This window comes from Lathamus discolor, chromosome Z (genome assembly GCF_037157495.1).
Source record: "Lathamus discolor isolate bLatDis1 chromosome Z, bLatDis1.hap1, whole genome shotgun sequence".
NCBI classification, from domain to species: Eukaryota; Metazoa; Chordata; class Aves; order Psittaciformes; family Psittacidae; genus Lathamus; species Lathamus discolor.
In genome coordinates this window covers 48,571,996-48,806,159 of record NC_088909.1, presented here as the reverse complement: position 1 = coordinate 48,806,159, position 234,164 = coordinate 48,571,996, and the positions used below count along the sequence as shown (strand labels likewise).

Here is a 234,164-nt window from a genome sequence, read left to right as displayed (position 1 = left end):
CCATACACGACAGGAAAACACTCCCTGCTGTCTTCCCTCCATAACCTGCCACACAGGCAGCTGTCTCTACTGCTGGTATTTGCCCCAGTACACATCACGGTGTATTTCCCCCCTTTCAGTGACACTGCTGCCTGCTCCACCAAACAGCTATTGATGTGTGATTATCAGCTACACCAAATAGCCCTTTATCTTATCAAAACACCTGAGATAATTCTCTGCCACATTATATTTAAATGTACTTTTGCAATTCCACCTGCTACCAGGCGCTAGGACAACAAGGAAATCCTGCTGCTGCCTGTGCCAGCTCTCATCTGTGAAATCAAGTGTTTTATACAGCAAAAATATTTCCTGAAGCGTCTCTGCAATGCAATATTAAAATTCACATAGAAACAATGTGCTACAAGAAGAATTATACTTCCCATGTTTTCTGCAATCAGACTTTCATTGTAGCACTTTGGGGTGTTGCGCACCCTTGATTTTCACTAGAAACTTATTGGGTTTGACAGAATTAAGGCTTAAATGCTTTAAAAAACTCCTGGTGTCATTCAGTTGTTCAGGCAGGGATTATCAGGCAGGTATTAAAACTGCTGCAGGCAGTAGCAAAGTGGTAAATATTGACTCAGCAGTAAATAAAATCAGTCCATTGAGGTGGAGTGTACTGTATGTGGTGGAGGAAAAGTCACGATAAAGCATTATTGCTCTTCAGCAGATTAAACAGTTTACATCACAAAACCACATGTTGTTTCAGGAAAGTCACAGACTCCATAAAACAGAGTGAAACTTCATACTCACATAAAAATTTAAAACAAGGAAATTGCATGTTCTTTTTTTTTTTTAATATAGTCAAGAAGTTATTTTATAGTTGCAAAACAGATGAGGTCTACCAGTGATGGACAACCCACCACCCTTCACTGTGTCTTAAAATGTGATTTGTCAGTTTTAGACCCTGCCCACAGCTATGTTAAAAAATTCTCACAATTAGTTATTTATAAAATGGATTTCAATAGCATTCTCTCCTATACAAACACAAACATTTTATTATCAGTTAGAAAAAAAATGGAAAAAAAAATTACATACAGGTGATCAAGTGAGAAGAAAGCAAGTTTACCAACTGTTTTTCAAGCCTCATTGCGTGCGGCTATTTCCACTCAAAATCAGTAACAGCAACTCCATTTTCTGCTCAGCATAAAACAATCAATTGTGTGTCCACCACCATCTGAAATGTTAATTAGTCTGAGCAGCTTTTGGTTTCATGTTTCTCCAGAGCTATGAATATACCATTAAATGGTAGAAGGAATTTGCAGTAACACAGAGATGAACTCTCTTACGTTTGGTTGCTCTTGCTTTCTCTTCTCTGTTTCAGGGGAAAAAACAGTGTAAAGGAGGTAATGTTAATATTAAACAAGCTAGTATGCCTAACAAGTCAGGCACCCTGTATATGTGTGTATGAATGCCTGAGCAGAGGAACATGGCTCCATTACTGAAATGCAGCAAGCAGAAAGAGAAACAGCTCATGAGCTTTCACTGTATACAATTAAAACTTCTTGTCAAAAGCACAAAAAGTGAGACTACTTCACAAAGTGGCTGTGAGATAAGAGGACGTGTATGCATTTGAGGGGAAAATGGTTTATATTGTAGTTATACTGCAACAGGAGAGAACAAAAGGCTGCTGTCTTTCGAATTATTCTTTCCCAGTACATAAATAGCCATCTGTATAAACCTGTGTACAGATACAGGGTTATAACCAGTCCTTTGTCACAAGCTCACGCCACCCTTCTATGAGGTTAAAACCTAACCAGAAAGAAACTTAAAGAGGTAAAAGGTTGAAAAAACAGCACAAAGTCATTTCCTTTTTTTCAGGATAGCCATTGAGAATCTTAAGCCGTTTTAATTGCCTAAATATAAACATCTGTACGTAATAGGTTTGTGGAGATATGCTGATACCGAATTTAAAAACATGTATGTCCAAATACTTCATATAAACATAAAAGAAACAGTAAAGTTATTGCACTATAACTCAGGTAAGTTTGGTAGGGACAACTATAAAGGGTGTCACTCTTTTAAGTATGACATAAACATACATGAAAATTCAAAATACATAATGGAATATTTTTTTATTAGAATAGACTGGCAGTAGGAATAGAATATTTGTTACATGAATGTGAAAAGCATTTAGTTGCCTATCATTTAACATTTCACATAAACTAAAAGAAATATTTGATATTATACTCAATCTGAAATCAACAGTAACTCAGAAAAGAACAGATGTACTTAATAATTCAGGGTTTACATAAAAAGGACAAATACATTCTGGTAAATTGTACTGCATAATACATATTTCAGTAGACTTTCATGTGAATTACAAGTAATAGACTATAGATAAGCAGCCTAATCAGAGTTCAGCATCAGCCGGTGAGCCATCAGAGTAACTTCCTCCAAGGCCAGATGGAGAGTCCCAGGTATACACAAAGAACCAACCAACTAAAAGAGCATCTTTTCATGGATAGAGAAAGCCTAGCTCAGTCATTTCCAGGGTACTGACTGTTGCACCATGGCATGAAAAGCGCGCTGTGCACATTTGAATATTGACCAATGCATCTGTAATTTGGCACTGTTTAGCATTTGCAGTAAGACAGGACTCCCACATGCCATGCCACCACCCTCAACCGTGTGCCGCGGAGTTCACCAATGGGTATTTTGCACATCAGCTCCATGCCAAAGCAGCCTGCCTGACTCTCACAGCCACACAGGATGGGGAAGTGATGGCAGACCTCTGAGAAACCTCGCCAGGGCCACTCCGCTACTCCTGCTTGAGAGATCAAGTCGTGCTCAGGATCTTCAGCTGTCAGTGATCACAGAGTGTTTTATAAATACACAGGGGCAGAGTGGACAGTTAATGTATTATCCAGCAGCCCTTTCATGATTTTCTTCAAAAGTAGCTTTAATCTTGGCCTGTGAAATGAATGTAAAAGCTTGTTAATTGTTAACTTGCTTGTTAATTCACAAGTCTGAAGCACTTACTAATGGTTGGCTTTTACCTTGGAAACAACCACTGAAGATACTCAGAGCTTATAAAATGGATGTATTGCTAAAAGCCACAGAAACAATGAAGAAAACAAAACATCTTTACTAATCTAAGAAGGGATACCAGTCAGCCTGTATCTCCTTCACTGAGTAAAAAGTTGTATCAGATCACTGAAGTGAAAAAGAATGTACCGCGCCCTACATATTAAGAGATGTGACCAGCAACGTGAGCTGTTACAAAATGTCTTTCAACAAATGAGAACAGTACCAACAAGGAAGCAAGTATCAGTCTAACCTACAGGCTACAGATACAAAACACGGGGTACTGAAGACATGAACAAAGCAAGGTTTTTGCGAAGAAAGGTCTCACAAAGTGGTCAGCTGTTTAGGACCATACTACTAAATGTCAGTGTTTATGTACTTATTCATTTCATGTTTTCCCAAGATGCCACATTGTGTTTTGACTCTTTTTACACTGCTAAAAGTTATAAAAGCTCAAGACGAGAATCAAGTACTTCTTCATGTGACTCCCAGTGTGGCAGGGGAAATCCAGATCCTGGGGAGATCAGTAAGGGTTTTTTCTCCTGAAATTGCAAAGGTAAAACTTTTGCCTTGGGTATTCACAAACCAAAGAAACCCTGCAGAAAGATCAAGGGCAACAAAGAGAGGTGGAATAGTTGTTCCTAGCTGCAGTGTGTTGTTCTCATAGGAAGCAAGTTAAAATGTAATGAATTCCATAATGTAAGTCATTTCGGGGGGGGGGGGGGGGGCAGGAAATGTCTTGCTACATGCCTGCAGCCTATTATTAAGAAATGAGGGAAGAAAGCAACGTTTCCTAGCACTGTAGACAAACACTAAACATGCCACTTAAAATGCCAGCTTCTTTCAAAGCTGCCTGTATATCACTGACATAAGCAAGCTCACTGCTGTTAATGAGTGACTCATGGATGTTTATTGTACAGAAAGAACACAAAGTTGTGCAAGCGAAATAATTTGAAAACATACATCACTTTTCTACTGCATTGCACTGTCTAATATGGATTTGCTTTGCAGAGGTGCAATTTTGAACTTAGAAGAGACTTGTGAGTGTGATGTAAAATTCTCACTTGGACTTTCCTCAAACATTATTAGAGAAATATAAGCAGGATTTTCTAATGAAAAATGCCTATGTATATAGTTGATATTGCTTTTTTTGAGCATTAAAGGCCACATTGTTATTGAAAAAGTGATACTTTGGTCAATAACCAAACATCAGTGAATCATTCACTTCGAAGCCCTTCTTATGTGTGCATAAACGCTGACATTCTGGCAGACTCAGAAGAGCCACAATCACTCCATGTTAAAATATTGGGAAGTGATAGTCTTTTTCCTATCTTCTGCTATTCTGATATCTAGAATATTTTGATTAGTGCTCCTTCAAAAGCCCAAAGGCAAAGACTGAGCAAGCATGTTCAGCATCAGTTATGAATGACTGGAGTCTGCAGCTTGTGAGAAGAATTACAGCTCCTGAAAGACTCAAAGAAAGAAGATTTACTGAGGTTAGGGGCAAAACAACAGAAAGGAGCTTGTGACGGTATTCTGTAATCCTGTAGGACAAACTCAGTGCTTTTTGTGGTTATTTTTAGATACTTCCGAGTGAAAAGTGAGATGAAGGGCTTTTTGTAAAAAAGCGATTTACTGAGAAAGTGATAAAAGATGCAAAATGAACAAAAAGCACAGGAAACAACTGCATGGTGGTTATTAGCTTTCTGATTTTTTTTCTTCTACCTTTCAATAAGTGTCAAGTTTTGAAATTCTGAGCAAAACCAACCTCTGTGTTTTTGTCAACAAGACAATTTATAAATAAACCTTTAAACGTACTGAATAATTTTAAGGTATTTTTAAAAAATGCCTGCAGTATGTAATTGCACAGATCAGAGCTGAAATTTGTCAGTTTCCAACTGTGTATTCACTTTGATGTCATAATAAAATGTACAGTTCATAATTTGTCTGCAGCTAAATTCACAGATGTTGCAAAGGAAGGAGGAAGGGACAGCAGACTGAAGGATGCCTGCCCAAGTCCCACTTTGGTGGCTGCCCTTGCCATCCCCCAGGCTGGTAAGTGGAAGAGGCACAGCAGAAATGTCAGGAATCAATCAGCAGTGAGGAGTGAGAGCTCCTACACTACAGCTCACTGATGGCAGCAAATGTGGGAAGAAGGTAGTGTCTCAGCCCCATGGGGATGGGGGCCAGGATATGGATACATGTGCCTGGCATGTCATTACATAGGCTGTCACTCTAAAAGGTGATGTCCTTTCAAATATATTCAACTGAATAGTCACAAAGACCAAACCTAGTTAGTAGGGAAACGGGAAGTTAAATATTTTCTTAACAAACCAGCATATTATGGTGCGTCAGTTGTAAATGTATCATATTGTGTTCTAATTAGATAAAGAATAGAATGAAGTTATCAGTAAAAGTCTTCCTTTCATTCTTTTGCTTGGTGTCCTGAGTTTCCCCTTCTTCCTGAATTCCCCGCCTTCCTCAGACTGGGGTCTGCGATTGCTGTCTACTGTTACCCTGCTATCTCATCATACTGCACATCCTGTGTGCTTTACACCTGGAGCGAATACGACTTGAAGAACCAATATGGTTCTGCAGGATCTCTAACCTTTTCTGCCGAATGCGTTCTGGAGCAATTCTCTGTGGGAAGGAGTATCAGCTGGCTGCAACCAAAGCTGCAGCAGTTCACAGCCTGAGCCCAGAAGTAGGTGGCTGTGCTGAAACTCACAAATAAAGGCCTCTTGCTGTTTTCAGTCATAACTGATGTTCTTTCCTAGAATCTAATGAAAACAATTTTTGAACTTAAAAATCCCCTAAGGTTGTTTTATGAGATTCTGCAGCTAGCAGAAGATCACTTATCAGCAATCAGCACTCCCGGCAAGAGTAAGAGCACTATTCATTGATAAGATAGTTTGAGAAGCTTTTTGAGAAGCTTTTTAATCCTTTTCAAAACAAAAGCTATTAGGGTGGTAGAAGTTTATAACCAGACATTGAAGGAATGTCTATACAGAGTGCCAAATCGAATGGATTTTTCTCACATAAGAAGGTTTTTAGAAAATAGGAGAAATCTTTATTTCCTTCGTATGAATTACTACAGCAACCAGTGCTTTTCAGTCTGCTTTTCAAAGCATGTGAGGCTTGTATTCACTAAAATAATGCGTGAGACATCACACCCAAAAGGGTATGAAGTTGAACTTGCTTACATAGGACTGGCTAAGTAACACAGGAAGAAAAGACATTTCCATACCAAATACACGGTATCGCCTTATAAATACTGTGGGATGTGATACAAAAAGTTATGCGTATACATCAAGAAACTGTTTTGATTTTGTGTTATTTCTCAGAACAGCTGGTGGGCAGAAAGAAGCTCTAATATCCAATATCTGGATAATGTAAAAATGCAAATGGATGTAGGCGCTGTAATTTACAATGGAAAACACAAGTAATGCTGAAGTCTGCACGAGAAACTGATTGAAAACTGAAAACTAATTATAGCGTGAAGATTAGTAACAAGTTATAATGTGCTTTCTGTGTAGCTGTGCTTTCTTGCAACTAGGAGACGCCTCAATCTTCCAGTCTTTTTACAGGTGAAGAGCTATGTAAATGGCAAGGTGCCCTGACAGGGTGGATTTGAAGACCCTCCTGCATCAGGACATGCAGGGTTCTCTGCTGTGGCACTTGTGCCCAACTTGACCTTGTGTTTTGACCTTTGGTGGTGGTGGTGGGGACAAACCAGCCTCCATTAATCCTACTGTTAAATTGTGTGTAAATCAACACCCATCCTAGACAGCTCTCGCTTCCTTTTTCCCAATGTCGTGAGGAAGGTGAAAAATCCGGCTGCCTACAGCTGATCCCAGGAAAACGTCCTCTTCGTTTCCCAAGTGTCGGAGAACCACATTTCCGTTTGCCAGACACTTCCTCCTGTCACATCCTGTGAACAGGCTGGGGCTGAGTCCCTCCACCTGTGCAGTAACGCGAGTTAAAAGGGGACATGTTCGGGAATGTTGTCTCTTGCAAGGGCTACGTACTCCGTTCCTACTTCAGGGGGATGCAGCGGCCGGGGGGACACGTTTGGCATCCCCCTCCCTTAGATCAGATCAGATCAGATCAGATCAGATCAGTTCAGCACAGCACAGCACAGAGCAGAACAGAACAGCCCAGACCGGCCCGGCCCGGGCCTGCCCGGGGTCAGCCACGCCGCTCCCCTCACCTCCAGCCCGCGGCAGCACCTCACGACGCTCGCTTGACGCGGAAGTCACATTCACCACCGTGCCCCGCACCGGTCCCAGCGACCGCCCCCCGCTCCCGGCCTGTGCAGACATGCGCGGGCAGGCCACGCCCCGCGGGCTGCGCCGCCACCGCCTCCTCGGCGCCCCGGGGACTAAGTAAGGCAGGGCGGCGGGGGCCGGGGCGGCCTCTCGTCATGAACCTGCACCAGGTGCTGACGGGGGCCGTGAACCCCGGCGACTACTGCTTCTCGGTGGGCAGCCTGCACGACCAGCCCTTCACGGTGAGTCCCCCCGCCGGGACGCGGGCGCCGAAAGCGGCTGCGTCAGGCGCGGCGGCTGCAGCCGGCGCCCGTGGAGCGTGGCGGCTTGGCTCCGGTACGGTCGCCGGGCGGTAGCGGCAGTGGCCGCCGCTGCGGGAGCGCTTCCCTGCGTCACACCTCCCCGGAGCTCGCTTGGGGCCGCAAGCAACTTTGCTGAGCGCGGCGGTGCGGGCCGTGCTGTGCCGTGCGGGGCGGCCTTGCTGCCTGGGCAGCGGTGAGGGGCGCGGGCAGGGCCCGGCCGTGCCGTGCCGCTCGCAGGTTCTTGCGAGCACGGGAACATGGTGGCTGTGATAAAAGATTACATAAACGCAGCCGGTACGGGCGGCTGCTGCTGCAGAGGGGGGTTTCAGGGCTTGCTTTCTGCAGGAGAGGTGACTGGTGTCCTGCCTGCGGCTAGCTGAAGGAGAGCTTCAAATACGTGTGTTACTTAGTGTGACGGGTTTAAAACCATTTCTGAACTCCCTGCCGATAGTTGTGTTTAAGAGGGAGAAGCTCCGCAGTATTTAGTAAGGCTAAAACCTTTTATTAGTGTTTGGTTTTCTCCCTTTCACTCTTGCTTTGTAAACAGACTTCTGTTGTGTTTTTCTTCCCATCCTCCCCCGAAATATACCTTTCCTGCCATCCTTTTTGGGCTGTAGAGGGATGAAATAAGGAACAGTGACTGTTTCTTACCTTACCTTTTCTCGTCGCCCCTAATTACAGCGTAGTGTGGTTTCGAGCTTGTTTGTGGAATGACAGAATGCAGGAGTTAAACTTCTATTTTCCTGTTCCATCTGGTGTACGCAGCTAAAATCAGGTGTCTACCTGCAGCTTCGCTCTGCGGCAGCAGCGCAGTGTCGATGGTGGAAGGTGGGGTACAGTCTGCGTTTACAGCGCAGCACCCTAGAGCTGCTTCCCCGGAGTTAGGCTGTTTCTGCAGCGTCCATCCGGCAACGTGCTTGCTTCCAACAGAGTGAATTGTGTGCCTAACTTCGTGTTGGAGGGTTTCTTAAACTACAGCAATTGGTTCTTCGGACTTCAGCTGTGCAAAACTTTCTGATTTTACATATCCAGAAATCTTAAAGGCCCACCAGTGGTGGGAAACCATTTGGGATGAGACAAGGAACTTTCCTTTAGTGAAGTGCTAGTACACTTTCAAACTATGTACTTGTAAGTTTTCTACTTTGATATAATCCTGTTTTGAGGGAAATAGCTTGAGTTACTAGTGTTGCTGAAGGGCTGTCTGCCTCTTATGGCCTTATTCAAAGTGTTAGAGCTCCCCAAAGGATAAGAAGAGTAAGAATCTCGCTTTGAGGAGAGTGATTGGAGTGCAGTTTTCAGTAACTGTTTCTGTGGTCTCTGTCTTGCAAGATGGGATAAATAGATGTAAATACAGTAACAATGTTTCCTATAGACACATTCATCTTCCTTTGTTTTGTCCTTTTTCCCAGGAGGAGGATTTAAAACTTATAACAAAAATATCCTCAACTGCTTCAGCTTTGGGTTGGATTTGGGTTGGTTTTTTTGCCCCCTTTTTTTTTCCTTTGTTTTTGTTTGTTTGGTTTTTGTTGTTGTTGTTGTTGCTGTTATTCATTTTACAGTGCCATGTTGAGCTCATGAGATTGCTTAGAGGATTAAGAAGGGAAGGTACAAAAGGCAATTTCTGTCATTTTGGAAAGAAATGGTGGTCTTAACCCTTAGAAAATCCTATAAGAAAAAAGGTCAATTGTTTTCCGGTATCTGAAGTCATGAATAAGCCTTAAGTACTGTTGGATGATATATTACAAATGGAAAAAAAAAAAACAAAACCAAAAAAAAGCCCAACAAACAAAACCATGTTTCACCAAACTTCTATGCTTCCAGTTTTTGTGGCTGAGAACTCATAGGAGTTGATATTTCAGGGTTATGTACTGTACAGGTGGGATGAGTTGTCTTTGTGTGACAAGAGAACTTGGTCTTTAATACCTAGATTTTTTTTTATTTTTTTTGTTTTTTGCTACAGTATGCTTCAGAATATTATCTGATATGCTGTACTGAATATTTAAGGTGAAAAGTTTTAAATGTTTGATTTTTAAGCTATAATCAACAGATTCTTCTCCTAAACTCAGAAAAATTGGAAGCAAAACTAGTAAAAAGTGCATGTACCCACTAAATTGCATGCACTTTTTTGAATACATTCTGTTTTAAGATGGTATTTGAGATACTTGCGCTAGTGGTATGCAGGTTTGTTGTTCTGGCCTTCTTTTTTTAGGATGTGAAGTGTCAAATGGAGCATGAGCTTCATTGGAGAGAACACTGATAAAAAGAGTGTTTGACGTGTGTTTTATTTATATATAGAAGAAGGCTCATGAGCGTTGAGATATCACAAGAAGCATGCCTGTTGTTTATCTGGCGACAGCAGGCGGTAATAGCGTGTGGTACACTGAATGAGAACTCAGCCCTCAGAAATCAGAATTCAAATGTTTGTTAAATCTGTATGCTTCTCCTGAAAGCTAATTGTTCTATTTACTCTGTGCTTGTCAGCAGTGGAATACATCCTTTATTTTGGGGTGGTTTTTCCAGGTCCAAAATATTTGAGTTTAATAAGTTCATGGAGGTCATCATGTAGGATACTGCAGTAGTAGTCGTTAGTGAAGCTATATTTAAGTTACTGGATAATGAGCACTGTTACCATTTTTGTGATTGCCTGGTTTTGTTCATTTTTGCTTGTTCACTTCTGCTTCTGCAATATTTATTCCTCCCCCCCCACCAAGTATCAGAAGAGGGGAAAAATAAAAAAATCACTGTGGGCAACTCTACAAGCACAAGGCCTGAGAGTGGTAATGGAAATCACAAAAGAGCAATGGTTTGTAGGGCTAAAAATTTGGGAAAGAAAGATAAATTGTGTGGTTTATTTGAATTCAATCAGAATCTTTTCTGCACAGATTTCCTGTGTGTGATTATTCTCATCCTGGACTTGAGACATGCTTTGTATGATTGATGAAGCTACAAGCTCCAAATGCTGAGTTGAAAATGACTTGGAGAACATGTTTTGGATAATTTGGTCAAGATCACACCAAATTTTCCAAAGGAATTAAGTTGTGATATAAAGATTTCCAGCTTTTTTTTTTTTTTAATAAATGAAAGTGTATTCTGTGGCTCAGAAAAATTGTTATCTGTCTGTCTAGAAAGCACTTAATATTTTCTTTGTATTTGAACTCCATCATAACTGTAGTGAACAAAATTAACTGGTCGTAAGAGTCACTCAAGAAGTTACACTGTGTTGTGATTGTCATTTAGAGAAGGGACGGAAACCTTCTAGATAACTTTTATTTTTATTCTTTTTTTGTCCATATTCCAGTTAACCTATTCTGAACTTAAAAACCTAATTCATTTCTTAACAGCATTTATCTAAAAAAAACTAATTCGAAACAAAAAACCCTCTTTGCACTTCAATGAGAAGTGGAGTTTCTGTGAGACTTGATTTTTGCATGCATGGCCTATGAATTTGCCACTTATAGAAGTACATTAGTTCAAGTACTTTTGATAGATAAAAAGCTTGGTTGTAGGGTTGGGGGGGGGGTATTTTATTTTTATTTTTTTGTTTTTCCTCCCAGGTGTGATGGAAGATTATTTCTTTAAATTTAATCTTTGTAATGAAAGATTTTAAAAAATAAGACATTTAAATATAATACTTGTATCAAAGCTTACACTAATCTAATAATGGGGGTGGAGATGAGATCATCCTAAAAAGATTAGTGCAAATTTATACCTGCATGGGTGAGACGTTTTTTGGGGTTTTTTTTGGTGGTGGGTTGTTTGTTTGCTTTTAAACTAGGGTAATTCAGATGTGGCTCAGGGTGACTATGTTTTTTGATTTTGACCGTTCTGTGCAAAGGAATAAAATACAGATGTTACTGCAGTATCACCTGCTTGATAGATTTATTTGCCTTTAAATTTTATCTTCACTTCTCTTAAAAATGACCTTTGTTGTGAATTTTTCTTAAAAGTGGAAGGAATGAGAAGGAGGGGAAAAATGGGAGAAGTGAGACACAAGGAAGTACTTTTCTCCCACCTGTGCCTATTTATGCTGCATATAAACAGTATTTAGTCATCACAGACTGGGAATGTATTATGTGTATGTGCTCAGTGCAGCAGAAGAAACAGGTACCTTATGTAATTAATGAGTTTTTTTCTGGTTTTCTAGTATTAAGTTTTTGTTCCTGTGCAATGCTTCTCCTTGGAATAGCTTGCTTTGTTTTTGTGTGCGTGGTTTATTTATTTTTTTTTTTGTGTGTGTGTTGTTTTGTTTGGGGTTCTTGTTTGTTTGGTTTTGGTCTTCAGTGGGAAATGACTGTTTTCTAAAGGTATAATCGTAGTTTAGGCTGGAAGGGACCCTCAGAGGTCATCTAGTCCAACCCCCCTGCAATGAGCAGGGACATTAAATGTTTTTTGATAAAATCTCTTTAGTTGGTCAATTTGATTGTGAGCTGTGGCATCCTGACCTTGGGACTTGCTTCATTTCATTTGCAAAGGACATAAGAACCCTTGAGACTCATCAGCCATAAAAATGGCATTGATGTGGCTTGAGAATTACCTTTGATACAGCAACAAAATCAACTGCAGAACAAAAGAAGCAAAAGATTGTGGGTCATTATATTGGAAAGCTTCCAGTATAGCTACAGCAGGGAGAGAGAGCACTCCAAATAAGTTCTTGTGGGCTGCTGTATGGTCCCTTAGTCTGCTTCCACTAGGAGATTCTGATTTACCTTGACCTCAGCACAGCATTCTAGGTTGGCTTTTTAGTCTGTATGTTCATCCCATATGTTTGCATGTGCTACTCCGTATATTACTTTATAAATTCATACATGCACGCACATGCTAGTGCATTCACCTGTGGATAATAGCTGATAATTCATGGCAATTGTGCACTTCATGTGAGAGATGCAGGTTAAATAAAGTTTGTGCAAGTTGTACAAGATAATGCGTCAGTGGTTATATAGCTGTAGCAGAAATTACAGCAAAAACTTTGTATGTCAGTACATAGAAGAAATCTATAGAGGGTAGATAACAGCAAAATAGTTGTTTTAGAGATGCTGTGCTATATAAGAGGTCAAGAGCTCTGCTCATTTGATTTTCTTCTGTTGAGAGCAGTGATTTGCCACTACCGTTCTTTGTTTTTAAGTTGTGTATTTCAGGCTTTCAGTTCAGAAATAAAATAGTTCATATAAATGTCTGTATTACTTTGTTAAAACTAACGTGGTTTTGAAGTACTATTATTGTAAAAAAATCTGTTAATCTTTGGAAAAGAAGTAGTATTTTAGAATTAAGAGCTGACATCTGATTAAAAGAATAGGTAGAAATTTTGTGGAAACAGTATTGTATGCAAAATGACATTTATTTTCACAGGCCTCATACATCTTTCACTTCCTAATTTCATGCTTGTTTTGCTATGTTAGCAGCTAGTGAAATCCATGTCCATGCAGCTTGAACTAGTTCAATCTTGTTTATTTGTGTACCAGAAGAACAAATCATTGTTTAATAAACATTCCAAGAGCATGATAATGTCGACATTACCTGCTTGTCCCCTTGTGCAAAGACAACTTTCTTGTAAATATTTTAGGGCATTCTTAAGGTGAAAGACTTTTATAGCTTGCTAAAATCAGACTTGGAGGCTCTGATTGCTTTAAAAAAGCATTGAGGTTCTATTAATTATTTCTTTTAATTACTATTATTTAGGAATTCTTTCCTAGTTGAAGTGTACAGCAGCATTTTGTGTCCCCCTTCCCATAACCCCCAAGGGCTGGGTAACGTAGACCCAAGTATGGATACAAGAAATGCTTATATTCTGAAATTGCTTTTTGCCCTATATGTTACAGAAAACTCGAATTACCTTTTGGCTTAGTTTCCTTAGCTTCTGTCAAAATGAAAACGAGTGACATATGACCAATTGTGGACAAGTCATGCAGTGAAAAGATAAAGTTGACTGATAGGCAGAACTGATTTTTGTTGTATCTAAGAAATGTTAGGATCTAGAAAGTGTCCTTTGTTCTGGAGTACTGACTTCCACTGTACTATGCTAAAATACCACATGATTTTCTGAGGTGGAAAAAACTAAATTTTTAGCTAATCCAGCAGCTAGTTTTGTGCTCTTGTTTTTGAGAAATATTTTTATAGGATACAGTTGCTTAGAAATCTCATGCAGAACTGGAGTCTGGGCTCTAGAGAGAGCATATGAAAATGTGACTTAGCTACACAAGAGATAGTCTAATGGATGAGTTGCAGGGGGACAGCAGAGAACCAAAACAAAGAGGCCTTAGGAAAAGGGGAACACTCAAGCTTCCCTCCTGAAGTGTCTGGTCAGTGGGAGGTGTAATGGGATTGGGATGGAAGGCAACAGTAGAAAATGGAGCTTTTTGCAGTTTCATATGCCAGACAGCCTAGTTACCTTCTATTCAGAAACTTGTGTTTGAAATACGTAGCTTCCTTCCCCTCTGCATCCCTTGCTGTTTGTCTTTGAAATTGTAATACTCCTGCAGGCAAACATTGGCTAAACCTCAAAAATAACTTCCAAGTCGTCATCCTTCTGCTTGGCTGTAGTTATATTTGGAAGCTCATTGAGAATGCCTTTCCCCCTCCCCTTTCTTCCCCTTTTTACCTCTCTGGGGACAGATCATCTCTGCAGTTTTAAGTGCTAGTCAGTGGTTTTGCAGCTTACTGAGGATTGTGAAATCAATGTGACCAAGGGTGACTTTTTTTTTTTTCAGGTAATGTTGAGAATTACCAGAATGAGAGGATGGAAAGACTATATTTTTCTTCCAGGAACAAGATTTTATAAGGACACTCCTTTTGTCATCACCCTGGTCTGGATTCTCACAAGTCTATTTATAATTGTTAGAACTGAGAGCTGCTAGGATGAGAAAATATTCCCCAACTTCAGAAAGTCTATCCCCAATTTGACAGTCTTCTTTTTTAAACACACAGCATATGAAGTTGAGCAAGAAATAAGTATTCAACATAAAGTAATAGCCATGTTTAAGCATAGCAAAAGGAAGGAGGAGCTATATAGCTCTTGAACAAGAGTTCTATTCATAAAGGGACATTTTTAGGAAACAGCAAATCTAGAATGTTTGTATACCTCTGAGCTACTGCTGTCCAGCACAGCCTGGGTTAGCAGGAGACAGTCTTCTGATACACCAGTTCTGATATACCAGTTTCTAGAGACTCCAACGTGTAGTGTTTGATTATTACTTTAGAGTTCTTCCAGTGCAAAATGCCAAGTGTTCTCAGGACTTTTTTATGTGTTGAACTCGTTTGAGTTCTTGATCACATTGAAATTGTTAATTTTTAACTTCAGGATCACTGCTAACAGTGTGTATTACTTTATATGCTAGTTCTTTCTCATTGTGATGGAAATATTGTAGTGTCGTGATGCTATGTACTCTCAGGCTTGCGTGTGAATTGAGAAGAGGAGAGAACCTGATGGGAGAAATTTAGTAAGTCTAAAGATCTGGTGAGGCCTACAGAGCCTCTGCAGGAGAGCAGGTGGGCTTCATACAGTCTTTGGCACTTCGGTCTTTTAAAGACATTTTTAGTAAAGCAAAGTTATCTCTTTAAAGTGAAATACTCCTTTTTTTTTTTTTTTCCTTCTTTTTTCTTTTTTTCCTTAAAACTGCCTCCGTATGGAACACTCAATTCCACAAGATGGCTGTGGGAAAAATTATACATATGGTACTTCTGAATAATCTTTGCCTGGTGGACTGTGGACTTAATCAGTGAGTCACCAGTTGAGATGGGTTTTAACTAAAGAAAAAAATGTTCTGTGAAGAACAGGTCCAGAGTTCGTGTTATTGTGAGACTAAAATAATCACTTTAACGTTTGAACAAAAGCAGTACTCAGTCTCCTCTTTTCAGATTAGTTTTAAATTGGACTGCTTTGGAACCTGCAATTAAGATGTCAATTCATAATAAATGCTGTTCTTTCAACAGTAGCAATTACACTGCTTGAACCACTTCTCGAAGCTGAAGAGGGGACAGAATGGGAAGGGGCTCAAAAACCTGAGCAATAATAAATGGTCATTAATAAATGAATGGTTATATTCAGTCTGCAAAAGCATTATAGACAGCATTTCTAATTACCAGGTTAGTTTAAGGACGGCTGGTGGTCTGTTCGTTGGAAAGCAAAAACTGAATATTGGCTGAGAATGGTAGTCAGAGTGTTCGGAGTAAGTCTGTTTTGTGAAATGTCTCTGAACCTTTTTGTGGGGAAAATTGTCTTTGGACCAAGATCACCGTGTTTTTTATTTAATTTATTTATTTTAATGTATGTAATTGTCTGGTAGTCTAGGTCAGTCTTGGTGAAAATACTCTTACACATGAAAGCATGATCATCCAATTTCAGTTCTGCAAGTCTAGCATTCCATTTTACTGCCTTTTTTCAATTCAAAAGTGTTTTTAGTTACTATACTAGAAATGGTAGGGTTAGCTGTAAGGCAGAATAATTTGTCAGTAAACAGAAATCTTCCATCTGCAGTTTTTGTGAGACTGTTCTGCTCTTGAATCTCTTGGCTAACTAAAATGGCATTTTTGGCCCTTTTATTGTTCTCTCACTGCAGGATACATGGACTATACCTTTTCAAACTTCTCCAATAAGCTGAAAGTAGCTAAAGTTTTACTTAATTCTTGTTTTTCTTTTTTAGGCATATGCATCAGGATGTGATATTGTGGTACTGGGGACTGACTTTGAAAGATTACAAATAATCCCTGGTGCAAAACATGGAAACATACAAGTGGGATGTGTGGACTGTTCAATGCAACAGGGGAAGGTACGTAGAGCAGCATTTCTAATAATGTTCTAGCAATGTCATGTTAAGCACCTTCTCAAGAGTGTAGATACTTGCAAGTTAAGGCAAATACACAGGAGTGAATAGTGAAATGCCGATTGCTTCATATCTTTGTGGTAAGCAGCACAGTGCATGTGAAATAGTAAGCATGGATAATAAGATTGTAGAAGATATGTAGGGCTGTACAGGAAGATAGAGATGTGCACAGGGCTGCAAAGAGGAGATATCAAGAATTTGGCTAAAAGACAAGTAAGGTGGAAGCAAAAGTAATTTTTTCACTAGAGCTTCATGGTACTGGGTGTATCATTGATGTGCTTTGACATGTTAGTGCCTGGCAGTAGAGAGTGCTTCCACAAAAATCACTTTTAGATCATCCAGAAAACTGACATCCTTAATAAAGGCTCTAAAATTGCTCTTTGACAGGGTTTTGCTTCCTTGATTTCTCAGCTTTTCTTTTTGTTACATAGGAAAACTGGATCAGAAATGTATTTTAGACACTATTAGGATTCAAGTTCTTTTTACAGAGGTCTTTGATAATAGTTCTGTCGCAGTAGGAAATATATAACCAGGTGGCTTTGTCCATTAGGATGTTACAGTGTGATTAAGCTGTTCAATTCAGTAGAAACTGTGTCTGGGTAGATAAGAGGGTTTTTTTAACCTTGTTGCTTTCTTTAAGCTTGTTCTAGTGGGGCGATCATGTGAGCCTTCTGCACATCAGTACAGGCCTTATGAGTTGAGAGCTTTGGTTACATTTTGGTGTCCATGTTGAGACAAGATGTCTGCATGGAAGCTAGTTCATAGTTAACATGTGAAGTCTGTGATGATGATCCTCAGCCACTCTATGTTCCTGCGTTTTAATGTTTCAGTGGTGAGCTCTTGCAGTGATAGTGAAGAACATAAATGAAAATGAGGAAATGTTCTCTTCTGTGTTTCTGGTACCTCTTAGCCATAAAGACTGCATGTCTTGCTCCATTGGCAGCTGTTAAGTGGAAAGTGTTTTTTTAATTCACTGGCTGTATAATAACAGATGGCTACATGAACATGCAGATCATGTTAATCTTTTAAAATTTTTCTGCAAATTTGTGAGGTCATCTTGCCTGCACAATACCGGTTCTGTATGTATTTAAATAACAACACTATCCTTGAGCTGTAAACACATGGGAATATATCAGACTATGAAGCTTACTGAACTTCAGATTTTTTCAGTTGCTTAATTAGACCTGTGGGGTCAGTTTGATTCTGCAAGTTGTTTGCTGTTAGCAATTAAACTAGATGTATTTGCAGAGTGATGAAAATAGTAAGCAGTGAATGTCTAGGAATCTGCTTCTTGACTGGACCAATCAATACATTTCTAGCTCACTGCTGCAAGGGTGGAATTTTTTCTTGCAGCTGCTTCATCTATATTTACACAGATTTCTCTTTAGTTTATATTCAGATTATTCTTTGTTGTTCAAAATCTACAGGAAGAAGCAAAATAAGATACAAATAATGCATCTTATTTAGTTTGCAATTTTGAATCTTTCTGGAAAGTGTCCAGTTACAGTTTCTAGTTTACGAATTATGTACCCTTTTAATTTTTACCTTTATGGAGAGCTGCTATCAAGCATTTTCTCCATGACAGCTGGGCTTATTCTCTTTGAATGATCTCCATTCTTCCTTCAGATGACAGAATTGGTTCGTAAAAGAGTCATTTTCTAGTTACGAAAGTAAGGCATTGAAATTTTTCTTCATTCTTGACCACTGAATCTAATTTCAGTTTTTTGGGAAGCTAGTGCTTTGTGAAGCTACTATGAAGTAACAGCAGCTTAGAAGTTCATGTATGACCCATCTCTGCCCTGTCTTTGAAGGGTAGGGGACAAATGGCGCCGTCTTTTTCTCTTACCAGTCTGTTTTTTGAGATAAACTTAATCATCTGTCTCCAAAAAGGAGATGAGGGGGAAAAAATGGATGAAAACTTTTAATCATCCCAAGAATGCATGTATGAATATATTTATACTTACATGGGTTTATATGTGTATGCATATGAATTTTTTTAAAAGTGTCCCATAGATTTGCAAGGACTAGTTTCACAAACAGGTCCATTTAATCTTAGGCCACTGAATCCAGTCTCTTGCTTCTGGTTTTAGGCAGCTTTGTAATGAAAACTTCTTTGTAAGTGGGTACAGTACTTGGTCTCCTCCCACAGAGTGTAAGCTACAAGCCTCTTTGTGCTTCCTCTACTGAACATAAGAACTAAGGTCAAAATTTTTAATCATAACCTGACAAAACTTTAATTGTTTTCATGGTATGGTTTGGCTTGTAGAAATAGCTAAGGGGTACCAGAATGTTGTCCTTCAGATAACTTGAAATGTTTAATATAAGTTGATTGTATTTGACTGGTGACAGCAGTGTTACTATGTATATAAAGCCTTTTCTTTATGGAACAAACTGTTTTACTAATGTCAAAGGAAAATGTAGGTATTAATTAAAAATTCCATGCTAATAGGATACCTGTATAAAGTTGGTACGTAAAACCAGTAAGCTTGCTAAATAATTCATTTTTAAATAAAGACATGTTTTTTTGTTTGTTTTTATTTCCTCAGAACTGCTAATTATTTTGAGTACGAAAGCTCAGCTTTGAATCCAGGCTTTAAAATTTAATTAACTGTTTTACAGGAGATTTTTTTTTTATTGTGTGTTTCAGGGGTTTTGTTTGTTTTTCTTTGGGTTTTCTTTCTTTTCTGTGTGGTGTGTTGTAGTTAGTGTTGGGTTTTTGTTGTTTGTTTTTTTAGTACACAGTCTGTAGGTTCTTTTCAAAGGAACGGTGATTGATTTTTCCACTGTTCAGTAGTGAGTAATAATGTAACTTAGTATGAGTTACAGATATTTTGATGAATGAGAAATTTTGAGGGTTTCTGCACAATATTGGGGCCTAGTGGGGAAAAACATAAGTGTATCAAGAAATGGTTTGGATTATACTAAAACTTTATGAAATAAGAACCTGAAGCTGCTAGTTATGTTCCTGGTTTGGACAGAGTGGTAAGGGTGGACAATATTGTTGCCCCTAGGACTCATACAGTGGTGCAAGAATTAGTCATTAAATAGTTTGGGTTGGAAGGGACCTTTAAAAATGATCTAATCCCACCCTGCCATAAATCATGTTGCTTAAAGCCCCATTCGACCTGACCTCAAACACTGCCGGGTTTGGGGCAGCCACAGCTTCACTGGGCAACCTGCTGCAGGTAGTTTGGGAATTTCTTCAACACACAAATTTGCATTATTCTTTTTGGCAGCATGCTGCTCAATGAGGACTGTCTTGAATGACTGTATCATTGTGGAAGCCTGTGGAAACATTCAGGGGGTAGCTGATGCTCTGGACAGTACTTGTTTAGCACTTTGCCAGGCTAATGTTAGTTTGTGTTAAAAACCCACCTAACAATAAAAACTGAAGAACTGTCCATGCTTGGAAGAAAGGAAAAAGCTAATCAATATGAGTTTACATAAACTCCTTGCTATTAGGATGTGGAACAGAATTATCAGAAAAGTAAGTGAGGTAGTTAAAGAGAATTAGAGAGGGCAAGTATTAGTCTGAGATGTAAAGTAAAAGTTTCTTCAGGCATTTTGCAATTCTGACAAAATTACTCTTGGCATTTTTGGGCCATGCTGGTGTTTAGGTTGTTACTGTGATAGAAATCTATTTAACTATAACTTTTAATGCAGAGGATTTCTCTTGAAGCTACAAATCTATGGATTTTAGGATCTGTATGGATCTGTACATTTATACAGATCATGTACATCTGTAGTTAATGGATCCATAAATAATAACAACTTAGATATGACAGTATTGTGGTCTTTAAGATTCACTTGGATTGTTTTGACCTTTCTTTTAAGTGTGTTTTTTATACAGATCTTGAGATAAAATACTTTTAATTTTCTCTTAATGCAGCTTTTGGGTGGCTGATACCGCTGGTGGAATAAGACTTTGAAATACCAATTAAAGCTGACCATGCTGCAACGTTTTTTGAAGTATTTTGCGTTGGCATTCAGTAGTTCTCCAGTTTTGCAGCTCTCTGCATTGGGTATTTAGCTTGCATAGCTTGAGTCTTTTGAATTAACTTTTTATAATGTAGCATGTTCTCAGGCCAGAGAACAAAAGTACCCTAAATCAATGTTGATTCTTGAGAATGTGAACTTTGCAAACTCCTTTGATTGTTTACCTAATTAAATGTAGAAATAATGTTGATAGTAGATCTAACTTTGAAAAAGTAGAATGAAAAGTGCTCATAGCCACTCTCAGTAGTTCATCAGAACTAATGTGTAAATAAAGAATTGTGTTTTTATCACTAATACAAGGGAGTATGGATGTGAGCTTCAGATATATTTAAAAGGAGGATTAAGAGTAGAATCAACAATTTGCAGTACTTTCTTGTTTGTTCTATGGTTTATTTTTGCTCTGTTTGTATTTATACATATAAATATGAATTTGCTTTAGATTGCAGCTTCTTACGGAGAACTGATTTGTATCTTTGAGCCAGTTAGCCTCGTGAAGCAAAACAGTGGTCATCATAATGTAAGTAATTCATCACTTATTAATTAATTTACTTAGTTATGAAGCCTTATTTTTTCTGGTTTACTTTAAAGTTGAAGATTCATTTGGCATCATCTAATGCTAGAATAAAATTGAAAGGTAAGGTGGGCCTTGGAAAGTAGAAGTTATAGGAGTGAGACAGAGACACGTTATTTGAAATGTTCTTTAAAGAAATAGATTTTGCTGTAATACTTCATATTAGTGATTTGTCTAACCCTATAATTCATAACTGAAATATTCCAGAGCCCAAAAAGATGGGCACTTTTTGAACCATCCTGTGTAGCCTGTTGTGTTTTATATTCCTTATTTTAACTTTGGTTTATGAAACTGCGTGATTTTGGTCAAATCTGTAAAAGTTTCAAAAATTCTAGTTTGGTTTTTTTTTTTTAATATCTGACCAAACACGTGCTTATACTTCAGTATTATAATAATGAATGAGAATAGTGTTTTTTCTCTTGATTGTACAGCTTAGTCGGTGACAGTAGTTTAGTAAATTAGTGGCCAGAATCTTGATTTCTGGCTAATAGTTTGATTTAAAGCAAATTATTTAACCATGCTGCTTACAGGGAAAGGATTACTCTAATAATTAGAAGTGTTGGAGTCTAATTAAAGTCAGTTTGATGGTAGGAGAGCTTTGATGATACTTGACCCCTTCACGTGTTTGGTGTCTCCTTTTGTACTAGTAAATTGTTTATGCAGCCTTATAGTGGATTCCCTTCTCTATAGTAACCAGTCATAGTTCAGTTGTATGGTTCCTGGTGTACCTGTAAACCAGTGGTATTTTGTATATTAATCAAATACCTGGTATTGAATATATGTAATTTATACTACTGGAAAGCAGTGGAATAAAATAATGGTTAAATGGGACAACCTATGCTCATATGAAATTTTCAGAAGTACTGTTCTCTCTTTTTATCATTGGAGCCACTGAATCCATGCTGAATGATTTTCTCTACTGGTAAACTACACTTATCTTTGAACTTTGATGTTAGTGTAGTAACCGTAAGCAGTAGAGGAAGCACTCTCCACCCATTATTTGCTTTTAAATATTTATAATTGAAGAAGTACTCTGTTACTTCATTCTCACAGTTAACCTCTATGTGATAATTTCCAACAGATTTAGACTGTTGTAAGATTGTCTCTGTCTTCCAATTATTAGAATGTTCAGGATCTTATCTGGAGGTAGTTATTACTGTTTTCTACTAAACTTCTGAAAGATTTAGTTGTTATATTTTAACTTTTACCTCTCTTGGTTTGATATGTTTGGAGTGGGGGATGATTACTTTAAAAATGTCTGTATCTGTGAACTAAGAAAAAACCATTTTGTCTCTTTGTATTATTTCCAGTAATGATTTCAGTTTCTCGTATAATTCAAGACATCAAATCTTTGCAATCTAATTTTTATTAGATAATCAGTAATTTATTTTAAACACATACTTGCTAAAAATTGGAGGATGCAGTGGAGATGTACTTTTGCTATTATAAAAAGGGAAGGGAAGGAAGTGTTTTCATATTAATGTTTGTGAATGCTTAACATTTCAGATGTTACATTATCAGTGGCAGAAGAATGCTCAAATCTTACTGGAAGCCATAGCACATAATCTAACGTGGGATCCCACAGGTGAGACTTGAATAAAAGAAACATGTACTTGATATAGCAACTAATTTTTTATTTAAATATCAGTGTCTTTTTTTGCATAAGTAAAGATTGGTGTTCTCTAATTCTAAGACAAAAAAGTTGAGTGAAATCTACCTTTTGTTTTTTGTTATAGGAAAGCCAAATATTAGATGCTTCTGTAAGGTGTTGATTATCCTAATCTCATCAGTATCTAGTGTTTAAAAGCATTGTTTAAGTAGTGAAGTATTTTTTGTGAAAGAATGATGTCTACGGTAGTTCTAGGTGTTTCATACAGAGAATAGCTACTTTGAAAATTTACTTAATTTTCACATTTTGAACTGTAGGTACTCAAATCAAAATCTCTTACGTGAGAATATGTTCTTGCAAGGTTGAACCATTCTATATTGGTTAGAGGAATGTGTAAAAGGCACACTGCTATTATAGTAACTTTACTGTACAAAAGATATTAATATCCGGTGTGGTTTGTTCTGCAGTTTCAGCTTTGAAAAACTGCTTGTATTCCTCTTCCTTCACAGAAGTCTATATTTTGCTACTTATCTTGAAGTTACATTGTTAAAAACATTTCATTTAGGCACTCGCCTTTTGACTGGTTCCAGTTGTCTTCAGCTTTGGTCCAATGTTCCTTTGGAAAACCCTTCTGACAATGACAATACTGAAAGAACAGATATTGGACTTGGTGAATGGAGGTGTATCTGGCAGTGCAAGTAAGCAACTTCTTTAAAGACATGTAATTCCTTTTCTTCTTCCTGATTTGTGCCTTTCAGATGAAATATTTAATGTTGTTCGCTTGAATTCCTTTGTATACTCTTACTTAATATATATTATTGATAGTGATAAACTTGAATCATATTGCCCTTGAATACATAATATTTCTTTCCTTTCAACTGGTTTTGGGAGTAGTTCATGTTCGTAGGCAGTTCTTCAGTTACACTGAAACAGTAGTAAAATACTGAGGGAAAGCTATTATTGTCCCCTTAGGCTTTGTTGCTTGCACAAGATGTAAAGTGAAAGCTGCATATTTCAAAATGATTATGCTTGCAGGACTGATTAAAAGAAACTTCCTTCTATGTCCAGTGTAATGCACCTTTCTCACATCTCTTTCCTCTTACATACATATTTTACTTTTTCTGTGTTTATCCTGGATATTTGGAACTGTTGTGCAAAGATGGGTACACTCTGCTTTACTGCACCTTTGAGTGCTCTTCTTGTATGCATGTTGATTTTGTGTCTTTGTGTCTGTGTATTAGTATATTCAGAAGAGTTTTAATTTAGTACTTTATAAGAATTTAAATCACTGTCCTTCCTGCCATAGGAGGACTTTAGTAATACATCAGGTGCGCTGTTCACTTCAGATCACTGTACTTTATGGCAGTCTGAAAGAAATCTCCCAGTGTGGCTGGCTGGGGAGGGATCCTTGCTTGAAATTATTCTTTATGAAGCACTTAGCACTGGTCAGGCAGTTGTCTGGATGTACCTAAAAAAAATTAAGCAAAAAAAAAAAAAAACCCCACCCCCAAAAAACCTACCCCTCCTCCCCCCCCCCCCCCCCCAAAAAAAAAGAAAACAAAAAAAAAAACCAACCACAAAATCCAGAACACCTCTTTGTAATCTTTTGGTTGTTGCTTTTTATGTGTACACTAACATTTACCAAGGATGTTTTAAATCCCAAGATCATCCAAATGACAACTGAAAAGATCTCCTTTGAGTACAGTAAACTTTCTAAGTAAAAGAAGTTGAAGACTTACTCAGTTTGAGCCACCTTTGGACTGTCATCTTTTAGCCTAATAAGAGGAGGAGTCAGCCTGTAGATAGAGTGCAATGAGAATCTGGCACTGTGATAGCAGTGGTCAGGATCATACAGATACGGCTTTTCCTCTGTCCCTTCAATAATATGTTTTGCATCTGTATCATAAACCTTATGGAAGGCTTCATAGCTCTCTGCCTATTTCCATCTCTTAAACTCTTTTACAGAGGAAAGAGGACTGAGTGTTTTATATTTTGAATTAGTAGTTCTTGTAAAGGGTCGACAGCACTTGCTTTGTCTGTTTATGTCTGTATGTCTTCTGGCACTTGTAGTTTGGTTACATTTAGAATGGGTTTTTCTTAAGGAAGAGTTTCCAAGATTGTGATTTTGCAGTACTAGCCTTTGCCGGAATTAACTTGTGATATCTGAAGGAGGCATTCCCAAATGTCTTCACATTGGCTTTATTAGGAGGATCTTACTTAAAGTTAGCTGGAAATTTACTTTGTTGCATAGCTTTTGTAATTGACTTCCTGCTGTTACAGCACGTGCTAAATACATCATGCTCTTCAATGACCTGATGGCTTAATTATTCCTGAAAATTAGGCCTTACATGATAACACGTTTAATGAATTCAGGATGAAAATGTACACTTCATTTGTGCTACGCAATTAAATTTTTGTATGTTCTTGCTGCCATTAATGAGCTTGTCAATTAAGCAATAGCTCAGTGCTTCAAAACCTGTAAAAGGATGTAATTTATTGTACTTCCAAGAAAAGTAAAACACAACAAAAATGAACCACATACTTAGCTGAGATTATTTTGATGTGGTATCTTTACTAGTATGACCATTTATGTAAAAATTACTTTCAGATACTTCTAACTACATTATTATTTTTACACCTGTTTGTCTTCTTGAGTTAGAACTTTAAGAAGTATGAGAAACTGAGGTATTTTTCAAATGACTTGGAGGATAATATGGGACGACAGAAGTCACTTTGAAATCCAAACAATTGTGAAGTGGAATTAAAGAACATTTCTGTGCACAGTGTAATCTGTTAGCAGCAATTTTTCTCTTATGATGTTTTGGAATATGGGATATTGTGGTGTCTTTAGCGACAGCTTTCTAGTTTTTACTTTTTTCTGGTGACCACAGCCATATTTTGCACACAGGTTTATCTTCTAGTCCTTCTGGAATTTGTTAATGGATATGTTAATGTCCTTTGTTAATATAAGAATTAAAACTCTTTCATGAGTTCAAGAGGGAAAAATTGTTTAGATTTCTGAAAAAGTTCTTAAAACTTATTTTCTATTTTTAATTCTTTATTTCATAGAACTGCTTCTCAAGTTTGTTTAATGAAATTCTCACCAGATGGGGAGTTTTTTGCTACTGCTGGAAAGGTAAGCATTTTCTTCTAATTGTTTTGTACTAATTCAGGTGAGTTATTAAAGCAAACAGATAAAACCACTTTCTTTTTTCCTATCTTTTTAATGAATTTATATATATATGTGTGTGTATATTTATTTTTTTTTTCTTCAGTATTTCCAGTAATCCCTCTATGCATCTTTACGTTTTGGGGAAAAAGAATCTGTGGGAAAGGTAGCTCAGGGGTGACACGACCCAATAAATATTCAGTACTGGTTAAAAATGGCTATTTTAAAGCAGCTAGTACCAAACTATAAGACATAAGAAAGGGAAGAGTTTTGTGAATGAGGGAGATAAGTGGATGAGATCCCTGCTGGATATCTTTCTAGTGAGGAAATATATTTGGTATTTCACTATTGCAACATTGTTAATCAAAATTAGGTCTTTACTGTGTGTAAATCTGTGTGTCTGTTTGTGCACATAGAAGAGAATTCACATTCCTCTTCATAGGTGTATTTGTGGCCAATGTTATGGATTAGTTTTATTAAAAGAGAGAAGTGTTTTGTCATTGTTGGTGATATATACTATGTATTTTACTTTTTTTTTTAGTCAGTCTGAGTTGATATTTATTTTAAAACTCAAGTTTTAAAGGATTTTAATGTCATAATATGATTAAATAATGGAAAAAGTTAATCTGTAAATAACTTCTGTGGGTTAATAGACTTGCAGAGTTTTTGACTGGAATGCATTATGTTCTATTTTGTTTTCTTACACTATAAGCTCATGCAAAGCACAATTACTATATAAGTAGGAATAAGTAGAAAGAATTACTAAGTAGGAAATTAATGATGAATTTTTTTACTCTAAATGAGTAACTTAATTACATGCCTGCAGAATCTTTAAAATGCATCTTTTTTCAATTTTTTTGGTCAGCAAAATGACTCTTTCCCCCCCCCCCAGCAGGGTCATGTTAAACATACCCAGGTCAATACAATATTTCAGTACCATTCATATTTAATAGTTTGATCAACAGCCTGCAAATCTAGATTAATTTATCTAGTGCTTAAACACATAAGGATAAGGACACTAGAAATGGGATTTTTTCAGCTTATGTACATGCATGGTTATGAAAAGCAGGCTGAGTAGTACTGAGCTTGATTTTTTGAGATGTCATCTTTGACCTTTATATTCTTAAACACTTAAATATTGTATACGTAGGTTTTGGTGGCTTTCTGTCAAAGTACAATTAGTTGAATTAGCACTGGGATACTAGTCAAGCCAGTACAGCCTGCATTTTTGTGGTTAAAACTGGCAGCTAATCAGAAGAAGCAAAATCAAATCCAAGTTAGTAATGACAAGAGATATTAAAATTAAGCTCTGCTACTGTATTTTGTTTAAGATCAAGTTTTGAAGTTCTACATAGGAATTGACTTCTTGTCATGAGAAAAGTAGTTTACATAGAAGAAAAACAAAACCACAGGAGATGTACCCAGCAATACCTGAAGTGCATCCTATTCTTATGCAAGGTAGTCTTACTTACTGTCTTTTTCTTTCCCAGGATGATTGTCTTGTGAAGGTATGGTACAATACAGACAGCTGGCGATCAGCCATAGCACCACCTGGTGCAAGTCCAGGAAAACAAGCAAAAGAAGTTGATTTTTCATTTGTTTATTTGGCTCATCCTCGATCAGTAAATGCATTTTCATGGAGGAAGACCAGTAAATTCATGCCACGGTCAGTAGTTCCAAGAGCCTGATTCTGTGTACAGTCAATGGTCACACAAGTTATATGTGTGGCTTACTTCAGTTGATAATTGAGTTTGCATAGTTTTAGGTTGGTTGTGTGTTTGTATAATTCCGGCACGCTGAAGTTCTTGAGAACATCGTAAGCACTCTCTTGCCTGGGAAGGAACTGGAAAGATAGAGTCCCACAGACTGGTGTAGAGATTGGAGTAGATATAAAACTGGCTCTTGCAAAATTATCTCTTTGCATCTTTTTCATTGCACTTAAGTGACTATTCATGCATTTTGATCCCATCTTGTTCATGACTTTCTGTCCTAATGGAGTCAGAACAGTTCAAAAGTCCTGTCACTTTACATCATCTTTGTCAAACATTGAGATATTTCTGTGTCTTCTTATTTATTTCTCTGCCTAGTACAAAATCAGTCCTTGGTCAGAAACAGTATCTGGAACTTGAATTAAAGTGATCATTTGGAACTGATATTTTCAGTTTCATTTCTGCCCTTCCCGCTGCCCCAACAATTCCTAGATTATCTGTCTCATACTGTTTTCACCAGTAATTGTAATCACAAACAAAGTTGCATTAGGAATATTGTGCCCTGCAACCACCCATCCTTTTGCCGTATTGTTTGATATAGTAGTGATTTGAATTCTGTATACCTTTTGTGTGTTTGACCAAATGGAGAAAAGTTTTAAATTTGGCTGTTGTATTTCTAATATTACCTTGGTTTCTCCATTTTGGATATATAATTTCTAAATTCTGTATAGGTGTAAGATCTTGGGGGGGAATCGAGAACAGGAATCCAGAATACAAATAGCTTTTTATGTGAAGACTTTCAAAAAGAACAGCATACATTCTGCTATTCCAGCTTTGACTAATTCTGTAAATTGAAATCCATGATTTGATGTAGCACAGTTGTGTAATGAAGTTTGAGGTAATTTATATTCAGATACTTGAATAAGTATGAAAGCCTTTTGTACATAATTTGTTTTCTGAAGAATGTATTGTTGAGTTTTTCTTTCCTTAATATCTTTAAGTTACTTGGTGCAATTCTGAAAGCTGGTAATGAAAAACTGTTTGGAACTGTTGCTTTATTTTGATGCTATGTGATAGTAAGCAGCTTCTTCACACCTTAAATTTTCTTTCATTAGTGGTGCTGTCTGCAATGTACTTCTGACTTGCTGTAAGGATAATGTTTGTCGTATCTGGGCAGAGACTTTGTTACCCAATGACAGTCTGTTGAATGGTGGAGGATACAACAATTGGAGTGAAGCAGCAAACTTCACAAGTAACTTCAAGAGAAATACTTCAAGTAAGGAAAAAGTGCAAAATGCCTTAGAGGTAAGAAGTGAAATTGAATTATGAGAATACATACATGCAATTCTACAGCAACATGCAATTTTAGCCAGGATTGTAATTAGTAACTTGCATGGAGCATAAGCTGAAATCTTTTATACCATAGACATGCTTAGCATGTTACAAAGCAGTGAGTTTAATCAAAATCTTCCTTTGGAAGGTTAAACTGGCAGCTATTCTACTGAGTTTTCAGATAGGAAGACACACTGCTCTTGCATCCCTGCTGCCCATTTTGCCCTTGTGACTGAAGCAAAGTGCTTTGCAATATCTAGTTCAAAGTGCTTTGCAGTTATCTAGTTCAAAGAGCTAGGAACACTCTGGAGCATATGCTATGGGTTACTTGAAACCTACTAATGATGCTGCCTTAAAATGTAAGTTAGGGGCTCATTTGCTACCTCAGAACATGTCACAACTTCAGTCTTCTGCAACTAGAAGAACAGATAAGATGGAGGGAAGACAGCCTCTGTTGCCATACTGCTGTAGTCCTCAAGCAGAGTAGACTGCTCACAAGCTGTATTTAAGACAAATGATCTTCATTAGTTAATGTTTTCTAACCAATGGGAAGCAGGGGGAAGGTGAAGCATTAGTGGTATCCTACAAAGCTGTGTAGAGAGGATGTGAACATTGTGCTTGTATCTTAATGCAGTGATGTATTCAGCATGCTCAGGGTGCTTTCTTAGCGTATGTGGTATAGATTTAAATATATGAAAGGTTGAAAGGCACAGTGCAGCAAAGAAAAATAGTCAAAGGAAGGAGGGGAAAGGAAGTTGGAGACAGTTCTGTGTTCCGTTGAAAATAAGAGATCAGAACTAATAATTACAGAAAAAATTAGGAAAAACTTTTTCACATGAGTGTGCTGTGGTAAGATGCAAATGATAGCAAGTGAAAAGGAATGCCAAGATTGTAATACATCTCTAATACAAATTGTGGACCTTCTTGTGCCTTTTGATACCTGTATAGATAACTACAGCACAACGGGCTTGAGCTGTGCTGTGTGTGGAGAGAGACTTTTCAATACTGGGATAGTCAGTCTTAAAAATGGAGTATTATTTTTTCTTTGTACATATGTGTTTGCATACAGGGAGGAAGAACTTAAAACTCAGTGGGCCCTTATGATGGGAGTGGAAATACTGATGTAACTGGATCCAGAGTACTGATCCAGTTTTTTAGTCTTTGAAGTGGGGTTCCTTAGATTTGCTGCTTTGTTTGTTCAGAATCTTAAATAAGCATGTTTATGGAACACAGTAGTATTTTCTGTTTAAGTATAAAAACTGTATGAATATCGTTTGCTCACTGAAATAATGAAACGATTACTATGTCAAGGGACTGTATAGGTCTTCATAAATGAATCTGAAGGCACTAATATCTCTACTGCAGATACAACCTGAACAGTGTGATTTTTGCTAGAAACACCATTGATGCTTTGAAGTAGCTTTTAAAATGGGGAAAAAATAAAATCATTAGTACTTAGAAAACTACTTGCATCCGAAATCTGCTTTTTCTTTTTGAAAGGAATTTGTAATGACATCTTATTCTTCATGCAGTTAAACCTGAAGCACTTCCGACGAGGAAGGAGGAGGACAGGTGCTGTTGTAGCACATACTGGATGTGCTCCACATCAGCGAGATGCCCATGAAGTTCACAGGAACATCCTTCCTCATGCAAATGCACTTTGTCATTTCCATATTGCTGCCAGTATCAATCCAGCCACAGGTAAGCAATGTGGTAAATCCTTGATAAAGGATGAGCTACTGTTTCTACTAGGTCTGTGTTGTCTGTGTAAGCTCAATGGGCTCAGATGTATTTGTACTGTATTTACATGATCATGCAAAATTACTAGCATGTTGATTAAATTTAATGCATGAAAGGACCTTCTACAGTAATGAAGTGATTTAAATAGATTTCTTCTACAGTAATCCTGTCTTTCATTTTTGCTCATCTTTAAACTGAGATTCACAGTGGTCTGAGATGCAGAAGGCTAAACATCTTTGTAACTGGAGTTACAAATTTACTAGGAATTGTGTGTCATAGTAGGAGCACACTGATAAATCAAAAATTTCCATGTTTCTTAAAATGAGTACCTGATCCAAAGTGTCTGAAGTAACCTTACATCCCTGTGCTTCTGTTCTGTGTCTGAGCCAAGCAAAACATGCCTTCATCTTGTCTTCCATAAACTGTAATATTTTCTTGCACTCAAGGAATAGGTTGATAGGCATTAAGGAATATCCCTCTAGTCACTAATATTTCTGTCATGATCATTTGGGTATGCTGAAAATGAAGTGCATGTCTGCTTATTGAAAAACTGAGCAAAATGCAATATTGAATGGCCTTTTGTTAAGTTTTTACTGTTGTGATTTTTTTGTGTCTAGACTTAATGAACAAATGTGATGAAACCCTTTTCTTAAACTAGTCGAACTCTGTCTTACAGTACTTTAAAATTATTTTTTTGTTCCTACTTAGCCTTGTTTGAAAGGTCAGTTTTGACCGAAAGGCATTCATGGCTAGTTCACATTTGTAACCGTATAGCCTTTGGTATGATTAAAAGGAATCTTTGGTTTCATTTACCATTCCTGTGCTAAGAAAGCTGTAAACACTTTGTCCTGTAAGAGTAGAGTTACTCTTTACCTTTCTTAGTGTTGGTATATGTTGCTGTTCACAGATGAGACTAGAGTCACAGCTAGCCTATGAAAAGGAAACTTCTTGCTGCTTTGCGCTGTCCCATCTATAATTTTACATAATAACCAAGTAAATTTCAATTTTGCTTTTAATAGTCTTTGCAATATAAATGCCCAACAGCAAACTCACAGACATTTCGGAAAAGAATGGTTAAAGTTTTTTCCTAGATGTCAACACTTGTGTTTGGCCTTTCAATCTTGTATTCCTTCTGTGTTACATCTATTAATATTATCTATCTTGACGCTTGGTCTTTAACTCAATAAGTAGTAGGATAACAGGTTGTTTTTTAACTCATAACCTCTGTTCTATGTAACTTAAGTCTTAATTAGAAGAAATATCTGTTTTCCCTTACAGCCATGTTGTTAAGTACCCCAGTCTAACCAGATTCTCTAAGTAGTCCTTTTATTTTGCCCTTTTGAAATAAAATTGTATCTGAAAATCTAATTGTATTTTGTTTAATTTAAACCAAATTAGTTTATGATCTGTTACTTGAAAATTTGCCCTTATTACAACAGAGTGCTTAATAAAAATTAAGGTCAAAGCAGCTTTATCTCTCAGTCACTTTACTTTCAGAAGAAGAATAATGTGGTCATATATAACCAAAAATGTCTAATTTTTATTTGGTTTGTGTTCTGTTGCTCATTTTGAAACAGTTTCTTATAGCAACAAAATCCTTGAGACCTTCTTTTATACCAGTGTGTTATTTAAACTGGTAATCAGTTTAGGGTGGCGTTCAGTGAAAGGAATAAGCGCTGTTTGTTAGGACAAAATTATCTCTAGGCGAATCCAGACAAAGTCAGTGACTCCAAAGCCCTTAAGTTTTCTGGGAAGAGTGTGATTTATGAAGCAAAAAGGAAATCACTAAGAATTTTGTCCAGAGCTGAGGATCAGTTAGAATTTGGTAGTTTTGTGGTAGGAGTAGGGGGAAAACCAAGTTATTTTTATTTTAGTGACTTTTTGATATATACTAAAAGCACATAGATTTATAATCTGATCTGAAAAGTCATCTTTCCAGCTCATCATCTTATTCATGTTTACTTAAGCTTTGTCTTCCAAAGAGATACCAAGAGAGTTCTTCCCTTCAGGTTCTGTTATTGCCAAATGCATTATGACATTTTTGAGGCTGATATTGATTGGTCTCTTTAGGAAGACAGACTGCATTTCTTAAATACTGTGCTGCTCTTGCTCCCTTCTCCTGCTGTGTCCCCTTACTATGACAAAATTGCTGCTAGTCCTAGTGGTCTTCTGTATTTGTGTTCTCAGTTATCATTTTTTAGGCTAGACTGGAGGGTAAGTAATTCAAAGCCATCACTGTCTTTGGAAAACAAACCCAAACAAACCAGGATTTAAGTAAAAAGTGTTTTGTATCCCAGGGCATAGAATTTTATGCTTCATAAATAGGGGCAGAAGGAAATGAGAATATGTATGAAAACTTCTTGATAGGAATTAAATACAGGTTGAGCTTTTGGCATATTGCTGTATGGCTCATTTAAAGAAATCACAGTAAATCATGTAGCTGCCACATGTAACTTAGATGATATTACTCTGCAGCAGTCTGATACTTGCTTCTGCACTTAGTGTGTGATTATTGCTTTATTTTTCATGGCCATCTGGGACACCAGCTAGCCTCAAAGAGCAATGTAAAATTATAATGGAATTCGTAGGAATCAGAAATCCTCCCTTTATATGATCATCTGGTCACTGTACTAGTTTTTGCTAATGTAAGCCATGTCATATGTGGTCATTGATTACAGTGTATACCTCCTGCATGCTCTGTTGTGTACTAAATGTGTGAAATTACGCTTTTATTATTTGGTTCATACTGAGCTGTAATGGCAAAAGACAAGGTAAATTAACCTGTACAACACTATCAGATCATGAAAACGTAACAGTGCAGGCCCACAATGTAATCCTAATGTAAACATCCCAAAGATCCTTCCTGTGGAACATTTCTTGTAGTAGCAGTTGCGCAATGTAGTACTGAAGAGAGATGATGCTGATGAAAGGAAAGACAAGTGGCAATACGTTTAGTATATATTTTTCATGGTAGGGTTTCTGCTTAAGAAAAAAAAAATCTCTAAAATTGCTTTTTTGACCAAACTACTTGGTTTTCACAAAGTCAAATTTTTTTTATTTATTTTTTCTTAGATATTCCTCTACTCCCTTCTATAACATCTCTGAGTCTTGGTGAAAATGAAGAAACAAGTGGACCCTTTGTTGTGCACTGGCTGAACAATAAAGAACTTCATTTTACCTTATCCATGGAAGTATTTTTGCAGCAACTTAAAAAGAGTTTTGAGCATCATTCTCCTGAGACTAACACTGAGGAATCTAATCAAATGGGCGGCAGATCAGAAGGTAAAAGTCTTATCATACGCAAATGGCTTTCATTTTACAAAGCAACCTGTCATGTAAGAATACAGTTTACAGTAGCATTTCTTTGTGTTTCCTTTTATTACACTAGAAGTACCCAAGTGACTTTAAAAATCTATCTAGGATTTATTAATCTGTTGATGGTTGTTCCTGAGATTTTGAGTTAATTGTTGTGGAAACTGTATTATTTACTTAGGCTGGCACTCAGGCCTTTGCATGAAAGTATGGGTTTTTTTTAATATTAAGAAAGTATGTAGAACCTTAGAAGTAACTCTTTTTTACACTAATGTACACCTAATTTAAATAGCTTTAGTGTATAACATAATATGGCGATGATAGCTTTTGTTCTGCCTATGCATGCAAAAATTTGCATATAATGGTGAAAAATTGAAGTATTAAAGCACAATATAAACTGTTTGGGTTTCTTAGTCATTGACTAAGGTCCACTAGAGGATTTCTAGTTAAAACTTTAATTATTTTTAAATTGTGCTTATATGAGTGGTTTGTAAAGGCCCTGAAAGATGCTTCAATGCCTGAATAACATTGCTCACTATGTTTATGCTTTTGAATATAATATTTACATTCATGTCTGTGTGTGTTCTAGAAGTTAATGAAAATGGAGATGAGCAAAAAAAAGGAAACCAAGAAAAGAAGGATCTGGGTGATGAGAAAACTACTGCAAATTCAAGTTTCGTTCCTTTATCTTCTGCTATTATTGATCATGAAATTGAAATACTACTTTCTGAATGGAGTAAAAATGCTGACATGCTCTTCAGTATACATCCTGTGGATGGTTCACTGCTGGTGTGGCATGTGGACTGGCTAGATGAATACCAGCCTGGCATGTTTCGCCAGGTGCAGGTACTTTATTTTTGCATCAGTTATGCATTGTTATTCAGTGAGAAGTATGATGTGAAAATAACTTATTCTTTCTCTTTTTCTTAAAATTCCAGGTGTCATTTGTCTCAAGAATTCCTGTTGCATTTCCGACGGGTGATGCAAACTCTCTTTGCAGAAGCATAGTGATGTATGCTTGTACCAAAAATGTCGACTTAGCTATCCAGCAAGGCAAACAAAAGCCTCCTGGCCTTACACGATCTTCATCTATGCTTATCTCTTCTGGACACAGTAAATCCACCAACAGTTTAAAACTAAGTATCTTCACACCTAATGTTATGATGATTTCCAAACATGCAGATGGGTCATTGAACCAGTGGCTAGTGAGTTTTGCTGAGGAATCTGCTTTTTCAACTGTACTCAGTATTTCACATAAATCCCGATATTGTGGTCACCGTTTTCATCTTAATGACTTGGCTTGCCATTCAGTATTACCACTGCTGCTTACAACCTCACATCACAATGCTCTAATTTCACCAGATATTGAGAATGCAAAACATGCAGATGATTCTTTAAAGTCTCAGGAGTCACCAGTAAGATTTCAGAGTAGAGGCAATGCAAATGTAACATCCCAGGATCCCAATGCAGTTTACAGTGAACTTATTCTTTGGAGAGTTGACCCTGTTGGGCCTCTGTCCTTTTCTGGTGGAGTTTCTGAACTTGCTCGGATCAATTCTCTCCATGTTTCAGCTTTTTCTAATGTTGCATGGCTGCCCACACTTATACCCAGCTACTGCCTTGGTGAGTTCCATTTCCTGATTTGTGAAGCGTTCTAGAATAAGAGTAATATAACCTTATAATGCTATTAAATAGATAACATAGCTATATTTGAATACATTGGAAAAAATGTTAAGCACAGTTCTCTTATTTCACAAATTTCCAAGCAGCTGATACTTGGAAACTGTATTCTGTATGAAGAGTTGCTGTGGTGTTGTGCCTTCTTTTATGTAGTTGATATTTTAGGAGCTAATGCAGTAAGATTCTTACATGCTGGTGCATACTTCAGAGTGTGTTGAACACTTAAAAGCTGAGGTAGATTTTGCTCTGGTTTGCAGAGGGGAATTCTTATTTCCTTTCACATACTTCAGTTTGGTTGCTGAGTGTAGCAGTAAACTTTGTAGTTCTTGGCACTGAACAGAAGTTAACAAGAATTCAAGAGAATTTTTCTTATGCTACATTGTTTTCTTTCATAATACCAAAATTGCATCTTAAAAAACAAAAAGGTAAGCTAGTGTTTGAATATTTGAGCACTTTCTGAATTCCTATTTTTCAGGTGCATACTGTAATTCTCCAAGTGCCTGCTTTGTGGCTAGCGATGGACAGCATTTGAGATTATATCAAGCTGTAATAGATGCTAAGAAACTTTTGTGTGAGCTCTCCAATCCAGAAATTTCGGTTAGTGAAAAGCTGTCTCAAGTTTTTGGAGGTTGGAACCTTATTTAGTAGCACTAGTTTCAGACTTGTTAGTAATTGACTAAACTGGCTGCTAAGGATTTCATGGATTGTGGTAGTTTATTTCTGCTTGTGAAAACAGATATGATAAATACCTCTGAAACACTTGCAGTGTGAGGATTAATAACAGAGCAACAAATTCTGTTTGAACGTCCATCTTAAGGAAAAGTTAAGAGGACAAAGCAGTTTGGGGAAGGGACAGCTGCTGAATGTGAGTCTTTCTGGATGTTCTTGTCACCTTTCAGCCACTGAAACCAAGTGGCTCTTGATAAAATTTGGGATTTACCTGTGTCCTTGGTAGATTGCAAACAGTGTATATTTAGTGCTTTAGTTAGTATTTTTAATGATGTTGCACCTACCTAGTATGCTATGCCACAGAAAAGTACAAAACTGAGTTAACAAGACCACTCGCTGACTCTTTTTGAACAGAAATATGTTGGTGAAGTTTTTAACATCGTAAGTCAGCAATCTACAGCTCGCCCAGGATGTATCATTGAACTGGATGCTATCACAGAGCTAGTAAGATCTTTTTCTGTACTAATTTTATACCATAATTGGCCTGGTTGAAAGGTATTGATAGTAAAGACTGTACCTGTAACTGTTAATCAGGAAAAGATGAGGTATTTAAAAATCGATACTGACATATTCTTGCTTTTGGTTTCATAGTACCTGTAAATGAAAAGAACGGGAGTAATGATGGTGCATTTTCTTGAGAAAACTTTTTTTGATATGTACAAGTTACCAAGTTAAAAGCTTCCATTTTAGACAGCTCCATTTAGTATACTCCATCATGTTCACTCCTTGTGTATATTTTAATTCTCTTAGCATGGCAGGAAAACACAGTTATTCCATGTTTTTCAAGAAGACTTCATCTTAAGTAACCAGGAGAAGGAAATACCTGAAAAGAAGACCAATTCATCAGACTCTGGTAAAGAATTCTTTTTCTTGGAACACTGCAGACAAAGTATTATATATATATATATATGTTTTTTTTCATCCCACGAAGTAAAAAGGACTTGCTATATAGTTTTCAGCCTTTTAGGATCAAATACTCTGAGTTCTTTATGTACTGAAGGAGAAAATCTGGTCTAGTGAAACTCATGGGTGTTTCACTCTCTTTCAGTAATGTGCAACCAAATTTTAGGTAAAGTAGCTTAAGTCACAAGACACCGAACATGTGCTGTAGTAGGCATTCCAATGCTAATACTTTTCTTACAGGAGGGGAAAGGGTTTTAAATGTAGATCCTGTAGTTGTAGGGTGTGACATAGAAAAGCTTATTGCGTTCTTTCATGATGGATGTTCATTCTTTGTATCAGCTAAATACAGCTCTTCAGGCCTTGTGTGGTATAACAAAATGCTTTGGAACAACCATAAAATAAAATCTATGAATAGTGTGTGGATAGGCAGGTCTGAATTGCTGTGGAATAAATTATCAGTTTTCCTTGCTGGAGAGCATCAGTGGTGGTATATGGGCATCTCCATTTTGTTTTGTTCTGTTCCAGTGAAATAATGTGAAAAAATTGGTGAGAATAAAGTTTGTGATGCCAAAACATCTGTAATAGTGAAGGGAACGCTAAATAAAACAAGCAGATTTGTGCAACAGTGTCAGAATGTTGCATAATAACTTGGTACACAATTTTTGTTAGAAGGGAGACACCTAGTGAAATGCTACCTGAACTGTATATTCGCAGAAGTAAATTCTGAATGATTTGGAGTAATGGCAATAATCTATGAAAATGTCAACCCAACTCTTAGTAGAAGTCAAAACCATAAATGGGTTGTTGAAAAATAGGATCAAACAGAGAACAAAAAGAAGTGTTACTCTGCAGCATAAATTTGTTGTACGTTTTCGTCTTCAGTATGAGATACAGAAAGGACTTTAAGAAAAATATTGAAGCTGTTTGGCTGTAGAAAAGGGCTACTGTATTCATCTGTATGTGTTCGAAATGTCTGCATAGGTTGCTGCTGTGTAAGAAATAGGGCTAAATGGACCCTTTGAAAAACAGTAAACTTCAAGCATCTTTGCATACAATTCAAAAGTATTTTTTTAGAACTTCAAAGATCTTAAGTTTTAAAACCTTTTGCTCTTTCTTCTTTAAAAGAATGTTATATGTTTAAAACATATATGTTAAAAACATATAAGTAGTTAGCTCATGTAAAAAAAAAAGGAACAAACTTGCTTACATTTTTCTGTAGCACTATAAGCAACCCAATGGCAAACTCACAGGGAAAATACAGCTTATTCTTGATCATGTTTTATGTAGATGGTCACTAAACTAAATATTCCTTCTTGGTTCTAATGGGTTTATTTTGTGCTAGGGAAGGAGAACGGCTGGGTGCACCCTCCAGAAATGGGCTCCTACTGATATTATAATTCATGTCATCTTTTTCTGGAAGAGGCATGGTACTTCTTGTGCGTTCCAGACAGCATAGTTGGGTTTACTGGATTATGATCAATTAAGCCTATCCATTAGACCAGGCTGTTGACTTTTCTAACTGTTGGAAGTGGCATTTCTTCTCTAGATGTAACTTGTATACCTACACTTTAAAGGCTAGTGCTCCCTCTAGCTCACCATCTTAACTGTTAAAGTTGCCAGTAACAGGTAGCTAAGAAACTGAAAGAGATGAGCATGTGAAAAACGAAGATTTAGAGCTGAGAGTACAGTCTGGGATTTAGGTTTAAACTTCAAACAAATATGTACTATTTTCTAAAAGATAAGACTGGCAATTTTTCATATGTGTACCCATAGTGGTTATTGCTTGTAATAAAATACTGAGAAGACTAGTAAACCAGAATTGGATATAGTCAGGCCATAGCATTTCAGTAATAGGTTGTAGTAGCTTAATGTGATTATTTGCTACCCAGCAAAATTTAGTTCTGCTTTCTGGCGTATAATCTCTTAAGATCTTTCCGTTTTGAATTTCATCAGGAAACCAGCAGAATGGATTCTCTGAAAAATTCTACTTAATAGTAGTGGAGTATACGCAAAACTGTTCATTGCTACATATGTGGCATTTACATCTGAAGTCAATTCCTGTCTCAGTAGGTAAGCGCTGTTTCCTATAGTTTTCTGGAAAAAAAAAAAAAATGTCGTTATCTCTTGAATATATCTGCTATTTGGTGTATTTCAGCTTTTTTAAAAGCAGCTGCAATTCTTTGATTACAAACTTCCATCACTGCCTGTTCTTTCTTGATTACCTCTTAATCTTCAGAATGCTGAAGCTTTTCGAGTTCAGCCTCAGCCCAAAGCTTGTTATTTTTTGTGCATTTTAAGGGAAGATATATTTATCTGGTTTCAGTACAGCCTAACAGTTCAGACTGTTTGCTTCTCAGGAACTTTTGTTCTGCAGTTTTTTACTCTATACAGAAGTTCTAAATTTGTCCTTAGTCAGAAGTACTTCAACATCAGACATACAATCACATTTATGAATAGTTTTGAAGTTCTGAGCTCTGCTGGTTCTCTTTCAGACTACCAAAGTACTTCCAAAATTATAGACCCTTTTAAGTATTCTAAGATATACTTCACTGGTTTTTGTTAGTATTAAATATTTTAAACAAACATAAATCAGGTATTTGCTACTTACCGGAGGAATCTGTTACAATGCATGTTTCTGCATTAAAACCGAATCGGTATTTGTCTTACTATTGCTTCAGTTATTTTAAGCATTACTACAATTACTTCGTAAGTTGGTGAGAAGATGAAAGATCCAACTTTTCTGATCTACTTATACTATGAAGGCATTACTGATAAGTCTTTTCAGCCAACCTGTTGGCAGTTTTCTTGTTCTAAATCAATAGAATTTGTACTTCAACTGTTGAATTTTATTAAAGTAATAAAACATTTGTACATGTAATCTGAGATACTACATTTTAGGCAATATGAACAAAACTTACTGAAAAATACTTCTCTCCAATTTGTAAGGTAATACTTTGAGGTCTTAATTTAATCTTCTCAGGTGGCAGGTATTTTGTGCTTCATGAGCATTAATTTCAGTGGATTACCACACTTAACAACACTTGTCATCACTTTTGGTGTTTCTGCTTGTCGTTTTGATTGGTTTAAGTCTGAGGAGTTAAAAGTTATAACTTCTCAGCTGTTCTAGAATTTCAGAAGTATTTAATCTGGGGCTTGCAGTCATTTCTCTTTAAATCTGACTTTTTAAAATTAACAATGCAAACTTTTTTAGATGAAAAGATAGATTCAACTACAGCTGGATCGGCAACACAAACAGATCTAGATTATTCACCAGATCTAGAGAAGATCCAGTCACCTTTCACTCAAAAGTTTCAAGCCTGTAGAGCAAACCTTCAGAGCACCAGCTGGCTCTCGCTGTCTTCCAAAATGGTATATAGTCAAAAGTTGAATTTGCCAGAAGGAGTAGAGATAATAAGTGTAAAGCCATCAGCAGGTTTGTAATGTTCTGTTTCTTTATTTATCTGGCTTTTTTATGTACTTAGGAATAAAATAAGGAGTTTTTGCCTTTCTGACTTTGGGCTTAAAATAGAAACAAAGTAATAGTTTGGTGTTTGTTGTTTACATTAAAATGCCTGTATAAGGATCCAAAAGGCTTGCTGAAACTTGCTCCTCTGACTTTAAATCTTGATACTGGAACTAATGCTAAAGTAAAGGTCTTATTTAAGGTATAATATTTGTTTAATTCCAGATTTTTATAATAAAAGGAATTATATAACCACAAACTTAATTTTGCAGCCACTCATGAAATTTTTTGTGGATCCATAATTTAATTATAAGGCTACCACCAGTAGTCCAAAAAGTATTTAATAAAGATTTTTAGATTTCTGAATAAGAAATGCTTGTTTGTTTGGGAGAGTTTATAGAGGTTTAAATCATATGATTTGACTCCTCTCTAGAGCATGAAATAGTAAAGGATAAAGGTTTCATAGTATTTTTTCACACAGTTTCCTTTGTTCCCTGCAAACAACCTTTTTGAGGAAACAACAGTATTTTTTTTGTTTCAGAATGATAAAGTAACTGAATAAACACATCTTTACTTTTTTGCTTACTTTTTAATATTTCCCCCAGTAAAGGTGTATTTTGTTTAATTTTAGGGCATCTGAGTTCTTCTTCCATATACCCTGTTTGTCGTGCACCCTATCTGCTGGCTACTTCATGCTCTGATGGAAAAGTTCGATTCTGGAGATGCAGGGTTACTAGTGAATCATCAGCTTCTTCCATGCCAGAGTGTAGTGCACAAAGTGATGTCACTTACGTATGGGAAGAGTGGCCACTGCTGACTGAGGATGGACTTCTTAGCAGTAGTGCTATTAATGTTCCAGGAAGGCCAACCGAAGTTAGCTGTGCACACACGAACAGATTAGCAGTAGCATACAAGCAGGTAACATCTAAAAATAGTAATCTTTCTGAAGATTTTATAATGCATGTTAGTATTTTTGAATGTGAATCTACAGGGGGTTCTTCCTGGATTCTAGAACAGACTCTTCATTTAGATGAGATAGGCACTATGTTAGACTCTGGTGTTAGTATTGATAGTAATTTAGTGGCATATAGTCGACAGGATGTTTCTCTGTCTCATGGTGGGAATATTATGCCCAGGACTAAGCACTTGGTACACTTAGATTGGATGTCTAGGGAAGATGGTTCGCATATTCTAACAGTGGGAATTGGATCCAAACTTTACATGTTTGGTCAGCTGTCTGGGAGAATGCAAGAACAAAATGGCAAGGAGATGATAGCATTCTCTCATAGTGGCAGTATGAAGGCTACAACTCTTTCTGGGTTTGTTCTGCTGCGCTCTGTCAACTTGGTTTCATCTGTAGAGGGTTCACCTCCTTTTCCAGTCTCCTTGTCTTGGGTGCGTGATGGCATTCTTGTAGTTGGAATGGATTGTGAAATGCATGTTTACTCCCAGTGGCAATCTCCCTCCAAGCAGGAACTAGTTAGTACAGATTCCTGCAGTGGAAGTATGCCATCTATAACTGGCTTAATGAAACAAAGCCTATCAGCCATCTCAGGTCTGCATCCACCAAAACGAATGTTGACTAGATCTATGACCAGCCTTGCACAGAAACTTAGTGGGAAAAGATCTGCCTATGGTCTTTCTACGGAAATGGAAGATTCTGGTCTTTTTGAAGCAGCTCATGCATTATCTCCCACTTTACCTCAGTACCATCCATATCAACTTTTGGAACTTATGGATCTTGGTAAAGTACGTAGAGCAAAAGCCATTCTGTCCCATCTGGTAAAATGCATTGCTGGAGAAGTTGTTGCTACAAATGAATCTGAACCTAATCATGATAAGAGGCTCAGATCTCTGACCATCAGTGCTAGTGGAAGTACTGCAAGAGATCCCAAAACATTCAGCAAAACTGAGACTACAGACTATGTTGAAATAGATTCTGTTCCACCGTTGCCTTTGTATGCTCTGCTTGCTGCAGATGAGGATTCATCTCATTCCTGTTCAGAGAAGTCTAATAATCAAAATAAAAAAGATAAGCCTAGTGACAGTTATGAAGATCTCTTTCAAAATACTGCTATAAGTACAGATGAACTAGTTATATTTGATGCAGATGAAGACAGTTTGAAACCAAAAGTCATCGATCTTTCTCAGTATAGTCCAACTTACTTCGGACCAGAGCATGCCCAAGTTCTTTCTCGTCACCTGCTTCATTCAAGCTTGCCAGGTCTGACTAGAATGGAGCAAATGTCATTGATGGCCTTGGCAGATACAATTGCTACTACCAGTACTGAAATTGGAGAAAGCAGAGACAGAAATCAGGGTAAGCTGTCTCTTCCAAGTTAAATGTTCTACAGTGCTTCACAACCTTTTTGTGGAGTTTTTACTATTTTTGAATGGTTTTGTGGCTTATGAAAGCATGTCATTGATTTGTTTCTTAGTATAGCCTGTATTTACTGTGCCATCACAGTATTTACTGTTTAACTAAAGTTTCAAGACTTTTTCATAAAATCAAATTTTTCATTGCTAAGTATTAATGCCAGTGTTAGTGCATCAATCCATAAATATTTCTAACTCACTTTTGAAGAGGCAACTTTATTAATAGCCAGTGTTTGTTGCACTATGTAGAGAAATAAGTTTATGGATTTGTTTATATGATAACACTTTTTATGTTTTGTGCATTAAGAACAAATAACCTCACAACTTTGTTTTCTTCTTTCCCGTTCCTTGAAGGGAAAAATTATGAATTAAGCTATTATAGTTATGAATTTAAAGCAATAGTAGTCAAAGAATTATGAAGTATTTCTTCTTTTAAGATGCCCAATAGATACTCCTAGTAGTTTCTCTGAAGTACTTATAAAGATTCTTAATTCCAGGTGGAGAAACTCTTGATGAATGTGGTTTAAAATTTGTATTGGCTGTTCGGCTTCACACATTTCTAGCAACTGCACTTCCTCCTGTACATCGAGCTCAACTGCTTCACCAAGGTAACTGATGTATTTTCTTAAATGAGGTGAATCTTAGTGACATAGATGGTGCATATGGTACCTATCATTGCTGTGCTGTTAACATGTCTCAGTGAGTTATTTTGTTGGTTTTCATTCAATATGAATATATGACAAAGCAGAAAATGTGTTTTATTTTATGTAGATCTTGGAACTTTGGTCATTTTTATTTATTTTTTTTTCCTCCCTAACAGTTTTTTACTTTTAATTTCTGTTTCCCTAGGAGAAATATAGAACTGTTCTAGATATCTAGTACCATGTTGTTCTAATAACACTCTTCAGGAATAATGTAGTAGATATAGAGTACCTATTTATTTAGGTTTTTAGTACATATTTGGAGAAAAAAAAAAATCTGACAGTCTGCCAGATTTTAAATGTCTTTTCGTATGCATACTGGAATTATCCAGGGGACTATTTCAAGTAGTAGTCTTTGATGCAGTTTTAAGTAGTTCCAACCTTATATTGCAGACGTCAGAATGAGATGGATTTGATTAGGCCTAATCAAATCTAAGGGACTAGCTGTAAGTGCGTCTTTACCCTTTCACTGGTCATCACGAAAGTTGATTGCACTTCCAGTCTCATGGCATGTCAGCCCTCAGCTGCATCAGAGATTGGAATTTGCCAGGACTGCCACAACACAGTACTGCTGAATTAGCTCTCTGATGAAGTACTTTTAGTTGAGATACTCAGGAATTGCCAGGAGTAAGAAATACCTCCAAGGCATCTGCAGAAGCGCAGTTGAGCATGCTTCTGTGTAAAGAAACATCTCCTGGCCTTCACCACAGTTGCATTTGCCCTTAGCCAGCTATGCTGCTGCTTTAGTAATTGCCATCTTTCTTGTGCTATTTTTTTCCCCTTAATTTTATTTTGTATTTCTGTCCCCAAAACTGTTTTCTGTTTTTGAAACTTTGCATTTTCTAATCCAAGTCAGAAGAGTCAAAATAGTGAATTTACCTTTCAAAACCCTGAAAAGTTTAATCGGTATGTTGCACTTTGTATTATGGCTAATTTTAAAGTAGCCCCCTATAAGTATATTTTGAGCTTTAGTCAATAATTCTGTTCTTTGATAACTTCCACAGAGAGTTTGCGGGTGAAAAAATGTTTTAATCTGTATGAGCTTTTTTTAATATGTGGCTTATATAGTGCTTAAAAATATTCTCAGATTTCTGTTGCCTCATCAGCAATGCACTTAGATCTAAACCAAGCATTTCAACCTTCTTCCCTTCTCCCTTTCCCACCCCACTGACTTCATATTCTCCATTATTTTATTACTGAATCTCTTTTTTAATGGCTTATTACGTAGGCTTATCTACTAGTCATTTTGCCTGGGCGTTTCACTCAGTAGCAGAAGAAGAACTACTGAGCATGCTCCCTGCAGTGCAGAAAGGAGATCCAGCATGGTCAGAACTCAGAGCTATGGGTATAGGATGGTGGGTTCGGAATATCCATAGCCTGCGGAAATGCATAGAAAAGGTAAACACAGCATTCTGACACAAAACTGCCAAACGTTTTTTAAACAGCTGTCCTCTGGCATTTACCTTCTATTTGTGTGGGTTTAAATTTTAAAATATGTTCTGTGGTTTTGAATATTTTGTGCTGTATTTTGTTGTACATGTAGGTACAAACTTTCATATGCAGCTTTTTTTAGTACTTTAGGTTTCAAGTTCCAGTGTGAAGTATACTAACGGGCTTTTAGATATTCCATTTTGAAGGTGGCAGTGTACAGTTCTTACTGTGGATGTTCAAGATACAGATTGAGCATATAGTTGTTTTTATAGCAAAATTTGGTAAAAGGTTCTCCTTAGAAACCTATCAGAAGTGGGGTCAACTAAGATACTGGACATCTGTCTTGCAAATTGATGCATTTCCACAGTAACAAAACTATCTATTAGTTTGGCTTTATTTTTATTTTATATATTTTAATTATCACATAAGCCTAACTTCATTATCGCTTGTTTTAAGCTCTTGGAAAATCCAAATGTGTTGAGCTAGAAAATGACATGCACAGGATACTTTGACTACAAGGCACAAAGTGGTAAAATGCATGTCTCTACTTCCATTTTTCAATCTTCAGTAATGAATCATCCCTTTGTGAAATTTACCTGCCTTGCATTTAAAAAAATCCCAAGTATTCTGGTTACCTTACATGAGTCTTGGACTATTCTTGCTGCCACTTACCCCTTTTTCCTTTCCAACCTCCAAAAGTAATCTGTAAACAACTTTTCTTCTGTTGAGAGACTCCATCTGTCCTTCGATTACCAAAGCAAATAATAAATGAAATTTTTTTATGATTTCAGATGTAGGAATTCCTGTTTGATCTACCAATAAGCTTCTAAAACTGGAAAAGCATTAGCTAAGTGATATCAAAAGAAAGGGTTGCAGCTGTGATATCTTCATGAGTCTTTATGTCAGGCTTGTAGTGAGAGGAGGGCTCCTAGATTGAAGAGAACTTCCAAGCACTACAGGGCATGGGATACCAGAAGCACTAAGAATTCCATTTTAGATTAATTTCAAATTTGGTTGATTTTTTTTTTTTTTTTTTGCTGTTGGACTGTCTTCACAGGTGGCTAAAGCAGCCTTTCAGCGAAACAATGATCCACTTGATGCGGCCATTTTTTATCTCGCAATGAAAAAGAAGGCTGTGATCTGGGGACTATACAGGTAGGGGAGCGTGCAGGCTCTTACATGAAGTTTCATACTGTCTGGTATAATTTCAGGGGAAAAAAGTTGAAAGTGCTGGTGGTCCAAAAGAAGTACAAATATTACCATTGAAAGCTGAGATTCAATTTCTTAATTATTCACTACATAGAATTAGTAGTTTTTAAGCTTCCTGAATTTACTGAGGTGATTTAGTTGCTGTTCCTAAAAATAGATGCTTCGAGTTTTAGTCTCAAATATACTGTAATTTCAATGAGTGCTTAATTCTGCTTTACTTTTGAGGAAATGAAAACCATAATGCATCTAGGGAAATGTATAATATTTTTATCAATTATGTTCAATGTACAGGTCCCAAAAAGACACTAAAATGACACAGTTTTTTGGAAACAACTTTACCGAGGACAGATGGCGTAAAGCAGCATTGAAGAATGCTTTTTCTTTGCTAGGCAAACAGCGTTTTGAACATTCTGCAGCATTTTTCTTGTTGGCAGGGCACTTGAAAGATGCAGTGGAGGTAATAAACTTTTTAATGTTTAAAACTGTTAAATTGTCCCAAACTTACAAATATATTGAATGTGACTTTTTTTTTTTGCTCTAGTATGACCCCTGAAGATTCTGCAGGTTTTGTGCTTTTTTCCTCCCTGCTCCTCCCTTCCCTCCCCCACACCCCCAAATTAATGACAAATAGAAATCCTTGATCTGTATGTTTTCTCTTTTAGCTCTTATATTGGTGATGCTAAAAAGTCCCATGCTTAATTTCTCTGTAATAATGAGAGGCCTACCTACCATTAACTTGCTTTCAGTTTGTCTACCCTGCTATACATAAAAACAACACAGTTTCTCATTAGAAAGATGCAGATATGAAAATGAAGGCTTGTTGGCAGTAATGCAGGTGGGCTTCTAGAATCCCTTCACAAACCAGAATTGTTTTCTGGGTCTGTTTGAACTGAAAAATTTGGAGGAAATTAATCTCTTTGCTAATGAAGGATTTGTTCTGTAAAGCTTTGTCACAAAAGCATCCAGCTTCAAGAGGTTAGAGGCTTCGTGTGCACACTGATGGTGATTTATTGATGCCAATTAATTTCAAAGATCTGTTGTCATGTCAGACTTAAACTGAAGAAATTGCAAATCAGAATTTATATATAAAGTTAACTACAGCTATTCTGTATAGTTCCTGCTAATTTTTTATGGAATTAATAGACCGACTTATCTCAGTCTGAACAGATTCTTGTCACTTCCTGTCTTGTGATCATTTTAGCCAGAGGAGAAATTGTAATGTTTGTTCTTGTGAATATATTTATTTTCAATCAGGTCTGCCTCGAAAAACTGAATGACATTCAGTTGGCTCTTGTAATATCAAGACTTTATGAATCAGAGTTTGAAGTATCTAGTACTTACAAATCTGTACTACAGAAGAGAATTCTGGGAAGTGTGTGTCCTGGAAAAGAGAGCTTAGGAAACACGCACTGTGACCCTTTTCTACGAAGTATGGCTTACTGGATTTTGGAAGATTATAGCAAGGCTCTTGACACTTTAATTAAACATTCTGTTGAAGATGGAGGTAAGAATATGTTAGGTTGGCTTTAACTATTTGTTCATTTAAGTAATCGTTTCTTAAAGCATAGTCTGAACAAGGCCAAGTACTGCACAGTTGCTCACTGTTACTACTAAACAGTTTGCTACAGCAGTGTGTGTGGCTTTTGTAGTAAATGTGGTGACTTGTGTTGTAGTCCTGTATCCCATGAATATATGCTGAATTTATCCTTTAAGGAATATTATCCTTGAATATCAGGATATTTAAGTATCAGGATAATGAGAATGGCTCTGAAGTGATGCAGCTGTTTGTCCAGCAGCAACTGAAAGATGAAGAGACAAAGTAACTTCAGTAGCTAATTTGACTCCATCATAACTTAGGAAGAAAATTCTGTTTGCGCAGTTACATAGCAAAGTATAGAAGAAATGTTATTTTGTAGCTTTTAGTCATTGAATGGAATTGTTGACCAAAATGATAAACTGCCATTGAATAGATTTTTTATGTTTGCTGTCATAAAGAGAAGTCCATGTGGTGCCTGAAATAGCATGTAAATCTTCTACAGTAGTTCTTTTCCCTGTTCACTTTATAGGCCTTCTAAGAATCAGTTGTGATATTACTTAATGTTCTCAAGGAAGTTAAGTGTTTCGAGTCCCTAGTAGTTAGCATGCTGGCTCTGGCTAGCTAGTTTCAGTCCTGGCTACTGAGAGAAAATTTATGGGCATAAATGAAGACCCAAATCCCCAGAGCTGTGTAATTAATTTTAAACTCCGATTTCAGTAGAAGCTGTACGACTCAGTATAACTTTGAGCAAACAAGGGACATAATGCTCAGTTGTTTCCATCTTGGTCACATCCTCCCGTGTAAAATAATTTTTAAATGTTACTTATTCTTCTTTAATCAGTTCAGTGGTTTTTTTTGTGGTGTTTTGCTTTATTTTCTTACTTTAAAGATTCTCTTTCATATAACTTTTCCTATTATTTGTAGTTAGTTGTGCCATAACTCCCAAAAGAGGAGACAGTAAGGCTATCTGTCTTGGGTAATCTCAGAGGCTTGACTTGGCTAAGACTCAGGAGGCTGTGTGAATGATCCTATGCTGATGCTTGTATATTTTTAGGGTTTTTAGTCTTGCGTTTCTGGACATGAAAATAATGGTGATGAACTGCTGTGTAATTTATTTGTATGTAATACTGATAACAATATGTATAAATGTTATGGATTGCCTAGTTTTATTATAAATTGCATTTTTGTTAAGAGGTAGACAAAATAAATACTAATCCAAAATTCGTAAAGGCTTTTTAAAGTAAAAGTCCTTAGTAAGATGTAATATTGTATCGTCATTTAGTGATGGGGACTTGAGAAATCTAAGCTGAACAAGAGTGTGGTCTTGTTTGACTGCAGTAGATCTGACTGGCCTGACTGCAAGGAAAGTAAACACAGCTGTTCTAATGGTCTTATCTGCTCTCCCACTCAAGTTTATTTTTTCAGTAGTGATTAGGTTTGACAGTGTCCTCCCTCCCAAGATACTTCAATGATAAAGGTACAAAGGAAGGTGAAAAGGGGGATGCAATGAAGTAAATGGTAGAATGAACATTAAGACCTTATAGCCTTCTGAACCTGGAACTTTGCAGCTGGGTTACTTCATACAGAATTATAACTTTTCCTCATGATTCAATATCTTTTCAGGTGAAGGAGATGGCTCATTAAGTTGTAACCCTGCAGTGTTTAACTTCTATAACTACTTAAGAACACATCCTCTCTTGTTGAGACGTCATTTTGGCTCTTCTCATACATCCTCCACACACATTTGCCTAACAGTAGAAAATGGATTAGCTGACAAAATCAACGTGGGTGAAAGACGGCTGTTTTTTACCACTGCATATGCTCATCTTAAAGCTGGTTGTCCTATGCTGGCGTTAGAAGTGTTATCAAAGATGCCCAAAGTTGTCATGAGGTCAAAGTCATTCTGTAGATCCCCTAGTTTAATGGATACTAGTAAAGACTTCTCACCATCTTCTCCAGTTAAAGAGTTAGAAACAAAAGACCAGTCTTCCAGTATTGATTGGTCACAGCCAGTGCTGAATGGTCTAGGTTCTTCTTCAGATTGTTCATCAGGAAGACATTCAAGTTCAACTCTTTCCTTTGATTGGAGCCAGCCAAGTGTGGTATTCCAAGATGAGCCCTTAAAGCTACAGTCAGACAGTGATGGAAGTGAGAGTGAAGATTCCTCCCTGGTAATGAAAGAGCTAAAACCTCTGAAGAAAACTGAAAGATTATATGAAGCAAGTTCTAGCTACACAGAGTCTTTCAGTGTAGTTGATGACAAAGATATTCTAAGTCAATCAGAAGATATAATTTCAGCACAACTGAAGTTTAGAGCATGCCTTAAAATTCTTACTGTAGAGCTTCGTACGCTGTCCACTGGTTATGAAATAGATGGTGGGAAGTTGAGGTATCAGCTTTATCAGTGGCTTGAAAGAGAAGTGGTAGCTCTCCAAAAGACATGTGATTATAGTGTTGAAGTAGAAGATACACACTCAGAAATTAGTGTGATGCCAGAGGAAGCTACATTACATGAAAACACTGAAGACTTCGCTGACCAGCAGAAACGTATACTACAGAAAGAAGACTTTCAGAAGAGACGACAATGGCTCCTGAAATACCAGTCTCTCCTAAGAATGTTCCTTAGTTACTGTATACTTCATGGTTCTCATGGTGGAGGTTTGGCATCAGTCAGAATGGAATTAATTCTGCTACTGCAAGAATCTCAGCAGGTATGTGGGGGAGCTTAGTTTGTGTTTTCTGTGCTTTAAGCTTTTTACAGATTTTTTGGAATGTGCTTAATATTATTTTGAAGTCTTCCTACAGTAGTATGCACCTGTTCTGTATAAATAACACTGCTTTTTACATATTATGTTTTCTCTAGGTTATGGGGGTTTTGTTGTTTGAAATCCCCTTCTTGTTTTTCAAATGTTCTGCTCCCTTCAGGAATCTGTACTATGACTTTATATGTGGTTTTTGCTTGTTTTTAGGAGCAGTCAGTACAGATACCTTCCAGCCCTCTGCCAGAGCAAAGTTCCGTACCTCTCCTATTTGCTTGTACAGCGAGTGCCAAAACAGTGGTGGCTAATCCACTGTTACATCTTGGTAACTTAACTCATGATATATTGCATGCCATAGTAAACCTTGATTCACCACCTCATCCAGATACTCAGAATAACAAGGTATGTATTTCTTTCACTTTTTTGGGCTTGTTGCTGTTGTCAAATTTGCTAAAATAACAAATCTTTTCTGAAAGCATGAAAACTTTCTGGTGTGCATACCTGTGGCAAGTAATAAAACTGTGGAATGTAAATATTTTCTGTAGTAGTTACCTTGAGCTAAAATAATGTCCACTTATTTTTACTTAATTTTGGGGTGCTGAGCATCTGCTTCAACAAGCTGAATTAAATTGTACTCTCTTGCGACTGGATATTTGTCCAAGACGACATTTGTCATGGGAAACATGCTGTACTACTACACTATCGTTGTCACATTTGTCTTTACGACAGTATGATCATTACTTCTTTTACATTAATGGTAAACTGTGTTTCAGTCCTAATCTAAATAAAACTAAGTTTTAAAGTATAACAACTAATTGTCAGCAAAGTGCAGTAAACTAAAGACTTTTTTGGGGAACAGTATATATGTTCATACAGTCAGATATAATCTGGGTTTTTAAAGTTATATCTCTGTAAGACTTCTTTTATATTCAGCCTTGGACTGGAAACCAAACTTAAGGTGTTAGGTTAATTTTTTCCTGAATTTTATTATGTGTTGGGTTCCAAATCACATTTGCTTTTACTAGGGATTCCTTAGGGAACACTCAAGAGATTGCTCAGTTCCTAGTTGGTGCTTCTTTTCAAAGTAAACAGAAAAATAAGTATAATAAACTCATTTCTAAAAATAAGCCATGTTGTAATTTTTTGTTCTGAAGCTAAACCTTTGTATTCTGAACTAGAACATTGTTGCTGTCTTAGTGTATAGTTACTTATGACTGTAGTGTAGACGTTTAACATGTTGCTGTTTCTTAATTTATCACATTGCTTTTAGATCTGATCTGTCATTATGGGTTGGTGGGCTAAATGAGTGCTTCCTCATCCTTATCATTGCAAAGTGAATTAATATATCTGAAATGAATTCTGAAGAAAAGGTTCTGGAGTTTTGCCATAAATACTTAACACTTTCCATATTCAGTGCTTGTTCCGCTGTTACAAATCTTTATGCATGAAAGGCTGTGATTACTAGCCACTGTTCGAGTGTAATATGTTCTATAAAAACTTTCTTACAGATCTACGTAATGCATACCTTAGCAGCATCACTCTCTGCCTGCATCTACCAATGTCTTTGTGATGGTCACAGCTACAGGTAAAGGTCTATCAAAGGTACTTTTTAGAGAATGGTCAACACATTGTCTTACTGTAGTGATGGTATAATATATAGTGCATCAGAAGGCAGTGCTCACACTTGCCTACATCTAGAAGAAAGGGCGATCACTTAAATAGTTTTAAACACCACTTTTTTTTTTTTTAATATGACAATCCGCTTTTCTGTTTCACAGCTCATTTCAAGCAAATCAATTCACTGGAACAGTGTATCAGACAGTGCTATTAACTCAGCGCCATTCTCTAAGAACAGCAAGCTCAGAAGAAACAGTGACTCCCAATACATCACCTGCTGAGTGGCCAGGTATCTAGCATTGATTTGTTTCTTTACTCTTAAGGAAAAATTGTCTGATCTGCTATAAGAGCATGTAGCTGTGCTCTGGACTTTCTAGTAGTATTCATAAAAGCTGCATGGTAAAAGTTAGTTCTTATAATAAAACTTTATTTTCATTTTTTGGAAGCTGCAAGCTTGTAGTTCTGGTTACTCACAAAGTCAAAGTTACTTAGATTGCTTTCTCTTGCTAAAAAATGCTAGTGGGGCTGTCACAAAGGGCAGGTAAACAGAGAAAGCAGGGTGGAGTCCTGTGCCGTACTTGCTCCCTCTGGCGGCACCAGATGAGTCTTGGTGTTACTCCATTTCACTTGGAAAGGACTTGAAAGACTTAGTTTGTGCTCCATCTCAGAATGATTGTTGCTTATGTACAATTTTTGAACTAACTATTGAAAATGAGGAGTTTATAATGAGTTATGCTCTTCTGTAGCTGTAAAAGTTCAAGTTTGCAGCTAATTACAAAGAATTACTTCAAGTAATTCTCAATGTGTGCTGGAGTTAATGAAGCTACACTGGTCACATTAGAGGGAGTGTAAACTACGTAATACATGTCTATATGAGCTTCAGTTTACACTGCTAACTCTAAGTGTTTCCAAGAAACATGCTTTCAAATTATGGGATTTCTTTTTTTCAGTAAGAATATTTCACATGAAGAAAATCTTTTAGAGAACCTTAAGCATTCTTTGTTGTTGATGCTCCACTGTTGATTTTTTTTTTTTCTGCGTAATATTCTGTTACTGAATCTACAGATTTTAGAAAGCAATCAGATTGTCATCTGTTTTCTCCTTATTTCATTAATCACAGAGTTAAATTTCTAATGAGTGAGACAAGGGATTGTTAGCAATTGTGCTTACAGGTGACATCACCTTGAACTGTTTTTTTCTTTTTATAGCCTCCCACGATTTATGTGCAAATGGCAGAATGACACAAAACAGTTCTTTGGCCACTGCTATTTGTGTTTTCACTTAGGTCTACAAAGCAGCACAGTCAGAGCCAGATGTGAAAATCTACAGAAATTGTTGGGAGCATAAAAACACTACAAGATATTTAGTGCTTGGGTGAAAGGACACTTGTCAGAAAATGTATAGTTCAAGCTCATGCCCATGATTTTTGGTTGATTTTTATCACTGTAAAGTGAAAATCTTAACATTTCAACTTCCAGTGTTACTCTGGAGTTACAAACCGAACTGGTGAAACAAGCACCACAAGCAAATCAATGAGAAATCAGTATTTTAAATATAAGATTTGGATGTTATGTACTGAATATACTGTAAGGCAAAGTAGAGAATAGTAAAGAGCTAACCCCCTACTCAGAGAATTAAAGAGATAGAGAGCTTGAGACATGGAGGGAAGAAAAGATTCATCTAAGTAATGTAACCAAATGTATCAGAGTTTCAGTACCAGTAGTTGAACTAAAGTTGCCAGGTTTTTATTGAAGATGTATCCCCAAATTTTAATGGTTTTGTGTGATTTCCCTCCCCCCCTCCCCTTGTCCTTGGAAAGTTGCTATGTATTTCCGTAGCTGTTAGTCCAAAACATGAAGCTGAAAAGCTATAATAAACTGTTGGAAATAAACAGCATGTCACTTTGTGGAGTTTTCAGTTTCCTCTAAACAGTAGAATTTTTCTGCAGTAGAAGGTACTAAATAATCTAAATTTGCCAGTCAAGATACCATGATAAACTGGAATATGTTCACACACATATATGCTTTTTTTCCTTTTTCTCCTAATTTCTTTTTTTATAAACAGGAATAACAGCTCTAATTCGTCTCTTGAATTCTGCTGGTGAGGAAGCTCAGCCAGGTCTCACAGTTTTACTTTGTGAAATTCTAACTGCAGTATACTTGAGTCTGTTCATTCATGGCCTAGCCACACATTCTAGCAATGAGTTGTATAGAATTATGGCTCATCCACTTAACAATAAGATGTGGTCTGCTGTCTTTGGAGGAGGAGCTCATACACCCAGCAGAGGACAACTTCAGTTAAAGACAAAACCTGGTTAGTTGTATTTATTTATATTTGTTTTCTGGATCTCTTAAGAAAAAATGATGTGACCGCTGAAAGCTTAGGAGTAATTGCTTTAAATATTTCATGTTCAGTAAAAATTCAGTAAAACTGGTGTAGATACTGTGTAGAATAGAGTAGGAAACAGAATTGAATCCTTTTGGAATAACATTTCCAAGTAGCACAACTGCTGTAATGTGATGAGATTAACTTAATCTTAAAGAGAAAATTTTCAATACTGTTACAGCCTCATTTTTAATGCTAATTTTTAAGTTTTCCAGTAATCTCATAACAGGAATATATTCCCATTTTACAAATACAGTATGTTTTCTCTTTTTGGCAGGTAGGCACTTCCCAATGCCTAGCCCACATCAGGTAGTAGTGTTCTCCATGGAATGTGTGGGGTTTTCCAAATCCCTTACCACCTTCAGTACTCATAGTCCAACTAAATTTTCAGGCAAGACACTAGATTTAGTACTAGGCCTTTCTTTATATGCAGTTTGCTATGTGTGATTTTTTTTTTTTTTTTCATATATAGAAAGACGGAAAAACTTCTGTTTGCAAGCCATGACATCAAATTCAATGTAAATTTTTTTAATTAAAGCAGCAGTTGAATTTGGCCTTTTTCAAAAAAAATCTGCAATGATGTTGTACTTTTAACTACACTTAATTTGAAATCAATATTCAATATAAAATTACTTTGACCATGGTTTGAAAGGATCAGAAGTGTTTCATATCTTTGCTGGAAAGCTGCTTGGTTTGCTTTGTCAATATAAGCGTTATTATGCATGTGGATTTCTAAGTGTTTGTTCTAGACCTTACGAAGAAAAGGTGTCTTGTTGCTACTCAGTTTGGTATTCTAAGAAGATGTGAGGAAAGCAAACAATCCTCAAGTTTATATTCAGATGATTGCAAATTATCCTGAGGCCCAGAATTAATTCTGTAATGCTTTTCTTTTTGGCATAGATTTCTGCTTTATAATTTAGTTGGACTTCTATAAAACCAGGAGCAATGTTACTACAGATTGTTTTAAAGAGGAAGATTTAGTAAGGATAAATTTCCTTAAAGCTATGGTGACTTGGTACATCACATCTGAACATATATATAAAATGTAATTTAAACTATATTTTTTATTATATCATTACTGTTGCTACTAGATGTATGCTATATATAAAAGTGTCTTACCTTGCTTTTAAGGCAAACTGAAAATATAGTCTGTTTAAATACAGACTTTGCTAGACATTACTCTGAAAATACTTTTCTAAGAGGTCTTTAATCAAAATTGGGTTCTTATGCTAGATCTGATGAGTTTTCACTGTGGGATTTAATAAATATTTCTCATTATTACTTTAAGGTAAATATATTTGCCATATTGGAATTGTTGGAAGCTATAACTGGCTGTTGGCAATTCTAAGTTTCCTAGGTGTTGGTAACTGTATACTGAGTTGTATCAATGCTGCTGCTGCTGCTACTGTTCCAAAGTCATAAAATAATTGTCTTTACATAGAACAGTATTTTGAAATGTATACTGAATTCCTCTGTAATGCATATTTTTCTTGAAAATGAATGCTAGGTTTTTGATCGCAGAGTTAGTAAAACTGTTGCTGGAAAAATCAAGAAGCTGAAACTGAAAATTTAGGGGAAGAAAGGACCTTTTTAAATTCTAATTTATAGCAATAATTAAACACTGGAAGAGGATTTTAGAGGGGTTTTGGAGTTTCCATCTTTGGGTTTATTCAAAACACGAACAAACTAAGTTATCACCTAAATCAGCCCTGTTCTGAGGAAGGGGTTGGATCAGGCCCCTTCCAACCTATGTAGTCTTTCTTTTAGACAAAAACTGAATAACAGGAATGTAAAACTAGTTCCTGGTAGTCTTGGCAAATCCTGACCTTTGTTAGGAATTATTCTGAGTAAAAAAAAATTGGTTTATTGCCTTTTTCACAGTAAAGGTCAAATAAAGCACAGCAGCTTGAATGCTTTTTAGAGCTCCCTAACATGTTATACTTTCCAGCTGTGTCTCTTGGTTTTGTGGATGCATTCTGACAAACTGAATTAGCATTTGAAAATTTACATTATTTCTTAATACTATGGATATGTTTTGTTTTTAAAGGAGCAATTAGCACCTGAAAAATAACCCCATTGTTGAGCATAGTAGTTCTTTTCAGAATCGTATTTACCATAGACTTTCTCTTCAAAACTGCCTCAAATCTTTTTCATAACTGAGCTCTATATAGAGATGGTAAGTTTTCTATAATCCAGAATTTTTTTAAGGAAAAGTTTGAATTTGGCTTTACCAGTTAGAAATCCATAATCTCATTTCATACGTTCAATTATTCCATGCTACAAGAGTAAATTAAATGCAGAACTACTTCCTAAACTTGAGTATTTTACAAGAACACTTTATGGACTTAAAGTTGTCATTTTGGGTTTCAGATGTAGAAAATCAGAAATCTACTAATACTTGACTATTACAAGTTATTTTTCTCCACTGATTGTCCTAATTTCCCAAGCAGTTAAAGTTTTAACAGAAATTATTATTTCTGAGTACTTTGGTAGAGAGAAATAAAAAACATTCTCAGCTGTTCCTTTAACTCGTTTTGCCTAACATGCCACAGGTTTTGAGAAATAGATGCCTTGATAATGAGGACGTGCATGTAAAATTTATCCATACGTGGATAAATTTTAGAAAGATGTGCAGTTCTGCTGTCATCTTATGCACATTTCTCATTAGATCTTCTGAATTAATTTGTAGCTTTTGCTTGCTGATGACCACCTAGAAAACATACTGTCTTTACAGATTATTAATCGTAACATTGTTTAAAGTAACAGAGCATCCAAGTGGAACATGAATTTAGCATTTGGCCAAGTTTGCTTAGGCAATTGTAAAGAAAATCCAAACCCTTGGCACTCTTGCATTTATCTGCTTGCTGTACCTACCAGTTGGGTAGGTTTGATCCAGAGTATAAACCAAAATAACAACAAAATCTGAACTTGCATTAGTAATGCTGTGGACTAGAAGCTTTCTGATTTGGGCTTCCAGCATACTATATATCTGCTACTCAGGTTCACTGTCAAATCAGAAACGACAGTAAAAATCTTCATATTTAGACTTTGTCTCCAGGAATGGCTTAATCTCAGAAGATGGATTTAAAAAATTTAAAAATTTTAATATAAATTTTAATATTTTTTTTATTATTTTTTAAAGCCTTCCAGCTTGTGTAGGACCTACAACAGCCATTCTGAACTGCTCCTTTTTAATGCAGAATTCCCTGTGATATCATTAGTAATGGAAACTTTGACATCAATGTTAAAATAACTGCCTTAAATTCTAACTCAGAATTAAAGACTGCAACAGTGGGCTTATTTTCTAATGGTACTTTGGAGTACTGCATACTTCATTAACTTGTGTGGCCTTTCTATTCTACATTGAAGTCTTTGTCTTCTCACCATTACTGTCATATTCTTAGTTAAATCAGCCATTAACCCAGAAGTTTGACTTGAAGTATTTGCACTGTGAAAGACAGAGGGGTTTTTTTTGGCTCAGTAGAAGAAACCTTAGATGATCAGAGCAGGAAATGTTGACAAAGTTTGTGTATGCCACCAAGTATTTTCATTATGCTTAATCTAATTTTGAAGAAGTGTCCATCCACAACTTACTGAAATGCCTCAAATCAGAGTCTTAAAATGGTTTGCGTTGGAAGGGACTTTAAAGATCATCTAGTTCCAAGCCCCCTGCCATGGTCAGGGGCACCTGATATATAATGTCTTCAGAAAAATCTGAAAGCTTAATATATACTCTCTTTGAGCTTTTCAGTGGATTGCACTAGTCATTAAATGTGCATAAGTAGAACAAAGATTTTACAGTCTTGTGCACATACAGTATTCAAACTCCAGCATAACTGCAGTTGCTGATGTTGAGTCCTAATTCATTAAATTCATCACCTTTGCCACACAAGCTATTGCCCATGAGTAAGCAGAACATAGTGTTAAAAATTTCAGGATTAGTAACCTTACAAAATGCAAATTCTTTTTAGATTTGAAGTCAAGATGTCCAGTAGTGTACATTTTCACCACGCTGTTGTTTCCGTTGGCTTTCGTAGCTTCCCTAAGAATTAGATATCTTTTCAGGGCTTTACATTTGCTAAAATGATTTGAGATGTGATAAAAATCAGTATTTCTTTGCCATGTCTCTATCATTCCACTCTGTTCTGGGCTTCAGCAGTGCTGATCGTTGTTGATGCCTGCAGTCAAGGGCGATGCTTTCTGTAAATTTACATCGCTTAATGAAGAACTGCATTTTTCAGTGGGTGTTGCGGTGTTGAAGCTTAATTCTTGTATAGAGCCTTCAGTAAAACAGAGTAACTGACTTGATTTTTAAGTTATGGGGAAATTGTAAGAGATCTGCCTTTTAGGTCTTCTTGGGAAGGTGGAAGGGAGGTGAGATGGGCAACAGGCTTTTTGAATGTCACTGCATGTGTTAGATCTTGGTAGAAACAGAAGCATTTTCCATGTCTGAAAAATTCCAATATTCACAGAAAATAAGGTAAATTTTCCATTTGTACCAAAGATAAATGTTTTGAATGCAAAAAGCATGTAAAAGTTTTAACTAGAAATATGAGAAATTTGAAAGTGAATATAATAGGTAATCTGAAATCCCAAATGACAAAGTCAGATTTTTTAATTATTTTTTTATTTATTCAAAGATCTTTAGAATGAAAAAAATAGCATTAGTAGTACTGAATTTCAAACCATTTAGAAGGTTGTACTTTCATTTGCCCTAAATATTGATTTTATTTTTTTTCCCCAATAACTAGCCTCCAGTGTTCTTAAAAATGCCAAGAATAATCCAACAGAATGGAAAAAAGTACTGTTCTAAAATAATTTGCTTTTTCAATTTTGTTTAGAACAACCTGCAAGCATATACTTGCTTATTTCTCCACCATGCAACACTTGCTCCTTCTTTCATGCTAAGTGAATTTCTCCCTTTTTTTCTTTTTTTTTTTTTTAAGCAATTGCTAAAATTTCATAGTGATGCATGTGCATGCTCTTTCTTAGCTGATGAGCTTTAGATAATGAAATGAAAATGCATTTTACTGCAGCTATTATATTTGCAACTTTTAGTGCAGGTAAGTGGATTTCAATAATATCCTTAACAGTGTGTGTGGGAAAATCAGAATAGTAGTGCAAAAAAGACTTTTAAAATACCCAAATTTCAAGATGAAAGATATGATGCTGCTGTCTTCAGGTTTTATTAGCTTCTATATATAAATGATTTTATAGCTTACCTCTCCTATGAAGGAAGGCTGAGACAGTTGGGTTTGCTTAGCCTGCAGAAGAAAAGGCTCAGTGCAACCTTCCAGTACCTAAAGGGGCCAACAAGAAATCTGGAGAGGCACTTTTTACAAGAGTAGGTAGTGACAGGACAAGGGGGAATGGCTTTAAACTGAAATAAGCAAGGTTTAGATTAGACTTTGGGAAGAAATTCTTTACTGTAAGGGTGGTGAGGCACTGGAACAGGTTGCCCAGAAAAGCTATCCCTGGCATGTTCCATGGTCAGGTTGGACAGGCCTTTGAGCAATCTGGACTAGTGGAACATGTTCCTGCCTGTGGCATTGGGGTGGGAAATCACTGGAAAAACATGGGTTTTTTTCTGGTTTAAAAATAACCAGAAATTATGAAAAATTCCATCAGCCACTGTGAATAAAGAGTTTTCCCGTTTTTAAAAAAGATCATGTCTGTGAGGTAAAAAAAGCCAAACCAACAAAGTATTTTTTAAAAATCAACTTAAAATTTATCTCCCTCAGGGTTCACAGTCAGTTCAGTTAGTGTTACGAGCATGCAAGTCTTACGTGTGGAATATAACTACTCTAAATGAGCAATTTTTCTCTTGTCCAGAGTGTTAGGCCTTCTGTTTTCAAGTGATTGAAATACCCAAAAGAGTTTTGATGGGAGTAGTCTTTCAAATGTGTATCAAGAGTCAAAAGTCTCCTGTAGATAAGACACATAAACAAACCAACAGAAAAAGAGTATAGGAAATATTTCTTTGTTAGTAGTTCACTTGTGGCACATAGGCCCAACATAGATGTTGACTCTTTTTGTGCCATCCCCAGCAGTGTTAACTGGACAAAGTCATTTCACAAGTTTCAGTAGAAGTTGTTGCTGTGGGTCCTTAGAAGTAGAATGGAATAAGGAAAGCTAAAATAATAAAGAATCAATTTGCATTTGTGATGTTCCTATTAGTTCATCCTTGCAACCAGTCTGACCCAACATGTTAATGCTCAGTGATAGTCAGGTCTTCTAGCCTGCACATTTGCTTTCTTGAAGCTTGTCTACTACTGCTGTTACATCAGCCAAAGACTCAAATCGTAATGCAACCTATATTCCGCTTTACTTCAGAGCTTTTTAGATGAGGTCTTTTCTGACTAGCTTCCTAGTCTCATTATTGCTCTATGCAAAACAAAAGCCTGTTTAATTAAACAAGAAACAGCCAATTTTTTTTTCCTATACTCTTCTTCCCCACACCTAATTTAAAAAAAAAAAAAAAAATTTTGCCACACCTAATTAAAAAGTGGGGTGGAACTTATGTGTGCTCAGTGATTCCTTTGGGTGATGTCATTGGTTTTCAAACCTTACCTGGAAAAGGGAGATTTTGAGATGCTTAAGAAAAAAATAAATGTTCAGTAATTGGTTACATAATTGTGGAAAGTTATGAGAACTTCAAAAGGCAGTTCAAAAAATTGGCTCCCTTTTTATCTTAATGTTTTAGCTTTCTTTGATTTACCTAAGTCTTGGACCCATTCAGTTGTTTCACAATAGCAACTTATCTCCGTGCATTGCATGTACATACTTGAAAATAAAAAACAGATTTCACAAGTAGGAAGTGGATTCAAGTCCATTTTGTCTGTGATGGAAGATGAATAAAGTCCATCATATTGGATCAAATCTCCAAATACGATTCTCTTTCTCCTTCATCACTTTAGAAGTGTTCTGGAGAGCCAGAACTGCTCAGGGACAGTGACTATCAATATCATTCCTCCTCTACCTAACAGGCTGTATTGGAATACAATTCCCCTACCAAGAGCCAGAATAATTTCGGATTGTCAGATAGCTATGTGAGCCTGTTTTTAAGTAGGCCATTACTTTTCCTTATTTGTGAAGTTGATACTTCTCAATTAACAAGAACATAAGGGATTTGAAATAGAGCTTGCTTGTTCATTCATGTGTGAAATAACTGCATTAAGATACTTCTGATAGATTGGATAAGCTGTTTCCTTGATTACTGTAACCATCAAGAATGTAATTCATCTGAATCTCTTAGACACTTCTGACTAAAGTCAATGTTGGAGGAACTGAGGGGACCTCTCCTAGGAGGGGAACTCTAGGACTCCTAGGAGCTAGAGTATCATTAGAAATAATCAGTCCTTCCCTGTTAAGGTGTGCATTGGATTTTATTAGTTAAAATAGAATCATACAATGCCAGGTTGTAAAAGACCTCAAGGATCATCTGGTCCAACCTTTCTAGGCAAAGCGTGACCTAGGCTACGTGGCCTATCCCCCTGCCTTGCTGAATCTTAAAAGTGTCCAATGTTGGTAAATCCACCACCTCCAAGAGGAGATTATTACGGTGGCTGATTGTTCGCAGTGTGAAAAATTTTCCTCTTGTGTCCACTTGGAATCTCTCTAAAATTACTTGTACCCATTGCCCCATATCTTTTTCATGTGACTCCTTTTAAAAGGGCAATCTCCATCTTCTCTATAGCTATCCTTTAAATACTGGAACATGGTGATAAGGTGTCTCCTGAGCTGCCTTTTCTCCAGGCTGAACAAACCCAGGTCTCTCAGGCTTTCCTTGTGCAGCTTCCCAGCCCTTGGATCATCTTCCTGGTCCTTCTCTAGACACATCTTTTTTGTATAGCAGGGACCAAAACTGGACACAGCATTTCAGATGTGGCCTGACAAGTGCTGAGTGGAGTGGGGCAATTACGTCTTTATCTCTGCTGGTGATGCCCTTGTGGATGTAACCCAGCATCCTGTTGGCCTTCATTATTGATGTTGATGCAACCCAGCATCCTGTTGGCCTTAACTGTTGATATTGATGTAACCCAGCATCCTGTTGGCTTTCTTTGCTGCACACTGTTCACCCATAATGAGCTGGTTGTCAAGTAGGACCCCCAGGTCCCTTTCCACAGAGCTGCTCCCCAGCCAGGCAGATCCCAGTCTGCTGCAATCCTAGACTGTGTTTTCCCAGGACTTAAACTTACCCTTGTCCTTGTTGAACTTCATAAGGTTCTTGTTAGCCTACTCTTCCAGCCTATCCAGGTCATCCTTCAGAGTAGCTCTCCTCTCTGAAGTGTCCAGTTCCCCATGCAGTTAAGTATCATCACCAAACTTCATCAGGGTACATTCAATCCCATCTTCCAGATCATCTGTGAAGACACTGAACAACATTAGGCCCAGCATTGATCCCTGGGGGACCCCATCAGTAACAAGTCACCACCTGGAAAGGAAGCTGTTCACCACTACCCTCTGGGTGTAGCCAGTCAGCCACTTCACCCCCCACTGCCCAGTCCATTCATTGAGACCATAATGCATGAGCTTCTCTAGGAGGAAGGTGTGAGAAACTGAAAGACCTGGAGAAATCCAGGTAGACATGTCCACTGCCCACCCAGCATTAGCTGAGCAAATTTACTTTGTTGCAGAAGGTGATCAGGTTTATCAAGAACGGTTTACCCCTAGTGAATTGGTGCTGGCTTTTCCCGATCACATGCTTGATTTGACTTGTGATAGCCCCATATGGAGGGTTTATGAAGGATTCGCTCCATAATCTTCCTAGGAATCTTCTGTATTTGCTGGAGAAATATATTCTCAGACATACAGATTTATCAAAATTGTATTATTTAGAAAAAAGTACACATTTTTGTGGAAGGACACGTGGAGTTAAAACTTGGATTAGGACTGACAGTCTTAGATATCTGCAGTATAAATTATGCAAGACAAAATTCATACCTGGTCTTAAAAATTGAGCATAATTGGTATTCAATAGTGCTTATTAAAGTAATTTAGTTTTGCAGTACTGTTGCTCAAACAACAATATTTGTCATCCTTGTTACGAAGAAAGCTTCTCCATACAGTTATGGGTGTATTCTACTGTACTATTTGTGGGGGGGGGATTTTCCCCTTCTAGAGTTCTAGTTATGCATTAGTTTTGCAAATTTGGGGATTAACATTATCTATGCTTATTTACTACACAAATGTTAAGATAAAATTCTGAAAAATGTAATAAGGAATATTTTTATTTTCCATTATAAACCACTTTATTAAAAACAGTAGGGAGGTGGAACAGACAGTTTAAAGCAACATACTGTCTTTTCTTCCTCTGTAGATGATGGAGAGAAACAGCAAAAACGTTACAGACTGTCATCAAAAACATCTCCAAAAGAGAGTTCTCAGTTGCCTGCATTGCCATTGGTAGACCAAGAATCTTCATTTTACAAAGAAAGATATATTCCTCCTGAGCTTAGCATCTGGGATTATTTCATCGCGAAGGTAATTTTTTTTTGCTTTTATGATAGTTAATTTCCTTCTATCGCTTGTGGAATGATGATTTTGTCTCTTCTTAGTCTTTATTCTAGGTATCAATTTACATGTGTGATAAGGGGCCTGTTTTTATTACTCATCTTTAGATTTTTCTAACTCACTATAGGTATTTTTGAAACAGCTGTTTTAAAAACTGCTGTTACAAAATTAATTTGTTTTCAGATAATTGAACAAAATGCTGCTTTTTACAGTTGCAGAATATAAATGTATAGTTAATTATGGATCAGATATTTAAATGAACAGGGAAATGTGAGTAGCTTTTTATAGTCTATTTCAAATAGGTGAAATGAATATGTGTACTTACTAGAAATCAAATTATGTTGCCATTTGTCAAGTCTGCTGTGGCAGATTTTCCTTTGTAGAAAGCTACATAATTGCGTGGAGTTGTATGGTACATTTCTGTATTAAATATTAACCCTATGGAGCTGTTGGAGCAAGTCCAGAGGAGGTCCACAAGGATGATCAGGGGGCTGGAGTACCACCCGTATGAAGACAGGCTGAGAAAGCTGGGGCAGTTTGGCCTGGAGGAGGCTATGTGGAGACCTCATAGCAGCCTTCCAGTATCTGAAGGGGGGACTTACAAGGATGCTGGGGAGGGACTCTTCATTAGGAACTGTAGTGATAGGACAAGGGGTAATGAGTTCAAACTTAAACAGAGGAAGTTCAGGTTAGGTATAAGGAAGAAGTTCTTTACTATGAGGGTGGTGAGGCACTGGAACAGGCCAAAGAAGTAGTAAATGCTCCATTCCTGACGGTGTTCTAGGCCAGGTTTGACAGAGCCTTGGATGACATGGTCTGGTGTGAGGCATCGCTGCCCATGGCAGGGGGGTTGAAACTAGATGATCTTAAGGTCCTTTCCAATGTTAACTGTTCTATGATTCTGTATCAGCAAAATAAATACCTAACCAGTAATTTAGGAGCAAGGAAATTACGGATACTTAACTCAATGAGGTCCTGCTGTGGGCTTGTAAATGTTGAACACTATAGGCAGGGAATAGGATTTTCTTGTTGTTTAGTCCTCTGATTATTAGAAGAACTACAGCATATACACTGGGGGTTTTGGCTTCTCTGACAAATAACAAGCTTGTGTGTTCTGTTTGTTATTTGATATATCTGATGTGAATCTAAAGCAAAATGTAAATTGGAAAGCTGCTAATAATTTCATTGCCAGCGTTCAAGTTTTGAGTGATGTAAAAGAGCTGTTAAAGTAGGCAGTGCTCATGGACAGTTAGCCTCTCATGAGTTACAAACTCCAAACTGTAAGATATTATGTCTGCTTTTTTTTTTAAAAGGCATTAGATATTATAATGGTGTATTTTTAAAAAGATTAGGTATTATAAGGGTGTATTTTTTAAAAGATAATTTAAAACTAAATATTGGTAAAAGATACTCAAGGGATATTGCTTAAATTTTTAGCCTTTTCTTCCATCACAAAGTAGAGTGGAATATGATTCAGAAGAAAGTCAGGAAAGTGGTGAAGATGATGAAGATATTGATGATGTGTTTGCATCAAATTCACATAATCAAGAGCATTCTAATTCAAATTCATACAGGTAAGTAACTGTTTAGAATGCAAGATGTTCTGTAATGGCTAGACTGGCATTTCTGGCCTTTTACTTTTGAGATAATAAACCAGTTACTTTGTTTTTCATGGCAGTGCATTATCCAGACTCAGTAGTTAATATTTCACAATAATGATAATTTTATTAATACTTGGTATAGTGCCTTCTGAATTCAGAGTAATTACAGTATTCTGAAACATGGTTTGTAGTTTTTAGCAGTTTATAATGAGGGTTTAAAGCTCTAAATTTAAATCCTAACTGTGAATAAATGAGAAATTTATTTTCCTATTAGTAAATGACTTACTAGTGCTTTCTTGTTAGTTGGTCACTGATGAGATTGGCAATGGTTCAGCTGGTACTTCACAATTTGAAGACTTTCTACCCTTTGGCTGGACATGATCTTTCAGGTAATAAGCAGCAGAGTTGTCTTTTTATACTTAACCACACTTAAAATCAATAATGTGTTGAATAATATGTATGTCATAGCTTTATTTTTAGCTCAAAAGTTCTTAATCTTTTTATGATCTTGAAATAATATGTATCACATAAGTATGTCTGTGAAATAAAATGATGGGTGGACAAGATGGCTGTGTGAGAAGAAATACTCAGTAGTTAGTAGAAGTCTGCATATGTAGGGTTTTTTTTGTGTGTTAGTTGTACAAGAATGTTTGCAGTGTTTATTTCTTGGTGAAAAACTTGTATTTTTTTGTGATTCAAGTTACATTATTCCTTTTTTCATAGAATTGTGGAATAATTTGTGTTGACCTTTAAAGAGAGGTCCAACCCATCTCTTATGGGTAGGGGACATCTTTCACTAAATCATGTTGCTCAAAACACCATCTAACCTGGCCTTAAACACTTTCAGGTATGGGGCATTTGCAAGTTCTCTGGCAACTTGCTCCGGTTTCTCACCATCCTCATCGCAAAAAAAGTCTTCCTTCTGTCTAATCTAAATCTACTTTCTTCTAGTTTGAAACCATTATTCTTTCTGCTATCAGTACAGGCCTTGGTAAAGTCTTTCTCCATTGTTCTTGTAAGTCCCCTTTAGGTATTGAAATAAGGTCTCCCTGGAGACCTTCTTCTCAAAGCTGAACAACTCGACTGCTGTCAGCCTTTCTTCATATAATGGGTGTTCTAACCTTCTGACCTGCTCTGATAGGTCAACAACTATCTTGTACTGGGGACCCCAGAGCTAGATGCAATACTTCAGGAAAGCTCTCATGAGAATGAGTTAGAGGGGGTGAATCACCTCCCTCACCCTGCTGGGTGCCTATCTTTTTATGCAGCCCAGGATGCAATTTGCTTTGTAGTCTGCAAACGCAAGCTTGCTTTCTCAGGTACAATTTTTCATCCACTGGTATCCCTAAGTCTTTCTCAACAGGGCTGCTCTCAATACCTTCACCCCTACCTGCAGCCTGTATTGATACTAGGGATTGTCCTGATCCAGGTGCACTTGTTCTTGTGAATGAGTTTCAGGAGGTTCCCAAGGTTCCCACTCCTCAAGCCTGTCAAGGTCCCTCTGAGTGGCATCCCTTCACTCTAGTAAGTCAACTGCATCACTCATCCTGATGTTATCTGCAAACTTGCTGCACTCACTACCATTGCCTATATGATTACCAAAGATATTGAAGAGTATGGATCCTGATATGCACGCATGAGGGATGCCACTTGTTGCTGATCTACATTTGACATAGAAACATTAATTCAAACTCTTTGATGCGGTCATTCAGCCAGTTCCCTTACCCATCAAATAGTCCACCCATCAAATCCATATTGCTCCAATTTAGAGGTAAGGATGTTGTGTGGGACCATGTCGAAGGCCTTACAGAAGTCAGAAGTGAAGGACATCAGTTGCTCTTCCCTTGACCACCAGTGCAGGCAGTCCATCATAGAATGTTACCAAGTTAGTCAGACACAGTTTGCCCTTTGTGAAGCCATACTGGTTTTCTTCTGTCAGCTGCCTGTCATCTGCATGCATTGACATAGCGTCCAGGAGGATCTGTTCCATGATATTTAATATGTCAGCACTGGAGAAGTCTGCTCCCCTCTTTAGCACAGAGCAGTTCATTATTTTCTTTTAACTTGCAAATACCAAGTTGAGCTTTAAATAAAGCTTATTTTTGGAGATATTTGAAGTACACTTCAGCCTTCAACTCTGGAATTATCTTTGTCAAGGTTATAATGAAGAAGGAAGGTTTTTATTATTCTTGTTTTTCTAGAGCTTCCAGTTAGCTCCCCGATATGCCATGCAGTGTTGAAAACACTACAGCGCTGGGAACAAGTTCTTCTCCGACGTCTTGAGCTATATGGGGGTCCACCTCAACATTATATTTCGGGTCATGCTTCTGAAGATATCCTAGCTGCTGGTCCTGCATTGCTTCGCCACAAAACTTTACTTGAGCCTACAAACACTCCATTCAGGTGTGCCTAATTTCTATAAACAGTGACTACAGTATCTTTTATATACTGCTAATGCATGTGATAAACCGTAACTTTGATAACAATATAATTCCAGTTTTTGGAATTGTGGGTACACATCAGAACTCATTTATCACTGGTCCAAAGCAAGATCAGGAAAAGAAAATTACAGGTTACAAATTTTTTAAAGTTCTTTTATTGAAGCTGAATGTACTGGATTTGATATCTCTGTGGAAGAACTATGGTTCATAATAAAATAATAGCAAATTTGCAAATTTGCCCTGAGAGATAATTAAGGATGAGTGAAAATGAATTAAATAATTGGCCTGTCTCTGGAAGGAATAGAAGTACATACTTAACAGTATCTTTTCATAAAATCAGAAAAGAGATATTTACTCTTTATAACATTTGCATAGCTGTGACTTCACCTGGTTGCATGTTCAGCCAGAAAAGTGTGCTCAGTTTCTTAAATTGTCAATTTTAAATAGATATATCTTTATTTTTTTCTAATAATGCCATCACCTGTGGTTGCAGAATCAACAGAAAATTTGTCTTTCTGTTGTAAAATACTACACAGTTGTCACCATTTTAGTAACTTGAGTTGATTAAAAAGGAACAGTTTAACACGTATCTGCTGGCTGGCATTGCTTTTAAATTGTGATTTAAAGTGATTCAGGGTTTGATATTTTTTGGCCTACCATAAGCAGTTATATTTGTATTTACAATTATGCTTGAATATACAGTTTCTACAGATAAGCGTAAATATTTGAAGTATGATCTGATTCTACAATCCTTCCAATTTTGTTCTGAAGAATCATAATTGTTTCAGAGATGCTATGTGTTGATGTGTTCCTAGCAGGAAGAGTTAGTCATTCATTTTCCATGTGACTGAAGTACTCATTAGCAATAAACAAAAATGATCCATATTGTAAAGAATTAGGTGGGCTAACAAATTATCTTTAGGCTGACCTTATTCTGTAATCTCTTGAAGAGATTTTTCTCACTTGTCTCAAGATAGGAGGTAAAAATGCTACCTGTTCTTTTCTATCTTTCTTTTGCATTTCATCTCACACATAGGTTTGCCAGGAAGATGGTACCAGAATGCTTCTGAATAGGTCCTGTACAGAGTTTAGAGACCTGTAGTTTTGCTTCAGCATTTCTTCTGACCATAGCTTGATTAGACTAGAAGATATTGCAGTCTTGTGATGGTGATGTAAATATTTATTTTAACTTGGCTCTTTAGATCTAACAGTCATGTTGCACTATCAGTGAAGAGGCTCTGGCAGTATCTGGTTAAACAGGAAGAAATCCAGGAAACCTTTATCAGAAATATTTTTACAAAGAAGCGATGCCTTAATGAGGTTAGTATCTTATATAAGATGCATAAAATATTGCAGGTCAATCTATAAGGTTTTACTTAAGTTATTTGTCTGATCTGTTTACTTTCTAGAGCACAATTAGATATCCACTTGGCTGTGACTCTAAATTGGCAGTATTCCATATTGAAAATCTTTGTCCATTGTTTCACTGAAAACAAAAATAATCTGTCTTCAACAGTAGACTGATAGCTAGCACCACTTAGCTACAGTCATAATCTTCATTAAAATCAGTATAAAAGCTGCCTCAAAAGAGTGACAAACTTTAAAATACCACTGATTAAAACCACTAATCTAATCAAAGTTCTAGAAATAGAACATCCTGGCTTTATTCATTGGTTTCTGTCACATTATGATTCAATTTTAGTAAGAAAAATGGTCATAGAAAAGTTAATATTTCTGTCCCTGATAACTTGTTCCACTGTCTAGCTGGATTCTGGGTTCCAGATTCAGTTAAATCTTTTAGAGCTGTGGTTCTGTAATGGAGTTTTGTGGTGTTTTGTTTTTCCCCCTTTCTTTAGTTGCTCCGTTTCTCTTTTCTCCTAATAATTTGAATGAATCAGTTGTATTACAGAAAAATATGGAGTAGTAAAAATATAGGAGAAACAAGATCTCAGCAAATTAAAAATGCAGGAGAAAAAAAAGCTGTGGCAGCATGTGTGAGCTAACAGTGTGAGCTAATCTTTGTCCTGTCACAACCAGAATATTAGCTTTATTTATGGCTAATTGTGTTCATTGCACACTGCAGTTAAAAGGAAAATTTTTCTTTTTTTTCTTGTCCTTTAAAAATGCACCATTTCTGGTCATGTCCTGTGTTAATGCAGCCATGTTGCTAGGCTGTATGGAAAGATATTTTGGAGTATTTTAGATGTGCTTCATATGTTTTCAAATAGGATCATTGGCAGTCTTACATAGCATAGTTGTGTTGGCTATATTTTGTATCCTCTTGTCACTGATAAAATGTCAGTGGAGATCACTTATTTTTCAGTAAATTATACTTTTGAGATGGATAAGGTGCCGTTCCAATACAGAATAGGTAAATCAGTGTCTTCTGTACTGAATATAGCATTTAGAATCTAATTACTGCTACTATATAAGGGTGTATGGGAATGCAGACATACTGTTGTGTTTCAGTTGTTCTGTGTTGGTGTAAACAAACAGGAATTAAAGCCTTCCTTGATACTTTGCATGTTATGTCTTATCTATATTTTCTGTTATGTGGTTGTTCTTTCCTTGGGGAAGTCATTAGAGGAGCACAATGAAACCATGAAAAATTCTGTGGTGGAGGAGCCCATCGTCAATAAGGTACACAGTAGTAATGCTCAAGTTAGTTAGACCTTACATCATGAAATATTTCCTTTTTGAAATGGTGCTGATCTGATCTCCCTTAAAATATCTTTGCTGACATAGAAAAAGACAAAAATACAGTTTTGCAAGAGATTCCATTAAACTATTGTTGTTTTAGAGCCTATCTGAAGCTAAATGTATCTTCGAAGGCTAGATTAACCAACCAGGGAAGAACAATATCTATTATCAAGCTCCACAGCTATACCAGTTGAAGAGCTGAGACTGAGATTTGCCTATGTGACAAAAATTTAGTAGTACTGTGGGAATGTAGTACATACGGGACCTTTCACCAGTATGAGCTGGCTAGCATAGTTGCCTGTAAATAGAGGTAGTTAACTGAAGTCAGAGCAGTTTGTTAGTATGATAGTAGTTTGCTACTGAAAACTTTTGCTGAGCCTTAGTTTTAAGATAGTTGAAAGTGAACTGTATAACAACTTTATAGTGACTTTCTTGAAAGATTGGTATGAAAGATGAAAAAGGTACAATATTATGCCTAGAACTGCAGACACTTTATTCTTCAGTATTCTTTTACAAAACTGGTAAGAAGATACAAATGAAAACACTGTGGTGTTTGTGGGCTACCTTGTTGTTATTAACTATGCAATAAAACAGTACTAGCAAGAAATTGGAATCAATCTTTTTTATTATCAGCACCCCAGGTGTGCATGGAGTCCCACTGGTTTTTAGCATTCTTAAGTTGAAAAGCTTGAGAATGGAGACAGTACTGTGAGTTCTGTGGCAAATGACATTTCTGTGTTGCTGTGGCAAGCCCAGCATGGCAGTAGGAAGCTACATTATTACGCATGAAAGAGGTGTTTGCAGGTTATATTTGTCATATTTTCTTAGAATTAAAGTTGAGAAAAAAATAGATGAAATTTCATCTGATCTGGTGTTTGGTCTCTGTTCTTCCAGTTAAAAGCACTGCTGCTTAGACGTTTGCATTTAAACATGCTTTGCTTTTAAATACAGGTAGAAATAGATATGGGATACCCAGAAAGCAAGGCAAGAATAATCCATAAAGAGTCTGACATCATTACTGCTTTTGCAGTCAATAAGGTGAGTGTGAAGGAGGTAGGATAATCTAATTGTGTTGTACTTCCACCTGATAAAAAGATAGTAGTCCTACTGTGCATGAGTGAGAGGTCCTTTACCAGCCATGCTGCTACAGCTTTGACTCTTAGCACTTCCTTCTCTAAAGCACTTTGTAATTATCTTTTCATAGTTAAACAGTTCTACTACAGATTGTCTTTTTTCTTTTGTACAGTGGATTGAGAGAAGGGAGAGGTGGCCTCTACTTTTTTTTTTTTTTAAGCTTGTGTGTAGGAGTATTTTTCTTTTTCTATTGAAGACAACCAGGAATTCATCTTTTTTTTTTTTTCTCCTGCTTAACCATTTAAGCCTTAAGAAGTGGGGAAGAGGAGCTTGGTTGCAAGCATTGTAGTATAGTGACCTCTTGTAAGCAAGAAGAAATTAGAACTGTTTGAGATAGGTGTAAAATACAGATAGTATGTGATGCTATCCCAGATGTAAATAGACTTTTAGAAAGGAAGTGTCAAGATTAGACAGCTTAAATAGATTTGTAGACATAAATATTTGGGTTTTGTAAATTGATTGTGTATGTTTTTGCAAACAACTGTACCATAACAAGAGAAAATCTTTCAAAAAGCACCCTTTTGAGTATTCCTTTTGTAACTGCCTTTGTGTGTGCTACATTTTTTCCAGGCTAATCGGAACTGCATTGCAATAGCATCGAGTCATGACATACAAGAATTAGATGTTTCTGCAATTTTAGCTACACAAATCTATACCTGGGTTGATGATGATGTGGAAATAGAAAATAAAGGGTATACTTCTTCTGTTTCTAAAATCACAGCTTGACTGTGTTTAAATTGGTGTAACAAAGCATGGTATTTAACGTTTCTGTTTGGAATCTAACTTATGTTGTTTCATTTATAGGGCTGATGATTTCTTAGTTATACATGCTCGTGATGATCTGGTAAATGTTCAGGGAACCACTCCCTATACTCATAGTAATCCCGGCACACCTATCAATATGCCCTGGCTTGGTAGTACACAAACTGGCAGGGGTGCATCTGTGGTAAGTTGCTTGTCAAAGATTAGCCTTATGTACTCTGTCTACTTCTCTCCTTTTGTTTGCTCAGTGTTGCTGGTTTTATTTTACAGTTAGCATGTAAGTAGATGTTTCTTCTGTGTGTCACCAAGGTGAGATGGAATTTTTATCTGATTATTAAATTAAAACACTGCACAGAATTCAAGATACACCAACTAAGCAAGCCAGACTTTTTAGTGAAGCCATATTTGCTTTCTTTACTTAAGATACATAGTTGAAAAATAAAGAATCAGGGTTCAGGTAAGAATTTGTAGCATGGATTGTTTTCTAATGACTTGAAGCCTATGTTGTATCTAAAAAGCATACATTCATATTTCAGGATGTAAATTTGTAAAGATTAGGTAGAAATGAAAATCTAGCTCAATATTTTACACAAACATTTTAAGCATAATCTCAAGTTGCATTCTGAGTTCCAGACTATTCCAGTTTTTATTTAAAAGTAAATACCAACTTCTTATCTAATACTAAGTACCACTGTAATGCACTGTTTACTAGTAGGAGCCTGTATTGTGGAAAGGACAGTGAATGAAATCCTAAAGCAGATTTCACTGGCAGGGCAGAGGCTTTGAAAGAAATGAGTTTAACTCTGGAAACTGAGCAGCTTGAACTTGAGGAAAATGGGGTCATTGGATTTCATTAAAATAGGGATGGCAGGACTGCAAAAACAGGATCAGCTGCAAACATCATGTGTAGTTTGAACTGCACATCATGCTGATGTATGACTGTTTATCTCCAAAGCTGTTGTCAGCTCTGTCTTTGAAGTGCTGTGTAGTTTTGCCATAACCCTGCTTAGTAGCAGTATTAAATATCTCACTTCTGAAGATCATGGTTTAGATGAGACAATCAGTTTCACTGCTCAGCGTTTCTGAAATACACTAGAGTGAGGGACACCCAGTGAAGTGTGACTATGTCCGCATGAGTAAATTGATCCTTCTTTTCATAGAGATATCTCTGTGAGCGCAAGGGGAGCTCTTACTTTTAGAAATAAATTCTGTCTCTAGAGTGAAGCTTCCCCTGAGCAAAAAGCTCTTAGCTCAAATTTAATTCAGATAAAATAATTCTAGTCAGGCCATTGACATACTTGGTTACTATGCACCATAGATGCTCTCTAATAATGCAGATCTGTTGATTAGTTAGCTGGGAGATGCTTATTTTGAGCCGCTTAACTGAAATGGTTAGACAAGACACCTATACCTTACGGCATGTCTGCACATAGATATGGAGTTTTCCTGGATAACCAAATACATTAAGTCTTGTGACTAGACTGTGCTTTGTGGCATTTTAGCAGCTCACAGGAAGTCCGTACGTGGTAGAAGAATGAAATGTGAATTCATATTGTAGTTGATTTTTGAAATGATTTGGTGATCAGGAGTAGTAAATAAGGAATGAGCATTATATGAGCAATGATGGAAGTGGGTATTGTGCCAGTACCTACACCTCTCCCTTCTGTTTAGGAACTACTGATCCTTGTTGCCAGTTTTGCACCTCTGGTTTTACAGCTGGGTCTCTTCTGCAAGTATTCTTTGAATGCTTTTGCCAGTTTCTCCTCTCACTTCTATTTTTATATATTCATATATGTGTATGTATGTATGTATACATGCAGAGACATGTACAGAATTTTTGTGTGTGTTCCTTAACAAAGTAGTTACATAATCTATTAATGTAAACTATTCTTACATGACCTTTTATACGTAGCAAAACTTTACCTAAGGAAATATGGCTGTGCTTGTGTTGAATGTGCTTGTCATCAAACATCAGACCTAAATTCTGTGTGGCATGCTGCTTGACTTCGGCAGAGTAGAGAACTAGCCATAGCATGTGATGACACCTGCCCACTAGGGACAGCAGCAAAGGTACTGGATGAAGGACAAAGTAAATGAAGGAAGGTACAGGGATTCTTGGGAGGAAATACATTTACTCTTGAAGGACTCAAATCTGGAGGAAAACCAGGTTCTCCAAAATCTTTCTTATGCTACTATTTGTTACTTTGTTCCTTCAGATAACTGCTTTTGATCCTTGTTCTGATCTTTGCTTTTCCATAATTGGGAGACCATTTAATAAATACAGTCCACTGTTCTTTACCATTACTGGCTTTTCAGTCTTGCTTCACTTCCATCAGCAAGGGAAACTATTGGACTTACAATGCTCGGGCAGTAAATATTTCATTAGCTCTAAGGTTTTTCTGTTACTGTCCTTCACTTGTTTCCTCTTGCACACTTCATACAAGGTAAGTAAGGAGGCTCAGCACAAGATCATTTTGTGTGATTACACAGTTCTTACATGAGATGTTTCTAAGAGGGTACTGAAGTAAATAGTGCCTTCTGTCAGCTTTGAAACTCTGGTAATATCCAACAGTTTGTCTTCCAAGCCAATATGACTGATACCAATAATCACTAGCTTAATAATAGGTGTGTTGAATTTTAAGCTTTTTTTATTCTCCAGTTTTACTGTACATTAGGCCCGAAGCACCCAACTGTCTAACAAAGTGTTCTAGGCATCAACTATTGTTAAGGAGAGACTGAAGGCTAGCAGTATCAAATGCCAGTTATATTGGTAATTGGAAGTATTTGCATTTGATAATGATTTGATTCTAAATCAGAGACACTGCACCAGAGAGTTACGTTAGTGTAGTCTTTCAAAGGCACATTTCTATACGCTTGCATTTTTCCAAAGCATTGTTATCATGATGCATGCTTGTTTGTTGAATGAAGGAAAATTACTTCCATTGACTTCTGGGTAAAAGTTAGTAGGTAGAAAACTCAACACAGCCCTTCATTTTGGGGAAGAAATAGAATGAGCACTAATAATTGTTCTTTCACTTACGCGGAGATAAACTGTTAAGTTTAGAGAGCCAAGTAGTGCAGTTTTTTACTGATTTGTGTATAGACTAATGTTTGAAGAATATAATCCTCTGTTGTCATAAGTCTTATAATCCATATATTGTCTAAATCTTCTTCCAAAATTATAGAGTCCTAGAATGGGTTGAGTCAGAAGGGACTTTTAAAGGTCATCTAGTCCAACCCCCCTGCAATGAGCAAGGATATCTTCAAGTAGATCAGGTTACCCAGAACCATACTCAGCCAAAATATGATTGAGAGGATTGCAATTACTCCACTAATCCAAATACCAGGAAATTTTAACAAGAAAATAAATTATTTCCCTGAAAGTGTTTCTTTCTTCCTTTTTGTTTGCAAAGTTTGGAAAACATTGCTTTTCAGTTCTTTGGAACATATTTAGTAATATGAAGAAAGTAAAAATTATTTATTCATACCAGTCTTACAGTTCACACCCTGATATAATTGGAGGCCAGGGGAGAATGGCATACATAAAATACTTGATCTGTTATCTACTGCTTCAGTGACAAAATAGTGGCAAAACGCCGTATAAAATTCGAACAGTTGAAAATCAGGGTTAGACTTGATGATCTTAAAAGGTCTTTTCCAACCTAAATGATTCTGTGAAAGTTCACTGCCAGCAAGTTACTGATGCATAGAAGGTGGTATGCTGCTGTACTGAAACTGAGTGCTCTGGGAACAAGCTTTTATTTGTGCTATCATTTAAAGCTGAAACCTAGCACAAATATGAATTTATGCCCTCTTCTCTTCCAAATGTTGTGTAAATAGTACATGCATGAGCAAACTGAATCAAAAAAATTTCTAAAGAGAGGCCTCATGGTAGTCAGATGAGAAGAAATAACAGGAAACAAAAGAATGAAAACTTGACTTGATGTACATTTAATAGAAAGAATGGAAGAGACATGCAAGGAAAATACGGATAAATTTCCCTGATGAAAAACCTCTGCCAGTTCTTTCCTGTTGTGGGTTGGACTTGCTTAATTAGATGAGGTTTTTATCTTAACTCTCTCCACACCATTTATTTAACTCTTCCCAGTTATGGATTAATCAGCTAAGAATCAGCATTCTTGGTACAGTACCTTGCTCTAAGCAAAGTTTGGAATTTAGGAACAGACGTGCTACTGAAAATCCATTGGATCTGTACTAGCAAAATTAAAAATGCTTTTGAAGAATCTTTGATTTACCAGTTGGCAGGTATATTGCTTATTCTGGATGGCTATAAATAATCACTTTTCAGTCAATGACAAAGAATTAACTAGACTTGAAAACAAATATATTCCTTCCTATTTTTTACTTCTTTTAAAGTTTGTTTACCTCTTTCTTTACATGCTTCTGCCTCTCTCTTGCTTATCTTACAATATTCAGGAATATTCCAATAAATTTAATGGAATCAGAAAGGAATTGGCAAGAAAAGAGGTAAGACTGCAGTCTAAGGAGTGTTTATATTTGGATCCATAAATCTCTGAAGGAAAAAGTTAATATTTACCTAGATGTATAAAGCCTCAAAGAAATTGACTTCTATCTGCATTTCTAAACCCAATACTTGCTTTCAGTAAGAATTTTGATAGGAAACAATTCTGTGTGATCAGTAATTATTCTAGTTCAGTAAGTTCTTTTTCAGTAGTATTGTTTAATTTTCTCCTATTCCTTATATTGAACAGATGCTCAAGAAGGCTATTAATAATGTCAGAAGAATGGCTTCTCATCCAACATTACCATATTGTAAGTTCAGTTTTGCCAAGAAAAAGAGAGGTTAGCTAAAGATGATAAACTTACTGGGCCTGTTTCTTAGTATGCTATTTTGTACTAGCACAGCAATCTATTATATGTTTTAAAAGTTGATTATAAGCCTTATTTTACTGAAACGGCTTTTGCTTTCCCCCAGAGAAAGTATGAGGGATATAGAATAACCTTTAGAAAAAGTGATATTTTTATTTTTTTTTTATTTTTTAATGAACAAAGTACTTATTTCTGTTTTATTTGTTAGTTGGGTAAAAGATAGCATGAAAATAGGTAAAAAATAGTATGAAAAAGATACATTACTATGTCCCAAGTAAATAGCTTTTTATTTCAGTACCATCTAAATACTGTTCTTAAACAATGAGTAAGTACAGTTCAATAATGTTTGAATACATTAAACAACAACTTAAAACAGTTTTAAGTTTCAGTGGTACACGTTACTACATTTTGCCATATACTATGGCACATAGTATGGAACTAGTTATTTTGAGGATGTTATGGGCTGGTGTGAGATTTCTTAATATTTTGGAAGCAACCTTCCTGCTCAACTGCTACAACATCTGTGAAAAGTCATGTAAATATTTTCTGTTGCAGACCTGACAGGTGCTCAAGATGGAAGTGTAAGAATGTTTGAATGGGGTCATGCACAGCAAATCACATGTTTTCGGTCCGGTGGCAACTCAAGGGTAACTCGAATGAGATTCAATTACCAAGGAAATAAGGTAACTTATAGAAAGTGCTGTACTTGTCCTCTTTCCCTGCCTCTTCTAATATAATTGTAAACTAGCCGAAACAATACTTGCTTCAAATCTAAGGTGTTTCTCTGAATTGTGGGTAATTTGTCTGTAATATATACATATGTATTTACAATTAATACCTCTTTTTCAGTTTGGAATTGTTGATGCTGATGGATACATAAGTTTATACCAAACAAACTGGAAATGTTGTCCACTTACTGGAACTTCACCTAAACCGTATTTGGTAAGCTGAAAACTAAATTTGTTTCTATAAACTTGTGTTGTGCTCTCTTATTTCCTTCCTCCTTTAGAACAGTTAGAAGAGGGCAGAGACTGTGTTGATAACCAGTATTAATCAAGATTTAGCAATATAATGTTGACATCTTGTGATCCATATTACGGCCGAGTTCATAAATCCTAGTCATACTTACTAAGTTGGGAAGAAGAAAATGCAATTTTAGATCTAAAATAACTTTGTTTTTTGAGACTTGTTAATAGTTGTCAGTTGTTAATTATCAAAAATGCAGGACTAGAAAGTATATTTATATGAAAAATTAAGAGTATCAGAAGGCATTCACATCCCTTTATAATTCTGCATTCCTTAAATTGTTTTCTAAACAGCTTACATTCTTGAGGAAGCTCTAGGTTTTATACTTGCATAAAATCAATTACTTTTGCAATTAATTTCTAAACTGCAATTTTTCAGACTTGGCAGTGTCATAATAAGACAGCCAATGACTTTGTTTTCATCAGTTCATCATCGCTGATAGCTACAGCGGGATTGTCTTCTGACAACAGGTAAGAACTGTTGTGATAATGCATAAAAATTAAGTGGTACTATGTTTTCTCTCCTTCCCTCTTTTTTTCTTTTGATGACTCTCCTCAAGCAGTTTAAAAGAAATATGAATACTCCTGCTCTTTTTACTTCTTTGTGGGAGAGGAGAGAAGCAATATTTGCAGCTAAATTCCATGTGCCTATTAAAGGAGGTTCCACAGGGAAGCACAAATCCTCCATACATGTTCCATCGAGTAGGGAAAGTGGAGAAGGAGGTGCTGATCTCTTCTGCTGGTATCCAGCAACAGCACGTGTGGGACTGGTTCAAAGCTATGCCAGGAAGGTTTAGACTGGACTTTAGGAAGAATTTCTTTACTGAGAGGGTGGTCAAGGACTATGCTCCAAGCCTGTCAGTGCCTAAGAGGCATTTGGACAATGCCCTTAATAACAGGCTTTAACTTTTGGTAAGCCCTGAGAGGGTTAGGCAGTTGGGTAATTACAGGTCCCTTCCAACTGAACTATTCTGTTCTATTCATACAAGCCTGTCTTAAATTACTTCTGTAGATGTAGAGAGTTGGCATAGGTTTACATTTCACACTTACTTAGTAAGTTTTGATCAAGAAATGGCAAAGCCTGCTAACATTCAGGTGAATTCAGCTACAAAAAAAATTGTAATCTCAGTATGAATCCTTTATGAGAAAAATTAGTCATGGAATGATTGTGTACAGTGCATATTCTTGCAGTATTTGTACAACCACGAAAGTAACTTGGAGTCTGCTCAAAAGTTATTATTGAAAGTCTGCTTACAGTGCTTTTATGCCTGAAACAATCTTTAAGGCTCAGATGACTTTTAAAGTGTTAAAATACTTCAGAGCATTTGTTCCTGAATTAAAATGTTTTGGGTTTTTTCTTGTTGACTTTTTTTTTTTTCCCTCCCCTACAGAAATATTTGTCTTTGGGATACTTTGGTTTCGCCTACAAATAGCTTGGTGCATGGTAAGTAAAATTAACTTAAAACCATCAAAATACTTAATCACACTGTGATTGTGTCTGTATTTATGGAAAAGTTATTGTAGAAAATAATTTTAATGTTGGCAGTGAAGCATCTGTCACAGTCCTGAGTGTACCAGCAGGAATGTAAAAACAGATTCTTGAGAAATTTAGTGCTTTATACAAATGGTTAGTTTCATGGACATGTGCACCTTCCTTTGCATAGCTTGTACCTTTGCACCACAAGTGCAGCCCTTGACAGCCAGACATCTGTGACTTCTGTTCCTTTTTAAAAGATTGTGAGCAACTCATGCTTGTAGTGACTAGCATGTTGAGAAGACAATAGCTGTAACATTGTAGAAGCTATAGTTTTTAGCATAGTTATGAGATACATACTTTCAGGATATTAATTCACACCCTTCAATTTAAGTTTCCTATGGCTGTGTCTGTACTCATAAATCAGAGAGGCCCCACTCAAAATTTATTAGTTAAGTGTTAGTCCAAATACTGGTACTATAAAGATAGCATTGAGCACTTGCAGTTACATTATGTGTTTGGAAAATATGCGAGGACTTGTTTTTTATAAACCTAAAATAGCCGTTTGAAACTTGCAAGATACTTGGGCAAGTGATTTAAGAGGACATATTTTACAGGAAACATATGCCTTAAATTATCAAGCATTAGAGAGTTTGAAAAGAATCTGTTTCTGGTCAAGGCTTAATAATTTATGATTACACAGGAATAGAGAAAAGGATATATCTTTTTTTTTATACAGTTTGCAACTACTTGAGAATACTGAAACTTCAAGATGTCTGATGTGAACCTGGGCTTTAATATATATGGTACTGCAATAAATGGACTGGTTATGGTTGGTTGGATTACCAAAGTAACTGTTGCTACTGTCTCGAAACATTACAGCTTGACAGAAAATTAAAGTTAGTACTGTGTGTTTGATTTAAATTACTTTGCTTTGGTTTTCAGCTTTTATCTGTCATGATAGTGGAGCAACTGTGCTAGCATATGCTCCAAAACATCAGCTGTTAATCTCTGGAGGCAGAAAAGGCTTTACATGTATAATTGATCTTCGACAAAAACAGCAGCAACAGTTACTCCAGAGTCATGATTCTCCAGTCAAAGCGATTGCTGTTGATCCCACAGAAGAGTATTTTGTCACAGGATCTGCTGAAGGCAACATAAAGGTATTAATGAAGGGAAGGGAACAGATGGTGGAGTGTAAATTCGAAAAGAATCTTGCATAGGTGCAGAATAATCAGATATGTCATGTTTTCTCAACCCTGACTTTTCACTATTACTAATGTTACTATGAAATTTTAGTCTCACAGTCCTCCTTGTTAGTCTTACTTTAGTTCTCATATATACTCATTAAAGAAAATGAGTATTAATATTCTATAACTGTATCATTACAGATTGCTACCTATCTTTTCACTTACAGTTAATGTCAGAAAAATTAATGCAAAATGTAGACCAATTTCTCTATGATTCATTACTGGTGAATTTTAAGATCACAGTAATTATCCTTATAAGAAGTTGATGTTTTGATGCTTTTTCAGGTGTGGAGTCTGTCTACATTTAATCTTCTTCACACTTTCGTCAATGAGCATGCTCGACAGTCTCTCTTCAGAAACATTGGGACGGGAGTCATGCAAATTGAGACAGGGCCAGCAAATCACATATTCTCCTGTGGTGCTGATGGAACAGTAAAGATGAGGATCTTGCCTGATAGATTAAGCCCTTTAAATGATGTGTTAAAAAATGATGTGAAATTTATGATGTAATATTTTTCTCAGAACAGTGTATAACATTCCCCTTCTACCATCCCTGAAAATACTTTTCCTGGAACTAGCCAACAAAGCAGATGATAGCCTGTGCCACAAAGATGCACTTTTTGGTTTTTTTTTTTTGCCCCCATATTTATTACGCAAAACTTTAAGTCCCTGATGCACTGATGCCTTAAGGATTAACAAGGTTCTTCAGATTTTGATTGTTGCCTAAAATAAAAGCTATATATGGCTCCAAATTATATAGTTATAATACTATTAAGATGTTGCTGAAGTGTTTTACTCTTTCTTTTGAGGTAGTTACACTCCCACCTTGGGCATGGCCTCTGTCCAGAGGGAAACCAGATAATGTTACTCTTTCAGTGTGGTGACTATTACAACTGTCTCTCTTCTCAACTCTATAGTCAGCTGACATTAAAAAAATTTACCTATGTATAGAAGAGAAGGCCTGTATGAATAGATAGTCCTGGCCATGCAAGCATTCATATACTAAGACACTATCTGTCTCCATTCCTGGAATCCGGGCTGTTTACCTCTCTAACTTGCCTGATCTCCTTCCTCTGACCTACGGTATAAGAAACTGAAGGATCTTTTGTGACTTGTCTTCTGTTCTATAGCTTGAATCACTGCCATCAGGATGGCAGGCTTACCTTTTAAAAAGAAATATATTTTTTACCCTGAACACTCCCTTTACAAATATCTGTAAATATTAACATATCTTCCTAGTAAAATAGTCAAGATTGTGTGAAGATTCAGTCTTGAGCAAAAAGATGCAGGAAGATACTGCTTTAGGATATGGTGGCACTAGAATTTCTTCAAAGACTATTTATTTACATGTCTGTAGAGGGGAATAAAATAATAATTTATTTTTACATTTTTTTCCAGTAAGACATTTATTTAGCCCAAAGATACTCAGTTCATACTTAGCACTTACGTTCTTGTTTGTCTGCTTTTCCTAAGTACTTTACAAAAAAGGAAAAAGTAAAAACCTTCAACAGCAAAGTACTTTAATACTGTCTTTGTACTGTATGTTTACATCTGGTGTAAAATGAAAGACAAAATATTTTGGAAAGTATAGATGGGTTGTTTTTTGGTTGTTTTTTTTTTTGCCAAAATATTAAACTGCATAACTTAAATGTTTGACCAAATTATTAATACACAAAGCCTTTTATTTTTTGTTTTGTTAGCTTAAAACTGTTTCTGTAAGTATTTCGGTTTACTTTTCCTGACTTGAGAGCCTGACAAAGGTTTAATTTGTAAATTAGATGTGAGGCTGGATTACTTGAATGCCGATAGTGTACTTTTTGCTAAAAGATATTTTGTGAAATATAGCACCAAGATATTAACTGTAAAATAAACTTGTCAAATTAGGAACTATGGGGATAAATAAAGCATAGCAGAAATGAAGGGCTTGCAAAACGAACTTTGTAACATTCTCAGGATGCTTTTCTCTTAATATGAAACTGTTTAAAAAGATTTTGTAAAATGTATTAAGGTCATTTTAAATGTATGTTTCGCAGGTTGCAGTGCAAACACTATGAAGGTTTTTCTGCACATAACCTAAATTTTCAAATTGTGCAATAAAAAGAATGTGAATATTTTGCCGTGAAGAAACATGTGACAGCCTTTCAAACTGGTACAGCTGTTCAGTGTAATTGTAATTGTTCTACCACACTTACACATTGAAATAAATATTGATCTCAAAGCAGTTTAAGTACAGTGGTGGACCAGAAAAGTGACTGACTAAAAGTGATACCACCTTACCAGACTTGCCCAATGTGTATGTCATATCTGCTCAGTGGCTGAGTTTCTAATATTCCTTATTCTTATCAAAGAAGGAAAACAATGGAGTTAACAGTAGCACACTCCTTTAGAATCAGCTGAAACCCTGACTATATTGCTGCTTATTTACATGCATTAGTTTTATGCACCCACTGAACTAATAAAAGTTACATTCAAAAAAGAAAAATGTGCAAAAATCATGGCAATATTATATAATTATGATGTCCTTGATATTTTGTCCTTAAATATTTATATCTCATTAGCTTTTGTATTTCAAGCTCAGATTATTGTACTGGCAATCACAAAAAGCTGTCCTGTCATCTGCAAACTGAGCAGATTTTATATGTAATTTGCCAAGACATACAATGTTGCACTGTGAATAATCCTGGCAAATTTAGGCTTATACCAGAAAAGTACTGACTGTGAGCAGGCATTTTTCAATAATGTTTATAGTTGCCATAAGCTACTCTCAAAATGAAATTATGTAAAATCAAGATGTATTTGCCACACCTTCATAATCTACCCAATAAATCCTGCAGAAACTCAACCTTCTAGAATTCCATGTTGCTGCTACTTCATTTAAAAATGAGTTGTTTGCTTGTATAATGTTTATTGGTGTTTAAAAATTATTGTAAATCAAATTACTGGTAACTTTCTTGTAATGATGGAATCAGTTAACTTATGTTGTATATGAAACTTTTAAAGGGACACTGTCAACTTTAAATCTAGTCATTGGGGAGAAACTAAACTCAGCAGTCTTTCAGCTGCAGCCCTTAAACTTTTCCAGTGACTTCTGTCCTCCGGCAGTTAATGCATTCTCCCTGTTGCTATGCAGGTTACTCAAACAGAAGGGTAGCAGTGGCTACACAGAGGGATTGTGTGCTTGAAGTAGCCATGTGCATAAATTGAGCTTAAACTTTTTGTTTGCCAGTGCTTAGTCAACAAGAATTCCATGTCCAGGCAAAATAGCTTGTAGTTGATAATGTCCCTTTCAAAATATCATAGATTAGCAGCTGTGATGTGTTTGTCTATGTAGCAATACATAATACAATCAGAGCGTGTCATTCTTGTGTTGCCAATTCAGTTACCTCAAACAGGTATACTATCCCAGTTCTTTACCATTACTTCGTAACCTGTGAGAGTTAAAACTGGCCATCTGGGTACTTAAACTGGCTTGCTGTGTGACTTTCAACCAGAAAATTCTCAGCTGACAGCTGATGTTGCGGGATGTTTATGGTCAAAGACGGATAGTGGAATAGATGCAGATTTTGTACCATGCTGCTGTGGCGCAAGGTGAGCTTATACATGTTCAACTGCATTTTAGAAACCTCACTACCAGTTACAGGAAATAAACTGTTGAGATATGCTACATTAGGTACCACTCTCTCCCTCTTAAGAGCACTGAGTGTTAGATTAGTTGCAATAGGTATAAAAAAAGTAAGTGATTAAAAGGAAATAAGCTCGGAGATGATGTGTTCTCCAAGGTAATTTTTTTCAAATGTTTATTTTTACTAAAAATAGCAAAACCACCTCTAATGGCAGGTTCAGCACAATGATCAAACTACTTTCTATAAAATAAAAAGATTGATTTACTAAGTTCCTTGGTGTTTCTTATTCCTCCCCATTTCTAGCTATAAAATCTGCATGGGTTTGGCCTTTCTCCTTTTCTGTCTTTTCTTATTTTTAAATAAATTAGCTTTAACATTTTTTTTTGGGGGGGGGGGGGTGTTTGAGGTTTTTTATACTGTTTTTTTTCGGGGGGGGGGGGTTGTATTGTGGTTGTGAGTTTGGGGTATTTTTATTGTTCTGTTTGTTCAATGCGTAACTATCACTTGTAATCAGTTCTAAAGTCATTTTCCATGGGAATGAGGCTGATGTTTCTGTTATTTTCTTCCACAACTAACTTTAAACCCGTTTTCTGCTTCCTCTAAACTTGAAAGCCTGTGATAGCTGTTGGGAACCTCACCTCTTAATTGTCCCAGCTCTAGAAGAGGCTCACACAGTAGGCAGCAGCCTGCTGCCAAAATTAACACCACAAAGTGTGACCAGCAGGTGGAAGGAGGTGATCCTGCCCCTCTACTCTGCTCTTGTGAGACCTCACCTGGAGTATTGTGTGCAGTTCTGGTGTCCTCAACACCATGAGGATGATCAGGGGCCTATAGGGATGCCGGGGAGGGACTCTTCAATGGGGGCTATCAGAATAGGACACGACGGAAAGGTTTTATGCTGAAAGAGGGTAGATTTAGGTTACATATATGGAAATTCTTCACTGTGAGGGTGGTGAGGCACTGGACCAGGTTGCCCAAAGAAATGGTAAATGCTCCAGCCCTGCTGGTGGTCAAGGCCAGGGTGGACAGAGCCTTGGGTAACATGGTCTAGTGTGAGGCATCCCTGCCGATGGCAGGGGGGTTAGGGCTATTTGATGTTAAGGTCCTTTCCAGCCCTAACCCCGCCATGATTCTGTCTCATTCAGCTCACTGGAACGAAAGAGCAGTTTTATTCGGGGCTTGCTCTGGCGGCAGTTAGAACCCCTCAAGTTCCAGCGCAGGGGAAGAAGCGAAGGGAAGTTGGCCCGGCAGCCCAGCACCGCGACCGCGCTCTCCTTCGCAGTCCTGCTCACCTCTCACCTCTCTCCTCCCCCCGGTGCTCTGCCCGGTGTGCGCCCCGGGGGCATGCGGCCGGGCCGGGCGGGCGCGGGCACAGCCTGCTCGCCCGGGCCGCGCCCCGCCCCGCCTCCCGGCGCGGCGAGCCGGGGCTGCCTCAGCCGCGCCAGCGCCGCCGCAGCACCGCCGCGCCGCAGCCCCCGCCGCCAGCCCCGAGGAGGCGCCTCCGCCGCCCCGCGCGCAGACAGTAAGTGCCGCCGGTAACTCCGCGCCGGGCCGCCCTGGTCCCGAGCGGGACAGCGCGCCGGGGCCTGGCGGTGTCCCCGCAGCCGAGGGAACAGCCGTGGGGGCCCGGCGCTGCACTGGGAAGCGGAGCTGCGCTGCCCCCGGGTTACTCAGGGCTCGACACGGGGGCCGAAGTGCGGTGGCTGGGGCGGAGGGAGCTCAAGGGGTTCTCTCCGGGCCGCGGCTGGAGCCGGAGCCGGAGCCGGAGCGAGGGCGCTGCCGCCTCCTGCCACGGCGAGTCTAGTCGTTGTGGAGTCCTGGCCAGCTTCGGAGACCCTCCCCGTGGGGTCTTGAGAGCTCCGACACGCAGGACAGTGGGGTGCAAGCTCCGCCTGTCTGCCCTCGGCCGCTTCCCCCGGCGGCGGGCCCGATTTCGGCTTTTCTCAGAAACGTCGGTGCTTTTGGCCCGGGCGAGCCGTCGTCGGGGCGTGCTTGAGCCCGCACAGAGCGCATCTGTAGCTCTTGAGGCAGAGGCGACAAGTGTGGCGGCGCAGCCCAGTGCTGCGCGGCGCTGGTAAAGGACAAACTGAGAGTTTGAGCTACGACTAGCAAAGGTTCTGCCACAAAATTAGCTTGTTTCTGGCTTACATACGGCTAATTGAGCAACAGAGATCACGGTTCAGAGTGGGCTCCTCTGCTTCAGGGGGGAGGATGGTCAGGCTTTTCACGGTGGAGGTCTGTGCGTCTCTGGAGAGGCGCATTCACAACCGTCCTGAGCGCACATACGCAAAACGCAGCCCAAGTGATGTTCCGCTCTGCACGTGTCTGGTTTCGGTTGTGCGCCTTTGCAAAACACTTGGTGTAACTGCCTTGTGAAACTGCCCACGTTGCCAACCGCCCGGCCAGAGCTCACCCGGCAGCCGGATGCGGCGGATGAGCAGCTGTGGGTTGCACTCGCCGGCTCCGGCCACCGCTGTTTATCTCCTGTCAGCTCTAAATAGGGTATTTGCTTTGAAAGAGCACTGGTAGCGGAGCCCTTGCGACGGCAGATTAGCCCGTCAGTTGCCACAGACCCCGGGTCTGGTCTGAAAAGCGCCTTTGGGCTGCACCTCGTCACTTGCGTGGTCCAGGAACTGTTGTCTTTTGGCAGACCGAAGGCGGGTGTTGCCGGGCAGGCATAGGTCAGGCTGGACCAGATGCATAAAGGCACCCTGCTTGGACAGAGTCCTGGTCTGCACGCTGTTCCTGTTCCCGTGGTGGGGGTGCACATTACATTACATGAAGGCTGTTTAAAAGCGTAGGAAAAGCCCTTGACACTGTGTACGGCTTATAACTCTTCCAGTTAGTGGGTTTTGGAGGGAATCTTTTTTCCTTTGTGGTGGAAGTTTCTAGTTATTATTTCGACCTTGTAGTGATTTATGAGCATTTCAGTAAACTTTTGAGGCTCAGTGCAAGTTATTATAACTTCAAGTAAACTTTTAAAGTAGTAACTGGAGTAAGCTTTGAAGGCAGCACAAGTTACTGTAACTTGAATTTAGGCTAAGTTCCTTTTCTCATCATGCTGCCTGTATTGTTGTTACCATGTGTTAGTAGTGCAGAAAATGTAACATCATGTGTTTTGCAGACCTCAGTTTTAACTTAAACATGCATGGGCTGCGTATTACAAGAACAGTATACATTTTTACTTTTGCCTCATTTAAAGCAAGATAATGGGGAGGAGAGAAAAACATCCGTAAGGGAACTGGCTACTTGAGCTGAAAACACTGAAGAAGGTGTTTTGATGTTCCTCACTGCTTCATCCCAGCGATCTATTTTCTAAGAGGTGGGAATCATCTGCTGTCTGTCAAATAAACTACGTAAAAGTTTGATGAGGCTCTAAACGTGAATTGTTTGGGGTTTTGCTTTTTTTTCGTCGGGGGAGGGGGTAGGCAGAGAAACCAAAGAGGAAGAGTTTTGCAGGGGAAGGAAGTCCAGGACCACTGTTTGGTAGGCAAAACTCAGTGAATTTGGAATATGCTCAGAAGCAGGAAGAAGGAACTGAAATGTTCTAGTACATTTGCATACTTATTTTTATATCACCTGGAAGCAAATTCCACGTGGAATATTATCAAAAGTAAAAGTGTGGCACAGATCTTTGCAGGAGCACAAAATACTGAGGCTTGAAATGGAAATTGCTCACTGTTTCCCCTGACAACAGGAAGCTGCTCGTTTCCGTTAAACAGTAACTAGCATAACCTGACTAAACCGAGATTTCAGTATACTTTGTGGCTTAATTTGCCTATTTTGAGATTTCTTTAAATATTGGTGCTAGGTAAAGAATAACAATTGCTGCTTCAAATGGCTGAGGAAATAATCAAATGGTTGAGAAATTTCAACTTTGGTCAAACTCTTTGTTTCAGTACATCAGGACTCTCAGTGCATCAAGTCCTCCCAGTGATAGATCATAAAATACCTAATGATCTTTAAAGCAGATAATGTGTCCTTGCAGATTACTGTTATACAGATAACAAAAGGACTGAAGAACAAAGTATGGTATGTAAGCAGCAGATGCTTCAAGGAAAGTTACATCTTCAGATTAATTTTTCTTCCAGTTTGCAGATGTTCACCCTTGAGTTTATCTCTTAATAGAGGTTTTGGTCTAGAATTTCCCTTAATTTTTCTGTTAATTCTCATACGTGAACAGTGGGGGGAAAAAAGGTACCAAATGATAGTTGAGATCTTAACATTGGATATGTCCACTTGAATTACTGTTTTAATCTGAATGGCTGGTAGTATATTTTCCATAGTTTTTACTATACTGATTACCTTCTAGCAGCTTCAACTACTATCTGTATAAATTTGGTTTAAGCTTATTACAGCACTGATATATAATACAAGGTGATTGGACTGTGCTTTGATTCCTTTCTTTTTGTCTCTTCTTGAGCCTCTGTAGGGTACGTTTCTTGACATTTCATTTATTTTGCGAGTTATTCAGATCACTCAAACTACTTTTATCTTCTCCCATTGACAAATTTCTTCTGCTTCAAGTTAGGTTTTGTGGGTCATATTAATCTGATGAACAAAACAAAATTTAACTGAAAATTAAGTACATAGGAATAACTTTCTCATAGAGAAAGTATGCAATATATCATGAACAAGTGTCAAGACATTTTCCAGTGATGTGTATCTCAACAAGCTCTAGTGGTCTTGACTTCTGTTTGGAGTATTGTTACACCGAACGTGGTGCTCCAGGAGCTGATGATTTAATGGCAAAGTAACTTAGGGACTTTTCAGAGTTGGTTCAGGGTTTTGGAGGGGTTTTCATGTCTATATGTTCACAGCCATGAGCAGTCACATTGTTTATTTGATCTGTAATAGAAACAATTGCTGCATTTTTCAGCTGTGATGTAGTGGAAAATCTGGTCCTCTTTATTGAAGAGTCTTTATTCAGAGAAAGTGAGTATGGTTTGAAATTAGTTACGGGTTGTTTTGTTTTTTTTTTTTTCCCGTATGCCTCCAGCATCTTCAGATCATAAGACCCAGAATGAATGTTATATGGGGTCAAGTAGAACTTAATATGACATTTGTGAGTTAGGCAAGCGATCAAGAAGTTTCACTCAACATTTTTACACTCTCTTTCTCAAGTAGTACTTTTCTCAAACCAGAATTTCCTTTTATAACTTGAAGATAGAGTGGCCGCACCCCCACTGAGAAGTGTGAGCTCTGTACCCTGAGACTGAAGTATGTAATTTGCAGAGCAGTAGCACATGCACATTTCATTAGCAATTCTTAACACATATGAAAGAAGGGTAAGAGTACAGAATACCCAATTTAAATTAGGAGCTGATACTCTTGTGCTTCAGGTGCCATTTTCTGAACTGATTATAGACACTATTGCTAGGAGCCAAAACATCACTCCTTTATTTTTCTGTATTTCACTGTGGTGGCTCCTGGGATCTCTGCAGCAGCCTTGCATTTAGTAAGGCATGTGTTCCATTTAAATGGTGCAAGTTAAAGCTGTTATTTAAATTCTGTTTTTGTTTAGAAACCCAGATGGTGAAAAGTAAATGTCTCAGCTTCTTGAGCAAACTTCATAGGGTCATCAGAGGTGTAACATGCCTTTTAGATGATAAAACCATTACTTGGCATTGTTAAGTTAATAAGATGTATGTTGAGGAGTAAGCCCATAAGATACCAGTACCAAATATGCATTTCTTTCAAATGCTTTCTCGTTAATTAAAAGCATACCTCCTAATATGCTAATCAGATATTTTTATAAAGACATTATGGTTTTTCTTGTTTGGTGCTTGTAAAAGTTAATGAGGCTCAAATATATTCAGGATTGGTTATCCTAAATAGCTGAAATGAATGAAGACCTGTAACTATAGTCCATGTTATTAATTTATGTGGCAAATGTGTGTAAGAGGATCATGGAATCATAGAGTGGTTTGGGATGGAAGGGACCTTAAAGATCATGTAGTTCCAACACCCCTGCCATGGGCAAGGACGCCTTCTACTACACCAGGTTACTCGAAGCCCCATCCAACTGGGCCTTGAACACTGCCAAAGATGGGGCAGGCATAACTAGAGAGAGTGTATTAACCTGTAAGGTACCAGGAAGTGGGAAAATAAGCTTTAAACTGAGAAAGCATACCTGCATGTTGTTATCTTCAGATATGTTTGTCTCTTGAGCTTTGAAGCTGAATACGTAATTTGTGAAGGAAATAAAAATCTCTTATTACCAGTAACTGATTTTCAAGCCCTCTATCTTCTCCAGCATACATACAACACACAGATAATGCCACAAAACTGGGTGTTTTGAAGACATTTTAACTAATAAAGTAATAAATGATCCAAGAAGGCAAAGAAAGTCTTTAATCTGTTAGGGAAAAATAAATGGTTTAGAAGAAAATAATTATTTTATTTAAAGGCATACAAAAGTGGAGTTTATCAAACAAAATGCTATCACGTTTCAGTGACTGGGAAATATGATGTCTCTGACTACTCTGATTCTCCATGAAGATGAATTTCCTTGAGTTTCTAGCTGAAGTAAGTTGCTTTGGACCCAGTTCCCGTAGAGCAGTGTCAGCCACTTCCAAGCTGAGAAGTAGTACAGAGCTATCACAAGTATGTTGGCATTACTGCAGAATATTATACTTGCCTGTAGAACTTTTACTTACAAGTAGAGCTGAAGTGCTGAAAGTTACTCTGGAAATCCCGAAAATTAGATAGTAAAAATTAGGTTTCAGGTGATGAGAAGCATTCTCTGTCAGAAGTCTGTTGGGTAGGTGGGCTATCTGGCATTTTACACGTGTGTAAATATATTGCTGCTGTCCTAAAGAAACAAAACTTCCTGCTTTTGCCAGTTCTTCAGTAATCTAAGGCATAACCAAGTTACAGTATCTCTGTAATACTGGGGGGGGGGGGGGGGCGTGTGTGGATAAAGTTGTGCTTTACTTGTTTTATTGTTTACTTGTTTTATTATGGACATGGGTGTTGAATATGTCAGCCTTTATTTATATTGGAAGGTGGCCAGTAACAAAAGATCTGTCTGGGCTCATAAATCTTCCACTGTGCAGTTCTGATTTCAGAATGTGGGTTATGCAGCAGCACCTTTTTATCCATAAATGGGCCTTATCACCAGTGGTCATAAATAGTGAAATGCTGCTAAAGTCTGACTCAATTTTTTTTGTTAAATCATGCCTCTTGACTTACTGAAAGCACTCTAGTGTTATGTTTTATGTTTATACAAATAGTTATGAAGGGGGTTTTGCTGCTGCTTTGCTCTGAGGAATGAAGAGGAATTTGCTGCTATGTTAATTACTATTAGTAAAGCATCATGGTTTTATATGAAGCAGTCATTTTAGAGCTCTGTGGTATATTGGTTAACTAATATGAAATATGTTATAAACCCATTCTCCATCTTTTGCAAAACGTTTTGTAGCTTTTGGGATTATTTAGATGCCATGTTTTTGGAATGTTGTAAAACAATGTTAGTTGGTACTTGAAGGCACCTGTGACTTTCTGACTCATCTACTGCAGAAAGTACTGTCCAAGTGGTAAGTATGTGTAGGCATAAAAAATCTTAGATAAGGTAGGAGTACTTGAATAGCCTGTAATTAAGCCCTGATTTTTGAGCCAGTTCAGACTTAGATACGTTTTTATCCTTCCACTTTTTGGTAGAAGACTGTTTGGTTTGTATATGCTTAGTCTATTTTCTTTAGTGTAGTAACTTTCAAGTCTTGTGGAGGAACGTTTCTCTACCTTCAGCTTACCCTACATCCTCCCTCCTCAACTGGGAACACAAACTGCATTTTATCAGTTGTACTTCAGCTGAATTTTGCATTTCATGCTTTGTTCCAAGATGAAAGAATAATCAACAAATATTGTTTAGCAAATATATATATATCTAAAAATCCAGCTCATATTCGTGTTTTATGATCAACAAATGTTGACATTAAGATTTTATCTAATCTTCCTGTATATAGTACTGTCTTTATGACTGTGAGCTGCCGAATTGTTATAATTTTTAAAAGAAATTCTCCTTCTCAGGTTACCTTGCCAACTCACTTAGAGCTTTATCTCCTTGATATATTTTTTTTATGACTGAGTTTATATTCAGAAAAAATTGCTACTCTGGGCCTCCAACTTGCAGTGTTTGGGATTCCAGACATAAAACCTGTCTCTCAGGTAGTCTAGACTTGGTCTTATTTGTAGTATTGGTAGCACTTCTAGCTGTTATCTTTTTGGTATGATTGGAATGATTTTGTAAACAGCTTGGGGGGGGGGGTGTTAGTGGCATGTGGAGCTTAATTATGTTCTTTATGAGATCAAAAATTAAAAGCCTTTTGCGTAAGATACAGGGAGGAGAAGAATGTAAATAGAGGGTTGCACAAGAGAGACAAAGCCAAGCTTATTTTAGGAGTCTTGAAGTTTGCTTAGTTGTCCATAACATTGAAAGTCAAGTTCAAAGAAAGCAGTTGATAACCTATATTTTTAGCAGTTTAGTTATGGATATCATTACAGTGAAAAGTGGAATAATACAGCTCAAAGACTTTTTATATCTGTTCTGTTCTTGAAATTATTGCGTAACAAAAACCATCGCCATGTTTTTCTGGAACAGAATTGAGAAGCTGTGTTGCTTTGTTAACCCTGTGATACAAACTGACTCTTACATTTTAGCTAATGGACAAATCTGCACTGGTGTGATAACAGTTTTAATATTTCATATTTGCCCCCAAACTTCTTGCAAGTTGATAGAGGCAATTATATAAAATAAGTGAGGTTTGTTTGTAGGAATATCTCGTACTGAAGTCTCAAGTGGATTAAGAATGAGTGTAGAAAAGTTTTTCTGAATATCTTCCTGTGGTTTCCAGCAGTTTCAGAGTAATATACACACACTGAGGGGGAGCTAATGTTTTTTCTGTTTGTCTGCAGTTTTCTTTTTTTGTATCTTTGAGTAGTATTTAATGTTAGTAATAATGTGGATAAATGACAGAATGCTTCAGCCTCCTGATTCATGGAATATTGACATAAGATAATACACATCTGTTACTATAAACTGTGAAATTGGAACCTTGAGAATTTTGTTTTAGCTGCCTGCCTTTTTTTCACCCACTAGTTGACAGCATACTGATGTAAGGTGTAATGGTTTCTCATTTGAAGATGTCATTCTAGAAACAGTTTATGTGATACATCTGTGTTTCCATGAATTTCGTATCAAGGTCTTAATCTCCTACTTTATCTGAATTCAACTCATTATTTCCAGGTACATCCACTGACTTTGTTATCCACTGAAATATTTTAGTACTTTGGTGTATTAGATTTGCCTCATCCTAAAGACAAATCTGCAAATACATTTTTGCTTGGAGCTTTTGGAAACATTTAAAGTTGCATGTAGCACTGTATAATAGTGGAAATGTGATTAACCTTTGAATTCTAGAGAAATCTGTGTAATCCAACCTATGAATTTGTGTAGTACTGGTCTGTGGAACACCACACTTGTCAGTGATGCAGAAAGTATGCAGATTATGACCAAATGCTTTTTTGCTAGCAGTGTTTGCTGTATGACTGGTTTTGAGTATGCAGGTGGATAATTTAAAATTGCTTGAAATGTGAACTTTGTTGTTAATATCAAGAGGATAACTGGGGAATGGGTGAGGAGGAATACTGAGCGTGAAGTCAATGACGGGTGATAAAATGCAGTGTACGTTTTAATTTATTTATTCCTGCATGGTGTTCAAATGTCATCTCAGATGATTAGCATCCTATACATTTCTTCTGCTTCAGATATTAGGGTGAGAAGGAGAGAGTAGTAGAAGTGTCGATTATTACAAAAAGATCCATGTGTTGAAAGCATGTTCTAGGTGATATCAGAATGTGAAAAGCACAGAACAAGACCTTTGCTATTAATTGCAGTTTGTACCATGCTGTCCATCCTGTCTGGCATTCCTACACACCAGTTGTTTGCCTGTGTTTTCAAATAAGCTTTGTGTAAGGGGTTTTTAATTACCTGTAGCTTTTTGGAAGTCTCTCAGTATTTCAGCATACTCATTTTCTAATCACTTGCGTTAAAATGCAAGACCTTTAAAAAATTAAACCCCATAGTTGTGTAAAGATTCTGCTTTACCATAAGTACTCAGTTCTACATATCAAGCCAGTTATTTACTTTCAGCAATCATAGAACATACATTGAAAACATTTTCAGTGTTTGTGTCCAACTGATGGGGAGTTAGCATCTGAGACCTACAAAACCTGCAAGGGTCTGAAACCAGAGTAGGTGCTACTGTTACATACGCAGGAAACCATGTCACAAAACCAACCCTTGTTTTTTCTCAATCATATATAGATGGCAGAGACGATAGATGAAGGAGAGTGTATTGTTACAGTGGACTTTGAAATTTAGTTTTAAAATGATAGGAAAGCAGACCTGTGTACTGGCCAAGCTTAAATTCAGCATGCATCATTTAACAATCTGTTAGTTTTACAGCTGTATATGAGAAAAGTTAAAAATGCAGTTACGACCAGTTTTGCCTTTATTTGCTTTACAACCACACTGTTTAAGAAGTGAAAAGTTACAACACAAATCTGAAAATAGGTGTTCTGTGTCTTGATGGCAGTAAATACATTCATTGATGGAGAAAAATGGCAGTTAACAGATGGGCAAAACAATAATTAAATAATTAGCTAGGAGGAGTAGATTTAGAACTTGATCAAATACTGGGATAGGAGCTTAAATGAAGCTCCTGTCAGCTTAAGACTAAACCCCAAAAGACTGAAAGTAAAGAACTGATGTATGCTGAAGTGTTTGGGGTGTTTGTTTGTTTTTTTATTAATATGAAAGCTGAATAACATCATGATAAAGCAAGCTAACGCTTATCAAAGACATGTGACAGCAGTGCCAGGCAGAAGAGAGGTCTTTTTCAAAGCTTCTTTATGCTACAAAAAAAGTGGTTTAGATACCTAAGATGACAGTCTGTTAACTGCCTGACAATGCAGTTTTTTCCTGTGCTCAGTGAACTAAGGGCTTGCAATGTGAAAGTGGTAGGATCAGTGAACTAAAGCTTTTATAGATATTATTTCTGTTTTGTGTGGATATGAGCTGAAAACACTTCAGGGAATTTCACCACAGTAAAAACATGTTGAAGGCTTGTTGGGTTTAGAGCATACGCTTGCATCAGGAAAAGCTGGCAGATCCCGTCTATACCATTAACTGAAGGTCACAACTGGGGCACAGGGATGAGTGGAGCAGGAGTACTCCATGTACCGTGTCTGTTGTGAGCAGCCAACATCTGGGCATGGCCAGCAGCGGGGCAGGCACATCACATAAAGTGCCTTGCAAAGTCCTTACATGTGTCACAAGATTATGGTTACCTCCCTGGAGTAACCATCTGCCTTCAGTAACGCTTCGGTGGTAGACATGGGTATTTGTGTCTCCCCTGTTCAAGCGGATGACCAAAGATAAGTCTTCTCAGGTTATGCTGCCCAACTGAGGGAAATAAAGATTTCGTCAATTTACGTTACACAGATGACATGAAGAGCAGTGACCATTGCCTAATTTTCTCTGCTCAGGTAAATTCAGCTGAAGTTCCCTCAAGGGCAACGCTACTGTGCCTGACTAATTTGGAGGCAATTTGTTCAGGTACTTAGCATTGCTGCAGTGTAACCATGAAAATAACATGCCTTAAGCTTGTTTATATCTTAAACAAAACTGTATTGTAATTATGATTGTCAAGCTAAGGAGCAAGTGCTGCTTACTAAAATTTATGCATCCTGCTAGCAGAAGCCCTTCACACTCAGAGCTGGGGAGATCCTGTTCCCTGGACAACTCCAATCCCACTCTCAACCTTTTATTGATACAAAATACTAGGAAAATAATAACTTCCTCCAAAATTAAACATACAAAGACATGTCAGGCCCTGATAGAATTTTCAGTTAAAAAGAACATTGTGACATTATCTGCTCTATTCTCCATATGTGGCTAGAGAGCCATTTGACTGCTTGTTCAAGTCACCGGTACTGGGCACCTTAGTTTGGCAATGCAGTCCTTTGTGAGACCAAATCGCTTAAAGGGAACTGCCCGAGGAACAAATAACTCACAAACAACAATTTGATGGTATTTCCCTGGCTGCTGCATCCCTTTCTGTGTCTGTCCAGATAGCATGGTGGTGGAGTAATTAGCTCTCTGAACTTGCTATACAAAAGTTTTATCTATGTGTAGTTGAGAGCTGGAGCATCCATTTTGTCTGATGACAGTTTTAGGACATGTGCTGTTGAACACGGACAGAGATGTATGGTGGGTGACGAGAGCAGACGACAGGGTATGTCTAAGGGTGGCAGGCTCCTACAACTCCTGTTACTTCTGACTTCTGAGACTCTTGGAAGATCCCAGGCCTGGAGTAGAGCAGTCGTGTTCTGAAAGTTACGCATCTGTATCTGAAAACTTTGGCTGAATACAGTAAGGGTTGAAATAAGAAACAGCTGTCTGTATGAACACAGTTATTGTGCAGGAGTTACTCTGTAATACTTAGTGTGGCAGCTTGTAGCAAAACTAACTCCTGTTTTGGATTTGAATCTGGAAATGAAACTTTCAATGCAAGATTGAGGGGTTTTGTTTAAAAATATTTCTAGGTATGGTATTTATGCGTAACTTAATTTTTAGCTGCAAAAAGGCAATGATTTGTGGTACTTAAAACAGCAATTCTGAGGCTGTTCAGAAATCTGTGTAGTTTAGGAAAAAAGAGCATTGTCATTTTGCCAGCCCAGCTTAACAACTCAGCTTAACAACTGAGAGAAAACGGGAAGATAAACTAATGAAGTTATTCTGACATGAGGTAGCAAAATAAGAAGATGAAATTAAAAAACTGTGGAAAGACTTTAGGCAACAACTTGCCTGCTCCCTTAGCACCCTGGGTTTTTTTTTCCCATGCTCCGAAGGAAGTAGACTAATTAGTTCTACACCCCCTGTTCTTTTAGTACCTCTGTCAGTACCCGTCTACATATATACATACAGATGTTTACTCCGATCAGCAAGTTTTGCAGTTCCTCTTGTTTGTGTGATCCTTCCATATAGGACTTGTAGCGAATTCTTCTTTCCCATGCTGCTCTTCTCCAGAAAACCTCTGGGGATATTTGAATAGTGCGAGATGAAAGCAGCCCAAGATGACCTAGTAAGAAATAATCGCCACAGAAGGAAAATGGGTTCCTCTTTGAGTACGCAAAAACTCTTACTGACAGTAGAGGTGCGAGTTATTGCTGGTGGCTACAGAGCTAGCTGTGTGATCCAGGCTAAATCTGTTTATGGATGCTGAAGTGTTGTTTTGAAAAAATCTTATCCAAGTTGAAGAACGTCTGGTGGAGGAAAGCATTCTCTGTGAAATTACAAGCTCCTTTTGCTCAATGTGAGTGGAAGTGTTCAGGCTTTCCTATCTGGATAAAAAACTTAATTTCCTATTACCAAATAGAAGGACTTGTCTTTTACTGCATTCTGCAGTAACTTAAATGAATAGTTTTCAGTAACTCTTAATAGTTGATCAAGAGTATAATTTGGATGGTTTTCTTGCATAATGCACATCCATTTTTGGTCACAGAGTAAGAGGTAATTCATAAAAGCTAAACCCTGTTATGCACAGGAATGTTTATCAGACATCTAGGTTTAATGCTTGTTTGCTGAATTGATTCATTTAATGCAAAGTATTTCAAAAGCTGTTTTTCTCCCTGCAATTCATATTTTTTTGCTTTATTTTATTTGCAGAGTGCCAAATCCAGACAGGTTTCTCTGTCTCTTAACAGCTGCATGTAGTTACACGTACACTGAGTAAGGGTAGTATGTCTGAACAGTGTTGTAGTCTGCATTAATAATACACAGAAATTACTGTGATTACAGCTTTTCAGTGCTTAGGACCACAAATTAAATTACTTCTATAAACCTATTTTTTCCTTCTTGTTCTTTCAATGTTGCACTATAGGACTGAAGAAAGTGGCTGGAGATACCCAGACCTCCATTTTTATTCTTAACTCTTTAATTTCTTTATGTATATATAAAAAATAATATAAAAAATATAAAAAAAAAATATATATATATTTTCTTTTTTTTAACAAAATTTTAACTCTGATTTTTCTTGGAAAATGCTTAAGTTTAGAGATAATTGCAATACCCTAGCATTCTATTTATTTTTTTTTAACTAGATCATGTGCTTCCATTTTTATCAAAATTATTGAATGGTTAGGGTTAGAAGGGACCTTCAGAGATCATCTAGATCCGATCCCCATGCCACTAGGGGAGGGAAACCTTCCACTTGACCAGGTTGCTCTTGAAGCCCCATCCAACCTGGCCTTGAACACTTTTCTGGGCAACCAGTCCCAGTGTCATAAAAAATTTCTTCCTTATATCTACTTTAAATCTACCTTTTTTAAGTTTAAAACTGTTACCCCTTGTCCTGTCACTACAGGCTCTGGTAAGAAGTCTCTCTGTGTCTTTCTTTTAAGCCCCTTTTAAGCATTGAAAGGCTGCAAATTTTGTCTCTGAAGCTTTCTCTCTGCAGGCTGAACAAGCCCAACTCTCTCAGCCTGTCTCCATACCAGAGGTGCTCCAGCCATCTCATCATCTTTATGGCCCTCCTCTGGACTCACTTGAGCAGGTCGCGTCCCTCTTGTATTGGGAGCTCCAGGGCTGAACACAGTGCTGCAGATGGGGTCTCATCAAAGCAGAGCAGAGGGGGAGAATCACCTCATCGCCCTTTTTGATGCAGCCCAGCTATATTTGTATGTGTGGGCTGCGAGTGCACATTGCCAGCTCATGTCCAATTTTTGAACCCCTAAGTCTTTATCTTTTATCCTACTCTAGCTTAGGTAGGAATCCCCTTAATAGTATTTAGTACTTTTAGGTATCCTTATTCAGTATTTAAAAATCCAAATATCATTTTGTTATATTTCTAGTATTTGTAAGTAGATAATGTTACCTTTAAATTCTTCATCCTTATTTCTGGTCTCAGTACTAAGTGGTACTTACAGATGGTTTATTCTGGAGTTGAAAATACACATTAGCTGTCTGTTAAGCTGCTTTCGTAACTGCTTTATCATAGTGAAGAAAGTGCAAACCAGCTTGCATTTCCCCATTTTCCTGTTTGGTGTTTTTTAGATTCCCTTGCATGCACATCAACGTATTTACAGTTACCACCTCTGTCCTTAATCTGTGCAGCTAAAATGTTACAGATGAGCCATAGTTTCCAAAAAGAAAGAAAGAAAGAAGGGTCCTGTAATGAAAGTCACAAGTTACTCTACTTTAAAACCTGCCATTCTGCATTATTTTCAGGGAAAGCATGCTTAATTTCATGAAAAGCAATGCATGGCCTTAATCCTCTAGGAAAGACAAGGTAAGAACAGTGAAAGCGGTCATTTAACTCTGCCAGGTGACAGCCCCAATGGCTTTGACTACATCCCAGTGCTGTAAGAATTTTAAAGGAAAATTTTATCGCATTTATGATTTTTCCCTGTTTAGAGTGACATACCTGCATGTGGAATAGAGTCCCATTCCCAAAAAGAGATATTCCTAGCTAATGCGAAGAAGATGGAGGTTTCATGAGGGTTAATTAATTTAACATTCAGCTAAAAAGTTTCCAGATCCTTCTGCTATCATGTCAGTGCTTAAGAGTTTTGTATTTTTTTTTTTTTTTTTGGGGGGGGGGGGGTGTCAAATCTACATCAGACTTCCAGAAACTTTGATTGTCACCTACTGAGATAATTTAGAAGAAACAATTCAGTGTAGAATACAGCTTTCAAAGGAACTGTTTTTTTTTTTTTAATTTCTATTCAGAAAATGTATTTTTGGATCAGTTATGTGTATTTTTATAAGTATTACTTATCTTTGTGTGTTTTTTTCGTGCAATTCCTGTTTACATATAAAGCACAGCTTGACTGCAGAAACACAGGCAGTGACTCCTGAAGTATAACATTCACAGGTTCCCCTTCATAGGCTTGATAGGGAGGTACTGGTTCAGGGAATGCACCTCTCTTGCCTTGCGAGGACGCCTTTTTTGTTTGTCAGCCATGGGAAGCGAGCACTTTCCAGCCCTTACACGCTTGTTTGGGTAGCATATGTAGATTGGGAACCTGTTTTTCAGAGGTAAAATTATGGAAATCTATAACCCTTCTGACAAGTTGTTTGCGTAGCCTAGAATGCAATTCTGACATTAACTCAGAGTAGCAGTCAAAGCACCTCCTGTGTTGACCACAACATCTGGCACAAGATAGCTGTAAGGGAGCACACTTAGTCAATAGCCATATAATAAGGAGATTTTACAGTATGTCCTTCGGATAACATCATTTTTTGTTTCGAATGTATTGAGCTTTGCTAATGTTACCTGGCATTAAAGATGACTAGTTACAGCACATTCCAGGAAGTGGAGCTGTTTGCCCTCTTGCAAAATAATGAATACATTTGTTGTAGAGACTGTGCAAGGACATGAATCCCCTGGTGACTGATACTGCTTTACTTGCTGGAGAGCTTGGAGACAGGAATCTGAACTGTTAAGAAACTGCTTCAGCCGATGCATGTTAAAACCAGCATAAGCTTTTCCAGTCACAGACAGAAACCAGCTCTCATGCTGCAGTCCTCTCCCACTTCCACTCAGGTTCTTCTCTTCCATCCTTTTTCAAATAGGAACTGTAAAAAATGTCCCTTCCTTTCTTCTTTCCCCCAAAAAAAGAAACAAAATTTGTAATATTTGAAGTCTATTAAAATATTTTTTGACATGGCAGAAACAGAAGAATGTCTATGACTTTACTAAGTGTTGATTTTTTTTTTAATTCTTATTTTTATTTTTTTTTTATTAGGAAGATAAATTTAAGTTAAAAAGGTGATATTCATAATATTAAGTTAATCAGGAACAAACTAATAATGGGCTCCCAGTCCCCCTAGCTAGCAACTGCATCTCCTATTGCTGTCAAATCTCATTTTAATTGTACACAGGTGCTTGCACCCTCTACAGAGGTATGGGGAGGATTGCAGCAGCACTGGAGGCTTCTGATGTTTAGAGTTTTACACAGGGTTTTGTGGCTGGTCTGTTCTCACTTGCTTTCATATCAGTCTGTGAGCTGAAATAATCCTTTCTGTTACCTGCTGTCTAGCCCCTGGATGTTTTTACAGACTGAGGTCTTCTGTAATGAGCTTCCTTGCTGAAAGAGTAAATATGCTAAACTCTTCTGCCTGCTGCTGCAGGATGGGCACTCCCTCCCCTCGACTGCTACACTCTTCCTTTGCATTTCCTCTGGTTTGAATTCCGCTCTCCTGAACACTGTAGGGACATACTTTTGTTTACGTACATACGTACGTATCTGTCATAAATAGCATCTCTAGGTAGAGTTCTGACTGCTGGAATTACCTCTCATGACTTAATTTTCTCGGTCGAATTTGAGATCCTCAGGACAGTGAGAAGAGCATACAGCAAGCTCACTGCCCTGGACTTCAAAAGAGCAGACTTTGGCCTCTTCAGGAGCCTGCTTAGTAAGGTTCGATGGGATATAGCCCTGGAGGGCAGGGGGGCCCAAGACTGTTGGTTGATATTCAAGCATCACCTGCTACAAGCTCAGGAGTGCTGCATCCCAACTAGAAGGAAGTGCAGCAGGAGGGCCAGGAGACCTCCTTGGATGGATAAGGAGCTGCTGAGGAAAATTCAAATGAAAAAAGAGGCTTATAAAAAATGGAAGCAAGGACAGGCGGCCTGGGTAGAGTACAGGGATGTCGTCTGGGAAGCTAGGGACAAGGTTAGGAAGGCTAAGGCCCAGTTAGAATTAAACCTAGCCAGGGATGTTAAGGAAGGGATTCTACAGGTACGTAGCAAACAAAAAACAGACTAGGGACAACACAGACTCCTTGAGGGAGAACTGGCTAGACAGGATTTGGAGAAGGCCAAGGTTTTGAATGACTTCTTTGCCTCAGTCTTCACTGGCAAAGGCTCTGACCACACCACCCAGTTCTTAGAAGGTAGACGCAGGGACTGTGAGAATGAAGACCTTGGGCCCACTGTGGGAGAGGGTCTGGTTCAAGACCATCTTAAGAACCTGAATGTGCACAAGTCTGTGGGACCTGATGGAATCCATCTGCGGGTCCTGAAGGAGCTGGCGAATGAAGTTGCTGAGCCACTGGCCATCGTATTTGAAAAATCATGGCAGTCAGGTGAAGTTCCCAATGACGGGAAAAAGGGAAATATAACCCCCATTTTCAAGAAGGGGAAAATGGAAGACCCGGGGAATTACAGACCAGTCAGTCTCACCTCTGTGCCTGGCAAAATCTTGGAGCACATTCTCCTGGAAGGCATGCTAAGGCATATGAAAAACAAGGTGGTTGGTGACAGCCAGCATGGCTTCACTAAGGGGAAATCCTGCCTGACCAATTTGGTGGCCTTCTATGACGGGGCTACAGAATTGATGGATAAGGGTAAAGCAGTTGATGTCATCTACCTGGACCTGTGCAAAGCATTTGACACTGTCCCACACGACATCCTTGTCTCTAAATTGGAGAGATATCAATTTGATGGATGGACCACTCGGTGGATAAAGAACTGGCTGGATGGCGGCACACAAAGAGTTGTGGTCAATGGCTCGATGTCCGGCTGGAGACTGGTAACGAGTGGTGTCCCTCAGGGATCGGTGTTGGGACCGGTCTTGTTTAACATCTTTGTCGCTGACATGGACAGTGGGATTGAGTGCGCCCTCAGCAAGTTTGCCGATGACACCAAGCTGTGTGGCCCGGTTGATACGCTGGAGGGAAGGGATGCCATCCAGAGGGACCTTGACATGCTTGTGAGGTGGGCTGATGCCAACCTTATGAAGTTCAACCATGACAAGTGCAAGGTCCTACACCTGGGTCGGAGCAATCCCAGGCACAGCTACAGACTGGGCAAAGAAGAGATTCAGAGCAGCCTTGCAGAGAAGGACTTGGGGGTGCTGGTCGATGAGAAAATGAACATGAGCTGGCTTCAGTGTGTGCTTGCAGCCCAGAAAGCCAACCGTATCCTGGGCTGCATCAAAAGGAGCGTGACCAGCAGGTCGAAGGAGGTGATCCTGCCCCTCTGCTCTGCTCTTGTGAGACCTCACCTGGAGTATTGTGTGCAGTTCTGGTGTCCTCAACATAAAAAGGACATGGAACTGCTGGAACAAGTCCAGAGGAGGGCCACGAGGATGATCAGGGGACTGGAGCACCTCCCGTATGAAGACAGGCTGAGGAAGTTGGTGCTGTTGAGCATGGAGAAGAGAAGGCTGCGTGGGGACCTAATAGCAGCCTTCCAGTACCTGAAGGGGGCCTTTAGGGATGCTGGGGAGGGACTCTTCATCAGGGACTGTAGTGACAGGACAAGGAGTAACAGGTTCACACTTAAACAGGGGAAGTTTAGATTGGATATAAGGAGGAAATTCTTTCCTGTTAGGGTGGTGAGGCACTGGAATCGGTTGCCCAGGGAGGTTGTGAGTGCTCCATCCCTGTCAGTGTTCAAGGCCAGGCTGGATGAAGACTTGTGTGGGATGGTTTAGTGTGAGGTGTCCCTGCCCATGGCAGGGGGGTTGGAACTAGATGATCTTGAGGTCCTTTCCAACTCTAACTATTCTATGATTCTATGATTCTTACCGGGGAGAGACTGGTGGGCTCCTCTGCTAATGGTTTCATGGTGCCACAGATGTAGATACACCTTAGTGTGAACTATCATTGTATTGCGGCAGCATTTCTAGTACAGCTTGGAAGACAGTTGGATTCGATGTTCTCAATGGTCTTTTCCAAACTAAACAATTCTATGATTCTAAGACTAATCATCAACATATGAAGCTCATCTGGCTGTGTTACCATTGGATTGTTGTGCACTTTATTAGCAAACATATGGCAAGGCATGGTTTTCTTTGTGCTTAGTTGTGAAAGCGGCCTGTGCAGTGCATGTGGTAGCGTAGCTAATGCTGTTCAAGTTCAAGGGCATGTGGGGCTGTGAGGTCCTGGTGGATTTAGCCCTGGTGTGCGTCGCTCAAGGCTGTGAAGTCCTGACTGACATGAAAAGCGACCTTTCTCTTTCTGCATGTGAAAAGCAGTACAGACCACTTCGTTATCAGACACTGGCAGGATACATCTATTTGAGCTCATCACAAGAACGATGGAAAATGTGTGGGCAGGTGAAGTTATCCTTGTGTCAGGCAAAGAAGGTTAAACAGCATTTGGTCTCAGCACGTGCTGCTGAGGTAGCTGTTCATCTAGAGCTAGCTTGAGGGTGAAGATGTCCCAGTTCAGTAAGATAAATACACAGTCAACAGGAGAAAAGCTAGGTGATATTTTGTTATACTGAAAAATACAACATTTCAAGCATCAGTAGGTGTCACGGTTGTGGGTATGTGGGCCTCAAAGGAAGTCCGTGGGGTGAGCCTCACGATGGTGTGATTCCAGGCTGTTGTGAGGAGTGGTTCTGGTGTCATCTTGTTGCCTTTTTCCACAATGAGAACTGGGTGCTGTGCAATGAAGAGGTAGTTGCTGGAGTAAATGCGATCAGCCACCAATGCTGACAAGGCAGGTACGATGCAATGACAGCCATGCTAGGGGCATTGTCATGGCAGGCCTGAATTTGGGTTGTGAAGTGGTCAAAATGCTGGCAGGTTGGGTGCAGGGGGAGTAGATAGAAAGGAATGTGGTACTCCTAGGAAAAGCTGTTGAGGGTTGGTGATGACCCTTACTTAGCAAGCATCCTGAGGGAATGCAATGGAAATTTGGGCTGAGAAATAGACTATCCAAGAGTGTCATTTTTGGAAAAGTGTGGTGTGAGAGTTTTACTTCAAATACAGGAGACGCTGTGTAACCAAGCAGTGAAGGATTAGGCATGACAGATACCACTGAAGCACAAGACTGGTAGCTGTAGTCACGGTCTGAATAACTGAAGGAAATACTGCAATGTGAGCTAATAAATTTTAACCCTAGAACAGAAAGAGATGATTGCAAAACTTTAGTCCTTTGATGTATGTGTTCTTTATTTCGTTAAAAAGATTATGATACTCCCTTACCACTGGTATGGGATAAGAAACAAGGCATCCTCAAGCCCACAGCGTTCACGCCCTTTTGTAGAAGAGCTGAAGCTCTGCTTTATTGTTTAATTACATACCAAGTGTCTTATCTTCAAGTGTATGCAGATGAGAGTATGCATTCCACCATTGTTGTCTTATCTTTTCCCAAACAGTAACAGATTGGTTGATTTGTCATGATCTGGTGGCACAGGACCTTTTCCTTTTGTTTCCAATTGATGATACCCTCTCTTTGCTGAAGGATGCAAGTGAGTAAGCACAAATTTCACACACATTTTTGGCTGCCAGAAATGTCATTCAGTCCTGCTCCCATGCTCGTATTATTTTCCTCCTTGTGTCAGCAGAAACATTCATGTTCATCAGACTGAGGAACTCGATCATGAGATCAGTTAGCTTTTTTTTTGTTCCCCCCACCCAGCAGTTTTTTCCTGTGAATCAGTTCTGCAATCTGGTGTGCTGTACAGCTGAACAAATGCTTATGCTACCCCAGATTCCTCTCAGGCTGTGGGAGGAAGAGAAAACAGAGTTGGTGTAACATGTCTGAGGGTTGGGAATTGTACATTGTGTTTTATCAGTCTGACTTTGCACTTAGAAATACCGGTCTGTATGCCTTTTCACTGGCACTAGCCCTGCTCAGATTTGTTCACTGTTTCTGGGTTAAGGATGTCTCTCAGCTTTGTGGGAGGCAGCACATAAACTCTCACATTCTTTTGAGACAAGTTTTATCACTGAAGTTTTGGCTAAATGTGTTGCAATGGTTAGCCTTACCTGAACTGTAGAAGAAACCTTCTTTTAGCCTGATATTTACCCTTCCAGTACTCCCTGTTAATAATTTTTTACTTTATCAAGTCCATTGCCCAACTATGTCTAATAGTCATTCAGTCATTCACTAGTAGCTTTCTATATAATAAGTCTTGATCAGGAAAGATAGCAGGCTATTTTCACATTATCTACTTTTGAGATAACTGTTTCTCAATTACATTTCAGTTTCTTTAACGTCTCTTTCTTTAAAGAGCATTCCATAACCCAGAATGCTGCTGTAAACTGTGAGGCTTGTAGTCAGTCAGGTCACTTTTTCCTTTTTCTGTTCTGTTTTGTTATTTGCTATTTTGCAGTTTTCCTAAATTACAGGTGTAATTTATTCAGCCTTAAATGAATATAATCAACATCTTTGTGCAAGAATTTTGTAGGAAGTTTTTGTAGGGTGTTCAGATTCTGCAATATTCTTAGGAAATCAGGATCAGAAGAAATTAGGAAATGTTTGATTCTCTTTAAGACAGTTTTTAAAGTTATTGTTTTGTTGGAGTGTTGAGTATTTAAAAACAGCTTGGCTTTGTTTCTCAAATGTAAACTTGCATACCTGAAAAAGCTGCCTTTGAGTAATGCTTATTATCCGTAATGTGTGTGTTGTGCTAGTGTAGTGTTTGGCATTTGTTAGTGCAATCTGCCACACTAAAGTGAGAGGTTTTCCTTGGAACACAAGGAAATTTGACTCAGGAATGTCTAAGTACAGTAGAGAAAAGAAAAGATGGTGGACAGAGAGTTTTTCATTAATTTTAGCATTTCTTTAGCTACATTCAGTGATTTAATGTTGTGGTTAAGTTTTATGAACATCTGTCTTCTCAGTGTGTCAGCAGCAGCAGGGTTGCATTTCAGGGTGTATATAAGAAGGGCCGATGTAGCATCTGCAATCCACATGTGTGTGTATTGTGTTTTAGATAAATCCTTTGCTGTATAAACATCTCAGTAAATAAATGTGTAGCTGACATACATATGCACATCAAAATATTCTTATGTTTATACTAGTAACCATACAGAGTTTTAAAAATACACTTCTTTAGCAGTTGTATGTTTCTGTACAGCTTTTCAATGCAAATGGCAAGTCAGTGAAACACTGGGATTTTAAAAAATATTTGAAATATTAATTAAGGGGAGAAAACTGGTAGTATTTAATCCTAATCTGCAGTTCCTTTTTCAAAATACTTGAAAAAGTTGAAATTATATTATTCCTTAAACCTGTAGACTGAATCTTGAGTGATTTGTTGCATTCTCTGCTTCTCTAAAAGCCATAATACAGAAGAGCCCTTAAAAAAGCACTAGTTGTGGTACTGCAGAGGTACTTGAACAAATCATGACAATATACAGAAGCCAAGATGCTGTGACTTGCTTTCCCTATTACAGCTGTATTTTATTGTCTGCCGAAACAGCGTAGAGAAAATTTGGTAGTCATAGATGTCTGATTTTACTGTTTAGGATTTTTTCATCTTCTTCAAGAGAAAGCTGGAGAGTGTGTTGTTTAGGGATTTGTAACACGTTTTTATTGAGCAAGCTAAGGTATTTGCTGATGATAGTCTTAAAAAGGGGGGGGGGAGTGACTGCACACACAGTTATAACTGTGAATATCTAGGCCGTATCATCTGTAATCAACCTCAAGGATTAATGTTTTCTGACCTGATATTCTTGGGTAGAAAAGAAGGTAGAAAGTATGTAATGTACAGAACAAGAAGTGGGATTAATGTACGTACTTTTTCATGCTGCTGCATAGACTTGCATTGCTAGTTTCCTCATCTATCACTACTCAGGTAAAAAAAAAAAAAAAAAGACATAACAGGAATTGGTTTGGATGATTACAACAGTCTGGGGTTTTTTTTAGGTGTTTTCCTGTGGATTTTTTCTTCCTAATTCTTAAGAACAATTATCTGGTAGTACATAATGTGCTGAAAAAAATCTCCCCTTTTTTACATGAACTTAATTTACCTTAACAATCCTGATCTACCCTGACCTAAACTTATTTGTCAAAAATACTAAGGAGGACATACGCCCTGGAAGGAAAGCAGTGGAAATTTCCGCTGGATGAATTTTGGCTCAGAAAGCATAGCCTTGAGGATCTGATCGGTAGCAGCGGAAGTGGATGGACACAGCAGTAATAAAATTAGTTCCTACTAATGGAGCTTTCTGGGCTTTCCATCTTGATGTGGGGTGACCCTGGCCAGCAGGTAAGTCACCACCTAGTCACTTGCTCACTCCCCAGTGAGAGGGAAGAGGACCAGAAGGACAAAAGTGTGGAAAAAAACCTCTCATTGGTCAAGATAAAGATGGTTTAGTAGGTAAAAGGGAAGGGGGGAGCAGGGCAGGGAAGAGGAAAAAGAAACAAGTATTGCAAAACCAGTAATTTACCAGAAGCAAACCAGTGCTCAGCCAGTCCCAGAACAATGTCTACTTCAGAAAAACTTTCCCCTTACTCCAGTTTTAACGCTGATCACTGTGTTACGTAGTATGGAAAATACCTCTTGTCACCTGGAGTCAGCTGTTTAGGCTGTGACAACTCCTGACCTCTTGCTACTCCCAACTTACACATCAGTAGGGGGGCAGAGTGAGAGGCAGAAGAGGCCTTGATGCTGCTCATCAACAGCTGAAACATTGGTGTTATCAACACTGTCCTGGTCACAAATCCCAAAACACCATAAGGGGTACTATGAAGAAGGTTAACTTCACCTCAGCCAGATCCAGGACACTTACACTGACTCACTTGTGAAGCAGCAAGAACAGTACATCTTGATGGCTTTGCTAACTTTGCTCTGATAATCTAACTCTTCTACAGATTCATGGTAAAGGTAGAACTCTGTATGACAAACTTTTTAATTTTACTTTTCAAATTAAGGATTAAATTCTAATGCCCAAAGTAGATTTCTCTAGAGCTTATTGTCAATTAGCAGTCAGTTTCTCTGTAGGCTCGAGCCTCCCATCGGAGCCTCATGAAATTAAAACAATGAAAACTGCTATGAATTAAGTATCTGAATCCTCCCTCTAAAAATTAAACTTTCTATTTTCTTGCTCGTTAATGGTTCTTGAAGAAGCTTAACCCATTTCTCTAGTTCACATTCTTCCTTAAAATGTTGAGTATGTTCTGTCTCTCTAAATTTACTCATCTTTTTATGAGTAAATAACTAATGACTTTCCAATACAGTATTCTGCTGAGGGCTTGAACTACTAACCTTCCATTATATACCACTTTGTACTGTTCTGTAAACAGACCAACTGAAATTTGTTAAAGGAAAAATTATTCTTAGAGTGTGAACCCTCAACCTTCTCCTGCCTTACAAAACCCTTCATGTAGACTGTCTCATAATACAAAGAAAATGCAGAAATGCAAGTGAAACAATTAACAGCTTTGTGAATTGGATCCAAACTCTAGTTGTATCATTGGAAACTTGTATCTGATTGACAGTGCAAAACCTCCATAAAATAGCTCTTATCTCTGACTATTGTGAAGGATTTCCATAGAGAGGTTCAGTTGTAAGCAAACAAGCATGTGCCATCCTCCAAAGTGACAGGATGTAAGCCTGGTTTGATGCAAAAGCTGGAATTAACAAGCCCTATGAGAAGTGTCTTACAATAGTATGGTCCATATTGTTTTACAAGCTGTTGACAGATTTCTGTGATTAACAGTTGCTTCTTATGAAGAGACTATATACTCAGTCTGTGGGGACATGTGTTTTGGAGCCCTTAGTCCCAAGGGCTAGCTGCAGCACCAAGTCAATTTCAAAAGAAATCTGATGGTTTACTTGCTGTCCACCAAAATGCCTGGAAACTCATGGGAAACAGAAGTTCCCACTTATCCAATGAAAATGTTTTGCTTGTTATTTTTAGCAACTGAAGACGTATTTGGAATGTCTGTGGTGCTTTTTCACTGCACTTGCATGGTGGGGTGGTTGGGCATTTATGTATCTCTTCAGGGGTTCAGAGATCCCAGGAGATTTGTCAGTGAATTACCCCAAAGCTCATGGGACCCAGAATTATTTTTCAGTGTTGTTTCTGAAAAGTAGATCTGAGCAGGATAGATTCAGGTTTGTTTGTAACCCATCAAGGAAGGCTGATGGAAGGTTGCTGGAGCCTTTCAGAAGCATGTGCAAGATAAATACGGCGACGTTGTGGAGGTCCACAGTGTTTAATCAGTAGTTAGGTGAGATAGCTAGATATAACAATTGTAACAATTGCAGCACAGTCCTCTGACAAACTGAGTTAATATATAATAACATGATAGTGTCTGGACCAGTTTTCTTTTTAAAGCAAAAAAACAGTCAAGACCATAGTAGTTTTGATAGTTTTCTTTGTCTTTTGGCTTACGTAAATGAACAAAAGTACATCTTGTGTGAATGCTGTAGGAATTAATATAACTTTTGTTCTAATTTCAGGTTTACTTTTACAATATAAAGAGAGAACTATTTTTTAGGACCCTCAATTACTGGAAATTGAAGCAAATTATTAACTACTAGTCTGTAAAGGCTAAGAATAAATTTGGTCTAGTCCTCTAATAGGTAGTTCTGCTTAATTCCATAAAGGAGTAATATTTAAGGAATGTAGATAGGTTGACAGTGGGACTGGATCCAGCAAATAACAAATAATGCATTTATAACTTTAAAACACAACGAATTTGCAGTTGACAGATATTTGAGTATACAAGTAGTTCCCATCTAAATCCTTTAAGTAAACATTGTCATAATTTTTACTGATCGATATAATGTTATCCTGTTATTTACACGCTGGTTATACAAGCTAAAAGTTTTAACCTTATGAGTTATGAAATGTATTTCCCAAGGTACAGGTTTATGAACTCTTAAATGTGTTTGTGATCCTTCTTGTTTATATTTTACTCTATTTTTATTTATTGACTCCATTGTTTTATCAAATTCTTTTGTGTTGTATGTGATTATCTACCCAGCCATCTCTGCCTCCAGTGGGTCCTGACCTGCAGGTGGTTGGGAAGGTGGCTGGTGGCAGTACCGCGTCAGATGTCTTGTGGACCTCCTGATTTTGGATACTGTTGAAGGCAGAGTTCTGGGAAACTCTGGTCTGCTACAGCTACTGTTTATGTTTGCAGGTGATTACTTAAAGCAAGGAAAGCTTTTAGCTGCATTTTAAGTAAAGTTAAGTTCACAGTGGCAAAAGCTGCTATACATATGCATCACTAGTAGCCTTAACTTGTCAATCACCCAGACAGACCCTCCAGTTTGAGACAGAGCATGAAGTGGAAGGTTTCTAGTGCTGTAAGCAATGCCTGTTTTTTCTAATGAAAAGCCTTATGCATTCTGAGGTTTAAAGGTTGGGTAAGCAAACTGTGAAGGAAAGCCTGCCTCCTGGCAGTGTCATACAGATGCTGACTGACAGATACCACTGGATCTTTTACTATCATGAGGAGAGAAAATAAAAATTGTGCATGGAGAAGATTCTCCAGCTCCTTCAAGGACTTGCAAGATAAACTTGGACAGCAGAGTACCCTGACTTGTCCTACGTAGCAAACTGTATTAGAGCACCTCATTACAAATTCTGTCAGTCCTACAGATGATGGTGGTAGAAAAGAATCGCCTGAGAAATTGATAAGTGTGTGCAGCCAAAGGTTCCTGAAATCCTGACTAACCTCTGGGTATTTGGCATCCCCCCTTCATGGTCAGGGGCATCTTTGGCTGCAGTGACCATGAGATGGAGTAGGACCATAGTCCTGTATTTTGGGAGAGCAGACTTCAACCTCTTCAAGGATATGCTTGGAAGAATCCCACAGAGTGTGGCCATAAAGAGAAAAGCTGTCCAGGAAGGTTGGCTTATATTCAAGGATCATCTCCAAAATCAGGGAAGACCCATCCCAACAAGCAGGAAATCAGCAGAGAGGCCTGCATGGATGACCCCAGAGCTCTAGATTAAACTGACTTAAAAAAAGAAGTGTACAAGAGATGGAAATAGGGACAGGTGACCAAGGAGGTATACAGAGGTACTGTGCGAGCATACAGGGAAAGCATCAGGAAAGACAAGGCTGACCTGGAGTTTAATCTGGTAAGGGATGTGAAGGGCAATAACAAAGGCTTCTGCAAGTACATAAACAGCAAAAGGAAAGTCAGGGAATATGTGAGTCCACTGCTGAATGGGGCAGAGGAACTGGTGACAAAGAAAAGCCTGAGGTAATCTGCTCTCACTCCAGACTTAGGGTAGGGAGAACTTAAACAAACTGAATGTAAAGAAGTCCATGAGACCTGGAATTTGCACACACATGTGCTAAGAAAGCTGGCTAATGCCATTTTGAGGCCAGTCTCAACTAACTTCTTCCATGACAACACAAAGAGATTCCTGAAGACTGAAAGAAAGCAAGTATCACTGCTAGCTGCAGGGAGGAAGATCTGGGGAAACAGAGGCAGGTCAGCATCACCTCAGTTCCTGGGCAGATGATGGAGGATATCCTGTAAAGCATTTCCAAACACATGAAAGACAAGAAGGGAATGAGGAGCAGTCAGCACAGATTTGCAGAGCAGAAACCATGCTTACCCAAGCTGATGGTCTTTTACAGTGAGTTGACTTGGTAGGTGAGGGAAAAGCAGCGAATGTTGTTCACCTCAACTTTGGTAAGGCTTTTGACACTCAGTCTCCCATATTACCCTCCTGGACAAACTGACAAAGTACCACTTGAATGAGTGCATAGTGAGGAGGTTTGGAAACCAGCCAAACAGCCAGGCCCAGAGGTTGTTGATACTTACTGATCCATGTCAGCCTTGCTGTTTAAAAATTAATAAAAAAATAAATTGGTTCAATTTTGCTCATACAACCTCAAGATGCTTTCCCTTATACATGGACAAGAAAGGATGTAACCATGCTTTTGTTCTCCATCTGCTGCACTACAGTGGTATCTCAATTAATGTCCTCCCTGCTGCCTCAGTCAAGGGTGGCATACTCCTCCAGCATCTGCTGCTATCATGGAAGATCTTGGGGCCTTTCCTGAAGTTGTTGAAATGTATGGTGACAAGTCTGACAAACTTGATGAAGGCTCTGAGATTTTCTCCTGATCTATCTGATTGCTACAGAGGCTGGGGCCAGCTGCTGCCAGATGTCATAAGCAATGAATATCATCATAATTCCACCTATACAAAATTCTAGGAAAACATAAGTTTTAAATTATTTTTTTAAATGTATTTATTATTTTAACTCTGGTTTCTTCTTTATCCATCTTGAACTGATTTTCCTGCACTGTGTCTGAAGGCAGGTAGAACAGAATTTAACCTTCTCTAGAACTGCAAACTCTGCCTGTTGATTTAACATTGCGACTACTCATACTCATCCATATATTCAGAAAAGGAAGCAGTGCTGTTGCTTATAGAGACTGTCTTCCTGTCTTTGCCTACAACTGCATCTCACCAACACATCTTTCAGCTCCTGCCGGAAGTGGTATGTTTTTCTTTTTTTTCTTCTTCCTCTCTTCTGCATTTGGACACAGAATGTACACTTTCCACTTCACTTGCAGCAGTATCATCATGATATCCTGCCTAAATATAGTGGAATGTGTGATGCCATCAACTGACATAGTATCCCATGCCATACTCCACATAAACTGATGCAAGACATCAACAATCCCTGAAGACAGCTGTCATCACAGCCTTCTGAGAATTCTGAATTATGTCTGAACAATACAAAGCTAGACCAGTTTTTTGGAAACTATCTGTCCAGACTCAGATGTTGCTCTCTTCAGCATGGTAGCACACTTGGATGGCTAAGGCACAGCATTTCTGTGTACCTCTGCACAGGAGCTCCATGCTGTACAGAGGGATGTGTAGCATTTTCCCGCTGAATCAAGAGCTGTCACGCTTTAGTGTTGACAGTTAACAACCATAATGTATCATATAAACAGAAGTATGAGATCTTTCTCATAGAAGGAAGTCACTGACTTTGGGAGGTTGTCTTACAAGATAACTCAGTTTGGTTAAACATCTGGGCTGCTAGTTAGAGGCACAGGACAAAAGGTTCAAGATAACACATTTTGAATGCAGAATTCCTAAGGCTTACCTTTCTTTTCAGTTTAAGAAGTGATGGCTTTTCCATTCCTGAGTCCCAGCATCATAATTGGATGCCTTTCTCCCCTCTCAGTTTGAGGTGGGTGTTTCTACTGATCATTTCTTCCTCTTCAGAAAAGCTCAGGAATCCCTGGAGTGCTGGGACAGCTTCCCGTCCTGAATCCTTCCCCTTTTGTCATCTGGACAGTTTCAGCCGCATAAACATGTGAGCTCCTAAGCCCCTTGAGGTGCACCTGTCAGTTTTAAATGCAGTGTTAGTCTATGCAGATGATATCCTGGATCTTCCTATCAGGCCTCAGTTGGGTTCCTTAGTACTTTCCTTTGATCAGGACAGTGTTTCACAGGGCATCCTTATCAGGCATCAATGTCCTTTGAAAAGGAGCCTTTCAAGGCTGCAACCCTGAGTGGTCTGCTGTTTCTTCTGGAGTAAAAGGAGGGCAAACATGCATGAGCACTTGCCTAAAGGAGACATGAAGGCTGTTTATTATTCACTAGAGGTTATTCCAGATATATTCTGTATTCACATTCACAGTCCTCTGTGTTTCTTCCTCAAGTGCTGTCAACTGATTTTGAGATTCAAATATTGTAAAGCAACTGAAAATGCAGCAGTATGTTCCAGCTGTTTGTGTTCTCCTGGAGGGAGGACATGTGAGCACATCTGTCCCAGCAGCTCCAGTCATGCTTAGTCATGATGTGACAGTATCTCTTAAAGTTATTGGTTACTAGTAGCATACACATTCAGAAATATAGCAGAGCAGGATTTGGAAAGCACTGTGATTTGTGGATGAAGTGCGCATGTTTTAGGAATATTTTTGAACTGTATACCACGTAGGCAGTTCTGTCTCATTTTAAAATAAATCAAAGTTTATTCAGACCACAATTATAGCACTGGCTTGGGACTGGGTGCTGAATATACTCACTGAGTGTTACCATTCGAAAGAAGCATTTGGCCTAAATTTCCTTAATTTTTGCTATGAAACTGGTCCCCAAATCGTCTGTAATCACTAAAATGCATGCAAAAATAGAATCATAGAACAGAATCATGGGATGGTTTGGGTTGGAAGGGACCTGAAAGCTCATCTAGTTCTACCCCACCCTGCCAGAGGCAGGGATACCTTCCACTAGACCAGGTTGCTCAAAGCCCTGTCCAACCTGGCCTTGACAACTGTCAGCGATGGGACATCCACAGCTTCCCTGTGCAAACTGTGCCAGTGCCTGGCCACCTTCAAAATGAATAATTTCTTCCTTATATCTAGTCTAAATCTACCTTCTTTCAGCTTAAAGCTGTTCTCCCTTGTCCTGTCACTACAGGCCCTTATAAAAAGTCCCTCTACAGATTTCTTATAGGTCCCTTTTAGGCACTGGAAGACTGTTACAAGGTCTGTCTGGAAACTTCTCCAGGCGAAACAAGCCCAGCTCTCTCATCCTGTCTCTGTAAGAGAGGTGCTCCAGTGCTCTGAGCATCTTTCTGGTCCTCCTCTGGACTCACTTGAGCAGCATCATGTTCATCTTGTGTTGGGGGCCCCAGAGCTGAACACACTACTGCAGGTAGGCTGTCATGAGAGCAGAGGGGGAGAATCACCTCACCACAAATAGATATGCCTGTTTCATGTTGAGGGAGTATGAGGCATCAGAAGTGCAGCTAAACAAGTGCCTTGCAAGTGACTTCACATATGTGAACTGTTGATGATTTTTGTCACTACATGGACTTTATCTTTCACAATGTTACTAACCTTGTTTTTAATGGAGGCATATCAGACACTTTGATCAACAGCTCATCTCTGGTTCAGAGCAGAAACAGGTACTATTTATTTGTTGGGGGTTGGCAGTTCTGCTCAGATACAGAAGATACAGTTTCATTTGTCATATTTAGCCAAAATAAGATTTATATCTAGTTTGAGTTTTAGTATAAAACACCTGTGAATAATTAACTTTCCTGTACAGCCAACTGTAGTTGTTATTTGTGGTTACACCCTATGAAACCAGTACTAGGTGAAATCTGTTGCTTTATACCTGAGGGTTTTACCATAAGAGATTTGAGGAGGAAAAAGCTGCTGTCTCATTGACAGATTTCAGCACATAGCCCTGGGTCAGACGTCAGGACAGCTGAAGAGAGCTGGGTAACTTATGTTGCATTCACAACCACCAGTAGGTTAGGTAAGGGCTTGCTGGAGCGTCTGTAGGAGAAGCTGTCATGCATGAGGTACTAGTTCCTCTCTGGAGAGAGACACCCTACTTCAAATGGAAAGGCAGTACCTGTTTCACCCCAAAATTCCTATCCTGGAGCTTGCATCTCTGAAAAAAAGGCGTTTCAGTGCACAGGGGTTGCTAATACATGAATTCAGACTAAATATCTGTGGTGGGGTTTGTTGCTGCTTTTTTTTTTTTTTTGTGTGTGTGTATGGGTTTTTTTTTATTTTATTTTTTTTGGCGGTGGGTGTCATATCCTGAAGTTAGGTAAAGTTTCAAGATGGTAGAAAAATTCTTATTTCTCAGTCAAGGTTCAGCCTCTCAAACTCAGTTCAATTCTGATTTCATTTAGAAACTTATTTGGTGAAAAGCTTTAAGTAGATCTGAGCTGGAATCAGGTAAGATCAGCACAAGTCCTTGTGGTCATGTTGTACACATTACTTTCTTTCCGATCATTGTTGCACAAACATTATTAACTATGGTTTCTAGTTTTTGATGTGCACATTGGCCTGTGTACATCTATAGTTCTGCAAAGAATTTTTAAGCTGTATTTAAAGGAAGGAGGTGGCATTGATGTGTGATATTTTTTATAATTTAAATATTCAAAAATACCATATTTCAAAGGATCTGGAAAAACAGGTAGACAGTAGGTACCCCACAGGTGCTCTGTGTGTGCATGAATGTGTACACCATCAATGAAGACTCCAAGAATCCTGTGTTGCCCAGTCATGCAGGGGATACTGACATTTGCCATACCGTATCAGTTAAAGATGCAGCACTTCATGTTGAGTGTACTTGCATGCTTCTTAAAAACTAGAGAAATAAGAAAATTAATCTAGTTCACAACTAAGCCAAGGCAGCAGCACTTGTCACCAAAAATACCAGTTTTGATTAGCAACTGTTGTTTGGTTTGGTTTTTTTTTTTTTTAACTTATGACTGTTTCTCTCCAACCATTATATTAGTTTATAATTCTCTATTGGTGTTAGATACTTGTGTATTTTAGTGCAGTGGTTCTTTATTTCTTTTCATTATTTCCCTAATCACACACTAGTAAGTATTTGTATTTCACCTATTTCTGATTAGTATTGGAATAAATGCCAGAAACCAGTCAGCAACTATAGTAGTTACTACTGATGAGATAGCTATCCCTGTGGTTTTTTGTCATGCCTGTGCTTTTTGAAGTTTTCTTTACCCCTGATTTGCTTTGATAAACTGATACCTTTCTAGATTTCCAGGTATTTCCACATGGTGTGTGCTGTGTTTGAATTCCATAGGAATTTTGAAAAGAAATTAGATTATTTGTGCACTGCTGAAGAGCTATCTTGAATTGGTCACAAGCTTGAAGGTCAGTATGCACTTACAGTACAAACTGTGGAGTAAAAACCACAGAGGATTGTGAAACCAAACTCTCAGGAAATGGGGAAACATGATGGCTTTAGTATTGTGTTGCCCAAACATGTTCACTGTTTACTGTGAGGTAAGCTTCTGCTGGCTTTTACCTGATGTTAAAAATAAGTTGTGTTATGTAGATGCTGAAACAATCTGTTTTGGGAAGGCATTGCATTATCTTTGAGTCAAATATATTTGTAGTCTGACCTCATAATGCTACATTTCACCTCTGCTTTTCCGTTCATCGACCAGACTTGCTACTGTTTTCTACCCGCAGTCAACTGCACTGAGATCAAGTAAGCCTGTTTGGAAATAAAACTTTGATGGAGCAGCTTTATAGCCAAGTATACATATGAGCTTTCTTCTGAGTAGATATGTTTTACTGATTTCAGTTAATGTGTACTTTAGTACCATTCTTTTAGTTTCATAGTTAAGAGAAACATGTTATATCTGGTATTTGAGAAAGAATGGACATTTATTTATTCAATTTCACTTAGAGATGAAAAACTTGATAAATACGTTGGCTTAAAATACAGATCAAGAATGCTGGGGAAAATCTTAGCTGCTTAGGTAGCATTTATTAGAGTAATGAGAATGTTTTCAGTGGTGGCAATTCCTGCTTCATCTTTTTTCAGGAGGAATGTGAACACATTTGTACATACATTTAGGTTGAAATGTTTTAAGGCAACCAGGAAGTAGAAATGTAGATTCAGTAGTTGCTTTATTTAGACTTTTGAAAACATGATAGGCAGGTGTATCTACCCAGCACTGATTAAACTAGAATACCCTTATTAGCCTTATTGCATCTCTGTTACTACATATTAACTGCATTTTCTTTTAATGTCAGCTAAGGTTTTAATTGGCATTCAGAAAAATGGAAAGGTTAGTTCCCAGATAATTGTTTTAGCACACACAGAAATGTCTACTATTATCTAATCTTAGTTAAACTATCCTTTCCCCACCATTTGAGTTGGTTTTAATTTTCAACAGAAAAAAAAAAACAAAAAACTTTTGAATTTTGGAATTCTCACAGAATTACTGAGACTTTTTCTTTTCTTGGTACTGACACAGAGAAAATGGGGTACTTTTTGCAGGCTTGGGGATATTTTGCAGGCTTAGTGCGGATTCTATGTGCAGTCTTTATCCGTGGCATTCCTTGGTTATTTCAATTCTGTGTGGCAGTGCTATTTGTACTTCTTGGCATCAGACCTCGTATCATTGCTACACATCAAGTGAGAAGCTGTCAGAATTCCCAATGATTAGTTAAGGGCTGGGGTTCATCTCTTGCTTCCCACACTGGCCTCCCCACTGCTCTTTCACCCTGTCTGTACGTTGCTGGGGACTTAAGACCTGCTTTGGCATGACCTCTTCTTCACAGAGAGGACTACAGCATCAAGAGTCCCCCTTATTCTGTTTGAATTTCTGAAATTAGGGGGACTTACTCACATCCACATCCCTCTTTCACCCACTGTTTTCCTGAATTATCTGCTATCCCCTGATTTTCCACTGTCTCCACACACAAAACAATCCTGCATGTTACTGGTGAGCAGAAAGGCTGCCATGGACTTGAGAGCTGGGAAAGCGCATTATAGGTATCTCAAAATCTCCTCCCTGTGGGGGGAAGGAAAGGGAAGATTGCATTATCCCATTTCTGGCAAGGCAGTGGAAAGATAGGGAATGGAAAAACACGGGCATAACAGGGCTGAACCAAGTCATTGCAGGCAGGAACTGTGGGCAGGGACCAAGCGGCATGAGCAGAACGGCTGTATCCATACCTTGAAGTGATACCGAAAATTTTAGTATGGCTTGAATTCATGGAGCCAAGTTGTTGCCACTATACCATCCGTTATACTGCTATCTTAATACAGAATCACAGAAGAGTTTGGAAAGGATCTTCAAAGGTCATTAGTTCCAACCCTCCTGCAGTGAGCAGAAACACCTTCAATGAGATCAGGTTGCCCAGAACCACATGCAACACGGCCTTGAATGTCTCCAGGGGTGGAGCATCTTCCAGTATTTTGTAAATATTTGCCTTGTAAAAAACTTCTTCCTCAGGTCTAGCCTGAAGCTGGACTCGTTTTTTTTTTATTCCAGACTGTTGTAGCAGCCTCTTTACCTTTTTTGTATTTTTATTTTTTTACTGATCTGCATCTTTTCAACTCGAAATAATTCTTTTCAGTTTAACCCCTTACCACAGGCCTTCCTGGACTCCAGACAGACAAACTTAATTTGTCTAAAAAAAAGTAAGCATCTTCTAGGTAGATATAAGCCTTTTTTCAAGCACATCTTGGGTTTGGGTTGGGAAACACGATAAAACATTGCTGCTGCCTGTGTGCTGATGGCCGATTTCAGGCGACGGACACTGCGTCAGCAGCTTCTCGTTCTCCAGATTCTCCATTACAGCACGTACGGACAAAGCACACGTTCAGGCTTCGTGTGTGAGCTGCAGTATGAAATGCTAACACCGGCTACACGCGGAGCCGCGCGGGTTTTTTTCTGTGCCGTTCGCTCCTGGTCCTGCATCCCGCATCATCAGAGCATCCCGCAGCCCGGCTCTTTTTCGCTCAGGGCGCTGTTGCCACCTGGTGGCATTGGCCGAAACCAGCAACGAATGCGCCCTGACTTGCATCAGTCGCCGATAGATGTCATTGCTGAGACGGACGTGGGAGGCGCGGGGGGTGGGATGTCGTTCGAGGCCTTGGCGCTGTGCAAGGCTCGGAAGTTTGTTACGTGGGATTTCTGGTTAAAGTGCCTCATCCCTTCTGTCCCAGCCGTGGCAGAGTCACTGGCAGCCTTTTTTTTTGTCTTGCTCCATTTGTTTTCTAATGTGGGCAAAGATGGTGCTAGCTGTTGTCTGTACAGAGCCTCAGATTTTGGAACACTGCAGAGTTGTCAGCCTTTAGAACTGCAGTAGCCCCAGCAGACCAGAGCCTCAACAATAAATCATCTTAAGTACGTGCCATGATTCAGCTTTCAGCAAACGAGATGCTGAGCAAAAAGGGTGAGAAGTCTTGTTCAGATCTTATTAATCACATCTTCACCTCTCCTTCTCTCTTTCCCCTCCTTTTTTTTTTGTTTGAAAATGAATTCTTGAAATAGTTTTATGAAAGTCTTGCAACAACCCTGAACCCTGTGAAGTGGTATTCAGTTTGGCCTTACCCCAGAGTACAGACTCAGCTGTTCCTGTTGCTAAAGCATTCTAAGAGCTGAGAATTTCCTGTAGATAAAATACTTGAAAGGTCAGACGTGCCCCTACTAAATAAACTCATTTGGGCTCCAGCAGAAATTCTCTGTTTGTTTGTATTTTTAACTGGAACTCATAGCAAGAAAACCCCAACACTACACCTGGATTTTGCCTGCATTGCTCACTAGCATAAGCCTGCTTAATACAGGGGAGAATGAGAAGGTATGGATTTGAGTTGTCATAACTACATCATCCAAGCCCTTCTTTTCACAGGGAAATGCTTTTAGCTGCAATTAATTTATTAGATATTTATTATAAGAATAAAAAAAGAATCAGAGGTATTTTAGGTTAAAATTTTCCTAGCCAAAAAATAAATATTAAATGTTAGCTGTAACTGGGATCTTCCTTAAGCTGACTCCACATGCCTGTGCTAGCATTGTAGGTGGCAAACGAGATGCTGCTGCTCTTATTTCCACCAGCCTCAAGTGCTGATCTCTGAAGTGTGCTTTGATTATGAAAATGTTACTGTAGGTCAGGGAGAGCAAGTAGTAAAAATCTTTCATCTAAGACATTAACAGTGAGTTTTAAAATGTGTCTTGGTATTGGGAACCAACTTTTCAGCACTTGTTCAGCACCATGTTAGTATTTTCCCCCAAAGAAATCCAGTTCTTGCAAGTACTTTTCCAGATTCTTAATGCGGCTTAAGTCAGAGCTTTAGGCAAATAATAAACTGATTTAAAACCGATTTGGAACATGCAGAAATCAATATGGTTCTTTGAATGTACACCACATAATTACGTACATCTGGCTTGTGAATGTAAACTATAGCTAAACTGAATTTTTAAAGAGCAAGCTCTGCTTAGGTTTAATATCCATTTAAATTCCTCTTTTAATCTCTTTTAATTAAGTTTGAACCAAAAGGAGATTATTCTCATAGCTTGGTATTTTCTAGCTTTGTTTGATTTGAAATTTTATCTAGGTAAGGTTTGCATTTGATACGCAAGTGGTGTTTTGGCTGTTTGCATGATTAATGGCTTTGGAGCCTTAAAGAAAAAGAGCATCGTTATGTGTTATATCCAAACACTTGGATTGTTTGCTTGGGACTGGAACACAGCCCTTGCAAACTAAGACACATGTGTTTTCGCATATGTACACTACTTTTATACGAATAAAAATCTTCCTTTTTGAAGGCAACATTCGATTTTGTGTTATGCCAGCATCACTGCCATACATTCTTAAACAAACAAACAGACCAACCCCCCATACCTTATTAGCCATATATCTCCAGCAGCACTCTGTAAAACATACTGTATTTAACACTAGTTCATGCAGTTTGTTTTCAAGCTCTTTTTGGCAATGTGATATTAGATTTTCTGGTTTTAATTAAAATACCCCTTTTTAATTGATATTGCTCCAACACTGTGTTTTGATGCATAAGTATCTGGCAATACCTCTTATGTCTTGCTGAGAGTGGATCTGGGGTATCTCTTCCCATGGCCTGTGGTGATGCTGTCAGTCTCTGTGTAGCATATTAACTGCCCCCTCATCTGTGTGATGCTTTTGTGTGATTTCTGTTTCTGATGCCGGGTTTTTCTCATGTTTATATATTTGGCGGTCTGGCCCTCAGATTTTTTCTTAGACTTTTCTTTCATTTTTGGAAAGTCTGCCACGTCATACAATAACACAACCATTTTGCAATAATTTTATCATAAACTACCACTGGGAAACTTACTTTTCTGTGTGACAGAACTAGCTCAGATCTGCTGTACTCTTTCCCAAACTGGAGGGCTGCACCTTCCTAGGTCTGTTCACGCAGGTCTCTGTCACTGTCTCATTCTCCTCAGTGCTGCCTTTTGCTTGGCATAGCTGTGTTGGCAGTAGCAATCTGTGTGTTCTCCCTTAAAAAAAAAAAAAAGTGATATTTTTGGTATCTGGAGAAACAGTGCAATAAGCCTGTATCAGTATCTGTTGCTGTCCTTGGTGCAAGATAGCGCAAGCTAACCTTGACTATCTGTCTTTAACTTCCATCATGTCCTTGATGAATTCCTGAACATTCAGCAACCATCATTGATTATCATGTATTTGTGGATAGCAGCCACATTCTTGAATTTTATTTGTCACGTTTGTTCATAAGAAATTGTTTTATACTTGCACCTGCACTGAAAACCTTGTCTTCAGTAACTTGTAGCTGCTAGATAAGCAAGTGCCTCTGAGTGCATGGTATGATAAAACCATTGTTATTATTAGTGGATTTGCACAACATGATACCTACAGTAAAGGCAGCAGAGTTATATCATGGTTAACATCTCAGAAGTCATGGTATTGCTCTGTGTGTGAATTTGCAGAGCTATTCTGAAAGAAAAAAGGTAAGCCAGTGACACCCATTCTGAGCTGAGAGCCGTCCCATTCCCAGCATTGTGCTGTTCTGTGACAAAGGATGCTTATCTTGAGGCTGAAAAGAGGATCTGTTCCTTACATGCTGCTTGTTCTTATCCCTGACTTGGTTGGGTCACAGTGAATCTGTTTGTAACCTCATATTGCTGCTTATTATGCCAGTTCATTACTAGAAACGAAGTCTTTACACATACTTCTGCACAGCTTACTCTATGGTGAAGCCTAGGTTTTGCTTGCTTGGAAGGCTGCACTGGCAAGTGTGGTATGGGTTCCTACAATATTAAATTTCCCATACATTGCTCTTGCTATTTGGAAATTAAACAAATGAACATGCCTGAATAAACCACTGGCAGGGTGGAGAATGGATGCTGAACAGGAGGGTACTGAAACAGGCAAGAAGGACAGCACAAGGGAGGGGGGAGAATAAGATGAAGTGCTGGATGCCAAGCATGGCACAGCAGCTGTTGAGGGTCGCCCAGTCCCTTGGGCTGTACTTTTAATAATTCTTTAATCACAAGGTAGAAATGTATACCAGAGTATCTTTTGTGGGTCTGCCAATAGGTAGAAGCACAGTAAGTGCTTCAACAAGTGCCTCAAGCAAATGTCTGATTAGCCTGAAGCTTGTTTTGCAAAGGGGAAAACATGACTTTAGGATAAGGAATACCAAGTGGTGACAGTCAGGCCAAAACCTGTATTTTTTAGGTCCATCGCATAGCTCAACCTGCTAATGTTTTGGTTCATTTTGGCTGTCTGGCTTTCAGTGGACTGAATTTTCCTAAGTGGAAAACAGTGCCTGCATTTGCATAAATAAAAGCTTTGCATTTATAGATGACATGTTAGAGTGATGCTGTTACGTGAAAACCCTGAATGCTGTATGCTGAGAACAGTATTTCTGACATCAATCAAAACCTAAGCACTGTCTAGGTTATCTTGACTTTTGTGTGCTTTATGGCAGAAAATATTAAATAGTAATCAGGAGTGAAGTCTGGCTGCAGCAACAACAGATGGGCTTGTTATACCTAATCCTTTTAGTTACATAACTGCGTAAACAGTACTATTAAAATCACAGAGCTAATCAAAAGTTCTCTTTTACTGTAAAATAATAAGCAGCACCAAATTAACAAAGTTGCGTAACAGCTCGAGTTTGTTTTTGCTGCACTCTCTGCACAGACAGTGCCTATTGCACTCTCTTGTGCAATAACTGAAGTAGCACAACTACAGATGGTGTTGCTCTACCTCTGGGTTAGGAAATAACTTTAAAATAGCTTCTTGGTTTGCTAATTTGAATGTCTGTGTGTAACTGTTGAAGTGCATAACTGAAAGCAGAACAACTTAAACACAATGCAAGAAAACAGGTATTCTACTGTTTTCTGTGACTCTGTACCCCCCCTTCACCCCATTCCTCTCCCTGTGCGCCATTGCTTAGTGTGTCCCTGTGCATGTGCTGTGGCAGCAGCATGTGCATGTGGCAGCAGCAGAAGGCACTTTCAGCAGGTCAGGGCTGTGCTGTTTGGCACCTGGGAGGATGCCCGGCTGGTGGATTTCTGCATCCTACGACATAAGCAGAGCTGGAGGAGGCAGCGGCTCCTCACCTTGTGCTGCAAGGTCTCAGTGCTCTGTAGAGATAACAAAGAGCTCATCCACCTGTCTAAACTAATAGGGAAGGGCTAGAAAACAGAACTGTCTCCTGCTTTATAAACTTGTGCACCTTGAAACTCAGTTATGATCTGTCTGCCTAAAAGAAAAATAAAAGGTTGTAGTGGTAGTGGAATAGACGCAGAAAATGACCAGTGGAGCAAGTCGGGGGCACGCCTGTATGCTGTCTTTGCTTACTCAAACAGTCACTTTTGTAAAAAGGTATTTCTGGTAAAACCTACAAGTTAACAAGGCATCACTTGCAGAATAGGTAGCTGCAGTTAGTTTCCTAATTTTATTTCAAGGTGGCTTCCAGGCATTTGAATTTAACCATTTGTCCTCTTTCTTCCATGAACTATTATTTTATATCTTTTTTCAGAGGTACTATATAAATGTCTCATTGCCCTTCTGACAGGGCAGCATATTTGGGGATGCCATGAAAGTGTGCAGACCAGACACGCTGCACTTATTTCTGCTTGGGAAATTTTGGATTAAAATATAACCAGCTTACATCTTGTTCCCTTTCAGAACATTAGTTTAATAAAAACTCAAATATTTGTGAACTGGTGAAATGCATTTACAGTGATGGGTGTATCACATCATATCTCAGTATGTTTTGCAAATGATACATGCAAAGAAATAATATGTGTGAGTAGTGTTTCATAACTATGTATCCAATGTTCTCCTTGTCGTGGGTGAAAACCTGCATTGTGTGCCTGTAATCCACACCCACTGAAGAGTGTCACAAGTTGAATATTTGTCAACTCCAACCCCTTGCTTCAGAAATGGGGAGAACTTGATTGGGCTACAGAAGAGAGATGGCATAAGCTTTCCTTATATTACTGAATGATTGCTAAAAGTTAACATAATCCATAGATTATACGTGAAGTTATCACAGACCTTCTCTTTATTGTGTAAAGGTTTGCAATCCATCGAATGTGACATGCTGGAAAAGCAGAACTTACCACCAGACAACTTTAATTATGTTAACCAAACATGGGGAGATTTTTTTTCTTTTTCTGAAAAACTCCATTAATACGTAATGTCTGAAGTCCTACATTATCACTTTCTTCTATAGAACTGTTCTAAGGTTGTGCAGGTGTTGGTTTAGTGTTTTTTTCAGTAGGAGATGTATCTGTGATTCTTGATTCCATGACAGCTGCCTCCTCTTGAGAGTTTCTTCCTGGTACTTTTCATGTAGTAGTCCTGCTTCCTCTTTTTTGTAAACCAAAACATTAGTCCTTTTTGACGTTTTGGCATTGAGCTTCAGAATCTTGCTAGCAGTAATTTTAGCACCACTTTATTGACTACTATTATAGTGATTATTTATTTAAAATACTTATATATAATAGGATTTGTCACCTGTGTATCCAATAAGAAAATAGTTCTGTAAACAGAGCTGTCTCAGCACAGCACTGAGACACAAAACAGGAGCAAGGTTCTGAGCTGGGCCTGGGATGTGCTGACACAGCTGCCCATCCTTTCACAACGTCCTGTGTATTGCTGTAGTAAGCCAAGGCCTGACTACAGCCTGTTCTTTCTGTGGTAACCCTGCCTTACTGTTAGTAGAAATTAGGACAATTTATAAATTATGTGTTAAAACCCAAACCAAATGAAAACCAACTACATTTTTCATAAAGTAAAACCAGAAGTTTTTTGTTTCAGATTCTAAAGAGCTATACTTGACTCTACCCCTTGTCTTACCCAGCTTTGTGACTTTTAGACTTTTAGCCACTGAAACTTACTATGTAAAACCTTTTTTTCTTTTTTTTTTTTTTTATATGCCACACAAAAGATTTAATTTTCCTCTGGGAAGTCTGGCCTTCCCTCTGAGACAGCATCCATCCAAATGCAGGGTAGATTTTAAGCTCTTCATTTTAGAAAGTTACTTTCCTTTTCCCTAAGAGAATCTGCCCTATGAAATTTAGCTGTATCTACTGATTCTATTTTTAGAAGTTTTGTCACTGTTTTTCTGGCCTTCCTATTCCATATCGTATGCACAATTTATGATTGAAGAGGGTTTTTTTAAACTTTCAGGCTGTTTACATCACTGGGCACTGGTGTTGTCCATGAACTCTGTTTAATTTTCACCTGCCTTATTCCGTTACTTTTACTGGCCTTCTAAGTAGAATCATAGAATCATAGAATAGTTAGGGTTGGAAAGGACCTTAAGATCATCTAGTTCCAATGCCCCTGCCATGGGCAGGGACACCCCACACTAAACCATGTCACCCAAGGCTCTGTCCAACCTGGCCTTGAACACCACCAGGGATGGAGCATTCACAACTTCCCTGGGCAACCCATTCCAGTGCCTCACCACCCCTACAGTAAAGAACTTCCTTCTTATATCCAATCTAACTTCCCCTGTTTAAATTTTAGATTTGAAGTAAAATCATTGGAGTTCATTGGGTGCAGACTCTGAAGAAGGTGGTAATATCCTCATGATCAAATACCATTAAAAGTCGCTGCTTAATCTAAGATCAGAAAATTACCTACCTAAACACTCTTTGGTCTGTTTGGAGTCTTTTCAGCTGATGCATGGGTTTTCAAGAAGCACAACACTCAAACATAAACCAACATTTCTGGAGTCTGTATTGAGACCCTGTGTGCAGAAGGAACAGGGCTGAGTGAGGAGATGCAATCTTGAGTCTGTAGGGGAGAAACAATACAAAATCATCAAGTTTTTCTTATCCGTCCAGAGAAGTCTGAAGTTTCTGAGAGATTTGAGAAATCTTAATTTGCAGAACTTGCTGACATTTAACCACAAGGCTTTTAATCTCTTAGTGTCTGTGTGTCATCTAAATGAAAGGCATCCATCTGTTGTGTAAATCTGTTCTGCAGGTCTCTTGATACTGGCTTACGTATTCTTATATATATTCTTAAATATATTCTGGCTATTTTATCTCTCTACCAACATTCCCTTTGATTAAAGGACCCCAAAGGCTATCGCAGTTCATCTTGACTAGCATAATGTTTCTTCCTGTTCCTCTATTCTGTGTGGGATTTTTTGAGTGGTTTAAATCTACTAAAGAGTAATTACCCTAAAACAGTAATTTTATTTATTTTTTGTTTTTAACTTGAAACTGTGGCTTATTTAGCCCAGTGTTGTAATTAGGGTAATACTCGCTTTTATACTCTGTTCTTTGAAGGATGCAGCTGAGCTGCTGTGCTTTGCTACACTGCAGGAGATGATGAGGCCTGTAGAAGGCATCTAGCTTCTCGAGGAATGTTTTTAAGGGACTCATGGAGTTGCACGTATTGCAAAATAAAAAATTGCCAGTGTCACCAAGAGCCCTTAACTAAAATGAGATCTTTCTTAGGTTTGGGAGAAGTACATGGCAAAGGACAGTCCTTATCATGAATAAAATCGTTCAAAATAGGACAAAAGTTGCTCACATTCTGAGGTATTATTTACCCCAGTCTCAAAGCAACTTTTCCAGGGCTGAAAAATTCATACCGTCTTTCCTGACTCTGTACCTTTGACTTATAGGACCATCCTACCAAATTAAGCCTTCCCATGAGCATTAGTGAATACAGCTGAATGCTACTATCTAAAATGCTTTTCTGGGGGCTGTTGTTTTTTTCTTTTTCTTTCTTATGTGCCCCAGTTTTGTGCCGCTGACAAGCTTTGGCTCTTTTTGACTTCATCTTTGTCCTGGGTTCAGCAGTCGCAGTCATTCTGTCATTTTGTGGGTTTAAACCACGACAATCTTGAAATAGTTATTTCTACTTGACTCCAGTAACAGGCTTGCTGACTGTTAATAGCTGTTAATAGCGTTTCTTCCACAAAGCCCCTCACAACCCTTCAGGTGCACACATGTAACCCTGTGAGGGGGAGGTAGGTGCGAATTTGGTTGCCATGTCAGATCTGGCAGCGCCATCAGGACTTCTCTAGGGAAATCACGCCTCTCCCTTTTGTCTGAGCAGTCACGTTTCCACCGAGGTTTTGTCCTGTTCACTGTGCTAAAAATTTATTAAACAAGTAGGAAAAGGTGGTTCCTTTTGAGGGTGATTTTACTGAAAGCTGTGCCAATCGGAGAAGACGCTTCCAAGTAATCCCCCTGATTTTGCTCTGAGGGCATGCATGAAAGATGTAAGGCAAGTTGTGGGGTGCTGCAAAAGACCCCTGTTCTCTTGCTGTGCTGTAAAACAAGGGTGTGTAATAGTTATCTAAAAAAAAATGTAGGATGCAGGGTGGTCTGTAGCACAGAGAAACCAGATAGCTTTTCCGAGAAGGAAAGGTGAATTGCTCCTTTCAGGGAAGACGGCAGTATGCACTGAGCACCCGTGAAAGGAAAAAAAAAATTACTTAAACTACCTGAAAGAAAGCTGCTGCTTCTCATCCTCTAAGCATGCATTTAGTCATCCTGTATTACTCAGTATAATTACGCAGCCTACAGAACTAATTCCAGATAGTAACCAGTGTTGAAATGCACAATATAGGCTTAAAAAACAATTGATTTAAATTAGATTTTCGTGCAAGTTAAGAGAGCTCCAATCTGATTGTCGGCTACCGCAATCAGACACTGCTCCGCACTCAGGGCTTTTTCGGTCTCCCCTGCTTACTTTCTCATACCACGCTGGCAAGCTGCAGCAAGTGAAACTCCACCCTTCCTACGACTGGGGAGAATAAAATGCATAAAGGGTGACTGCTGGCGAGTATAATGAGGGTTTCTCTAAAGGTGCTGGTTTTCCAGACAGCCGCTGGTGTGCAGCTGAGAAAGGGGCGGGATCCTCTTCAAGTAGCTCAGTTGTGATTTGCTGAATTCGTAGACTTTTCCCCTTAAAATCCCAGCCCTCGTTCGCTCTTGCTCGCTCTTCGCCTTTACCCACCCCCGGGTTTCCTTACTTTTTTCTCTGGGAAGTTAACTTGCGGCTGCTTCTCGACAGCAGCAGCTACTCGGTGTGCACGTCAGCTGCAGTCTGGTTCCCCAGTGCCTTGCGCTGACACCATGAGTTTGGAGGCTGATGAACCCAAGGAAGGTAGGGGTTTTAACTGTTTTCACAGGAGAGGAAAACGAGCACGCTCGCATTGCCAGCGCTGCTTTTGTGAGCATGGAGGAGAGCTGCTTCTCGCTTTAGCTTCTGGGTATTCAAAGGGGAGGGGAAAATGCCTTGGCGAAATCAGCTGAAGTCCTCCGGATTTCTCTGGGTATGAAATGACCCAAGTGCTGGCACGCAGGGATGTGTGTCTGCCTCGCCAGTGGTAATTTACTCACACGTGGAATACCAATAAGTGTAAGGAGCTGTGTTTCAAAACACCGGCAGGAGAATATCGAAAGAGGAAGGTGTCTTGAATTTGAAAGCACTGTGTTTTTCAGCAAAAAAGGAAGTTGCATGGAGGAGAAGTGAAAGGCCATTATTTTGGGAATCAGCTTGATGGCACTTGCTTCCCTGCCCGAATGAGTGTGCCGTGCCTGAGTGTGGGTGCATGCGTGTGCTAAAGCTGCGAGAAGTGTGCCAGAGCTACAGGTTTTCATTTACTGCTGCTGCAGTGGAAGGTGTGGAGGAGCTGGCGGCTCTCCAAGAAAAATACAGTTATTCCCTAGTGTTGATCGGGAGGGGGTGCGAGCCGGGGCAGGACAGTAGGGAGCAAGCGGGGGAGGAGGAGGGCAATTTCCTGAAAGTGCCGATATACAAAAGGGCATTTATACTGAAGAGGGAACAGGGCAGCGGTGGGGTTATACACTGGATTTCTTAGAACGGAATTGGTGTTTCATGGTTACGAATAGTCCTTAGGGAGACTCGAATGTACAGAGGTCCCGTATGGCTCAGAAAAGTAGTTGAAAAACCCCAACGGATACACAAGCAGCGTAAGGCAACCAAAGCATTCTGTATTTGATGAAAAGAGCTCATAATTTTTCAGGTGGTTTTCCCCTCACGTTCTGCACAACTTCCCCCATTTGAAAAACATTATCAGGGATCTCTTTCTGCTTACTTGCATAAAAAAGTATTTTGCTTTGCAGAAAGGTCTGCTTGGACTGAATCAAACTTAATGCTAATAGTGCTGATAGAACCTCGTTAGGAATGAAGCATGGTAGCCTATGTTTTGATAAGCATTACAGCAATGATACCTGGTTTTTTATTTCTTCTTATCAAAAGAACGGATGAGCTAGAAGGCAGCTTTTCTGTTTTCCAAGAAGATTCTGGAGGACAGATTTATTGAAAAAACAACTGAAAAAAAAATCTATAGCAACTGTTTGAAAAGAGAGTATGTGAATAAGAATATGGCAATGTGAGTGTTCTCTCAGGTTTACAGCAGGAGAGATCAGGATGCTTGCCATAGCATGAAAGATCCTCTGGTTTTATCCAGGAAGCTCCAGACAGTTTTACCAAATTGGCTTTTTAAAGTTAAAATCTACCAAAATGTGGATTTTCTTGTTTGAAGAAACCTCTTACCTTCTTAGATGACTCAGATTCTTAAAATTCTCTGAAGATAATATCTTTCTGTTAATTTCTTTTGAAACAATTTGAGATGCCAGGATCTTCATGCTGGTCTAGTGAAAGGTGGCCTTGCGTTGGCAGTGCGGTTGGGACTGGATGATCTTCAAGGGTTCTTCCAGCTCAAACTGTTCTGTGATTCTAGGATTGTATTAAAAAGAAGAAAGGAAAAAAAAAAAGGCATTTGGAGCAGGTAGCTGAGACAGGAAAGAAAGGGTAGCTTTTTGATTAGTTACTTTAGCTGGGAAAATATTTGGGTTTTGCTGTCCTGTAATTTTAATAGGTTAGAATGGAAAATAAAGACAACAGCCATTATGGGAAAGTGAGGTACAGATGTCACTGAGAATGCTTTTCAGTCAGTCTGTAGATGTATTTCTGGTAATATACTCCAGTCAGCAGAAATATAATTTAGAATATGCATGAGAAAATGGAGTGTGTAGGTGAATAAAGACAGGTAAATATGTTAAAACTGCAGCTTTGCCTTGTCTGATTGAACATGGCATGAAAGATCAGTGATTAAAATACTGAAAAATACAGGAAAATACTTGTGGATTAGTAGTGGTCCACTGTATGTGGCATAAAACAGGCATCCAGAGTCTCTGTTTCGTCAAGAAAGTGCGTTTTTTGCATAAAGAAAATGAATGCTTCACAAATTCAAACTGAATTGGGCTCAGATTATTGACACTAGGGATATGTAAACTTTGAAGTGGTTTACCAGAGGGGAGGGTGGTTGATTTTTCCTCTAGGTGCAAGACTGAATGTCACTCTAAAAAAAAAATAAAAAATAAAATACCCACAATTTGAGATTTAGTCAGGGAATTAGTAGACAAAGGTCTGTGACTGATTACAGAAAGGGTAGAGGGTACACTTCAGCTACATATTTGTTTTTACTAGATTGTGTGATTCTGTACATTTCAAGGCCAGGGCTAGTGATGAAAGCATAGTGGTTCATCTGCTGCATATTAAAAAGTGAAAAGAAGAGAAAGCTACAGGGAAAAAATTTATTGTTGTTTGTAAGCAAAGGCAGAATTTTTCTATCTTCCTTAGGAGAAGGAGAGATGCTGGAGAAGCCAGGGAGGCATCACTGACTGGGTGATATTGAAGGGTTGTATAAGGAGCTCTGAAATCCAGTTGCAGCTGCTAGGCGTGTCTCTTGGACTGTGTATTGGAAGGTCAGCCTGAATGAAAAGGAAGGTTGAGGGCATAGTAACACAGAACATCATGTATGTTCTGGCAGTGTTCTGTTGCTCAAGTGAGCAATACTTCACTTCCAGCCGCTTTATTATACAAGTTAGTCGCAGTATCTGGAAAACACTGGGATGTCTGTAAGAGTAGATTTTATGGGTTAATATGGATGATGATTTAAAAATGTGCATAACAAGATCAAAACCATACCCATTTTTACAGTGAAACCAAACATCAGGGTCAATTATGAATGGCAACTCCTGAAGATTTTTTTTTTATATATATATATATATAATATAATATAATATAATATAATATAATATAGTTGGTGTCTTTGACCTAAAGTCTTAATTTTTTTAGCAGGGACTAAGAGTAAAAAGACGATGTTAGAAGATAATCATTACTTCACTGTATTTTGTACTAATTGCTGGATATGGGGGTCTGCAGCATTGTATCTGTATATGTATCATTGTATCTTTTCAGCTTCTGCTTTTGATCTCTGCATGGTCTGTATTAGAATGGTAACATGAAACAGTTTTTGTTTTTTTTTTTTTTTTTTCCTCCCATCATGCTGCTTAGTAACATTAGAACAATCTCTGTATTCATATGTATACCACAATGCTGTGGTAAATACGTGCGTGTGTGTGTATGGCATCAATCTGTATTGCATTTACAGATCCCAACAACTGTCATGATATAAATAACCCTGGAACATTTTCCTGCAGTTACTTTTGCCCTGGATGAAACAAAGAGCATGGTAAAGTCAAGAAGATAGTTACAGCATTTAACTGTATGGTGTATTTTCAGCTTGGTGTTGCAATTACCATGGTGGCATGTCACTTACCAAGGAAGGTACCAAATTGTTTCAGACTGTTACTTGATTTACTTGGTTTCTGAGATCTGAAGGAAATGCTGTCATGTTAAAAATGTGTCATAAATACACCTTTTTAAATACATGCCAATACAGGTTAAAATTATTGTGGTGGTAGTGGATTCCTTACATAGCATTCCTTCAGTAGAAGGAAATAGTAATTTATGTAAAGCTCTAGAAAACTTCAGCTTCATTCTACAGGCTTCATGTTGTATATTTAGAAAACAACAGGAGATAAATCTCATGTCTAAAAGGAAAAGTAAAATAGTAGCAGATACCGGAGTAAATGTAATAGCCTATGAAGCAATGGATATTATATTACAAACTCGGAAGCAGTGAGAGCCTGCATTGCACCTTTATCATACTTTGTTTTAAGTAACACATTTCATGGGAGAGATTTCTGCATTCCTACCAAGCGCTCAGAGTTTTTTTAGAAACAATTAGCATTTGTTAATCCAAATGAGATTACTGAGGAATGAGCTCACCTGTTTTGTTCCTTTTAGAGCTCAGAATAGAGACATAGAGGTTATAAAATCACAGAGCGCTCATAGATTTGAGAAGTCAGTACTCCCTCTTGTAAGTAGTCATGGATTTGCTTTGACATTTTTCAGTCACCTCTCATTGTGTGAAGGTTTTCCAGGGTGGACTCACGTTCGTTAGATAGAAAATTGGCTGCTGTCATGCTCCTACAGGCCACTTATTCTATCCAAAATGTCAGTGGAACTCCATCATGTCCGAAACTAGCATTTGTTAGAACCTTTTGTGCTTTTGTGACAGTGAACAGAGAGATCCAAACTATGCAAGTGGAGAGTTACCCATACAGTCAGTTAGTACTTACCCCCACCTTCTGCTCTAACCCCAAAGACTACAGAACATGGACTGTGGGCTTCCTTTGTTTCACCTGCTCTTCGTCTGCTCTCCCTTCTCAAAACAGCAATCTCTATAAAACATTAAAGCTGGTGAAACAGAAGCCTTTTGTTGAGAGTAGTCTGAAAAGTTCAGTTTAGGAGCAGGAAGCAGCATCTGGCCTCAGTGGATGTGTCAGAAATCTAGAGCAGTCAATTTGAGGTTTTTTTATTTCACAGTTAACTTGCTGCTGTACATACCATACATGCAGCTCTGTAAATCAGAGCAGTGCTTAACAATTTTGTATTTCATGTAATCCCTTCTATACATTATTAGAATTCAAGATGTAATAGGACCAGTTGAAGGCAAAATATTTCACTTTAGTACAGGAAGGAAGGAAAAAAAGGAAGTAAGCTTATGAGAAATCATAAAGGAAGAATTGTTACTAACCAGATACTGTAATACTGTGGAGCATATGCACAGAGAAAGCACTGCCAGTGGCCCAAATAGTAGGGGAGGAAGGAAAAGCAAGAAGCTAACACTTCAGTGAAGAAGGAGCAATGGAAAATTTGGAGGAAAGACAGACACAGTACACAGGCAAGGCAGACCAGTTAGATTTTTAATGTCATTCATAGGATTGTATATCTAGTGAAGCAAGATACAGGAAATTAATAAAGGGGTTTGAGAACAGGAATACAGTTACCTTTGTTTGTAGTACAGCTGCTGCAGCTCCAGCAAGATGCAGGCACTCGGGTGTCTTGGTAAGAGCATTGGCTTAAGGCTGTTCAACCGTAAGACTCTGGAAGCAGCTCTTTGTTTCTCCCCTTAAAAAGTCAAAGGAGTGGTTGGGTGTCTTTTTCCTGGCAAAATAAGGGTCACATTTGAGATAACCTCTCTGTGAAGGTGTTAGGTGTCTACTCTCCTTGCTTCTTCTGCAGGCTCAGAATTGAGTGGGAGAACCATTTGTTTTTGGGTTTTTTTGTTGTGTAGCACATTTGGAAGTCCATATGGAGTAATTACCGTCAGCAGAACACTTCGTATTTAGCAATCTCTTCCTCATGCGGTTGGAGCAGATCAGGAAGCTAGGTGGTAATTTGAGCAGAGGGTATGGAGTAAGCACTAGCTGTGGCTGGTAGGTTACTTCAGAGAATCACTGAAACTCCAAACAATTTAATCATTTAGCTGCAGTTGTTGGATTGAATGCTAGCTTGCTTGATCCATTTATTATACTCACGTAATCAAATCTTTTAATTCATAGTGAACTAGAAGACTCATTAATTTCATTTCAAATAAGATACAGTCCCTTGAGCTATCTAGTTGATAGAATCATAGAGCAGTTGAGGCTGCAGGAAACTTCTAGAGGTCATCGGGCACAGTCATCCACTTGAGGCAGCGCCAGCTTTGAAGTTGGATCCAAAGTTATGTGATGTTGCCTAGGCTTTCTACAGTTAAGTTGATAGTACCTTAAAGAGTGGTGGTCTCACAACTTCTTTAGCAACATATTGCAATATTTGACTACCTTCAAGTGGTCAATCCTAATAAGAATTTCCCTTGCTTGTGTCTGTGGCCCTTTGCTCTTCTGCTGTGTATCCTCAAAAAGAGCCCGGCTCTGTTTTCTCTGTGATTTCCCAGTAACAAGTTAGACGTATTGATTGGGTCCATTATTAGTCTTTAGGCTTAGCCACCCTAGTCCTCTCAGCCTCTGTCATGTGCTACAGCTCACTTGGTGGTTTTGTTCTCAAATTCTACCAGTCTTTTTTTTTAATCTCAGAATCAGTTGTTTTACTGGAGACCTAGTTTACCAGCCTTCCTCCCCTTTATTGATGACAGCATTTGCTGTATTAGAGTACTTCTTAGACCCTTGGGTTATTTTCTTTGAGGAATTTGCAAACTATGCACTGTTACAAATGAGACAGAGGTTAGAGATCAGGGAGCAAAGGTCCATGAATCTCTGGAGAATCAAAAGAACTGTTTGGGTAAGAGAAGGGCCTTGCATCTACATTTGGGAAGGCTGTATTCTTTATCAGCATTATTTCCAAGTATAGCAAAAGGCTAAATGAATGGCTTCTAAGAATAATGAGTCTTTTCTAATGCATGTTCCAAGGATAAGGAAAATATAACACTCAGATATTAATTGTAATTTGTAATTTTTATTCAAAGCCACACATCATTCTTTTAATCAGCAACAATTTATCTTTTGGTCAAATCTTCTGTAAAATGTGACAGTTTTAAAAGGGAAACTCTCACATTTTTGACTGTTTGAAAAGCAAATTGCTTCCCATCCCCCCTCTCTCCTCAGGTATTTAGAGTCTATAAACACATTTAAAAAAATAAGCAGATAAAAGCTGTACTGGAGGTCTTATTTCAACCTTCTGGACTGATATTTTATTACAATTAAATTACGAAATATGGTAAGAGGAGAGCCTTTTATAAAGAGGTGTGAAAGAGCTACTGATTTTTCTGCTGCTTTATAAAACCGCTTCTGGTTTTGTTTTTCCATGCATCATGCTCAATAGAAGAAGTAGCAGGCTGAAAATAGTTTCATCTACTTTGTAACTGCTTTAAAGCAAAAAATTACTTTTTTCATGTTTAAGGATTAATTTTTCAGTTTTGTGTATTGGGTACATCTTTCATAGATACAGTAGTATTCAGTGGTCGTACTGTTAGCAGTAACAGTTGCTGTGTTTGACTTCAGAAGAACTTTGAGTGCTCAAACTGTTTTTGCATTAATAAATATCACCAATCTGAATGTTACTCATGTATATTAACATTAACTTTTTGTACTGTGGGAAATCTGGAAGTCACAGGTTTTCATGTTTTCTCTGTCTGCATTAGTACATTTGCTGAGTTACTAGTGTTTTTTAATGTTAGGTGTACAGTTTTGTGGACACATCACCATTATGACTACTGAACAGGCCTTAAATCTGCTCTCATTTGGGCACATTGTTTTGAGCAAGGAGGATAGAAACTGGAAAACCTGTCCTTATGAGAGCTTTATTCTGCATTCATCCTTTGGGGATGTTTTCTCATTAATTTTGTTTTGCTTTGTAAGATTCCCTGCCTGGGCTGGGGTGTGGCTTGACTCAGTTTCATCAGTTGATTCCCTGTCAGGATTCTATTTTGTGGTTTATTTCTAGTGCTTGATTGGCTAGCAATGGGAAGTAGAGAGCCCACGTCATGGCATGGCGAATTCAGTGTGGAGAACTTGAGATCCAGAATCTTCACCACAGAAGCAGAAGCTATGTAGAGGATTGAATACATACTGTATAAGTTAATTGATTTTTCCTACCTTTTGCTGAATTTGGTATCAGTATTTGTAATTATACAGATTAGTAATGAAACATCAGAGATCTGTTTTGCATAGCAGTAGGGGAAACCTGTATTTCAGTTTGACATATAGTACACAAATGTTGGGGTGTCTGCAGGGAGTCGTACTCTTGCTGGCAGTTTACACTAATGAGAATAAATTGCAGTAAAGTGAGAGTTACCATTTTATTTATTTGAGAATGTTCATCCCTTAAAATTTTGTAATTTGAGATCCAAGGACTCACTCTGACATGTATTTTACGTCTCTATGAAGGTCAGTACTTGAAGGTTTCTCTGAGGCCTTGGTAGCTGTGATTTCAGTGGACCTCTACGAATGTGATACCCTTGTGTCTTGATCCCAAAACGTTTGCATTTCAGTTCATATAGGAATTAAAGCACTGAATCATTGTATGCACAGACAAGCTTCCACTTCATTAACTTCATTGAGGTGTGTGGGGAACTTTGACTTAGAAATATGCAGAAATTCAACTGTTTTAAAACTTAAAGCTTTCATGAGATTTGTTTTTTCCTTTACTATGTCCATTTTACCAAACTATTCTACAAGACAGAGCTATCTATAGAAAGAAAAAAAAAATCTGTTTAATATTAGCAAAACCAAATAAATGACCCTGGTGAATATTTCAGCCACTGATTCTAAGGGCTACTTTTTCCTACTTGCAAAAAGAGAAAATGAATAAATGTTTCTGTTCGCTTAAAAGCACTTATATTGAAAATACTCATTGAGAAATAGATCGACTTCAGAAGCTAAGAAAGAATTTGAAACAGTGAATTGTGAATTTGAGCAGCTATGATCAGAAGTAGTGGATGCTTCGGGAAGGAGTAAGAATAAAGTTTGGCTCTGGTGTCTACACCTGTGGTAAGATGTCTTCACCAAGCTTGCAGCCTTGTCCTTAGTGCTGGAGATTAGAGTTGCAGAAGTCTGAGATGCAAGACATCACTCTCCTGTAGGTGTATTCATACTTACCTTTCTTTGCAACAAGCAGCTGGTATTGTAATCAGTTGAAACAGATGTAAGCTATGGTGGATTTAGATGTCAACCCATTTGTTATGGGAGGAGAGCAGTATCACCGTAAGGTGAAGAGAAACTGTTGACATTTTTAAATGTGCCAAAACAGAATCTGACTAATTTGAAATTTAGATTAATGGTGTTTTATTTTCACCACATGAGGCCTTTTCTCCTCCCGGTTCAGATTTGCATTCCCTCCTTTTTACTTTTTGGGGGAAACAGTCCTGAAAATCTCAAGCTAAGACAACCTTTTCTGATGGTGGAAATACCTTCATAGGTGATCAGTGCTCTTAATCGCCTACTTAAAGGTACCCTTTGATGCCAGGGCAAAATAAAGAAGCTGGACATTTAAATTCTGCAATAATCAACAGCTGGAAAAACCAGTGTACTCAGTCTCCCACACCTTGCCCCAAGGAGTGAACTACGAAAGAGGTGCAGGTTTCACAGAATCGCAGAGGAGCTGAAGCTGAGAGGTATCTCTGGAGATTGCCTACGTTTAGTCAATAAATATATTTGCAACATTTAAAAATAAACAGGATTGCTGGTGCTTTACTAGGTATCAAAGTTTTGTATCCAAATAATACTGCTTCCTGACAAAAGAAAATGGCAGTGTGTTTAACCAGAAGATGTAATTTTACAGAAGAACAAGTTGCTAACAGTACTAAAGGCCTATTTTTTCTCTTATACTTTATATTTGACTAGAATTTTCAGACTTTGATGAAGGCAAAACCAGACGTTTTAGATATGTGGGAAGGTGGATGTGTGTTTTGACTATCTTGGTTCATGCTTGAAAGTTTGGGTGTTGTCAAGTCAAAAATTGGTGGGTTTTCTTTTTTCCAGTAAGTGTTATGCATAGAAATACTTCTCATACTTTTCACTGTTTTGAGCATTGTTTTTTAATTGGATATTCCAGGAATAAAGTAAATTAAGTGGAAACAAACAGGAGTCAAAGAAAAGCACCCAAAAGATAGAGTGTGCATTTGAATCATGTTCAGAACAAACAGCAAGGGAGTAAAGGAATGAAGGAGAGGTAATACTCTCAATCACTGAATTAGAATCATAGAATGGTTTGGGAAAGTTCTGAAAGATCATCTAGTTCCAACCCCCTGCCACGGGCAGGGGCATGTTGCACTAGACCAGGTAGCTCAAAGCCCCATCTAACCTCGCATGCAGACAATACAAAGAAAAGGCAACAGCAGTGAGTTACGAGATAGGTAGTTATAATCCTGTTTCATGGCTGGAAGTTTGGATGAAAGTCCTGGTAGTTGTAGCATGGATACAGAGAGTAGGGTTTAGTAGCTGTGGCTACTAAATATTGGGAGAAAAAAATTTGCCCCTTGTGGAAGGGGAAAGTAAGGGAAATGAATGTTAGCAGTGGCAATGGAAAAGACCACTATTGCCACCAAGTGTAGTCCTCCAGAATATGCATGGTACCATGAATGGTTGGTGCAAAAGCATAGACAAGGCATATATTCTGTATACAGCCATTCAGTTACTGCCAGTAAACTTACCCTTCATGCTATAAAACAGGAAAAAAGTAGTGACAAAAACTGCAAAAGAGATGAAGGGTGTCATTAGTATTCAAGGCCTAAAGAAAAAGCCAGTAAGTGATAAGTAAAATTCTTAATGGCATATTTTCTTGTGTTTTATAATCTGCATTTCAGTGTTGATATTGAAAAAAGGAATATGCTAGCCAGACATGTGAGAATTGAGCGTCTTGAGAATCACTACTGATATTTTCCGAGTATCTGGCCTGTAGCTGTGGCAATCTTTGGTGCCTCAGGAGTTTCTTTAGAAAGGAGAAGACAGAATTGCATTATGTGTGTGTGTGGAACATTTCATTTAGTTTCTCGGGGCATCCAGTGGAAGATACAAAACTGTATAACGAAAGTATAAGAAAGTGTAAACTAGCAATCTAGCCTTCTTTCAACATTACACTGAAAGAGAGATACCAAGGGACTCCTCTCTTGTCTGCAAGGAGCAGACAGGGTGGCGTACAGATCGGCACTGAGAAGAACAGGACTAGAAATACAGGAAAAACATTATTAACTACTTTCAAAGCCATTGTAAGATCACTCACAAACTCTTCTGCCATTTGAACTCTCTGATTTGAACTCTCTAAAGCCTCTTCTGTGGCTTTCTTTACATGCTATTCAAAATACATGCTGTTTGCATTTTGACAGCCAGGTTGCTATCTGGTCCTTGTAATTAGTTCCCTGTTCCTTTCATGCCAGATTGCCATCTTGTCTCAACCTTACAGTTCCTTATATTTTTATCACGTGTCTTAAGCTTCCTTTTAACTTCCTCACCCTGTCCCCATGTCAAGTTTGAGTCTCTCCAGTGGATTCAAAGTTCCTCAGGGCTGCTGGTCTCAGTGCTTTTCCTTCTGCATTCAAGCCAGAAGCTTTTTATCCTAGGCCCTGTGCCTACAGCTAAGGTTTTTTTGGAGAGGAGACATTCCGTTTGTAAGGATGGTTGTAAGAGCAATTAGATAACTCTTTAGAGTGCAGCTTTTGGTAAAACATTCAGGTGTAATGGACCAATTATTTTATTGCAAGTGTGACCTGGGTTAGGGAGCTTGGCACTATTGTCTTGCTGCAGTTTGATACATGTCTCTAAGGCTAGATAAAAAATACAGTACCTGCTTTCCATTTATTTGATCCAAAGGAATGACCAAAGATACACTTAATTTGCTATGAAGAGATTTGTCCAGTGTTACCCTTGATTGTGCATGGACACCTGGTAGATAACTAGGAACTTGATACAGCCCTGAAGCGGCCAACAGCTGAAATACACAGGCTGCATATTTCATACCACAGCACCTGTTGTTACATTCCAGCAAGGATAACAAATGGTGGCAAAGCAGTGAAATTCAAGTTCGTGACCCTCCTCTGTGTGACTGTCGTTTTCTTTGTTTTAATATTCAACACATTTCAAAATACGCTTCTCTAAGAGCAGCCATTAGAAGTTAATCTGTTGTTTTGATATTTTTTTCCTTATTAATAAAGCTCTGCTGTTAATTAAAATACATGCAGAGGCTCTAGAAAGAAGGGCTTTCAGAAGGCTTTTTAAATTTCTAAATCAGCTACAGTATGTATCATGTGATGCACAGGGTGGCTGTGGGAAGCACGGGCATGTAAAACCAGAATAACTTGTTGGCACAGGCTGATCTCATGGGAGTACAAAACTCTGCTCATACATTCTTGTTGCTAATAGTGTCTTTCCTTGCCACACTACACAGCTTTAACCTCCAGGTACTTTTTTTGGCAATTCTTCTCATCTTTTGATCAAAAAAGTAGTTTTTTCTGTTTTTCATGGTCTGTTTTTGGTTTTGTGTCTACAATGTATGTCATCTTTTGCTGATGGTCAAATTTTGGACATTTTAATACACTAAAGCTAGAATAAATAGCAAAATGAGGAAGCATATAGCAATATCATGTGCATTTTGCAAACCTATTGAGAATTACTTCTTCAGCACGTCATTAAGTAAAAAAAGGTGTGCCCAGTGGTGTTTGCTAGCTTTTCTTTTAATCTGTCCTGTGATCCTGTTGCTGGCTTTATGCTACTTTTGGGTAAGAATATGCAAATTAGACATGCTCTATATTTTTTTAAAAATGTGTGATTAGCCAGATTTTTTTCCAAAACTGCTTGATAAACTCTTGCTTCAGAGCTGGCTTACAAATCCAGTAATCCTGCTCATGTAATATTTGACATGCATTAGGCTTGGCTTCAGATTGAGTATTTTTTCTTTTGAAGGTCTTCCAGTGTGAATGTTAAAATTAGTGCACATTGCTTGACTAATTAACTTTCTCATAGTGAGCTCAGTCAGTAAAGATTATGGTGAGTGAGAATTCAGTACAATTTACTGAACCCATTAAGAGAATGGTAGGAAAAGGTTAGTTACCTTCATGAACGAATGCTTTGTATGCATTGAAACTTTTAGTTCAAACTGTTCCGTAGTTAAAATTTATATTCACATAAACCTCGCTTTTGAAAAACAAGGTGCCAAATAAAATATTTGCTCTTCAAATAAGGACCCTGTGTACCTGAATCAAAAAAGCAGAGGCCTATGTGGAAGAAGTAAGTACTGTATAGCGCTCTTGTAGGTTTTTTGTTGGTTTGTTGCCTTTTTTTTATTTTTTTCCCCTCCGTCTGTGCTTACCTGTTTGCCTTCTGGGTTTCCCGCTGCCTGATGGTGCTTGCCCAAGCTATCTGCCCTGTTGTAGTCCTTTTCCCAGCAAACTCTGTGGCTGCCCTCGTCTCTTCTCACCATTACCATCAACCAGTGCAGAAGTTGAAGTCCCAGTGTCTGAGGCTGAAGAGTGAAAGCTGTCAGAGTGCATGTCTTGCATGTCTGGTACGAGCTTTGGTTTTCCTTGCTATCTAAAAAGCCAACAAATGAACAAAGAATCACAAACCCAAAGACTGGCCAATATACTGAAGTGGACATGTGGGTACTGCTGTGATTTTGGAATTATTTCTACATTGCAAGGACTTTTATCTGTGCTTTTAAAAATTTTAACACACCTTTTACCCAGGAAACTTTGTAACACTTAGATAAGAATTGAAACATTGATACTTAGGTTAAAAAAACAAACCGAAACACAACAACAAAATACCAACAAAACCCACTCTTTGAAACCATGATTCTCTCCGTTAAGAAGCTATAAATTGTGGTGGCAGCTAGAAAAATCAGCTCACATTATTCGTATCTGAAGGATTCATAGTCTGAGTCCTACCACTGTGTTTTGTTGTTTGGTTGGGGTTTTTTTTTTAATCTTATTGTCATGTAGTACGTACATTGTGAAAATAGTTACAGGCCTGGTAACAGGTTTATGACTATTTTTGCCTGTTCTGTATTTCAGGACTTGTTCATTCACTCTTGCAGTCTATCACAGTTTTACCTTACTGAAGTCATGTGTTTATACATGAAGTCATATATTTATAGGCCTCAGTGTATTTATTTTTTTCTAAAGTTTCTGGCCTTTATCATTCGTGAAAACTAGGGCAACTCAGTAAAGACTGAGAAAGCAGAAGGCACAAGAAAAAGTAAGAAAACAGTAATTTTTTTATCCCTTTATCTGTGCGCTCTCATGATTTTGAAGGTGCACAGGTTACGGTCACATACACTCAGAGACTGTGTGTCATACTTGTGGAGAGTTCTATCAATCCCACTTGATTTCAGGTTGCCTCCCTCTCTCACACTCTTCTCTCTCACTCTGAGAGTCTGACTGAACATGCAGTTCATACAGCGTGTGGGCTTTTAGCTGTAGCTCTCACCCACAGTCTGTAGAGAGGCAAACACACTTGTCCACACAGGATGCCTGGCAGGAAATGGGTTGCCACATTTCTCAAAGCTGTTCGAGACAGTCTGTTAAACGCTGCCTGGAGCATTTGGTGCTCTTTCCTCCTGGTCCCATAGAAGCGTTCCTTCTGCCTTGCCCAAACCCCACTGTTGTTTTTGGACCTTGTGCTCACCAGGTACTAGTGCAGTACGTGGCATGCCAATCACTAAAATGAGAACTGTCTCATGAAGCAGCATCATTATTAATGGCTCTACAGCCACATTTTCTCTTCCGCTGGGACAGTTGTATCAACATACCAAGTATGTACACTAGAAATGCAACTCATAGTCAGAAAGCTCAACTTGTGACTTGCCGATGGCATTTAGCATGGTTCACTGGAAGTTTTTACTGTTTTGTTTGTTTTATTTTTTCCTGGTCCATCATTATTTCAACAAGCTTAAAACCACTCAGTGACTCAAGTATTCATTGTCAATGTACATGAGATTGAATGCAATCAACTGCAAGTGATACTGAATCTACCATCAACTGTTACCTTGTAGAAAAAAACATGCTGCCTTGATTTAAGTCAGTGAGTTAACCTGATTTAATCCCTCCCACATTACTGGTTTGTTTGTTTTTTTGTTTGTTTGGTGGGGTTTTCTGTTTGTTTGCCTTTGTTTTTTGTTTTTTTGTTTGGTTGGTTGTGTGTTGGGTTTTTTTTTTTGTTTTTTTGTAGGTTGGTTTGCATGTGGATTGTTTTTTGTTTTTGTATTGTTTGTTTTTACTTTAAATAGACTTGAGAAATAGAGGCATTTGCCACAGTATGAATGGAGGTGCACTAGCTGCTATGTCAAGGAGAAGCCAACATCACACAGCCTTAAGTAGTAGCCTTCTTGTACTTTTATACTAGTCTTCTGAGAGCTTATTAACGCCACAATTCCAAATTTTTTCTGAAAGTTTATGCTTCCACTACAGTTTTAAGGAAAATATATGTAAGGTAAAATATTCTGGGGAAAACACACCCACTGTGTCCAGTGTTTGACTCTTAACACAAGATACTGTTAAACACATTTATTGTTGGCTGGAAAAATCAAGATGTTTCATAATTACTAAGCTCCCAGCTTTCACAGGAGGCAGTCTCCAACAACTTGTTTGCCCTTCTGAATAATAACTTACAAGGCTTTGCAGATGTCCCCATCTTCCCTAAGATCCTGTGAATTTCCATATAATGGAGGCATGATTTCCTCTGAGGGACTTTCCCCTTGGAGTCCTCTCCTCTGGGGATGGGTGGCTTTACTAAACATAATCATGTTTATTTGCATAAATTTGTACAGAAAATGACATCCCATTGATTTTTTTTTTTGATGATACACCTTTGAAAAAGTGAAGTGAGAGACTGCACAGGAAAGAAATAGGAATAAAGAGTTGTCATGAGGAAAAACTATAGTTGAGATGCTTAAAATTAGTGGAATTACCTGCCCAAATTCTGGGTCTACTGCAGTCTGCTGGAGAAACAGCGCTACTTCAGTTTGACGGGCAAGGATGGGGCTTGTCAATACCATACGCATGGTCAGAGATTTATACATCCTGGTCAGGTACTGTAAGCACTCTTAAAAAGTGACTACATACAATCAACCCTAAGAAAATGAGGCTGCATTAAGTAGTTGTCAACATGGATTTACAGGTTTATGTTCAGATGCTTGTGTTTGAAATTGAGGTCAGCAGTTTGGAAGCAGATGCTGGGCTGTCCTCACATTGAGAACAGGGACTTGGAGGTGCAGGCACTCTGTGACCCATGAATCGGGTGTCTCCAATACATGAGAGAATCTGCATTTGCAGATACCAGGTTACTGTTTTAACTTCTTGACAAATCCCCTACCCTTAAGAGTCACAGGACCTTTCTTCTCCTCTCTCCCTTTCTGCTAATTGTTCCAGTTGTCTGATATAACATCTATTGGTGTTGCACTGCTTGCTCAGCAGTGCAGTTTCTTTCAGCTCTCTTTTCAAGGAAGTGAAACCACTGCGATGTATTTTTGCATTCTGAGGTGCCAAAACAAAATGAAGCACTGCAGGCAGGAGAGGAAGGTAGCAGAGAAGAGCTGCTGTTACGGTTGGGGGAAAACCCCGTGTTCACTCTGTGATAGCTTCTGATGGCATTTCAAAGTGCATGATAAAGCGTGCGCTGGATTTAGCGGAACAAATAACCCTCGGGACTGTCTTCAGCTCGGGTTACTTTGCCTCTCTCTGCTGTCAGCATTAACAATTGCAATTCCATTTGATGAACAAGTAAGTAGTAATTTTACTGTGTTTTAATGAAGTGTGTGTGTTCCATCTGAAGAAGCTTTATAATCTTACTGCTTAAACTTAGTTTTTTGTTCAAGAAGTTGACTGTCAAATACATTTTAGGTCTTTATACCATGGGTAGTGACGTGGTTCAAACCAAGCCACACAGCTCATCCACTCACTCCCCACCCTTTTCTCCCTCTTTCTTTCATTCCCTCCACCCCCCATCCCCCCCAGCTCCTGGAGGGATGAGGCGGAGAATCGAGAGAATGTAACTCCCACGGGTTGAGATAAGAACAGCCCAGTAACTAAGGTATAACACAAACCACTGCTGCTACCACCAATGACAATAATGATAAGAGAAAATAACAAGAGAAGAGAATACGATACCACCGCCGAACGAGTTCAACCCCCCTGAAGAGAGCCCGTGCCCTTCCACGTAACTCCCAGTTACCTCCCTGGGCATGACGTGCTGTCGTATGGAATACCTCTCTGGCTAGTTTGGGTCAGGTGTCCTGTCTCTGCTGCCTCCCCTCCTCCCTGGCAGAGCATGAGGCTCAGAAAGTCCTTGGTCAGACTAAAACATTTGTGTTATCAGCTCTGTTCCCAGGATGAAAGTCAAAACATACCACTGCACCAGCTACTAAGAAGGAAAACAAATGACTGCTACTGCTGAACCCAGGACAGTATCCACCCCTTATTCCATACCATTTTATGTCATGCTCAGATCCCACATTTTCAATATACCATCTTTCAATATACCATACATACACAGACGGAGAGAAAGAAATCATTTCTTAGTGCATGGACCAATCCCTGTAATGCTGTTGAGTCCATTTGGTCCATGATGTCAGGTTCCATCCCTTGTAACAGTCTTTCAGGGCAGGAAAGGCTGTGTGCAGTGTTGGATCATTGCCTGCTGATTCTCATTGTTTCTTCACTGCAGAACTCGTTCTATCAGAATTCATTCTCTGTTGGGATGATGGTTGGAGGGAAGTCAGGGCCAGTCGCTGGTGACCTGAAGACATCTAATTGATGGGCTATAAAAGTATTACACAGCAGGCAAGAGCATACAATTAAGTTCATTGGCTGTTTTCCCCTAAAATCAAATCCCCTTGAGGTACACATCGGACTTCCCCATCTTCCCACATTAACCACCAAGTATATTCGGGTCCCTGAGCAAAAGCAGCCCCACGAATGGGTTTGCCTTTACCTGAAGCAGGAATAACCCAGACTGTCTTCCCCAGCAAATTCTTCATATGCACCACAGGAACTTTGTCCCCCTCTACGAAATGTAAAAGTTGAATCTTGCCTGTTGGCGGATCTTCTGTTGTTGACCAACCAGGTGGCCTTTGGTATGTGTGTATCCCAATGCTTGAAAGTTAGAATCATAGAATAGTTAGGGTTGGAAAGGACCTCAAGATCATCTAGTTCCAACCCCCCTGCTATTGGCAGGGACACCTCACACTAAACCATACCACACAAGGCTTCATCCAACCTGGCCTTGAACACTGCCAGGGATGGAGCACTCACAACCTCCCTGGGCAACCCATTCCAGTGCCTCACCACCCTAACAGGAAAGAATTTCCTCTTTATATCCAATCTAAACTTCCCCTGTTTAAGTGTGAACCTGTTACCCCTTGTCCTGTCACTACAGTCGCTAATGAAGAGTCCCTCCCCAGCATGGTTATAGGCCCCCTTCAGGTACTGGAAGGCTGCTATGAGGTCTCCACGCAGCCTTCTCCAGGCTGAACAGCCCCAACTTTCTCAGCCTATCTTCTTACAGGAGGTGCTCCAGCCCCTGATCATCCTCGTGGCCCTCCTCTGGACTTGTTCCAACAGTTCCATGTCCTTTTTATGTTGAGGACACCAGAACTGCACACAATACTCCAGGTGAGGTCTCACAAGAACGGAGTAGAGGGGCAGGATCACCTCCTTCGACCTGCTGGTCATGCTTGTTTTGATGCAGCCCAGGATACGGTTGGCTTTCTGGGCTGCAAGTGCACATTGAAGCCAGCTCATGTTCATTTTCTCATTGACCAGCACCCCCAAGTCCTTCTCCGCAGGGCCGCTCTGAATCTCTTCTCTGCCCAATCTGTAGCTGTGCCTGGGATTGCTCCAACCCAGGTGTTCCCCCACCCATTGCTCTCAGTGTAGTTTTTAACAGCCAATTGTACCGTTTGATTTTCCCAGAGGCTGGTGCATGGCAGGGGATGTGCTATACCCACTCAATGCCATGCTCTTTGGCCCAAGTGTCTATAAGTTTATTTCGGAAATGAGTCCCATTGTCTGACTCAGTTCTCTCTGGGGTGCCGTGTCTCCACAAAATCTGTTTCTCAAGGCCCAGGATAGTGCTCCGGGCAGTGGCATGGGGCACAGTGTATGTTTCCAGCCATCCGGTGGTTGCTTCCACCATGGTAAGCACATGGTGCTCGCCTTCGTGGGTTAGTGGGCAGTGTGACACTTGCTGCCACAGCAGGGTTTGGGTGGATGGTGTCCCACACTGGGCACCAAAAAGAACTGTTGTGGTTCAAACCGAGCCACACAGCTCGTCCACTCACTCCCCCCACCTTTTCTCCCTCTTTCTTTCGTTCCACCCCCCAGCTCCTGGAGGGATGAGGAGGAGAATCAACAGAATGTAACTCGCACAGGTTGAGACAAGAACCGCCCAGTAACTAAGGTATAACACAAATCACTATTGCTACCACCAATGATAATATTGATAAGAGAAAATAACAAGGGAAGAGAATACAATACCACCGCTGAACAAGTTCGACCCCCCTGAAGAGAGCCCGTGCCCTTCCACGTAACTCCCAGTTACCTCCCTGGGCATGACGTGCTGTGGTATGGAATACCTCTTTGGCTAGTTTGGATCAGGTGTCCTGTCTGTGCTTCCTCCCGGCCTCCCCTCGTCCCCAGCAGAACATGAGGCTCAGAAAGTCCTTGGTCATTCTAAAACATTTGTGTTACCAGCTCTGTTCCCAGGCCGAAAGTCAAAACACAGTGCTGCACCAGCTACTAAAAAGGAGAAAAATAACTGCTATTGCTGAACCCAGGACAGGTAGTGAGGAAAATTTCTGATTATAAAATACAAATATTTTGTGAGTTTCTTTTTGGATTGACTGAAATACTGAAATATGAAATTTACATAATTTGCAAATAAGTTAGAAGCCATGTAATGACACAGGGGGAATGAAGCTGACTTCTAGCATATTGCAAAGCAGGTAGAAAACAGGCCATGCTGAGTAGTCCCAAAACTTGGACAGTTTTTAGAGAAATGCCCTTCAGAGTTTAACACCTCTTGTAAGCAAACAATTTCTGTTTTGCTTAGCAATGGTAATTATAGGTCAAGCTCCACTTTGTCATATAATAAATTACATACTCTAAGGTGTTTGTTTTGTTTTTTGTTAAAAAACTAAAATTTTTAGAAAACTGCCCATGTTTCCAGTTTCTTGAAATTGATGCTTTGCAGGTTGTTACGTGTAAACTGTTAGAACTGTACCTGAAGATACTTTGAAACAGCAACTGCTAATAGTATGAATGTCTGCATATCTTTGTGAAGTGTCAGAAGACATCACGAGCAATTAGTAAATTGGAAGGCTTTAAGAAATGAAACATACGAAAGAACTACCAATAGTCCCGTTTTGGAGAAAAAAGCTATCATCATGTGTAGATTTTTCTAAAGCATTGGCTGCTAAGTTATAGTATTTGACCACTCTGTGAAATACTTTGATTAGTAACAGTTGCAGTTTTGTTCTTAAAAATGCAAAGTGAAGTGAACATTTTCAGTTCAGATTGACTGCTTAGCATCTTCAACATCTTCCTGTATCTTTGTGGTTGAGAAATGTCTCTGTCTTGTGATCTCGAGTGCTTTGCCCAAGATGGGTAACAATGGTTTCTTTGGTTTTTGAGTGTCCTTGAGTAATAAAGATTTAAAAAAATGCACTCAAACACTTCATGCTTCAAAACAAAATACAGGAATGCACTGAAAGGTTAACAGACAAATATGCTTGAAAGTTTCTGAGGTGACAGAAGAGGACCTTGTTACTGAGTTTCTCAAAAGTGCTGTTAAAGAGAAAAATGCAGATTTGTATCTTATGTCCTGAAGGACAAGCCCTTTCTATTTGCTGGAACCCCAGAGGCACCCATTGTTTGAACACACCCAGCTGCCCAAATACAAATAGTTAAAGGGAAACTTTTTCCAAATTCAGGGTCTCACTGTTTGCCATCTGCAGGGTTTATGTTTTCATTAAAAGAAAAAAAAAGTTTCCAGGCCCTGTGTCTGCAAAGCAAATCTTCCATATGCAGAGTGAATATAAACGGATGAAGCTTTCCTTCAGCCTGTCTGAGCCTCCAGGAAAGCTGCAGTGTTGAGGCAGCTGTCTCCCAGGCTGTTCAACCTGGAAATACAAATTCACATCCACCTTAGTGGAGAAGGTGCTGCAAAGGAAATGTGCTGTAAATAGTTGTCACTGGAAACAGAACATGAACGGAAACATTCCACAAAACGAGATTCTTCAGTATTTGAAGAAATTGCAAACCAGTCATTTGGTATATTGGTGCAAGCAGGCACAGTTTTGGAGGTGGATATGTGTTCTAGAATCTACTTTTTTGGTCACAGAGGATTTCTTTGTAAGGTTATGCTTGCAAGTATTATGGCAATCCCCATTTTTGGCTATTTCTGCATGTCTATGTAAGACATAGAAGTGTTCATTTATACTTGCTTACCTTCTGAAAACTAACTGCAGACTGCATCCAGAGAATCTTTGTATTGTTTGCTGAAAAAAGATTTTTGTGTTTCTGTTATTAAAAAAAATGGTGTGTGGGATCTGAATTCATTGATCATGTAAAATGTTAAGCAGGGGAAAGTTTTGCAACAGTCAGTTCATGGAATTGGTGTATAATTGAGTAGCAGTGGTAATTGTCATGATGTTAGGATAGTCATGGTTTCAGATTTCATTATGAATGTGAGAATTGGATCAGGCTTATAATTTGTCTAATGAAATAGGGCAGGTTTATTGCCTCGCTTTGAAATCACATCAATCCATACGTGAAGGGATGTTTTAAACCACTTTTGAGCAAGTTCTGTCTCATTTTGTCTCTTCTCAAAGGCAAAGGTCTCAAAGAAAGTAAACCTAAAGACAACAGCATTTTAGGGGTTGAAAAAATGGGTTATTCTGCAACAACATACATAAGATTGTGGGGTTTTGTGGCATTTATTAGGACCGACATGAATGGGTAGACATGGAAGTATTCCTCAACTTACTCTCTATGGTGTGTTTGTTATGAACTACTGACTACAAGCTGTTTTTCTTCCCCCCCCCCCCCCCCCCCCCAGTGGCTACAGATGTCTTCAACTCCAAAAGCCTGGCCATTCAGGCCCAGAAGAAGATCCTTGGAAAGATGGTATCCAAATCAATAGCAACTACTTTGATCGATGATACCAGCAGTGATGTTTTAGATGAGCTCTACAGAGTGACAAAGGAGTATACACAAAATAAAAAGGAAGCAGAGAAGATAATCAAAAACCTCATTAAGATAGTCCTCAAGTTGGCAATTCTCTACAGGAACAACCAATTTAATCAGGATGAAATAGCGTTGATGGAGAAATTCAAGAAGAAAGTTCATCAGCTGGCTAAGACGGTGGTCAGTTTCCATCAGGTGGATTACACCTTTGACAGGAATTTTTTGTCCAGACTGTTAAATGACTGTAGAGAACTGCTTCATGAAATCATTCAGCGTCACCTAACTGCGAAGTCACATGGACGTGTCAACAATGTGTTTGATCACTTCTCTGATTGTGAATTTTTGGCTGCCTTGTACAATCCCTTTGGACCTTATAAACTCCATTTGCAGAAACTTTGTGATGGTGTCAACAAAATGCTAGATGAGGGAAACATATAAGTACGTGTATTAAAGTTGGTTGCCTATGCATTATTTTGTCGATGGAACACTGTTGATTTATGAAGGAATAAGGGAGCATGTGAAACAGGTTTTTTACCTTATGAAAAATATTTCCAAAATACCTTTATTAAATTGATTCCTTATTATGAGCTATTTTGTTGCTATTCACAGTCTACCTGGAAGAATACTGCACATGCCTTTTTTTACTGTGCTTTGCCTACAGAAACAGCTGGATAACAGCAATAAAAAAGAATGGTCCAAGTAGAGCGAGTCTTGCAAGATAGATACATAAAACAGTATGCTATCAGACAATCCATATTTTTCATAGATTTATAGAATTATTTCTAAACTATCAGAGTCCAGGAATGTTGGTAACACATTGCTATGGTGATGGTACAGTCTATAATTTCTTTGACTTATTTGTAAAATATGTTTGACTCATTTATAGTCTTTAATGCTCTCTGCACAGATCTCCGCTTCCTAGTGTTGCCCTTGTGAAGCATTCAGTTTTAAATAATATCAGTGATGCCATCACTTAGAGTCTTAACTGGCTTGTTCATCTCCAGCTCAGTAGTGAAAACTTCTTGTCTACAAGGAAGGATCTGTCAAGTCTAGATCCTCACAGATCTTCACAGATGCTTGCTTCCTTTGATTATTTGGGGATTATTTAGGAATAAGCTACAGTAAGATAGCCTAACTTGGGAAGCATATTCCCTATAAACCACTTGTGGTACGTGGTTTTAACACTGCCTATGATGAGGTAAAACATAGTGACGTATCTGTGCAATTCCTTAAGGTATTTAGCATCCTGCTAATAGAATCACAGAATCAGTCACTTGGTTTGGAAGGCTCATGATTCTTTTTTGAAAAGGTGCAAGTCAGTCTATTTTATACACTAGGCTGATGTGTATGATGATGTGAATTCAGAAAGCTTGATCATCTGAAAATAAATTCCAAGCCAATTCGCTTTGTGTACTATGGAACTAGAAATAGAGATTAGTTTTATCATTGTGTTATATACTATTTAACTAATAGAAAAATGGAATCTTTTAATGATTTTTTTTCCCCTTCTTTTCTTCCCTCCTACCTTTTGTCCTTCTTTTTCTCACTCATTCCTGCCTTACCCTTGGGGATAAAAAAAATGTGACTTTATAGACACTGTAATGTACTTAAAAGCATGAAGTTAATACATTTCAAACACCCAAAGACTTTTTGTTAGGATGCATATAAAGAATTTGCTGTTTATTTAATTGCCAGTGTTTTGCTGTTCGGTGTGTCCTTTTGTTTTAATGAGTAAACCAAAGAATATTTGCACTCTGAACTTGCCATGTCTTTTTTTTTTTTTTCCTTATTACATTTTACATTATAAAAAAGCCAACTTGGCCTGTGCCAGCAAAGAAAGCATTGCAGCCCCTGACATATGGCTTCAGCATTACTTGTGATATTTTAAGAAAAAAACCCAAACTTTTTTTCATGTTTGTTTGGTCACTAGGCTGTGAATATTACCAGCAATATGCCAGAGAAATGTGTATTCAAAATGTGACTTCATTTTATACAAGCCTCTAGTGTCCAGCTGAGGGAGGAGACTAATGTACCACTGCACTGGAACAACTGGAAGCTGATGTAAGGACAGTACCCCAGAATTTGCCAAGAAATAACATTAGGTTGACATCTGAAGGAATATCATTTAATATCCCTTCCCATGTTTTACTTAAATGGAAAATTCATTGTACTTGGGTCCCTCAAAAGTCATGTATGGAACACAACATCATGAAGAAAATCTTGCATATTGCAGAGTATAGTTTCTGATGTATTTGCTCCACCTATTTTTCTTTTCACACCTCTTAAGAGACAGCTTCAAGAAACTGAAACAGTTTTCTTTATAAATCCTATTTCTAAATCATATTCATATTTTCGAAAATAGCATAGTTTAGAATGAATGCTAACAGTTACTGAATGGAGGACAGTACAGTATCTTGTTTAGAAGCAGGTATAATATATACATCTGCTGTATAAACCACAAAAGATTTTCTTTAGCCATGACCCAGAATATTTTGACTGTGCAACTTTGAGTTTTCTCTGGGACAAAAATTGCTTAAGTGGCCTTTGTTATGCTGCTAACAAACGCCTACTTACATGTATATGAGCCAAACTGTCATTAAACTCTGTATTTTCAGCAACAGAGTACTCAGTTGCATTATCTGGCCATTTATGTTTTTTAAAAAGTGAAAACAGCTCATGGAGATTTGATTATAAACCTAAAAACTAAAACTGGGAGAAGCTATATTTAGCTCACCATCTAGCTACATTCTTCTGATATGCTGTAACAATAGTTCTTGTCTGGCATTAATTTTCAATCCAAGAAGTTACTTCTGTAATGATCAAAGAAAGCAACTGTATTGGACTTCCCAAAGACGTACCTTTACAAGTAACATGACTCAAGCTGTATACTTTTGCAGTTAATTTATTTTTCCTGCAGCATACATAAATAGTGGATTTTATTACAAAAAGTCAGAAATAAATTGATAGCATTTTTCTTTGTAATACACTTGTCGTATTAAAACATTGACCCTCTAGCAGAAACTTGACATAGTCCAGAGTTTAAGAAAAGTACTGTTTAATTATAGGTAGGGTAATGCTGTTATTCTGTGCTGTAAAATGGAGGCAACACTGTGTTTTAATACGGTAAAAATTAATAATATGTTAAAAATAATATGTTTAATAATATGTTGAAAGTCCAATCATCATGGATTCATTTTAAAATAGGCTTTTTAATCTCAGTACCTTAGGTGTTTCATGTTTGTAACGTTCTTTCAATGTTAATATGTAGCATCTACTGCAATCAGAATGTATGTTGATGAAGTTGTGGAAGTTAAAACTAGCGTTACAGCCTTCTAGATAGGTTGAAAAAATGGAAAGTCAGACTTTGGATAGCTTTTGCAAGATGTAAACAACTGTGATATAAGCCATATAAAGAAAAAAGAGGGAGGTTATCACCACCACTTTGTGTGTGCCACTTCAGAACATATTCACTAGAACTTTTGGCTACCCCTTAATTATGTTTGTATTCATTTGTGTGTGTGCATAGACAAACAAAAAGACACAATTGGGTAAGTTACAAGCATTATTCTTGTCCTTAAGACCTCTTGAGATTTACCTCCAGTTAGAAGGTAGGAGATCATCAAGAGACTGGAAGCTTCCAACAACTGGTGTGGTCTTCATTGATTTTTTTGGTTGGTTTTTATGTTGTTTTCTTTAGGAAAAAATCCAAATGACATTTCTTCTAAAAAAAGATTCAACCCCCGCCCGTAAAGCAAATTCCTATAAAATAAAGGAGTGAGGAGATGGCCAATTGCTTTGTACAAAGATTGCATTAGTCCAGTAAAGTAGAGATGTGATTTTGATGGCATTTGGCTTCAGTTGCTTCCAGCCCCTTGTTACAGCTGTAACACTTATAAAATGGCTACTTAAAGGTAAACTGGAATTCTGCGTGTAACTCTTCAAGGGACCAGAACATGCTTGTTTTTATGGTCTAGCAAAGAGAAATCCACACTACTCATAAGTCCCTCGCTGTCAAAGATGCCAGTGTTATGAGAGGGATGCATAAGTTGCGCATTGCATGGGCATAGACGATCTGCGTATTCAACATCTAGTGACCTGCTGTCACAGCTTTTGTTTGGCCTGACGTGCATTTTTTGCCCTTCCAAGCAGCAGAACTACTTTCAAGACAGATCCACTCCTTACCATTTTAGTCCTCACGATAATACTACATTGAGTATGCACCTAAAGAGTAGATAGAATATGTTACCCACTTCACCTAATGGGAAAAGAAAACAACAAACCAACCTAAAACAGAGCTAAATACCAGTTTCATTTTTTTTAAATGTAATTTTAAACCTGAAAGAATAATCTATATCCTGATCTAGTTGCTAGTACTGTTTAGGATATAATCTATACCCTCATCAGTATTAGTAAACGTAGTAAGCATTCAGCTGTCAATTTCAGCTAAATGTACTTTTGAGCCTTAAAAAGAAAGTGCTTTTGAATGCATTACAGAGGTTGTACATCAGCATGAAAATGAAATGAAGATTGCTGTTTGCTTAAGCATTTGCAGAGAAACCTTCTTACAACTGTTTTTCATTGAGATTTGGGCAAGGTCAGCCAACATTCATGGTTAAGTGGCAAGCGTCTGTGCTCGGGATTAAACAACCATCAAAGGAGATTATAACTGTCCAGAAAAGTTCTGTAATACCTTATTTTTATGTTTTGCACATAAATGAAAATTCTTTTGTGAGAGGAAAGTTTCCTGTCTATCTTCAAAAAAAAAAAAAAAAAAGCTATCCAAACCCACACTGTGGCTGTTACTCAGAAAGTTTAGACTAAATAACGTAGTTGTTATTTCCAATTTGTTAAAAAATTCCCACCCTTGCATTTGTTCTTATAGAGAAAGAAGTTCTAAAAACCTGATCCATACTGAACTAGTAATCTATTTGTGCTGAAGTTTGCACAGTGCAGCTGAAATTATATTGCAGCTTTGTCATTCATATTGGTAGCTACCATGTGATCTATTTTCCCTGTGCAAAAATAAAGAAGTATCTTCTTACGGGCTGTGCTTAAAAGCTCCCTCTGTTACAGCAGTGCTTGGTCTATATCACATATCAAGATTTCTTAATTTTTAAACCACAGATTGCTGTGCTTTCATTTCTTAGTACTCAGATTAATATTTACAGCACAGCTCTGTCTTCCAATCTTAAAGCTGATATTTATGAGCAGGATATTCCTGAATCACTTTTTCTCGGGAGCTTGGGAAATACAGGAACTGATGTATCTTCTAACGATCTGTAAATTTCTACTTGCTATCACAAAACTGGTTTCTGGAGAAACATCCCTTAAGGCATTTTTTCCTATTAGGGAGCAAAGTGAAAAGAAACAGCTGACAGCTTTGGGATATCCCATAATTACACAGTATCAAGCGGAGAAACAGACTATAATGATTAAGAATAATGGAATTTAGGAGGCAGATTACTTGCCCAGCTTTCCCAAGCAACCGAAACCTGTTTGCTATTTGTTGTTCTCCCCTGTGGGAAAGTCTTGGTGTGGTAGGTGGAGGACAAAGGTGGAGCTTCCTACAGTTACTGTGATTTAGATATAAATCATTTTTTACCATCACATGTAAGACCTTCCACTTGTCTGCTCTAAAATCTTAACTCTGAATTTTAAAATCTTACTTTCCATTGGTTTAATGACAAATTAATTCCTATTTCAGCCTGTATTCAATATGTAGGAAGAAAGATAGGGTGCACAAGGCTGACTTCTATTTTCAGTGTTTATTAAGCACATAAATATGAGCTAAAAACGAAACAGAAGTCAGTCTTGTGAACCGTATCTTTCTTCCTAGATGATTTTTTTTTTCTTCAGTCAGTGTTTCTGGGTCCTACAAAGAACCTTCTTGGTGGGTATAATTTTGAAGGTTTTGATGAGTGCAGGTTGTTCCAAGATAAAATAGTTGGCTTTTCACCCACTTGTTTTCCAGTTCCTGCTGGCACCTTTCCAGAGTATCAGCCCCACTGGTCTTTAAACATGGCAACATGAAGCTCTTTATTAGCAACACATCTGTGGTACATTCAAATTACATTTTTCAGAATTCATTTAAAGCTGATTGTATAGGCCAAGCCACAGCTAATACTGGATGAAAAATCTTGTTACATTTAAGTTGTGTTAAATTTTTTTAATGCAGAGAGCATGGTGGTGTATATGGAATAAATGAGTCCTGGTAGGGCCCATATACCACCAACCATTCTTGTCTTGGATGGGAATGGCAGTGCAACAGTTCTATGGCATTATGAAATCCAGTTGAAAAACTGTTTGGCTTTCTTGAGCAGAATTTAGTCTCCTTTTACTCCAGGAATCTATTTCAGTAGCCGGGCTTGGCTTCAGTCCTGAGAATCATTAATTAAGGGTTCCTGTGACGTGAAAGGCCCGCCTTTCCCCATATCCTGAAGTGCTCAGCTGATGCTTTCAGGTTTCTTCCCTTACTGGACTTGAGATATTGTGGCATTTGTTCTTTATTTATTTGGGATTTGGTTTCTTTTTGTGGAGAATCAAGACTTACAACTGTGTATCATCTGCTGGGCTTGCTAAGAGATTGCAGAAATAAAACAGACTGAGGCAGTGCTTTAAGCAGGAGTGCGGGGAGTGCGACCTGGGACATGACATGAGATCAGCTGTTACTCTCAAGAAAGCTGGTTCTGTATCTCAAGGATCTTGATAACTCAGCAACAGAAAAATTATCTCACCCTTGCAACTAAAGTGACTCTTTGCCTAAATGAAAAGCTGTCTCACTTACAGGCTGCCTAGTTTGATTTCAATGGTATGGACACTCCCAAAGGTGTTTTTGATGTGCCATCATATGAGAAACTATTAGGGAAAAAAGGAAAGTTCAGCACTTTTCTGGGAGAAAGGGCTGTGATCAAACAAAGATCTCATTAAGTTTGCTTTGCCATCCTCACTATGATAAGGTCTACTGCCTACTGTAAGCATAGGCATTTAAGTCAGACAATATATTTAAGATTACAGTTCCAGGATCCTATGACACTGTAATCTACAGTTTACCCCAAAGCTAGAACTAAGATCAGTTTGACAATATGGAAACAGGGAAGGAGGCCCTATACAAAACAGTATTGATGAAAACTAGTTTTTGGTACTGTTTTGAGATGGAAGAATCTTGACTGGGGAATTCTGACTTCCCACCTGATTAGCAAAACAAGCGCTGAAGAGGAGTACAACCTCCTACAGGAAAAGGTGTTTATCTTGTTACTTAGTTAAGTAGCTGTTCTCCAGCTTGCTTCTCAGTTAGTGAGATATTCCATAATGCACGTATTCTTGAATAAAATTGCTCTTTACTGCAGGCTGGGGAGGAATTCTTGCCACAGTCTATCTGAACCTGTGGTGTTTGCCTTCTATTTGCATTTCTGGGGTGGCTGGAATGGAATCTGGCAAAGTGGGTATTTCTGAGAGACACAACTAGAAGCCTGCTCTTTATTTGGGGTAATTAATGTGTGCTGTTGTGCAGAGAAAGCTGCTATAACATCAGGATTCAGCACTGTAGAATGCCGTTGGTGGCAGCTTGAGGGAAGAAGCCATTTTAGGAGGCACAATGTAAAAGTAGCTTATCTATTGTGCATGTTTTTTGTTTATTAAAGGAGCCACCTACATTTATTCTATGAGCAGAACCTCTTGGAATTTTTTGTTGTTTGAAAGCTTAGTATGGCTGTTAAGAAAGCAACTGCACTGAATCAGTTTTCTCAGGAGACATTTCAAGTCTTCCATCTATTCATTAAAGATTCAGCTCATCTGCAAAATTTATTTACCCATAACTTGGTAGTAGTGCCAATACGCATCTGATTTCCACAGACTGTGACATATGGTTATTTGTTAGTCTTTTCTTATTTTAGTCCATGTGGGTTTTATTCTTTTTGGATAAAATGGAGTGGTTGTGTTACAGGAGCGACACCATAACCCTTTGCTGGCACTTCCCTAACATCTCTCCACAGGACATATTTTCAAAGCTGTAGATGTGCACAAGCAACTAGTTTCTGCTTAATGAATTTGTTCTACTAACATGTTACTACATACCAGCTCAGCAGTCCGCCAAGCCCTGACTGACCCAGGGCTTCAGTCTCCCTTAAACTCTGCATCTCTGATGGAATCAAATGGCGAGCTTCCATTGCGCTCTGCTTGTGCCCCCAGCATGGATTTTCTACTTAATTGAGTGGTATGTGCTACAAATGCCAAAATTAACGTTTCTTGCCAAAACAGGGACATGAGACCTCCTGTGATGTGGGTAGTTGACAAGAGCTATAAAAATGTTTGCATTTACACTTGCAGTTGTTCATAAGAAGACACTCACTGTTAACTATACAGTGGGCTGCTCCTCAGCGTCACATCAGGAAAGCTGCTTTTCAAGTTCTGAGGGTGACAGTGGATTCACTGGCAAGAAAACCCCCACTTACTAACTGTTGTAGGCTCACAGAAAAATGAAAGAACACACAAGAATGTGAAATGGATGGTAAGTAATACTATTTGCTGTTCCTTCAGATGAAAGAAATCAGTATAAACACTATATGCTACCTATGAAGAATTCCTCAGCCAGGGTTTCTACCACATAAATTGTATACATAATCAAAATATGTAGAGTTCTTTAACTAAGTAGTAGAGTGTGGTGGGCCATACAGTTGGTTTGTATGCAATGAACATTTGTGACCAACTCAGGGCCAAGATGTTTCACTGAACTCCCTGCACTGGCAGACAGAGTGTGCCTGCAGAGAGAGGGAAAATGGGGACGATGACCTGGCTGCAAAGGAGGCCTCTTTCGTCATGGCAGAAAACACCTACCTTCAAAACCCTCCCCAGCACTAAGGCTGTGGGGAGATACCATCTGTTGCAGGCCATGTAGTATTCAGTGAAGTGCGTCACAGTTTTTAATATGGATTCAGTATCTAGCTGTTGGTCATGGCAAAAACCATCTGCTTGCCCTCTTCACTTCCATTTGTAGAGAAATCTTTGTTCCAAGTGAACAGTCCTCTACAAATCTCCATAAGCAAAACCATTTAGGAATCAAAGAAAGCACTTGAAAATGAACCTTATGATCCAAACAGATCTTACAGTGATATTAAAAACTAGAGAGTAAAGCAAATCAGTCAATTCTTTTATCCGCCGCTGACAAAAGTTTCAAAGGTGCTCACCATCGACTACAGCAGATGGCAGAAACCACTTTAAATGGGATTAAGACTCCTATAGTATCCACACCACATGCAACCTCAAGTTTACAAGAGAAAATCCCCTCCCAAACAAACAGTTATCTAGTCTGTCAGTTGAAAGAATGCCTTTAGAACATACAACTAATTTGTCCAGTGCACAACATGAAAATACACTGTTTATGAAAGAACTGGTGTAGGCATTGAAGTGTAACAGAAAAAAACCATCATCATACTCAGTACTGCTTTGGGTTTTTGGTGAATTTTTTCTGGTGTAAAAAGCCTGCTGAGCAGGAAGGGTTAATAATAAATAGCTGTTAGTTCACACCTAGTCTCTCACCAAGAAACAAAATAAAGTATACTTGGTCTTCCTTTTTGACTCATTTATTTCTTTATCAGTTTCAACCACTTTGAACCCTGTCTGGCTCAGTTTGGAATCTGGATATGTTGCTGTTAATCTTCCACAATGGCTCACTCATTCAAAACTCAGTTTGGTACCTGCTATGGATTTGTGGCTTGACACCTACTCCATTCAAGTTTCCACCTAAATGGTGTGAGCTCTTTGCTGATTCTAATTTTAATTGGTTTTCAATTCTAATTGGTTTATGCACCAAACTGTGGAAGCTGTGAAAGACAGTGACTTGTTAACAAGGCCTGTTTGTTAGATACCTAAAGGGCAAATTATGCTATAGAAGTACCTCTGGGCCTGACCTTACTTGGGGCATGTAGAGTAGAGTTCTTTCCTTGAATTGACCATCATCTAAAAAAACCCAGCCCAAAACCAGAACACAGAAGACTATGGAACCTGACAGGCAAGAGCTGAAATGGCCAGTTCAAGATGATGTAAGAGGCGGAACCAGCACTGAAAATGAAACAAGTTCTCCTTGGACTCCTTTATAGCCATGCACTTAAAATTATGCTGCTTTAGATAGATACAATTATATAAAGGATCATGCAAATAAATTTGGTAGTGTAGGGTTGACCACATCAGTTCCTGTGAGTATTTCCACTCTAAACTAGATGTTTATATAGGAGTGTATGCACAGCTGACTAAGCTAACAAATTACCCTAACAAATTACATCTGAACTTACTGCACAGTACAGAAGCAAGACCCTAACACCCCTAACAAATGCATGGGAACAAATAAGGGTATGTAGTGCTCAGCAGACAGCACCACTGCTACACACTACATCCATACAATACTCTCTTCTGTGCACTGTACCTTTTGAGGTACACCATGTGCCAGGGTGGTGTTGGGGGGCCAGCCAGCCTGCTCTCACAGCCGCCAGCACTGCTCTCGTCCTACGAACCTCGCTGTCTTCTCCCAGGCAGAAGCCCTAGCTGACAGCATGGTAACAACAAACAAAATACTGAGTGTGGAGGCTGAACAGACACTTAACTTCCTCAGGAAGATCAATCACAAACTGACTCACAGCCCTGCACTCCCGGGAAAGAGCTTCCTCCTACTACAGAACACTGGGTACAGACGAACCACAACCATTTCTCTCTGCAATACACAGCCAACTGCAGTGACTCGGTGTTGGGAAATTTGCTCTTGTGTTGAGCTGCATTCAAATGAAACAGGCAAGCTCTGAAAGTGTAATTAGTTGTCAGGGTAATTTGTGCCAATTAATAGAATGTTAGAATAACACAAGCTTCCAGTGCAAGGGATTGCTTTTGCATGTATTCAACATTATTTATCATACTTTTTTTTTTTTCACTAATTATTTGCCCTGTGTTCTCTTACCTGACTGCAGAACAATTGTTTGTAGTTTCCAGTGCATACACATAACATGCCAATACAGTCAGAAGAAATGCTACCCCAACAGTGAATCTATTGGCTAAGTAAAACCAGCGTGTACTAAAAGCAGTGCCCCTTTGACTTGGCTTGATAAGGCTTTTTTAGGTTTGCCATTTAAGAATTTCTTGTGGTGTGGTGTTTGTCAGTTTTACCATAGCACAGTGCTCCCTCTAGTGTCCAAACTGTCAATTGCAAGTACAGGATTCAATGTCGTTTCTCTGTTCAAAAAGAGCTGCGTGTAATAAAATCACAGCCAATACACCTCTGTTGCTAGTCATAGAATAGTTAGGGTTGGAAAGGACCTCAAGATCATTTAGTTCCAACACCCCTATCATGGGCAGCGATACCTCACACTAAACCATGCCACCCAAGGCTTTGTCAAACCTGTCCTTGAACACTAAGAGTGATGGAGCATTCACAACTTCCTTGGGCAACCCATTCCAGTGCCTCACCACCCTCACAATAAAAAAGTCCTTCCTTACATCTAACCTGAACTTCCCCTGTTTAAGTTTCAACCTGTTACCCCCTTGTCCTACCACTACAGTCCCTAATTAAGAGTCCCTCTCCAGCATCCCTGTAGGTCCCCTTTGGATACTGGAAGGCTGCTATGAGGTCTCCATGCAGCCTTCTCTTCTCCAGGCTGAACAACCCCAACTTTCTCAGCCTGTCTTCTTACAGGAGGTGCTCCAGCCCCTGATCATCCTCGTGGCCCTCCTCTGGACTTGTTCCAACAGTTCCATGTCCTTTTTATGTTGAGGACACCAGAACTGCACACAATACTCCAGGTGAGGTCTCACAAGAGCAGAGTAGAGGGGCAGGATCACCTCCTTCGACCTGCTGGTCATGCTCCTTTTGATGCAGCCCAGGATACGGTTGGCTTTCTGGGCTGCGAGCGCACACTGCTGGCTCATGTTCTGTTTCTCATGTTACAGATCAGTTGAGGTCATGAATGCCAATTTCTCCTAGTTTGCAAGTCTCTAAATAGGTAGTGCTTGGGTAACTATCAGCTCTTTTAGTGTAGACAGTAAAGCACTACCAGCCATGAAAATAATCTGCAGCAAACCTGTATTTTCTTTCTACTAGCTCCACAAATTATCCAGACTGTATGAACTTCACAAGAAAGGTTAATCATGAATTAAACGTCATCTGTACAGAAGGAGCATGTAGATGATTTCCCCCAGCAAAATAAGCTAGTCAGCCACTCAAGAGTTATGGGCATACCTTACAGTTACATTGTAAACAACATTGTCTCACATCGCACCATGCTTGTATAATATAATGAATAGGCATGTTCATTCCTACTTACCCCACCAGCTGGTTCCACAAAATACACCATCTCTGCTAATTTTTTTCTTCCTGCACTGTACCCCTGCTCTACTCTGGTGGCACTACTAGATGCATTTCTTCACTAACTGTTCCAGAATGGGTCCCTTCCGTGGGGTGCAGCCCTTCAGGAACAGGCTGCTCCAGCATGAGTCCCTGCGGGGTCACAAGTCCTGCAGCAAACCTGCTCCGGTGCGGGCTTCTCTCTCTATGGCTCCACAGCTTCTTCCAGGACCCTGCTCCAGCATGGGCTGCCCATGGGGTAACAGTCTCTTTTGGGCATCCCTCTGTTCCAGTGTGGACCTTCATGGACTGCAGGGGGATATCTGCTCCACTGTCGACCCCCATGGGGTGCAGGGGCATAGCTGCCTCACCATCAGCTGCACTACAGGCTGCAGGGGAACCTCTGGAGCAACTTCTCCCATCCTTCATTGACCTTGGTGTCTGCAGGGCTGCTGCTGTCACAGATTTCTCACTCTTCTCTCCCACAGCTGCTGCACAGGGGTTTTACCCTTTCTTCTCACAGAGGCCCCACCACCTTGGCTGTGGGGCTCAGCTGTGCTCTGTGGTACCTGGTGCAGGGCAACTCCTGCAGCCTCCTGCCAGCCCCTGGGCACCTGCACCAGCACAGCCTTCAACAGAGAGAGAAGCAAAATCTGCATGGGAAACAAAGGTAGTATATTCCACATTAATTGTTCCATTTAATTAACTCCCACAACCAGGGAAGCAACAGCTGGAAGCAGCGATTTGTACTGGAAAATAGTAAAGGAAAAAACCTAACATAACATAAACTGTAAGATTACTATGAAGGCCAGGTTGGTGAGTCTTGGGCGACATGCTCCAGTGTGAAGTGTCCCTGCCCATGGCAGGTTGTAAACAGATGATCTTAAGGTCCTTTCCAACTGTAACTATTCTATGATTCTATGAAGAAAATAAAGATGAGCTTCAAACGGAGGGGTGATGCCTACACTCAGGCAGCCCCACCTTGACACCCCCCCAGCCCAGCTGCGGCCCCTTCAGACACCCGTGACGACGTGCCCGCCGTGAGTCAGCGCAGACGAGCTCGCTGTTCAAGCCCGGTATTTCACAAGCGGCTCTGTAAAAGTGTGCAAACGGGGTGACCCCCCCCCAGACAGCTAGCTCCCGCCGCTCAGAGCCCGGCTTCCCTTCTGCTCGCTCCCCTTCGCCCGGACTACGTTTCCCAGAGGGCGGCGGTGGCGCATGTGCGGAGAGGCTCCTCCTCGCCCCTGCCTCCTGGCCGTGTCCTCCCCTACCCAGCTGTGCCTTGACAGCGGGGGTGAGCTGCCGCGCAGCATAGACGGTCGCGGGGCAGTGGAGAGTCATGGCGGCGGGCTTGAGGTTCGACGGGCGGGTGGTGCTGGTGACCGGCGCCGGAGGAGGTGAGCAGCGCCGTCCCTTCCTGTCTCAGGGCGCGGTGTGTCGGGCAGCGGCGGAGGCCGTGGCGGGGCTTCTCAGTGGGAGGCCGGGGGGTGCGGACAGGCTCCCCTGTGGCCGGCGGTGGCCGCCGGGGACGGCTGTGGGGGCCTCGCTCGTCCAACCAGGGTGTTTTCCCTGGGAAGGCAGAGGCGTGTCGGCAGGAGAGGGGCGCGCTGCAACGGAGCCGGGCCTGCGGAGGCCGGGTCAGGTGTCGGCCCTCGCCGCGGCGGTGCCAAGGCTGTACAGGGGTTACCGGCTAGCTTGGTTTGAGCTGCTGCAGCTCGGTATGAGCTCCGTACTGCTGAAAATGAGCTTGTCAGTACTGTCGCTGTGCATGCTCTCTGTTGTTTAAATACACGGTAGAAGTCACACTGCTTGCAGTAGTGGATGTCATGCCGCACATACTGTTTTGATATCCTGATTCCTTCCAGTTTCGCCTCGGACCCAGTGACTGACGCTGGTAACCTGCGGGGTCTGACACAGTGCTGTTCCAGGAGGGGTTTCACATGTGCCAGTGCACAAAGCAGCCTCCAGCCTCCCCCTGCCTTCCCAGCCACCTCCGGGGGGGGGGGGGGGGGATGTGTGTGTGTGTGCGAGGACAAGGGATGGGGAGAGGTTTCATTCAGCAGGAGGGCTGGGCTCGGCTGTTGGTGGGCTGTGGGCCTGGCGTCTCCCGGGAGCAGGGAAGGTGGTTCTGCAGTGGAATGCATGCTTTTGCCAGGAAATGTTGGGTTTGTATTTGTTGTGGTGTGCTTTTTGGTTTTTTTTTTTCATTATTTTTTTCTCCTCATGTTTTGATTATTTTTCCCCTTTTACTCTGAATGCATGCTTTGCCTACTCTGATACTTCCAGCGACGATAGGAGCTGAGTGTGGCCAAGAATGTGGCAAAATTTGTTGTTGTGATAAGCTGCTAAAGGAGCTTGTTCTGTCGTCCTTTAGGAAGGTTCTTTCTCCCCACAGTGAAGTTTTCCCCTGTTTTTGTGGAGCTGCATATAGAGAAGTCGCTTTGGAAGCCTAGATTATGTGATGTCTTGCAGAGAAGGACCATGAATATGAGATTCTGTAGAAAGCACTCAGGTCACCTGCAGCTGACAAACCAGAGAATAATTGAGGCCAGATCTTTGCATGGTGATTTTCAGCTTTTACCAGCCCTATGAGTTATGTGCTTCTCTGTGGAGCAAGTCTCACTGAAGAACAGGTTAAGACCTTAGGTATTAGCAAAACAAAGACATTGTCAACGCTGATTTTTGAATTGGATGCTAGTGAGCAGCTCAGAGCTTGGAATTTATCTGAAACATCTTGATCACTTGTTTGTTTCAGAGTGAGGCCTTTTTTCGCATAAACAAGCATCTAAAAATGCATGTTTCTTTTCCGTTTGGGCAAATCCCCTGTGAAGTGGTGTGGCCTGGCGTGTAGCATTGCCACTGCAAGCTAATTTTTATTTTAAGATTCATTTTGGTTCTTAAGCATTCATTCCTTGCTTGCTAATTGAGAGTACCAGCATATATAACATGGTCTGGGTTTTGCTCACTTCTCAGTTGTGTGGCTTTACAAAACAAAAACATTTGCTTGGACTTCGTTAACATCAGACAGTGGCTGCACCTAATGTGGTACATTCCATTGCAGAAATTCATTGGAGTCTTAAGGAAAATTCCAGTTTGTTGGCATGAGATTAGTGTGTTTCAGTGCAAGCTGTATAGTTCTGTTTTTTCCCCACATTTTTTAAGAGCTAGTTTTGAATGTTTTGGTGAAGGCCAAAGATACACTGTTGCACTTGGAGAAACTTTTTTCTGACCAGTCATATTTTGATCAGACAAATCTCAGTTTGTTTTGGAATGAAAAAATTATCATTGATTTCAATAACTTTTGAATGATACAGTGGAAAATTGCTTCTCATAACAAATAACTAATGTATAACGCACCTACAATCTAAGCCAGAGTAGAGGTGCACAAGTCTTGCTTTTGAATGTGAGGCAAAAATGAGAGTCTTCTGTTAAGATAGGTTAACTGTGAGTACATCTGATTAACTGTGGTATTAAGTGGTTCCTTTATATCCGAATAATTGGAGGAGTTTTGTCAGTACATCTTCACTGACAGTTAAATTTTGTTCAGTTTCTTCTTCAAATCTTAAAGACAAACTTTAACCAGGGATGTATCTTATTCACTTAGAATGTAATTAATTAACTTCAGATATCCCCTACTTCTTCAAGGTTGCATCAAGACATTAAGCTTTCTGCCTTAAAAATATATTTTTCTATCACAAGCACAAAGTCAGCAGCAGACAGCTTTCTCTGATGGTTCTGTTCAGTGCAATAACAAAGCGTAAGCATGGGGATTTTTTTTTTTCCTTCTGACTGGAGGCTTTTGTCTACAATTTATCTGTTTTGTTTATTTTCATGCTTTGAGTTTATGTGAAACTTTTAACTCCTGGGGCAGTCAGTGTTTTACTTTGAGCGTTCAAGATGTTTGTGTTGATTTGGTGCATTTTTCCTCAAGTGGTTCATTTTTGTGTAGCTTTTTCTCTTGAGTTGTGATCCAGGAGACAAACTGATTTTTTTTTTTTTTTTTTAACCTTTTTTTTTTTTCTTATTTTGAACTAGGTTTGGGCAGAGCATATGCTCTGGCTTTTGCAGAAAGAGGAGCGTCGGTAGTTGGTAAGTTTTATTTTCGTTAACTAACTTGATCTAGACAATAACCTTTGCCTTTTTGCATTGCATTTAACAGTGCATGCCCTTTCAGACAGTAACCTTTGTTATTTATTATTTATGTTATCTTTTGTGTTTACATTTTGCTTCTAAGCTTTATTTTCTTATGAAACAAGTTGCCCAAGTTGACCAAGGGCTTGTATTTGCTGGAAAGCCAGTCTGAATCTAATAGTTTCCTGGACTTAACTTTCGTCCATGTATACCAATCTTTACTGTGGGTTGTGTCCAGAGAGGGTGTTGTCTCGGGTGAATACTGTCAGAAACTTTTAATGTCACCCTCTGAATGTGTATGTTGTCTTCTGTTACCTTACTCCAGCAAAGAAGTTACTGAAATGTAGAAAGCACAGAATGTACTGAAAGTACACTGCATTGTTTCTGCAGTGAATTGCACAGGAGGTCCATCTGGTCTCAATGACAGTGCCAAATAGCTCTCAGTAAAGGATTTCTCATAGTTCCATAGTCATTTGGTTGAACCTTCTTAAGTGAATACTTAGTTGTGCAAAATGCTGTATCACAAGCTAATTTTGAAGGTTAAATTACGTTCCTGGGCACTCTGCAGTGGTTAGCATTGCAATTTTTAGATAGGATGTTAGGAAAAGATTCTTCACCAAAGGCGTTGTCAACTGCTGGAACAGACTGCCCAGGGAAGTTGTTGAATAACCTTCCCTGGACATGTTTAGAAGACTGTGTAGATGTGGCACTATAGGCACGTGATTTAGTGGTGGACTTCGCAGTGGTAGGTTAACAGGTGGACTTGATCTCAAAGGTCTTTTCCAACCTAAACAGTTTGATGATTCTATGATTTGACTGTCTATGAATGACTTTGTACAGGTATGGTTGATGAGTTCAAAGTTACAAGTTCAAACAAATAGTGAATGAGAACCTACTTGCTGATTTTTAGTAGCTTTCTAAGAAAAATCACAATCTCAGTGTACGAAATTTCATAAGAATTTTTGTGTTTTACTTTACTGATTAAATATGAAAGTCTTCATGGAGAAAAAGACCCTGCTGGTTGCCACCTTTGATGCCTTATTTACCAGGAAATGAATACTTTATCTGAGCTCTTGTTTAACCAAAATTATATACTAAAGCAGCCCAAATGTTTAATTATATTGACTCTGTATAGCTAGTGGTGTTCTGACTTTCCAGAATGATCTGAAAGAAAATGTATGGGGTGATCACAGCTAGTACTTACTTATCTCATGGCCTCATTGCACAATAGTTAAATCAGTAAGTTAAGAATTGACTGTTGGTAAGAGAAGCTTCTTGTTTCCCTTTGGAAATTGCACTTCACCTCTTCTTGTAGTGCTTTACAGTTACCTCTATGTGCTTGTATTTATTATTCTTGTTCTCTTATGATTCTGACTTCAAAGTGTTGAGAAATTACTTGTGTAAATTTTTTTTTTTTTTTAACTCAAGCAGATATAAGACTCACATCTTGTCTCTTAAAAACAAGCTCCCATTTTTAATTTATGGAATTTAAAGTGCATTGTAAGAACAGTGATCAAATACTGTAGCTGAAGTTGGGACCAGTGCATCCCAACAAGGAAGCTTTCTCTGTTCGGTTCCACATCTCTGTGTGCAACCTTTTGTTGAGTGAATTGCTGTCAGTGTGGTTAGACTCACCTTTTCTTGTCACCCAAAGGCTGCCTGCTACCACTGTTGTTTTGTTTGAGTTTTTTTTGTTTGTTTTGGTTTTTTTTGTTTGTTTGGTTTTGAGTCATGCTTTGGCTCTTTCATGCTTTTTATCAGAAAAAGCTGGAAGCAGGAGGAAGGGAATGCTTTGGGTTTGTCTTGCAACCTGTATTATGTCCAGACCTGTTGTTTTTTTTTTTTTTTTAATTTTTTATTTTTTCAGTCTGCCTGAGGGCTCTTCTGTTTTGCTGTCTTAGTTTAGATTAGAGACATACTTTTGAAGCATCTCTCCTGATTTGCATCTGTATTTTTGTGTTGTGAGATGGTACTGATGTGCATGTTCCTTTGAAAGCTGAACTGGAAGAGACAGTTTAGCAGTGCACCGAGATTGTTCACAGTGTGTATTTGGCACCAGGCAACACATAAAAAAAAACAAACAACAAAACCAAACCCAACTATGTACTGCAGATATTAGGTCCTCAGCACCAGCTGTTTCACTCTGCAGGTTTGCTTCTGCTGTGCTGTGTTGCTTGCTAGTAATGCACTCATAAGCTTAGAGAAATTCGTGTCTATGGTTCAGACTATAACTGTGCTCTACCACAACTGCTGCAGCCTCTTGCTCTTTTCTACTGAATGTTTTCAGCTGGAAATCATAATGTAAAGCTTGATCTTAATGTTGTTTGTATGTTGTTTGTTTGTTTTTCTTTGTTTTAATTATTCTTGTAGAGTTATTTTATCTTTTTCAAAGCCTGGAATAGCTGTGTTCATTCTTGCGTACTCAGTTTGGCTTTAACTCTGTTAGTGCTTGAACTCAGCCTAAGGTGCTTGGCTTATTTTCCCAAATACTTAATTAAGCTTTTTTTCAGCAAATTACTATTGAAGGATAAAGGTATATAAGCATGTCTTTGGTAGAGAGTTGTAATGGCTTAACAAGACTTCACTGAATGTTTTTTTTTTTTTAATAAATATTTGCCGCAGAATTGTCCACTCTTCTTTCCCAGGACAGATTAGAAGTCCTGGTGCTCTTCCTGACTTGCTTATCTTTAATATCACATTGAAGATGCTTGATGTTGCAAATGGAGCAGTCTGCCCATGCGACCTATTCTAATGCTTCACTACACTTTGAAATTTTCCCTAGTGCTTCACCTGAATTGTGCTACCTGCATGTTCAAACTGTTAGGTATTGATCCATTTAGCTTGGAGAATTTGTCTTATTTCTTTTTTGCATCAGTCTGTTAATGTGCTTGAGCATATCATCATATTCTATCTTAATTTTTCCTGCTTCAGGCTAGGTTTGTTGCTGTCTCCCCATACTTTCCGCATCCTTTACATGGATCACTTCTGGGCTTTGGCATTTTCTTTTATTCATATGGATTTTCTGCAGTTTTTCTACATTTCTCTTGCAGTGCTCCATGTGAAGTTGAATACAGGATTTCAGATGAGACTTTTTGGTTTAAGTAACAGAGAACAGTTTTTTTCATGTGTTCTGCAAGTTATGTTCCTCTTAACATGGACAGTAAAAAAAAACCCAAACCTGCAATAAACCCCCAAAAACCAACAGGGAAAAAAAAAAAAAAAAAGGAAAAAAGGCAAGAAAAAAGAATTTATTTCCTTTTGTGGTGATACAGCAGTTACAGTTGCTGTTTCCCATTAGGACCAGCAAGAATGTCTCATATATTTCTGAGGATTTCACTATTGCTGGCTTCTTAAGGACTTAAGGCAAAAAGCTGGAACTCACTAGAGCAAAAGACTGTTTAGCGAAATACCAGTATCATACGTAAATCCACAGTCAATTATATTTTTCTTACAACTTCATTTTACACCCATTTAAACATACTTTTTACCATTTTTTAAAAATTCTTTGTCTAAATATGATATGTGCATGGATTTTGAGGGCTTTTTTTTTTCCCTTGTGGATTCTATGAAACTGGGGGGGTAAGCAAATACAGCACTGCAGCAAAGTGTATCGGTCCTGTACAGCTACCGTTAATGATGCATGTCGCAGTACAGAGAGCAGCCTGAAAGCAAAGCAACTGTCTGTGTCAGGTGGCCTTACCCCACAGGAGCAGGATATGGAGCAGGATCTTTTTGCTTTGTTTGGACCACTCAATCTATTCTTTAGTGAAGTTTACTAGTAATATTTTAGATATGCTGTTGAACAGGAACAAAGTCTTCTCAGTCTTCTTTAGGGTTCATGGAGCAGGTATAGCAGTTTGACAGGAGACCAGAATTAATCACCTATGATTGATATGTAGTCTTGATCTTAATCTCTGAACTACAGTAACACAATTAGAGAGGTAGCTTGGGCGGGACAAGCAAGTTGAATGCATGGTGGGGAGAGAAAAAACAAAGTGAGATATGTTTCCCATGGTGCTTTTAAAAACGGATACTGTGTGTTATCGTAGTAAATAAAAATAAAGCAACCTACTGTTTTTTTAATAATCACATGTGATTCTCAGTATGATCCAGATGTAGCAGGTTTCATTAATACTCCTTGTAACTTCCAGTGTGATAATGAGGTAAGAAGAGGCCATTAAGTCTGAGTGTTAACAATGAAAAATACATATCTTTGTGATGCACAGTGAATGATCTTGGAGGTGATTTCAAGGGATATGGGAAGAGCTCCTCAGCTGCTGACAAAGTTGTTGATGAAATCAGAGCAAAAGGAGGGAAAGCAGTCCCTAATTATGGTATGTTATTTTTTCCAGACTAGTGTAATATTTTATCTATAGCAATAGTGGACCTGTTGAATGAATTTTTGATGCTGTTTAAGGAAGGACTACTGCCAGCTTGCCAATAATATATAAATTGAATAAGTTAAATGTGATGTGGAGTAGGGAGACATTGATGATAAAAGCAAGTTCATCAATTACATTTTTAATTAATACTTGTCTAGTAATACCCTTTTGTATGCTTTCTTAACGTGGACATAATAAGAAACAGAACCTCAGCGGTTGTCAGAGGCAAAATGGGAATGGATGACTCTGACTAGTTCTGCTGCTTGTTTTTGTTTTTGTTTTTCAATGGCAAATGTTGTGTCATTTAGACTTAGTGTGTGGGATATGCTTTAGGCCATATGCAAATAGTGGCTGAATTTGAATTTATTTTATATTGGGGTTGTATCCAATTTATCTTAGCTTCATGGAATTTGTTGTTAATATCCTGGAAGTGCAATGTATCAAGGTAATTTTACTTGAAAAATCATACTTTTTTTCCTACAGATTCAGTGGAAGATGGTGAAAAGCTTGTAAAGACAGCACTTGAGGCATTTGGGAGGATAGGTACAGTGGCTTAATTCTTGTTGTAACCCGTTTGCAGGTGCAGAGCCATTATAAACACTGCAATTCACAAGTGTATGAAGTACAGCGTTACAATAGTGGGAACTCACCAATCCTTGATGCCCTTAGGGAAACCTAAATCAGGGGCTTTCCACTCTTAATCTGCATGGGCAACTTTACTGCCTTTCTCCTAGTTTTTAGCAGAAGTTTAAAGCTCAATATCTGATTATTGTTTTCCTGCCCTTCAGAATTTTATACTTAAGAAATGGTAAACATTTGACATCTTAATACATAGAGTTTATCAATTAATATAGCAGCTTCATAAAATTAGGATAAATAATGTTGGTGAAGAGTCAGAGATACTCTGTGTTTTTGAAGCTCTTTTGCATATGTGAAGATCAAAATGCTTTAACAAAAATAAAAAAAGAGGAATGTTCCTCTTTGCCGTATGATTGCTACTCTTTAATTGTGAAGTATATGTGATTTTAACTCAGTGTTAAACGGCTAAAAATACACATGGTCAAAGCTTAAATATTTGACAAAAAATTGTGATCCAGGTTACTTTAGTGGCTTGGTGACTCTGTGGTTCTTCCAGTTATCATTTGGGCTTACTGCAGCAAAGATGGTGACACAAACTGCATAATCAGGAGCACTCTGGAGTTCAAAACAAGGTGCACAGCTGTGCAGGATGGCTGCATCCTGCAAGTATTGTGTTCCCAGGTAGCCAGCATTTCTCAGCTATACTTCCTGTCAGACTTTGTTCCACTGGGAGGATGAGACTTGCATGTACTGAAGTACTTTGTCTTGTCTGAATTTTGTCAAATGGTAGAGTTCCATCGTTAGGTGCAAGGAACTATAGAATAGTAATATGATGTATGCGTGCAATGGTTTTAATACTGTGTGTTTAGAAGTGGGAGAAAAAGAAACAAGCTTGTGTTTCATCAGTGTATTCACTTAGTTTCTGTTTTTTGTTTTGGTTTTTTTTTTTTCTTTTTTTTTTCAGATATTGTTATAAACAATGCTGGGTGAGTAAACTTGAAAGACTTTTTCCTGTTTGATTGTGGGCTGTCAACTTTTGTGTAAACATCTGTTCATCTTTTTGTTTGTTTGTTTTGTTCTCCTAATGATGCATTTTAGGATCCTAAGAGACCGTTCATTTGCTCGGATAAGTGATGAAGACTGGGGTGAGTTGATAAACTTTGAAATGCACTTTCTGTGTGAAAGGTGAAAGCTACATCCCTCCCATTGATTCAAGGAACAAGAGAAAGCAGGGAAGGCTCTTTATGACAGATTAAAGAATTATCTTTTGCCCTGACAGTTTAGTGGTAGGCTGCATGTGTTCAGTGTGCAAACCAGGTCTGTGCTGGAATGCATGGTAGGTGTATGTAGTTCCAAAGGGGAAGGAAGGCTGTAGCTGCCACTCCTTGTTCCTGAGTGGAATGCAAAAAAGAGCCATCTGAATCACACACAATAGTGTTTGTGAGCAGAACACATTCCTAGTGACTGCCTGAATACTAAACAGGCTTAAAAAACCCACAACTAGTTAACAGAGGAAAGAAAGCTGATGTGCCGAGGGACAGAAGAACAGGGGGAACTTTCAGTGAGATGGTAGATAGTTATAAGCCTGTTGAACAGAGTTCTGCAAAGATGGTCTACCTTTTGTAGTCATTGTTTGACTGTGCTTAAGTGCAGGAATTATGGTTGCTTGTGAATTTTATACTCGAGTCCAAAAGGAAGAGGCAATCAGTGTATTTCAGGCAAGCGCTTCAAAATGATCTATAAAAATGAAGGGGAAAAAAAATTAAAAAATCCCACCCACCACTTTTTTAGTAAAAGTTTGCTACACTCAAGAGAGTGCAGTTTTTGTCATGAAGGAAAAACAAATGGTATATTTCAAGTTGGGAGGCAAATTCCTGGAATTATTAAACTGATATTAATTTGTTCCTAGATATAATTCACAGAATTCATTTGAGGGGATCTTTCCTGGTCACCAGAGCTGCATGGAATCATATGAAAAATCAGAAATTTGGCAGGTAAAAAATTGGTTTTGTTTGGTTGGTTGGGTTTTTTTAACTTTTTCAGTAAAACAGACTGATGCATACCCTCTCACTGAAGGAGTTTTGTGTCCTTTACTTTCACTGTTGCTGGGATGAAAGAGTCCAAATGTGTAAGCCTTATCCTTTCAATATTGCTCATCTTTCTGCTTTCCGAGCCAAATGTTTAAAAGCTTTTTTCATGTAGATGCAAATATCCCAGACAGGAGCACTGGGGTTGTAGAATACTATCTCTTCTCATGAGGAGTGGTTAGAAATGTTTACAATGTGTATTATTGCAATGTATGTTACTGTAATACACACACACTAATGTATGCTGCTGTAAGTCTGAGGAATTTGTGGCCTCCTCGTTTTTATTCAAATGACAAGTACATGTTTATTTGTTTGTGAATCTTGGGGTTTGGTTTTGGTTGGGGTTTTTTTTAACCCCTTCGCCCAAATGTACTTGTCTTAAAAGTAGAAGGAGTTCTCTTACTCTATTTTGGTTATGTGTTATGTGTTACTGTTAACTGAAAAAGTGCACTGAATTCAGACCTTTAAGTTCTTTCACTTCTTGCTGTTTTTCCTTGTCAAACCACTGACATGATTATATTAATCTTAAGAACCATACCCACATGTTGAAAGCTATATGAGCTTTGTGATTCTGTGACCAAACTGACATTCATTCTCATCCAGGGAACTGAACTGTAAGGATAAGCAAAGAGATGAGCAGGCAGAATACATGGTTCAAGTCTAGGAGTTACATCCATTTAGGAAATGGCTTCTTTTTTGTATTTGCTTAGATGAATGGTTGCAAGTTCTTCTGCAGTTCAAATGTGTGCCATCTACAAAATGTTTGCTTATAGAGTTTGTAGCTTTTTTAATCTTAATCATATTGAGCTTGTAGCACATCTCTTTAGTTTAAAAACATTGGATTGTTGACAGTAAGACAAATAAGAATAAAAATTAAATAGATTTTTATCCCAGCTATACAGTGTTTTTATAGTAAAATGGATCAGATTCTGATAAGCCTTCTCTTAAAAGGAAGGTGTAGACTCTTTTCTTTTGAATTCTAATTTATGAGAAGACATGCAGCGCAGTATTTTCTTGCCTCAAACCACCTATGAACTGCAGTAGTTTCAGAGCTTTTTTGTGAGGAATTCATTCATCTCCACAGCAGTAACGTTAGGGGACAACAAATGGCAAGACTTTGCTATATGCTTCCTTCATGTGTTTAGCACACATCAGGATTATTTGAATGTGAATTCTATAAGTATGTGTCTTCACATATTACCAGGTAGATATTAATGTGAAGTAATTTTCAATAAAATAAATTCTTCTAACTGCTCAAGCCAGTTGATAGTTATAAGAATAATGCCATTTGAAGTGCAGTTAGAACATGAAAAGGAAATACTCTCTATACTGTACCCACTTGTCAGAGAATGCCTGTTCTTGTTTTGCACTATAACTCAAACAGGCTCATGACTTTGTCAGTTTTCTGCGATTGTGATAATGCTTTCAGGATTTGTCAGATGTTTGCTATCAGTCAAACATAAAAAAGGCATCTGTTTGTTAGCAAAGTCAGTATGTAATGTTTTTTTATTTGCACAATTTTGTTTTGTGAAATGTGGAGAATGTAACGCCAAAGCTGGAAAATGCTGTTGTGTAGAACTGAAAAACTTGGATGAATAATAGCACTTTTCTTCCTCCCCTTCCCCTCCCCTTTCGTTCCCTAAGAATCATTATGACTTCCTCAGCTGCTGGAATATATGGAAACTTTGGTCAGGCCAACTACAGTGCTGCAAAACTTGGCCTTTTGGGTCTTTCAAACACAATTGCAATTGAAGGTCGGAAGTATAACATCCACAGCAACACAATTGCTCCTACTGCTGGATCCAGACTGACCCAGACTGTCATGCCGCAAGGTGAATCATTTAAGGTCTACGTGTACTGATGTTTTTCAGTGAATTGAAGCACAGCTAACTTTCCTGTCTTAGATAATGCAAATCCTTTACATTTCATGCACTGTTAATTTGTGATTTCTACTCCCTTTTTGTCTCTGAATCATCAACTTACTTACATTGTCTAAGGAATTCTTACTTTGTTCCACAAGGTAAGAAGCAGTTTTTCACAAAAACAGTTTCATGTGGTAAGGCTCTTTAATTAGAGTCTCTTCCAAGATCCTCCTGTTGTAGTTGCAAGACTTGTTTGTTTCATCAGATGTGGAATCGGGTATGTGCATAAGGTCTCTGCAGTTGTTATAATATTGTCTAATTGCAAAATACTATTTTTTGCACAACATGTTACGTGTGTACTTCTTTGTTACATGATCAGAAGGGGGTGACAGTGAACTGAGTTTCCTAATATGTTCTACTTTATTGCACATTTACTAATCTTTGAATATTTTAACAGAGCACTGCACTGGGAAGTCAGTATAAAGAACTTATCAGGAGACAGCTTTGTATGAAGTGTAAATTTAGGATAAATAGAATTACTTTGGCAAATGATGAGAAGAAACAAAAAGGATTTGGAAATAAAAGTCTGTAAAAGCAAATTGGTCTCAGAAAGTCGTCTAGGAAGAAATTCTTTACTGTGAGAATGGTGAAGCAGTGGAACAGGCTGCCCAAGGAAGCTGTGAATGCTCCATCCCTGGCAGTTTTCAGGACCAGGTTGGACAGGGCCTTGAGCAACCTGGTCTAGTGAAAAGTGTCCCTGTCCATGGCAGTGGGAGATTGGAACTGGATGATCTTAAGGTCCTTTCCAGCCCAAACCATTCTATGATTCCATGATCAGCCTGTTTCATTTCCTTCTTGCTCTTCTTTTTCCCTAGTGATAGGCAGATTTCAAAGCCAGGGAAATCGTTAAATTTTTCAGACTGATACACAAGATATTGAAAGGTAATATATTTTATACAGGTATGCATGGATTGAATGCGTGATTTTATTTGACTTAACTGAGCTCTATTTAAAGTATCCTGTTTTAAATCTAAAAAATCCAAGTGATCAGGAAATCTGGTATGTCTGTAGGTTGTAGGTTTCAGGGATTTATTGTGCTTACTCAGAGAAGGGTCAAATACATTAAGCTTGTAGCCACGAGTTCCTGAAGCATGGCGTGGAGTTTAGCTGGAATTTCCTGGAGTAGCTGGGATTTCCTGGAGATACTTACTAGAGTGATAAAACTACTTCCTAATTTTCTTTCTTAGTAATTTTAAGAAGAGTGAGTTCCTTTCGTCTCCCTGTAAGGTAGTTACGGCACTGATAATTTCTTTCTTACCTCCCTCCCTCCCAATTCTTTTAATTCTCCTCCCCATCCCTCCAGGAGTGGGGAGGAAGAAGGAGGGTTGTGAGCAAGTGGCTGTGTGTTTCTGAGTTACTGCTTCAAGAAGACTCTTGTACCAGATGACAGTGAAAACAAAACTTACAATAAGCAACAGAATACAACTGATACATAAATTTTGCAGGGCTGATAGTTCCCAATATCACATTTGGAAATATCAGTATTTTAAGATGGGGTGTTTCTCAAATACTCAGCAGCTTCAATTCTGTTCATATTGTCTTGTCTTTCACTTGACTAGCAAGTGAAAAGGGAAATTGTTCGGGTACGTCTCCATCAGGATTATGTCTAGCTGGCTTGTACTTGTTTCAAGCTGCCTGTCAGATAGAAGTTTAGGAAGGCGCTTGCTTTTCAGTCTGCACATTTCAGTGTCCCCATCATTGAGACAGTCTTTCATCTGTCTGGCTGTGAACCCATGCCATTGGGTTTGGAGGCATGCACGTGCCTTGTGAATTTTATGCATTTAATGAATCTTCAAATGTTTAATTTAATTTGTCTTTTCATGGCAGAAAACTGTTGGTTAAATTCTTCCTGGCTCTGCTGTTCATTAGAAGGTGCTAGAGTAAGACTAATTTGGTGAAATAATACAGTATTTTTATTTTGATTCTTCCCTCCAATTTGCTCTAGATCTTGTCGATGCTTTCAAACCAGAGTATGTTGCTCCCTTAGTTATTTGGCTTTGCCACGAGAGCTGTGCAGAGAATGGCAGTCTGTTTGAGGTAATTTTTTTCCCTTACTTCCCCCTCTTTCCCTCCCTTACTTCAAAATCAGTAATTTGCTTTAGCCTGTCCAGTTTTAACCTTTTTTCTGAAACTGAATTATCAAGTGAGGTCCTACATATACTCAGCATAGACAGAAGAAATATTGACCCTCTTGCACTGTATATGACAAGTACATCAGGCAGTAAGAACCTTGTAAAATTCTGGTGTGTGCTGAAAATACAACTGATTAAAATTAGAATTAGAAAAATACAACAGTTAGAATTCTTATTGTACCTTTATGAGTTTGAAAAGATACCAAAGCAAGTACTTTAAAAGAAGTTATTTTCTAAATCATTCAAACACAGAAAGCAACTTGCAGAAAGGATGAATTACTTAGTTATGGAATACATTATAAGTATTTTCAAACTTCTAGCTTATAAATTGTATGGAAGCAGTTATCTTCGAGTTTTATGTTGCTCAGATTCCAGTGCTTAACAAAACTGTTAAATACAACCAGCAGTAGTTCAGAAATTTCTGTTATGCTGAGTTTGTGCTGAAGTTTTGTTTTTCTACATTATCAAAGCTTCACTTTGTGACATGTGGTAAGCTGATGATTTTCTTTTTTTCTTGGCAGGTGGGAGCTGGATGGATTGGAAAATGTGAGTACTTTGTGTTGCAGGACTGATTTTTGTCTTTTGAATTGACAACAAAAGTGTGCAAATCATCTTTGCAGTTAACCTCTGCTCAAAAAATTTTTATATCAAGAGAGATGATTAGCAAAAGCCTAGGGTTCTGAGGGGACTGCTTTTAAGTAAAAGTCACAAATGTCACTAAGCATGGGGGAAAACTGGTAAACCAGGTATGTGCTTTATTATGTCTTTGAGCTAACTAATAGTAACTAAGCAACCTTAGCTGTTGGATGCCAACTAATTGAAATCAAGAAGAATCATTTTTGATAACTTCAGTTTTTCATGGTATGAAAGTAGCAGATGCTGCTAAACAGGCTGCTTTTTAGTTGTTTTCCACCTTTGTTTATACTTCTATAAAAATACTAGCAATATGTATTGATGTATTGAGGCAATTAGCCTTCTTAATAACCAGTAGCTATGCTAGCTAAGTATTTGTGTTAGGTGACACCAGTAACTAGCTTAAATAGCAACGTAAAACTCAAAGATAATCCTGAAGGAAACTGGATTCAGTGTGTGAAGTATCTTAACTTCTAAATATATTGCGACTAATACCAGCATTATTTTCCTGAACCGTTCAACGACTTTTCAGCCTAGGTGAATATCACTAGTGAGTTGGAAGTAGGACCATTAATTCAAGAAATAGTTCCCTCTTCTGCCAAAATATTTTTTTTTCCCCCGCTTCATAAAGGTTTTGTACATTTCTAACTAACTGTAAGTGTTCTGGGTGGCATTGAGATCGCTTTTCACAGGTTGCGCATTAGACAGACTAAACAAACAGGGGCAGCAGCGTAAAACCTTGAAGCCCTTCATGAGAAGCTGGGTTTTAATACAGCTGAAAATCTGTGTCTTTTCCTCTCTAGCTAAAATGAAGTACCACTTTTTGTCATTATAATGTCTACTGTTGAAGTCTTAAAAATGAAACCAGGTTGTTAATGAGGTAGCAGTATGTCCTTATTCATTGTCTATTGCTAATTAAGAGGAAAACCAACATGACAGATTAAGGATTAATTGCAATCCAGGAAGTCTGTATCCTTCCAGGACTGATTTCACTTCACATTAGCCTCTACCAGCTTCTCTCAAGTTGGGGTATTGAATTACAACTTCAGGGACCATTTGGAGATGCTAGCTATACTAGTGTTAACATTCTTTTGTAGGTAACAAGTAATTTTCAAATTTTCCCTATAGTTTTCCAAGAGAATGTCTGTAGCTACAGCTTTTCAGTAGGCAGAATTAAAAAATAATGTAATATTTTCAGAGAGCAATTAATCTGTCATGGCATTAATGAAATACAAACCCTGGGCTATTCCTTTACTAAATGTTAGTTTAGCAGTGAGACTTTTAGTCCAGCTTGAAATTATACTGGTGAATTAAATTGGGGTACTTAAAACCTTTCCTTTCTTACGCTATCTTGAAAGTAGTGACCTAGATGAAAATGACCTAAAGAAACTAAAAGTTTCTTTGTTTGTTACTTGAACTCTCTGGTTCATGTTTCCCATTAGTGCGCTGGGAGCGATCCTTGGGTGCTATTGTGAGAGGAAAGAACCAGCCAATGACACCTGAAGCAGTGAGAGATAAATGGGAGAAGGTCTGTGACTTTGATAATGCCAGCAAACCCAGAAGTATCCAAGGTAAATGAGGCTGTGATAATGTAGATAGTTTGGGCAATCAAAGCTTAGAAGAGAATGCTTTCTTGTCAGGCATTCGCTGAAACTTTACAAGTCTGCAGAACCAGTGAATTCTTTTGTAAACATATAGCATTAAGCATGTACTGTTTCAGCATGGTGAAATCTTGTTAATAAGCCTTTTGCATAGAATTAAGAATTAATTCTGTGTAGAATTAAGAGTTTTATCTTCTTACAACTTTCTAGGGAAGTGACAACACTGTCACTTTATGTATTACAGCCAGGCTAATGGTAGTGTTTGATTGCACCTACATACAGGTAATAGCAGTGTAGTAGAGAGATTGTGTTTTCCTTTCAGTCCTGGAATCTTGTTTTTTCATAAACATTTCCATACCAAAAAGCTCTCTGGTTAGGTCTTGTAAAGTCACACAGCAGAGAAGTTCTTCCTTACTGCCTTATGTTCCTGGGAGACATGACCCCCTTGGCTGGTGACCAAGATGGCTGTCTCTTCCAATGCTTTGTTTACTTTCTTTGTTACTTCACAATATATAATTTCAAAAATTACTTTAATCTTTACTGCTGCCATACTTGCTTCTCTTTCATCTTCTAAGCTTTCTCTTTGTTGTCTTACGTCTCTGTTTAGATCCATAGCTGTCATAGGTCATAGATGAACATACATTTCCCAATTGCTTTCCAAGATTTCTCAAAATGTTATCTTTAGTTTGTTAGTGTGAGTTACATTTGCTTAGTAACATTGGTGGATGTTTCATAATTATGCATGTTGTTAATTAAGTCAAAGATTGATAATTCATCAAATTAGGAAATGCCAACATTGTGGAGGAGGGGAAGAGGCATCCTTACGCACAGTGCCAGCTGAATTTCAAAAATACTTAGAAACATACTAGATGTTTAAGCCGTTGGTTCTGAAATCCATTAGGGATACATTTAAGATGCCTAAACCAAATCCAGAATAGGAGACACTTTGTCCTTTCCTTCAGATCTTGGTAGAGGAATGTAACCATCTATACAGTAGTTCTGTATCTCCTAACTTACTGTTTTCACTGATCTTTGGCTTACAAATACCCTATTTCTAGATGTATGTCAGTTGATAACAATGTTCTCTGTCCTGCTATGGAATGGTATTTATAACAATATAACTCCAGCCTTTTAGTTTCTGATCTGTTCTGCAACCTGTCATGTATACTATATTATTTTTATGGGTTGGTAGCAGAAAAATGTTGCAGGAAAAAAATCGTAGATGGGAATTTGTTTTGAAAGTTCCTTCAGCATTACACATGATATTCTACTTACACCTCTTGACACTATCATGCAAAAATATTGGAGAAGATTTTGGATTTCTCAGGTAAATGTGCTGTATTTTATTGTAAGCACGTTTCTGAAGTGAGGAAACTGTAAAATACTACATTAGCATGAGTCTCCCATGCAGTGTACATACCTTAGCCTCTGGTTTGTTATGAATTTAGCCAAAATACAGCGTTGGCCTTTCAGTGACATCAAGCCGTAGATACTGCCAGTCTGAATGAAAATTCTTGCATTAATTTGTTGTATGAGAATCAGCAGAAGGGTTGAGGAAAATACAGAAGTTAGCTGAATAGGATTTTCAGTTCTATGTTAAAAGTCTTTTTTCTGCTGCTGGAGTCTCCACTGTATTGCTCGAAGGGATTCAACTGTTAAATAAGGGGAGCTAATTAGAGTATTCACATTTAAAAATGAAAAGCTACAATACCTGATATATGCAAGTTAAAACTCTCCCAGAAGATTTCATTAAGTAATTTGATGCTATGAAAAGCAGTCATATACTAACCATTATGTATGATTATAAAAATACCCCAACAATTAGATAAAGTATTTGCTTGTAATACAGTAGAAATCCGATAATCGGAGATGTTAATCTTTTTCGTAATTGGGCATGGTGATAAGAGCAGTTTGACTTTATTCATTCTAGATTACAAAAAAGTATGAGCATCATTTGTTGGTGTGGTCTTTTTTGTTCGGTTTATTTTTTGTTTTTTTTTTTTGTTTTTTTAACTAATTTGTCTTACGTGTATAACAGTTACACATTACTGAATACTATGAATACATAGGCATAGGGACTATTCATTCTGTTGAAGAGAAGTAAATTAAATGCTCCACATGTAATGTATGAATGATCATGTGTTTAGAGCCCTGCCTAGCAAAGCACTCATTTGATGTTTAACTAGAGCATGTTCATAGTTGTCTGGTTTAGCTAAGGTGGTTCTGTGGAGATGCTGAACTCTTCAAGACTAAATGGAAGTACCGTCTCTTCTTTATGTTTTAGTGGTGGTCTTTTAAAAAATAAAACTATTGAATTCTTTTACTTAAACTTAAGTAGAAAGATCCACTTTTTTGTTCTTTGTTTTTTTGTTCTTATTTTTTTTCTTTGTTTGGGTTTTTTTGGTTTTTAGGCACTTATTCAGCTTGGTACATAAACTGAATCAAGCTAAAAAACTCTTGCTTGTATACCAGAATTTGACTTTGTGAGGTTTGTGCAATTTTAGTTTGTAGGAAATAGCTAATTGTCACTTGATTTGGCAGTTGATGTTGATTCAGTAGTTTCACGGAGTTCCTCAGATATTAAGAAAATGTGCTCAGTAAAGCAATCTTTCTTGTTAGTTGTCCTACATGTTTCTAGATGCAGTACAGTCTTTTGCCCAAACTCATCCCCTTATCCTGAAGGCTACCTGACAGTCCAAGTAACCAACTGTTCCTGCCTTTTCACTTCCCTCTTAGTGCCTCAGGTGTCTGAATGTTGTCTGTAGTTACTCCATAAGCTTTAAAAGCTTAGTACTTAATGTACTTCGAGAAGTTTCTGCAGTTCTTTTGTGCTCCTACACAGTTTCAGGTATAGTCATGATAACTAGCTAAAGATAGGATTACTTGTGCATTCACTACATGATGTCATTTTAATACCAGAAAAATCTGAGAGCAGAGTTCAGACTACTTTGTTTGTTTGTTTTTGTTTTTTTAAGAAGTTACGTGGTAATTTAGGCCTTAGGAAATTGAAAAAGTGGCTTTCCTGCATGCATTATCCTACGTTCTCTTCACCAGGAGTGAAAGGTAACCATCTACTTAATGCAACATGAAAATGTCACTGCCTGTGAGGCGGGAATGAATCCGCAGTGATTTATGTTAGAACTTTTTCCTAATTTGCATTGTGATGTTATTTTCTTACCAATAATTAAGCTGGAATAATAGTTTTACCTTACTACATACTATTTCAGCTGTCAAAGTACAGAAAACAGCTGAGTATTCTCACTGGCTGACTTTTGGCGCATTTCAAAAGCTTATCTCTGGTATAGAGCAAGTTTTTATACTACACATAGAAGATGTGTATGTATGTATGCATATAAAGAAAAAATCTGCATAGGAAGAAAACTTCCAGCTGCAATTTCAGTTTACTTCATATTTGTTTAAAAAGAGTTTAAACATTGGTGCTGTTTTCTCCACAGTTAAGGGATATGGTTCACACACAATGTTCACTAACTGAAAAGTGAGAGGAATACTTTCAGAAAGAGCAGGCTTTACTATGATTATTTTCAGCCTTTGCTCCTCAGGTTTATTTTTTCCCTGCTGTTTGCTGATCATTTACTCTGTAATAGCATATCATGTTGTGGTAATGGGCATTTAAGATTATATATATATATAGTTATATAACAACTTCATGCATGTTTGGAGTATTTTTTTTAAATAATTGTATTAATGAAAAGTTACCCTACTGGGTTTCTTTCTGCCAAATCTATACCCTTATTTTTTTGATCTTAAAAGAACCTTGGTACAGCTTTTAGGGTCATGTATTACAAAGTACAAATTGTTGCAGTTAAATCTACTGTTGAAATGTTAATTTCAGACATCTGTGTGTGTTAACATGACTGAAAACTCAGGTGCCACTCTGTGCTCCCTTCCCCATCTCTTTTGCTTTCGGTACTCAAAATAAATGCAAGCTGAAGACTGTTGAAATCATTCTTATTGGTGTCCAAATCTCACTTATCGGTGATTTTTCTACTTTTTTCATCTTTTTTTGACAATCTCATTATCACTTTGATAGCTCTTAATAGTGTATTTGCCATAACCTTTGTACTTGTGTTGCAGTAGTTTAATTTACTCTTTCTTTGAAGATGTAGCCCTGTGTGATGTGAAAGATTCATATGTCATCAGCTGCTACAGTATTGCTTCAAATCTAATGCTATGCTAGTCCAGGTATTCCTTATGCCAGGCAGCAGAAGAGCAGTGAAGACTGACATAAATTAATGTATTCATATATTTCATTTGCATGCTGTTCTAGCAGGCCCTTGAGAGGAAAGGAATGTGTTAGCACTGGGATTCTTAACTGGAGAAGTCCTGTAACATAGTGATTTAGGGTGGAGCGGGTGAGAGAAATTAACATTTTTTCCCTTTGTTAAAAAAAAAAAAAAAAAAAGATAAAACTAAAAAAAAAAAAAAAGATAAAACTAAAACCAAAATGTTCTGCTGCTTGAATTTTGTGATTTTCTGTTAGCTTGCTTAAGCTTTTCAGGTAATCTGAAGGGGCAACATCTTAAAAGTAATTTTGATATTAAAGCATCAAAACCACTTGAAAACATAAAACATAACATACTTTCTGCTGATACCTCTCAAGAAGTTTGGGCCTGTAGCCATTCGCATGTCTCATGCGGTTGGTGGCTGTCATAGATGCAAAAAAATAAAAAAGTAAGGGACAGGAGTCCTTAAAGACAGCTTTTTACTCTTATATATGCTTTGAACATCAGTAAAAGTGTTACTAAATTCTGGTTTGATGCAAGTCGATCAGCTGTTGCTGATTACAAATGTAACAGTAGACCAGTTTAAAACAAAAACAAAAACCGAAACCAATTTTGTTGACATTAAGGGTGAACAGCAACACATGTCATGTTATAAAAAAGGTGTAAAGGAGGACTCTGCAAACTACCAGCCCGTAGGCCTCACTTCTGTGCCTGGGAAGATCATGGAACACATCCTCCCAGAAGACGTGTCAAAGCACATAGGGGTAGGGAGGTGATTTGAGGCAGCAGCATGGCTTCAGCAAGGGCTTGTCCTGCCTGACCAGCCTGCTGGCCTTCTGTGGTGGAGTGACTGTATCAGTGGACAAGGGAAGAGCTATGGGTGTCATCTGTCTGTATTTTTGTAAGGCCTTTCACATGGTCCCTCACAACATCCTTCTCTGTAAATTGGAGAGATAGAGATTTGATGGGTGTACTGCTTGGTGGATGCGCAGTTGGTTGGATGATCACATCCAGACTGTAGTGGTCAATGGCTCAGTGTCTATGTACAGATCAGTGATGAGTGGTGCCCCTTAGGGGTGTGTACAGAGACTAGTACTGTTTAATATCTTCATCAAGGACATAGTGGGATTGAGCACACCCTCAGCAGTTTTGCAGGTGACACCAAGATGAGTGGAGCAGTTGACGCATCTGAGGGATGGGATGCCTTTCAGAGGGACCTGGTCAAGTTTGAGAAGTAGGCCTGTGCGAAACCCATGAGGTTCAATAAGGCCATATGCAAGATTCTGCACATGGGTTAGGGCAACCCCAGGATCGATATAAGGTGGAAAAATGAGGTGATTGAGAGCAACCCTGTGGAGAAGGGCTTTAGAGTACTGGTTGATGGGCATGAGCCGGCAGTGTGTGCTCACATCCCAGAAAGCTGACCATACTCTGGGCTGCACCAAAAGAAGGTGATTCTTCCCCTCTGCTGTCACAAGACCCTGCCTGGAGTACTGCGTTCACCATTTTCTGTTTGAGTCTTTTGTCATGGTTTAAGCTCAGTCGTACATCAGCCACGCAGTCCTCGTTCACTCCCCCTTCCTTTCCTCCCCCCGCTCCTGGAGGGATGGGGAGGAGAATCAAAAGAATGTAACTCCTGTGGATTGGGATAAGAGCAGTCCAGTAACTAAGGTACAACACAAACCACTAATGCTACCACCAATGAGAATAATGATAAGGGAAATAACAAGGGAAGAGAATACAATACCACCCGCCGACCGATACTTAGCCCGACTGAGCAGTGACCTAGCCCTCCCGGGTAACTGCCACCAGTTTTACACCCTGGGCATGATGTGCTATGGTATCATACACCTCGTTGGCTAGTTTGGGTCAGGTATCCTGTGTCTGCTTCCTCCCGGCTTCCCCTCCTCCCTGGCAGAGCATGAGGCTCAGAAAGTCCTTGGTCAGAGTAAACATGACTTAGCAACAACTAAAAACATTTGTGTTATCAGTGCTGTTCCCAGGCCGAAAGTCAAAACCACAGCACTGCACCAGCTACTAAGGAGTAAAATGACTGCTACTGCTGAACCCAGGACAGTCTTTCTAACACACAAATGTTTAATGTTTATTTTAGCCATGAGGAGCAAGCTGTTCTTGATGGCATGCCTTTACCATAGCTGAGTTCTTTATCTCTGCCATGAATCATCTTGTTCGTAATCTTGGCATTGTGCAAGCCTCAGACTTATCTATTTATTTATTTTTCTATTTATTTGTTTGTTTATGCAACTTGGGAAAGAAGGTAACCACTAGGAGTTGAGACCTGTTATTTATTTTGCAAATCATTTTCAGATAAGTAAGGCAGTACTAATTTTCAGATGTTTATTTCTGAGACAGTTCAAACTTACCCTTATTTTATCATATCCTTAACTTCAGAGAATAAAATTATTTTCTGATACATTCTTCTTGGCGTGAAGGGTGGTGTACAGCACCAGTTGTGTTTCAGGCACTTGAATTATGTAGGTGTCATGGTTGACTGCTGGGTGCAGAACTGATGGAACCTGTATAGAAATCACTTATCAACGGTTGATGCCTATAAAATGCAGAATTATCCTCAACTTGCAGATTTATATTTACTGAAGTACCAGGCTGTATCTCACTTTCTGGCATGTTTGTTGTGTGTCTTAACTGGAGTGTCTCACTTACAGCTATTTGTAGGTGATATTTTTTTCAATTCCTTTCTCTAGAGTCCATAAGTGTATTGAGTGATGCTCTTAGTCAGATAGAGTCTCAAGGGAATATTACTATGAATTCAACAAGCTCTGGATCAGTGGTCTCTTCATCTGTTGACACAGTAAGTAGCTCTGTACCAGATGCACTCAAAGTTAGGTGAAAGCCTTGAACAAAGAAACTTATGTTGCTGATCAACTTTCTACTCTGGCTTCCTGTCTGCAGAAAGAAAGTTCGGTTTTAAGCTGAGTGAGGAAGCAGAATAAGAAGCATTTCTGACTACACTCTTTATTTTTCTTACTGATGATGGGAAAATTTGAAGCTAAATAAACTGAATAATGTAGAATGCATGTGCTTGTAAGTTCTGTAAGCCTTTTTGGTTAGGGTATTGTTCAGAAAATGAGCAGGGTATGGGTCTTGTTGGGCAATGTGGCTTTGCTCTGGCTCCTCTATAGACAGATCAAGTTTTCCTCATTTCAGTCTTATTACATGGTTTGTTTTAGAAAAATTGTTAAGCATTGCTGGGAGTGGAGATGTGTGAGGTTATACTACTTATTCTTGAAGTAAATTGCTTGAAGTAAGATACAATGAATTACATTGTTTGCTTGTACTGCAACAAATACATTAATATTTTATGATGCCTTTATTGCTCATACTTTATGTTTACATGTGAGTATAAAGAAAATGCTCAAATATGGATTTTGTTTGGTATGAGAGTTATACAAAGAATGCAAGTGCGGTGTTAAGTGTTATGAAGTTTTATTTTATCCTGACTTAATTTCCAGACAAGCATTGTTGGCCGGGAATTGGCTACCAACGTGTACAAATATACTCACTTGGAGCCTATTCTGTATGCCCTTGGTGTGGGAATGTCGACTAAGGATCCAGATCATCTAAAATTTCTCTTTGAAGGAAGTGAAGAGTTCTGCTGTTTACCTAGCTTTGGAGTAATTCCTGCTCAGACTTCAATGTTTGATGGTATCCCTTCTCTTCCAGGACTAAATATTGATCTTGCTAAGGTATGGAAGAGTTAAGTATCTAGTTTTGTTTGTGGTTTAGATAACTATAAGGTGATTTTAATTAATATGTTTGTAATATTAGTAAATTCCCTTTATTGTAGATTAGAAAAATTTGGTGTTTTATATTCTTATGTCCTAAGAAAATACTAATTTCCTTACTTGTATAACCTGTGTCTTCCTGAGATGTTATGAGTGATCAATTTTTTGTCAATTTATGTTCACTATGCTTTTATTAAACCATGAAAGTTTAACATTTTCTTTGAAAATATTTTCTGTTGGAGGTGAAATTGGAAAAATGAAACAAAAAAAAACCCTTGCATTTTTTGTTTGTTTGTTCTGAACACTTTCTAAAATTACTATATTTCCTTGCAACTGCAGTGGGGGAAGCAATAGAATGTAATATAGCACTGCCTTCTTTACATAGATGCTGCATGGTGAGCAATATCTGGAACTTTATAAACCATTACCAACCTCAGGTTAGTCCTTTTATATTGCGGATTTGATTTCCAGTAAGACAGAAGGTTCTCTAGCCATACTATAAATGGCAATAGGGAAGGCTCTGTTTCCAACTGGATTTTTTTCACATTGTTTATATAAGGGGTGGGGGAAAAGAGAGGCAACCTGTTGCATTATAGAGGGAATTCTGAAACTCCATTCTTGTGATCAGGTGTTGCTTTTCTATATGATAATTTGTAAAATCATACCTAATCTTTGATCTTTGATATAATAAGCAAATACACTAATTGCTGGTGTATTACTCATATAATTTGGTACTAACTAGCAAAACTGTAATTCTTTCTATAAGGTTGTATCATAGAACTTTTGGGATGTTTACCTAAAAATATTGATTGCATCTGTGTGCCTATAAGCGGATAAGATGGTGTATGTAAAGGAGGAATGGACATCTTGATGAGAAGATTTGTCAAAATTCTCAAGATAATTAGTTAGGGCAGCAGCAAGCTCTTTTTCTGAGTTTGCAACACTAGAGAGGTGCTCCTTAGGTGCATACAGGGTACGTATGCATGTGTCCATTTTTCTTCATCAGTAGTTTTAACAACTAACTTTTCCAGACTGTAGAGGGGAGAAAAGAGTCTTGCAACTACAGCTAAATGGCATAATTTCTCGTTGAAACAAAAATATGTATGAAAGTTGTGTTAACTTCACAAAGGTCTGAAAATCAGTAACAGATTGCCATGACTTAATAAAGCCTTTTGTTTTTTCTATTCCATAGGCTGCTTATGTAAACTTACATTCTTACGTGCCTCTCTAGAGCAATAACCTCTTTAGACACAAACTTCAGAAACCTGCAGGCTTGTGCCCTGAGCTGAGCTTCTCTTCTGTAGAATTGTAGTTGTCTCATCCCTCTTGAAATCTGTGAACAGTCCTTAAGTGAGTTGAGCTAAATTTGAAGTTAGAGATGTATTTGAGTCTGAAATGTGATTTGTGTTTAGCTCTGAATACCTAAACTATAGCAAGATTCTATTAACCCTTCCTCCCCAAAATTAAATAAATAAAATTCATCACATCTGCAAAACAGTATTTGCAAAGATTCTCAGGCACTTTAATTATAATCATTATGATCACAAATACTATGACGATTATTATTATTTTCGTAAGGAAGCGTAAAGAGTGATATGTGGACTTCATTCCCAGAGGAAAACCTTACATGTAGATGACGTTCTTTTCTTGCAGGGCAACTAACTTCAGTTTCAACCATTGCTGATATTCTTGACAAAGGATCAGGAGCAGTCTTACTTATAGATGGTAAGAAATTTATCATTTTTGGAGGAGAGTGTGTTAGAATTTGACAGGCTTGTTTTTTAACTAGCTGTACCAGTAGTTGCCAGCCTTTCCAGAGTGAGGACTGTTAGCTTATTAAATCTTGATTATAGCTGAGAAATTAGCTAATTAGCAATACCTGTGTAAATGTATAATGTAATTTTCTTGGGCAGTTAATGTATTGAAATGAGAACACTTGGGAAAAAAATGAGGGAAAGTTTGGGTTTTTTTCCTATGTAGGCAGAGTAGTGCACTATGCAATCTGAACAGAATTCTTTAATAGTAATACTTAGTCTATCTGAAGGCCGTCTTTTTAGATACTGCCACTCTTCCGCAAGGGATTGTGTATGCATGTGTGTGTGTTTTGTGGGATGGTGTTACAAAGGCTAGTTAGTTATAGGTGTGTATTTTTTAGACTCATCTGCAAAGCAGCCATCTTTAAGAGCATGTGCTGAATTCTTTTTTTGAGCCTACGTTATTCTTTTCTAAACAGAACAAAACAGCCCCCCATTTTATTCCTCTTGTATCTAAGTTAAGAGATCAGATTGTCTCCAGAAGTTGATAAGTTGTTATTTTCAGAATTTTGGCATCTTTTAGGGTCCCTGAGGGGATTAGACTGCAAAAGTAGTTTAATAGGGAATCTATAAATGCTGTTGAGCTTTTATTCCTTCAGTGTACAGATGAAATTTCAAAAATGTCTTCACTGTCCCTGTGTTTCCCCTAGCTGTGTTTTGCTTCCATACTGGGCTAACATTAAGCCTGTTTCTGCAACACACAAGAGTTCTCTTTGTGAGCAAAGTCTTAGTGGTTTTTCAGTTTCTTTCAGAGATGGAAATGAACTTTATTAACAATACTGTAAATTTGAGTCTAAGGGTGTAAGGGAGTGGAATAGGCATGAACTAGAAATTACATCTGAACTTCGATTCAGTGTAAGTTCTTCAAGAGAAGGAACAGGTGACCTTAAGCCGAAGCATACTCTTTAGCTTTTTTTGTACAAGTTGCTAGTACCATTTTTTGTATGAATTGGTTATGTGCTTTACACGCTAGGGATTGTTAATAGCTTCTGATGCATTATACTTTATGGCACAGTTCTATCATATTAAATTCTAATGTAGTGTGAGATGCTGAAATACTAACTTCAGCATTCTGTTGTGAAGTATTTTAATACCTTTAATATCATCAACATTTCAACAGTTCATTTTTTAATTTTGATGCTTTCATATAGATAAAATTCATGATAATGTTATTTGAAACAGATCGTTAGCTGTCACTAGTGAGGGAGACATGAGAGTGTGAGCATTGTCCCTTCAGTTGTTAAAATAAGCTTTGTTATGTTTGAAGCTGAATTTTTCTCTTGTAACAACACATGCTGGCTGTATGAAAAAGGAGATGGAAGGTAACATATGACCTCCTTCTTTTGCTGTCTTTCAGTGAATACCTATTGTGGAAAGGACCTAGTGTGTTATAATCAGTTCTCTTTGTTTTTTGTTGGAGCTGGAGGATTTGGTGGAAAACGAACATCAGAAAAGGCCAAGGTAAATTCATGCATACTTGTATAAAAGAAAAAACAAACACCCCAAAACAACAACAATAAACACACGCAAAAAACAACAAACAAACAGAAACAACAAAAAAAAAAAACCCAAACCCACAAAAACTAACCTACCAAATCCCCACAAACACATAAAAACTCCTGTCAGCACTAGAAAAAACACTTGCTATATCAGCTAGGAAGGATTAGCTGGCAGTATGGATCTACAAACTCAAATGGAATTTAAATTCTTCCGTTCACTGAGGACCCTGAGTGAAAAGGTACGGTCAACGGCCTGGGAAATCAGTGGCTTTGTTTTGACAACTGGGGAGAAAAATGAATGCTAAATATGCAGCTGATGAGATATTCCTACATTCATATACTTGAAATTACAGATATGGAATATCCTAATGGAAGACAGAAAAGGAGATTCTCTGGAAGATGTTTAGAATCTAAATTCTGTGGACTTGGAGGTAGAAAATGATGTCTGAAGTTAAAATAAAATTCATATAAAATGCATTATGATGTGGCCGGAATGCTCCTCTAGAGGATTTGTATTACATCTTTTTAAAGCGTCTTTTGAAGCCACCAGTGTAGCAGGCTATAGTCTGACCTAATTAATTCAATAGAAGTAGTAAAATCTGTTCCATGTATTTTGGGCTGTGCCAAATTCATTAAAATCCTACTTCTTTATGTCAGATGGAAGATGTTATGGCAAGGGTCTTACTGACTCTTGGTTTTATGAAACCCAAATACAAGCTTTGCAAACAAAGGAAGCTTTTCGTGTTTTGATTTTTATTTAGTTAGTTACTCCAAATCATGCTCTCCATTAATGTGCACATGAGCAAAGTTCCTGATTTCTTGGAAAGATTTTATTTCCTCGTTCTACTTTTGATGTGAAACATTCTTGGAGACCTTTTGGATCAGAACAGGAACAGAAAATTGGCTTTTATTTGTAAGTCTTGGTTTTCTTAAATAGATTTGGGAAGCTTTAACTCTGAGATATAGCTTGAAGAGCAGAGTGTTTTGCTGGACATGTTTGATCATGGACAGCAAGGAGAGTGACAAACAGGCTGAGATTTTAGGTACTTTGTGTAGGGGCATACTACTGAGTTGTTGAATGGTCACTCAGTCCTGATTTAAACCTGTCTTGTCTCTTTTGACGTGATCACTTTTCAGTTTCTGTCTCAGTGCTTATATCTTTTGTTGAGAATATGTGTGTCATCAGATTGGCATTATAGTGTGTTCTGCTGCTCCACCTCAGACATTTTCTTTGCTTATGTTTAAGGGATTCAGGGGCTGTTTATGTTTAAAAATGATACTAGTGATAATTTTATGTGAATGTTTCTTTAGTAACTTGTTTTTCATGTGTTAAGTTTGTGCCAATAACTATAATAATATGTTAATGTTGCAGGTTTTTGCTCTAGTAAAAAGACTAGCTTAGTGAAAAGCTGAGAAGTACTCAGATGTGTGGTTAGATTTGTACTTGCAGTTTCTAGGAGAGATCTCTAGGTGTAGCTCTTCATAAGTATGTGTTTGCAAGAAAGGTTTGGAAAGCATAAAGAGGAAAAGAGAAGAAGTATTATGGGTTCTTACTTCCAGTGAAGTGGAAGTCCTGCATTTTGGGAGAAAGTTAGCAAATGACAGGCAGAGTCACATGAACACCTAGTGTGTATGTCTCTATCAGTCACATGGAAGTTTTCCCCTATGTAACTTTACAGATCAAATCTTGAAATGCATGCTGCTTCAAACAGAAATGGGAAAAGCCTCTGTGCAGTATAAAAAAATCGCAGAATGTTATTTCAGAGAGTGTATAAAGGTCTTTGCCGGAACATTTGATTCTTTTGTAGTCAGATTTTACAACAGTACATGTAAAAAAAGCACAAACCAATGGTTCACAGGAAATGTTGCTAATCTAAAGAGGTGGCATCACTGAGTCCAGTGTAATGCTTTGGCTTTTTTTAGTTAAACACTGCACTTTAGTCAACTGCAGCTTCTTCACTGTATTCAGTGAAGTATGAGAATACTCTATCAATAATTTTACATTTTAAAATATGACAAATACCTGTTTCAGGTGGCAGTTCTGCTTGTGATAGAGGAAAACAAGATGTAGTCTAGTTAAGATACACATATACAGTGACAGAAAAATTCAACAGAGGCTTCTGCATACCAGAGGCCAGTTTTAAACAATAAATTTTCCTGCTTCATCTTTGCAAACTTTCCCAGTCATAAGACTTTCACATCCTTCTGTACCACAGAGAAATCCCAAGCTAATCAGACATATTTTAGAATGTGACTTTTTGTCACTACGTTATAGCTGCAAACTAAGAACAAATTTCCAAATTGAACTCTATGATGAGCAACACGTTGTGTAAGTCATGTCTCTCCTCTTGACTGCGGTTTTCATGCATTACTGGCAGAAGGGTTTCCTTAATTATTCATTAATTTTAACATCTGGATGGCTCAATAGGTCAGCTTGATTTTCTGTTAACCAACTGGAAATATATTGTCAAGCTGTTCTTGTTTTTAAAGCATGTTAGGTAGTTATGAAACTGATTAACGTGTAGGTCCATTGTGGTTCTCGAGTGACAAAAGTAGAAGTGATGTTACCAAGTCTTCTGCTCAGGGGGTGGCTTTGCCTTGCTGTTAATAAACAAGAAAGAGCTTTTGCTATTATTAGATGTGAAATTACACAGCACTCGGTTTCTTTTGGTGTCTCTTTTGTTTTGTAAAGAGCTTACGCAAACCAAGATTAAGTAGAACTATTACAAGTGAGAGTCAAGTTTCTTCATTCTGTTTTAGAGCTTATGCCAGCTCTTTCTTTGGCTTTTTTGTTTGATTATTTTGAAGACCCAGGAAGGAGAGGGGAAAAAAGATTTCAGGTACTTTAATAGATTTTAATTGGTTATGGTGTTCTTTTTGTTTAAACCATGACAGTGATGTTCTCTTTCACGCAGTTGGTAAAGTTTGTATCTTCAAAACTGAAGGAGGAAGCTGTGGATGGAGAAGGAATGGCTTTTTTACAGTAATGTGGAGCTTAATATGCACCTTGTAATGGCCAAAAAACCCCAACCAACAACCCCCCCTCAAAAAAAAAAAAACCAACAACAAAAAAAACCCACCCCAAAAAAATTATGAACCCAAACCAAAAGAAAAATGTGCAAAACAGAGAAAGAACTGGAAACTCTTGAAGGCCAAAAGTGGTATAGTCCATGAGTGAGGTAGAAAATAATTTTGTACTCCATTGCATTTTTGTAAAGTATTATTTTAAAAGCTTAATTTTAATCTTTGTGTTACAAAACACTAATGTTTTATGAGACAGTTACTTTTTCTGAGTGAGTAATTCTCGCTTAAGCTTTTATGAATCATTTGGAATAAATGTAATCAAACTAATCAGGTACAACATGTAACTGTTAGCCAGATCTTCGTATAAAATCTGGCTAATCTTTGTAAAGCTAACCTTGATAAAAGACTTTTCCAGGCCTAATAATCTTCTGTTTTTCTGTAAATATAGAAAAGGTAGGAGGAACCTTAGCAGCTTTTTAAATGCTGTTTGTTTTTATACATACCTGACGTATTCTTTCATGGGCATAGATAAAAGATTTTTGCAGTGAAATAATAATACTATTACTTTTGTTTTAGGTAACAGTGAATCCTCCCAAGAGACCCCCTGATGCTGTAATTTTTGATGAAACAACAGCTGATCAGGTAAAGTTTTGTATGCTCTTGGTGTGGAAATGTTTGTTTTGTTTGGACAAAAAAGTCTTATATGATGTTCGCTAATAGTTAAAATTTTATTATATACCTCAGGTATTTATTTATGTATATTTGGTATGTATATCTATGTATGTGTGCGTATATATTTATGTATTGAGTTATGACAGTGTGTTCAGTGTACTGTCTAAAACATTCTTCTTGTAAGGCTTATGCAATTTTATAATTGTTGATTGCAAAATTATACATCAAAGGAAGAAATGAATATTTATATTGTTGTGGTTAAGAAAAGAGGTTCAAAATCTACAAAACTTATAATAAATAGTGCCAGCAAAAAAAAAAAATGCTTAAAAGTCACAGTTTTAAAAAAGGTAAATTTCTGTAATGTAGTAATAGTCAGAAAAACCTGAAATACTGACAGATGTCTGTCCATCTGGCCACAGTCCTACTGGTTCCCAGGCATCATAGGCAAAAACCAGAAGAAATACATATAACCTCCTCTAAAGGTAAACATATGCAGGTGTCAGACAAATAAGTCCGTAAGTCTGGAGCTACCAGTATTAAGACACTCAGTAATATTTTCAAAAGCAACTCAGTTATGGCAGGAGGCTGTAGCTTTTGGAGATGCAGTTAAAATGTTGAGCATCAGCTGAAATGTAGGCATTGTGATGTCTGCTTACCCTCTGTTTATATACAGAGTAATTAAACTGAAGACTGATCCAGCTGATTTATGTGCTTGAAGTCCAAGATAGCCCTACCCACTTAAATCAGAAAAGACACCTTAGATCAGCATTTTGGTTTCTATCACTGATGTACTTGCTGCATCCTAAAATTCACAGCATAGGTCTAGGAGGTACAGGTGTCTAATTCTTCTGAATAGGCTTCACTGAAAGGTGGCAAGTTGAGCAAGGAGAAGGGAACATTGAAAGACCACTTTGTTCCTGGGGGTATTTAAATGTAGAGGAAGGTACACTCTAGCAACTGGCTCTTTATTAGATAAGATACAGCAACTATAATGGCCTATTAATTTACTTTCAGTGTTGGAACCCTAGTTCATATTCTCCTCTGTGTGATTATATTGGAATTAATTCCAGATCCATCAATTTTCAGATGCCATTTTTGATCCCCTTGTTCATGCACTAATCTTAGCTTCTAAGCCTTAAACTCTTATGTCTAGAACTGTTAGTGTGTATAAAGTGCTAAGTTCATGAGACAAAAGAAGCTGGTAGTAGCCGTATAGCAGAAGTTGGAAAAACTTGCTAGTGCAAGAATTGATTTTTTGGAAATAAAGGAAGTGACACAGTAGCCACCACAGTTTTTAAGATCTACTCTGACAGGTGAATTCTTCTCCAGTTAGGTCTTGCAGGAGCCACAGCCAGCGAACTTTGAGAATCGCAAGGTTTATCTGCCAAATTATTTACTAGCATCTGTGCTTAAGTGGTGGTGCCTGTGTACAGGAGGGGGAGTGTGTAGAACTTGGGAACTTTATGGGCAGGAATACAGACTTTCATGTGAAGGACAGCTTGGAGAAATGTTACCTAGATACTACATTTGTGTGTCTGTGGAATGACATATAACTGCCTAAAATCCCTTTCGAAAATGGAAGCTGGCACAGAAATTACATCGAAGTTTCTGATTTTTTATTTTTTTTCCCCTTAAGTATTTAAATGGAAAAGGTGCTGGCAGAAATGACTGTTGCCATTCAGCTATTGAATTAGTATAGAGTACGAGACAGATTGAAAGAGTCAATTTGCAGATGGCGTTTGAGTTAACTTGAACTCTATTAATTTCCAATGATAGTTGTGGCATTCCCCACTTACTTTTTGTGTTACCACAGTTACATGGTTAAAGTGCTCTTCATAATTAGCATTTTCCCCCATAACTTGTCAGAGCTTAATCAGGTAGTAACCTTCCTGATAGGCAAGGTATGCTTAGGGTATGCATCATGCATATTTTAAAAATGTTTAGTGATAACTCCTGTCTTTTACTGAAGTCAATGACTGTGGTTATCTTGAAAGTTATATTTACTTCTAACTCATATACACTGGGTAAAATTTTTTCCAAGACAAAGAATGTTTTTATATGCATTCAGACAGGAGGAAGCGCTGCTTAGTGAAGAGGATACTGAGAACAGAGAGCTAACCATTTTTGCCTTAATCATGTGTTTAGCAGAATAGAGGGTTCAGCCACCTACAGTTCTATGAAAAGTGGTCATGTTATGCCAGTGATCGTTGACAGAACAATAGCCACTTACATAAAAAACTAATCCTTTTGGTTAGTGGTCAAAGATGAATAGCAGATAGTTTAATAAATGTTTATCCCTTTAAAATCTGTGCCCATTCCTAAGAAGTTTTTTAAACACTAACCAGGGCTTATGAATGAGTTGCAGTACCATGGTGTAAGCTGCTTAAAGATGAAAAATGATTTAAAAAAATTTAGAAGTATCTGACCTTTTAAAAAGGCTTTAAGGCTTAAAATGTGTGTCCTGCTGAAGAAAGACATAAAATATTTCTTCTGTGTTCATTAATTTTTTCACAAAGAACTAGCTGACATTTTTTCCATTTTGCCCTGTAGAGACGTGCCTATGCTGTGGTATTTTTATAGCTTGTTCTCTCTCTGTAACCTGAGCTGCGCTTTACTAGATACACTGCCGTAAATCTTTTTGGTAAAACAGACCTTTTGACAAAAGATCAAGAAGTTTAGGGGGTGTTTGACTATTAGCCATTTAGCAAGAAATGAATCATTCAATTTCAGCCCTGTAGGGAATGTTTAATGTAGTTACAGTGCTTTAGTATCACCAGGCTACTTTAGTCCTGCCAGTTTTCAAACCAGAGCCTTAAATTAATCAAACAGATTTTGCTGAATGGTTCATAATGCAATTAAGAATCACAGGCAGCGAATTACATGTATCTCTGGAGAGTTTTATCTCTGAAGAGTTTTATCTCTGAAGAGTTTTATCTCTGTAGACTTTTCTTTATGTTCCCTTCCCATGTGTGCTGATTTCTTGGAAATTAATTTTCTGATGACACACAAAATAAGATGGGGTGAGTGTTTAAAGTGGATGATATGCAAGTGATGCAAGCCACTTTTGAGGAAGGAAGCAAATATGGAGTCCTGAGGTTCTAGGGGGTTTCTGTTGTTTTTGTTGGGTTTTTGCTTTGATTTGTGTTTGTTTGTTTGTTTTGTTTTGTTTGCTTGAGGAAAATCTCACAGCATTCTGATACTGTGCAGGTTGCCTCCCAAGAAATAAACTGTTCTCTATCTTCAAATATCACAATTAATACTCAGAATACACAATGTTGTGACAATAAATAATCACTACAGCAGTAGCCTGTAAAATGGATTTTTTTTTTTTCAAGAATTTGTTTCAGTTTTATTGTTCTGTGTTTCTTCCCTCTTTCTTCTGAAAGCTATCTGTCCAGTTTGCCTATACAGAAAAATTAAAGCTGAATTTGCAAGACTTCCAAGTTTTTGTTAATGTCAGCTTATTTCAGTAACTTGTCTAATAATTTTAAGAAATGGTTCCCAATTGAAAAAATCTATTTACTTGCAACACTACTGTATATTTCACTAAAACATTATTCTGCTTTAAATTCTGACTCTCTGTGAGTTACATTAATAGGGAGAAATAGACATGAGAAAGAGGGAGAAACACCTTTTAGATAGATTTTCAAAAACATGGTATCTCAGCCTCCTGGGTTTTGGGACCAGCTGTGTACATTCAGCTGTGCCCCTATAGGTCTCTGCATAGCACTGTCACGTGAGCTGTCACATTTGAATTTCTGTCAGAGTACTTCTCCATCAAGTTTGGTATCTCAAGCATATGATACTTTTTGCTCTGTCATTTTAAAGGTCAGGAAAATTGGCTGTCCTTGCTTTCAAGAATTTTAAATTCTGTGTTACAGCTGGTGAAACTGAGACTCATAATGGATCCATTAGAGAAGCAGCTTTTTTATATCCTGCCATGTTTAAGTTGTTTTCATTTGGTAAACTACAATAATGTTTTAAATGTTGCAAAATCTCTAAAAAGATAAAAATTCCACATAAAGCTTCATTTATTTGTAGTTTAAATCACCTTTGTATGCAGTGCTTTATGATAGCTTTCAGTCATGCAGGCATAAATGGTCCTTCTCCTTCAAGAACTCCTTCCACAAGCAAAGAGAGGGATGAGCAGAGATACTGTAGGAAGTCAGTTTTCCCATGTTATTTTTTGCAAGAAGTTGTATTCTGGGAATGAGTAATGAAAGGAAAATAATCTCCTGGTTAGTGACTGGTTGGAGCAGTTCTTTGACAATCAATTTTATTTGTTTTGTCCATAAAATTCTTACGATCTGCAGGCAGCTGTTACCCAGATATACCAAAGTACTCAGACGTGAGTGCTTCTTAATCGATGGCTGATAGGAGAGGATGAGGTGAATGAATTTTGGAGGTGAAATTTGGGAGTCAGACTAGCAGCAGGTGGGTGTCTGAGAATCACAGGGTGAAATTGAAATTCATAAGAGCTCTGTTGTGAACTTGTACAGTGCACTTCAAAAATGTGATGCACTTTGAAGAACTGAGCCTTCAAATGTTAAATTGGAGAGTCAGAATTGGTCTGTACTGTTGAAAATTATGACCATTTCTGCTGCCTTATAATTTCCAGTCTATAAAGTAGGAAATTTATAAATGCCTGGGACATTTTAATTACATACAGAGTGTTTAAAGGAGTGGCATATAGCATCCAGTGTTGATTTTGAGAATGTGATAGGGTAAGCAGCATGAAAAAAAAAAAAAAACAACAAAAAAACAAATAACAGTTTAGAGAATATGATGACTCTTTACTCATTCAGATATTTTTATAGAGATTCTGTAAATTCACACCTAGATAATCAGATAGGATTGAAAATATACAAGCTATGTAAAGCCTTCTGTTCTAGGTATAGATCAAGCATCTACTGACAGGGCGTGAAGAAATTGCTGCCTTTTAGTGGTTTGGGTTTTTTGTTTTCCGAAAATACAGTTCTTTTCTGTTTTCTCTGAAAGAGGAGAAAATAATTGGCACCTGCCATGTTTCAAGTACTGTCATCAGCATCCTGTGACTAAGACTGCAGAAGCGTCCTTACCTTCCTGAGTAATTCTCAAGTTCTTCAGTCCTTTCAGTCATACTGCTGTCTTCTAGCTACCTGAGTTTAGTTTTTCACTGTGTCAAGTTCAGTTAAAACTACAGTTCTTAATGTAACTGGAAAAAACTGTGAAGACAATTATACACAAATTTAGTTTGTTGTGAAAGAGTGGACTTTGGAATAAAAACTTACTAACGACATCGTGGGAGGAAAGGGATGCATGAGAAACATTTCATAACCTAATGAATTATAAAACTAAAACCTATTGTGAAATGTTTTCTGCCTGTTGTTGATGGATTCAGTACTATTTGCCAGTACTCTACTTTGAGGATGGTGTGATAAGACCCTTACAAGCTTCTGTGTAATTGGGATGTTGTTACTTCTTTATGGAAATTCATCTTTTATTTTACACAGGTTTCATTTGTGTTTTCATTTTAAGCTTATATAAATATTTGTGTCTCTTTTTAAAGAGCATGGGCAATGATGAGGGAAGAAACAGGAAGAGCCAATAGATCAACACCTGGCTTTGAGCTTGGTGTCACTAGCAGAATATTAGAGGTTTTGATCAGGGAGTGCTTTACACAACACTAGGCCTGCGTGCAGGAGGAGAAGGATCTTCACACAGGAGTTGGCAGGGCTCATTAAAAAAAAGCTTTAAACTAGATTTGCAGGGGAGAATGGATAAAACCAGCTTTGCTGGATGTAAGCCTGGGGGCAGCACACTGATGTTTGAGGTACAGTGTGCTACGGAGGACCTTCAGTCTGCAATCTCAGTTGAGGTAGGGAATGGAGACCCATGCAGCAGCAAAGATGCAAGAGTTATCGAAGGAGGTGATCCTGCCCCTCTGCTCTTGTGAGACCTCAGTTGTAGTATTGTGTGCAGTTCTGGTGTCCTCAACATAAAAAGGACATGGAACTGTTGGAACAAATCCAGAGGAGGACCACGAGGATGATCAGGGGGCTGGAGCACCTCCCATATGAAGATAGGCTGAGAAAGTTGGGGCTGTTCAGCCTGGAGAAGAGAAGGCTGCGTGGAGACCTCATAACAGCCTTCCAGTACCTGAAGGGGGCCTTTAGGGATGCTGATGAGGGACTCTTTGTCAGGACTGTAGTGAGGACAAGAGGTAATGGGTTAAAACTTAAACAGGGGAAGTTTAGATTGGATATAAGGAGGAAATTCTTTCCTGTTAGGGTGGTGAGGCACTGGAATGGGTTGCCCAGGGAGGTTGTGAGTGTTCCATCCCTGGCAGTGTTGAAGGCCAGGTTGGATGAAGCCTTGGGTTGGATGGTTTATTGTGAGGTGTCCCTGCCCATGGCAGGGGGTTGGAACTAGATGATCTTGAGGTCCTTTCCAACCCTAACTATTCTATGATTCTATGATTCATGTGTTAGAAACAACAGAAGTCCCTGAAAATGGTCATGTAGGAACAGGGCTTCTCTCCCCAAAACACTCGTGCGATCAGTAGCCCAGCTGACATGCATCTACACCAATGCACCCAGCATGGGCACCAAACAGTAGGAGCTGGAAGCCACTGTGTAGCAGGAAAACTATGATGTAGCTGCCATCACGGAAACATGCTGGGATGACTCACACGACTAACAGTGCTGCAGTGGATGGCTGTAAACTCTGCAAAACAGATAGGCAAGGAAGGAGAGGTGGTAGGGTAGCCTTGTATGTTAGGGTGTGCTTTGATTGTCTGAAGCTTAATGATAGAATTAGCTGGGTTGGAAAAGATCTTTAAGATCATCAAGCCCAACTGTTACTGTGCCAAGTCCACCACAATGCTGTGTCATGAGGTTATGGAGAGAGAAAATTAAAAGGGCCAAACCCCAACTAGAACTTAATCTGCCTACTGCTGTAAAAGACAATAAAAGATGTTTCTGTAAATACGTCAGCAATAGAAGGAGGGCTAAGGTGAATCTCTACCCGTTATTGGATGCAGGGGAAACATAGTGGAAAAGGCTGAGGAACTTAATAGCTTCTTTGCCTCAGTCTTTAATAGTAAGACCAGTTCTTCTCTGGAAGACACGGATGGGGTGAAGAATTAAGCCACTGTAATCCAAGGGAAATGGTCAGATACCTGCTACTCCACATAAACACATACAAGTCTATGGGGCTGGCTAGGTTTGACCCTGGGGTACTGAGGGAGCTGGTTGAAGTGCTCACTGAGCCACTCATTATTTATCAGCAGTTCTCACCAGGGAGGTCCCAGTTGACTGGAAGTTAGCAAATGTGATGCCCATCTAGAAGAGGAATCTGGGGAACTACAGGCCTGTCAGTTTGACCTTGGTGCTGGGGAAAGCTGTGAGTGCCATCAAGTAGCACAGCCAAGTGATCAGGCCCAGTCAGCACAGGTTTATGAAAGGCAGGTCCTGCTTGACCAACCCAGTCTCCTGGTATGACCAGATGACCTGCTGAAGTGCATGTTGTCTACCTATACTTCATAAAGCTTTTGATGCCATTTTCAACACGGCATTATCCTGGAGAAATTGGCTGCTCATAGCTATAATAGGTGTACTGTTCACCGGGTGGATGGCAGAGCCCAAAGAATGGTGGTGAATGGAGTTAATTTCATTTGGCAGGCAATCACAAGTGGTGTTCCCCAGGTCTCAGTACTAAGGCCAGTTCTGTTTAGTATTTATTCATCAGTGATCTAGATGAGGGGATTGAGTGCACCCTCAGTAAGGTTGCACATGACACCAGTTGAGCAGGAGTGTTGATCTGCTGGAGGATAGGAAGGTTCTGCAGAGGGGTCTAGACAGGCTGGATCAATGGACCAAGGCCAATGGTGCGACATTCAACAAGGGCGAGGTCCTGGCTCTGGGCCACAATAACCCTGTGCAACGGTACAGGCTTGGAGAAGAGTATCTGGAAGGCTGCTCAGTCGAAAAGGACCTGGTGGTGCTGATTGACGGAGCTGAACATGAGCCAACTTGTGCTCAGGAAGCCAAGAAGGCAAACAGCATCCTGGCCTGTATCCGCAATAGCGTGGCCAGCAGGGCCAGGGCAGTGATCATCCCCCTGTACTCAGCACTGGTGAGGCTACACCTGAATCCTGTGTTCAGTTTTGGGCCCCTCACCAAAAGAGAGACATTGAGGTGCTGGAGTGGGTTCAGAGAAGGATAATGAAGATGGAGAAGGGCCTGGAGCACAAGCCTGATGAGGAATGGCTGAGGGAACTGGGGGTGTTTAGTCTGGAGAGGAGAAGGCTCAGAAGAAACCTCATGGCTCTCTACAACAATGTGAGAGGAGGTTGTTAAGAGAGGTGGGTGTCAGTCTCTTTCTCCAAGTAACAAATGATAGGATGAGAAGAAATGATCTCAAGTTGTACTGGGCAGGTTTAGATTGGATTTTAGGAAAAATCTCTTCACCAGGAGGGTTATCAAGCATTGGAACAAGTTGGTCAGGAAGTGATGGAGTCATTGTCTCTGAAAGTATTTAAAAGACACGCAGATGTCGCATTAAGGGATTCAAGGCCAGACTGAGTGTGGCTCTGTGCAACCTGTTACAGTTGAATATGTCCCTAATCATAGCAAGGCAGTTGGACCAGATGACTTTAGCAGATCCCTTCCAACTCAAACTGTTCTGTGATTCTGTGGCAGTGCTAGGTTTATGGTTGGACTTGATGATCATAAAGGTTTTTCTCAACCTAACTATTGGATGCTTCTAGGATTCTATATGTGTGGATATAGTAAGTAACTGTTAACATTATATGGGAAAAACAATTGGTTATTTCCCTGGACAGATTTTATGCTTATTTTAAACAGATTAGAAGAAAAATGTTATAAGAAGGTCAGTGTTTTGTGTTAAGATTGTTTTCTGAATAAGTGCAATATAGTCATGAGAGAGAAGATGATGACAACATCTACATGTGGAGTGGGGAAGATACGGTTACAGGACAAATGGAGGGTTTTAATGTCCTTCTCTGTAAAGACTGTAGTACATCATTGCCTGAAAGCATGTGAATTTAAATTAACTTTGGATAATAGCACAAGAGAGCCTCCTGAGTGCGAGCCTCAGGTGATTTTTTTTTTTCCTGTTTGTAGCATAAATAATTTGTTTCCTGATAGAGAAAATGGAAGTGCTGCAGTAGGTTCACAGATACAGACAACATGCCAGAAAAAAAAAGTGCTTAACAACAAAGGATGATACAAGCAAAGCAAAAGGATTTGATAATGTTTTCCCAATTTGTCTAGAGATTTCAGTGTGCAGAGATGACACTTTCAAAGCCCTTGAAATTTTATAGTATTTGTAATAGTAATGAAAAGTTTGTTAGCTGTTGTGATGCTAATTTCAATATTTACACACGATCCCCTACCCCTCTATATTTATTCCTCTTGAGAGATCAGTATATAATTTTCTGATCATGACAATTTTGAAAAATAGTTAAAGTCTTGGATTATACTAGAATTTTGTGTGGTAATGTGGTAAAAGAAGAAAAATACTAGTCTGGCACTCATTTTGTTTAACTTTTCATTACCAAGAGTTTGTTTCCTACTTGTCTGTGCATGTGTTAGTACAGGATATAGACAGTGTTACTCCACCTGAAGTTCCCTAAACCCAAGTGGTTAAGAGAGGCATTGTTAAAAGAAAGGCTATATGTACATTTGCCATGCTGCTGATAAAACGCCTAATGTTCTGTGAAGCCAGTGCCAGAATATAAATGTTGATTTTGAATTTGAAAAAATATGTGGTAGGGATAACCACTAAAGAGATGAATAATGTGGGGTATGGAAGGAGAAAAGATGTAGTGCTCTTTTATATTTATTATACCTATTCTTGTTTATAGCTGTGTATGTGAAGGTATTTTAATTGAACATTTTAGTAATTCTTATTCTTGAGGGAGTCAGTGGTCTGTAGGGGAAAAGAGTGTTTGTGTAGTCCAGACCACTAAGGTTCTATTATTGGAATCCTGAGGCAGTTCAGGAAACTATACACTTGTGGTTTTTGATTACAGTCTTGTTAAAAAAATAGAATCATGTGTGATCCAGATTTCCACAAAGTGTATTGAGGCATCAAAAATCATTATGAACAACTTAAACTGCCCGTTTTATTTTCCACATGTCATCTTTGAGAGAAATAGTTGCTTATCTGGACGAAGAGATAAAACCTTGTATCTTTATATGTGTTGTTTTTTACTAATTACTTTTTCCTAATATCTCTCCTTATCCTCACAGAAATCAATGATTAAAAAAGAAGATATGACAAATGGGGTTTTCAGATAGTCAAAGAGTAGCTACTTAATTTTAACTACAGTGAATTACTTAAGTACTGTGCTATATTTGAGCCTTTGAAGCATCAGCACTGCCAATTTAACTGGATACATTAATTGTCCTTAATGTAAACCAGAGCTCATTGAAATGTGTAGATAAAATTTGTGGCTGTTTTTTCTTCACAAGATTGCTTGACTGCTTGCTTTTACTTAAATAAGGTAAAGTATACACACATACATATACACATGCCTATTTTTATATCAAGTATACAAATACTTGATAAGCTGTTAGGCTTAGCTTCAAAAGAGCTCTTTTTTACCCCATTAGAAGGAGAAATATATGGATAGTTGGCTTACTATTTTATTAGCTTTACTACTGACCTTTATTGCGGTCCATAGGCAAGACTGAAAAATTGGCATGGACAGGTTGGATCTTGCCTTTTCTTTTGTGGTCTGGCAGAATTCCTAAATTGTTAGGAAATGAGACTTGACAGTTTGTGTTATTAGTTGGAAAACAATCTAACCACATTATGACTGACTTCAATCTAATACCTCTGTCATGGTATAAGCCTAGCTGGTAACTCAGACCCACGCAGCTGTTCACTCACTCTCCCCGCTCCTTTCTCACTCTGCTGCCAGAAGGATGGGGAGCAGAATGGAAAGAATGTAACTCCCACGGGTTGAGATAAGAACAGTCCAGTAACTAAGGTATAACACAAATCACTACTGCTACTACCAATAATAATAATGATAAGGGAAGAGAATACAACCGCTCACCACCCACCGACCGATACCCAGCCAGACCTGAGCAGCAATCTACACCTTCTGGGTAACTCCCCCTTGTTTATATACTGGGCATGACTTGCTGTGCTATGGAATACCTCTTTGGTTAGTCTGGGTCAGGTGTCTTGTCTCTCCTTCCTCCTGGCTTCCCCTTGTCCCTGGCAGAACATGAGACTCAGGAAGTCCTTGGTCAGAGTAAACATTACTTAGCAACAGCTAAAAACATCGGTGTTATCAGCATTGTTCCCAGGCTGAAAATCAAAAACACAGCACTGCACCAGCTAATCTCACATTAATTGACTCTCATCAACCTCTAAGGATGCATCCCTTTTTTTTTATTATTATTATTTTTAATTTTTTATATTTAATGCTGTCACTCAGAACTTCAGGAAATGTCATTATTCAAGGAATATAGAAAGTAGAGCCAGTGAGGCTTTGAAACAGTTCTGTTCTCATGTGAAATGTAATGTATATAATGAAATAATACTAAAGACTGTGGTAAATGAAAAGAAGATTGTTGGCAGACCTGACTTGGCTGCACTGAATCTGAAATAACGTGCTGTGTAACTGCTTATTCAGTTTAGCCTACTTGTTTTCTAGCTGTGACCAGTGCTACTCTAAGTATTGAAAGTACAAAAAGACAAGTGCTGTCTCCTATATTCATATGTCAGACGTTTAGTTAAATACATTGATCACATTTAGTTATCTGAGCTTAATAATTTCCTAAATGCTATGTTTATTTTGTTAGCAATAAATTACAAGTATTTTTTACTACAGTAATTTAGAAAAGCATTTGATAGTATTGTCTCCCAAGGAAGTGGCTAGTTAGTAAGCAACAGCTACATAGCTAGATTTAAGTTGAGATTTGAGCTTAAAACAGAAATTTGCCTTTTTTTGTTATACATAAATAAAATTTTTCAGTGCTAAACTAAATGATATTTAGTTTGAATTAAAAGTTATTGCAGCAGCTCCTTTGTGAAAATAGCCTGCTGACAGCTTTTGTAAAAGTTAAAATTAATGTAAGACCTAAGAATTTTAATTTGGTTAAAAAGTAATTTAATTATTTTTTTCATATATGGCAATTTTTAATTTCTCGTTCTCAAGACAGGTAATTCGCTGTTAAAATTTAAGAGTCTCTTGAAAGAAAACTTCAGTGATGAAGTACTTCAGTAATGGGCTCTACTTTGTAGAATTCTGTCAAGAGCAACTCTTTAAATTGTCAGTTTACTCTTTTTTTTTCTTTTTTGTCTAAGGAGCTAAGGGTCTCTTCCTCACTAAAAGTCTCTTTCATGGTGCTATAACTTTGATATTGGTAGCTTTCTCTTCCCACTCATCATTTCACTCCAGCTGCCTTAGTGGCATAACAAGGGTGTAAATATTTACATTATCTCAATTTGCTTTCCTGTTCCACCCTCAACCAGCACTGTCTTTCACCACACACTATCTGGGTGCCCCTTATAGAATGTCTTCTGTGGCATAGGATTTTTGCCAGTCAGTTTGGCTTGGTCTTTTGTACTTGATTTTACTTGTAGATTGCTAGCTGTAGAGTCCTAGCACTGGAGGATACTGCCTTCAGGAGATTTTGACTTTATTCTTCTCACCAGGTGAGATAACTTAGATCAGTCCTACAACATCACCAAGAAGTAGAAATAGCTAAGGTAACTGTTAATTCAGCCAGTTATTTTCCCTCTCTTTTGTCCCATTTGGCGGAGCAAACTTGGATGCATCTGAACTGTAGTCTTACATTAATACAAAATTTCCAGACTTTACTGTTTTCCTCAGAATGTATAAGATCATTTGGAAGATAATTACAAAAAAAAAAAAAAGTTTTGGGTGAAAGTAGAATTACACTTAGAAATTTCAGATCTAGTGATGCCATCTTACTTTTCAAAAGGAAAAGTGATTCAAAAAGAATAAAAAATAATTTACAATCCCAGTCTGAAATCCTGGAAGAAAATGTTTAGTGATAAGTGGTTCCAAAGGCCAGTAATGTACGCTATTAAACTAAGGATTTAAAAGTTCATTTTGGTTAAATTCACATTCAATTTATATATGCCATCATGCAAAAATACTAGATTCTTTAAATCTTCACTAGTGTTAGTAATGTGTACTGATTTTGTCCATACTTGTAGAAATGTCACACTAGAGAGTATTCTACAATCATTTATTCACTGGATTTCACTGGAATATGATGAATAAGCTTTTAGTCCAGAAAGACAAGCACAGGGTGGCTTGCCACACCAGTGGTCTGTTGACCACTGTATAGCAAATATAATTCGATAATGAAAATGTTAACGTTACACAGAGAAAGAAAACTGAAGTACAGTAGCCATAATCTTCAGAATTTCTCAGATTTATTCACATTCACAGTACATACAAGACGCTGAAGTTGTATTTCTCTGCTTTTTACTAGTGAAACAGAATACTTAACATAAAGCAGAAGTCCTCTAGAAAACTTGGCCTGTTACTTGGAGGTTTTGTTTGTTTGCTTTTAATACTGGGACCAGCTACCCATGAAGCTGCTAAGAGAGAAGTATATTAGTCAATCACATTACTCTGCGAAGGGATAAGGATATTTCTGATCTTTGTAAGATGAATCTTTGTAAGATGAATGTTGAAAAAGGATGGTTGCATGTGTGTTTAAAAAAAAAAAGTTTTTTTCATTTTTTATTTAAACTGTGGATGGATCTGTCATGGGAAAAGACTCCTTTAAATTACCTTTCAAGCTAAAGGACCTATGGGCAAATTCTAGAAAATGCGGTACTTTGCTGTTGCCAAATTTTAGTGAAGCTGGATTTGTATGCCAGCAGAGTAGCTGATTTTTAACTCTCACTAAGCAGTTGTATTATTTTCTTATGTACAAAGTCCACACACAGTTCTTGGCACATTTCCCTGGAGTTTTGGCAGTTTGTCTACACAATAACATTTAATTTCTATTCTACCTGCTTTGGTTTAGGGTAAGTTATCTAAGGGCTAGTAAATTGTGATGTTTGTTAATCTGGCCTTATTTTTTGAATGACTGCTGCTTATTTCTGCCAAAGACAGCTAGCCTCTCATTTTTATTTCTCTGTTTCTGCAGGCTGCCTTATATCGGCTGAGTGGGGATTGGAATCCTTTACATGTTGATCCAAGTTTTGCTGCTCTTGGAGGTGAGCTGAGGGATACCATTGTATTAATGTTTGGATGAAGTATGATGTAAATGTATTTTCAGTTTGTTTTGTTTCCACTTAATCTGTATGACTTTTAACAAACTGGAAAAAAGTGGGGTTTTTTTGGCAGCTATTCTTAGAGTCACCATTAGATGTCTTCAGAGTTCTGTGTAACACTTCACTGTAATCATTACCTACAGTGAAAACCAGCCTCCTACCCCATTTTCCTTTTAGACCTTGTTGCCACTATCCTATCTTTACAGTCTCTGTTTCATAAGAAATTAATTTCTTAAGAAATATTCAAATACCTATAAGCAGAAATAATTGCCTGTCAAAAGCTTCAGAGGGAATTGTGTGAGGTCTTTGATAGATAATTCTAAGTAAATAATTTTGAGAGTGTGTTGGTCTTAGATGCTTAGCTTGCTTAGCTGCCTCTCCTGCTAGTGCAGTAGCTTATTCATTTATGTAACGGTACATGCCAGAGCAATTGACCATAGACTACATTACCTAATTCTTGCAGAGAAGAGTTGCTAGTTGCTACAGAAGGGTCTGTTCTCTCAAATTTCTGTTGTAAAGGTATTTTTCAGAGTTCTTTTCAGGCTGTGCTAGTAGTATAGTGTGATTACTCCAGGCAGACAGCAATTTTATTTACTTAAGAAATTTCCCTGAATAAGTGTGCTATCATCATAATCTTTACATGAAAATACTGGTCTGTAATAATTGGTCTGCAGTTTTCCCGTGACTTCTTTTTAAAACAGAATTATCACTGTATGATGTTCTTACTAAGATAAATAGAGCAGAGTTATGCTTCTTGATTCATATCATGCTTAATTTACTTCCCCAAATAGTCTCCTTTCATGAATACATACTAATTGTTTGGTTAACTGTTTTGTATAATTCCATGTAAGTTTGTGTTACTATATAATGATAACCAAATACTAGAGTCAGTAAAGAGATTTCCGTGGTTTATTAAACCTTTCTATTTGTTTGTTCATCCGATGGTTTTGGATAATTAGATGGAATCACCCAATTAGTCTTGAAGATGGTAGAGGAGAAAAATACACAATTATATTTGAAACCTCAGAGTATAAAATAATGATGATAATCCTATAAAAATGTTACAAAACAGGAAAAGTAGAAAACTTCTGCCTGCTCACACGATGAGCACCAGCACTTAGACATAAGTGAAAGATTAAACTAACTCTGTAGACGAGGTTGTCTCTTTGTCCGAACAGAAAACTGCTGCACTGGATTTTACGGAATAGCAACTCTGGCAGTATCTTCAAATATCTATACCAGCTGTAGGTTCAAGCAAAGAATATTCCTATAAAGATATTCCACAAATACTTTGTAGTTATAGAAAAGCTGTTTTCTTTGGGCATATTCAGACATCTTCTTCTCTTTAATCTCTGTATATGTTCTCTTTGACTGGCTTTCACCAGTATGCACTGGAAGAAACCTATCAGTGTAATGCACACAGGTTGTTCCCAGATTACTGTTCAGCCTTCGTATGGGTAACGTTTCAGAGGAGATATGCTGCATGGAAACACCTGTTTATATTCTTGTGCTTTTATGCCTGTAGTTTCTGAGTATTTCTGAGATACTAGAAAGTGAAGGCAACATTTACTTTGTTCTCATGTCAGTCTAGATAAAAAGTAACTTGATTGCCTCATGGATTTTTCTTTGAGTATGCATTAGTTTTATAAAGAAAATAGAGGGGAGAATAGGACTGTATGTATTTGTCTGAGTTCTGGAAATAGTGGTGGGTTTTGCTTCCTTTGTGGTGAATTGAAAAAGGTTTTCAAAGAACTAAATGTCTCTATAACATTCTGTAAAAAAGACAGTGAGTAGTGATACTGTTACAGTAGTACCACTAAGCTGTTTTAAGATTGACTGCATGGTACCTTTGTGCTTTCAGAAATACTTTCTGCACAGTGTTCAGAAAACAGGGTGCTAAGTGTGTATATTCCAATATTTTTTGCAGGAGAGAAATGGCAGGATTACCAGAACGGAATAGTTAAAGCAAGAACACAGAGTTATGTTTCTTTTAGCCTGTCTTCTGTCGTGTATCCTAACCTAATGAGTCAAAATTCCTGTTTCTCTTCCTTACTCATTTCTCATCCTTACTATCCTGCTAGTCTTGTCTTCCCTTTGAGCCATGCCTCTGAATTCTCATCTTTCCTGGCTCTGAGGTCTTGTGGCTTTTTTGGGTCTGTCTTGAAGGTGCTTTCTTCTTCTACATCTTCTGATGCTCTGCAGGCTAGACTTTCTCTTGTCTCCTCTTTTTTGTTTCTTTGGGTTTGGTTTTGGTTCTGCTTTTTTTTTCACCCAGCTGTTGTCCCTTGGGACAACTTTTCATGCTGTGTAGATGCTGTGAGGTACTGTTTGGAGCTCAGAAAAAGTTGGACTGGCAGCCGAGAGTGGCAGATGAGTTTCAGGCAAAAGAACTGCTTTCAGAGCCAAAGCTGGACAGACCTGTCTTGAATCCGTGGGCTGTTGAAAGTATGATCAGTTACTGTTCATGTGCCCTGTCAGGTCAGAGCAACCTGTTAAGGGATCAGAACATACTCTGTACAACAAAATGTTTAAAATTTAACCACTGCACTTTAGCAGATCTTGGGGAAGTTTTCAAAGGTTTATTGTTTCAGACTTTGACAGAACTAGAGAAAGATTCGACACTAATACAGATTATCTTCTGCCAAGGTTCAGCTCCAGTTCCAAAGCACAGAACTGCAACAAAACCTGACCAAAAATGCTGGTATAAATAAACACTGTAAATTTCTTGTTGTCGTTAGATGTGGTCAAAATGTTTGCAATCTTTTCAGCTTTCTACTCCTTAATAAAGTTAACCCTGAAGTGTGCACAACATCTGAAGAATTTTGGCAACCATAAACACGAATTAAAAATGGGAAGCATCAAATAATCTTAGTATCACCACTTTCTGGTCATTACCGTACCTCTTACCCTTGAAATGCATACTTCCATGTAACTGTGTATCTGGTATGCCTATGCATGTATACTAAAAAGGTCAATCTCCTTACTTTTCATTTTGTCACCTCTACAGACAGGGATTAATCCTACTTCTGAGTCTTACAAAGTGTTGGGGTGCCAGTTCTCAGTGAGCACTTTACTTTGACACAAACTAGAGACTATAAATGGTAACAGATACTTTAACAGTGAGATAAATTAGGTTAAAAAGTATTAAGAACATTATTGCGGAAAATACTATGAATAAAATGTCTGTATTTGAGAAGCAACATACAAACTCCTAATATTAAGAATGCCAAATGTTACTTTTTCTTCAATAGGATTTAAGAAGCCTATACTTCATGGATTATGTTCCTTTGGGTTTGCTGCTAGAAACATTTTGAAGCAGTTTGCTAATAATGATGTGAATAGATTCAAGGCGATCAAGGTCTGTGTTCATCCTTTGCAGTTAATGTTCTTTATTTTTCTGGTTTTACTGTAAAAAAAAAATCTTCAGGGTGGGAAAAGGCTTTTGCACTGTCTTAACTGTCACAGTTGCTTTTATTTATTGCTGCTTACATTTTAATGCCTCTTTCTGATATGATTACTTAAATATTCAGGCTTTCTACATTGACTAGTTGCCTGATTTTTCTCTTTCCTTTTTCTCATTTCAGTAGAGCCTGTGCTTTTAAGCTTTGCATGTACATAGTGTAGTTTTGTTCACATCCACATTTCTGTTTCTTTAGGTTCGCTTTGCAAAACCAGTCTTTCCAGGCCAAACTCTACAAACGGAAATGTGGAAGGAAGGAAATAGAATCCATTTTCAGACCAAGGTCAGAACACACTCACCATTGTTGGTTTAAGAGAAAGATGTGCCGGTTAAAAGACTCGGGGCATGAAGGGCAGCAAAAGGTGGCTTATCAAGGACACCATTGGAGAAGGTTTTGTAAAAGCATTATGTGAATAGAAGGAAATATTCTTACTTGGTTTTGGTGTCACTGCGATTCCAATAAGAATACCATTATACTCATATGACTTACAACTCATATACTCCTTACAATGAAATGAGCTCTCATATTACTTATTATATTGTATTTTCTGTATTTTCCACTGTGGACAAACAAAAAGCAGTCATTCCTAGGTCAGCATAGTTTGTACTTGATTTGTACAGTTAATCATAACCATGGATATACATATTTTTTAACATTTGTTTATCTTAAATATCTGCTGACAGTTAATTTACCCAGGTTAACTTCTACAAATTTATCTTAGCTTGAGTTAAATTTAAGCTGCTCGATACAGAACAACCTACGTAAAAATTGAAGTTTCATAGCAGTTGGACGTAGTAACCACAAGAAAACAGAATTTACAGTCTTATAGATTCAGTTTTTTATTATTCTGCTTTTTTGGCATTGCTGTTAGCGTTTTGTGTGGGTATCCTGTAACCCTCTCCTACATTTAGTAGAATACTTTCTGGAAGCCAAGGGTAAAATACTCTGTGCAGAGTAAAAGTTAAATACCCTTTGCTTCTGTCATAGCATTCTATGAAACTGTCAGTTTTTTAAGCTATGTTTGCCATGGGTATTTGTCAACATGTGTAGGCTTATGCAGATGCAAATTACATTGCTTTGGAGTGCCTATGTTTTGCAGCCCTGTGTCTGTAAAAATGTAGCCAGCTGTTGATAAGTGAGTACAGCAGCAGCTATAGTTGCAGCTGCAGGCAGGACTGGGAAGACAAAATCAAACAAGAAGAGTCATTGTAAGGACATGGGGTTGCTGTTTCTGCAGCAATACAGCTTTGAGGAATAAAATTGACTGAAGGAGGTAAATTTTGTTTGCAGACCTGGTGATCGTTAGCAGCTATAGATTTTCAGAATGACAGTAACATCAAGGCTACTGTGTACAAACTCTTGTCTCTCCATACTAGTAGTAAACACGACAGTTTGGTGCCTCAAATGAAATTTGGAGATTACTACATTGGAGATGGCATATCTATATTCAGTCCTAACAAAATTTCTAGCCTTCAGGTTTTAGTCTTTGCATGTGAAGTTTAAAGTAACAGAATTCCAAGCCCTTTGGAATTTGTAAACAGAGTAGGATATTTTGTTGTGTTTAAAAGCTGGATTTGGTTAGTAATTGCTAATATGTAGAGTTTTTTTGCTAATATGTAGGATTTTTGTACTTCCCCCCCCCCCCCCCCCCCAAGGGTGGAGTAATTTTGGAGAGAAATGGCAATGTTGAACAGGATTATGGAAAACTGCCTTGTTTCAGCAGTTATGAATTGTTCAGAATTCTGTCTCTTACTGCATGTTGGATTAGTCTGAAGTAAAGCTATCATTGTAGTTGCAATAAACTCAAGTTAAATCAAACTGAAAGTAGACATATGACTTCAATATGCCGGTCTAAAAGCATTTTCACTGTTGTCTGAAGTGCAGTGGCAGCAGGTGACAACTGTTAGGCATTATTTAATTGTTACTATATAGTCTTTCTGTGTTAATTTCACCTGTGCAATAAGGTCAGCTGTGCATATAAGTTAACTGTGCAATAAGGTAACTATGCATTGTGAATGAATCAGTTTGCTGTCGTCTTTTTGCTGCCATAAGTCAGAATGGTTTGTCAGACACTTTAAAATGACTGCCAAAATGAAAATAATTTTCTCCTCTGACTTGACTATTTAAAAAAATTAAACAGAAGTTAATTCAGCTGTTTTTCATCTTTCTTCTTGTTTCTATTTTTACAATGCATGAAAAATCGTTTCTAGTGCAAGTTGCAGTGTAAGGCACCTGGAGATAACTGGCTAGATGAACTCTTGACATGCGCATATTTACCTCAAGGAAAATTATACATGTCTCTGAACTATTTATGAAATAACGTTAACTTATTACACTGGAGGTAAATTTTCAGATAAATAAGTTTTTGTCTACCATTTTGTGAACATAAAAACAGAAATATATTTTGGTATAATTTCTCATGAGGCAAATAATTACATTGAAGAGCTGTTGTAAAGCAAAGTAGAATGGCTTCAAAACTAAAACACATTTATGTGTGGATTTTTTTCACTCTGGAACTTTTGTGTTTGCTCTTGTCTTCATCTTTGATTTTAAAATGTAAGGCAGACTCCTTGGTTGTCATTCTGTTGTGATTTTTTGTAAATATGTTACCTCTTTAATGGCATTTTTGCCCCCACCACAGGTCAAAGAGACTGGAGAAGTTGCTATTGCTGGGGGCTATGTGGATATAGTACCAGCCATGAATAAAACTTCTGCTCGGGAGCCTCTGAAGGTAGGGAGAAGCAGTGGAAGTCTTGACTTGCAAAGCAGAATAGTTAAGGTTTATTTCTGTGAAAAAACATGTGAAAAATACTTAGAGCTGATGACACAAAACTGGGAGGAGTGGCTGACACACCAGAGGACTGTGCTGCCATTCAGCGAGACCTGGACAGGCTGGAGAGTTGGGCGGGGAGAAACTTGATGAAATTTAACAAGGGCAAGTGTAGAGTCTTGCATCTGGGGAAGAACAACCCCATGTACCAGTACAGGTTGGGGGTTGACCTGCTGGAAAGTAGTGAAGGGGAAAGGGACCTGGGGGTCCTGGTGGATAGGAGGATGACCATGAGCCAGCAATGTGCTCTTGTGGCCAAGAAGGCAAATGGCATCTTAGGGTGCATTAGAAAGGGAGTGGTTAGTAGGTCAAGAGAGGTTCTCCTCCCCCTCTACTCAGCCTTGGTGAGGCCGCATCTGGAATATTGCGTCCAGTTCTGGGCCCCTCTGTTCAAGAAGGACAGGGATTTGCTTGAAGGAGTCCAGCGCAGAGCCACAAAGATGATTAAGGGAGTGGAACATCTCCCTTATGAGGAGAGGCTGAGGGAGCTGGGTCTCTTTAGCTTGGAGAAGAGGAGACTGAGGGGTGACCTCATCAATGTTTACAAATATGTGAAGGGTAGGTGTCAGGATGATGGAGCTAGGCTTTTTTCAGTGATATCCAGTGATAGGACAAGGGGCAATGGGTGTAAACTGGAGCATAGGAAGTTCCACGTTAACATCAGGAAGAACTTCTTTACTGTAAGAGTGACAGAGCACTGGAACAGGTTGCCCAGGGGGGTTGTGGAGTCTCCTACACTGGAGATATTCAAGGCCCGCCTGGACAAGTTCCTGTGTGATGTACTGTAGGTTACCCTGCTCTTGCAGGGGGGTTGGACTAGATGATCTTTTTAGGTCCCTTCCAACCCTTGGGATTCTGTGATTCTGTGATCTCTAGTCTTATTTGCAGTAATTAGATGAGTATACAAGTTCAGAGATGTAAACACATGTGGTTGTATACACAGAAGCTGAAAGATCTGCTTTGGGAAAAATAGAGATGTTTTAAGGTACACAGGTTGATTGATGTTTGAAGTGCTTGATGCCAGTTGAACTGTTAGGATAAGCATTGTGATGTATGTGGCAAAATTAATGAGGTCATGCACCAGTGAGAGTTTTGAGCACTGGCTTAACTTAAGACTGAAATTAGTCCCTATAATTTGGGGTTCTACCTGTAAAAAGAGCATTTTGTTTTTATTTTATAGATGTTGAGTATCAAACTCAATATAACTTGTGACAGCATGTGGTCTTTTTCAATTTTTTCATAGAGACATGGGGAGAGTGGCAGGAAGGCATTAGAATAACGGAACAAATGAAAATGAGCTAGTGTACCCATAGAAAAGAACAGTTTTGTCATTGAATCACTTTGAAAGAAGGCTCTGACAGCTGTTTGTGCATAGGGATAGGCCTAACACACGATACACACTTTATGATATATATATTTAAAAAACCGCTCTGCATGCCTTCATTAAGCAGCGGGTATGGGATTTGAGACAACAGACAGTATGGTACAAGCAATGCCAAGGATGTCCTGGGTTCTTAATGTGGTCTAAAAGACACAGATGTGCAATGCATTGCCTTAATAAACTGTCATTTTCCCCCTATTGATTCCTGCTTGCAAAGGATGAAACTTCAGTGCGTTGAAGTTTATGAGGTACTAAGATAGTAACATTCATAGAAAGCTGCTGATATATTCTTGGAATCTCTTTTCTTTTTGCTGGTTGTGTTTAGGCCTCTAACATTCTGAACTCTTGCCAGATCTGCATTTGAAGTTCAAATGTGTAAGCATTACAGGTTTTCAGTGAAATAATTACAGAGATTTTTTCTTTTAACATGGGCAGAACAGGTTGGTTTTTTTTTTCTTCAAGCTTACTCTGAAAAAAAGTGCTTTGGCAAAAGTTTGCTGACAGAGGCAGACATCTACCAGGGAAAATGAGCCTAGTGAGTGAAGACAGGCAAATTTAGATGTCATTGGGAACTCTGTTATGCAATGGAAAAATGTTAGGCTTAAACAAAGAGGTGACAAGGTAGCAGCGTGAGGAGTATTGCACATTAGAGTACATGTAGGTGCATCAGAGCAACTCAAGCTGTGGGAGCCTTTTTGTCCAATTCCAATTAGATGAAAAATGTCACTGGATCAGCTTCTTAAAGTGTAGCATTTTATCCAGTGCATATACTTGTTAAAGAAAGACATGAAAGGCTTGCAATATAATACATTGGAAAAGCAAACGTAACAGTAGCTAATCCTACTCTTAAATGGTAAGTGTCCACACTGGAGTTCTGACTGTGTTCATAATGCAGTATGTTTTGAACATGTTCCATGTCGAGTTAAAGTCATGTACTGATAAAGACATTTTTGTGTTCTAAAAACCAACATGGCATCCACCATGGAAAAAAGTGGCAATGGTTATTCTCCAGAGGGAATAAAGGACAATTTAAAAGCCCTTAGAGCCCTAATCATTAAACATATCTTAAATTGTAGTAACAAATGACAAAAACTGCAAGATTTTAAGTAATTCTCAAGAAGAGTTCATGAAACATTTTCTGCTTGAATGTTTTCTTTAATGCGGGCAGTTGCTAGAGGTGATTATTTAGGGTGGAAGAAATTTCAATTGCATGTAGTAATTCTGCAGTAAAGACTTTCCTGGACACAGTGCTTGAACTAATAAACCTATTTAGTACATTTAAGCAGAGTTTCAATTTTAAATGATTCATACTCTCTTTTTAAGACTACAGGACTGAAGAGTGACCTTGTGTTTGAAGAAATTGGTCATCGTGTAAAAGAGCTTGGAAGTGAATTGGTAAAGAAAGTAAATGCCATATTCCAATGGGACATCACTAAAGATGGAAAAACAGCAACGCAGTGGAGTAAGTTGTAGATTTTATATAATACCCTGATGCCTTTTTTTTTTTTATTTAATGACATGAGAGTAATAATTCTCATTCTAATTAAGCTGATACCTTGAAAATAAGCATAAGATAGTGGATGAATATTCACTAGGACTTAAAAATCTGAATGCACACTGAAAGCACAAGGGACAAGGAGGTAGATAAAGTTCTATAATGGCAGTTGCTAACCTTTCTAGGTAGGAACATTCTTCTGTAACTTGCCTATCTAGATGTAGGCACAGTAAAACCATCCTCTAGTACTTTAGTGCATTTCTGTTTACATTTTCCAGAATGCATTATCACTGCACTTAGATGAGCAGGCTAAATTAACCTGCTTGGAGCTCTGTGTTACAGTAATCAGCCTGCTGGTGATGTGCATGCGAACTAATCTAAACAAAGAAGTGTACTGCATTGTTTTTCTAATTTCAGTTAAAATATAGCCTAGCTTCTTCCCATAAAGTTTTCTGAGATCAGGGTTAATGAAGGTATAGTGATGCTTACCCATCATTTAAGCATGTGACTGTGTTGATGAACTGATGATGAAGCCTGTAATAGCAATGGGTCAGGAGTGGTGGTGGTGGTGTTTCCTGTTGAAATGGATCATACAAGTCAAGTGGACTGATGGGGGCAAAATTACGTACTCAAAAATTTTTTTAAATTCTCCTGTGGTCAGTTTCTAAGGACAGTTTTTTTTTTAAAAAAAGCAGTTTAATTTTAGTGATGAAATAAATATAATTGTCTTTGGAATTTATTTTTTCCCCCCAGAGGTGTCCTGAAAGATCTATTAGTAGGATGTAAAGCTTTTCCAAAGGAATAAGGTAGAGTCAGGTTATAACTATCAGGCCTTTAATTTGTGGAAAAGTGCAAGTCTTGGGGTCAGGTGTGTAACTGGACTGCTTCATTTTTATTGGTCTGAATGGTTGGATCTAGTCAAAAGAGTAGTTTTGGGGTAGATGCAGATGAGGTGGGCTGCCCTTTGATGAGCTAAGGGAAGAGACTGACATTGGTAAGTCAGCAGGTCTTTATAGTGCTTTGTCCCATTGACTGTGACTTTTTTAACTATTGTTAAGTCTCTGCAATGTCTGTTCTCAATAAATGGTTATTATGGTTAAGAAACTGTTCTTTCTTTTACAGAGAGGTTTAGAAACATATAATTCCACTTTCTTTTTTCCTAATGTTAACCAGCAGTGATTCTGAGTAGCAAAACTGCTGTCAAGTTTCATGAAAATTCCATATGTAGATCTATCAAGATAAGTTCTAGCTGTATTGTAACAGTAATAAGCATAATAATAATTATTATAATATTGATAATAGTTATAAGCAATTTCTGAGGGATAAAGGGTGATTTCCACTTGGATAGCAGTTTCTCAATATATTGAATACACCTGTGCAGATTATGCAGGCTGAGTACCTATACATCAGACTGAGAAGGAGGCCAAATACTGCATAATTTAAATCAGAATATCTGTCTTAAAACTTCTTGATACTCTTAATTATTTCTAATGTCTGCAGATTTCCACTTTAACAGTGCTTTAAATGATGGCCATGCTTAGAACTTGGGCAGAAGGCTTATGTAGTCTTTCCTCTGTTGTTGCTTACACTTTTAGCAGATATATTAGAAGTACGTAGATTAAACTCCAAAACACTTAAAGTGGATACTTGTGTTTACTAGAGGTCACTTTGTACATGACATTAGTCATGTGTATTGTTTAATGTGCAACTAAATGCAATAAAAGTGACAGCCATAGTAATCTAAATATTGTAATATTAAAATAGTTATGTAAACTCAAAACCAGAATGTTAGCAGTTGTGACAACTCTCACAGTTTGTCCTTATGTTGATTAATAGCATACTACTGTTGCTTTCTATTTAATTCTGATGGTAAATTTCTAATGATGACGTGTATGTGTGTATATATATATATATATATATGTATGTATGTACATGATGGAATTTTTATTTTGGGGATTTTCTTGAACATGTTTTAGTCATTACAAAAAATACAAAGAAACACAAAGCAGAAGACCTTCCAAAGGCAAGCACTGAAGATTTTTAAGCAATTGCCAACTTAATTCTTTTTGCTTATTTGCATACATTATTATTCAGTGTTCAAGAGCATCATCGTGTACTGTCTCTTCTACCAGATGCTACCATAATTCATTTTGCATGGTGAATGTGGAAGAAGAGAGTAGTTTGTGGCTACATGTTCAAAGGAAGACAGCTTTCTTGGGTTATTGACAATATCTTAACTGCAAAAGATTTCTGACAGATCTTCATATGTTCAAGACTTGTAATGCACATGAACAATTTAGATGAGAATTAGATTTAGACAGCCAATTTAGATATGTAACACTGACATTAGCTGACTTGAAAGCTTGACTCTTTCTGTTAAAGGAATGTAAGTTCTGTACACAATTAGAAACTTCAGCCTTCAAAAAATAATTTTTTACTTTAAAAAGTGAGGGTGACAGTAATATTTCCCCGATATTTGCTGGAAGACTCACACAGCCAGTCATTCACAGTCTAGGAGGTTCCTCGAGTGCATTGATGATAATTTCTTAATGCAAATGGTGGACGTACCAACTTAGGGGAGCAGTGCTGCTAGATTTAGTACTCGCCAACAAGGAGGGTTTGGTCAAAGTGGTGACGGTCAATGGCAGCCTTGGCTGCAGTGACCATGAGATGGTGGAGTTTAGGATCCTGTGTGGGAGGAATAGAATACCTAGCAAAGCCACAGTTCTGGATTTCCGAAGGGCCAACTTTGGCCTCTTCAGTCAACTGCTAAGGGAAGTCTCATGGGAAAGTGTACTAGGCGGTAAAGGGGCTCAAGATAGTTGGTTAGCATTCAAGGACCGCTTCTTCCAAGCTCAGGATCGGAGCGTCCCAATAAGTAGGAAGTCAAGTAAGGGATCTAGGAGACCGGCGTGGTTAAACAAGGAGCTGCTGGGCAAACTCAAGTGGAAAAGGAGAATCTATGGATTATGGAAGGAGGGGCTGGCCGCTTGGGAGGAATATAGGACAGTTGTTAGAGGATGTAGGGAGGCAATTAGGACAGCTAAGGCCTCCTTGGAACTCAATCTTGCTAGTCGGGTTAAAGACAATAGAAAGGGCTTCTTCAAATACATAGCAAATAAAACTAACACAAGAGGCAATATAGGCCCACTGCTGAACGAAGTGGGTACCCTGGAGACAGAGGATATAAAGAAGGCAGAGGTGCTGAATGCCTTCTTTGCCTCTGTCTTTACTCCTGCAGACTCTCCCCGAGGGCCCCGGATTTCTATAGCCCCAGAAGGAGTCAGGACAAAGGAGGAGTTTGCTTTGGTAGATGAGGATTGGGTTAGGGATCAGCTATGCAATCTGGACATCTGTAAATCGATGGGTCCGGATGGAATGCACCCACGGGTGCTGAGGGAGCTGGCGGAGGTCATTGCTAGGCCACTTTCCATCATCTTTGGTAAGTCGTGGGAAACGGGCGAGGTGCCTGAGGATTGGCGGATGGCAAAGGTCACACCAATCTATAAGAAGGGCAAGAAGGAGGACCCGGGTAATTATAGACCGGTCAGCCTTACCTCCATCCCTGGAAAGATGATGGAACAACTTATTCTTGACTCCATCACTAGGCATATCAAGGATGAGGGGGTCATTAAGAACAGCCAACATGGTTGTATGAGGGGGAAGTCATGTATGACCAACCTTATAGCCTTCTATGAGGAAGTGACTAGGTGGAGGGATGATGGTAGAGCGGTAGATGTAGTTTTTCTTGATTTCAGTAAGGCATTTGATACTGTCTCCCACAGCATCCTCATAGATAAGCTAAGGAAGTGTGGGCTTGACGATCAAGTAGTGAGGTGGATCGAGAACTGGTTGAAAGGAAGAAGGCAGAGAGTTGTGGTCAATGGCGCAGAATCTAGCTGGAGGTCTGTGACTAGTGGAGTTCCTCAGGGGTCGGTGCTGGGACCGGTGCTGTTTAATATTTTCATCAATGACCTGGATGAGGGAACTGAGTGCACCCTCAGCAAGTTTGCTGATGACACAAAACTGGGAGGAGTGGCTGACACACCTGAGGACTGTGCTGCCATTCAGCGAGACCTGGACAGGCTGGAGAGTTGGGCGGGGAGAAACTTGATGAAATTTAACAAGGGCAAGTGTAGAGTCTTGCATCTGGGGAAGAACAACCCCATGTACCAGTACAGGTTGGGGGTTGACCTGCTGGAAAGTAGCGAAGGAGAAAGGGACCTGGGGGTCCTGGTGGATAGGAGGATGACCATGAGCCAGCAATGTGCTCTTGTGGCCAAGAAGGCAAATGGCATCTTAGGGTGCATTAGAAAGGGAGTGGTTAGTAGGTCAAGAGAGGTTCTCCTCCCCCTCTACTCAGCCTTGGTGAGGCCGCATCTGGAATATTGTGTCCAGTTCTGGGCCCCTCAATTCAAGAAGGACAGGGAATTGCTTGAAGGAGTCCAGCGCAGAGCCACAAAGATGATTAAGGGAGTGGAACATCTCCCTTATGAGGAGAGGCTGAGGGAGCTGGGTCTCTTTAGCTTGGAGAAGAGGAGACTGAGGGGTGACCTCATCAATGTTTACAAATATGTAAAGGGTAGGTGTCAGGATGATGGAGCTAGGCTTTTTTCAGTGATATCCAGTGATAGGACAAGGGGCAATGGGTGTAAACTGGAGCATAGGAAGTTCCACGTTAACATCAGGAAGAACTTCTTTACTGTAAGAGTGACAGAGCACTGGAACAGGTTGCCCAGGGGGGTTGTGGAGTCTCCTACACTGGAGATATTCAAGGCCCGCCTGGACAAGTTCCTGTGTGATGTACTGTAGGTTACCCTGCTCTTGCAGGGGGGTTGGACTAGATGATCTTTTGAGGTCCCTTCCAACCCTTGGGATTCTGTGATTCTGTGATAGGTTACCTTTGCTATAGCTTAAATTTAATTCTGTGTCACTATTTTGACCAGTTTCCAACCTGCTTCAGATTTTGGTGTTCATCAGCTCTGACGGTGAAATTGCACTGCTTAACACTACATTTAAATTTTGCCCACTGATTATTACTTGATCTTATTGCTAAATTATTTGTGACTAAAATATTTGACTAAAATTGTGGGTGGAATAATTTTAAATCAGTTTTGTAAATGTTATGGTAAGTTAGATTGTAACAATTTTGAATTATCTTTTTTCTTAAAGTAAAATTACTGCTTTGAGAATGAGATCCCATACCGTATGTACTTATAGTAGAGCAAGGAGGAAAAGATGACATTAAAATTTATTTAGAATTCAGTTCCAGTGGATAAATATTACATACTCCTTCAATGTGTGATCAAAATTCTTGACGTGTTGTCATTGAAACAACTGAAATGTAAGGAAGTAGTTTATTTTGGGGAGGGTTTTTTTTAAGCCTTGAGCTGATGCTAATTATTTTATTATCCATCTTCTTTTTAGACCTCTCTTTTTAAGGGCCTCCCAGGCCTTTACAGGCAGTGTTTGTGATTCTCTTGGGCTACCTGCTAGGCCTCCTTCCCTTATTAAATTTGTTACATAGTTGTGCTGGCATGTCTTTTAATTTTTTGACTTGTCACTTCTGCACAGCTTTGTGCTGTTGTGAAAACTGCGGCAATTGACAGCCCTAGAAACAATCTGGGCCCTGCAGCTCAGTGGTGTCTTACTCAATGATTGTAGCTCCGGTATCTTCTGCTGATGTCCTTGAGTCTCTTTAAGATCTGGGAGGAGGCTGGAAGAGCAAGCAGCAGTATTAAGGGCCGCTGTGAAATTTGTTCTCATGTATGCAGTCATTCTGGTCCTTTCCAGTCTTTCAGGAACCAGAATATTTGGGGGTTTTCTTTGGTTGGGTTTTTTGTTTGATTGTTTGTTTTGTTTGTGGTTCTTTTTATTTATTTCATATTTTTTAGTGTTTTGTTTTAATTGAAGCTGTAACCCTTTGATCGTGGCAGTAAGCCGAGATTTGTATTTGTTAGTTTAAATGAAGTGGGATTTGTGAATTTAATTTAGCTTTTTTTTTTTGTTAAAAAGACACTTCTTGATGGTAGCAGGGATATCAGTAATGCTAATCTTTTAAACTAGTTATGACCTTTCCTTTTATGTAGCTCTGTGTGGATGGTGTGAAGCCATGGGGAAGTGTAGAACAATTGAACTTGCACTCAGAATGTGAAATTTTGGGCAGCTCATCTGCAGTCTGAACAATGTTGAACTATAGCAACAAGCAACTCATTTTATTTAGTGGTGTTTCTTTATAGAAACAAGATGCTCTAATTTAAGAGGATGCTGAAAATCCTCCTAAGAATATAAAGCAATACAGATTTTGTCAGTATCAACAGTTAAGGGGTAAGTTTAGCAGTACTGGAGCTATCTTTATTTGTAAACAAAATTCTTAATTGAGACCCCACAGCTTTTACCTCACTAGTTGGCTTCACTATCTAAAGCATGCTTTGCTCTCTTCTGCGTATTTATTACTGTGCAAGAAATGCCATTGTTTTCAATAGTTATAAAATATTTATCTTTTGCATAGAATTAAGTTACTTCATTTCAACTTCTCTTTCCATAAAGAAAAGACTTGGCCATTGAGATTTGTTAGCTGATAGTTAATGGCTGTTTAGAACAGTACCCATCTGCTGCTTTTCATCATGCTTCTGAAGACACTGCTGAAGGCAGAAGATACTTTTCTTCCTTTACAATTCTCAGAAGAACAAAACTTTGTTAGGAGAACTGGAGACAAATTGTTATGTGCAGTTGATTGTGATCATCTGACAAATTACAGCCAAACTGCTTAATAATTTATAATGTGGTATGACTTCAGGCAATGAAGAGCGAATTACACTTTGTTCATTTGATTGAGGATGAGTCTTGTCTTGCAGTTACCCCCTGTAAAGCAGGATAAAAATCAAACCAAAACAGAAAATAATCTGACTTCTTAATATTTCTCTCCAAGAAATTGTAAAGCAATCTTCAAAAGCAAAGCAAAACCTGTGCCCCAAATCTTAGATTTTTAAGCTATTTGGCTACTGGCTATAGCATATCAAAGTCTAGTGTTTTAGCTTGCATATATATCATTTTTGCCCTTTTTATCTCTGACAACAGCATACTTACAGACTATAAGAATTCATAATCATTTAATTACTGTATTGTAACACGTATAAAAGTAAAAACAAAAATTTGAAGGATACTTACTGTTTCATCCACTGAAATGGCTTCATTTTGCTTTTCTGCCAGGTGTGTAATGCAAAAATTTTACATATTTGAGAAACAAGTTGATTTTTAAAAGGAATTTGAGCTTTAATTTGTGTTGCTGCACACACGGTTGTTTTTCAAACTTCTGTTTTCATACGGAGTGGATCAGCCATGTGAATGTCTAGCAGAAGAGCCATATCTGTAGCAGCCACGAAGGGCTACATGATCTCAGGAGCAAAGAACACCAGAGGCACCTTCAGGCTACTCATCTGTTACTGCTAGCACTAGCAGTGTGTGAGGTAGTTGCCTGGCAGCTGAGCACTGACATAGCTATGCCAGTACCAAATCATTATCAAGCTGCTGAAATCATACTATATAGTACATAAGTATATAGTATGTAAGTGTATAGTAGCTGTAACTGTAGAGGTGTGTATCCAGCAGATGTGTAGAAAATAGGTATAGGAGACTTGCATCAAGACCATCCCCTCCTATGGCAAGCAGCTGTGTTATATAGCTTTATGTCATAAAGTTGTATTTCACAAGAAGGTACCCTTTCTGGTCATTCTGGAAAGCCAGACTTTTCCTCCTCTGAAGGCTGGAATCTGTTCTGGTGTTTGGATCATTTCTTTCATTGCTAGATTATATTCATTTGTCTGTGTGCTAGTGCTGTAGTTTAGCCTCAGTTGTCATCTGACTACTCTATGCTAGGTATACATCAGGAGGCAAGAAAAATGATTGAATGATGTATTTCTGATCCTTCTCATCCCCATCCCCACCCCTCGCTCCCCCTACAAAGAAAAAGAATGAACATGTTTTGGGGAAATTTTCCATTCTCTATAACAAGTTCCTTTCCCTCTTTAACATACCAACATATGGTATATTTTGGATCACTCTCCCTTGTGATTCACCATAATTCACCCAGTAGGGCTTACATATCAAGTTTAAGGATTTCATTTCTTTTATTTCCTCCAGCTAGTTCCTTTGGGGGGGTTGTGTGTCTTTTTTCTCTTTGTAGCACATTTATGATAAAGCTTAAAAAAAAAAAAAAAAAAAAAAAAAGGGTGGGTCAAGTAACAGTGGAAAGTCCGTCATGTTTTTGTGAAAAAGACAGTATGTGTTGTCACAGAGCTCTTCTCTTTTGTGGCTGCTCTGTTCTTTTTTCTTATTTTCTTTTTTTCTTCCTTAGAAAAAATATGAATGCTCTTTGAAAACAGTAAAGAGCAAATGGAAATAGTATTCTCATATATTTGTGAAAAGAACATACTGTTAGGTTGGGCCTCTGTTGTTTTTTTATTAGAATTTCTAGTAAGTTTTAATTTCAGATGGGTTAAGGGTTTGATTAAACACAAGTTTTGCCCATGGTACCATGATTATGCAATATTTACAGGCATACTAGTGCTTTGAGAGTCTACCGTTAGTTACAGACGTGGATTGATAAGCAGTGCTTTTGAGACTGGGATAGGAAATGGAGGAGGAGAACAGGGATTGTATCAAGTATGTACTATAATATTTAGATTAAAATATTGGAGTTGTTAGAATTTGCCTAAGTCACATTATGTGGGGCTTGCTGACCAGTGGTATTTGGCTTAAAGGGAGTGTTTGGCTACACCAGAATGCTTCATAACATATCTAGCATTTGAGTAGAGGTATATTTTAAAAGCATATTGACAGTTAATCTTGGTTAAATTAATCTGAGGAGCTGGTATCCACTGTGAAACTTGCATTTCATGATTCAGTAGATTATATATATATATATATATATATATATATGTTTTGGGGTTTTTTTTTTGATAACAGACTGTGCCTGCATAACCTACAAGAGCAAAGTTTAAACACTAGGTTATTATGTTAGACTATATACAGTAGCTGGCTTGGATAAAAAGAACGTTACACAGCTCCTACCCACGAACACAGACATGATTATTCATCTGGTGATCAGTAGTTATTTTTCTTTCTTCCGCTCTTATTGCATCAAGATTGTGACGTCCATTAAACCTGTTCCTGAAATTAAAATTTACCTGAAAATCAAGTGGATAATAATCCAGTATGTCTGAGCATCATTGTATACTTAATTAGAATTGTAGAATCATAGAATGGTTTGGGTTTGAAAGGACCTTAAAGATCATGTAGTTCCAACCTGCCTGCCATGGATAGGGACAACTTCCGCTAGACCAAGTTGCTCAAAAGCCCTGTCCAGCCTGGCGTTGAACACTGCCAGGAGTGGGGCAGCCACAGTTTCTTTGGGCAGCTTGTTCCAGTGCCTCACCACTCTCACAGCAAAAAAATTCTTCCTTATATCTGACCTAAATCTCCCCTGTTTAAGTTTTAACCCATTACCCCTTGTCCTATCACTGCATTCCCTGATGAAGAGACCCTCTCTCGCATCCCTGTAGACCCCCTTCAGATACTAGAAGGCTTTTTATGTTGAGGACATGAGATTCCCAGATTCTAGTTTTGTTATAATAGGATAAATATTACTTAGAACATATTTCAGAAAATGAAGGACTTCAACAGACAAAAGCTATTCACAGTCTGGTAGTTCACCTTAGCCTTTCAGAAAAAATATTTGAAAAAAATACAAGATAGTTTATGCAGAAATAAGTCTCCATAGTGAGGCCAGCATCTCAGAACTTGTCAACAAAGAGACACCAACTGACAGTATTAGTGCTGGCTAGGCAGCAGTGATCCTGTGATGAGAGATGCCATGTCCTTATGGAAACATCCACATGAATAATGATTTCGGATTGTGTGTAGAAAGCTGGGAATGGGTGCATGGGGGGTGAGAAAACCATCAAGACGGGGACATCCAGAGGAATTTGCAAATCTGAGTATGGTTGGGCAGAGCACATCCTGTCAAAATATCCTTTTAATAGTCTTCTAATTAAATGACACAATACCTGATAGTGTTAGTTTTGTAGTAGATTATTTTGGCAGGTCATTTGAGTGTAGGAAAAGAACACTTTAAGTCTCCAGACACTTTGAGGAATTTTTGGCTTTCCAGAAGAGAAAGACAGTTATTTGGCAAGGCTTTAAATGCACTTTGTGTAAAGCAGAACAGGCTATGTTGCCTGTGGGGCAGAACAGAGAAAATGCATCACTATGTCTGAACATCACCACATTTGCCCTCTCAGAATATAGGGTGCTGTTTTAAAACATCAGAGCTTTGTTACTAAATAACATTTTTGCAGTAATTACACCAGTTAATATCTTGTGCATCCCAAGTTTTGCTTAAAAAGTTCTTGCCATCTCTGCAATTTTTTTTTCAAATGTCAGTCTTTGCTGTAAACCCCCTCCCTCTTAGTATGGATTTTTTTTTTCCTATTCTAATCTCAATTATTTTCTTTCATTAACAAAGAAAAATTCTTATTTTCTGTGTTCACATTGGATGCTTTATAATAGTCGATAAGGAGAGTAGTGTTCTTTAGACTGAAAATTTTATCTTTATTTTGGAATAAAACTATCTTTGCTTCTTCTCAGCAATTGACTTAAAGAATGGCTCTGGAGCAGTGTATCAAGGACCTGCAAGAAGTTCTGCTGATACCACCTTCACACTGTCAGATGAGGATTTCATGGATGTGGTACAACAAAAGACCAACCCCCAGAAGGTAAAACCTGTGCATCACAGTCATACTTGTTTACATGGGGTCATACTACTTCCCTTAAATCAAGCTCTGCTTCTGAATGTTTGCATTCTGAAATCTGCAGCGTGTTTGGCAGTGCAAATCAGAACCAGATGAGGTATAAGCACATCATTTGTAGAATCATAGAGTGGTTTGGGTTGGAAGGAACCTTAAAGGTTATCTAGTTCCAGCTCCCTGCCATGGTCAGGGGCACCTTCCACTAGTCCAGGTTACTCAAAGCCACATCCATTACCTTTTACTGAATATGTCAGAAGACATAATGAGGAATTTATCATCTTGAGACAAAGATACCTCAAATGACATAAAGCCCAGCAGTACAAAGTTAGTTGGTTGGTTGTTTCCTGGCGCTTCACAATATGTGATTTGCAAGGGTAGGGTTTGTCAGTTTGATCATCAAGCCTGTTTTGACTGGTCATGTTGCAGGAAGTTGGAATTGCAGTATTCTGATTTATTGCTGATACTGAAGCAAAGAGAAGTCTAGGACAATGCAGCCACGTAGATCCATTGAAAATGGTCAAAATTCACCCAAACTGGGTGGATTTTTAAGGGATAGAACAATTTAAGAAAGTTATGTAATCTGGGTCTGCACTTCTAGCTTCTTGGCTTAATCAACTACTTAAAAATACTAATTTTACTAACAAAACTGCCTTGTGTAAAAGTAAATTAAACTGTCATAAATTTAATATGTCAGCTTACAGATTAAAGCTTGAGAAAATGAAAACATTAATTAAGCTCATCGTATATCAAACAGTTCCCTTTCTTTGATCCCAAGCAGAAGTTGTTGGAGACTTCAATTGTAAAATTTGAGCCTAATAATGATAGCAAATGTTTGTTAGAAGTCCTACGTACCACATGAGTAAAATCCTTTGTGACCCTCTGTATGGAGCAGGCATAAAGTGTAAACAAACAAGCTGTTGATATATAATCTTCAGAATGCTAAAGAAGAGTGACTGCAATTCAGGAACATTGTCTATTCTTAGGCATTAGTATTTCCTCTGAGTTCCTGTGAAGTTCTTCATCTAAAGAAGCTCAAAGCATCTATTCAAATTCTTTTGTGCTGGCTCTCTCTATTCCTTATTTGAATGTATTTCAAGTTAATGGAACTATGCAAAAGCACATTGTTTCAGAACTTTCAAAGAGCTTTCAAATTGCAAAGCCACAGCAAAGCAAAACTAGTTTTAAAAAAATACTGAACTAAGTTCAAACAGGGTATACAGCTCTTTGAAGTAGGGACAGTAAAAATGTAATACACCAGCATTTCAGTGAAAGTATTGGTTGATCTTTGGTTCTGCAAACACAATGAAATCTTTTTTAGTTCCAGTTTGTAGCAGTATGCCATGTATAAAGCTGGTGCATTTATTTGCAACATGTGTGTATGTATTTGGATTTATTACAAATTTGACTGAGTAGCTGACCTTTTCATTAGGGCTTTTATTTTCAGTAACTGACCTTTTCTTTCCATTTTCTCCTTTCATATAAGGGTATGTGGATATATACAGTATAAGGAGGGGAGGAATCAGAGCTTTTTATCCTGCCCTTGTGAAATGTTGCCATCAGCTTCTGTGAAGAAGTTTCTTTTATACCAGGAGAAGTCCTCTGTGCTACACATACAAAAGAAGTGGAGGCCAATGAAGTTGCTTTGTATTTGGCTTCTTCCCCTAAGTGATAGACTCAGTCTTGCACTCTGGATAGCAAACTGTCATTCTGGATGCTATTAAAATTAAACTTGGATGGTTTTCTGTTAAAAATCCAGTGAGCATTGTGAACTGAAGGCTTTCTTCTGAGCACTGAATAGCCACACCTATCTTTGTCTTGTTTGGTGTTCTGTGGGTTAACAGTTGAATACATTTTTTTTTAATTTTTTTTTTTTCCCCTTCTCTGCTTTTTGTAGGCATTCTTCTCCGGTAAACTAAAAGTGAAGGGGAACATCATGCTGAGCCAGAAACTGGAAATGATCCTGAAAGATTATGCCAAACTCTGAACTGCTTGATCATCTACCACAGACAGCAGTGAAGAACTTCAGAAGATAGAAACTTCAGTTAGTTCAGAACCAATGATTGAAACATTGCAATCTACCTAACATCAATATACTGATTTATTATACTGCTAATATACAAGTGTTTAATTGCTGTAGACAGAAAGTTATGGGATGAACATAACTGTTAATATTGTTCTTTTCTTATTTCTGAGCTATGACAGAGAATCATACTTTTCTCATTACATACCTTAATCTAAATAAAATATGTGTAGTTCTTACAAAGATGCATATATTTCTGTACTAATTATGAAGAAAATTAAACCAGTACACCTCTTTGGTATCTCCTTCTGTGTGTCTGTCAGTCTTCATTTATATTGCCTTAAGTAGACTGTCTAACTTCTTTGAATCTGGCTGGTTTATTATTAACATTATCTTTTGCCGTGACTTCTCATGATTCCATTAGAACAACTGGAAGATCCAAGTCAGTTCCATCAGTTCCATTTATTTATGTCTTACCATTATGGGTTTTTTTCAGTATAGGAAAAAACTCTTCAACTTTGCCTCTGCCCACCTTAGTTAGACAGTCATTTTTATGTAAGTTACTCTTATAAATTACATGGAAAATTGTAAGAATTAATTGCTTAGGAAAGATTTTTCATCTAAGATGTATTAGCACCGCACCAAAGGCTGTCACTGTAGCCAAGTTGTTC

General features: G+C 38.4%; 3 protein-coding genes across 15 annotated transcripts; all 3 read left to right on the top strand.

Annotated features, from left to right (window-relative positions):
* The first annotated feature begins 7,447 nt into the window (after positions 1 to 7,447).
* On the top strand, positions 7,448 to 85,322 carry DMXL1 (Dmx like 1). Of its 5 annotated transcripts, XM_065661175.1 has the most exons (46): positions 7,448 to 7,576; positions 16,273 to 16,398; positions 20,888 to 20,965; positions 22,526 to 22,604; positions 23,194 to 23,326; positions 25,698 to 25,764; positions 27,288 to 27,463; positions 28,622 to 28,811; positions 30,371 to 30,539; positions 33,651 to 33,860; positions 34,480 to 34,736; positions 34,829 to 35,513; positions 36,046 to 36,167; positions 36,654 to 36,743; positions 37,050 to 37,152; positions 39,156 to 39,272; positions 40,414 to 40,635; positions 41,297 to 42,985; positions 43,539 to 43,649; positions 44,971 to 45,140; positions 46,231 to 46,328; positions 46,674 to 46,839; positions 47,637 to 47,886; positions 49,543 to 50,630; positions 50,889 to 51,080; positions 52,187 to 52,263; positions 52,457 to 52,584; positions 54,360 to 54,608; positions 54,958 to 55,071; positions 64,000 to 64,163; positions 65,631 to 65,767; positions 66,098 to 66,183; positions 67,996 to 68,197; positions 69,438 to 69,555; positions 70,813 to 70,875; positions 71,887 to 71,973; positions 72,640 to 72,761; positions 72,874 to 73,015; positions 77,269 to 77,319; positions 77,565 to 77,625; positions 78,238 to 78,365; positions 78,532 to 78,624; positions 79,087 to 79,178; positions 80,099 to 80,151; positions 81,127 to 81,344; positions 81,717 to 85,322. In XM_065661175.1, the coding sequence occupies exons 1-46, from the start codon at positions 7,490 to 7,492 to the stop codon at positions 81,939 to 81,941; spliced, it is 9,285 nt and encodes a 3,094-aa protein (XP_065517247.1). In that variant the 5' UTR covers positions 7,448 to 7,489; the 3' UTR covers positions 81,942 to 85,322. The 5 variants fall into 5 exon arrangements, with proteins under 5 accessions (XP_065517247.1, XP_065517244.1, XP_065517243.1 ...); XM_065661172.1 differs by lacking the exons at positions 54,958 to 55,071; positions 77,269 to 77,319 and having other exon boundaries at positions 34,483 to 34,736; XM_065661171.1 differs by lacking the exons at positions 54,958 to 55,071; positions 77,269 to 77,319.
* Positions 85,323 to 86,485: 1,163 nt separating this feature from the next.
* Positions 86,486 to 154,171, top strand: TNFAIP8 (TNF alpha induced protein 8). Of its 8 annotated transcripts, none has more exons than XM_065662361.1 (2): positions 86,486 to 86,576; positions 152,285 to 154,171. In XM_065662361.1, coding segments are annotated over exons 1-2 (567 nt in total). In that variant the 5' UTR covers positions 86,486 to 86,575; the 3' UTR covers positions 152,851 to 154,171. The 8 variants fall into 8 exon arrangements, with proteins under 8 accessions (XP_065518433.1, XP_065518434.1, XP_065518431.1 ...); XM_065662362.1 differs by lacking the exon at positions 86,486 to 86,576 and adding an exon at positions 118,751 to 118,785; XM_065662359.1 differs by lacking the exon at positions 86,486 to 86,576 and adding an exon at positions 121,470 to 121,490.
* An 11,801-nt stretch (positions 154,172 to 165,972) lies between these two features.
* Positions 165,973 to 233,798, top strand: HSD17B4 (hydroxysteroid 17-beta dehydrogenase 4). Of its 2 annotated transcripts, none has more exons than XM_065662173.1 (24): positions 165,973 to 166,131; positions 168,770 to 168,823; positions 173,092 to 173,199; positions 173,731 to 173,790; positions 174,791 to 174,812; positions 174,925 to 174,971; positions 175,736 to 175,820; positions 177,558 to 177,745; positions 179,781 to 179,872; positions 180,489 to 180,513; positions 182,043 to 182,171; positions 189,169 to 189,275; positions 189,937 to 190,170; positions 190,595 to 190,646; positions 191,863 to 191,934; positions 193,381 to 193,484; positions 197,123 to 197,188; positions 211,372 to 211,441; positions 214,750 to 214,856; positions 215,155 to 215,241; positions 217,601 to 217,690; positions 220,494 to 220,632; positions 231,313 to 231,440; positions 233,368 to 233,798. In XM_065662173.1, the coding sequence occupies exons 1-24, from the start codon at positions 166,074 to 166,076 to the stop codon at positions 233,455 to 233,457; spliced, it is 2,214 nt and encodes a 737-aa protein (XP_065518245.1). In that variant the 5' UTR covers positions 165,973 to 166,073; the 3' UTR covers positions 233,458 to 233,798. The 2 variants fall into 2 exon arrangements, with proteins under 2 accessions (XP_065518245.1, XP_065518246.1); XM_065662174.1 differs by lacking the exon at positions 165,973 to 166,131 and adding an exon at positions 168,395 to 168,491.
* Positions 233,799 to 234,164: the final 366 nt, after the last annotated feature.

Excerpts from the sequence above, each read along its gene's own strand:
- DMXL1 (XM_065661175.1), top strand. The coding sequence starts at position 7,490 with ATGAACCTGCACCAGGTGCTGACGGGGGCCGTGAACCCCGGCGACTAC. Across the intron at positions 52,585-54,359 it reads ATCACCTGCTGAGTGGCCAG|GAATAACAGCTCTAATTCGT; the intron begins GTATCTAGCATT and ends TTTTATAAACAG. Across the intron at positions 65,768-66,097 it reads TCTAATTCAAATTCATACAG|TTGGTCACTGATGAGATTGG; the intron begins GTAAGTAACTGT and ends CTTTCTTGTTAG.
- TNFAIP8 (XM_065662357.1), top strand. The coding sequence starts at position 149,872 with ATGAGGCTCAGAAAGTCCTTGGTCATTCTAAAACATTTGTGTTACCAG. Across the intron at positions 150,008-152,284 it reads TATTGCTGAACCCAGGACAG|TGGCTACAGATGTCTTCAAC; the intron begins GTAGTGAGGAAA and ends CCCCCCCCCCAG.
- HSD17B4 (XM_065662173.1), top strand. The coding sequence starts at position 166,074 with ATGGCGGCGGGCTTGAGGTTCGACGGGCGGGTGGTGCTGGTGACCGGC. Across the intron at positions 189,276-189,936 it reads TCTCTTCATCTGTTGACACA|ACAAGCATTGTTGGCCGGGA; the intron begins GTAAGTAGCTCT and ends CTTAATTTCCAG. Across the intron at positions 231,441-233,367 it reads AAAAGACCAACCCCCAGAAG|GCATTCTTCTCCGGTAAACT; the intron begins GTAAAACCTGTG and ends TGCTTTTTGTAG.